At 47.7% G+C, this 276,068-nt stretch overlaps 4 protein-coding genes, 2 long non-coding RNA genes and 1 pseudogene across 22 annotated transcripts; 4 read left to right on the plus strand and 3 right to left on the minus strand.

The window, feature by feature from the left end:
* Positions 1-15,435: 15,435 nt before the first annotated feature.
* On the minus strand, positions 15,436-34,327 carry CLN6 (CLN6 transmembrane ER protein). 8 transcript variants are annotated; one of them, XM_082447933.1, is made up of 9 exons: positions 34,069-34,327; positions 30,944-31,003; positions 27,602-27,716; positions 24,295-24,393; positions 22,955-23,143; positions 22,596-22,651; positions 20,886-20,969; positions 20,327-20,419; positions 16,693-19,249 (listed from the first exon to the last, which is right to left on the minus strand). In XM_082447933.1, exons 1-9 carry the CDS (start codon positions 34,152-34,154, stop codon positions 18,985-18,987), a joined length of 1,047 nt encoding a protein of 348 aa, XP_082304059.1. In that variant the 5' UTR covers positions 34,155-34,327; the 3' UTR covers positions 16,693-18,984. The 8 variants fall into 8 exon arrangements, with proteins under 8 accessions (XP_082304065.1, XP_082304059.1, XP_082304058.1 ...); XM_082447932.1 differs by having other exon boundaries at positions 20,886-21,008; positions 34,069-34,325; XM_082447938.1 differs by lacking the exon at positions 20,327-20,419 and adding an exon at positions 20,545-20,663 and having other exon boundaries at positions 19,113-19,249; positions 20,886-21,008; positions 34,069-34,325.
* An 841-nt stretch (positions 34,328-35,168) lies between these two features.
* LOC309653912 (uncharacterized protein) lies at positions 35,169-67,975 on the minus strand (the record flags this gene model as incomplete). Of its 5 annotated transcripts, none has more annotated exons than XR_014259626.1 (4): positions 35,169-35,286; positions 35,400-35,794; positions 59,294-59,370; positions 67,815-67,950. XR_014259626.1 is itself a non-coding variant. In XM_082448217.1 (4 exons), 4 exons carry the CDS (start codon positions 67,973-67,975, stop codon positions 35,196-35,198), a joined length of 429 nt encoding a protein of 142 aa, XP_082304343.1. In that variant the 3' UTR covers positions 35,169-35,195. The 5 variants fall into 5 exon arrangements, 2 of the variants coding, with proteins under 2 accessions (XP_082304343.1, XP_082304344.1); XR_014259627.1 differs by having other exon boundaries at positions 55,589-59,370; XM_082448217.1 differs by lacking the exon at positions 35,400-35,794 and adding an exon at positions 46,153-46,252 and having other exon boundaries at positions 67,815-67,975.
* Positions 35,713-45,229, plus strand: LOC309654378. The gene is made up of 2 exons (XR_014260204.1): positions 35,713-35,798; positions 42,247-45,229. It is a non-coding gene; the product is annotated as an uncharacterized lncRNA (long non-coding RNA).
* A 90-nt stretch (positions 67,976-68,065) lies between the features above and the next one.
* FEM1B (fem-1 homolog B) lies at positions 68,066-84,166 on the plus strand. The gene is made up of 2 exons (XM_082446608.1): positions 68,066-68,962; positions 78,041-84,166. The coding sequence occupies exons 1-2, from the start codon at positions 68,715-68,717 to the stop codon at positions 79,674-79,676; spliced, it is 1,884 nt and encodes a 627-aa protein (XP_082302734.1). The 5' UTR covers positions 68,066-68,714; the 3' UTR covers positions 79,677-84,166.
* Positions 84,167-90,643: 6,477 nt separating this feature from the next.
* Positions 90,644-217,761, minus strand: ITGA11 (integrin subunit alpha 11). Of its 2 annotated transcripts, none has more exons than XM_082445119.1 (30): positions 217,414-217,761; positions 186,651-186,762; positions 154,068-154,168; positions 149,704-149,795; positions 147,104-147,218; positions 144,356-144,483; positions 143,073-143,221; positions 138,386-138,530; positions 137,845-138,010; positions 136,427-136,497; positions 126,949-127,093; positions 124,241-124,389; positions 120,927-121,067; positions 120,471-120,674; positions 119,464-119,594; positions 114,952-115,118; positions 113,426-113,568; positions 111,866-111,976; positions 108,324-108,409; positions 106,664-106,871; positions 104,205-104,303; positions 102,536-102,612; positions 100,707-100,796; positions 99,823-99,913; positions 98,421-98,534; positions 98,132-98,218; positions 96,345-96,455; positions 96,151-96,246; positions 92,736-92,849; positions 90,644-91,582 (listed from the first exon to the last, which is right to left on the minus strand). In XM_082445119.1, the coding sequence occupies exons 1-30, from the start codon at positions 217,463-217,465 to the stop codon at positions 91,559-91,561; spliced, it is 3,519 nt and encodes a 1,172-aa protein (XP_082301245.1). In that variant the 5' UTR covers positions 217,466-217,761; the 3' UTR covers positions 90,644-91,558. The 2 variants fall into 2 exon arrangements, with proteins under 2 accessions (XP_082301245.1, XP_082301246.1); XM_082445120.1 differs by having other exon boundaries at positions 90,644-92,047; positions 217,414-217,480.
* Positions 217,762-244,308: 26,547 nt separating this feature from the next.
* On the plus strand, positions 244,309-266,943 carry LOC309654147. Of its 4 annotated transcripts, none has more exons than XR_014259937.1 (4): positions 244,309-256,092; positions 258,745-258,825; positions 259,255-259,348; positions 261,475-266,943. It is a non-coding gene; the product is annotated as an uncharacterized lncRNA (long non-coding RNA). The 4 variants fall into 4 exon arrangements; XR_014259938.1 differs by having other exon boundaries at positions 262,651-266,943; XR_014259935.1 differs by having other exon boundaries at positions 258,745-261,620; positions 262,651-266,943.
* Positions 266,944-269,805: 2,862 nt separating this feature from the next.
* On the plus strand, positions 269,806-274,541 carry LOC309653808 (methionine-R-sulfoxide reductase B2, mitochondrial pseudogene; annotated as a pseudogene). The gene has a single exon. The product of its transcript is annotated as a methionine-R-sulfoxide reductase B2, mitochondrial pseudogene (transcript).
* The last annotated feature ends 1,527 nt before the right edge of the window (positions 274,542-276,068 follow it).

A 276,068-nucleotide genomic window follows, 5' to 3' on the forward strand; every position in this document is an offset into this window, starting at 1 on the left:
CCGGGGGTCATGTACGCAGAGGGCGCTGCAACCAAATACCACAAATGCAACAGAGGCAACAGCTGCTAAGGAGTATCCAGAGTCCAAGAGGTGGGCAGACTTTGGAGCCAGGCGCTTATTGGGCCAACTTTCCATGGAAGTCCAGAGGAGGATGACCACCGCATCTCGCTGTAGACCCAGCAGTCAGACTCACCCATGGCGAGGCCACCATTGTTGTCCAGTTCCCAGACAGATTCCCTCTGCTCAGGCTAGGGACGAAATAGAGAGACGTTTTACAGGCACAAGACGGGGGGAAGATCATGACCCTGAAGCCAAACACAAGCAGTAACAGCATTCTGAGATCACACCACCCCTACCTGTGGTCTGCGTCCCAGCCTGCAGTCCCACACCGTCTGTCCTCCCTCAGTCCCCACGGCCAGTGCCAAACACCGGAGAGGGCCTAAAACACACCATAGGGTTCATATAATGGTGCTTTCGCCAATAGGGGCCTGGATTAATTACCTTAGTGGTCTTAGGCAGGGCCAAGCGGAGGACAGGTGAAGCCTGTAAGTCCCTTTCTAATCCCATTCCCCACGAAGCCGCAAACCCAAACCGCCGGGGACCTACCTGCCAGTCCCAGGCCATTTTGTCCTGGCTTCCCCTAGGAACAGGTCTGGTGGCCAGGGTGAAAACAAGTTATTGTCCTGATCAGTACTGGTCCTTCGGTGGTCAACAGCTGAACTTGGATGGCGTTGACTCGTTGCTTCTGGGTTAACGTGCTGCAGGCACTGGGTCGACTGCTCCTGGTATGTTCAGTCGTAGCTCGGAGGGGCTGAGTTAGCGTCCTGGTGCACATGTCAAGAGAGCGGGTTTCCAGTCTCGCTGGTTAAGTGGTCCATTCATCCCTCTGCTTAGCCCGGCAGCAGGGGCATTGTAGCGCAGGGGGCAATGCCAGTGTCTGTCACTTTTATCGGCCCATGCCTCAATTTCGTGGCCCATAAAGTGGGTTCCTTGGTGGCTATCGGGGTCCTTTCCCCATAGGGTCGCCCCGCCCCCATCCACTCCTGGCCTATCCACTGTATCCATCCAGATGCTGTCCGTTGCAGGCCTGCTGGCCACTGCTGCCCACCTGCACTGATTACCCCAGGCCAACCCATCAGTGTACGAAACCTCCCAAGGGATGGAGCCTGGGCCTTCTTCCACTAAAGGTGCTATCTCAGGAGGACCAGCTGTCTCCGTCAGGCCAGTGGGGTCCTCCAATGGTGTAGGTCACCAGGCCTCAGATAGCGTGTAACTCTGCACTCAGTGGGCCAGTAGCTCAAGGGCTACGTTGACTTCAACAGACATGCCACTTAGTTATGGTTTGGACTTGTGCGTGCCCGGACTTGGGCTTCTGGAAGGTATCCTTTAGCCACTCGGCTATGGGATCTTGAGTACGTACAGTCACTGGGGTGCCTTCTGGGAGGTCTTTCACCTGTTGTGAAGCACTGTACATTGCACAGCGCTGTCGTTCCATCACACGGCACCGTTATTCCGCCCCCTTCCACGGGTGGGACCAGAAGCCCAAGGGCACTCTTGTGATTACGCTGTTACCACAGGCCCCAACCAAACCCTTGGGGCTAACTGGCCACGTCCAACTCACAAGCCTGTCCCTGAGTTCATATCCCTAAAGCCCTGGATCTGTTTAACAGCCACCTTGGCTTGGGTGAAGGCATCTTCCTCCCCCGGGTCCTCTTCCCACCGAGCTCCCTTCTTTACAGGCTTGAACAAGGGTCAAAACGTTTGGGCCAGATGCGGGGTGGAAGGCCTCCAATAGCCCAACAGCCTTAGCCAGGTCTCTCATTGTTTCGGGGTGATGGCTCACAGGTGTGCTTGCATTTTGCCAGTAACTGCTGAGGGTACCACTTTTGGCTTACCTGACCAGATAAGACCCAAGTAGTGGACAGGTCATCCAGGTCTTTGCCTTCTGTCTGCATTCTCCAGCCATCCGTCTGCTGTCAAATGAGCTCCAAGCGTGGGGGCTGCTACTGTGAAACGGGAAACAGACCCTGAGGTTAACAGAATATCACCATTATGATGGGAGAGAGAGGCATCCCTCCTGATGGTCAGCTGCCTCCGCTCTGGGGGAGAAAAGAGCTCTTCATCTGTGCCTGGGGGACAGGGAGCTCGATGACCTCGTCCCAATCTTCTTCCTCTTCAGCAGTGCTCTCTGTAGGGTCCCACGCCTTGGGGTTCCCATTTGGACGGGCCCCAACCATCTGGACTCCCTGTCGGGGAAGCTGCCTTCCCTTCAGCCACGCGGCGTGGCGGGTGAAGTGTCTGCTTCCCATCTTGTTCCCTCAATCTGGCCATTAACGTTCCAGCAGTTTTGGTTTGGGCCAGCCTGGCATCCCAGCTGTAGGCCCCGAGCCTGAGCCTCGGGCAGTTGCTCAGTGCCTGTGGCCTTTCTCAGCCTCCAAAGCAGCAGCCAGCCCACAGTCACGGCTACCCCCTCCACCGTCTAGCTTCTTTTTCCCCACAGTAACGGCAGCGACAGCTCTGCGACACCCTCGGGGTGCTCTATGGATTGGCCCGTCTCTTGGCGGCCCCCATTCATCAAGGACAGACGCCACAGGGCCCCGCACACGAGTGGATGGCCACCCCCGGATGCCTCACAGCTTTCCATTTCCCGTCCTTGTTCCCTGACATCTCGGTGCTCCCGGCAGTTTCCTTGGCTTCTCAGCTGGCTCGCCAATTGTTGGGCTGCACTCCCGCAGGCCTGCACGCCTTGTAGTGGCCCAGCCTTGAGACCAAAGGAACAGCCCAGAGACAGTGACAGAGACATCAGTGATTTGCTGGATAGGGGATCTTACACGTTCGAAGCAACATCCTGGAGCAACACCCCACCGTGGGCGGCAGACAGGCCTCGGCAGCCGCCTTTGCTGCTCCTGCGGGGGAAGGAGGCTACCAGTTATAGGGGGGATTGACTTCAGGTGGGCTCATCAGTTACTAGGGACTACTTAAGCCCTACAATTACGAGGATTGGATGGTCATGGGAGTGAAGCAGGGCCTGGTCGAGCTGGGGATGTACAGAGAGCAAGAGAACAGCCATCTTGAGCGGCCTGACCATACGCTCCACCCCACACACCCTATATGACCCTTACAATCTTGGTCCGACCCTCTTCCGCCATATCCCGGGGGTCATGTACGCAGAGGGCGCTGCAACCAAATACCACAAATGCAACAGAGGCAACAGCTGCTAAGGAGTATCCAGAGTCCAAGAGGTGGGCAGACTTTGGAGCCAGGCGCTTATTGGGCCAACTTTCCATGGAAGTCCAGAGGAGGATGACCACCGCATCTCGCTGTAGACCCAGCAGTCAGACTCACCCATGGCGAGGCCACCATTGTTGTCCAGTTCCCAGACAGATTCCCTCTGCTCAGGCTAGGGACGAAATAGAGAGACGTTTTACAGGCACAAGACGGGGGGAAGATCATGACCCTGAAGCCAAACACAAGCAGTAACAGCATTCTGAGATCACACCACCCCTACCTGTGGTCTGCGTCCCAGCCTGCAGTCCCACACCGTCTGTCCTCCCTCAGTCCCCACGGCCAGTGCCAAACACCGGAGAGGGCCTAAAACACACCATAGGGTTCATATAATGGTGCTTTCGCCAATAGGGGCCTGGATTAATTACCTTAGTGGTCTTAGGCAGGGCCAAGCGGAGGACAGGTGAAGCCTGTAAGTCCCTTTCTAATCCCATTCCCCACGAAGCCGCAAACCCAAACCGCCGGGGACCTACCTGCCAGTCCCAGGCCATTTTGTCCTGGCTTCCCCTAGGAACAGGTCTGGTGGCCAGGGTGAAAACAAGTTATTGTCCTGATCAGTACTGGTCCTTCGGTGGTCAACAGCTGAACTTGGATGGCGTTGACTCGTTGCTTCTGGGTTAACGTGCTGCAGGCACTGGGTCGACTGCTCCTGGTATGTTCAGTCGTAGCTCGGAGGGGCTGAGTTAGCGTCCTGGTGCACATGTCAAGAGAGCGGGTTTCCAGTCTCGCTGGTTAAGTGGTCCATTCATCCCTCTGCTTAGCCCGGCAGCAGGGGCATTGTAGCGCAGGGGGCAATGCCAGTGTCTGTCACTTTTATCGGCCCATGCCTCAATTTCGTGGCCCATAAAGTGGGTTCCTTGGTGGCTATCGGGGTCCTTTCCCCATAGGGTCGCCCCGCCCCCATCCACTCCTGGCCTATCCACTGTATCCATCCAGATGCTGTCCGTTGCAGGCCTGCTGGCCACTGCTGCCCACCTGCACTGATTACCCCAGGCCAACCCATCAGTGTACGAAACCTCCCAAGGGATGGAGCCTGGGCCTTCTTCCACTAAAGGTGCTATCTCAGGAGGACCAGCTGTCTCCGTCAGGCCAGTGGGGTCCTCCAATGGTGTAGGTCACCAGGCCTCAGATAGCGTGTAACTCTGCACTCAGTGGGCCAGTAGCTCAAGGGCTACGTTGACTTCAACAGACATGCCACTTAGTTATGGTTTGGACTTGTGCGTGCCCGGACTTGGGCTTCTGGAAGGTATCCTTTAGCCACTCGGCTATGGGATCTTGAGTACGTACAGTCACTGGGGTGCCTTCTGGGAGGTCTTTCACCTGTTGTGAAGCACTGTACATTGCACAGCGCTGTCGTTCCATCACACGGCACCGTTATTCCGCCCCCTTCCACGGGTGGGACCAGAAGCCCAAGGGCACTCTTGTGATTACGCTGTTACCACAGGCCCCAACCAAACCCTTGGGGCTAACTGGCCACGTCCAACTCACAAGCCTGTCCCTGAGTTCATATCCCTAAAGCCCTGGATCTGTTTAACAGCCACCTTGGCTTGGGTGAAGGCATCTTCCTCCCCCGGGTCCTCTTCCCACCGAGCTCCCTTCTTTACAGGCTTGAACAAGGGTCAAAACGTTTGGGCCAGATGCGGGGTGGAAGGCCTCCAATAGCCCAACAGCCTTAGCCAGGTCTCTCATTGTTTCGGGGTGATGGCTCACAGGTGTGCTTGCATTTTGCCAGTAACTGCTGAGGGTACCACTTTTGGCTTACCTGACCAGATAAGACCCAAGTAGTGGACAGGTCATCCAGGTCTTTGCCTTCTGTCTGCATTCTCCAGCCATCCGTCTGCTGTCAAATGAGCTCCAAGCGTGGGGGCTGCTACTGTGAAACGGGAAACAGACCCTGAGGTTAACAGAATATCACCATTATGATGGGAGAGAGAGGCATCCCTCCTGATGGTCAGCTGCCTCCGCTCTGGGGGAGAAAAGAGCTCTTCATCTGTGCCTGGGGGACAGGGAGCTCGATGACCTCGTCCCAATCTTCTTCCTCTTCAGCAGTGCTCTCTGTAGGGTCCCACGCCTTGGGGTTCCCATTTGGACGGGCCCCAACCATCTGGACTCCCTGTCGGGGAAGCTGCCTTCCCTTCAGCCACGCGGCGTGGCGGGTGAAGTGTCTGCTTCCCATCTTGTTCCCTCAATCTGGCCATTAACGTTCCAGCAGTTTTGGTTTGGGCCAGCCTGGCATCCCAGCTGTAGGCCCCGAGCCTGAGCCTCGGGCAGTTGCTCAGTGCCTGTGGCCTTTCTCAGCCTCCAAAGCAGCAGCCAGCCCACAGTCACGGCTACCCCCTCCACCGTCTAGCTTCTTTTTCCCCACAGTAACGGCAGCGACAGCTCTGCGACACCCTCGGGGTGCTCTATGGATTGGCCCGTCTCTTGGCGGCCCCCATTCATCAAGGACAGACGCCACAGGGCCCCGCACACGAGTGGATGGCCACCCCCGGATGCCTCACAGCTTTCCATTTCCCGTCCTTGTTCCCTGACATCTCGGTGCTCCCGGCAGTTTCCTTGGCTTCTCAGCTGGCTCGCCAATTGTTGGGCTGCACTCCCGCAGGCCTGCACGCCTTGTAGTGGCCCAGCCTTGAGACCAAAGGAACAGCCCAGAGACAGTGACAGAGACATCAGTGATTTGCTGGATAGGGGATCTTACACGTTCGAAGCAACATCCTGGAGCAACACCCCACCGTGGGCGGCAGACAGGCCTCGGCAGCCGCCTTTGCTGCTCCTGCGGGGGAAGGAGGCTACCAGTTATAGGGGGGATTGACTTCAGGTGGGCTCATCAGTTACTAGGGACTACTTAAGCCCTACAATTACGAGGATTGGATGGTCATGGGAGTGAAGCAGGGCCTGGTCGAGCTGGGGATGTACAGAGAGCAAGAGAACAGCCATCTTGAGCGGCCTGACCATACGCTCCACCCCACACACCCTATATGACCCTTACAATCTTGGTCCGACCCTCTTCCGCCATATCCCGGGGGTCATGTACGCAGAGGGCGCTGCAACCAAATACCACAAATGCAACAGAGGCAACAGCTGCTAAGGAGTATCCAGAGTCCAAGAGGTGGGCAGACTTTGGAGCCAGGCGCTTATTGGGCCAACTTTCCATGGAAGTCCAGAGGAGGATGACCACCGCATCTCGCTGTAGACCCAGCAGTCAGACTCACCCATGGCGAGGCCACCATTGTTGTCCAGTTCCCAGACAGATTCCCTCTGCTCAGGCTAGGGACGAAATAGAGAGACGTTTTACAGGCACAAGACGGGGGGAAGATCATGACCCTGAAGCCAAACACAAGCAGTAACAGCATTCTGAGATCACACCACCCCTACCTGTGGTCTGCGTCCCAGCCTGCAGTCCCACACCGTCTGTCCTCCCTCAGTCCCCACGGCCAGTGCCAAACACCGGAGAGGGCCTAAAACACACCATAGGGTTCATATAATGGTGCTTTCGCCAATAGGGGCCTGGATTAATTACCTTAGTGGTCTTAGGCAGGGCCAAGCGGAGGACAGGTGAAGCCTGTAAGTCCCTTTCTAATCCCATTCCCCACGAAGCCGCAAACCCAAACCGCCGGGGACCTACCTGCCAGTCCCAGGCCATTTTGTCCTGGCTTCCCCTAGGAACAGGTCTGGTGGCCAGGGTGAAAACAAGTTATTGTCCTGATCAGTACTGGTCCTTCGGTGGTCAACAGCTGAACTTGGATGGCGTTGACTCGTTGCTTCTGGGTTAACGTGCTGCAGGCACTGGGTCGACTGCTCCTGGTATGTTCAGTCGTAGCTCGGAGGGGCTGAGTTAGCGTCCTGGTGCACATGTCAAGAGAGCGGGTTTCCAGTCTCGCTGGTTAAGTGGTCCATTCATCCCTCTGCTTAGCCCGGCAGCAGGGGCATTGTAGCGCAGGGGGCAATGCCAGTGTCTGTCACTTTTATCGGCCCATGCCTCAATTTCGTGGCCCATAAAGTGGGTTCCTTGGTGGCTATCGGGGTCCTTTCCCCATAGGGTCGCCCCGCCCCCATCCACTCCTGGCCTATCCACTGTATCCATCCAGATGCTGTCCGTTGCAGGCCTGCTGGCCACTGCTGCCCACCTGCACTGATTACCCCAGGCCAACCCATCAGTGTACGAAACCTCCCCCAAGGGATGGAGCCTGGGCCTTCTTCCACTAAAGGTGCTATCTCAGGAGGACCAGCTGTCTCCGTCAGGCCAGTGGGGTCCTCCAATGGTGTAGGTCACCAGGCCTCAGATAGCGTGTAACTCTGCACTCAGTGGGCCAGTAGCTCAAGGGCTACGTTGACTTCAACAGACATGCCACTTAGTTATGGTTTGGACTTGTGCGTGCCCGGACTTGGGCTTCTGGAAGGTATCCTTTAGCCACTCGGCTATGGGATCTTGAGTACGTACAGTCACTGGGGTGCCTTCTGGGAGGTCTTTCACCTGTTGTGAAGCACTGTACATTGCACAGCGCTGTCGTTCCATCACACGGCACCGTTATTCCGCCCCCTTCCACGGGTGGGACCAGAAGCCCAAGGGCACTCTTGTGATTACGCTGTTACCACAGGCCCCAACCAAACCCTTGGGGCTAACTGGCCACGTCCAACTCACAAGCCTGTCCCTGAGTTCATATCCCTAAAGCCCTGGATCTGTTTAACAGCCACCTTGGCTTGGGTGAAGGCATCTTCCTCCCCCGGGTCCTCTTCCCACCGAGCTCCCTTCTTTACAGGCTTGAACAAGGGTCAAAACGTTTGGGCCAGATGCGGGGTGGAAGGCCTCCAATAGCCCAACAGCCTTAGCCAGGTCTCTCATTGTTTCGGGGTGATGGCTCACAGGTGTGCTTGCATTTTGCCAGTAACTGCTGAGGGTACCACTTTTGGCTTACCTGACCAGATAAGACCCAAGTAGTGGACAGGTCATCCAGGTCTTTGCCTTCTGTCTGCATTCTCCAGCCATCCGTCTGCTGTCAAATGAGCTCCAAGCGTGGGGGCTGCTACTGTGAAACGGGAAACAGACCCTGAGGTTAACAGAATATCACCATTATGATGGGAGAGAGAGGCATCCCTCCTGATGGTCAGCTGCCTCCGCTCTGGGGGAGAAAAGAGCTCTTCATCTGTGCCTGGGGGACAGGGAGCTCGATGACCTCGTCCCAATCTTCTTCCTCTTCAGCAGTGCTCTCTGTAGGGTCCCACGCCTTGGGGTTCCCATTTGGACGGGCCCCAACCATCTGGACTCCCTGTCGGGGAAGCTGCCTTCCCTTCAGCCACGCGGCGTGGCGGGTGAAGTGTCTGCTTCCCATCTTGTTCCCTCAATCTGGCCATTAACGTTCCAGCAGTTTTGGTTTGGGCCAGCCTGGCATCCCAGCTGTAGGCCCCGAGCCTGAGCCTCGGGCAGTTGCTCAGTGCCTGTGGCCTTTCTCAGCCTCCAAAGCAGCAGCCAGCCCACAGTCACGGCTACCCCCTCCACCGTCTAGCTTCTTTTTCCCCACAGTAACGGCAGCGACAGCTCTGCGACACCCTCGGGGTGCTCTATGGATTGGCCCGTCTCTTGGCGGCCCCCATTCATCAAGGACAGACGCCACAGGGCCCCGCACACGAGTGGATGGCCACCCCCGGATGCCTCACAGCTTTCCATTTCCCGTCCTTGTTCCCTGACATCTCGGTGCTCCCGGCAGTTTCCTTGGCTTCTCAGCTGGCTCGCCAATTGTTGGGCTGCACTCCCGCAGGCCTGCACGCCTTGTAGTGGCCCAGCCTTGAGACCAAAGGAACAGCCCAGAGACAGTGACAGAGACATCAGTGATTTGCTGGATAGGGGATCTTACACGTTCGAAGCAACATCCTGGAGCAACACCCCACCGTGGGCGGCAGACAGGCCTCGGCAGCCGCCTTTGCTGCTCCTGCGGGGGAAGGAGGCTACCAGTTATAGGGGGGATTGACTTCAGGTGGGCTCATCAGTTACTAGGGACTACTTAAGCCCTACAATTACGAGGATTGGATGGTCATGGGAGTGAAGCAGGGCCTGGTCGAGCTGGGGATGTACAGAGAGCAAGAGAACAGCCATCTTGAGCGGCCTGACCATACGCTCCACCCCACACACCCTATATGACCCTTACAATCTTGGTCCGACCCTCTTCCGCCATATCCCGGGGGTCATGTACGCAGAGGGCGCTGCAACCAAATACCACAAATGCAACAGAGGCAACAGCTGCTAAGGAGTATCCAGAGTCCAAGAGGTGGGCAGACTTTGGAGCCAGGCGCTTATTGGGCCAACTTTCCATGGAAGTCCAGAGGAGGATGACCACCGCATCTCGCTGTAGACCCAGCAGTCAGACTCACCCATGGCGAGGCCACCATTGTTGTCCAGTTCCCAGACAGATTCCCTCTGCTCAGGCTAGGGACGAAATAGAGAGACGTTTTACAGGCACAAGACGGGGGGAAGATCATGACCCTGAAGCCAAACACAAGCAGTAACAGCATTCTGAGATCACACCACCCCTACCTGTGGTCTGCGTCCCAGCCTGCAGTCCCACACCGTCTGTCCTCCCTCAGTCCCCACGGCCAGTGCCAAACACCGGAGAGGGCCTAAAACACACCATAGGGTTCATATAATGGTGCTTTCGCCAATAGGGGCCTGGATTAATTACCTTAGTGGTCTTAGGCAGGGCCAAGCGGAGGACAGGTGAAGCCTGTAAGTCCCTTTCTAATCCCATTCCCCACGAAGCCGCAAACCCAAACCGCCGGGGACCTACCTGCCAGTCCCAGGCCATTTTGTCCTGGCTTCCCCTAGGAACAGGTCTGGTGGCCAGGGTGAAAACAAGTTATTGTCCTGATCAGTACTGGTCCTTCGGTGGTCAACAGCTGAACTTGGATGGCGTTGACTCGTTGCTTCTGGGTTAACGTGCTGCAGGCACTGGGTCGACTGCTCCTGGTATGTTCAGTCGTAGCTCGGAGGGGCTGAGTTAGCGTCCTGGTGCACATGTCAAGAGAGCGGGTTTCCAGTCTCGCTGGTTAAGTGGTCCATTCATCCCTCTGCTTAGCCCGGCAGCAGGGGCATTGTAGCGCAGGGGGCAATGCCAGTGTCTGTCACTTTTATCGGCCCATGCCTCAATTTCGTGGCCCATAAAGTGGGTTCCTTGGTGGCTATCGGGGTCCTTTCCCCATAGGGTCGCCCCGCCCCCATCCACTCCTGGCCTATCCACTGTATCCATCCAGATGCTGTCCGTTGCAGGCCTGCTGGCCACTGCTGCCCACCTGCACTGATTACCCCAGGCCAACCCATCAGTGTACGAAACCTCCCCCAAGGGATGGAGCCTGGGCCTTCTTCCACTAAAGGTGCTATCTCAGGAGGACCAGCTGTCTCCGTCAGGCCAGTGGGGTCCTCCAATGGTGTAGGTCACCAGGCCTCAGATAGCGTGTAACTCTGCACTCAGTGGGCCAGTAGCTCAAGGGCTACGTTGACTTCAACAGACATGCCACTTAGTTATGGTTTGGACTTGTGCGTGCCCGGACTTGGGCTTCTGGAAGGTATCCTTTAGCCACTCGGCTATGGGATCTTGAGTACGTACAGTCACTGGGGTGCCTTCTGGGAGGTCTTTCACCTGTTGTGAAGCACTGTACATTGCACAGCGCTGTCGTTCCATCACACGGCACCGTTATTCCGCCCCCTTCCACGGGTGGGACCAGAAGCCCAAGGGCACTCTTGTGATTACGCTGTTACCACAGGCCCCAACCAAACCCTTGGGGCTAACTGGCCACGTCCAACTCACAAGCCTGTCCCTGAGTTCATATCCCTAAAGCCCTGGATCTGTTTAACAGCCACCTTGGCTTGGGTGAAGGCATCTTCCTCCCCCGGGTCCTCTTCCCACCGAGCTCCCTTCTTTACAGGCTTGAACAAGGGTCAAAACGTTTGGGCCAGATGCGGGGTGGAAGGCCTCCAATAGCCCAACAGCCTTAGCCAGGTGTCTCATTGTTTCGGGGTGATGGCTCACAGGTGTGCTTGCATTTTGCCAGTAACTGCTGAGGGTACCACTTTTGGCTTACCTGACCAGATAAGACCCAAGTAGTGGACAGGTCATCCAGGTCTTTGCCTTCTGTCTGCATTCTCCAGCCATCCGTCTGCTGTCAAATGAGCTCCAAGCGTGGGGGCTGCTACTGTGAAACGGGAAACAGACCCTGAGGTTAACAGAATATCACCATTATGATGGGAGAGAGAGGCATCCCTCCTGATGGTCAGCTGCCTCCGCTCTGGGGGAGAAAAGAGCTCTTCATCTGTGCCTGGGGGACAGGGAGCTCGATGACCTCGTCCCAATCTTCTTCCTCTTCAGCAGTGCTCTCTGTAGGGTCCCACGCCTTGGGGTTCCCATTTGGACGGGCCCCAACCATCTGGACTCCCTGTCGGGGAAGCTGCCTTCCCTTCAGCCACGCGGCGTGGCGGGTGAAGTGTCTGCTTCCCATCTTGTTCCCTCAATCTGGCCATTAACGTTCCAGCAGTTTTGGTTTGGGCCAGCCTGGCATCCCAGCTGTAGGCCCCGAGCCTGAGCCTCGGGCAGTTGCTCAGTGCCTGTGGCCTTTCTCAGCCTCCAAAGCAGCAGCCAGCCCACAGTCACGGCTACCCCCTCCACCGTCTAGCTTCTTTTTCCCCACAGTAACGGCAGCGACAGCTCTGCGACACCCTCGGGGTGCTCTATGGATTGGCCCGTCTCTTGGCGGCCCCCATTCATCAAGGACAGACGCCACAGGGCCCCGCACACGAGTGGATGGCCACCCCCGGATGCCTCACAGCTTTCCATTTCCCGTCCTTGTTCCCTGACATCTCGGTGCTCCCGGCAGTTTCCTTGGCTTCTCAGCTGGCTCGCCAATTGTTGGGCTGCACTCCCGCAGGCCTGCACGCCTTGTAGTGGCCCAGCCTTGAGACCAAAGGAACAGCCCAGAGACAGTGACAGAGACATCAGTGATTTGCTGGATAGGGGATCTTACACGTTCGAAGCAACATCCTGGAGCAACACCCCACCGTGGGCGGCAGACAGGCCTCGGCAGCCGCCTTTGCTGCTCCTGCGGGGGAAGGAGGCTACCAGTTATAGGGGGGATTGACTTCAGGTGGGCTCATCAGTTACTAGGGACTACTTAAGCCCTACAATTACGAGGATTGGATGGTCATGGGAGTGAAGCAGGGCCTGGTCGAGCTGGGGATGTACAGAGAGCAAGAGAACAGCCATCTTGAGCGGCCTGACCATACGCTCCACCCCACACACCCTATATGACCCTTACAATCTTGGTCCGACCCTCTTCCGCCATATCCCGGGGGTCATGTACGCAGAGGGCGCTGCAACCAAATACCACAAATGCAACAGAGGCAACAGCTGCTAAGGAGTATCCAGAGTCCAAGAGGTGGGCAGACTTTGGAGCCAGGCGCTTATTGGGCCAACTTTCCATGGAAGTCCAGAGGAGGATGACCACCGCATCTCGCTGTAGACCCAGCAGTCAGACTCACCCATGGCGAGGCCACCATTGTTGTCCAGTTCCCAGACAGATTCCCTCTGCTCAGGCTAGGGACGAAATAGAGAGACGTTTTACAGGCACAAGACGGGGGGAAGATCATGACCCTGAAGCCAAACACAAGCAGTAACAGCATTCTGAGATCACACCACCCCTACCTGTGGTCTGCGTCCCAGCCTGCAGTCCCACACCGTCTGTCCTCCCTCAGTCCCCACGGCCAGTGCCAAACACCGGAGAGGGCCTAAAACACACCATAGGGTTCATATGATGGTGCTTTCTCCAATAGGGGCCTGGATTAATTACCTTAGTGGTCTTAGGCAGGGCCAAGCGGAGGACAGGTGAAGCCTGTAAGTCCCTTTCTAATCCCATTCCCCACGAAGCCGCAAACCCAAACCGCCGGGGACCTACCTGCCAGTCCCAGGCCATTTTGTCCTGGCTTCCCCTAGGAACAGGTCTGGTGGCCAGGGTGAAAACAAGTTATTGTCCTGATCAGTACTGGTCCTTCGGTGGTCAACAGCTGAACTTGGATGGCGTTGACTCGTTGCTTCTGGGTTAACGTGCTGCAGGCACTGGGTCGACTGCTCCTGGTATGTTCAGTCGTAGCTCGGAGGGGCTGAGTTAGCGTCCTGGTGCACATGTCAAGAGAGCGGGTTTCCAGTCTCGCTGGTTAAGTGGTCCATTCATCCCTCTGCTTAGCCCGGCAGCAGGGGCATTGTAGCGCAGGGGGCAATGCCAGTGTCTGTCACTTTTATCGGCCCATGCCTCAATTTCGTGGCCCATAAAGTGGGTTCCTTGGTGGCTATCGGGGTCCTTTCCCCATAGGGTCGCCCCGCCCCCATCCACTCCTGGCCTATCCACTGTATCCATCCAGATGCTGTCCGTTGCAGGCCTGCTGGCCACTGCTGCCCACCTGCACTGATTACCCCAGGCCAACCCATCAGTGTACGAAACCTCCCCCAAGGGATGGAGCCTGGGCCTTCTTCCACTAAAGGTGCTATCTCAGGAGGACCAGCTGTCTCCGTCAGGCCAGTGGGGTCCTCCAATGGTGTAGGTCACCAGGCCTCAGATAGCGTGTAACTCTGCACTCAGTGGGCCAGTAGCTCAAGGGCTACGTTGACTTCAACAGACATGCCACTTAGTTATGGTTTGGACTTGTGCGTGCCCGGACTTGGGCTTCTGGAAGGTATCCTTTAGCCACTCGGCTATGGGATCTTGAGTACGTACAGTCACTGGGGTGCCTTCTGGGAGGTCTTTCACCTGTTGTGAAGCACTGTACATTGCACAGCGCTGTCGTTCCATCACACGGCACCGTTATTCCGCCCCCTTCCACGGGTGGGACCAGAAGCCCAAGGGCACTCTTGTGATTACGCTGTTACCACAGGCCCCAACCAAACCCTTGGGGCTAACTGGCCACGTCCAACTCACAAGCCTGTCCCTGAGTTCATATCCCTAAAGCCCTGGATCTGTTTAACAGCCACCTTGGCTTGGGTGAAGGCATCTTCCTCCCCCGGGTCCTCTTCCCACCGAGCTCCCTTCTTTACAGGCTTGAACAAGGGTCAAAACGTTTGGGCCAGATGCGGGGTGGAAGGCCTCCAATAGCCCAACAGCCTTAGCCAGGTCTCTCATTGTTTCGGGGTGATGGCTCACAGGTGTGCTTGCATTTTGCCAGTAACTGCTGAGGGTACCACTTTTGGCTTACCTGACCAGATAAGACCCAAGTAGTGGACAGGTCATCCAGGTCTTTGCCTTCTGTCTGCATTCTCCAGCCATCCGTCTGCTGTCAAATGAGCTCCAAGCGTGGGGGCTGCTACTGTGAAACGGGAAACAGACCCTGAGGTTAACAGAATATCACCATTATGATGGGAGAGAGAGGCATCCCTCCTGATGGTCAGCTGCCTCCGCTCTGGGGGAGAAAAGAGCTCTTCATCTGTGCCTGGGGGACAGGGAGCTCGATGACCTCGTCCCAATCTTCTTCCTCTTCAGCAGTGCTCTCTGTAGGGTCCCACGCCTTGGGGTTCCCATTTGGACGGGCCCCAACCATCTGGACTCCCTGTCGGGGAAGCTGCCTTCCCTTCAGCCACGCGGCGTGGCGGGTGAAGTGTCTGCTTCCCATCTTGTTGCCTCAATCTGGCCATTAACGTTCCAGCAGTTTTGGTTTGGGCCAGCCTGGCATCCCAGCTGTAGGCCCCGAGCCTGAGCCTCGGGCAGTTGCTCAGTGTCTGTGGCCTTTCGCAGCCTCCAAAGCAGCAGCCAGCCCACAGTCACGGCTACCCCCTCCACCGTCTAGCTTCTTTTTCCCCACAGTAACGGCAGCGACAGCTCTGCGACACCCTCGGGGTGCTCTATGGATTGGCCCGTCTCTTGGCGGCCCCCATTCATCAAGGACAGACGCCACAGGGCCCCGCACACGAGTGGATGGCCACCCCCGGATGCCTCACAGCTTTCCATTTCCCGTCCTTGTTCCCTGACATCTCGGTGCTCCCGGCAGTTTCCTTGGCTTCTCAGCTGGCTCGCCAATTGTTGGGCTGCACTCCCGCAGGCCTGCATGCCTTGCAGTGGCCCAGCCTTGAGACCAAAGGAACAGCCCAGAGACAGTGACAGAGACATCAGTGATTTGCTGGATAGGGGATCTTACACGTTCGAAGCAACATCCTGGAGCAACACCCCACCGTGGGCGGCAGACAGGCCTCGGCAGCCGCCTTTGCTGCTCCTGCGGGGGAAGGAGGCTACCAGTTATAGGGGGAATTGACTTTAGGTGGGCTCATCAGTTACTAGGGACTAGTTAAGCCCTAGAATTACGAGGATTGGATAGTCATGGTAGTGAAGTTGGGCCTGGTCGAGCTGGGGATGTACAGAGAGAAATAGAACAGCCACCTTGAATGATCTGACCATACACGTGACATTTCCTTGCGTTTAGGTCAGTGTGTGCTCGAGTTTCGGGCTGTGTGTTCCCCAAGGCACACCAACTGAGACACCCTGGGTAACTCCTTTTTTACGTGTTTTTAGGTGTCTCTACGGGGTGTTTGTAATGTTGAAAACACCTGCATAGGGTGGTGTTTACCTGAGGGTTCACTATACAAAAACTCTCAAGGTGTATGCTTTACCTTGTTGTGTGTAGGCTACACTTCAACTCAGGATGCAAAACAGAAACCCCCTCCAATGCCAGTTGGGGGCTGAGATTTTGTTCACCTGAAGGGCCCTATCAATAGAATTTCTGATATAGCAGGTTAAAGGGGGAAAGAATCTGCATTTTCTTCTGCCACCCAGATGCTGCCAGTTAGGGCCATACTTTGAAAACCATTGGCCTAGAGTTTTCTAGGTGGAGGGAAGCCAGGTTGCAATTAAGAAGTATTTCTAGGGCAATATTTTCAGTAAACTGCCCAAAGAGATCTTGGTCAAGAGGGACATGACTCTCCAAGGCTCCAATAACTTGCTGTGATTTCTTTTCCATTCTGAATACTCGTTTTCATACCGAATTTTTTACTTTTTTTTTTTTTTTTTTTTTACTGTTTTCTTATCAAGCACCCCCAAAATTGTATAAGCTTCAGACCCCACATAACCAGGCCTATGCCTGCTCAGAAGATATCCATTAAGTCCTTCTATGGAGAACAGGCTTGGAGCAGGCTTTGGAGTTAACAGTGGCCTTGAGGTAGGGAAGGATTCAAACAAGGTTGCTGGGCAGGTGGAGGCCCTAGTGTGCTGAAAGGCCGCAGCTGGCTTATGAATTAAGAATGTGCAGACTTGTGACCTGCTGAGTCAGGGGGCACAAGCCACCCACGCGGGGGCGGCAGGCATCTCCCTCAGCATCCAGCTCCCACTCTGGGGAAATGAAACCCACGGGGTCCTTTTGACTGAAGGCAGTTTCAATACATCCACACGAAGGAAGCAGAGCCACAAGATTTATTATTTCAGCTCCCAGAGGCCAGGGGGCGCAATGAGCCAGGGGAAGGACCATCCCCCGTCCCAGGTCCTGAGGGAGAAGAGAGCAGGGTACCAAGCACCTATATCATACAGTGGTAGGGGTCACCAGCTTTCTATGGGTTTAAACGCTGAGTGGTTATTTTAAAAGGTGCCTGGGAAAAGCAAAGTGGGAATCCTAAACTCCAGTCTTTATGTCCACACTCCGGGTGTGAGGAGGGTTACCATACTGTAACATGCCTCAGCAGCAAGCCTGAAAAACAAAGCTGCTTTCCTCAGAAGGTGTTTTTCTCATCACAACATGGCCTACAATGATGCGGCTCCTGTTCAGCGTGGCCCTCCCCTGTGTTTTCTAGTAACAGTAGCCCACAAAGCCCCTGGTGGCTGTGTGGTGAGGCTGAGACCCTCAAAGATCAAGAGCTGAGGACCCGGGGGATTAAACAGCTTGCCCAAGGCTACGTGCCAACCTCCCACAAACCAGGCTCGCCACCTTCCCCCACAGGGCAGCCTCTCTGCTTCAGCCTCTGGAACGGGCTGCAGCACAGCTGGGAGGCTCAGGGGGACATCTTTGAGGGGCAGGTCTGGAGATGCCCTATGCTGGTCCTCACACCTGTGACCCCGCCCCCCCCAGACTCCTCTGAAGCGAGCTGGGACCTAGAGGAGGCCCTTCTTGCTGGTGACCCCCAACCGCAGGATCCTACTAAGTGGCACGGAGGGCCAGGGGACAGTGGCAGCACCTGCTCTCAGCCACACGGGGCTGAGTGGGCCCTTGGGGTCAGCCCAGGGCTCCTGCCTGGGCCCCAGACCAGCCACTCCCTCCCGTGCTCCAGGGACCACCCTCCTCCTGCCTCCCAAATTCACTCCCCAAGTAGGAAGCAGCAGCCAGCCAGGCTGGGCTCCACACGGCCTCTAGTCACACCTCTCACCCCTGATGCTGCCAGCACACGGGGACTGACGGGGGCTGGGGGACCACTGCATCAAGGGTGAAAGGAGGCCCTGAGGCACAGGGCTCCCTGAGAGCACAGGAGAGGAGGCGGGGCCGGGGGAGGCGAGGCAGGCCCCCGAGACCCCTGCGCACACGCAGGCCGGCACTGATGGGAAATTAGGCCGTGGGCCTGCAGCCGTGGGAGGAGACCGGGCCCCAGTGCCTCGGGGGAGGCGGCGGGGGGGCGTCCCATGGGGAACGAGGGCCCCTTTCCTGGGAGCAGGCCTGCTGGCGGCAGGCAGAGACTGAGGCTGAGACAAGGCTGTCTGAAGAGCCTCACGACGTGCCCACCCCTAGTGAGCGGCTCAGGGAACAGTGCAAGTGCCTGAGAACTCTGCCTTCGGCGGCCACTCAGAAACCTGCAGTCAGCCTCACACGAAGTGGGGCCACGATCCTGGAGCGGGGAGGGAGAGAGAGCTTCTGGCAGAGGGAGATCAGAGACCACTGCCAGACCCTGAGATCAGGCCGGTGGGTGGCGGGGAGGGCTGGCCTCTGGCTCCCCACGGTCGGGTGGCTCAACACCCCGTGCAGCCTGAGGTCGGGTGAGGATCTGGGGTGCACGTACCCCTCCCGGGGTCAGAGAGGGCAGGGGCGGGGTAGAACCACTCACCCCTCCTAAGGGTGCCCCAAGAGGAGACTGCAACCCGCCCACCAACACGCTTTGGGACCGTGGGCCCAACTCTTGCAAATGAGGCCCAGGGAAGGGTTGTGCTTTGCTCATTAATGCACAGCGAGTTCATGTAACCCGTGTAATCTAGCCTCCAGGGTCTGGGCGGGCCTGAGGAGTGAACCAGGTAGTAGGTGAAAGACCAAATCCCCTCCCAACCTCTGCCCCACCCAGGCCTCTCTGGCAGCTACCAGAAGACAGCCCAGGAAGAAGAGATAGCCCTGAGCAGTGGAAGTGAGAGGGCCCGATTCCATCAGATGCACAGGAAGGCAGGCCCCAGCTCTTGGCCTGGACACACTGCCTCAAACTACATCCCATCCTGAAGAGGCAAACCGAATGGAAACTTGACCAAAACAATTCAGTCTCACAGTGATGCACTCTGCATGTGTGTGCATGTGCACACAAACATACACACACACAACTAACCACACGCACGATGCATACTCTCACCCATGCTCTTAAGCCATGGGTTGCACACACGTGGGTGGACACACACACACACACACACACACACACACACACACACACTCCCTATGCTCAGATGCCCTCAATGGCCCATCTCCCACTCGGCAGAGCACCAGTGGCCAGTGCCCCGGACTCAGTGTCAGCTGCTGACGTGGAGGGTGTAGAAGGCCCAGGGCTCGGGGACGTAGATGACGCCGGGGTACTTCTTCCTGAGTACAGGGTCATTCCATAGCCAGGCGACCCAGAGCGCCACGAGCAGGAGGGTGAGGGCAAAGGAGGAGAAGAGGAAGAGGCCGTTGCTGTCCAGGAAGAGGCGCTTGCGCTTCTGGTGCAGGACAAGGGCCAGCATGGCGAAGAAGGTGAAGATGAAGAGGATGAAGATCTGGCCCTCTGTGACCAGGTACCTAAGGAGGCCAGTGGGTGAGGGGAGGTGGGTGCCGTGACAGCCCATCCTGCCCGGCATCCCTCCCTCTACCCAAGTACCAGGCTGCCCACCCAGTCGGTCAGAATAGCGCATCAAATGAGGGGCTCAGGCAACCACTTCACTCTGAGCCATGGCCCATACGCAGCATATTGATTTGGCTTGTAGAGTTACTATTTTTTAAAATGTTGAGTTTGTTGCCAATATGTAAATAGCAGATTACCTGCCAATGTGGAGTTCTGGTTTCCCTGCTCACGTTAGGCTTGTATTCCCACATGACAATAACTGATGAGGAGAAAGCAGCTGCTGCCTTTAGAGAGAGCATTGTTCTGCAGCTTGCCACAGTCCCCACCACTCCCTACTGCCTCACTTGATGCCTGCTTCATGCATTTCTGTTACCAGCTTGGTTCCTAAAGGCGTCTGAGTTTGGGAATGCAGTTTCAGCTGATGGAAGTTGTCATTACTGTCTCCTTGAAGGCTGGGATAGTCTCATCTCCCAGGGTTCTCTCCAGCTCTTAAGGCAGTACCTAGCATGTGGCCAGGAACTCAGTAACACCGGCTAGAGGGCTTCTGAGAGGTTATCTCGTCCACTCCCCTGCCTATAGAGAGAACCGCAATGCTGACCCATCCCACTCAAGGAACTACATCGCTCTGCAACTTAGTGGCTGTGTCACCTTGGGGAATTTACATGACATCTTGGAGCCTCTGTTTTCTTGCTCATAAAGGGGGCATAAATGGCCCTATCTCTCAAGAACTACATACTTGGAAAAGCATATTGTTCAATAAACGGCCTCCTGTAGCTATCACTCTGGTAGTGCTATGGGTAAGAACGGGCCGAAGCTCCTTCCCACGTCTCACCTCTTTCCCTCCAGCTGTAGTTACCACCCATTCCTGTTAATCCTGCCCTCAGCGGGTATGCGGATTCGCTCTGGTGGACCCCCACAGCTGGCCAGGGGCAGCCCCTGGAGGTGGGCCGGAGCTGGCCCCAGGAGAGGAGGCCCTTTTCATTTGGCTGGAGGCTTCCCACCAGAGAAGGGCTAGTTGTTTCCAGGACACCCACAATCCCCAGGGGAGCCTTTCTCCAGAGCGGAAGTGACAGAGGAGGGGTAGGAGCCTGGCTGAGGCCTGGATCCTCTGGAACGGGAAGAGAGAGCTGGAGGGAAAAGGAAACCAGGCAGGGAGCCCCTGAGGCCATGGAATTCCCCACATATCTGTCCTTGTCATCTCCATGATGCTTCATAGTTTACAAAGCCCCCTTCTCTCCCCCTGGATTCTCACCATGTCCTAAGAGGGAGACAGGCGGGTATTATCCCCATTTCACAGAGGAGTAAATTGAGGTCGCAAGGCCTTTACAGGGCCTGGTGTCGGAGATGGATTCTATTGGCCCCGAGGTTGCACTGTGAATGTGAAGAGGTCACACTCAGGCCTGGCTTCCTGGTCACAGAGCGGCCACCATTAGGCAGTCACAGTCCCCACTGAAAGAGCAGGAAGCAGGGACCTCAACAGGGAGAGTCTCACCTGGGGTCACACAGCAGCCCTGCGGTCAAGAGCACATTTTCACTACCTGGCTCACTAAGGGCCCCCACCCTCCCCGCACCCCAGGTCCAGCGTCCACTCACCAGTAGTACAGGCCACTGGGCACCACCAGGAGCAGGGCTGCCCCTGGCATTGAGCTCTCAGCTTTGGTGGGAGTGAAGCAGCCGCTGAAGTACATGAAGAGGATGAGGAAGAAGGGGATGTACCTGCAGCAGGGAAGACAGTGCTGAGCCGCCCAGCTGCCCCGCCCAGCTGCCCCCACCCAGGGTCTCTTCCCCCGCCCGTCCTTGTACTGGTTCCCTGCACCATCCTATGCAGTCTCACTTCATGGCTTACAAAAATGCCTGGTTCGGGTGGCACTCTTCCCTGGCAGCCTTTCCCAAGCAGGGGGCCCAGGAGGGAAGCAGGAAGATGAGGTCTGCTCCCTGAGCACATGCCGATCACAGCCCCGCAGGCTGGGGGGTGAGGGGAGGGGCAGCTCTCTCCCACGCGGCGCTGGCCACCCCACTCACGTGTGTGTGTGTGTGTGTGTGTGTGTGTGTGTGTGTGTGTGTGTGTGTGTGTGTGTGTGTGTGTGTGTGTGTGTGTGTGTGTGTGTCTGCCTCGTGTACGCACCCAAATACCAGCAGTCCCAGCCCCTCACTGCCCTGGAAAGGGGTGTACCCAGCAGGGTCGAGGAGGGAGAGGCCCGAGGTCCCAGTTTAAAATAAGGTGGGGGGGACAGCACCTGCCAGGGGCCTCCAAAGAGCTCTGTGAAGCCCCTTCACCCACACTCAGCCCACAGCCTCACCCCCTTTCCACACACACACCATCTCACCCCAAAGGTACCGCCCTCTCTCCTCTCCACACACAGGCTGCTTTCCCCACGCAGCTGTGCCATCACACACACCCCCTTTCTCTTCCCACGCACCATCTTGTCTCCTTCCCCACCTTCCCCTCTTCCCCCCTCATGTGGCCCCCGCACCCTCCCAGTCCTCTCCTGCTCCTTCGTTTCTCCAAGCCTCTCTTCCTCTCTCCTCCTCCTGTCCCCAGCCTTCCATGGGAAGGGTCTTCTGGCACAAGCCAGGGAGAACTGGCAAGAGGCCTGCCTGTCCAGGAAGCCCCTGACCTTCCAGGCCCCCAAACAGAACCTAGAAACACAGCATAGGGCAAGTGCGACAAGAGTAAGCCCACCTCGCTCGGGAGTGGGGCCACCCAGGCCCAGGGCTGGCTCTGTCACTAGCTGTCAACCCATGGCCAAACCCCCTCCCATTGGCCCCAGCTTATCCTGTGTAAGGTGTGGGCCTGGAACAGATGACTGCCCCCAGCTGGGGCCCTGCATCTCCTGTGGCTGAGCCCGCATTCGTGAGGTTTCCTCCACTGTGGGTGAAGGGGTGGGAGGCGCCCCCCTGGGAGTTCGGAGGAGCGGGGGCACAGGCAGCACCCCTGCCCCCGCCCCACCCCCGACCTAGTCCAGCCGGACCTACTCATCTTCCTCTCCGCCTCCATGCCCAAGACCGCAGCCCAACACAGCGGGGTCCCCATCCCCAGGGTGGGGGAGATGTTTATCAGCACTGCAGCCTCGGCCCAGGGAGGACAGCCACTCGCTGCCCTCTAGTGGCCGCCGCGGGCACCGCGGGCTGGCGGGAGCGGAAGGCGGCGCGGCGGGAGCCAGAGCTGAGTGACAGCGCCCCCGCCGGGGAAGAGCACGCCGTTCCAGCCGCTGCGCTCGACACCTGGAGACCCCAGGCCCTTGTTCAGTGTCACCAAGGCCGGCGGCAGAGCTGGCTGAGGCCACGGGCCCCATTACTCACCACATGGAGTGGCCCAGGTACTCGTCGTAGTAGTAGAGCAGCTCAAAGGAGTCGATCTGGGGGTGGCAGAGGCGAGGCAGGGGCAGAGGGGGCAGGGCTTCGGGGAGGGGCTTCAGGGAGGGTGCGGGACCCACGCAACCCGGCGGACCCCTCCCCCCAATGCCGAGGCCTCCCCCAGCTGCCCTCAGTCCCTCCCTGCCCGGAGGAGGGGGCCCTGGTGGGAGCCTACGTGCCACTTCCTAGTAACACAGGAGCATCCTAGCTTGGCGGGGCGGCCTGCCCTCATCTAGGGCACCGTGATAGGTCGGGCAGCCTCTTTGGCCCCCTGGACAGACCGCAGGGCCGGGGTGGAGGCTCACCAGCGTCTCCGGCTTGAGATTCTTGATGATGGGGTTCTCACGGACTGACAGGTGGTTCTGGTAGCCGCTGAAGATCAGGCGGTGGTTTACAGAGTCACCCACCAGGTGGATGCTGGCGCCCATGATGAAGGTGATGATGCTGACATAGATCATGGAGCGCGGCAGAGTGCGTGGGGACCGCTCGATGAGCTGAGGTCAGAGGGAGGCCCGACAGCATGACCCCCGCCTCCACCATGATAGGAGACACCCTCTGCTCCCCTCCCTCACACCCAGAGTGGGAGGGATGCCACCAGCTGGAACGTCACTCTCAAACTGGTGGGTCCCTTTAGTGGGGCCAGTCCAGCCTCCAGAGTCCCACAAGATCCCTGTGAACCCAGCAGGGGCCAGGGATCAGCACCCTCTTGTGCTGGAGGGGAAACACACTCAGCAGGGCCAGCTCTGCCCAAGGACACACATACCCACGGGCTGTGCTGGAGGTGACACAGGCATCCAGGCTCCAGGCCCCGCCCTCCCACCACCCCCAGTACTGCTCCTGGGTCACTGGGCTGGCCTGTTGAGGAGACCCTCCCATTTCTGAGCAAATGAGCAATCCAAGCAAACAAAAATGAAAATGACAGGGATGCAGCAGGTGCTTCTGAAACTAAATTATTTTACTAAAGACCCTCTGAATTCTGAGATTACACCTTCCCTATTTTTTGGAGATCTGAAATGTCTCTCTAAAAACAAAATGATGGGGACAGTAAACAGCGATAGTTTTAAGAGCCCTTATGTGGCAAAATGCAAAGCCAGCATTGCCGAGAGCTACCTTGGAGATAGCCATCACCCAGATGTCTATCTCCTGCAGCTATCTAGGAGATAGCTCTGTGTTCCCAGTGGTATCTCAAAGTCAGGGATCTCCAGGCCAGAGGAGAGAGCTCACCCTCCTTTGCTGCCCTTCCTGCCACCTGGCCCCCACCTGCCTTCCCAACTGGTCCCTGACCTCACCCTGGGCGATCCAGCCACTCCTTCCACCTCAGCCTCCCCAGATGTATTATGGCTCCTCCAGCACGGCCTTGTCTTCAGGTGCTCCTGCCTGAAGGTCTCTCCCAGTTCATCCCCAAGCACACCAGGCGGAGGCCCAAATCAAACGCCCCTCCTTGGGGAGGCCTTCTCCATGCCTCCCAGCCAGAGGCAGTCTCGCCTCTCCTGGGGCTTGACATGTCCCTCTATCACAGCCTTTGTCCCCGAGTCAGGCAGGGGACAGCCTGATTCAGGGCACTCCCGGGGCTCGGCACCAGCTTCCTGCCAGGTGCAGGAAGAAATGAGGGTGGGAAGGGAGGGCAGGGAGCCTTGGACTGTACCTTGAGCAGGAGAAAGGGCGTGATGATGTTGTAGGCCATGTGGAAGTAGTCCCCCACGCTGGGCTTGTTGAGCGGAAACCACTCGAGAGGAAACACCAGCTGGGGAGCAAGGGGAGGAATGGTTTTTACTAGGCACAGCCCCATGAGGCCCTCAGAACCTCTTTTGCACACACTTCATTCTTTCTGTGATCTCTTGGGATCCTCTCAGCAGCACTGAAGTGAAGGTGTTTTCAGACAGACAAACTGAGTCCCAGAGAAGGTAAGCACACAGCAGACACAAATCCAGGGCCTGACCGTGTGTCCCTCTCCCTGTGGGTACTAAATAAAGGTCCCTGGGTACCGGCCTGAGAGTTGGAGGCTCCTTTGGGACTCAGTTGTGCACCAACTTTCTGGGTGACCCTGGGCAAGTTCTTCCCCTCTTCAGGCCTCAGTTCCCCCATCTGTAACATGAAATGTGGCCCAGGTGATCTACATGGACCCTTAAGGATCTGGCACTCCAGGTCCTAGGATGATGACAAGATCTCCTGGCCACCCAGGTATGGAAAAACACTCTGTCCACTGAGCAGATGGACCACTTCCGAATCAGGTCGAAACTACAGCTTATGAAACAAAGGAGAAAATAAGTGAGCTCTACAAAGTAGATTCAGTTCTTCCTTTTCTACCTTCCCTGAGAGAGGCAGGCAGGCCAGGGCCATTCCTCTGTCTAGAATGCCCTTGTTCCTCCTACTGCTCTACCCAGTGAGACCCAGCCTTGTCGGTGTCAGTGGGAAAACCCCTATTCGAGGTCCAAACACTTCACAACCTCCGCCCTGCCACACTGTACGCCCACTATCTGTTGATTGAGTACACGTGTAATGACCATAAATTTCGATCAAAAATTCACCCTGCAGAAATAAAACTCTCAGGATACAAGAATCTCAATCTCTTCCTCTTTCTTATTTGCTGTGTGCATGTATCTCTGTATCTTTATCTATAGCAAGATATATATGTTGGCTGAAACACTTTGTGATAGCAAACTACCAGAAATAGGCTGACTACTTGAATACACTACAGTACATCTTCTCTATAGAAGGTTAAGTAGCCATTAACAGAAATGACCCCTCATAGGTACTGACATGGAGAGATAGCCATGATATATTCTAAAGTAAAACAAGCAAGTTGTAAAATAAAGTATAAAGTAAAATCTCATTTTGGTTAGAGAAAAAAAAAAAAGGATGTATACATACGTTTGCATGAGTAGAGAAAGGAGTGGAAGGATGAGCCTCAAACTGTCAGGGGTGGAACTGGAAAGGGAGAGTCTCACACTTCTTTATACCCCTGGGTATGAAGTGACTTGTTATATCTATGACATATTACTTTTATAACTTGTAAAAGGTTTTATTTTGTACTTATTACAAATTTGAGACTATCATGGGTACATGTGAAAAGCTTCAGTGTATACACGAGTTTTTCAAATGTATACTCCTGGTGAGCCCACGTAGGGTTATAGTGGCCACAGCAACTCTGAGCAGGATGGGGGAAGTGATTTTCCCTGCAGGAGACCCCTATTAGACCTGATGAGGCTGAGTCCTGGTGAATGAGGAGAGCCATGAGCCTGCCCCTGGCCTCATCTCCCCTCTCCCTGTAACACCAGTCTGATGGGCAGCTCCTTTGTCCCCCAGTATGTGGAACCTTCATGCTGCACGGGGGCTCAGAGCACCTAGTCCGACCAGTCATCTTACAGATGACAGAACCAAAGCCCAGATGACACTGACTTGCCCAAAGTCACTTATAAACCTGACTGGGTGCCCTGACTCCTGGCTCAGTCCCTTTACTTTCACCTACATTTAAAAAACATGTAAACCTATGGCAAGCCTGCAGAAAGAAGAATCAGCAGCCACCATACCTCCTCCCCGACACCATTGCCAGGAAGCTTTTCTTCATCCCCTTCAAGTCTTTGATCCCATGTACACAAGACTGTTAGGGCCGTTACTAATTGGCAGGCAGTCAATATGCATGCCGCTTAGGCATGTTTTTTCTCCTTAAACATTCCAGGTTGCTCTAGAGTATTCATAATTCCTGTTTAATGCCCAGGTAGCATCCTCTAGACTGCATACAGCAAAGCTGATTTACCCAGTCCCTACTGCTGGACACTCAAGTCCCTTCCAAGTTTTGGCTATTATAAGCAACACTGCAATGAACACCTTTGGTACAGAGGCTGTCTTCTTGCTGATTACATCTTCAGGGCAGATTCTTGGGAGGGGTCGTACTGAGTCAGGAGGGATGAACGTATTAGGGTTCTGGATAAAATCATGATGGAAGGGGGTGGGCTCTGGGGCCAGAGTGCCTGGGGGCAGGTGCTGGCTCCTCCACTTGCTGGTTGGGTGATCTTGAGCCAGTTATTTACCCTCTCTATCCTCGAGTCTTCTCATCTATAAAATTGAGATTAATGATAGCATTGATGGGAGAACTAAATAAGTTTAAACACATAAAGAGCTTAGAACAGAGTAAGCGCTCAATGTATGTTAACCGCTATTTCTAGCTTACTGTTATTATTCATTCAGTACAAGTATACTGAGCACATATCTTGCTAGGCACTATTCTAGGTACTAGTTATCGCCTTGACAAACTGCTTTCCCAAAGGGCTTTGCTAATTTGCATTAGCACTAGCATGTATGAGGTGTCAGTTTCAGTGTTGGATATTGTTATTTTTACCACCCACATGCAAAAATTAACACCTTAGTTCTTGGTGGGAACTCACTCAATTTTTTTCACCTTCTGTTACCTGTCTATCTATCTATCTATCTATCTATCTATCTATCTTATTCGTGACAAGTGAGGGGATTTGGTGCTCTTCCAGTATTAATCTCCGTAGAGGCCACCACTGTACACTGATGCATGAAATCGCCTTGGAGGGAAGGGGACAGTTTCACCAGATGACACTAAAAATTACCCAAGGCTCAAGTCATACATGATATGCAAATTCAGCCTATACTCTTCACCTCCAGAAAAACAATACTATCCCAAGGCTGTGGGGAAAGCTGGTGGGATCCTTTCTCATACCCCACCGTCTGAATTGGTGCTTTGGTTAAACCTGGGTGTGAGATATGGGCGGGCGCAGTATGACTAGTCAGGCCCCTCCGGATCCCCCACTCGCTGGCAGCTGCCGCACTGGTCACAGTCGTAGAACTAAAGGACATGAAAGCCTCCAGACCTATTCTCACAGTGTACTGGTACAGGCAATGACTTGTCTGAGGTCACTCTGACAATTCAAGTCACCCTGTCTCCTCACTGCTGGTCAGGGCTCTGTCCACAGCTTCACACTCACCATGGCAATGGGGCGGCCAAAGTCTAGAACCCAGTTCTGCAGGGTGAAGTAGAACCAGAGATCAAGGTGGAAGGGAGCCGTGCTGGCAGCCTCATCAGCCTTGACGGAGCTGTGCCTGGGGAAGGGGCAGACAAAAGGGGTCAGCTCTTCTCTCCTCCCATGCGAAGCTTCCCCACGAGGATGAGCCACAGAGATTTGGGAGCAGGAGGAAGCACACATGATTAAGGTCTAGGAAAAGGTTTTGCTGGAAATACTGTGGTCCATGGGAAGGTATCCTGGGAGTGGACTCCATCTGCCCTGACCTTTGCTTCTCTATGATTCAGGCAGGAAAATGCCCAAAGGGTATAATAACTGTTGGGTTTTCTTACCTATTGGATGACGGGGAAATCAGATGGGGCAAAGGATGCAAATGTGGCTGAAAAGCATGAAACATGGTGATGGATGATGATAGCTAACCTTTGTTGAACACTTTCTATATTCCAGGCACTACTATAGCTGTTTGCATGTACCATCTCATTTAACTCTCTTAATTCTCACAGAAACCATCTGAGGTTAGAATATTACCCCCATTACACAAGTGAAAAAACTGAGGCCCAAGATGTTAAGCAACTTGCCCAAAGTTACATAGCTAAATATTTGAACCTAAATGATTAGGTTCCAGAGCTTATATTTTTAACTTCTAACCCATCATTGTATCCACAGTGATTGGTCCACGGGATGGGCATGTGACCTGAGCTGGATCAATTAGAGCCCTCTGGTGAGATGTGCCTTACAGACTATAGACTGGGATGAACAGGGGATCTCCCTTTCCCTTGGTTTCTGAACCATGAGGAGGTAGGAACAGGGCTGCAGGTGTCCTTCTTCTCACCAATCCACAGTGAAACCTAAGAAGGAAGGCAGCAGGGACAAGGTGATGTGAGAGACGTGGCAAGAAGAGGAGAACCATCTGACAACACACCTTTGGATGCCTGTCTCTCCTGCAAAGCAGTCAGCCATCTGCTCTTCACAAATGAGCTGAAGCTAAAGGGCCAGTGCATGTGCCACCTCCTCCAAGAAGGCTTCCCTGATGAAGCTTTCCCAAAGCCCACTACAGGGAGTGCATCATCCCTAACTCCCACTCAGGCCATGACATCACTGGGCTGGAGTTTTGCTCGTATCTAGACCCTCAAGAAGAAGGGTGATTTTAAGGTTCTCTCAACTCACCAACCTCCCCATCAGAGTACAAATCCTCTTTATAGTGTCCCTGCCACTACTTGCATACCTCCAGTGACAAGCAGCCCACTCCTCCTAAGATGACTGAGATGTAAGTTGTACTGCCCAACTAGTGCCATGACCAGGAGCTGTGTGATGTTGAGTCCATATTCTCCAGAGTTTTCAGCTCAGTACCTGAGTTATGCTCAGTGATTACTGGCTGATATAAAACAATCTCAGTTACCAGTTACTCATTTGTTTTAGTGGCAAACAATAGCTCTGTCAACACTGCTATTGCTTCCACAACTCTGGGATCATTTTTAGCCAATTCCAAGTATGGTCCACAATGGGCTCCTAGAGCAACCCAGACACAGAGAGGCAAGCTCTTGGGGGATCTCATCATCCTCTTGCGGCAAGCAAGGCGGGTGGAGTGGGCCTTTCCTAGGTCAACTAAGTCATCCTGTCCCCTCTACCCAGTGCCCACCACTTACTGAGTGCCGACTGTGTGCTGTGCTAGAAGCTTCACCAGCACCATCTCATCTAATCCCCACAGCCATACCAGGAGGCTGTTACCCTCCCATTTTACAGATAAGGATACTGAGGCTTAACCAAGGTTACCCCCACTAGTAAGAAGCTGCATCAACTATTCCTTTTGTCAGCCTTCCTACTCCCTCCTTCTTCTGGTGAGAGATGATGTATCCTGAGCCACAGGGAGGGCCAGTGACCCAGGCCGGCGCAGTGGGACTTTTCTAACTAGAGTTGAAAAGAGCATCTTCCTTTCGGGTGCTGGGACGCTAAAGATGAGAGCACGAGGCTGCCTGTGGCCAAGGTTCCAGCCTCAAGGGACAGCCAGGTGAGAATGAAGTAGCCCTGCAGAAAGGAGCAGGGAAAAAGAGGAGAAGAAGGCCTGAGAGGGTTCACATTCCCAGTTCCAGGCGTCCCCAAGGCAATGGTTTGGCCACAAGAGCCAATACATTCCCTTTTGCTAAGGGTGCTGTAGTTCACACTGGCTTTCTGACACTCGCAATCCAGGAGTCCTGAAAGGCAGAGAATTCAAACCTGGGTCTACATGGATTCAAGACCTGTGCTCTAAGTATCTTGCTATTTTGTTGGTGATTATTATAAGCTTTGTGGCATATCAGGAGATCAAGATAGAGAGGGATTGGTGTAGCCTGAAGCAGTATGCAAAACCTGCAGGAAGAAAGGGAGCCTGGAAGCATGGTTGGGTGGATTCAAGTAGGCAGAAAAGCAGCAGGAGAGTAGGATCAAAGGCCTGGAGGTGGAAGTGAGAAAGGTGCTGCAGGGAGCTCAGATGCCTGGCTTACTGGTGGAAGGAAGAGGAGGGGCTGCTGGGCCTTCGGACCGAGGCAGATATTCAGTCACTGTCTTAGGCAAGTGACTGGTATAGAGGGCCCACCATGCCCCTTCCCCTTTGTGACCATCAGGGCAAGGCCTCAAAAAGCAGATGGTGGCAACCTCCGGGCCTGAAGAACTTTGATGGGGAAGGAGAATAACAGTCCTCAGTGTTTTACTCTGGAAACCTTCAAACTGGGCAAAGAGCAGGATGTTTGGTACAGGAAATAAAGGCGTTTTGAAAGCCTGGGAAGCACTTAAGTGTGGGTCTCTGGAAGCTGTGGATACCAAGCACACACTAGGGGCTCAGTGACTATTTCCTCTTCCACCTCAGGAGGCACTCAGTCAATGTCCGGATCCCTGTCATGAGTCCAGCCTGGCTGAGCAGAGCAGGAAGAAGAAGGGCAGGTGCAGGGCAGACACCTAACTTGGGAATCAAGATTGGTGAGCATCTGACTGGTTTTCTCCTGCTGAGAACAACAGTGAAAGCACAATGGCAGGTAACCCAAGACAAGGATGGCCTTTAATCTCCTCCACAGCTTTACAAAGTCTACCATCTGGGAAAACTGATACCACGACAGTTGGGGAGCGCATACCATACAGCAGTGGTCCCCAACCTTTCTGGCACCAGGGACCAGTTTTGTGGAAGACAATTTTTCCATGGACGGAGTGCGGTGGGGGGGGGGGGGGCGGAGATGGGGGATGGCTCAGGCAGTAATGCGAGCAATGGGGGGGATGGTTCAGGTGGTGATGGGGAGTGACGGGGAGTGGCAGATGAAGGTTCGCTCACTTGCTCACCTCCTGCTGTGCAGCCCGGTTCCTAACAGGCCGTGGACTGGTACCGGGGATTGGGGACCCCTGCCATAAAGCACATAACATATAGATGAAATATTCAAAGCGGTCAGCAGTCTCAGCCATGGTGGAGTCAAGCAGGGACCTATGAATGGGGACTATAGAGGGACTGATTTTGGTTCTATATACACAATGGTGAAATACCTGACATGATGACAAGTTTGAACAAAAAATGAGAAAATGAAGGCAAAAAAATAAGAGAAAAAAAGGAAAGGCAATTAGAAACTCCAGGAAAAACAAAAGCAATATACGAAAGCAAATGTAACTGGTAAACTTACTGGACTCTGTAGGGAACAATATTTACATGGCTTAACTAATAAAAACATTGTATACTGATTTTCAAAGTTCAGAATCAATCCACAAACAAAACATGGAAGGCAATTATGGTTAAAAAACAGCAAGTAAAAACTACTGTTAACCTTGACAACTTGAAAGTAAAACTATAGATGACAGGAGTTGGGGAAAGGGTAAAGAATGCTAAAGATTAGGGTAGGAGACTAATATTCTTTTAAAAAGGAATCAAGAGATACTGCCCTTATTGTAAATCAACTATACTTCAATAAATAAATAAATAAGTAAACTTTGGGGAAAAAAAGATATTACTTTACAGTTGACCGAAAAAGAAATAATGGTATATACATATTCCTTAAGGCTACAAAGGTAACAAAGAGCAAAACTAAAAATGGTGATACAAAACCATCTTGTGAAGATAGGAGAGGCATAAGTGAACCAAATCATAACAGGAAATTAGTAGGTAAACATTAGCTTAGAGGCTAATAGCAACTGATAAACCAAGAAATAGCAGTGGAGCATAGCTTTTGAGTGTGGACTTTGGAGACTGCCTGGGTTCATATCCCAGCTCTGACTAACCAAATCTTGAGCAAGTTACCTCCTGGGCCTCAATGTTCTCATCTATAAAATGGGGGATAATAGTAGATCTTACGTCAAGAGTTGTGGCTGAATAAATTATGCAAAAACTTTTTTTTTTTTTAATGCAAAAACTTAAGAGCAGGGCTTGGCCCACAGAAAGTGGTATGTACGTAGTATTTGTTATTATTATTTAGAAATATGACTTTAATTCTGGTAGAAACAGTTAAAAGAAGCTAACATGGTTGTCTCTGGTACTAGGGAGAGGTGGAAAAAGGGCCACTGCTTTTTACTCTAAGCCTGTCTGTGCAATTTTATTTAATCATGGGCATGTATTACTTTGATTACAATACAAAAAACTGCCAACAGAGCAGGTGGAAGCTGGAATAGGGTACCCTGAAAGGTAGTGAGCACCTTGTCATTAGAGGTATGTAAGCAAAGCATGAATGTAGCAGAGGAAGTCCAAGCATCCTAGGAGTTAGACAGGATGATTCTGCCCACTGTCTTGTGCAGCAATGATATTGAGAACTGGCCTACAGGCATCCAATGAGGGGGGCAGAGACACCCTGGAAGAGAGCCAGCCTCTCATGCCATCCCCACGAGCAACCTGGATGGTGGGGAGCTCATGGAGGAGTAAAGAGGAATAGCCAGAGTGGAGTAGTAAGAACAGAAAACAGAAATCAGAAACCCTGGGTTTAGGCCCTGGTTCTTGCTGGCAAATGATGTAAACCTCCTTAGACCTCAGTTTCCACACACACAAAATACAAAAAGACTGAGTAAGATGCTGCATGTGGAAACCCCGCATGACCATATCTGCTACTCACACGCTGTTCTAATTGGACTACCACAGTTCAGGCAGTCAAAGACTCCCAACTTATAGGTGATCCAGAACAGACATGTCCTTTAGTAGCACGAAAAAGAGCTACTCTCACCCAAGTCTCTCAGACTTCTTCCCTCGTCCCAAATCATACCACAAACTTCCTAAAACTGAGCACACTAGTGCTCAAAAACCTTCCATGGCTCCCCTGTGCCCTACAGAACAAAAGCTGCATACTTAACCTGCCATTTAGGGCAGGAACTAGGGTGAGGCAAGTGAGGCACACAGGGCCCAACATTTAAGTAGGCATAGGGGAGCCATGGAAGGTTTTTGAACACTAGTGCCCCGAGAGCGTCTCCTTAATTTTTGCACTCAAGGCTCTCACTCTGGTCCCAGCTCTGCTGCCATTCAAGGCCCTTCACAATCAGTCTGCATCCTCCTGCCACCGTACACAAAGAAAGCTCCAGCACCACTCCTTGCCTTTCCCAAGCTTTCCCCTGGCTGGAACAGCTTTTCTTCCCCTGTCACCTACTGAGTTCTCTGAGATGCAGCTCAAGCTCCACTTCCTCCAGGCAGCCCTCCAAGACGACCTCTCAGCCCCTGGACTGTTCCTCCCAGGCCCGCCCTACCGGACTGTGGGACCCTCTCAGCTTCACCTTACCCACCACTTTAGTGCCTGGCACAGCCCTGGACACAACAGAGATGCTTAATGAATGCCTGCTCCATGCAATGAATGTCTATAATTTGTAAAATGGTATGAAAGTCGAGTGGAGGGTAAGATTAAAAGGTGGCTTCTGTACCTTTTCCTCTGTCCCAAGCACCTGGTCTCAGCTATATAAACCAATAACTTCCCCTTACTGAGAGAAGGGAACAGCAACCGTGTGGGAAAAGCCCTTCCTAATTCTTTCTCTGGAGGGGAGCTTCCACATTTCTCTGTCTCTTCCATTTACATTCCCACATTCTTTGGTTCCTCGGGGCAAGGAGTGAGCCTCCTGTTAACATCAGAACCCAAGTCAAGTTTAAAGGCACCCCCAGAACTCGGGTTGGCGCCCGGGGCTTGCAGGCGCGTTGGGGGCCCTAGTGAGCAGAAATGTCCTCTGGGCCCGCCGCCGCCGTCCCCACCCCGAGTTTCCTGGACCCCAGCTGAGCGACTGTCCTAGAGCCGGCCGGGCCGCTGGGCCGTTGAACCCCGCCGCTGAGCCTCCCTGGGCACGGGGCTCCTCCAGGAAGAGAAAGGAGCGCGGAGGCAGGGCTCAGGCGAGTGGGCGAGAAGCAGCAGCAGGGATAGCGCGGGGACAACCCACCCGAGCTCCGTGGCCCCGGTCCCCCGCCCTCCCCGTCACGTGGCGGGGCTGCGGTTCCGCTCCGCCCGCCGGCGCGCGCCCACCTGGCCTGCAGGAAGGAGGCGCCCGGCTGCGCGCCCGGGCCACCCGCCGCTCCCGGGTGTTGCCGCCTTCGCGCCGCCGCCTCCATGGCTGCCCCGCCGGCCGGGCCCTCTGCCCCGCTGCCCGGAGCTGGAGACGGGCTCGGCTGGCCTGACTGCCGCGAAAGCAAATACCCAAAGCGGGTGCAGACCGGCGGGAGAACGCTCGGCCCCAGAGGCGCGGGCCGGAGGAGGGGTCGGCGGGGGCGGGACAAGAGACGCGCCGCGGGAGCGCGGGAGCGCGGGAGGCGGGGCCGGCTCCGCGCGGGGAAGGAGGGGCCTGATGACTGTGGCGTCCCAGGCAGTGGGTGGGGACGGAGGCTGGAGGGCACAACGTGTAGCCTAATGGGGCTGGGATCTGCTGGGGTCCCCTGCGTGGCCGGGGACGGGAAGCTTTGCCTAGGCTGTCCGAGACCCGGATATTAGTCTAGGGTGGGCTAAGGACGTGGGGAAAGATTAATTCGACCCAAATGCTCCCCTGGGGAGGAGACGAGACTGGATTTCCCTTGTCCCTGGGGACGGGAAGGCTTGGGGGGACGGGTTCAATGTCCTTCCCCACTGTGCTATGCACTTTCCTTCCTCATGGAAGATAGCACTCCTTAAAATGTCCACTCTATGGCCCTTGACGCTGGGAATCAAAAATCGGTGGGATAGGAGGGTAGGACGCAAAGAAGAGCGAATTCTTCCCAAGTTGGGGAGGAGGGTGATGCAGATTCCAGTTCCGGCTTTGTCACTCTCTTGGACTCTGTGGCTTTGTAAAAGTTACTTCCCTTCTCTTCCATTCAAACATGTATTAACTCCTGAGCAGAGCCCCATCCCATACGAGAATGGATGAGCCCTACCCTAGTAGGCTTACACGGGGTGTTAGGGGTGCGGATTGTTAAGTGGTGTGCTGGGGAAAGTACTAAGTATTGTGAGGGTGGAGACTTGGAGGGGGTGGGGTCAGACAAGGCTTCTGGAGGAGGCCTTAGGGAACTGAACTCCGTTTGCAAATGTGGAGCAAAGCCAATTTACTGACAATGAGTTGTGGTTGTCGGCTGAAAAAAAAATGCACAACCTAAAAGTTGAGAATTATGTTTTATTCGGGGACATTACTGAGAACTGTAGGCCAGATAGCTCAGATAGCTCTGAGGAACTGTTCCAAAGAGGTAAGGGAGGAGCCAGGATACACAGGAGTTTTTGCTGAAAAAAAAATGTAGTCGAACATCAAAAGATTACCGCTAATCACAGAAAACAGACATCTCAAGTTAAAGATTTTAGTGTATGGGAAGATGCAAGAGTCTGGGCTTACTGACCTTTGATCTGCATCTTAACTATCTACGGCCAGAATCCTGTTTTTCTCCATCCTGAATTCCCCTCGGGGTGCGCCATGGGGGGCAGCTGCAGTGGCTGATGGCTTGATGGTGGACAACGTTATTTTTTTTTTGTCCACTTGGTAAAGGAAAGTACAGCGTTTATTGCAGGGTGCCAAGCAAGGGAGTGGGAGACAAACCTCAGATCCACTCCAACTTAGTCTTTGAGTTAGGGTTTTTTTTTTTAAGGGGAAGAACAAAGAGGCTGGGATTAATCATCGTCTTGTGATATTTGTTAATTGTTGTTTCAGGAGTCCGGATATCTCTGGTTATGATTCTCCAACCAGATGGTCCATGGCTGGGGGGTCTGTTAGCTCATCTTGCCCTGGAGAAACAACCTGGGTTTGTATGTTAATGATGATATCTATAGTAGCAATTTTAGTACATTAATGATGTTAACAACAACAGTTTTAGTCATCTGACTCTGGCTGATTAGTGTTCAGTTAGCACGGGATTGAGGTCAGAGGGGACGAGAAAGGGAATAAAGTTTTGGATAGAGAGATTAATCATGAACTCAGTTTAGGGGGACTTGGCTTCAGATGGACATCCTAGCTGTGACTTTGGACTTCTGAGCTGACAATGAAGTCTGAGCAGAAGTCCACCAAACACATGAGGAGTGGGGAAGAGTGTTCCAGTCAGAGGGGACAGCCAGCCAGGGGGCTTGGCATCCAGAGAGACCCTGATGTTTGGAGGAACAGAAAGAAGTTCAGTGAGAGCAGCAGAGGGCAGGGAGGAAGAGCAACAGGAGTTGACCTGGGGAAGGAACCAGCGCAAAGGAGGACAGCCTTTATCCAGAGAACAATGGGAAGCAGTTCAAGGCTGTAGGGCAGGGGAGTGGCACCAACGTATTTGCATTTTAGACCCTTCCCTCCACAGCATGGGGGGTCGGGGAGGTGGATGAGAGGAGGCAGGACTAGAGACTGGGGCCCAGTTCTTCTCGTGAGGGTCCTGGACTGGGTACAGTGACAGTGGAAAGGAGAGAATTGATGACATCAAAAGTTGTGTGGGAGGTACCAAGGCTGTGACTTGGATGTCAGGGGTGAGGAGAGAAGAGTTCAGGCAGTGGCCAGTTTCTGCAGCTGGGTGGATGGTGGAGGTACCCCTTGGGAAGTGGGTTGGAGCAGGTTTAGGCTAAATGAGAATTCATCCTTGGACACATTAAGCTTGAGGTGGGGTCAGGAAGGCTGATGGACCCATGGATCTGACACTTAGGCCAGACTTGGGAGTTGGGCAGACAGACTTGTGAGTCACAGGAATATAGATGACAATTCGAACCTTAGAGGCTACCTGGGGAGACAGCGTCCCTGTGAGAAAGGAGAACAATGGGCAAAGCCTGAGAACAAACAACACAGTCCTACTGTACAGCACAGGGAACTATATTAACCATAATGGAAAAGAATATAAAATATAAAAGAATAAGCATCCTATAATAAACCATAATGGAAAAGAATATATATATATATATATACCTATATATATATATCTGAATCACTTTGCTGTACACCAGAAACTAACACAACATTGTAAATCATCTATACTTCAATTAAAAAAAAAAAAAAAAGCCGGAGAACAATCTGCGAGGCAGACTGCCTGGATTTCAATCCTGATACCGTTGCTAACTAGCTGTGACACTTGGGTAAATTGCTCAACCCCTCTCAGCCTCAGTTTACTCATCTGTAACAAGGAGAAGCTTGTTGCATCTACTGCATTGGGATTGTGATGATTCAGTGAAATAATGCACGTGAAGTGCTTAGCACAGAGCCTGGCACTGGTGGGTTTGTTATTTACAACAGTCTGTCCTTGGACCTGAGGTTTCCCTCCATGATGTGAGGGGTTTGAGCTATGCCTACTTCCATTCTATTTTCTTTCCTGTCTTTTCTCTTGAGAGACTTTTATTGGGTTTATTCCTTCTCCTTTTGATCAGAGCCCGCATGTCCCATCTTGACTGTGGCTGGTGCCTGCATCAGGACCATTTTCCATCAGTCCCATCCTGGGCTCCAGCAGCCCACAGGTCACACCCCCAACGCCCACCCCAGCCCCACTAAAGGGCACGTATGCTTTATAGCTTGCTTTCTCTCATTTGTTCCTCACCATGTCATAAGCAAGCAGGGAATGTCCCTGTTTTGCATCAGGGAAAGCCAATGTCCTGAGCTGAAGTAGTGTACCCAAGGTCAGCCAAAGACAACGCTCAGACTGGATCCCAGATTTAATTTTGGTGAGTCTGATCTTCCATCTACAGATTGATCTATGCATACACCAGAGAAGAAGGATTGAGGCTTCCCACTCTGACCCTAATCTCTCATTCTCTGCTGGCTTTGCAAGCCTGCTGGGCTCCAAAGGTAGGGGTACGCAGTGCCCGTGATGTAATCATCGATTTAATAATACCAAGGAGTGAGCTTCCAGCCATTAGAGGATGAGGCTGTGCAGTGGGGGCCTCTCTGGCTCACTTAATCCTCCAATCCCTTAAATACCATCAAATCTGCCTCCTGTCTGGAGCCGACAGCTGCTCCTGAGTGCAGGGGAATCCAGGCTGGCAGGGAGGCTGGGACTTTCGGAATGAACAAGATGAAAACTCCCCCAGCCTGGTGGGATTATCAGCCCCCCGTCTTTCCTGTCCCATCAGGACTCTTTAAAAATACCATCTGTGTTAGCTCTCAAATTGCATGGAAATTGAGGGGAGCAGGGCCAGGGGTGGGGGATAGAGCAAAGTTGGCACCAACCCTTGGGCACTGAGGGATACACATTTCCAGGAATCTTGCTTCCAACTCTCTGGGGACATGGTTCCTGCCCACCAGAAAGGCAAATGGTCTCAGCTGCAATTTCAGTGAACAGCGTCAAGGAACTTTGCAGCTGGGAAGGTCCTTTGGGATTACACAGACCAGTGGTTTCAACTTTTATTTTAGCAGAAGTTCTCACTCTTTTCCAACTAGAGCTGTATGAGCTCCTTTTTAATGCCCGCCTAAGATCCTCTCAGCTACACCTGTCTTCCAGGTCTTCCACTTGTTTCACCAGCACAAACCAATGGCACCCCCCGATCCCCCAAATTTCTGGCCTGAGAGTGCAGGAGTGTCAGACACTCCATGGGGTGAACCTTTGACCAGTAAGAGACAGGGGTTGGCAGATAAATTCCTTTCTCTTCCTCTTTCTGGGTGGACTGTCCTAAGCTTTATACGGCCTCATTGAAGAAGGTCCCACAAGATTTAGCAACAGGGGAGGTGTATAGCAGCCAGCTCAGCAAAGTCCTCTGTGCCCTCTCCCTCCTTTTCTCTCCCTCACCCTGCTTTTTCCCACCTCAGCTGCCCCAGCATCGCACTCCATCATAAAGTGTTAGCACATACACTCCTGCCTCAAGATCTGCTTCTTCGGAAACCTGGGATAAGATAACATCTGAGAAGGAGGCTCAGTGTATAAAACAGATACAAGCGGGGCTACTCTGAGTGAAGAGAAACAGGGGCCCAGGTGCCATCTCTCTTTCCCTCCTACCGTTTCCAAGGCAATGACCAAGGCCTCCTTACAAGGCTCCCAAAAGCCTTTGATCTCATTCAATTCTGCCATTCTGCTGCTGAGAAAACTGAAGCCTGAAGTCACACAGTGAGTTAGAAGCAAAGCCAGGACTAGACTCCAGTCTCCTCACTCCTAATCTGGTGAGACGAATCCTTATCTTTCTATCAAGTTTACGTAAGAACTTTTGAAAACTTTTCTTTTCCCAAAACATCTTCCCATGCCGGTCTGCCCCGGGAAGGCTTTCCCCCACCCCCAGTTTTGTTGAGAAATAACTGACATACATCACTGCACAAGTTTAAGGCATACGGCATCATGGTTTGATTTACGTATATTATGAAATGATTACAATAGGTTCAGCTAATATCCATCATCTCTCTGGAAGGCTTTGAAGTCCCCTGTTAAGCTGTAGCCACCACCTGGGAGGCATGACACACAGCCCTCTGAACTCAGAAGCTGGGACTAAGGAGGGCAGACAAAGAAGAAATGGGACAGGGAAGGGGCAGTTATGCCGGGAGAAAGGCAGTCAGGAAAGGCCTGATTTAGGGACCTCTGCTTGTGAGAAACAGGGGTTACACATGGTCAGACCCCAGGGAAGAGAGGATAGGCCTGGGGGAAGAGAGAGGGACCATAGAAGGACATGGAGAATGGCTTCCCCTGTCAGCTGGTGTTGCCTGTAGGACACCCTCGTCCAGGCTGAGGTCATCCTTAAGGAAGCTGGGAGGGTAACCACACTGTGGGGGAAAGAGACAGAAGGAGGTGTTTGCCTCAAATTGCTTTCATTAAGAGTCTTGTGGGGGCTTCCCTGGTGGCGCAGTGGTTAAGAATCCACCTGCCAATGCAGGGGACACGGGTTCGAGCCCTGGCCCAGGAAGATCCCACATGCCGCGGAGCAACTAAGCCCATGCACCACAACTACTGAGCCTGCGCTCTAGAGCTCACGAGCCACAACTACTGAGCCCGTGCTCTAGACCCCATGCTCCACAACAAGAGAAGCCACCGCAATGAGAAGCGCGCACTGCAACGAAGAGTAGCCCCCGCTCACTGCAACTAGAGAAAGCCCACGCCCAGCAACGAAAATGCAACGCAGCCAAAAATAAATAAATAATTTTATTTAAAAAAAAAAAAAAAGAGTCTTGTGGTTGTGACTGCTAGAAACAGCTGGGGCCAGGTTAATGGCAAGAAGCGATTTTAAAGGAATCTAAGTACGAGAATGCAGCTGGGCCTTGGGGAACAGATGAGAACCAGGGCCTGGACTTAGAGAAACCCGAAAGCCACCTCGCTCCCACTCTGCTTCTGTTCCATCCTTCTCTCTCTCTGAAACTGGCTTGCCCTGTGTCCTAGGGAGCATTGGCAGCCAATGGCCTCAGCTGGCAGCTTCCAAGTTTACCTCGCTTTCATCCAGGAGTTAAGCAGAATGAGCCTGGACTCTTCTGGGCCCAATTCTAAGTTCTCGTGGGGGGATTATGATGGGCTCAGCTTGAGGCAGGTGCCCACCCTGGGCCAGTCAGTGAGGCCAGATGCTGTACAGTCACAGCTGCTCCCTCTCTGGCCAGATAGGCCAGGGAAGAAGGGGACGGTTCACTACCCTGGGCTTCAACAAAAGCCCTAAGATAGGAGATTCTGTGCTCTTTCCCCATGCCTTAATGGAAGAGATCACTCTTTTCTACATGTGTTATAAACCTTGTCTGGAAGTCTGCCTCCCGCATTGAATTGTTCTCAGCTAGCCCCCTCCCCTTCCCATCTGCTGCTAACAGGGTCCCAGGGCCTGCCGCTGCCCCGATGCCACATCCCTAGCTCTTATGTGAACATTAGTGAAGTTTACTTAAGTTTAATCTTAGACTCATTTTTTTAAGAAAGGTCAGTGGGCCTCAAAATTACTGCTTCAAATGAATTTCTAAGCACCTGCTCCTGAGCCTGTGGTGGAAAAGGCTGATGTGAGCTTCTAAAATCAGAACTTATGTGGTGTTTCCTGCTTTGGGAGTCCATGGGTTCAAAGCCCAGAAAGGAATTCAGGGTCCTTTTCTTTCACTTTTATTAAAAAATTAATTAATTTATTTGGCTGCATTGGGTCTTAGTTGCAGCATGCGGGCTCTCTAGTTGTGGCACACAGGCTCCAGAGTGTGTGGGTTCAGTAGTTGCGGCATGTGGGCTCTCTAGCTGTGGCACGTGGGCTCTAGAGCACACAGGCTCAGTAGTTGTGGCTCACGGGCTTAGTTGCCCCACGGCATGTGGCATCTTAGTTCCCCGACCAGGGATCGAACCTGCGTCCCCTGCATTGGAAGGTGGATTCTTAACCACTAGACCACCAGGGAAGTCCCCCCTTTTCTTTCACTCTTAACAGCTAACATTTATTGTACAATTGCTATGTGCTAGGCCCTGGTCTCAGTGCTTTATGTGTCTGCCCTCATTTAATTCTCACAATAGCCCTTAGGGGTGGGGATAAATTTTGCCTTGCTTACAGATGAGGAAACTCAGGCACAGAGAGGCTGAGTAACCTGCCCAAGATCCCACAGCCTGTTCTGTCAGTGGTGTGGCCGTCAATGAACTGGGCAGCCTGCCTCTGGGGCCTGTACTCTTCAGAAACCACCACACAAGCTGCTTGACCAGACAGGCCATGCAGACTTGAGGGAGGTTTCTCCATGGCCATGGCGAGCAAGGAGTAATAATCTGCTTTTAAAAACTATTTAAGAATTGTTAAGCCTGAACTCTGTGTGACTGGACTTTGAAATTAATCATCTATTCAAGAGACCCAGAGCTGTTAGTGTTAGAAAATCTAGGCTTTTCCCAGGGGCATCTTCATAGGCCTGATCTTTAAAAAGTAGAAAAGTCATTCATGTGAGTGGACAGCCATGCTGCAGAAAGTGAGGGCTTTAAAAAGATAAGGCTTAGATAGGATCTGGCCCCACTGAGGTTGACTCAGGGCTGTGTGCTCTGGGAAAAGCCACCCAAGCTCTCTGCTCTTGGTTTCTTTACCTGTAAAATGGGATTGAGGTAGGAGATAGATGGGCCCCAGGTTAGACATTTACAACTAGCCTCCTGTTTACACTTTGAAAATAAAGTTAATAACAGGAACATGATAAGCAACTGGACTTTGTCTCCTGTGGACACTTCAAGATAATGGGAATGACAAAAACAAATAGGGGCTAAGCCCTGCTTAGATAAAAGATAAGGAGATCACATATTTCTCATTCTTGAGGTCAAGGAGACCCCCTCAAGCTACACATGGACAGACAAGATCCTCAGGGGAGGGGGCACTAGAGTATAATATGTTCTGCTAACCTCCTAGAGACCCTCGTGCTGGAATCCACCTTGGGTAAAAGATGCCCTCGCACAGAGGGGAGGGCCCTGAGCCAGACCAAACATGGACTCAAAGACAGACAAAGCAAGAGGACTGGCCAGAGGAAACCTGGAAGAACTGCCCCCATATAAGTGGTTTAAACCACCCCAAAAGCGTGGTTCTCTCTCTCTATCTCAGCCCACCCATGCTTTCTCTGAACATATCTTCTCTCCTAATAAACACTTTACTTGCCTCGCTACTTTTCATCTCTTTGATGAATTCTTTCTTCAAAGCAGACAAGAGCCAGGGTCCTGCTCCTAGCCACTAACCCCTGGTGGTCTAATGGTTAGGATTCAGTGCTTTCACCGCTACGGCATGGGTTCAATCCCTGGCCAGGGAACTGAGGTCTCGCTTCAAGCTGCCACACACTGCAGCCACCACACGGCCACCCAAGATCAGGATGATCATAACAGCCCCCTTCCAAGGTTATTGGGAAGCTCTAAGAAGGTGGTAGAAGCCTGAAAACTCATGGTCATTGTCCTGGTGGCAAGAATGTGTTTTCCTGGGTAGGAAGCTCGGGAAAGGCAATGCTCAATCCAGAGGAAGCACCAGAAGTTCAGCACCAACGTGGGGGCCATCTGAAGGAGAACTTTCTGGATCCCCTTGAATCCCACCAGGTAGTCTGTATCCTGCTCCACATTGTAAGGGTGCCCCTGAATTCCTTTCTGGGCTTTGAACCAATGGGCTCCCAAAGCAGAAAACATCACGTAACTTCTGGCTTTAGAAGCCTGTATCAGCCTTTCCCACCACCAGCTCAGAAGTGAGTCCTGAGGAATTTTTCTGAGGCCCACTGACCTGCCTGGAAAATAAGTCTAAGGTCAAACTTAAGTAAACTTTGCTGGTTTCAGGTTTAATTGAGAGATAAACATGATAGCTTTACGTCACGGTTTAAAAAAAAATAGCTCTATCGCGGTATAACTTACACACAATAAAATTATTTAATTTTAAGTATAAGTCAATGAATCTTGACAAATGTATATTCTCATGTAACCACCACCACAGTCATGATACAGAATAATTCCATCACTTCCAAAAATTCCCTCATGTCCCTTTGCAGTCCCTCCCTTCTACCATCGCCAACCCTTGACAACCACTGATTTTCTTTATGTCATTATAGTTTTGTCTTTTCTTAAATTTCATATAAATGGAATCATCTAGCTTTTTCCATCTGGATTTTTCCACTTAGTATGATGCTTTTGAGATTCATTCGTATTTTTGTACATTTCAAGAGTTCAGTTCTTTTTATTACCGAGTAGAATTCTATTGTCTGGATGTACCACAGTTTGTTAATCCATTTGAAGGATATCTGAGTTGTTCCCAGTTTGATAAAGTTGCTAGGAACATTCATGTACAAGTCTTTGTGTGGACAGATGTCTTATTTCTCTTAGGTAAACACCTAGGAATGGGATTGCTGGCTTCTATGGTAACTATACATTTAACTTTATAAGAAACTGCAAACTATTTTCCAAAGTAGCAATACCATTTCAAGTGATCTTTAATCTTAAAAACTTCAGATGCTCTGCCTTGCAAAAAAGATTACCTTCTGGATGACAGCAGAGGTAACCATGGCAGTATCACCCTGATGACAAATCAAGTTGTACATTTCACTCCCATGGCTTGGAGATTCCTCACCCCTGCGACGTGAGAGGGGAGTTCTAAACTGGGTCATTCACCACCATCCTGTCTCATCCTCCCCTGCCTTTCCACGATCTTCCTGTGCGGGGCTCTGGCCTGAGTGCCAAGCGCAGAGGCAGGTATAGGCAGTCGATACATAATGTATGTATTATCTGGGAATTAAGTTTCCACCCAAAGCCAAAAGCCCTCATTGCCTGACTTTAACTATTCATTTGTTTGGCTACAGGATCCCCCATCGAACAACGGGCAAGTCATAACTCTGAATAGACCCAGCAGGCAAAGCGGGATCCCTTTTCCTAGTTGAACAACTAGCCAGAGCCAGTTCCCAGTTACCTCGTCAGTCAATAAGCATTTGTTGAGCTGCACCAGGATAGCACACATGGAACCAATATTTCTCGTAACCTTACTGTCCTTGCCCACCCACTCCGTGGTATTGTCATTGCTCCTTGACAGATGATTAAACAGAAACTTGGAGATGTGAGGCCAAGGTTACCCAGCAGAAGCCAGGATGGACTCCCAGGTCTTCCTGCTCTGCAGTCCCTTCCCTGGGGAAACATGTAAGGTAGCCGGGTTTGGGGTGGGGTGGAGGACAAGGCTAAAATACCCGAAACAAGACAATCTAGTTTTTTCCCCAGGGCATTCTTGAATTGACCATTGCATAAAACTGTGTTTTCCCCATAAGAACATTGTTTGAGTTGGGAGTTTGTTCCTGATTTGACATAAATTAAATGATGAAAATGTCTTACAAGTAAAGTTATTACAAACAAACCCTTATAATAACTTGTTAGTAAAGCCATGCTCAGTCCTTATGAAACAGGCATGGAGTCATTGTAGACATTAATTACACAAGGGGCCGCTTCCACTGCAAATTTTTTTATGAAACACGAAAAACTTTACTATGTCTTTAATATGATTTAAAACTAACATGCTAGAAACAGTAAACAGTGAACATTTAATTAGAAATGCTTTTATTAATGTTTAGAAAAGCATTGTGAGAAAAATACCAACTGCTTTGGGCTCTTTATAAAAGCTGGACTGACATTTTGTACGTGACCTGATTTCTCTTTTGTCAAGCTTTTACTTTCCGTGGACAGGGTCCACAGATGGGCGTCAGGGGACTTCGGACCACCTGGAATTGTATGCAACATGTTTTGAGGATATATGTATATCTTGCGGAACCTCTAGCTCTCATCAGATCCCCACAGGCCTCTGTGATACAGCCACAAATTTGAATCACTTATTTCTTATGTTTTTTTCCGTTGTGAGCAGTGGCATTAAAATTATTCCACTGACTTTAGAGCCTTGCTGAGTTGGAATCATTCTTTTAAAAAGTAGCCTGGATCTTCTGCACTTGGTGGTGTGATGGACTAGATTCCCAGAAGGGCTCCCTCCCTGTAAAACAACTGGGTCCTGGAAAAAAATAATTTTAATGCATTGCTGGGTATGCAGATAGTAGGGGAAATCACCAAGCTTCCTCACCGCTAAAATTAAACAAACAAACAAAAATCACGGACCTGAGACTGGATGAAGAAGCACTGACTGGAAAGCAAAGAAAAGGTTGGGCGGCCCTGAGGGCAAATGCCCATTTTAGGTACTCCTGGGAAGCCTGCCCTTGGGCCAGTGGCAACGTAGGGGATCTGCCTCAGGACTCCACCTTAGCTCAGGTCTCTAAAGGATTGTGTACTGTCACTGGCTCCCCTTCTGAGGTCTCCGCTCTATCGCTGAGGAGAAGCAGAAACTACATTTCCCAGAATCCTCTGCCCCATGGGGTTCCAGTAGAGGCTGCAAACGAGAGGCTGTTGGGAGAGATTCGGAAGGCGGGTGAAAGGGGTGAAAGGGAGAGGGCACGGTTCTCCAGAGGGGTTGCAGACTCACAAGGAGACAGGAGTTCACAGTAGCTTCTGGGTGTGCTTCTTGAGGATCACCTACAACGGGCTGCTGCCTGAGAGGGTGGGTGGGCGCTTCCCAGAGGCTCTTGAGATTAGAGTGGCCTCGGGGCAAACCTGAGAATCACCCACGTGGGTGCTACAGACTGAAGCTGCAGTTGAAGGTTCCCTTACCTTTGCTCCGCCAACACTTCCAAAGGTTGTATAGACCTCTATTTCCCTGGAGCCGAAACTGAGATGCTTGGCATGCCAACTATCAATTTATTGCCTCTTGTTCCAAATTCACTTTTCAATACCTGTTCTGTGATTATGGGCAAAATTCCTTTAAACATACCTTCTTACTATGAGCTTACTGATGCTAAGTTTTTTCGGTAGACGGCACTGGAAAGACACTGGGGGAGGAAGCGTTTCTCCTGCTGGTCCTGGCGCTGTACCTTTGGAGAGTGGTATGGGCAGGAGCAGTTCCGGTGGTGGTCTGTCCCAGCCACACACCCAGATCACACAGTCTCTCAGTGACCTCACAGCCCCTGCTTGGCCTGGTGATCACCTCCCATGGTGCTCAGAGACGGTGGATTCCAGGCCTCCCTCTTGCAGTGATGCCAGATTCCCTCTGTGCACCTGCACGCCTGACCACCTGCCCCCTGGGCACAGCTCACCTGTGCTCCAGTGGGTTGCTTCCTGTCTTTCCAGACACTGAGGACAGGCTCTGGCCCAGGCCACCTTGCGAACTTCTCTGCCATACAGTGGTCTGCAACCACATTTTCTCCAGTGAGGTGTGCACCCCACCTTTGGGGAGGGAGACCCCTCCCCTTCAAAGTTTGTCCTTCCTTGGGTACTTTCTCTCAGCACTATAGTTCTTTTTATATCTTATAGTTATTCTTTTATTATAGCTTAATAATTGTTTATGTTAAACATCCCCTGTTTAAATCACTGTGTGGTTTGTTTCCTGATTGGACACAGGTGGATACACTTGGAATACATAGAGTGTATGGCTTCTGTATTCCCCAAGGAGACTGTGACTGATAGAGGCTAAATAGCCACAGGTTTATAGGCATCTTGGCACTAAGCAGAAGCAAATGCACATCTTCTCTGGGGTTTCCTTTCCTGCTTAGGTCCTTAGGACTCATTTGTTCATTCAACAACAATTTGTTGAGCACCTGTTACATATCAGTCACTGTTCTAGATGATGGGGATATAGCAATGAGCACAAGAAAAACCCTACCTTATATTTTCACAGAAATATATCATCAAATACAGAAGGAAATGAGCTACCATGAAGAGAAGACAAAATATAACACATTTAGATCCCTATGGTTTCTAGTTATTGCAATTATCAGATAGAAGAAGATGTAAAATAACTAGATAGGAAATGTTTAAAGAAATAAAAGATGGGATCACAGGAATAAGCAAGGGATCAAAAAAGACAAACAATAACAAGTGTTGGGGAAGATGTGGAGAAATTGGAACCCTTATACATTGCTAGTGGGATTGTAAAATGGTGCATCCCCTTTGGAAAACCTTCTGCCAATTCCTCAAACTGTTAAATACTGAGTTATCACATAACCTAGATATACAGGTATATGACCAAGAGAAAAGAAAATATACATCCACACACAAAAAAGTACATGACTATTTACAGTAGCCAGGTCATGGAAGCAACCAAAGTATCCATCTACAGATGAATGGATAAAGAAGATGTGGCACATATATACAATGGAACATTACTCAGCCATAAAAAGGAACGAAATTGGGTCATTTGTAGAGACGTGGATGGACCTAGAGACTGTCATACAGAATGAAGTAAGTCAGAAAGAGAAAAACAAATATCATATATTAATGCATATATGTGGAATCTAGAAAAATGGTACACATGAACCGGTTTGCAAGGCAGAAATAGAGACACAGGTGTAGAGGACAAACATATGGACACCAAGGGGGGAAAGTGGCAGCGGGGTGGGGTGGTGGTGTGATGAATTGGGAGATTGGGATTGACATGTATACAGTAATATGTACAAAATAGATAACGAATAAGAAACTGCTGTATAAAAAATAAATTAATTAAATTAAATTAAAAAAAAAAAACAACTAGTACATGAATGTTCGTGGCAGCATTATTCATAATAGCCCCAAAGTAAGAACAACCCAAATGTCCATCAACTGGTAAATAAATAAATAAAATATGGTAGACCCATACAATGGAATTTTATTCAGCCATAAGAAGGAACAAAGTACTGATATTTCCTACAATATGGATGAATCTTGGAAATATTTTGCTAGATGAAAGAAGCCAGTTACAGAAGGCCATATATTGTATGACTCCATTCTTATGAATTGTCCAGAATAGGCAAATCCATAGAGACAGAAAATAGATTAGTGGTTTTTGGGAGACAGAGGTAGAAGGGAATTTGTAGTGACTGCTAACGAGTATAGAGTTTCTTTTGAGGGTGACAGAATTGTTCTAGAATTCATGATAATTGTTTCACAACTTCTGTGAATATGCTAAAAACCAATGAATTGTACACTTTCAAAGGGTGAATCTTATTATTTGCAAATTATATCTCAATAGAGCTGTTATTTTTAAAAAATAAGCAAGGTGGGCTTCCCTGGTGGCGCAGTGGTTGAGAATCTGCCTGCCAATGCAGGGGACATGGGTTTGAGCCCTGGTCTGGGAAGATCCCACGTGCCGCAGAGCAGCTAGGCCCGTGAGCCACAACTACTGAGCCTGCGTGTCTAGAGCCTGTGCCCCGCCACAAGAGAGGCCACGACAGTGAAAGGCCCGCGCACCGCGATGAAGAGTGGCCCCACTTGCCGCAACTAGAGAAAGCCCTCGCACAGAAACAAAGACCCAACACAGCCAAAAATAAATATAAATAAATAAATAAATTTATTAAAAAAAAAAATAAGCAAGGCAAAGAGACAACTGTAAATGACCAGACACATCTGAAAAGGAAGCAAATAGAACTTAACAATTTAACCCTTGAGATTAAAGACTCAATGGGGATGGGGACTTCCCTGGTGGTGCAATGGTTAAGAATCCGCCTGCCAATGCAGGGGACACGGGTTCGAGCCCTGGTCTGGGAAGATCCCACACGCTGCGGAGCAACTAAGCCCGTGCACCACAACTACTGAGCCTGCACTCTAGAGCCCGTGTGCCACAACTACTGAGCCCACATGCCACAACTACTGAAGCCTGCACACCTAGAGCCCATGCTCTGAAACAAAGAGAAGCCTCTGCAATGAGAAGCCCACGCACCACAATGAAGAGTAGCCCCCGTTTGCCACAACTAGAGAAAGGCCGCACGCAGCAATGAAGACTCAACACAGCCAAAAAAAAAAAAAAAAAAAAAAGAGTAGCCCCCACTTGCTTCAACTAGAGAAAGCCCGCGGGCAGCAATGAAGACCCAACACAGAAAAATAAATAAATAAAATAAATAAATTTATTAAAAAAAACTCAATGGACAGGCTAAACAACAGATTAAACACAACTGGATAGGGAATTAGTGAACAGGAGATAGATCTGAGAAAACTACCCAGAATGAGGCACAGGGAGTCAAGGAGATGAGAAATATGACTGAGAGGTTAAGAGAAGGGAAGATGGAATGAGGTCTAAAAAATATCCATTCAGACTCCCAGAAGCAGAGAATAGAGAGAATAAAGGAGAAGCAATATTTGAAAAGCTAACAGCTAAAAATTTCCAGATCTGATAAAAGACACCAACCCATGGATAGGAGAAACAGAACATGCATCAAACAGGTTAAAAAAGACATACACCTGGACATATTGTAGGGAAACCACAGAGCACTAAAGGCAAACATGTTAATAGCAGCTAGAGAGAAAAGAAAGATTGTCTACAGAGAAACAATTGGACAGTGACAGCAACAGTGAATCTATACATTCTTTTTTTATATATTTTTTCCATTATGGTTTATCACAGGATATTGAATATAGTCCCCACAACAGTGAATCTAAAAGATAGAAAAATATCTTCAAAGTACTAAGAGAAAATAACTGTTAACCCAGAATTGTGTACCCAGCAAAACTATCTTTCAAGAATAAGTGTAAGATAGAAACATGAAGGTGAAATAGGGACATTTTTAGAAAAAAAAAAACAGAGATTTTACCACTAACAGACCTTCACTAAAACAAATTCTAGAAGATGCACTTCAGGAAGAAGGAAAATGAGCCCAGAAGGAAGGTCTGGAATGCAAGAAGAAATGGTGAGCAAAGAAATCAGTAAATATGTAGATAATTCCAAACACAGTGTCTGCAAAAAACAACTAATGAAAGATGGTGATGGCATGTAATTTGTGGGGTTGAAAAACGACAGGCACAAATACTGGACAATAATAATTTATAGGTGGGGGAAGGAGAGTGAGGCTGGTGAGAGGAGGTAGAGTGCTCTGAGTTTTTCTTGAGAAGGTTCAAGTACTGTTGACTTTAGACTTTGTTAAATGTGCCTGGTAAAATTTCAAGGGTAATTACTAAAAACACAGAAAGTATAACTTCCACACCAGTAGAGCAGAAAATAGAGTAAGAAAACTAAAACAAAAAGTCAGTTTAGAAAAAAAAAAGTTGAAAGAAGTTTAGAAAAGAGAACAAATAGAAAATAAAAATTAAGACGTAGAAATATTATCAGTAATCACAGTAAGTATAAATGGGATAAACAAAAGACAGATTCTCAGACCTAGATTAAGAAAAACCCCTAAAAACTAGACAAACCTAAAATAAAAGGACACAGAAAAGATGAAAGTAAAATGATGAACAAAAGTAAAATGCTAATTAAAAGAAAGCTGGTGCAATATAGTGGTATTAGACAAAATAGACTATAAGGCAAAATGTATTATTAGGGCCTTTCATCATTTTCATGATAAAAGGTTTGATCCACCAGATATAATAGTACAAAAGTTGTGGGTACCTACTAAAATAGTATCCAAATACATAAAATGAAATGTGTAGAACTATGGATAGAAATTGACTAATCTGGGACTTCCCTGGTGGTCCAGTGGTTAAGAATCCGCCTTCCAATGCATGGGATGCAGGTTCGATCCCTGGTTGGGGAACTAAGATCCCACATGCCACGGGGTGACTAAGCCTGCGTGCTGCAACTACTGAGCCCACACACTCTGGAGCCTGTGCACCACAACTACTGACCCCACACGCCACAACTAGAGAGGCTGCATGCCACAACTACAGAGCCCACACACTCTGGAGCCCGCGCATCACAACTAAAGAGCCCACGTGTTCTGGAGCATGCGTGCCACAACTACTGAGCCCATGCGTCACAACTAGAGAGCCCACGCACCGCAACTACTGAGCCCACACGCCCTGGAGCCCGCGCCCACAACTAGAGAGAAGCCCACACACCTCAATGAAGAGCCCACGTGCTGCAATGAAAAGAAAAGATCCCGCGTGCTGCGACTAAGACCCAATGCAAGGACTCCCCTGGTGGTTCAGTGGTTAAGTGCGGTTAAGACTCCGCACTCCCAACGCAGGGGGCCCGGGTTTGATCCCTGCTCAGGGAACTAGATCCCACATGCATGCTGCAACTAAGAGTTTGCATGACACAGCTAAGGAGCCCACGTGCTGCAACTAAGGAGCCTGCCTCCCACAACTAAGGAGCCCACTGGCCACAACTAAGACCTGGTTCAACCAAAAAAAAAAAAAAAAAAAAAGACCCAATGCAGCCAAAACTAAATAAATAAATAAATATTAAAAAAAAAAGAAATTGATAACCCACTAACATAGTGGGAGATTTCAATACAATGATCTCAATTATTAATGGGTCAAAAAAGATTTGAATAACACAATTAACCAGCTTGATTTAGTGGATATTTATAAATCACTCTATATCCAACAATCAAGGAATAGACATTCTTTCCAAGTGCACATGGAACACTTCCAAAAATTGACCATATAAAAGGCCTTATAGCCAGTTTCAACAAATTCCAAAGAATCTGATTCACATAAATCACATTTTATGACCTACGATCATAGTTATAACTAATGCAATTAAATTAAGTCTTTAACAGAAAGATAAATGACATCCCCTCCTGAGTTTTGAAGATTAGAAAGTACATTTCTTTTTTAAAAATTAATTAATTAATTAATTAATTAATTTTTGGCTGCACTGGGTCTTCATTGCTACGCGCGGGCTTTCTCTAGTTGCGGCGAGCGGGAGCTACTCTTCATTGCGGCGTGCGGGCTTCTCATTGCAGTGGCTTCTCTTGTTGCGGAGCATGGGCTCTAGGTGTGCGGGCTTCAGTAGTTGTGGCACGCGGGCCCTAGAGCCCGCGGGCTTCAGGAGTTGTGGCACCCAGGCTTAGTTGCCCCGCAGCATGTGGGATCTTCCCGGACCAGGGATCGAACCCGGATGCCCTGCGTTGGCAGGCGGATTCTTAACCACTGCGCCACCAGGGAAGTCCCAGAAAGTACATTTCTATATAATTTAGGAGTCAAGTAAGATATCATAATAGAAATTGAAAGTTGTATAGAAACAACTATATGATATGTGATGAAAATTGTACATATCAAAACTGGTGGATGCAGCAAAAATGGTAATTACAGGGAAATTTATAGCTTTAGATGCTTACATTAAAAAAGAAAAAAGGCTGAAAATTAATGAGCTAGCTTTCGCTCTAAGAGGAAAAATAACCCCAGTAGAATAAACACAAGGAAAGTTTAAGAAAAGATATAAAGATAAGAGCAAAAAATTAATGAAATGAAACGAATATACAATAGAGATGATCAACAAGCCAAGGCCAGACAAAACAGACAAACTTTTGGTAAGATTCATTAAATAAGAGGGTAGTAGGTAGCATGCATAAACAAGCAATAATAGGAATGGAGAACAGAAGAAAGCTGAAAATACAGAAGAGATTAAAAAGATAAGATGAGCATGCCATAAAGAATATTACATCAATGAATTAAAAAACTTATTAGAAAGGGAAACATTTCTAGAAACATATAACTTATCAAAGCTGTAACAAGAAAGCTTGAGTTCCCAACAGTATTAAAGAAATTGAATCAGTGGCTTAAAAAAAAATCAAGCCTTGCGGGTTTTCAGGCAATTCCTAGCAGATTTTCATGGAACAAATGATTCTAATTTCACACAAACAAAGACTATCCAAAGAAGCAATGCTCCTCAACTCATATGAGGTTAGTATAACCTTGAAATAAAATCAGTCAAGTATGAGAAAGTATGAGAAAGAAAATAACAGACCAGAATCCCTCATGAACATATTAAATGGAAATACTATAAACAAAATACTAGCAAATCAAATCCAACAGCATATATTAAAGGCAATTCATCATGACTAAGCTGGATTTATCCCTAGAATATTTGGATCATTTAACATAAAAGCCCATGACTTTAATTCATCACATTAATGGGTTAAAGGAGAAGTTGTATGATTATCTAAATAGATCTAGTAAAGGCAGTCAGTAAAAGTCAACATTCATGCCTGGTAAAAACTCTTAGTAAAGCAGGAATAAAAAAAACTTCCTAACATTAAGAGGTAATCTTTTTTAAAAAGCCTACAGTAGTCATCATTCTTAATGATGAATCATTGAAAGCACTGTTTCTTTAAGAGCAGAACGAGGCAAAGGAGTCTGCCATCACCTCTTCTGCTCCACAAGGCAAGGATAAGAGATATAAGGAGAGAGAAGGAAACAATACTGTCATTATTTGTAGCTAATATAATTGTTTACATAGAAAACCCCAAAAGAATCTACAGACAAATTATTAGAATTAATGAGAGAGTTTACCAAGGTTGCTAAATACAAAACAATTCACCAAGGTTGCTAAATACAGAAACTGATATATATCTCCCTAGATTAAGATCTTAATCTTAAAATTACAAAGAGATAAACCAGTTAAAAATGGGCAAAAGACATAAATAGACACTTTACAAAAAAGGAAACAAATCTCCAATAAAAATTAAAATACGCTGGACCTCATTGATGGCCAGGGAAATATTATACAAGTCAATGCCACAATAAGATCCTGTTTTCCAACTCCATTGGCAACAACTAAGAAATTTAGTCACACCGAGTGCTGATGGAGATGAAGATCACTGGGACCTTTTATATACCACAAATGGAGTGTAAACTGGTACAACTTTGAAAGACACTTTGGCTATATGTATTTTGTAAAATTGAACTAGATATGTTATAAAGAGGTTCTTGCACATGTATAAGAATATTCATTGCCATACTGTTAAAAAATGGCAAAAAATTGGAGGCTACCAAATGTCCATTGACAGGAGAATGGATAAATAAATAGCTATCTATTCCCACAGGGAATCAACTCCAGCTACACACATAACATGGTCAAATATAATGTATGAAAAAGGCAAGTTGCAGAAAATGGCATAAAATCATGACAGCACTTTAATAAAGCTCAGATGAGTAAATTAAACAATATTTCATTTAGGGATGCATATACAAATGATAAAACAACCTATTTTTAAAAATCAAGAAAATGGTCAACATAAAATTCAAGCCAGTATTATCTCTAATGAGGAGGCAGGATAAGATAAGAAAAAGGCATACAGGTGGATGCATTAATAGGTAATGTCTAGTTCTTAAGATGGATGGTGCACTTCCAGGTGTTTATTTTATATTGCATTTATTATTTTGATGTTTCAAATACTATGCATAAAATGCTTAAAAAGTGGCCTGTAGTTTCCCATTTTCACCACTACATGGCAGGCTAGTCCGCCAGTAAAGTGACTCCTGAATGGGAAAGGCTAGTGAAAATGAAACTGTACCTAATGACAGTGTTCTAGTAAGCACTCAATTTCCCCTGTAGGAACACATGCAAAATGTAAAACAGGGCTTTTTGTTCTGAGTGTTTACATGCACAACCAGGGCAGCTCAGGTTCACATTACTCTGACCTGGATCTTCCAGCTCTGTTGTCAGGTTTTGTTTTTTCCTTTCTTTTTGCCTTATGTAACCATTTTTTGAAAACTTAAAAGTATCTGCTTAAATGTTGATTTTTATTTTTCAGAACTTTCCAGTATTTCCCAAGGTTTCATTTCTAAATTAACAACATGGAGCATAACATTGGTTACTTGGTTTCCCTCTTGGCAATTGACACATCTAACTTCCCCTTCTAATGTTTATTGATTAGGGGCGGTTTTGTAGCATTAGCATTAGAACCACTGCTTTAATGAATGTCTGGATGACACTGTTACATACAGGAATATTTAAAAATCAGTAACAGTGTTAAAATAGCAGCACAATATTCACAATAGTCATCAAAATTACTCATAGGAATTCTGGTGCCAAATTGCACCAGTCACAGGAAGTGACTGACAAACGTTGGTAGGTATTTCTGTTTTAGCAGCCAATATTATGCCACCAAGTGGCAACAGCACAAACGGTCCTCCAGCCACCCACTTCCTTTTTCATGCTCTACACCTGCCCTGTCCACTTGATCAGCCACTAGCCCCATGTGGCAATTGAGGTCTTGGAACGAGATGTGACCTAAGTGTAAAATACACACTGGATTTTGAGGACTTAGTATGTATGAAAAAAAAAAAAAAAAAGTAAAATGTCTCAGTAATTTTAATACTGATTACATGTTGAGATGATAATATTTTTGGATATGTTAGGGTAAATAAAATATATTAAAATTAATCTCACCTTTTTAATTAGACACTAGAACATTTAAAATTACATACGTGGCTCGCCTGTGGGGCTCACATTTTATTTCTATTGGACAGCACAGCTCTAGATGTTATCACCAAGACTTGCGATCCCTACCTACCAGGGCCGGCTGCATGGGTGTGTGGCCGGTGCAGTCGTACAGGGGGTCCCATGTTCTGAAGTGCTGTTACTGCCTCGAAATCCTGAACTGTATCTTTGAATTTGCGTTTCAGAAGGAAGTCTCCTAGAGCAATGGAGCATGCGCCAGGGGCTGGAAGCCTTGGTTCATGCGCCATCCCGCCTCCTTCCGCCTCCCGGTGTCCCTGGCCCTGCCCGGCGACTGCTGCTCCCTTCCGTCCCCGGCAGAGTTCTGGGCGCGGCCATGGGAAGGGTCAGGGGTGTGATGGTGCCCATCCCTTCCCCGGGCTGGCTGCGCAGGGTCTCTCGCCCACCTCAATCCAGGGGCGAGAGTTTCACCGGCGCCGAGGTCTCAGTACCGTTGGGAGTCGCCTGTCTGCCCCGGTTTGGGCAGGGGGCCCTGGGGCAGGAGAGACACCTGGCCTGACCTCTCCAGACTCCGCCAGGCTAGGGCGGTCATCTGCTGGCAGGAGCCGGACACAGCAGCACGCAGGCCTGCGCTCGCTGCAACCCTGCAGGAGGGATGCGCCCTGGGGGGACCGCTCTCGCTAGAGAGTGTCCGCGTGTTCCGGAAGCGCGCCCTACTCTGGCTCCGAGCTTGGGGGAGGATTGGGAGGGTTCTTTTCCTCCTAAAGACCTTCCTCCGTCTTTCTTGTGTTTGTCTGTTATGGACAGCTCAAGGCACCCCTGGGGACAAACCGTAAGTCACAAATTGTGTAATTTCTGTATTGTGTGATTCCGTGTGTGAGTGAAATACTATGATAGGTGCATTTAAAACTGGCATTGCACAATAGAAAGATGAATGGTAAAATTCATGTTAGTAATTACAGTTTTAATTTTAATTTACTTTATATATTTGAATTAAAAAAATTAATTGTGGCAAAATACACAACATAAAATTTACCATCTTAATTAATCATTTTAATTGTACAGCTCAGTACCATCAAGTATTTACATTGTTGTGCAACCAACACCTCCATGTTGCAGTACATGTCAGAATTTCTTTCCTTGTTAAGACTGAATAATATTCCATTGTATGTATATACCACATTTTATCCATTCATCCAGCCATGGGCATTTGGGTTGCTTCCACTTTTTGGCTATTGTGTATAATGCTGCTATAAACGTGTGTGTATAAATATCTCTTTCCATTTATTTTGCTAAAGTAAACAAGACTGCAGTTAATACCTTTGTACATACATCACTTTGCGTGCTTGTAAGTCCATTTCTAGGATAAATTCCTAAAAGTAAAATTGTTGGGTCAAAGGAAATGTGCATTTTATAATTTGTTAAATATTGCCAAATTGCTGTCCATAGATGTTGAACCATTTTACACAGCCACCCCATAGCTGTATGTTTTCAAACTTTTTGATCTTTGACAATATGCTAGATTAAAAATGGTATTTACGGGCTTCCCTGGTGGCGCAGTGGTTGCGAATCTGTCTGCCAATGCAAGGGACACGGGATCAAGCCCTGGTCTGGGAAGATCCCACGTGCCGCGGAGCAGCTGGGCCCGTGAGCCACAACTACTGAGCCTGCGCGTCTGGAGCATGTGCTCCGCAACAAGAGAGGCTGCGATAGTGAGAAGCCCGCGCACCGCGATGAAGAGTGGCCCCTGCTTGCCGCAACTAGAGAAAGCCCTCGCACGGAAACGAAGACCCAACACAGCCATAAATAAATAAATAAATAATTTTTTTAAAAAAATGGTATTTACGTCAATAAGAATGAACAGAAACATGTGAAATACGTTTAAGTCCATGAGTTTGTAGTAATACAGTAAAATTCCCCAGCAATCTGTAATGTTCATTTTTGGAGGATGTTAGGGAAACAATTCATTATTTTGAAACAAACAAACAAAAACAAAAGGAAAGAATCAAGTATGACCTGCCTTTTCTATGTAAACTGTATGTCAGCATAGCTAAATAGTTAACAAGAGGAAGTTTCTCTTTATAAAAGTATTCTCATTATTAAATAAAGAAGAAATAATGCAACCACTAAGGAAATGATGGATGTAGGCAATGATCATCAATGGTTGCAAAGAGAGACCAAGATAAAGCGAGAAAGAGATGAGTAGACATCCATCCTATGCTTCGTAATAGGAGACCACTGTGCTACCTCTCAACTATTCTTGCCTAAACATTCAAACTGAATCTGAGAGTCACCAGGTCTAACTGCCAACAAGTTACAGAAAATATAGGGATGAGAAGAACATGTTAAACAACAAATCAAGGGGATGCAATCAGCAAAATTCAGACCGTAGCAAACTCCACAGGACAAGTGACCTAGTTTCTTCAATAAATGAATTTAAAAAGAAGAAGAAAAAAAAGGGGGGGGGGAGGGATAGGGAATCTCTAAATAAATTTAAGGTACATAGCATCCAAATGCAATATATGGGTCTTATTTAGATCCTGATTCAAATGAAAAAACATGTGCTATCATTTATGAGACATTTAGGAATGTGAACCCTGATTGGATATTTAACGATATTAAGGAATTAATTGTTGATTTGAAGATATTATGGTATTATGCTATTTTATAATATTATATTTTAGATAATATGGTACTATTTTTCAGATTTATGATATTATGGTTAGGTTAAAAAATCTTATCTTTTAAAGATATATACTAAAATAATTATTGATGAAATGATAAAATGTCTGAGATTTGCTTCGAAATAATACAATGGGAATGTGTGCGGGATGGGGTATGGATGAACCATGACTGACTATGAGTTTATGATTATTGAATCCAGGTGATTCGTACTCTACAATTCTCTCTAGTTTTGTTTATGTTTGTAATTTTCCAAATAAAGAAGTTCATTTCAAAAAAAAAAAAAGACAATGAAAGGGTAATCAGAAACAATGAGTACAGATGGCTCTTTTTTGGAATTTTGATGCAAAAAGGAAAAAAAAAGCAACAGCTATCAGGGTCAACAGAAGGGTATTACAAAAAAAAACCACCTTAATTATTCAAGTATTACGTATGTATGGAAAAGTGTACTGCACAAGGAATCCTCACCAAATAAATACCCCCATATATTAAAAAAGGTATTTTACTGGGTCTTTTGGGTAAACATATATAGAAAACAAATGAACCCCACATCTAGGAGTATAACATTTAGCCCACACACACGGTGAACTCACAGTATGGAAAGGACAGAGCAAAAACAGGCAAAAATAGGCAGGCTTCCACTTTTGTGAGAAAGGGGATTTCAAGCTAAGAAGTTGGTCTTGTTAAATAAGAACTGAGACCACCCATGTCAACATGACACAACTGCTCTAGGAAATTCTAGTCCAGGAGGATAAATAGATTAATTGTTTGCTTCAAGAAATTAATTTATCTGGGCAAATAGTTTGCTCATCTAGGACAGGACAGATGACTCTCAGGACCACAGACTGCTCACATAGGCAAAGAGCTCACATATATGACCAAGTTTATTTAACGAGACTTGCTTCAAGACCCCTGCTTTTCTGTGTCTACGGATCTTAAACTGTCTTAAATGTCACAAACTGTGCCCACTCCCCATCAATTTCTTGCTTTGAAAAACCACCTTAAAGCACTGGAGCCCAGGCCTCCAAATCCTATAAACACCCTTTCTTGAAAGCTTCCTTCTTAGAAACTACACCAAGTCTCTTTCAAGGTGTTATTCTCCCTTTCTGCAGTAAATACTGAATTAACTTAGACTTACTTTGCGTGATCAACAGGTTTTTCTGGTCTTCTTTTGAGGAGTTGGCAGTAGCCAAGAGTTCTCCTAAAATCTGTGAACTTGAATGAGAAAAAACTGCCATTTATTTTCAGAAACCTTTAACTGAAAGTGAGCATTTCCTTCAACTATGAATGTGCACAACAAACCACAGTGACTTTTGCACAAGTAAAAATTACAGGTATTTTCAGTCTGCATTATAGCTGTTGCATACATCTCAAAATATCATTTACGCTTAACACTACTTTGAAATGAATGATAGGGTCAGAACTGTGAAGGCGCTGAGATTTTACCCTCCCTGCAAGCTAACAAGTCAGCTTGCCACAGTTTCCTGGATAAGGACAGAAGACACAAAACTCCTGGATCCCAAATGTAAGACTTTATTACTCACAGCAAAAGGGGTAGCTAGAGTGTCAGTGTATTTGCGCTGTTTCCCTGAGCTCTAATTCCCGCTGGGCAATGTGGAGGGCCAGGTGACTGGAGCACATGTAGTAGATTATGTTACATAAGAAGAATTTAGAGCCGAGGGCCCAGCACTTGTTTGAGTAAGCAGCAAATAAGCTAGTCTGTTGCCTAAGTGACTACCTACTGAAACCGCTCAATATCACAAGGGTAAACTCAGCAAGGATGTCCAGGACCCCTGGTGCACTGCCTCTCCTACATGTAGTACTAGATATTGTCATTAATGCATTTATAAAGGAGCAGATGTATTACTCTATCATCATTTTGTTTTTATATTTTAATATAATTCATTTCCTTTATAATCCTATGTATTTTATTGTATGCATACAAACACATTACTCTGAGATGGGGTTGATAAGCTTAACCAGGCTGCCAAAGGGGCCCATGGCACAAATAAGGTCAAGAAACTGAAGATTTTCAAAAATATTTTCACCAATAAGTGTGGATATAAAAGTAAAATTTTATACAACTCCATTACTCAGGGAAACCTTTGCAGAGCTCTTCTTGTCTAGAAGGCAGAGTGGGAAGGGCCCTGGCACCAAATCCAGGGCACTAGAGTTTGACTTTTAGTTGTATGAACCCCAATTTTCCTTATCTGTAACATGAGATGCTTGTTACCTAACTCACTGGCTCAAAACGTAGAGAGGTACATTGTCACACGTTGCTGGTGGGAGTGTAAATTGAATACCTTTTCTGGAGAGTAATTCGGCTATATGTACTCAGAAATATTCAAATCCTTCGAGCTAGTAGTTCCATTACTAGAAATTTACTATTAGGACATAATCAGATATATAGACAGAAATGTAAGTAAAAAGATGTTCACGGCAGTATTATTTATAGGTAAACACTTCTGTAAATATCTGGAATGTCCAACAATTAGGGCATGGCTACAGAAATTGTGGCACTTCTATACTGATAAATGCAGTCATTATGGATTTTTATAGCTGAATGTTTGGCACCATTAGAAAATGCCTATGATTTTATGTTAAATGGGAAAAAAAAATCTAAAACTCTTTATGTAGTATGCCTCCAATTTTGTTTAAGTGACCTATATATGTATATAGGCTCAGAAAAAAAGCCTAGTTAGAAATTTACTGAAAACGTTACTGCTAGTGGTATCATATATACATATTTGACATTTTAAAATTTACATTTAAAAACATTTCCCAGTATTCCTCAATAAGCATGTGATGCTTTGTAATAAGAGAAGCCAATTATTTTCAAAAGCAGCTCAAAATTGAGCTTATTTATGTGCAATGCTATGGAAATCATACTGTGCTACACAATTGTGAAATGTTATTAGTGTTTTTCTGGGGCTTTAGAAGCATGGTTGGATTCATGTTGAAATCAATAAATTTGACTGCAAGGAAGATACATTGGTCAGTGGGCGGCTCAGTTTTGTGCAGCTCCTCCAGCAGGCGGGCTCCCTCTGCTCGCTCCTGCCCCCTCCCCCTGCAGCCCAGCAGCTGAGAGACTTGCCCTGCTCTAACCTCTGTTTTTCTTCTCCCCCTCCATCCACCACCAAGCCCTCCTTCCTCAGGTACTAGTCTGTCTGGTCTTGTCTCCTGGGCTGAATCATGCCTCAGAAATGGAAAAAGCCTCAAGGCCAGGGCCTGTCTGTGTTAAACAGCTGGGGCCCAGCTTTGAGTGTGCCATTGATGTGCATAATGAGGGTTTTGCTGCAGATTCCAGGTTAGAGGCCTGTGTGGGTGGTGCCATGTTTCTGGGCTTCTGGGCCTGAGCCCTGATGGAACGCTAAAACCATATGGCCAGACAAAGGTGAGGAAAGAGCCACTTCTGTGGCATGATTTGAGGGCATCCTTGCCCCAGAGGTCTCTGGTGCCAACTCACTCTCCTCCACTCTTGAGATCTCCACCATAGGAGAAGGCTCCTGTTAAAGTATACATGGATCGCCTGGGGCAGCAACATATCCTAATACTAAGACAGGCGCTGGGGCTTCCCTGGTGGCGCAGTGGTTAAGAATCCGCCTGCCAATGCAGGGGACACAGGTTCAAGCCCTCGTCCGGGAAGATCCCACATGCCGTGGAGCAACTAAGCCCGTGCACCGCAACTACTGAGCCTGCACTGTAGAGCCCGTGAGCCACAACTACTGAGCCTGCGTGCCACAACTACTGAAGCCCGGTCGCCTAGAGCCCGTGCTCTGCAACAAGAGAAGCCACCGCAATGAGAAGCCCGTGCACCGCAATGAAGAGTAGCCCCTGCTCGCCGCAACTAGAGAAAGCCCGCATGCAGCAACAAAGACCCAACGCAGCCAAAACTAAATTAATTAATTAAAAAAAAAAGACTGAGGCTCTGGAATCAGAGAGACTCAGTTAGATTTGGATCCCAGCTCCACTACTGCTTGGGGATGTCACTTGATGTCTCTGAGCCTGGGTCTCCTCATTTGTAAACGATGACAAAAAGCACTTACATACACCAAGCATATGCCAAGCACAAATCTATGTGCCTTTCTTATATTAACTCATCTGATCTATGCAACAACCTTATTTAGGCACATGCTGTTATCATCGTGTTCATCTTACAGATGAGGAAACTGAGGCCCAGGTGGTTAATTAACTTACTCAAAGTCTCACAGGATCAGCACTAAGATGAACCCCGGCAGTATGGTTCTAGAGTCCATGTTTTTAAGGACCATGTTTGGGAGGCTCACTGTAAGATGGAACAATAGTAACTATGATTTATTAGGAGCTTACTTAGTACCAGGCAGTGTGCTAAAGGCTATATAGGAATTTCTCGTTAGTTCCTCCCACTGCCTGGATGAGGGAGGGACTATTGTTACATGCTAACCCTGACCTGGCAGGACAGTCTGCTATATACAAGGCCCTCTATTAAGGGCTGGGCCTTCAGGGGTTGCTACAGCATAGAAGAACTAAGATGTGTCCATAAATAACCGTGATTCATGGTAGAATCAGAGCCTGATAGAGCTGGCAGAGAGCTTAGAGATTATCTGGTTTAAACTTGTGTTTACTGATGACAAGAACTGACTTGCTTTGCTTTTTCCCACAGGGTTTGGGGATTCAATGATATAATGATAACAATAGCCAACACTTAATGAGTTGCTTGCTGTGTGTGTATGTGTGCTGTTGTGTGTGTGTGTTTGTGTGTCTCTGTGTGTGTTTATCTCATTTAGCCCTCACAATGACCAGATAGAAGCACTGTTATTATCCCATTTCATAGATAAGAAAACTGAGTGAAGAAGCTAAATAGGCAACTTGTCCAGTGTCACTCAGTTAGCAAATGGTGGAGCTGGGATGCTGGCAGAGTAGATTCCAGACCTTGGGTGCTGAACCACCATGTTCTCTGTCACCCCAGTTACAGAAGGTGGTTAAGAAGCCTAGGAGGCGGGGGCTGGATTGGGTGGATGGGAAAGTGTTGTAGACCATAAAGTGCTATACAGACATGAGTTATTATTAGAAAGAGGTAAGGGACTCCCCTGGTGGTCCAATGGCTAAGACTCTGCGCTCCCAATGCAGGGGGCCCAGGTTTGATCCCTGGTCAGGGAACTAGATCCCACATGCTACAACTAAGAGTTCGCATGCCGCAACTAAGGATCCAGCAGGCCGCAAAGAAGATTCCGCATACGGCAACAAAGATCCTGTGTGCTGTAACTAAGACCCAGCGCAGCCAAATAAATAAACAAATATTAAAAAAAAAAGAAAGAGGTAAGGGTTCCAAGAGAGGTATAAAGTGGTACAGAGCTCAGGGCAAAACAAGGAAGATCTCTAGGATGAGATAGCATTTGCTTTGGATTTGGACCTGTGTTCCTGGGTAGGAATGAGGAATGTCCAGGGTGTGTGTGGGATTGCCAGGTGGGGAAGAGTTTCCTCTAGCCCTCTCCCATTAACAAAGGATGGATGATCAGATTAGCTAACTAGCACCTAAGCCCAGGAGAAGTGATCAGGACCATAGAAAGCCTTGGGGACCTCCAGCCGAGATCCTAGCTGCAGAGAGCAGGCTGGGTGGGGGCCACTCAGAGGGGGATAAAGAGGGAACAGAAAGCTGGTAGCAGGGTCAGGGCATGGGGGTCACACAGCCAGCATCCAAATCCTGACATTCTAGCACACTCTAGTTATGAGGTCATGAGCAAGTTACACATTTCTTTCTTTTTTTTTTTTTTAAATCTTTCCCTGCTCTCCAGTGCATTTTCTTTTCTTTTTTTGTTTTTTTTGTATGTTCTTTGTGCTATTTTTCTTTCTTATTAGTCATCAATTTAATACACGTCAATGAATACATGTCAATTCCAATCTCCCAATTCATCACACCACCACCCCCACCCGCCGCCACTTTCCCCCCTTGGTGTCCATAAGTTTGTTCTCTACATCTGGTTACACAACATTTCTATCTCAGTTTCTTCATCTGAAGAATGGGAATGATAATAATGGCATGTCCCTCAGAGGCTTGCCCAAATTTAACGTGCTAATCTGTATACAGTGTTTACTATGATTCCTGGCACACGGTAAGCACTCAATATGAGCTCGCTATTGTTATTTCTGTTACTGTAATCCCAGGGTACCTGACTGGTACCATGATTCAGGGAGGAATGGGGTCAGAAGAAAGAAGGCACATGTCGACTTCAGTCTACTTTCCTTGTAAACCTAAACCTGGCAGGGGTGAACTGGCTTGGGAAATAACACAGACCAGCTGCCCCCTCTCCTCCACCTTAGGTTTTGTCTTTGACAATTATTACATCTGCTTTTCAGGGGAAGTCTAGGAGAGAGAGGAGGAGGAGACAAAGGCTAGTGGGCTGCCAATCCTCTGAAACTGGGCTAATAGAGACTGGTCATCAGTCTGATTTTTGACATCTTCCTTCGGAGGTTCTGTTGGAATTTCCCAGCTCTTGTCAATTAACCTCCCCAGCCCCTTGCATACTATGGATTTACTTTCCATATGTGTCCAGAGGCAGACACATCCTGCAGGGAAAATGCAGATGGGGTGGGAAGTCCTTTCTTGAACAGGTTAATGGCACAATAGAAGTATGACTGGGGTGGGAGCTAGGGAGAAGGAAAACTAATGTGTAGTGACAGGCACTCCTTCGCTGGATGAGGCTGGGTGAAGGAGCTTGCCTGTCACCATCACACCAGCCCTGCAAGGAAAGTATTTATTACCCCCATTGTACAGATGAAGAAACTTGCCCAAGGCCACAGCTAACCCGCAGAGAAGGGAGTCCAACCCAGATCTATTCAACACCGAAAGTCATCCTCTTCCATTAGTGTATGTGGGAGGCTTACAGGGCTAAAACAAGTATCTTTACTGGTGCTTGAAAAATGACATTTTGAATACATTTTATACAAAATCTGAGAAACTCCTTTGATTCAGAGCTGTAGGCTGGGCTGACCTGGCTTGGAAAAAGGAATATTCTATGGAAGGTACAGCTAATTCTGCTCATAGGTCACCTCCAATCCCCAGAAAACAAAGTGCTGGATGTTGGTCCTGTCTTTTGTCCAGGTAGAAGGTTGCAGTTTGCTGTCATCAGCAAATCAATCTCCATCTGGATACAACTATTTTCAGTTACATTTTACTACTGATCATTTGCTCAGTGGCTTTCTGTCAAAGGGGAAGGGAATAGGTCAGAAGCACAAGGAGCTATTTGTGGGCTCTGGCCTTTGGGAAAGCAGCCTTGTCCTGTTTATACATCCTCTCTCTAATTTGCCCAGCCTGACCACAGAAACATCATCCTCCAAGCCCAGGTAAATATAGGCTACCAAACACTCTCCAGTCAATGGCTATTGAGCAACACAAGGAGCCCAGAACCCTATACTAGGCAACTGTGATAAATAAAGAAGTTTCCTGACCTTGGGCTGCTGGAGCAGAAGTATATTCCCATCTGGGGGAGGAGTTCCCAAAGTGCAAGTTCCAAGACCCTCTCTGGCATGACTCTTGGTTTAGTCACCCTTTCTAGCACTCATCCAGTTACACAACCAAATTGAGGTGTCAGCACCAGGATGAACCCTAGTTCATCTCAAAAGGGCAAGAGGAGGAAGAAGAAAGTTTCTTTTTTTTGATGTGGACCGTTTTTAAAGTCTTTATTGAATTTATTATAATATTGCTTCTGTTTTATGTTTTGGTTTTTTGGCCCAGAGGCATGTGGGATCTAAGCTCCCCTACCAGGGACCAAACCTGCACCCTCTGCATTGGAAGGTGAAGTCTTAACCACTGGACCACCAGGAAAGTCCCAGAAGAAAGTTTCTTACTCAGCACTGAATAGCTGGATGAATCAGGTCTCTTTCAGAAAATGAAACCAAAGGGAAGAAGGGGCCTGTGTCTGGATCACCTTCCAAAGCTGGGTGTGAAAGGGGCCTGTGTCTGGATCACCTTCGAAAAGTTGGGTGTGAAAAGAATGATGCAGGGCAAAGGGCTGCAAGGAGAGGGAGGAAGGGAGGGAGAGGGAGAGAGAGAGGGAGAGAGGGGCAGAGAATAGGAGGAGCCTAGTTGCTCTATAGAGCCGAGGAATGAAATCAGTTGGAAGGGAGCCCCCAGGTCCCACATCCGAATGTGTCACTGCCAAGTGCCCAGAGGCCAAAAAGCCTGGCTCAGTCTGTCAAGAACTGGAATTTTTTCCAACCCTGAAGCCCCAGAATGAGAACAACCAGCTTCCCCTTCTTTTCCACCAGTTATTTCAGAGACTCTACTGGTAGAACCCCACCTTCAGCTCTGATTTCCAATGTTGTTTTTGTTTAACATGGGTGAAAAAGTGTAGAGATCTGGAAATAGGTAAAGTTGTACTGTAGAGTGGAAGAGAAAAATCTGAGAAGTGGCCCAAACCCTCACCAATAGCTCTGCAACTAAGACGAGGCCTTCACCAACTAGGATTGGAATGGTGGGGTTCAAATGAAATAATTTATGTGAACTCATTGAGCCCAGCCTGGTCCCTTGGGACCAAATAAATGTATTTGTTCTTTCTCTGTGGTAGATATTGTCCTTTGTGTGTGTATGGAGGGAGTGACCTCCATATTGAACTTATACTTTCTGTGACTGCCCCATGAGATTCATCACCTCCACTCCTACCATCCTAGTCCCAAAACTTTCCTCCTAAATGGCCTTCCTGCTTTGACTCCTGCCTACTACAGTTTATTCTTTACATAGTAGCTAGAGTGATCTTTTAAAAAATATAAATTGTATCTTGTCACTTTTCTGTTTAAAACTCTTCAAATGCGCCCACTACACTTGAGTAGAAATTAAACACTTTACCATGGGTAACTGGGCCCTAACATGACCTGCACCCTGCTGATTTCATCTCCTATCACTCTTCCTATGGCCCACTTTGCTGCAGCCACCCTGACCTTTGTTTCTGAACTCACCAAGACTGTTCCCTCCTCAGGGCTTTTGTACTAGCTATTCCCTCTGCCCAGAATACCACCTGTTCTCCTTACCTGTCATGGAGGTCTTGTCTGACCGCCCAAACTAAATTAGCTCCGCCTCCCACCCCCCATCACTCTATTTCATTTGCTTCATAGCAAATGGTAATGATACTAACTCAGCCAGTCTTGTCTATCATTTGTTTACTTGTTTATTGTCTGTTTTCCCTGCAACAACACAGTCCCTGAAGGGGCACTGTGTCTATCTGGCCTATCACTGAATCCCTAGGGCCAAGCAGAGCCTGGCACATAGTAGATCTCTAATATTCGTTGGATGAATGATCTTTTCAAATCCTAACAATCTGGTGAGGTCTGTGAGAAAACCGAAGGTCCCGTCAGATTCAGGATTAGAGTCCTGGTCTGTCCGAACACAGACTTCGTCTTCCTTCCCAGGGTACCTCGCCCCTTTCCACGGTTCCCCATCTCTCCCGACCTTTCTCACACACTTAATCCTCCTCTCCAGGGAGGGCAGGCCGGACTTCCAGTTCCTTCTCAGAGCCTCGTGCAGACCCTCAAAGTCCTCCCACATTTCGGGGGCTCAGAGACGCCGCCCTGTTCTCAAAACGGACCCCGCCGGGTGCGCGCACCCCCCTCCCCGGGCCCCCAAACAGGGGCTGAGAAGAGCCACGCAATGTCTACGGTAAAACGGGGCGGGCCCCAAAACCCACCGGCAGTGACGGTTCAGCGCCTTCACTCTGTCCCACTCCCTGGCTAGGGACCCCCAGGGCCTAGTGGGGGCGAGTTGGAAGCTCCAGGCATCAAGGGCAATGAGGACATCCCGAGCCGAATTGGGGATGGGCCGCCGTCGCGCAGCAGAACCTTTCTTCATCGGGCCTGGTTCGCCGGCCGGTCTGCTTTGGAAGAGACACCCCACTTAACCGTCCCCCGCTCGCACCCTCCCCGTCGCAGCCCTGTCTGCAGAGGCCCGCCTTCCTCCCCGTCCAGAGCCCAGGGGTTGCTGTGGCCGCAGCGTTCCGCCTCTCTCTGGGGGCCTCCCCAGGCGTGGACCCCTGAAGCTATCGACAGCGTCTGGCTCTTCTGAGCTCCAGTGGGCGAGGGCCTGCAGGTTTCCTCCAGCTGGGGAGGACGCAGAGCGGAGGCGGAGGCAGAAGCAGTTGCAGGCCCTAGGCCCGGCGGGCTGGGTTGGGTGAAGCGCGGCCATCATTCGCCATCCAGGGCGCGCGCGGCCCTCTTGGGACCTCGCCGGCGACCCGTAGCTCGGGCACGCGCCTGTCGCAGCCCGCAGGAAGGAGGGGTCCAGCCTGAGGCCAGGCCACCATGGAGATCCCCTCGGCCCAGGGCCGGCGTCTGGGGCCTTGGGGGCGGCCCTGACCGCCCTCCTCCCTGCCCGGCCTGGATCGCTGACCTGCCCCCCGCGGCATTCGGCCACCTCTGCGTCTCCGCCCTCCCCTGGCCGCGCTGCTGCCTGGGCGCGGCGGCGGCGGCGGCGGCGCCCTGGTGAATGGGCTGTGAGGGCCCAGGTTTGAAGCGCTGGCGAACGCGGCCTCCAGGGGCGCAAGGCAGCAGCAGCGGTGGCGACCAAACGGGTGTTGGAGTTGGCAGCGGCCATGGAGGGCCTGGCTGGCTATGTATACAAGGCGGCCAGCGAGGGCAAGGTGCTGACTCTGGCCGCCTTGCTTCTCAACCGGTCTGAAAGCGACATCCGCTATCTGCTTGGCTATGTCAGCCAGCAGGGAGGGCAGCGCTCCACACCCCTCATCATCGCAGCCCGCAATGGGCACGCCAAGGTGGTGCGCTTGCTGTTAGAACATTACCGGGTGCAGACTCAGCAGACTGGCACTGTCCGCTTCGACGGGTAGGTACATCCCAACTCCAGCCTCCTCTCTAACGCGCGCGGACCCACCACTTTATGGGTCTTCCCCTCCCTCTCTCTCGCTTCGTGGAGGTATCACTTCTCCCATTTTGTACCTCCTGACTTGCCTCATTAATGCCCACTTCATCTTCTGGGGCGAATATTCCATCCCATGTTTTGCTGCTCATCCTCATTGGCCCCTACCCCTTATTCCCTCTATAGGTAAATAGCCACATCCTCTGTCTTGATACCTAATAGGTATTCTGTATTCTTTACTAGATAGTTTGTGAAGAAGCAGTATGGAGGAGGTAGCCGCCTTTTCAGGCTTTCCCTTTATCAGTACTGGGGTTGTAACCGAGATCAGAAATTAACGAGGTTAGCAATTAACGTTGAAGACCTCTGTTGGTGAGTTATTTGGCCACCCATTTTTTACCCCTTCACGTGAGTGTCCGATAAAGCCCCTTAGTGGGTTGTGGGACCTTAATGTAAAAATAAGCCCCTAGAACCAGCAGCAGTTGCAGCCTCTTGAGGGGTTGTCAAGCAGCCAGGCTTCCCAAGACATGATTCTGACTCTTACACATTGCTGGGGGTAAATATGTTGGCTGCGAAGATGGCACCGGAGCTGGTGTAGGACGAGATGATGCCATTGTTAAATTACATGTTATTCTGTGATGTTGTGGGGAAGCTTGATGATATACTGTTATTCCAGGTGGGGAGTTCAAAAATTCATATTGTCAGAGTTAAAACTGGCCCTTTAGGTTTAATTGTACATATTTTTGGGTATGATAGAGTTGAATGCAGAATTGTCAGGTTTGACGTTATCTTTTCTGTGCTGGATGGTTATAACCTGTTTTACAGATTACAACTGCATGAAGATGCATTAATTGTTTTTGTTTTTGTTGACTTGTGCCAGTACATAAGCTATTCTAGCATTTTCTTCTTTTGAGATAGATGTGGTCCTAGCATAAAGATATGTATCTTTAGTTTTGGTGATTGAAAACTCCTTGGTTAAAACCTGATGGAAAAAACAATTCCTCTTGAAGATGACTAGGGCATTGTTGAGTTTTGGTTGATTCTTTTTGTAGGTTGAAATAATAAGAGCTTTTTCTTCTGTTTTAGATGAGAGGAAAATATTTCAGGGTATTACGTTTTACTGAAATGATAGCCCACGGGTGGTGGCTAACCTCTGGTACCACCTCTCTAGACGTTAAGGAGATGGTCTTTTTCATATTAACCAAATATGGCAACCTGGTTCTTGTTCGTTTTCTTTTACTAGTTTCTGTGTCCTTTCTGTAACTCCCTGCGTTCCCACAGCCTTTCCTATACGCAGAGGAGGAGTGAAGTAGGATGACCCCCGAACTTCCAGCACCATTCCAGTTGTATAGGCACAAGCATCCATTGAGATATGAATCTCTGCAGTAACAGCTACTGGTTACACTGCTGCTAAGGAGCTTGCTGAGGCCTGTTTTGATTAGGAGAGAATAGTGGTGAGAAAATCTAGTTTTCTAAAGCATTTGGAAAGGCTTTGCTTATCTTTCTTAACCATCAAAGAGAAAGGTGTTTTGAGGTGGCAATTAAGAGAACCTGAAATAGCTAGGAATGTAGCACATTGAGCCTGTGTAGTGGCTTACCTTGCCCAGTATTTTGCACTGGCCAGTGAAATTAAGGGGTTCAATAAGCAAACATATTTTGAACACCTACTGTGTGCCAGGCTCTGTAGTAGGGATTGGGTTCGCAGAGATGAATGACATACTGTTCCCACTGCAGAGGAAGACAGTCTGGTGCCCTGGGCGGGGGCTGGAGGTGGGGCGTGGTGTATGGCAGAGGTGAGAAATTGATGAAAATGAGTAATTGTCGATGCCATGCCATTTAGGGTTATAGAAATCTTTTGGACTACTGAGGGAACACAGGGAGAGGAAGGGCTCAGCTTTGCCTGGGAGAATCAGGGAAGACTTCACAGCCGAGGTGATACTTGAGCTCAGTCTTAAAGGATAGTAGAAAGTGAAGAAGAGGGATGGCAGCATGGTGCTCTTGCAATGACAAGTGTTTCAGTGCAGTTTCAGGAAGGGGTTCAAGCCTGGGAAATTAAGAAGGAGATTGTGGGAGACTAGAGTGAGGTGGAGGCCAGATTTTGATGATCCTTGTGTAAAATATCAAGAGTCAGACTGGTGAGACTGGAATTGCAAAGATTTCTGTCATTTGAGATTTTGTGAGCCTTCTTCAATCTTTTTTTTGTTTATGGATTATTACAGTTATGGATTTATTAGCTGCTCTGTCAAAGTAGTTTAGTTTAGTTTTTTAACTTATTAAATGCCTATGATGGGCCTAGCCCTGTGCCACACAGCTAATGTGGAAGATGTAGAAGAAAATGTAAAGTTTCTACTTTCGAGGAGCTTACAGATTAACAAAAGAGAAGAATTGAAATTCATGGCCACCTTTCTGCCCACTCACACCACTCTGTGAGATTATTTTGCAGTTTGTTCCAGTCATTTAGGCATTTCAGAAATAGATGAAGAGAGTGTTACTTGCAAATGTCATGATTTCACTTTACATTCATTCCAGACAGTGTGAAAATGTTCGTCTGAGTGAGGTGTTAATAATATGAAGCTCACTCACCCCTCAGGGACTGGCTTTTGAGAGGTACTTAGCCAACCCCCCTTCTTTAGATTCCATTGGTACTTAAGACCCATGGCCAGATAGGGACAAACAGGGTCTTTGTGGGCTGAAGTAGATCAGTGTTTCCTAATTTTCAGTAAGTTATGTACCATCTTCACAATTTTTTGCCAAATCGTTCACCACCTATCCTGTTATTTGCCTAATATTAAAAAAAAGTCTCACTTCTTAGCTTCATCCTAAGCAACAGTATCTGTGTAATTATGGGGTTTGATATGGTACTCTGCGCGTGCGTGTGTGTGTGTGAGAGAGAGAGAGAGAAAGAGAGGGATAGAGAGACACACACACACACACATAGACATTAAAATAACTTATTTTAAAAAGCCTATACTCTGCCTAAAAACATCTATAATACCTTAGAAAACTAAAGTAGATTCATAATAGAGCCTCAAAAGGGGGACGGTGCCACCCACCTAGATGAAGCCCGATGCTGATATTTGAGTCCTTGTACTTATTTTTAGGAGTAACATTTGAGATTATTTTATTTATGGCTTACTGTGTAACGACCAAAATTGACATAGATGAGTGGATAAGAAGAAAAATTGGGACTTCCCTGGTGGCGCAGTGGTTAAGAACCCGCCTGCCAATGCAGGGGACACAGGTTCAATCCCTGATCTGGGAAGATCCCACATGCCGCGCAGCAACTAAGACCGTGCGCCACAACTACTGAGCCTGCGCTCTAGAGCCCTCGAACCACAACTACTGAAGCCCGCGCACCTAAAGCCCGTGCTCCGCAACAAGAGAAGCCACCGCAATGAGAAGCCCACGCACCGCAACAAGAGTAGCCCCCGCTCACCACAACTAGAGAAAGCCTGCACGCAGCAGCGAAGACCCAACGCAGCCAAAAATAATAATAAATAAATAAATGTAAAAAAAAAAAATTACATGAATGGGAATGAAAGAAGAACCTTTAGTTGGAGTATGGGAAGCTGTTAAGAATGTTATAGAAATGGAACAGAACAAAGGGGAGGTGTCATGTGACCTTGGAGTACTGTGCTTGTTTGAGTTCTGAGGGCCTGACTGCTGTGTGCCAGAGTTTGTGGGGAACTCTTGTCCTAGAAGAAGTTTGCTGACATGGATGGGAAGGAGAACAGGACCTCTGGGAATTCTGAGGCTTTTTGTTGAGTGCTCTTTTAAAGTCAGTGCTAGTACTAATAGTTCTAATAAATGTCCAGGTAGAGGAAAGGCGTAAGGGGCACAGCGTCATTTGGCTTCATTTAGAAAGTCATTTCCACTGTATATTTCAAGGAACTACATATGATCTAATAAATGATTTTAAGGACTTTGGTTAAAATAAAGTGCTGATCATTTACATTTAATGAATTTTTATTTCTATTTCAAATGCTTGAACCAGACATTTTTATTTCAGATTGAACCAGGAAATACATGAGTTTAGTTTTGTGATCAGAAATGTTATCTTTTATTGTGAAATGTTTCCATCATCTGATGCATACATTTTGTTTAAAAGGTGAATATCAGATTAAAGTTTCTTGATTTTTTTTTTTTTTTGGCTGTGTTGAGTCTTTGTTGCTGCGTGCGGGCTTTCTCTAGTTGCAGTGAGCCTGGGCTACTCTTCGTTGTGGTGCGTGTGCTTCTCATTGCGGTGGCTTCTTGTTGCAGAGCATGAGCTCTAGGTGCGCAGGCTTCAGTAGTTGCAGCACATGGGCTCCGTAGTTGTGGCTTGCAGGCTCTAGAGTGCAGGCTCGGTAGTTGTGGCGCACGGGCTTAGTTGCTCTGCGGCATGTGGGATCTTCTCCGGACCAGGGATCGAACTGGTGCCCCCTGCGTTGGCGGGCGGATTCTTACCCACTGCGCTACCAGGGAAGTCCCAAGTTTCTTGATTTTTAATATGAAATACATAATAGATAGTTTGCATTGCAATTTTAGACTCAATCTAGAAAGATCATTGTTTTATAGTGCTTCTCCCATAGGCATTAAGTAAATATTGCATTAATTTGATTATATTTTTATTTATTTTCTGTTCATTTTGTTATAAATGTGTTTGGCATTTTGTTTTGAGGCAGTATATGGCTATAATTTTAGCTGTAATTTTATGGACAAAAAATGTCATAGATGTTAGGATTATAATTCCCTTTAATATGTTTAATGTTTTTATTTAGATGTAGAAATTTAAAAATCACTAAGGCTAATGTTTCTGAAGGATTAGTCATTCTGTAACACATTCTACAGTGAATATGTTTTGTCATAAACTATTTAAAAAATTTTAATTGTCTCAATAAAAATAGATAATTGAAACTTTTTTTAGGCTCCTGTCACATCACCATAGGGAAAATGGAAATTATTAGATTACACCAGGAAAAGTATTAAACGATTATAAAAACCAAGTGAAGTATATACTTGTAATTTAATTTTTACTCATGTCATTAGTTCTGGGAAATTTGAGGCCAGAAAAAAATTTTATTCACTTTTGTCTCTTTTTTTTCCATCTTTAAAATGGGGGTCCTATTTATCTTGTATGGTTATTGCAAGAGTTAAAGATAATGTATGTGAATGCCTATTTTAATGTAACATTTCGTGAGTTTTTACTTAGTTTATGTTCATGTTCCTGACATATAACAATTTAATATTTTTAAGGCATGCAAGGAAACTTTGTAACTATGTAAATATAACTATATGTTAACTATGTATTGATTTTTTGGATAGATTATATTAAGAAGTTTTAAAAAAAAAGCTTTTTAAATTGAAACATGTTTGAACAATGACATGTATTATGTTTCCTTACATTTGATGCATTATATAGTTTCCAAAGTACTTTTGTATTTTTAATCTCATGTAAGCCTTTTAGTTATATGTCTTTAAAATGGGCGTAATAATATTATCTACCTTATAGGATTATTGGGAGAAGGTTATTATGAGAATTAAATAAGATATACTGTATATTAAGCACTTAATACAGTACTTGGCACATGGAAATTATTTATTAGCTATTTGTGTTTAAACTTTTTCTTTAAATTGATTTAGAAGTTAAATTATAGTAGTAATGTAGTGCCTCTTTTTTGTTTTTGTTTTTTAATTATATCTATTTTTAGTTAAGATATAATAACATCAAGTAAGGTGCATAAATCTTAAGTGTACAATGTTATAAAATTTTAATTTTTTTACATCCATATAATCACCTTCTAGATCAATATGCAGAACATTGATGTCACTCTAAAAGTTTCCATTGTGCCCTTTCTCAGTCAATTCCCCTCCTTTCCCCTCCCAGAAGTTATGATTATTGTGACTTCTATCACCATAGATTAGTTCTGTCTATACTTGAACTTCCTATAAATGGAGTCATACAGTGTACTCTTTTCTGTCTGACTTCTTTTTGCTTAACACAATATCTGTGAGATTCATCCATGGAGTTGCATGTATCAGTAGTTTTTTTATTTTTTAAATGCTTTGTAGTATTCCATTATATGAATATATGGCAGTGTATCCTGTTGACGGATATTTTGGTTGTTTCTAGCGTTTGACTACTATGAATAAAGCCTCTATGAACATTTTTGTGTATGCCTTCTGGTGGACATTTGCATTCATTTCTCTTCAGTATACACCAAGGGGTGGAACTGCTGGGTCATAGGTTGGTGTATTTTAACTTTAATAGTTATTGTCAGCCAACCACCAAAGTGGTTGAACCAAATTATTGTACATTCCCATTAGCAATTTCCATCAGCAATGAGAGTTTGAGTTGTTTCACATCCTGGCAGATACTTAGTATTGTCATGTCAGTATTATTTATTTCGGCTATTTTGGTGAGTGTGTATTGGTAACTCCTGGTTTTAATTTGCATTTCCCTGGTGAGAGTAATTATCTTGAACATCTTTTCATATGTTTATTGGTTATCTGAATATATACTTTTGAAGTATACTTGTTCAATCTTTTCACCCATTTTTTAAATTGACTTGTTTGCCTTTTTAGTGATTTGTCATATAAATCGATTGCAAATGTCTTCCGCCAGTGAGTGGATTGCCTGTTCACTTTCTTCACAGTGTCTGTTGATGAAAAGAAGTTTTTAATTTTACTGAAGTCTAATCAATTTTTTTCTTTTATGGTTAGTGCTTTTTTTGAATTATGTTTAAGAAATCATCATCAACTCCAAGGTCATGAAGATAGTCTATTTTTTTTAGAAGCATTTGTTGTTTTGCTTTGCATATTATAGGTCTACACCACTTCTCAAATTTTTGTGCGTACAGTCAAGGTTAATTTTTTTCCAAACAGATATCTAGTAGCTGCTTCTTCACTATTTATTAAAAAGAACATACTTTCTACCTGAATTTCATTGGAGCTTTTGTCATTAATCTCTGATCCTGTGTGTGTGAATCTATTTCTGGAGGGTTTTTTTTTTTATTTTTCTTTTTGGGTTGTTGTTGTTTTCTATCGATATATTTATCTATCCTTGTGCCACTGACACACTATCCTAATTACTATATTTTGTCCTCCAACTTTATTTTTCTTTCAAGGTTATCTTGGTTGTTCTAGGTCCTTTGCATTTTTTTAAAAAATTAATTTATGTTTGGCTGTGTTGGGTCTTCGTTGCTGCGTGTGGGCTTTCTCTAGTTGCGGCGAGCAGGGGCTACTCTTGGTTGCGGCATGCGGGCTTCTTATTGCGGTGGCTTCTCTTGTTGCGGAGCACAGGCTCTAGGCACACAGGCTTCAGTTCAGTAGTTGTGGCGCGTAGGCTCAGCAGTTGTGGCTCGCAGGCTGTAGAGCGCAGGCTCAGTAGTTGTGGTGCACGGCCTTAGTTGCTCCGCGGCATGTGGGATCTTCCCGGACCAGGGCTCGAACCCGTGTCCCCTGCATTGGCGGGCGGATTCTTAACCACTGCGCCACCAAGGAAGCCCCCCTTTGCATTTCTATATACATTTTAGAATTGGCTTGTCAATATCTACACATACGTGGATGCATGCACACATTTGTGCATGTGCACACACACACATCCCTGCTGGGATTTTGATTTGGATTGCATTGAATCTGTAGATTATTTTGGGGGAGAACTGGCATCTTAACATTATTGAATCTCCTAAACAATAAACATGGAATATCTCTCCATTTCTTTAGGTCTTTATCTCAGGAATGTTTTGTAATTTTCAATGTAGAAGTCTTGTACATTTTTCATTAGATTTACTATCAGATATTGGTATTTTCTGATGCTGTTGTAAATTGTATTTTTTTGACAGTGAAAGAAAACTTTTTTTGAACTTTGTGTTTATAATCATGACAATAAAAATGTAATAAGTGAGTTTTAATTAAACTGAATTGTTTGCAAAAGGTACAGTTGGCAACCACTAAAACATTTCAACTGATGTAATGTCTTATTTTCCTGATTCATTCTTTAGTTTAAAAAATCAGTTAACAATTAAATGACATTAAAAAATGAAATTTTAAAAAGAAACTTCAGAAGTCTTCAAATTTATTTTGAGGTACGTCTTTCATACAGTAAAATGTACAAATCTGTCATGTACAGTTTGATGAGTTTTTTCCCCTAAATGTCCACCCATGTAGCTACTACCCATATCAAAATATAGGACATTTCTAGTAGCTTTAAGCCTCATCTGAGTCAATCCTACACCCTCCCCCATAGGTAACCCCATAGGTAGCTGTTACTGGGAATGCTTTTGCTTATAAACATTTTGCGTCATTATTTGAAACTGAAGAAGTAATTGCTTGCATGTTTATAAAGTGCGTCTTTTATTTTCAGAAGTGATAGATGGTGTTGATAATTGCGGTTAAACTATGATATTTATATTATACCAGGCGGATTTTACTCTTTTTCACTTCAAGGGAGATAGAATTTGACCTGTGTTACAAGGTTGTACCATTCATGTTGGGGCAGTAATTGTTTCTTTCTCATTGCTGTAGTAGAGTATAATACATATTAGCTTAGATAATCTTAGGGAAAAATTATCTGCTTAAATACTTTTCTTCCTAAAGCAGTTTCTAACACAATGTTAATGCAGAGATTGGGGTGGCTTTCTCACTGATGCACTGAATGAAACTGTGGTACCTACGGGGTGCTGGGAGGGAGGCACAGGCTGTGCTCCTGAGAGCCAGTGAATCAGCTCGGTGGTCAAGAAGTTACAAAACTCCATACATTTCCTCTTTGTTTTCTGAAATTTATTTACTTTTGCTAGTAGCAAGTCAGTGATTCATTTTTTTTTCCTTTTTTAGGTTTTTATACTTTGGTAATAACAACAGTCGCTAACATTTATTGAGCTCATACTAGGTACAAGTACTATGCAAAGTGCTTTACTTAAATTACCTGATTTTATTTTCAGCCAAACTAATGTTTTACTAACGCTCTGCAGATTGAGGTTTTGGGTCAGTGTAAATGAATACATCCTTTAAATTTACGTTAGGGCAGGTAACCTCCATTTTCTAACTGTTCGTTCTTTTCATGAATAGGTATGTCATTGATGGTGCCACCGCTCTTTGGTGTGCAGCAGGGGCAGGACATTTTGAAGTTGTTAAGCTTCTAGTCAGTCATGGAGCCAACGTGAACCATACCACAGTAACTAACTCAACCCCCCTACGGGCAGCATGCTTTGATGGCAGATTGGACATTGTGAAATACTTGGTTGAAAATAATGCCAACATCAGCATTGCCAACAAGTATGACAACACCTGCCTAATGATTGCAGCATATAAAGGACACACTGATGTGGTCAGATACCTTTTAGAACAACGTGCTGATCCAAATGCTAAAGCACATTGTGGAGCCACAGCATTGCACTTTGCAGCTGAGGCTGGGCACATAGATATTGTGAAGGAGCTGATAAAATGGCGTGCTGCTATAGTAGTGAACGGCCATGGGATGACGCCATTAAAAGTAGCTGCTGAAAGCTGTAAAGCTGATGTTGTCGAACTATTGCTCTCTCATGCTGATTGTGACCGAAGAAGTCGGATTGAAGCTTTGGAGCTCTTGGGTGCCTCCTTTGCAAATGACCGTGAGAACTATGACATCATGAAGACATACCACTATTTATATTTAGCTATGTTGGAGAGGTTTCAAGATGGCGATAACATTCTTGAGAAAGAGGTTCTCCCACCAATCCATGCCTATGGGAATAGAACTGAATGTAGAAATCCTCAGGAACTGGAATCCATTCGGCAAGACAGAGATGCTCTTCATATGGAAGGCCTTATAGTTCGGGAACGGATTTTAGGTGCCGACAACATTGATGTTTCCCATCCCATCATTTACAGGGGAGCTGTTTATGCAGATAACATGGAATTCGAACAGTGTATCAAGTTGTGGCTTCATGCCCTGCACCTCAGACAGAAAGGTAACAGGAATACCCATAAGGATCTTCTTCGATTTGCCCAAGTTTTTTCACAGATGATACATTTGAATGAAACTGTGAAGGCCCCAGACATAGAATGTGTTTTGAGATGCAGTGTTTTGGAAATAGAACAAAGTATGAACAGAGTAAAAAATATTCCAGATGCTGACGTCCACAGTGCTATGGACAATTATGAATGTAATCTCTATACTTTTCTGTATTTAGTGTGCATTTCCACCAAAACACAGTGCAGTGAAGAAGATCAGTGCAAAATTAACAAGCAGATCTACAACCTGATTCACCTTGATCCCAGAACTCGTGAAGGTTTCACCTTGCTGCATCTAGCTGTCAACTCAAATACCCCGGTTGATGATTTCCACACCAATGATGTCTGCAGCTTTCCAAACGCGCTTGTCACAAAGCTCCTGCTGGACTGTGGCGCCGAGGTGAATGCTGTGGACAATGAAGGGAACAGTGCCCTTCACATTATCGTTCAGTACAACAGGCCCATCAGTGATTTTTTGACCTTGCACTCTATCATCATTAGCCTAGTTGAAGCTGGCGCTCACACCGACATGACAAATAAACAGAATAAGACTCCACTAGACAAAAGTACAACTGGGGTATCAGAAATACTACTTAAAACTCAAATGAAGATGAGTCTCAAGTGCCTGGCCGCCCGGGCAGTTCGGGCTAATGACATTAACTACCAAGACCAGATCCCCAGAACTCTTGAAGAGTTTGTTGGATTTCATTAAGTGACTGGATATATGTAAAATCATTTAATGTGGTGCTAAAAAGTAAAGGACTTTAATCACAGACAATAGAATTATGTGTTCATAAAATCTGCTTTTCTTTTCACTACCCTTCCTCCCTACTCATCCTTCCTTAGTTTTGTATTTGGTCTTCTTGCCTCATATGGTTACTGATTTCAAATACACTTTAAACAAAACCACATTGTTTAGGTGTAACTGTAATCTAAGGTGTTTGGATATTGGTCACTTAACTATTTTTCTTTTTTTTAAGGAATGAATATAAAATATTTTGTTTATGTAACAAGGGCCCTTATGATTTGAAGTTGATAATGTTTAAAAAAAACTGCCTAGAAAAGTATTTCTGTTAAGCCTGTGTCAGCATGTTATTCTCTGCAGCAGTTCTGAGGATTTCATGAAGAAAAACAATGAAAAGGAACATTAAAAGTAATGGAATATCTAGATGTTCTGCACATGCCAAACTTCTATAGGTAGTTTTCACTCTTCCATTATTTATGTGAAGAGATCAACGCATTATAACATCAGGAGGATTTTTAAAAATATAACTGCAGATTAATCTGAAAAATGTGCTAACTTAATAATAGTTACAAATTTATGAAGTTAAATCCATTGAAATTGTTGAATTATGCTGGGTGGTACATACACAGTAGTAATCTTAAAGCAACTTTTCAGAGAATATTGATGGACTATTTGCCTTTGGGCTTGGATTCTAAAATGTGTGGAAGTCTCTGTTTTAATGTAATTAATCTAAATTGCAGCAGTCTGCATTTGACTCAGCTCACAGACATGTAAAAATTATGAATGCTGTGTCTCTCTTAGGAAACAAATTGTCACAATATAGTTATATGTTCTTCTTTTGTCCCCTTCTCCCTTTCCTCTTGTGCGGTATCTTTTAAAATTGGAAACTACTTTTCCAGAGGGCATTATTTGTGCCTCCCTAAGAAGGTTTTTATGACAGATGAAAAGGAACTGGGATATTTTTAATTTTTTCACTTTATTCAGTCTGTGACAAGTAGAAAAAACACTAGTGTGGTATAGGAAATTCAGTGTTTTTGATAATAAAAATAATTCTCAATGCCATTTGGAAAGATATTTCTGCCTGAGGGCAGCAAATTTTGGAACCACAAAATGTCGCTTATTCCGACAGGCTGTACAGAGGTCTTTATGGGTTTTGTTTGTTTGTTTTGTTTTAATGGCAACATTGTAAACTGTCAAATTAAAAGAATATTCTGTGATTATCTGTTAAGCATCACAGAAATTCAAGTAAAGGGTACACACCTATTTCTTTCAATGTTAAAAATGATAAAGAAAATAAAATTAGCTATATCTGTATTTTTCTCTCTAGTGCCAAATGAATGCCTTAGCTATCATAGTGCATGGTACTGTAAGTGAAGACCTGCAGCTTTTTTTCTTTAATGAAAAGCATTATAATGATGCAGCAACATCAGATATAAACTAAAAAAAACAACAAAAACCACTGGTAAGGTTTCAGTTAACATTTTATGTATGGATATTGCTTTGTGAAGTGTAAGAAAAAGGTTGCAGCTGGATCAGTATAAAACATAATGACTAAGCCAAAATCAGCACCTAGGGCCTTAAATAAAATAGATACCCCATGAAATGAAACACTCTGGAGGATAGGAGGGAATGGATGGGGGTACTTTAAAAACTTCTTCCCCCAAGAACGCAAGATAATTTTACTGTGCTGTAGTTATACCTCACATGTCTTCTTGCTTCAGTTAGGAATGTTTTGATGGTAAATTCTGTCATAGTAATATATTTCTGTTTTCCTAACCTGAGATTTTTACAAGGAAGGTTTTTTAGGATGGTCTAAAGGGAGGTATTTGAATGAGCCCTAATTTGAAAATTACTGGCCTTGATCTTCCTGGTGTGAATCAGGGAACTACTATACCTTGCTCTTGGCAGCTCTCATGGCCTGAAAGAGAAAATGCTCATCCTCCAGGTGAGTGAATCACGCCTTTTTCACAGCTCAGATCAGACCCTGTATTTTTCAGACTTCAAGGCCTGCTTATTTGACAGTCTGAGGAATAGCTATGATACTTGGTATTTACTTGGTTCCATTATTAATGCATATGATTTTTAAACATCAAAACTTAAAATATCAGATAATGTTGCATGTTTTAAAAACCATTTCATCCCTTTGGCTACCCAGGACGAGAACTATTTTAGCTATTACTTACTTATGAAACGGGGATAATGATTACCTGTACATATTCAGACATCAAAATTTAATGACACTCAGTGTTTTTGAGAAGGGAGGACTGAATGCTGGAGAGAGTAAAACTGCTGACTGAAATGCTGACAAGCTGGAGAAAGAATTTGAAGACAGAGGAACGGACTAAACTTTGCTAATGGTAACCGAGATTTTTTTTTTTAAACTATAGTATAGCGGTACATTGTGCACTGTATTGCTAAGGATCTAATTCTGTCTTGTAAAACGAATCCAAATACGTATTGTGAAACACCTGTATAAAACCATTCTTGAAACAAGGGATTACATGCCTGGTTTTTTTTTTTTTTTTTTTTTGGTAGAATTATTTTAAAATCTGTTTAGCCAAACCCTTTCCAAACTTAAGTTTCGTTCTGTTTTTTTAAGAAAATAAATAAGTAAGAAAGGTGATAGTTCTGTATCTCAGCTCTCTGAGAACTCTGGGCTGTTGCCATTTTTTAGCCACTTTTGTCATTTTGTGTTTATTATTGGTAGAATTATGCTTTAGATTGTACGTCTTCCTTGATAACATTACAAATTCAATCAAAACTTCTTGGTCTTGCTCAGTAATTGTCATATACATTTAGTTAACTAGAGGCCCAAGTGGATGAATGCCTGGGCAAACCATGTGAAACCTTGGGTGGGTTTTGCACTTAAGAGTTGGTAAAATTGAACTCTTGAGTTTAGGTAACTATTTAAGTCAAGGAATGGGCAGCAAATCCATCCTTCAACTGATCAGAAAGGAAATTTTTGACATAAGAACTCTGACACAACATTGTTTTCAGTCTACCCTGGATTGCTCTCTAGTAGGCCACAGTCCAGCTACCTTAAGGTTCTTTGCTGTGGGCACTTCAAACAAACAAACCAAAAAGCAAACTTTGGTCTTGCTTGTTTCTGGGAAGGGTTTTATTGCATTACGCTGATCACTGATTAATAACTGTAATCATGAGAAACTTAGGCATGATAGGACTGTTTGAAGTAAAATGTGATGTGGGGGCAGCAGCTCCGTGAGTGTCAGCTCTGCATTTGGCAAGTGGTTTTGAAAATCAGAATCCCAAGGGAACAGTACCCTGTCACTAGTCTCCATCTCAGTTGAGGCAGCTACTTGAGGAATAAGGCCACTTTAGATTATTCAAGCAGAAGCATTTCTTTCTGGGGGACTGGGGCAGGGTGAGGAATGAGTTGCTGGACCTTGGATTAGTTTGCTGGTTTTAGAAGCAGCCAGTGATGGAACTAGAGAGTAGATGGATAAAAGTATAAAGGACTTGCTTTTATGGTAGGTTTTCTGTAAAAACCTTAAATGTTCCTTTTCAGGCTAGCCAGATATATCAGTGTACAGATGACTATTCCATTCTCCTCACTGACTATACTATAACATTAAAATGGGTTAAAGAAAACAAACCTCTGCCTTTTGCTCTATGAAAAGTTATTAGTCCATAAGATTTTAAGCTGTGTGTTGACTCCGACTCTGAAAATGCACAGCCCTGCTCTGGATACCTTCTGTGGAAAGTAGAGAGCTCCTAATGTGCATGGCACATTGCCGAGCTTTCTCATACGTTCCTGGCAGACTTGCCCAAATCTTCAGATGGGCTGGGTTGTACAGTACCTTCTCCAAATATGGGATCTGAAATAAATACTACATGGATAGTGGTGATATATTAATTTTTAAAACTGTAAAGTAAATGTGGTCTCTAGTCCTAGGTTTGTGGTGTGTTTATTTGTGTTAATATATAGGAAAGGGACACTGACTTGATGGTTATGGGTTATCTTGATGCGTGTGCAGGGGTGAGAAGTGCTAAACTGTTAACAGCTTTTCATTTAGGGGCGAGTCATGTGGTGAGTGGCCTAATCAGAAAAATGAAGGAGCAAAGATGTAAGCTTCATCCAAGCAATGCACAAGGTTTTGTAACTTTTTTTATCAGGTGTTGTAAAATTTGTGCATGGCCTTTTTTTGTTGTTGTTGCTTAGTAATTGGTAGAGGAGAAAAGATGAGGGAAAAAAACCTCAGCTTTGCTAACCAATCAAGTCTATAGCTGGGGAGTAAACTCTGACTGGCTTAACGTGTTGAAAGATCCTATCCTTTATAATATTCACCCCATCCTGCAATCTTCCACGTAGAGGAATTACATTGTTGTATTCTAGTAATTCACTGTGATTTATAACAAACCAGTGATGTCATTCTATTGTGCACTTTTGTCAAACCATTTACATGACATTAATAAACATAGTGAACTTGCTGACTGCACCAGAGGCCTGTTAGTGATTTATATATTGCATGACATTTTCTATTTGAGTTTGACATGTAGAATCATTTTTAATTTCGTGGTAACTGACAGTCCTAATAGCCCAGCTAATTTGAAACTAACAATATTGCTGTGTAATAGGAAAAAATGGTGTTTGTGTTCAGTAAATGTTTGAAAAAAAAAAAACTGCCTTGAAGTGTGTGTCTTTATTGTTCAGTGTTGAGATGATCTTTTGTTGAATTCATTTTTAAAAAGTTGTGAAAGTTACATACATGTGCATGGGGAAAAAAATTCAGATAGTTATGAAAAATTCAAATAGTAAAAAAAAAACTTTACTTTTTCATCTCTCTCTGCCTGCCATTTGGACTCTTCAGAGGGTACTCACTAGTTTTTTGAGTAGCTTCCCAGAATTTTATGTGTATATATGTGTATTTTCTCCTTTTTTTTTTTCTTTGATGCAAATGGACTTTTAACTTTCCTTTGCTATTCTGCATCTTGTTTTCATTCAATATATCTTGGACATTTTTTCATTTTGGTATGTATAGATTTTTTAAAAAACAATTTTATAGCATTTAATCCTATGGATGGACTTAAAATTTATTTAACCAGGCCTTACTGTTGGATTTTTAGGTTTTCAGTTTATTGATATTCCAAATACTGCTTCAGTGAACATCCTTATATACTGTATTCATAGAACAAATTCATTTCTAGCTCTGGAACTTCTGGTTTAGTGACTGAGTGTTTAAAATCTTGACAGAGGTGATCCAGTTGCCTTCCATCTCCCTACATCCTTATTGACATCAAATATTATCTACTCATTTAGTTTTTGCCAAGATGATGGAAATGGAAAATATTATTTCATGGTTCTGATTTGTGTTCCTTTATTATGAATGAGGTTGACATATATTTACTGACCTTTTTTGTTTCTTTTGTTTGCTTTTGGGTTGTGGTCTTTTTCTTGCTACGTGTTAGAAATTCCTTGGAAATTTTCTGTCATGTGTCACAGTTTGTAGTTTGTTTTTTGACTTTTAGTAGTTTTTATATCTACTGAATTTTGTATCTTGCTTGTAAAGTTGTCTCCATTCCAAGTTCATACATCTTTTTTACCCATGTTCTCTTCTAGTGCTTTTATGGCTTTTCCCTCCCACTTCTCTCTCCCCATTCCCACCACCCCTCTCTTTTTTTTTCTCTTCCTTCTCCTCCACATCCTTTCCTTCTCGCCGTCTTTGGTTTAAATCTTTTATCTACCTGGAATTTATTTTGATTAAGGATCCAGCTAGCCAAGAACTCTCTTAATTATTTTCCACTGATATGAATCATAAACTAAATTCCCATAAAGTAATTGGATCTGTTTCTGGGTTCTCTCTTCTATTCTGTTGGCCTGGCAGTGTGGTGGAACCCTGAGGAATACTGTCTGGGTTCTTTCCATCACTTACTAGCTCTGTGACCTCGATCCAAGTCTCGGTTTCTGTACATTGGGACAATAATATTGTCTAAGTTGTGATGAGCAAGTGAGAGAATTAAAACACTTAATGTAGTGCTTAAAACAGTGAAGTGCCTGCTAAATGTTAAGTATTAATATAAGTGGGGCTGATGTTTCTTCATTTGTCTTTTTTCTCTAACCAGAAAGTTTATTTTTAATGAAGGTCTTGCAAATATCTTCCTTTTTTTAATCATTAGTTAGTTTGTTTATATTGTAGATAGCAGGCTTTCTTCCACTGTATATACTTCTAAATGTTAATGTTTTGATATAGGCATTTTAATGGATTTCCCTTTTTTTTTAAAAAATTTTTTTCAGTTGCTTCATTTGGATGTCCCAGATACACTAATCATCATTTACAGGTAATGATGATTTTGCCTTCTCATTTCCAGTATTCATACCTCATATTTCTTTCTTTTACCTAATTACAATAGTTAAGATTACCAGAAGGGTATTAAAGGGTGGTACTGGAGCACATCCTCCGCACATGTTTGCATTCAAATTTCGATTTAGGGAGTCCCTTTGTAGAGATCTGAAAAAATCATTTAGGGCAACTCTGTCACTTCACAGTTGAGCATACAGGCTCACAAAGAGGTGACTTGTCCATCTAAGGTCGCACAAGGACCAAGTGTCAGAGCCTGAGGTAGGCTCTGAGTTTACTGACCCGCTGAACAGTGCTCTTTCACTGTAAGACTCTCACACCAGTACCAGAGAAGCTCATCTTAGGATTTCTGCCAGATCTGTGCCTGGCAAAATATCTGACTGGACTACAGAAATCATCCAAATTCTAAATCATCTTTTTTTTTTTTTTCTTTTTCTGTATTTCAAGCAATGTCTGCTGTATTAAAGTAACAGATGTCCAGACAAAAGAAAATGCTGGCAGTAATATATTTCATCAGATACCTGATCTAGGAAATTTCAGTATGAGATGCAAATTTCAGGTAGCTCACAAAATCTTAGCTTTTTGGCAAGCTTAGACAAAATTATATATTCTAATTTGCCTGTGATTTGTAAATTTGGTTTGCTCAGTTTATCCGGAGAACAGAACTGGGGTTTGCTCTGGCCTCAACCAGTAGGAAGAAACAGTTGGAAATTCCTGTGTATCGAGCACCTACTGTGTGTCGGGCACCATATCAGGGATGTGAATACAAAAAATAAGAATCACGGTCCCTGTCCTTGATAAGCTTGTTGTCCAGCTAGATGTCTCTCTTTGAAATCTGATTTTCTATTTTTCCTCAAATTTTAATTCTGAAAGTTTAAGACGTTACTTTTGAACTCTGGCTTGGGCCATCTTATGAAAACGTTTCAGAAAACTTTACCATCATCATTTTTAATATAGTACCAGGGAGACAGGAACAAAGAACATGCACAACTGATTAGAAAGGATGAGTCCTTAAGGAATGGTGCCCCCATCTGCGTCAAAAAAATATTTTTCTGCTCATACCCTACTTTGAGCCTTGTGAGTTTGCTAGGTACATTTTAGCCTATATCTTATTGAAAAGTTTCCGAGGCCAGGTGCCAGGCTTGTAACCCTCCCTTCAAGCTACACCAGCAAAGCTCCTATGTTCCGGTTTCAGTTTTTGTTTGGAACATGCTGTCCTACTTTAGTGTGATGTCAAAGCTAATGGAATAGACAGTGACACAAAAGCACTCTGCAGATTTAATGTGGTCGATTAAGCTTGACTGTCCTTTGAGAGGGATCTAGTTGACATTAATAGTAATATAAGGATAATTTGGGGGGATTTTTTTTTTTTAAAGGTAAGAAGTAGTGCAGAATAAAGGGCAACGTGACATTAGCTAAAGGTAAAAACAAAGGCCAGTGTGGTGAAGACAGGACCATTCACTACTAATGGCTGTATTAAGTCAATCACCCAAGGCGTATCTGGTGGAGAAACCTGGCCACTTCATGTTTGGGGTGAGGTGTGGTTGCAGTGAGTTATATGCCAGAAAAGAAGCATGATTAAGCCAGCTGCTTCGATTAGAGGCTGCCTGGCATCTTGGGGCTTAAAGCCAAGAGTCTAGTGTCTTATTTTGGGAGAGTATGGATGCTAAAAGCTCTTGAATACTGATGGAGACAGCAACTTGTCTTTTATAGACCTCTAGGAAAGGTCTCAGAGAAGTTCTCCCACATTTCCTGGTAAAGAGTCATTCTCCTCCCTCTCTCTGTTGTGTTTGTATTAGCCCCCTTCACCTGATACCCATCTTGTTAAGAAGTACCACCTTTCTTAACAAAAGGAAGACCCAGAAACTCCACTGTTGGCACTGGAACCCCTTGGGGGTTTTTACCGATGACTGCTGCCACCAAGATAGGCTAAAGGGCAGCTGAGAAAGGCCATGCTGTAAGAAACTGACATTGAAGTCTAGAGAATAACAAAATCTTACGGCTCTAGATTTCTGGTCCTATCATTTTAATGTGCTTAAAATTACCTCACAGGAACTGGATCTGTGAGGTCTGGGGTAGAACGTCATCTGTGGTTCTGATTTAGCTGGCCCCAGGACCCCACTTTGAGAAGCTCAGCTCTGGATAGATACTCTGCTTTAAGAGGCACACCCTGCCCTCCGAGCTTACATGCCCACACCATCTGACACCAGAAAGAAGCCGCACTCTTACCTGAATTTCTCCTTTTCAACTCTTAGCTGGCCGGAACTGAGGGACAGCATAACTGATGTCCACTTCCCTGCAGAACACCGGATGATGGCACAAGGGCCTGAGGCCTCTCTCAAAGCTACCCAAGGTCTGCCCCTCAGCTCCTGTATCTTCTCTGAGGGCCGGCGCCCCTCCCACACGGGGTCTCACCATGTCAGAATCAACATAAGACCCCCCGGAACATCTTGCACATCTCAGTTCACAACTCCTTGTTGGAGGTCCTTTCCCTCTACTAGACAGTGAGACTAGAATTTAAAAAATCCTCACAATCCGCAGAGCAGATTCTAAAACCGCCTTCTGCTGGTAGTTTGGTTTGCAGTCAGGCCTCGCCCCAGGCATGTTTTCCTCCTGCGCGCTCACGTGCTGTGGAATTGCTTTAGTATCACGAGGCCATCTGGAAATCAGCGCAGCTGTTTTGAAGTAGTGTCTAGGATGGGCCGATAAGGCTTCTAAAAGACTAAACCGTTTTTAAGTTGGTTATGCTTCATGTTAACACTCCTTAGCTCCATCGTAAATAATTACACTTAACTACCAGATAGAGAGCATTGCTAAGAACTCCCATCTATGAACCATAATATGAATTTTCATGTTGATTTGCGGTTGCGTTTCGGACAGCTTGCCACCAAATGCTAAAAATGCTTCAGAGGCTGCTGTTCATCTCCCCCCCGGACATTAGCAAATGTGCCCCCAACTCAAGAACTAGGTGATCTCCTGTAGCAAATTCCACTCTGGAGACTTGCTGCAACGAGAAAGTCTTCTGAACTGCAGGCGGGAGCCAAGTAAACTTGAACAGCATTACGATGACAACACAGTTCCCATTACTCAGCATAGAAGGTCACTTGTGCGTGTAAACCCCTTTTTTGTTGTTCGCTTTCTAGCCTACATATTCACCTGCCTGTTGACCTCAACGCTCAGCACACTGGAGTCGCCAGGGGAACTCTGAAACACAAATGATGCCCTGGCCCCTCTCCCAACCAATTAAGTCTGACTCCCGGGGGTGGGCCCTTGTATAGGTAGCTTTTAAAGCTTCCAGGTGATTCTAATGTGCAGCCAGGCCTGAGAAATGCTGCTCTAGCATGAAGCTTTGCTCCATGTAAAATGTATCTTCTCTGCTTGCCCTAGCAGCACACTTAAGGCCAGTCATGGACATTTATACCTCAGAGCAAATAATTTCAGAAAGGGAGAACTGATAAGAGAGAGAGGAGAGCGACACAGTACAAGGGCTGAAGGCCTTGAAGATACAAACAAGCCTCCCATTTTTTCCACCTTTTGACCATTTAGTTGTTCTTGGTCTAGGGTAGGGGAGGACATGGAGGGACTATGACATCCTGGGGATAAAGGCTGCCTCTGAGTCCAGAGGTTGCAATTCGGTGACCCCTGGGCTGCATCTGACCTGCAGATGCATTTTGTTTGGCCTGCATTGTGGCTGCACATGGCAGATTTTAAAAACGTGAATGCCAATCTCTGAGAGTCTGGTTTCACATGAAAGCATTCTCAGAGTTGACGGTGTTTGACAGAAAGAAGACTTGGTGCCAGATCAAACAATGCACTTTTGGGTGCGGGGTCATGGATTCTCCTTTAGCCAGACTACTCCATTCATGAGGGTAATGACGCAAATGAAATACGATTTTAAAATGTTACCTTCTGATTTTGGTTTCACCATTTGAGAAAAAATATTCCCATAAAGAGTGACGAGTGACTTCATATCAATTCCTTCTAATCCTTCACGAAGCCCTTCTAAGGCTGGGCTAGAATGACAGTCTGGCTTGAGAGACAGCAGTCCTGGGATTAGTCTGGATTTTGCTGTGGAACCTGGGGCTCTCTCTTAACTTCTCTGGTTCTGAGCGTCCTCATCTATGGGGGAACAGGACCAAATAATTTCTAAGATTCTACTGGCTTCTTGGGATTCCAAAGGCATGAGAATAGAATGGAGACAACTAACTTTAAGAGCAGTCTGTGGGTAAAGGTGAAGAAACTAGAAGTCAGGGTTTGAAAGTCAGCACGGAGATGCCAGCCTAGAGAAATCTGGGAGGCCTGAGAGGAAAGAACAGGAACGAAGGGGTAGAAGCTACAGTGACATGTGGGTTTCAACTATCTAAACTGGCCAAAGATGGAACAGGTGGGCTTGGGAGGGAGGGAAAGAGGGAGGGAGTGCTCCATCACTGGAGATGTCCATCCCAGACCAGGCAGCCACTGGGAGGGGATGTTGCAGGGAGCAAAGGGTGGACAAGTCCTTTCCAAACATCTACAGACAATGGGAAAGAAGCAGGGAGCCCCTCATCCACCTCCTGTCCTCAAAGAGTGTGGCTCACTAGGACATGCTCTGCCCACAAAAGGGATGGCAGCCTCTCAGTTGTTTTTAAACACTGTATTTTTAAAAATTTCTTTAAAATATTTACGACGGTAAAGGTCGTACTATGTGACAGGGGACAGATGCCTTTGATGTATCCCCCCTTCATTCCTACCTCAAAACAAGGTTAAGGCATAAATTACTCGGCTGGGCACCAGGTGTGCCTCTTGTCCTTGGGGCGCTGTCATTGGTAGTACCACTTGCCCCATGGGCTGGCAGATCAGACATTTGCCACCAAGGTTGCACAGGCTCTGGGGGTTCCTGCACTGGCTTTATCCAGTGCATTCCAGGGAGGACCCCTCAGCACTGGTCCAGCCCTTCTCCCCCATGGGTGATGGGTGATGGTTGGTTGGAAGGGAGGGATGGGAGGCCGTGAGAGGCTGTGTGTGTGTGTGTGTGTGTGTGTGTGTGTGTGTGTGTAGGGAGGGGGTGATGCAGGGAGGGGAGGCCCCCCACCTCTACCCCTGCCCACGGCCTGCAGCCTTGCCATCGCATCGGGACAGGCTGCGGTGGAAGACGAAGTGGGAACGTGGAGCCTGGGGATTGCGTCATCCGCCAGGCTCCCAGGAACAAAAGCAGCAGGAGGGGTGGCAGCTGCAGGCCTGCAGCTGCTGAGAGCACGTTGGGAGGGGATGTGGGCGGTGGTCAGTGTGAACGCTCGGTGGGGATGCGGGAGAGCCCGCCCACCTCCGCATCTTGGTGGGTGCCCAGTCTCCTAGGTCCCAGCTGCCCGTCCATCACAGTCTCCGCGTCCCAGAGTCTGTCTTCATCCAGGCCAACAGCTGTCACCGCTGAGCCCCTCAGGCAGGGGGCGCTCCGGGGACCTATCTCCGGCCTGGGGAAGGGGTGAGGTGACTCGGGAGCCATGGACAGCGTTGGGGTGGGAGGACAGCGCAGAGTGCAGATCTGCTGTCCCATTAGGTCCCACTGGAACTAGAGGCCTGGAGAGGGCAGAGTGGGTTTGCATTTGTAGTCTTCCTCTCTGGGTTTCTTCTGAGCATGGGGTGATGACGAATTTCTAGCACCTTAGTGATGGGGGCAGCAAATGCCCCCATAGAGCCTGGGAGCGGCTTTGGGGTGTACCGTGGGGGGGGGTGGTGGTCCCTTTAAATCCCTAGGGATCTGTGTTGGAGGTGCCATGGCTCCCAGTAGGACAGTCCCTCTTAAAACTGATTTGAGTTCCTTTCAGAGGGAGCAGACTTGGTCTCTCAGGAGATGAGGTCAAGTGCAAAGCGAGCCGGCGTCCTCTCCACCCCAGCTCGGTGGGCCACGGGCCTGCACACTGCCTGGGCCCGCGTCCTGGCCCCCATCAACTCACAGCCTCCCCCGGAGCCTCACTCCAACACTTTGGGGGTGGGGTCCAGGCCGGGCTCCCTCCTGCGCTTGGCACTTTTAAAGAAGCCGAGCTGTGGGAAGGCAAAGGGAGAAATCTCAGGTATGGGCAGGGTGGACAAGGCCTGTCTCCCCTTTCTGCTCTCCCTTCACTCACTCTCTTAAGGCTTCTTTCCTCAGAAGCCTTCCCTGAATGCCCCAGCTCACGCTGCATATCTCCCCTACCACTGCCAGGCTGCACAACGGGCCACTTAACTGCTGACAGGGAGGCTGGAACCAAGTGGATGGAGCCTGTGTCAAGAGGCAAGCAGTCATGCTGTGTGACGCTGCCTTAGTCAACACCCCTCTCTGGGCCTCCTTCACCTCATCTATAATAGGAGGAGGTTGAGACCAGGGGTTCTTAGCCTGAGGCTCAGAGATAGAGAAGGGCTTTGGGGGGACTTCTTAACAGCCTGACATTGTTGGAGAAATTTTGTGGTTGCATGTGCTTGCTTTTTTTCTGATCAGAGGAAGCCTAGCTTTCATCAGGTTCTCAGAGGGACCCACAAAGGGGTTGGAACCGTAGGCTGAGTACCCTCTGGTGGCCCTAGCCCGTCTGCCTGCTGTGGTGAGGAGTCGGTAAGCTCTGGGGAAGAGGCTGGGTGGGCCCCAGCTCCCACGCGGAGGAGAACATGGGGACTGGCCACAGAGCTCAGAGGCGGAGGCCCCAGGCCCGGACAGCCGGGATGCTGCCCCCCACCCGCACCCTGCGGGGGCCCTCACCTTCCACAGTGCCAGGACCAGCAGCGCCAGCAGCAGGAGGCCCCCCAGGGAGCTGCCCACGATGATCCAGATGGGGATCTGTGAGTCCTCTTGCTTGGAGATCTCAAATGTGATCTGCAAGGTGAGGGGTGAGGCCAGGTCAACAGTGCTACTGTTCTGGGGCCCAGGTGGCAGCCTGGGGTGGTGCAGGAGGGTAGGAGACAGCTAGCACCTGGTGGGAGAGCTGCATCCCCTTCTTCAGGGAGATGCTGAAGGGATGGGTGGCACCAGCCTGCTGAGAGGCCTCAGAGCTCCCAGCCCTGGCGCAGCGGACACCTGACTTAAGTGACCAAGTGATCCCACGTCCTCTTTGAGACGCTTTCTGCCTTGGGCCTGGGGCCACTCCGCTCTCCCTGCTTTCTCCTTCTACCACATGGGCCACTCTTTCTTGCTCTCTTTGCTGATTCCTAAATGTTGGTGTGTCTCATGGCTCTGGTGAGCTCGAGGCTAACTTATGGAGTAGGCACCGTGGGCACGGCGCCCAGGGTCCATGGTGCTTTTAGGGGCCCACAGAAATGTTCTAATTTCTTTTAAAGTTAGAATCAAAAAATATAATCTTGTGTGGATTATATTTGTCTTTATACAGACCAAGTCAGAAAATAATACTTTTTTAAAAAAAATCTTGTTTATGGAGTAAGGCCCTGAAAGCAAAAGTGCCCAGGCCGTGAGAGCCCTAACGCAGCCCCCGGGAAGCTCACTCAGTCCTAGGGCCGTAACCATCTTTATGCCTGATGCTTTCACATTGCTACCTTCTACCCGGACTCTCCACTGCATTCCAGACTCATATCCAGCTGTCTCCTCGGCCTGCCTGGCATCTTTGACAGGTCCCCAGATAAACTTCTGATCTCACTCCTCACCCTCAAACCTGTTCCTTCAACATCCTTCCCCTCAAAGCAAATGGCAGCCTTGTCCTTCCTTGCTCTTGCTTCTTGTATTGGTCACTGACTCTCACTTTCACACCCACGTGGACTCCGGCAAAGTCTATCTGCTCTACCTTTGAAACACCCAGAATGTGGCCACTCCTGCCACCTCCAAGGCTACCTCTTTGGACTGAGCGCCCTCATCTTCCACCCGGAGACCGTAGCAGCCGCCTAGCTGCCCCTTCTGCTTGTGTCTCGCCCCCTACAGTCTGTTCTTGGAATAGTAGCCAGAGGCAGGGGATTTATTCTCTGCTCTGCTCCGTCCTCCAGGTTTTCCCATCTTGCCCAGAGTGAAAAACAGAGTCCCTGTACTGGCCTGCAAGGCCCTGCACCCTCCGGCCCTGCTTAACTCGCCGGCCTCATCTCCTGCTCTGCCCCTTGCTCTCTCTACTCCAGCCCTCAGCCACCCGGCTGCCAACGCGCCCAGCACACGCCTGCTGCTGGGGCTTTGCATCGCTGTTCCTTCTGCTGGTGGGGCTTCCCCAACCCCCTTCGCTGCATGACACCACTGTATTTCTTCTAGTCTCTGTCTGCTGTCCCCTTATAGGCTTTCCCCAGTCTCCCTGTATAAAATAGCACCCAATCGTCTCCACCCTTACACGCCTGCGTTTTTCTGGGCAGACCTTATCACCACTGACATCGTATGTGTTTATGTTCATTGACTCTTCCCCCCACCCCCGTCTAGAGTGTCAGCTCCAGGGAGAGCAGGGGCTTTTTCTATTTTGCTCACTGCTCTACCCTCAGTGCCTGGAACAGCGCCTGGGAAGGAGCGGGAGCTCAGTTAACGTGCTGAAAGCCTGAATGAACGCACCCCACGACAGCATGGCGGAGCCCAGCTTGGCCACTGACTCTCTATTCACCTTGAGGCAAGCCTGCTCCCCTTCCGCCTTACCTCACACAGCCTCCGTTTCCATATCTGAAAAATGGACGTGGGGATGCCCTTCACAGTGCTGTGAGGAGTAAGCCGGGTAACGTGGGAAGTGTCTGTTACGGTGCCTGTCACATAGGTAGGGCTCCACCAACAGCAGGTCCCTTCTATGCTCTTTCCATCCCTGAAGGCTGGGACCTGGCTCTGCCTTCCCACACCAGCACCTCGCACAGAGCCAAGGCAACAGGGGCTTAAATTCTGGGTTGCTGGCTTTTTAAGAGAAGTGAGGCATCCAGAGAGTATAAGAGGGGTTTTGGGGGGTGGGAAGTGGGAGTGGAAGGAGAAATCACTCAAACTAGTAAATGACAAATGGACTAGTGTGGAGAAAGGGGTGGTTTGTGTGTGTGCGCGGGGTGTCTGTACCATGCCTCTTCTCGCTTGATTGCCTGGAAAATTCCCACATGTCTCTCAAGATTCAGGTCAAGTGGACCGTCTCCTCCAGAAAGCCTTCCCTGGACATGGCTTGCTCTGACCAACCCCCATGCCAGCACCTGTGCTCTCCCCCAGACTGCACCCACACTTCGTTGTCCTCGCCCCCTTGTCTGCCTAATTCATCTGGGGGCTGAGCCTGAGTCACAGGATGAACACCCGACAAATGCTGCAGAACGAACAAATAACACAGCTCCTCGGGTGGACCTGCTGAATGCTGCTTCGGGCTTCTGTGCCGGCTCCCCCTCTGCCTGGCACACCCACACGCTGATTGGGATCGACGTTTGTGTTTTATGGAGGTCTGGCTTCCTGACCAGGCCCATTTTGCTCTCCAGCATCTCCTGGGGTAGGGCTGGTGGGTGACTGCGCATCTGGTACAGGACGCTCACCCGGAGCCCAGGCCAGGGTTGGGGATGTGGCCAGTGGAGGGCAGCAGCGTCCCACGCCCGAGACGCCCAGCTCCTTCCAGAGGAGCCGCCTTTTTTTTCAAGACCCAATTTCTCATTTTCCCAGAGAGCACCACATGGAGCCTTACCCCTTTCCTGGACCCTGATTCAAGCCAGTCTGATGTGCGACAGTCTAGTTTTACTCAATTCAAAAAGAGTTCCGATTCAGAGACAGCTCGAATCCCTCGGTCTTCACAATTTCAGTTCGCAGCAGACTTCATTCATTAGATTTGAGGCACGGATGGATGGGCAGGGGAGGGTTGGCTGGCCGTTCTAGGCTGCCAGCCTGCCAAGACCCAGCCTCGCCGCCCTGAGGCAGGTGGGCAGGCAGGCAGGCCTGGGCGGCACTTCAGCTTCCTCTAGTGTAAAACACGCAGGTGTCCCTCCTTCCTCGCCTCCGGGGGCTGTTGAGGTGCAGCGCTTGGTGCCCCCGAGGGACAGCGCCAATGCCTATTTCTGGCCCTGTGCTCCCCATTTTTGCCCCTAACAGCCTGTTTGTCTCGATTTTCCCTCGCCTCTGATGCTGCATTAACTGCTGGCAGGCCTGTCCATCTCTCTCCTGCAAGGGGAGTAGGAAAACTCTCGGGGAAGGGGCGACCCTTCCCCAAGCTGGCCTGGCCGGGGCCCGGGTCTGCAGGGTTCCCAGTGCTCACCTGGCGGCTGGGATCCTCCTCGCGGAAGATGAAAGGGCTGTGGAACTGCCTCTGCAAGGCTGCGTGGACCGTGATTCTCATCAACTTGTACTTGAGCTGTGTAATCAGAGGCCTTGTCAGGTTCTGGCCCCTCCCCCGGGGGAGGCACCCCAGCACCTGCCTCCTCCAGCCTGGCCCCCCGGGGCTCTACTTACTGCTTTTAGGGACCTCAACCACAGGTTCCCCAGCAGATGGAAACTGATTTCCTGGTTGGGGGCCAGCCTCACGTTGCAGTTGATGGAAACTACATCAGCGTTGCTGTGATTCTGAAAGAGAAGGTGGGTCTCAGGGTGAGCAGGGGCTTGGCCACCAGAGAGATGGCTCAGCTGCCCAGCTTGACCAAGTGGGGTTTTGTTCCTGAGGTAGGAGGGGCAGAGGACAAGGAAGAAGGAAGGGGATGGGGGTGGGGGGACACATGGGCTGGGGCTGCCAGGGGCTGGCTGGAGGACAAGGTAAGGACGGTATATCCGATGCTCCACTTGAAGTTGTGCATATCTGGGTGTATTTCAGGAACAGAACTTTGGGTCAACGTTAGGGCGCCTATAAATGTCATCACCATGCAAACGCATTAAAGGGAAAATGATAGTATTACTGCAACAGATGCAGAAAAAAGCCTTTTATGAAATCCAACTTCTGTTTATGATAAAAACTCCCAGGGAACGTCCTGAATCTGAATAAGGGTGCTTATTTTAAAAAACCTGTGGCTGGGGCTTCCCTGGTGGCACAGTGGTTGAGAATCTGCCTGCCAATGCAGGGGACACGGGTTCGAGCCCTGGTCTGGGAAGATCCCACATGCCACGGAGCAACTGGGCCCGTGAGCCACAACTACTGAGCCTGCGCGTCTGGAGCCTGTGCTCCGCAACAAGAGAGGCCGCGATAGTGAGAGGCCCGTGCACCGCAATGAAGAGTGGCCCCCACTCGCCGCAACTAGAGAAAGCCCTCGCACAGAAACGAAGGCCCAACACAGCCAAAAATAAATAAATAAATAAATAAATAAATAAATAAATAAATAAATATATACATTAAAAAAAAAAAGCCTGTGGCAAGTATCACATTTAATAATGAAAAATTAAAAATAATCCCTTTAAAAGCAGGATCAAGACAAGACAGTCATCATTTCTGCTTACCATTGCCTTTATAGCCAGAGCAATAAGACAAGAAAAACAATTTAAAAGGATTGAGTGGTAAAACTAAAACTATCATTACTTGCAGATGATACTGTCCTAATAGAAAACCCAAACAAATCATCAAATAATTAGGACTTATTAGGTTAAACTTATTTGTGTTGCTCCCTCACAGCCACCTCACCCCACCCAAGTTCAAGTCTTCAGTAAAGTGCACTACACTCCAGAGATGCTTTGTGTGAGGCACTTGAAAATGATCAAAATGAAAATAGCTAAGATTTTTATTTGGGTAAGGAATAGTGAAGGCATGCTCAGAAATTGGTATGTGGGGACAGAGGCAGCCCTGGGAACAGAAACCTGGACACTAGCAGGTGCCTTGGGGAGGGCCTCAGGAGTGGGAGCTGGGCTGCCTTCCATCTCTGGGGGCAGGGAGGCCGCAGCTGATGTGGTCAGTGTCTCTAGTACAAGCCCCGTGTGGTCTGGCTCCTTCCTCCTTCCTCTGCTTGTCCGTATCCTACCGGCACTTTTAGGCACAGGGGCAAGTCCACGACCCCTGCTTCTCTACTGGAGGTTGTCTGCTCCACTGCCCCATGTATCCCAGCCTCGCTACCTGGCTTCTTTACACTCAATCCCATGTCTCCTGTGAGATGGCGAGCTCACTAAGGGCAAGAAGTATCTTTTCTTTATTCTGTGTCCTTTCGGTTTGAGGTTGGGACATAGAGGTGCTCAACAAGCTCTTCTGGACAAACTACTGAACAAGGAGCTCAGGCAGCCCCCTCTCCTTGTCCCTTGGGGCTCCTGGCACGGGGGACACTCACCAGCTGTGGGGCACGACTCAAGTCCTCCTCCGTCGGGGCATGCCGGTACTCAGTGCTGTTCCCCCAGATGTTACAGGACGTGTTCGCCTGCACAAGGACACACGCAACCAGCCTCACCCCCAGCACTGGCAGACTCGGCGTCCCAGACACGGTCGTCTCTCCTCCTCTGCCCAGAGAAGGCCCAGCTGGCCCTGGGCTCGGGAGAAGGAGCTGAGGTCTGGGGACTTGGGGGCACACCTAGGGATATGTTTGTCCCCTTCCCTGTGCTGGCCCCCCAGGACATGGGTACCTGGTCAGCGAAGAAGCCCTTCAGCAGCAGCAGCCGGTTGCCGCCCCTGGTTGCGATGGGAACAGTGAACTTCATCATCACCCCGTGGATGGGGAACAAGCCCAAGTTTTGGATCTGTGGCCAGAGGGGGGGAGGTGTCAGTACACCCAGCAGCAGTTGGGGGGTGGAGGACGAGGCTCACGGGGGCGATCCCCCCAGCCAGGCCCCTTCAAGCCCCCTGGCTTTTTCACTGTAGATGCTCCAAAGCTCTTCCAGATCTTGGCAGGGGGCTACAAGATGAAACTGCATGAAAGCTGAAAGGGATGGGCTCCTGGAGGCTGAGGATGGGTCACTAGGGGGCCACGAGGCTGACAGCAAGGGTTACTTCCCTTTTCACCCTCTCTTGGCTGTGGTGCTGGTGGCCTCCCTGGACAGAGGTCGGGGTGGAGAGGGTGACAGCAATTCCTTTCTTGTGAGAAATAATCAGTAACTGATGCAGGATGTAAATAGTGAGTGTGTGCTGGTTCACATTCTAGCCGTGACACATTTGGTGTCAGAGCCACGGTGATCACAAATAGGGCTTTGGAATCAGAAAGCCTGAGCACATAACCTGGGGCTGCCGCCACAGATGAGCTGTGTGGCCTTGGGCAGGTTACTAAATCTCTCTTGGATGAGCCATTGAGGCATCTGCATGTTTCCAGCCATCTACCTGCTCCCAATTCTCACTCAGCAGTTCAGGGCTGGGGAGATCTTGGGGCACATCGTGGCAGAGACTCTAAACTGCTTCCTAATTCTCCTTCTCCCTCCTTCCTTAGTGACAGAAAGCAAGACAAAAAGGCATATTTCCTAGCCTCCCTTACAGCTGAATCACACCGTTTTGGACAATGAGAAGTAACTGGAAGTGCAAGGAACTGCCAAGGAGGTTTCTTAGTAGGCAGGGGTCTGGTCTGCTCTTCTCCCCTTCCTTCTTCCTGGAATGAGAACGTGATGGCTGGAGCTGCAGCCACCTTGGACTATGAGGTGAACTTGATAGGCTGATAATTGCATGTTGAGGATGATGGAACAGACACAAGGAGACCCAATCCCGGATAACTCTGTAAAGCTACCAACTCTGGACTTCTTTTATGGGAGAGAATAAACCCCAGGGTATTTAGACCACTGTTTTTTTTCATACTTTAAAAATTATAAGCAGCTACACCTAATCTTCACTGACACATCCTCCCAGTTCAGCCCCATAATTTTCCAGATGAGGACTGAGAGCCCCAGAGAAGGGAAGGGACTTGCCTAAAGTCACACAGTGAATGGGTGGCAGGGTTGAGGCTGAACCCCAGGCGCTAGCAATGATTCCAGATTCCTCCCCTCCCAGATGGGGGATCCTCAGCTCCTGTCTTTCGCTGTCTGCTTGACTCCCTTCCAGACTAACCTTGAAAACACAGTTGAAGGGAGGCCCAATGCCATGGTATCTCTCCAGCGAGCTGTTGGGCTTGACCTCGTAGTGGCTCAGGCTGCTGCTCCTGCAGGGACAGAGGACAGGGCCGCCATGAGCTCAGTCAGTGTGGGCTAGATGGATAAACGAACGAAAGAGGGTGTGGGCATGAGCCCGCCTCCCCCTAGACCACAGCGAATACGTTTCCTCTTGTGTCCATTGGGAGTGCTGTGTTGGGAAGGATTCTGAGGCTCAGCAGGAATAAACTCTGAGATCAATTAGCAATGTCTGCCTCGTGTGTGGCCATGAGCCAGAAGAGCAAGTTATTTGCCACCCCTGCCCTCGCCTCCTGCCCAGGGGCATGGCCTCTTTTGATCATGAACTTGCCCACTGTGCACCGTTCCAGCCTCTAGTGGTGGCCGTGGGAGGGCCTAAACTTTCTGTCTGTTGTTACCTTCTGACTTCTCCGCCCTCCTGGGAGCTCTCACGGGGCACACTGGGGACCACTGGCAGACTGAGGTGGGTGGGCGGTGGGAGCAGTCTGCCCTGCAGGAAGGAGCATTTTCTCACTGATGCTATTTAGAATTGCTAGTGCAAGGTGGTAATGAAATGCAGATGGACTTTTTAACAGGTTTTACTATTTTAAAATTCTCTGCAGACCATGCCTCCGCTTATAGCCTGCACCTGGGGTGGATACTGCCTGCTGCTCCAGCCCTCCCCCTCCCCCACTGCGGGGAGCTCCCTGGGGACCAGGTCTGTATCTCTTCCTCCCCCATGTTGACACCACCTCCCCTCCATGGACGAGGGCGGTGCACTCTCAGGGGCATACCCAACTGCATCCCATAGTCCCTCAGCATGAGGGCCCTGCGGCCGCGACCCACCTGGTGAAGAGCACGTCAGCCTCATACTTGAGGTGCAAGCGCAGGAGGGCCGTGTTGTCTTCCTTGGTGCTCTCTTCCTCGTCACTGTCACTGCAAGGAGAGGCGGCAGCGCCTGTGGTCAGGAAGGGGCAGCCCTCCCTCCACCCAGCTCAGGGCAGCAGGAGGGATCCAAGTCAGGCTGAGAAGGAGCATCCTGGGGCGTCTAGGTCTGCTGCACCAGAGCAGCCAGCCAGGGGGTCATCAGAGGTGTCTCCTGGGAGGGGAAGGGCCGGAGAGGCAGGGGACCTGGAGACCTCAGCTTTCCCTGCCCTCTTTCTGGGTGCAGCACATCTGGGCTGGAGGCTGGGAGGACGGCGCCAGCTTGGTCACAGCGGCCTGTGTGCCCTTCTCATCTGTCAGAGGGGCACATCCTGTGCTACCTACCCCCCGCCCCCCGCCCCGGGAGATGACGCCTCCAGGGCAAGGGTCTGCCCAAGAGAGGGGAAGAGCATGAGGAATTCACAGCAGAGCGTTTACTGACCCTTGAGCCGACCCCCCCAAGCTGACTAGGGGTGGGCCAGCTCCCATGGGGGCTATGCTGACTTGAAAAGGCCGGAGAGTGAAATTCAGAGGCATTAGAGGAAGTTTTGTTGAATATGCTTCCCTTCACTTCTGAGCACCGTGAACTACCGGAGCAGATCATTTAGACATAAAAAAGGTATGATTTCTGCTCATTACATACACTGTTTGATTTCCTTTGGAAACCTTACCCCAGATAGGTGCTTAGTTAGAAAAGGGAGACCAGACACACACAGATGCCCAGTGTCCCCTGCCTACATATGCCTAACTCACAAACACCCGCCAACACCCACACTGCCAAGGACACTGCAGGCAAGGGCGTTCATTGCCCTGTGAGAACAGACTGCTTTCTAAGAGGGAGGCCTTAAGATATCAACACATCTTACAAACTTCGCCTCATGTCAAGTGAGAATTCCACCAGAGTGCACAGTTTGGCTAACTATACCTGGATGCACGCACATGCTGCTGTGTTGATCCCCAGCACTCCCGTGACTGCTGACTGGTTTGCACATATGTGTGTGTGTTGGAATGTTGGTGCTCAGTTTGCCTGCAGTGTTTATTTCTCAGTGTGGAGAAGTTCTCAGGAGGGTTTATAAGGCTCCAGAGCAGCCAGAATTCCTCCTCGCCTCCGTGTGTTTATTACTGACATGGGCGATTCACGGTGTCAACCTACAGCAAGCTGCCTCAGGGAGGCCTGAGAGACAGACAGACAGACCCACATAGAGTAAGGAAAGGTCTTTTAAAATTGGAAGTTTCCAAGGGGAGAGAAGTGACCAGGACATAAAGAGCACTGGATAAGGAGTAGGAAAACTAGTTAGCTCCCAGCTGTACTATTTACATGCTGTGTGTTGTTGGGAAATTCACTCAACCTCTCTGAGCTTTCCTTTTCTTACTTGTAACTTGGGAGGTGGGGTGGAGTGGGGAATAAGCCCTGCTTTGCCTGTCTTAAGGGGCTGCTGTGAGGACTGACTGAGATATTACATGCATAGTACTTTATAACTGTAGGGCTTTTAAATAATTGCTATATAAAATGCTGTAGAAAGCTGAGGGTATTATTATTTATATCCAAGCTGCCCAAGAACGAAGAATGGCAGCAGCACAGCGGGCAGCAGGTTGGCCCGCACTTGGGGACTGACCCAGGGCCCACCCAGGCAGGGCAGCGACGGACAAGGCTTGGCGGGGGATTTGGTGTGGGGAGGGGCAGTTCCCAGCAGCAGAACAGGGCCCAGGAGTAGCGAGCAGGGAGGGAGACGGAGCGGGCAAGCCCTGACCTGCCCGCTGTGAGCTGGATCTCCATGTGGTGCAGGAAGACGGATTTGCTGAACTCGAAATCCAGACGGAAAGCCACCTACAAGGAAGAAGTCGCTGGAGCCAGGCTGGCTGGGAACTGCCTGTCTGAGCACTGCCCACACCAGCCCTGGCCCGCCCCTCCCAACCCCTGCCCTTTTGGTGGGCCCTGCTGTCAGGGAATGGGCTTGGGGAGGGAGGACCAGGTGCTGGAGTAATGTGAGCTGAGCTCAGGGGCCGTAGCGGGAACGCAGCCAAGGTCAACAGCTCCCCTTCTGGGGCTTCTTGGCTGTGAGGCCAGTCCTCTGCCCCCTCCCTTTTTGTTTTTAACTACAGGCAACCAGAAGGCAGCAAATCCAACTTCAGACTCTTTCTGCAGGAATTTCTGGGGGGCATTTGATGGTGGGAAGGGGAGATGGCCATCAACATGCATCACAGGAAGTGGGGGCCAGAATCTAGTGATAAGACCCCCTCATGCACCCCCCGTTCTTGTGTGTGAACAGGTGTGAGGCCTGGAGAAGGGTGAAGGCTGTCCCGGCTACCCAGAGGCTAGTCACACACACCTGTCTCCTTGTCCAGCGGCCCTCCCACCGCTCTGACGGCCCAGGTCCTGGTGCTTCCCTTGGCCTTCACCCAGGAGTAGGGCCTGGGTCCCCTGACTGTGCCCTTTGACATCTGACCCTCTTTGCTACCTTCTGCCCCACCTGGTGGCGCTCCTGGGGCTTTGCATAGACCTCTCGTGCTCTTCCCAGGTCTGACCCTCACAGGGTTTCCCAAGGAGACCTGGTGGCAGGGGTGGGGTGCGGTGGGTGGGGGATGGCTACTTCCTGAGCGGCCGCAGGGTCGGGTGGGGAAGCTTGGGCTGTGTGCTGCTCCCCCTGGGTCTTCACCCAAGAGCTCCTGGGTGGCCAGCGCCTCACCTCAAAACCCACAATCTTGACTTTTGTCGCACTGGGGAGGTTCTTTTGTCAGGAGCCCTAATCCCCCTCCCCCTCTCCTCCCCTTCCCCCAGCCTTGCAGACCTTGCTCCTGGGAACACACTGCTGCTCTCTAGGTGGCCCCTGCCTCAAGCGCCCCTCTGTCTGGTTCCCGCTCTACAAGCAGCTCGGCCTCAGTCAGGTCTCCTCTTGCTCTAGAACCTTCAGGGGCTGCCTACTGCCCGGGGGTGATGGGCAAACGTCCCCACAGTCTGGAGTCTACCTCTCCCATCCCTACACTCTTTTCACATGTACTTTTAAGCACATGGTAGGTGCTCAACAAACGTTCATTTTTCTTCCCATCTCTCCCCAGGCACAGCACCATGACAGAGGCTGGACATTTTAAAAACGGGTTAGGATAAAGGACAGTGGGGTAAATGGCCAAGAGGAGGTGGGAGAGCGGTGGGTGGGAGTGGTAGGATTCCCCCTGAGGTGAGGGTCCTGGTGCTCTCCTGGGGTGCGCTGTCAGCCCTGGGGATGGCTGGCTAATTAGGTCACTTGAAGGTCATTTCATGGGAGAAAAAACTAACCTGCTTAAAAGGCGCCCTCAGGCCTCTCCATCCCTCCTCAGTCCTCCGCTCTGTTCCCTTCCACTTCTCTTGCCTCCCCTGTGCCTCCCCGACCCACCCCGGTCCCTCCCCACGTGGGTCCCTCCCCACACCACCCCAGCCCCAACCTTGGCCTTGGCCCGGAAGAAGGGGTAGCTGACGTTGCAGACTTTCTTGTGGAGCCTCTTCTCCTCGTTCACACACTCGATGTTGCCGTCTGAGTCGTCCTGGGGCGATGGGGGCATCACGGGCACCAGTTAGGTGGGGCCCGAGACCCGGGTGTGGGGGCCACCCTTGCCCCCAGCCCCCCAACTGCCCAGGCTGAAGCTGCAGCACAGGCCGCAGATCCTGGGACCACAGGGGCCCTGGAGGCTCGGGTGTGGCTTGGTTCTGGGTGCGGAAAGCATGGTGGGGGCCCGGTGCAGGGGCGGGGGACTGGCTCAGTGGTGCCGGGTCGTGGAGCGAGTGGGCAGGCACTCACGGATATGCTTTGTCATCCTCTCTGGATCAATCCCAGAGGCGGGACTTATCATCCAGCTTACAGGTGGGGTCACTGAGCCCCAGAGACGGGAGGTGACTAGCGCAGACCACCAGCAAGTGGCTTCCTCCGCTAGAGGTCCCTTTGTTGGAGGGTAGGGGGCGGGGAGAGGAAGGAGGGTGTGCTGAGCTCCAGCTGTGAGCATCTCCTGGGCTGGGGATGGACGGCGGGCGGTGAAGGAGCCAGGCTGCAGGCTAGCCCTACACGTGTGTGTGCTCACGCGCCTGTGTGTGTGTACGGATACGGCCTTTCACAGAACACGTTTCCAAAGCCCTTCTGCGTCACAGAAACAAAATTCCATGATTCCTTCCCCCTAGGGTTATGAACAGGCACGAGATTGGTCTTGGAAAGTCAGGGCCAGGGAAGCAGGAAGAGATGGATGCAGGTTTGGGGCTCAGTTTCCCCTAAATACCCTAAAGCCAAACAGACACAAAACCTCTGGGAGGAGAGGCCTTTGAAAGACCATCAGGTGGGCTGCTCGTCTTCACTCTGGGCCGTGGAACAGGACCTGGGCCTGACAGAGGGACTGACTTTGCACTGACAGCCCCTCCTTCAGGTCCTCTGCACTGAACTTGAAGTCTGTTTGAGGACACTGGGGGCCCCCCGAGGGGGAAGGGAGGACACGGCAGGCAGCCCCCCTCTTTTCTCGGGGGCCTCACTCCACTCAGCTTCCCCTTCTGGCTATAGGAACAGCACGCGCGCGCGTGCGTGTGTGTGTGTGTGTGTGTGTGTGTGTCTGAGGAGGGGCCCATCCTGCCTCTCCCCAGTCCAGTGAGGAAGGGGTGGTGGAGGTGAGGACAGAAGGGCCCTGCTGGCTCTCCTATGCTGCCCCCCAGGCTCCAGGCGGACACGGAGATCTGTGAGGACAGAGATTGTGTTTGCGGGGACCTGGGACCCCCCGGTACACACACGACAACGACGTCCTAGGTTTATTCAACAGACATGTCTTGAGGGACTTCTCCGTGCCCAGCCCTGGGGACAGATGTGGCTGAGACAGGGCACTCGCCCTCTGGGAGTTCAGGGTTACAACGGGGCAGCGCTCGGACACTGATGATTTCCACAGAGCACGCATAGGGCTGTGCCAGGGAGCTGTGAGGGCCGGGGGGCCCTGTGTGGCCTTTTGGGGCTTCAGGAAGCCACCCCAGAGAGTGTGGCGTGGGGACCATGCTCTCTCGTGAAGCGTGGGCTCAGGAGCCAGCTGCTGGGTGGGAATCCCGCTCTGCCGCTCGCTGGTTGTGTGGTCCTGTTCAGGCCACTTAACCCCTCTCTGTGCCTCAGTTTCCTCCTCTGTAAAGGGGGATACAATGACCACCACCACCTCCTGGAGTTGTTGTGAGGGTGAAATGTAAGCAGGTGTTGTAAGGGGTTACCACGGGGAAGCAGGAGCTTCTCAGGAAATGAGGGAGGGGGTCTCAGGCAGGGGTCTGTGGTCGGTAGGGCCTTGGTGTGAAAGGCAGGTGCGCTGGGAAACAGCGGGGGCCAGTGGGACTACCGGTGTTGGGGTGCGGGCAGAAGTGGCAGGTGAGGCTGGGGAAGCAGGAAGGGCCTCGAGTGCAACCACAAGGAGTTCAGGATCTGTTGTGAAAGCAACTGGGAATGACGGGAGGTTTTAAAGTGGGGAGAAATTGGTTCTGATTCTTGTTAGAAGGACTGTTGTGAAAAAGCCTGGAGGATGAACTGTAGGCAGAGGGTGTGTACGCAATAGTGTGCACACGTGCGGGCGTGTGTATGTGTGTGCGCGCCCCTAACAAGGGCCAAGGGCGCAGGCTGAAGGATGTTCCTCTCCATGATCTGAAAGGCTCAGACCACCCTCTCCCCATGGTTCTCAGCCCAGGCTGCACACTGACATCACCTGGGCAGCTTTAGAAGTGGACTGACCCAGGCCCCACCCAGACCACGTCAATTAGAAAGTCCTGGAGAAGGCTGAACACAGGCACCTTTAAGCTCCCAGGTGATTCTAACGTGCAGCCGGGCCCCCTACCTGGACCCCTCCTTTCCTGCCTCAGCCCTTCCCCTCAGGCAGGCCAGGCAGGCCGCCCGAGGTCTTACCTTCTGGATCAAGCTGGCAAACTGCAGGTTTGCTGACTGTGAAATATTTAGGACTGTGCTGTAGGCGTTCTCGCCCTTGTTCTCCAGCAGGGCCTCCACCGCCACCCGCCGCCGTGTGCTCTCTATGATGAAAACCGTGGTGTCAAAGGACAGTGTGTACGCAGAGCAGTCCTGGGCAGGCTTCCTCAGCACCCTCTGGCAGTACTCCCTGCGGGAAAGAGACCAGCAGGAATCAGGCACATGGAATGGGGAATGAAGGGGTAGACCTCACTGTGCATGTATCACCTCTCCAGTCAGCATGTTTTCCTTCTGGCTTTGGCTGCCAGGAAGCTCAGAGCTCAATATGGAGACAAGCCTGATTATTAGCCTAGATGGTTAGAATCTTTGCTTCTTCATCCTTCTACAAGGTTTGGGTATACTATTTCTATTTTTTATTTATTTTTATTATTTATATTTTTATTGAAGTATAGTTGATTTACAATGTTGTGTTAGTTTCAGATGTACAGCAAAGTGATTCAGATATATATATATATATATGTATGTATATATAGATATATATATATATATATATATATATATGTATACACACACACACACATATATTCTCTCAGATTCTTTTCCCTTATAGGTTATTATAAGATATTGAATATAGTTCCCTGTGCTGTACAGTGGATCCTTGTTTTTTATCTATTTTTATATATAGTAGTGTTGTATTATTTCCATTTATTATATATGTATCTTCTATCTAATCATTTCATAGTTGAATAAAAGCTGAGCATAAATTATTATAAAATATATTACATAAATTGGAAATAGGATCAGTATTTTTCCTTGTCTGCCAGTTTATTTCTTTTTTTTTTTTATAAATTTATTTTATTTTAATTTATTTTTGGCCGCGTTGGGTCTTCGTTGCTGCACGCAGGCTTTCTCTAGTTGCAGCGCACAGGCTTCTCATTGCAGTGGCTTCTCTTATTGCGGAGCAGGGGCCCTAGGCGCGCGGGCTTCAGTAGTTGTGGCGCGCGGGCTTCAGTAGTTGTGGCACGTGGGCTCTAGAGCGCAGGCTCAGTAGTTGTGGTGCACGGGCTTAGTTGCTTCGCAGCATGTGGGACCTCCCCGGACCAGGGCTCGAACCCGTGTCCCCTGCGTTGGCAGGCGGATTCTTAACCACTGTGCCACCAGGGGAGCCCTGCCAGTTTATTTCTTCCAGGGGATTGTGAGCATCCTGCTCATCCTCTGCTAATCTCCTTAGTACTGAGCCCAAGTGGTCAGTCCATGGACCTTAGAAGTCATCTAGTCTGGGGGTTAGACGACGAACACCAAGAACTCTAGGTCCTCAAGTCTCCACCTTTTATCTGTTTTATAGTGCAGGCTCCAAAGAAAGGATTCCTTTTCTAAACAAAGTTTGAGGAGGTTGGATTAGACTAACAGTATTCATTTTACAGAGGAGGTCACTGAGGCCCAGAGAGGGCAAGGTATTTGCCTGAGGTCACACAGGAGTTAGAGGCAGAGCCTGAGCTAGAACCATGCTCCAAGTTCAGTGCTTGGTCCTCGCTGCCCAGGAGAAGCATGTGCAGGGTTGTCATCCAGGGCCCTGGGAGCCTAGATCCACCAGCGGGGAAGGGAAAGGAGTCAGTGTGGGGCTGGGCAGGAGCCTACTCACATGGCTGTGGGCAGGTCACTGCGGGCGTCCAGCAGGAGGTCAGGGACACAGTGCTCATCCTCATTGCAGCCATTCCAGAAGGGTACCTGGGCCAGGGAGAGGCAGGTATGGGTGGCTGGATAGGGCACCCAGAGCTTCCAGCCCCCATCTTTGCTGTGGGCCATCCCTTATCTCCACAGCACACCAGCTCCTCTTTCTGCGGCACTAGACACAAGCTTTGTTTTTTCTGCCTTTTTCACAGCACCATGCTGCTTTTTCTCATGCTTTGGCATAGACAGTCCCTTCTTTAGAACATGGCTCAAAACTCAACTCGTCCCAGGTCCCTTTCAGTCCCCAGCTGAGCTGCTAGCACAGAACACCCACTTACCCAGTGCCAGTCCACACTGATTGATCATTTACTGCGGGGAGCAAGCTCTCTGGTACTGCGTATATAGGATGAGGAAGACACAGCTTCTGCTCTCAGCTCATGGGGAAGATGAGGGTGTAAACAAATAATTATAGTGTGAAATGTGCAAAAAAAAAAATCTGTATGAGGAATAGAGGACGCAGAGAGGAGGAAACAGTTATTTTGGCCCATAGATGAGAAGGCTTCAGAGAAATGACAGTAGGTCAGAGTTCCAAAGGATGACTGAGTTAGCTGGATGGACCAGAGGGAGAGGGAAGTCTGGGAGGAAGGACGAGTCTGTGCAAAGGGCCTGAGGCATGAAGCAGCATGGTAAGCTTGGGGAATGACGGCTATTTAGTGTTGCTGTAGTAAGGGGTACAGGAGATGCAGAGATGGGCGGGGTCATGTCTTAACAGGGTCTTGGGGTCGTGTCCTCCCAGACCCACGTATCAAAGGCTCCCTCTGGCTGCTGTGGGTGGATGGACTGTTAGGGTCAAGAGTAGAGGCAGAGAGACCACTAAGGAGGCTGCTGCAATGTTCACGCAAGAGATGACGACGGTGTCGGTGTGGTAGTGGGGGTGTGTGTGTGGGGAACAGGTTAGGAACCCCAGAGGTGAGAGCAGCAGGACCTGGAGTTCATCAGGACTAAGGGAGAAAAGGGTCCTGGATGTCGGCCGAGTTTCCTTTCGAGTGTCTGGAAGGGTGGCCGCACCATTCATTTATAAATGGAGGGGTTAAGTGGAGGGGATCAGTTTGGGGCACACTGAGTTTGAAGTGCCTGTGGCCCATCCAGGGAGAAGGGCTCAGCAGGTAGGTAGGTGTTCAAGTCTGGAGCTGAGGAGTGAAACTGTCCCCACCAGGAGCACAGCCTGAACCAGGGGAGGGGAAACAGGTGTCACAGAGGCCAGGCATACCTTATGTTCACTAACTTCTCAGAGGGGAGCTCCCTGGCCCTCACTCAGACCCACGTGCTCTTATTTCAGACACGTTTCTATCAAGCCTGCCCCTTGGCTTCCCCATCACGTGGTGGATTTGCAGCTCGAAGCAGCCAGCAAGGAAGACAGCAGAGCCATATAAAGGAGGGCAAAGCGAGGCATTCAATGCCAGGACATAGCTCTAGACACTTTGGAAGCCCTTGGGGGCTTCACTGTATTCTAGCACCCGTGTTCATCTTGGCGATTTCACGTCTCTGATGAAATACGCCCCAGCCCGCCCAGCATACTGTTCAAGTGTGAAAACTATATAATAACCTTCAGAAAAATTTCTGTCCACTTGATTAAAAGGGATAATTTAACGTGATAAGCAACTGTTACACTCAACTGTATGGAATGGCTCATTTCCCCAAGAGGCAAGATTTTATGGTACTAGAACAGTGCTGGGCATTGAGGAGAAGCTAAATAAGAATTTGTAGCAGAGAGATGGGAAGAATGTTTCTAATTTGCTGGGGGCTAGAAATCTATTTTAACAAGATATTTAGACATTTAGCTGCTATCCAAAGCCCTTGGTAATATGCCCAGGCTGACTTTTTCAGCTCTATTTCTCATTTTTTCTTTACACTTCCCTTCACCCTGTTTGTTCCCACGTCCACACCTTGGCTATGCTGTCAGCTTTCCTGGAATAAGCCCATCGTCCCCATCTCACGTCTATTCTAAAGGTCCAGGGGAAAGCTACCTCCTCCAGAAAGTCCTCCCTGACCTATCATCTGACTGCTTGATGACACTTCCTCTGAGCTTACTCCCATCTTTGACTTGACCTATGACTTTGACTTGACCTATGACTTTGACTTGACCTATGACTCTTATCACCACCTTGCATCTGTATTATCAGCATCAGAGCAGGGAGTGCCCTGCACATTCATCTGCATCATGGGCTTCAACATGCTTTTAGAATGAGTGACATGTACTCATTCATTTGCTGTAGTGGCCTTGTGATGACTGTGATGGGAAAAATATTAAGATTCAGGGTACCCAGCTTTCCCCCTCTCCTGGCTCACTAACAAGGATTCCAGCTTTGCCAGGTCAGTATCTCCCCCTCTCCTGAACTGCATTTTCAGACAGCCTCTCTTACACATCTGTGATGCAGAATCAGGAGAAGAGGGAAGGTGTGAAGGTTGAGGGGTGGGTGGTAGGATGTGGGAGCTCTGGGAAGAGGGAGGAGCTGAGGGGGCTGATGGGGGAGAATGAGAGCAGAGAGGGGATTTTCAGAAGCCTTGCTGTTGACTACACAGTTCTTTTACGTAGGAGAAATACAGGCAAGCATGTGAGTAGTTCTGAAATTGTTGTTTGCTGGCTGGATTCTATATATTGGGTTGGCCAAACAGTTTGTTTGGTTTTAAGTAAAAATAAAAGACACATTTTTCACTTTCACGAAGAACTTTATTGAACAATGTATTCATTAACCGAATGAACTTTTTGGCCAATCCAATAATTCTCAGAGACACTGCTCAGAGGCTGGACCTCGTAGGTCATGGTCTTAAGAGCATTGTGGTATATTTGAAAGTTGTTCCTAAATCCCCGGGGTTTATTTTGCCTGCTCTCCTAGCACAGCTCAGGCAGAATGGATAACTGTCTGACGTTTTCTTTGTGTGGGATTTATATGGAGTTGCAGATGCAGGGAGCATCTGAATATTAGATACCAGAAAATTCTGATGCCCTTAGAGCCAGGGATTAGAAAAGGTGGGTTTGGGGGGTGCAGAGCAAATGATGAGGCTAAAACTACTTATTTTTGGAATACTTGGAGCGGGCTAGGAGGACTGTTTGTTAGTCGATCATTCAACCAGCGCAGACTAGGCTCTAGTGGTTGAATCACTCTCTCTGGCCTCCAGCGTCCTCGTCTGCCAATGAGGGAAGTGGGCGATTGAGAACTAAGGTCCCTTCAGGTCCTGTGAGTCTCAGGACCCACTCCGGGCTCACTCTCTGCTGGGGATACGGGAGCCTTGCACAGGAGAAGGCCGGGTCCTTACCTTCAAGAAATTGCTCAGCATGAGTCGCGAGGAAGGAGGGGAGGAGCCTGCTGGGAATTTGCAGGGCAGGAGGTGGGAAGGGGAGGCGGGGGAAGAACTCCTCTGTGCCTGTCGCAAAGCCTGGGCTTCTGGGAGGAGGCGAGGGGTGGCGGTGGGGTGTGTGCCAAAGCTGCTGCCCTGGAGGCCAGGACGTACCGAGACTCTGAGGGTCGTGGGCCAGCCGTCGTCCAGCATGGGGCCATAGTCGGGGTCCTCCAGGGAATACTCGACCGAGAAGGTCACTGGCTTCACGTAGTCAGCGGTGTCCTGTGTGGGAGGAGATGAGAACGGGGTGAGGGCAGAGGGAACATCCGTGTCATAGCCAGGACCACTGAGAGAACGTCTACCTCCCGAAGCTGGGAGGGTAGTGGCCTCGTCAGCCCTGAGCATGTGACCATGGAGCTTTAACATCCGTGAGTGCACGGAGGCTCCCAGATGGGGCCGCAGCTGGAGAGTGTTGCTCCTGGAAAGGGCCCTTGGCTCAGCATATGCCAACCCCTCTGCCTGCATGTTTCACCAACTCCTGCTCGTCCTTCAAGGCTGGGAACCTGTGTCCCCAACACCCCGGCCTCTAGGAAGCCAGGCAGCACCTCATCCCCACACTCCGTTCAGACCTGTTACTGACACACTTACGTGGCATCCAAACTATCTGATTGTGTGTCAATCCTCTTCTCTCCAAAGCCTCTTAGCACAGTCCTAGCACTGTGACAAGGCTTAATAAACCAATGAATGAACAAAGTTGAACAAAATAGGGGCAATTCAGGGGATGCTTAGAGCTGCCTAAAAAATCCCCCAATCCCCCCCGCCCCCCACCATGGAACCCAAATCTTGACACCAGTGGCTTCCTTGTGTTAAGGCAATGACTTTCAAACTTGAGCTTGCATCAGAATCCCACCCTGGGAGGGGGCGGGGGTTAAAGCACTGAGTCCCATCCCGAGATTTTCTGATTCACTAGGTCTGGAATGGAGCTTGAGAACGTGAAATTCTAAAAAGTTCCCGGGTAATGAAGATGCTGCTGGTCTGGGGACCACACTTTGAGAACCAGCCCATAAACACATCAGAGGGGCAACAATATTAACAGACACCAGGACTTCTTGTTTTTCTGACCTTTGCCCAGTGACTATTGGGGTCAGGTGGGCTCTGAGTGTCCCCTGCCTGTGTCTTCGAGGCTGGAGCTGTGGCTGGGTGTCTGGAGTTTCTGGGTGGATGCACCAGGCCCCCACTGGTTCTCCCTTTCTGCCAGTCTGGCATCTCTCTCTTCCTCCCCCCAAGCCTGTCCATGCCACTGGTCCACCTTATCTGGTCTTCATTATTAGCTGATGCCTGCTTATCCCTTCCTTCTGAGCCATGGCCCCGGCTGGCTGACCGCCGTCCTCTCTGCTAGACATCATTGAGCGCACCTCCCTCCTTGAATTTCACCCCCTGCTTAAGAAATGGTGGGCATCTGAGAGCTGGCAAAGAAGAGATTTCAGAGGAGGGTACAGTGAGGTGGGAAGTAGTGTGTCCCAGTGGTCTTTGCTCTGGGGCATGAGTATGGGATGGCCAAGGTCCAGGACACTGCCCCCTTCCTGGCCTCCTGAGGTCTGCTGGGGGCTCAGAACCAGCCTGGCACCAGCTGAGCTCTCTGCCTCTCCCACGGCAGCACCTCTTCCAGCTCCGTCCCCTTCCTGGAGAAGCTTGGGCTCTGTGGGTGGGGCTGCTGGGCATCTGGCTCACCAGGACATGGAAATTGATCCGGTCACAGTGTTCCTGGCTGGAGGAGAGCAGGGCAGCTCTGTTGGTGTACCGGTCCCCGCCCTCATCCAGGTGGGCCCGCGGCGTGTACCGCCTCTCATCCATGGTGGCGTTATACCTGATGCCTAGAGGAAGGAGAGGGCAAGCCATGGAGGTGGAGCCACATTTCTATCAAAGACTGTTTGCCTCTCTTTAAAAATAGCCTTTGGAAAGTCATCCTCCTCCAGAAGCCCTCCAGGCTGGCCAGGGGAAGTGCTGCTCCTCTCCCCTCGCAAGGTGCAGTGTAGGCAGGAAACTCCCACACAGAGAGCGAGCGATACAGTGAGAAAGGGTAAAGGAAGGAACTAAAGAGAAGAGGGAGGCAGAAGGAGGAGAAAAGAAGATGGAGGTGACAGTAAGGGATAAAGAAAGAGGAAGAGATGGAGGGGAGAGTGAACGCAGTGGAAGAGGAGAGGAGACAGGACAAGGGGTCAGTGTGATGCTTCCATTTGAGCCACTCCTGGAGTCAACACACCTCTCCACCTCTCCCATCACCTTCCCGGGCCTCGTCCTTGGCTCTGGGATCCCGTCAGGTCTGGGTCCGAGCCTCTGCAGGTGACAGTTCCCATCACACTAGGGAGGGCTGGCCAGGTCCTGCCCACCAGCTCCTCAAACCTAAGGCTGTTCTGGGGTTTAAGACCTGCAGCCTCCTCCCCTTCAACTAGGCTGATCTTTTGCTAAATGCTGGAAAGGCTCAGCCCCTTCTCCGGTACCCCAGCAGCACTGTGGGTGCACCAGGTTCTTGGCATCATTCTCCTATCATAGAAAGAAGTTAAAAGAAGGACACAGCCACCCAGGCCTGCCTTTGTTCTTATCTTCCTTCTGGGACACCCGTGTTTTAATCATCTGGTCGGTCCTGCTCCTTGGCTGAGAAGCTCTCTGTGGTCCCAATTTCCTGCACAGGTCTAACCTGGTCCTGGAACCTGTAGCTGCCACTTGCTGGGGCTGCCTGGGCCCAGGGCTGTCATGAGCAGGTGTCTGATCCCAGCCTTGGCTGGGAGTGATGGACCCTCAGAAGGAAACTGCCCCGCTGTGGACTCACGCCTACTCTGAGCAATGACCACTGCTACTCGGGTCTTCATCTGCCTGACCCCCTGGTTACTAGCTCCCCCTCCTGTGTCTGACTCTTTCTCTGAATCTGACTTCACAGCTTCCACACCCCAGACTGTTCCACTGCTTCCAGTCCCCTGTTCTGATCCAAACACTGTCTCTGACTATTTCCTTCTTCCCCAACCTCTCCCACGTTGGTCACCACTGCTCACTGCCATCCTCACCGTGGCATGAGATCCCCTCTCTGCCCCCTGGAATCAGAGCATTGAATGGGCATCTAGAAGTCATCAAATGTGGCTCTAGGTGTGACCTGGCACTTAAAACCCATTTCAGCAAAAGCCCAGGTTTAGAAACAGAGTGAATGCAAAGTCCATGGGGGAGAGATTGGAGCTGGGGAAGTGGGGAGGGGCTTGATTTACCAACTGTTGAAGTTTGGTAATGAGGTGCCAAGAAGACGGGTGAGAAGCAGAGGAAGGCGGCCAGGCAGGTGGCGTCTCTGCCGCTGCGTTTGCAATCCCTGTGAAAGATGTTGATCTTGGACGGCTCAAAGTGGAGGCTGGCATTGATCTGAACCACAGGGCGGGACCTGCAGGAGGAGGGAGAGTAGCAGGGGTTGGGCGGGGTACAAGGCTGCTCTGCTGGGACCCAGGGAAAGGTGGAGAGCCAGATGGAACGGGATCTGTAAAACCCCCACTGGGGGTGAGGCAGTGGTGGGGCATGCAGGGAGGGGGTCCAGGTGTCACAGGAGTGGGCCAAAAAAGTGTACAGGTGGATGAAGGGCAGGCTAAGCAACCTCACAGCCCCTTGAGGCAGCCCTTCATCATTTTCCTAGGGGCTGTGCTTGCTGCAGACCATACTGACATCCTTTTGCCTTCTCATCACTTCAACCCTGCATGTACATCAGAGTAATCTGGAGCGCTTTAAAAAATCCTGATGCCCGAACAAGAACAAAACATTTTAAAATTTGTATGGAAAAACAAAAGACCCCCAAAAGCCAAAGCAATCCTGAGAAAGAAAAACAGAGCTGGAGGAATCAGGCTCCCTCACTTCAGACTATACTACAAAGCTACAGTAATCAAAACAGTATGGGGCTGGCACAAAAACAGAAATATAGATCAATGGAACAGGATAGAAAGCCCAGAAATAAACTCACGCACCTATGGTCAATTAATCTATGACAAAGGAGGCAAGAATATACAATGGAGAAAAGACAGTCTCTTCAATAAGTGGTGCTGGGAAAACTGGACAGCTACATGCAAAAGAATGAAACCAGAACATTCTCTAACACCATACACAAAAATAAATTCGAAATGGATTAAAGACCTAAATGTAAGACCAGACACTATAAAACTCTTAGAGGAAAACATAGACAGAACACTCTTTGACATAAATCACAGCAATATCTTTCTGGATCCACCTCCTAGAGTAATGAAAATAAAAACAAAAATAAACAAGTGGGACCTAATTAAACTTAAAAGCTTTTGCACAGCAAAGGAAACCATAAACAAAACAAAAGACAACCCACAGAATGGGAGAAAATATTTGCAAAAGAAGCAACCGACAAGGGATTAATCTCTAAAATATACAAGCAGCTCATGCAGCTCAATATCAAAAAAACAAACAACCCAATCAATAAATGGGCAGAAGACCTAAATAGACATTTCTCCAAAGAAGACATATGGATGGCCAAAAAGATGTTCAACATTGCTAATTATTAGAGAAGTGCAAATCAAAACTACAATGAGGTATCACCTCACAACAGTCAGAATGACCATGATCAAAAAGTCTGCAAACAATAAATGCTGGAAAGGTTATGGAGAAAAGGGAACCCTCCTACACTACTGGTGGGAATGTAAATTGGTACAGTCACTATGGAGAACAGTATGGAGGTTCCTTAAAAAACTAAAAATAGAACTATCATATGATCCAGCAATCCCACTCCTGGGCATATATCCAGAGAAAACAATGATTTGAAAAGATACATGCACCCCAATATTCACTGCAGCACTATTTACAATAGCCAAGCTATGGAAGCAACCTAGATGTCCATTGACTGATGAATGGATAAAGAAGATGTGGCACATATATACAATGGAATATTACTCATCCATAAAAAAGAATGAAATAATGCCATTTGCAGCAACATGGATGGACCTGGAGATTATCATACTAAGTGAAGTCAGTCAGAGAAAGACAAATATCATGTGATATCACTTATATGTGGAATCTTAAAAAGTGATACGAAGGAATTTATTTACAAAACAGAAACAGACTCACAGACTTTGAAAACAAATTTATGGTTACCAAAGGCGAAAGGTGGGGGGGATAAATTAGAGGAGTTTGGGATTAACATATACACACTACTACATATAAAATAGATAATCAACAAGGACCTACTGTATAGCACAGGGAACTCTACTCAGTATTCCGTAATAACCTATATGGGAAAAGAATCTGAAAAAGAATAGATATATGTATATATATAATGGAATCACTTTGCTGTATACCTGTACAACATTGTAAATCAACGACACTCCAATATAAAATAAACATTAAATTAAAAACATCCTGATGCCCAAGTTGCTCTCCAGGTCAGATCAAACAAGAATAGGCATCACCATGTCTTAAAGCAGTGCTTCTCAGATTTTAATACATTTGCGCATTTCCTGGGGCTTTGGTTAAAATGCAGATCCAGCATTTCTAGCAAGCTCTCAGGTGATGCTAGTGCTGTTGGTCTCTGGACCACACTATGGAGAGCGTGGGTGTTAAAGCACCCCAGGTGATTCCAATGTGCAGCCAAAGTAGAGAACAACTCATTGTTCTAGAGACCTGCCCCCAGCCATCCATCCCAACACTGCCCCATCCAGGCAGCCAGGGAAATGCAAATTTACACTTCTATTGTCTAAGTCAATCAGAGTTAGGGAAGGGAAATATTGCCCCTCCAAACTATGCATTTATGTAAAAAGAAATAAGTGTAGTGTGTTTTAGATGCTTCAGACTTATAGCGTGAGTGTCTGTGCTAATACTCTGCTCTTCTTAGTGGAAGAGGGATGGCGCCTCCTCTGTGCTGTGGAGTGAGAAGGACGGGTTTGAGTCTTGGCTCCACTGGGCAGGTCACACGATCTCTCTGATGGGGAATTGTGAGAACCAAAGCAGGTAAGTGAGAACGCCTTCTGTTTGGAAACAAACACCTGAGAGTCTTTAAAAATTACTGCTGCCTGGGCCCCTGCCCTAGAAATTTGCTTTCAGTGGTCTGGGTAAAACCTGGGCAATGAGAGTTTTAAAAGCTCCCAGGTGATCCTAAGGGTAGTCATGTTTGAGATCCATGGAGTTTGACTATGAAGTCTTCCCAGAGGGCTTCAGCCCACAGTTTCAGCACAACTCAGGTAGCATTTAGGTTTGGACCTCACAAGCTAGGGCTTGATTGAGTCCTTTCTGTGAGACTGATTCTTTTGATGTGTGTGTGCATATACCTTGCTTCCTGTAAAGGACTTAGTTTATGTGTCGCCCTACAGACCCCAGAGGCCATGTCTACCCTCTACCCTGGGTCTTGTTCACCTGAATTGCAACGCAGTGAATACATTTAGCCCAAGCTGCTGTTGCTACCGAAGACCTAAGAGCCCCACCTGCAGAGCAGACCTTCAAGGAGAGGCCGTGGAGCCGGTGCTGGACCCGCAGAGACCCTGCTTGCCTAGAGGGCCAGGGGACACCACCTGGAGGCGTGGGGCAGCTGATGCTTTGGCCATGGCACAGGGGGACATGAGGAGCCCGCAGATACGCTGCTCCCCATTGCTCCCCTAAGGGACTGTTGCAGGAAGCAGAGGCTGTATTCCTTCCTCCTCTCTGGAGATGCTGGAGCAGGGAGCTGCCCCAGGCGTGAGGCTGCAGCTCCTTCAGTAACTAATGACCTCTCGTATCTCTCTCCTCCTTTCCTGTTTCAGTTTCCCTTGACCCTCACTTCGGCCCCTGGGGCTGAAGCCCCTTCCAGGGCACAGGCGCAGAAGCTTTAGCCTCAGGCTCTGTTTTCTTGGGAACTTGGATTAAGACATTTCCCGACTGGATCGTAATATTCTGAGGACCAAGAACATGAAGATTCTCCCTGTGAAGTCATAGGATATCTGTTTCATGTTTTTCTTAAGTTGCATGAAAAATGTGATTGCGTTTATATAAAATTATATGCAAGTGGAAATAGGCTGGTAGGGAAATATACCAAAATGTTAATAGTGGTAATGTTAAGGTGATGAAACTCTGAGTGATTTATTTTACAAATTTTCTTTAAGTTATTGTATTTATAATGAAAAGTATCAACATATAAAAAACTAGCTCAAATTAAAATTTTTTTTGGTTCAAAAAGTATCTGACACATCACATGGTAAAATATTTAGATGGACTTTTAGAAAGCGCCCCGCCCTCCTTTTTTTTAAAGCTGTAGACCATTGCTACGTAGAGACCCTAAGTGCAAATGTATGACAAATATCTGATGGAATGGTGCAGAAATGAGGCCCTGAAAAAGGAAACCAGGGGTCAGATGGGGTTTGGAGGAAAGAAATCCTCTCTCACACTGGGGTAGAAGGGAGATCCTCCCAGCTGATAAGAATATCCTCAGTCTGTCCTTTAAAGTAGCTTTAGAAGCTAAGTGGAAGAAATGACCAAGTAGCCAGAACTTATAAGAAAAATTCTAAGAGGGGCTTTTTGCCACTAAAGTGCTCTAAAATCTTAGCAGTCCGCTGAGAAGAGGGATTTGGACTTCAAAATAACTTACAGTGATTCCATAAAAAGGAAATTTGTAGTCACAATGGGATAAGAACAGGGTGAATTTGGCTCACAGTGATTAAAGACAAGAGACAAAGATCCTAAAGCATATCTTTTAAACCCTGTATCCATCATGACCCTCAGGAGAGCCCAAGAGTCAAGAAAAACGGGGAACCAACCACAAAATCACGGCGTTGCCAAGGGCGCCCACAGCCAGGTCCACAAGCCCATCCTCGTCGAGGTCCAATTGCCCATGGATGCTGCAGCCAAAATACTGGAGGCCTGGAGCCAGCTCTGAGGCAGCGATTCTCTGCAGGGAGTGGAAGGAAAGAGCTGGGCATGGGCACCCTAAGGGGTAGATACAGTTGGCAGCCCTGGAGACAGCCTGTTTGAAATCATCAGGAAGCTTCCCCGGCCCAAAGCTATCTCCTCTCCTGGTCCATTATGGCACCTGAAATTCCTGCCATTAAGTCATTCTTTTGGATTAAAATAGTGTGTCATAAAAGTGTTCCCCACTGAAGAGGGAAGGGGGAGGGGCAAGATAGGGGTAGGGGATAAAGAGGTACAAACTATTATGTATACAATAAATAAGCTATGAGGATATATTGTACAACACAGGGAATATAGCCAATATTTTATAATAACTATACATGGAGTATAACCTTTAAAAATTGTGAACCACTGTGTTGTAACTTATATTGTACATCAACTACACTTCAATTTAAGAAAAAAAGAATTCCCCACTGGGTGTAAATACACATTACCTGGCAGGTAACCCACCATTATCTCTAACTGTGGTATATCTTACTAATAAAATAGGTAGGCAAAAGTGATGACCTGAGGGGACTTGGGATGGGTCACTTTTAGGAAGAGCACTGTTTCCAGCCTGAGGCACTTCCAGAGAAGAGGGGCCCAAACAGGCGTTCTCCACGTGTAGTCAATTGCATGAATACATATGAGGGCCAGTGAGGTTTGGGTCCTTGGGATTTTGTTGCTGTTGCTGGGGGGATAAAGTTAAGCAGGGAGAGGGTATCCAAAGGGGTGATGGGAAGGGCTTGAAGACAAATGCACCCATTTCAAAATTTCGATTTGAGGCAAGTTCTCTTTTCCTGTGTGAGGACAGGGCATGAGCTACCAGGACTCCAAGTCCTAGCTCCATCCATCTACTGGGGCGGGGGGACGTTACCTGCTTCGGTGTCTTTAGGATGCTGCCCTGGAAGCCGTGGAAGATATAGATGACTCCTCTGTGGTTGTCCTCCAGAGGGGCTCCCACCACCACATCGTTGTAGGCATCTTGATTGAGGTCCTGAACCGAGGCGATGGAGGAGCCGAATCGGGCATTCTGGTAACTGTGGGAATCCTTCAGTGTTCCATCGTAAACAAACCGGTTCTGCGAAACCAATGGCAGGAAAAGGCTCAGGGGGACTTGGCAAGGGCTCTCTGGGTCGTGACCCCCTCTGGCCTGCAGCATCCCCTCTGCGTTTCCGCATTTCTCTCCTGCTATATAAGCCCAATGACAGAAGAGGTTCCCATCCTCCCCCGCTCCACAGGCAGGCGCCGGCCTCCCAGTTCCCGCGTGGACACCTGATCAAGGCAGGGATCAGGTGCCCCTGGAAAGCTGGCCAGCCTCCATGCTCCATACCTGTCTCAGGTTGTAGATGTACACCCTGCCCCGCTCTCCGCCCTCGCTGAAGTACATGGGTGCGCCCACCAGCAGGACGTCAGTCACACCGTCGCCATCGACGTCCACCGAGGTGATCTCGCTCCCGTAGTAAGAGCCTATCTGCGGCACAGGGATGGGGAGAGGGGCGTGGGGCTGGGCTACTGAGAGGCCTCTGCTCGCCAGTGGATGGAAACTGAGCACAGCCTTTGACTCAGAATTTTTGCTGCACAAATGAGAAGGTCCCTCCCTCTTTTCTCCTTCTGTTATCCATCCCGCCCCCACTTGGCTTTCCATTATTTAATTTTATTGATTGCCATTTATTCTGTAAGTGATACATTATAATGGCAAAAAGTGAGCAAAATAAAAGCCACATATGAAGAAGAAAATAAAAGTCACCCACGGTCCAAACAACCAACTATACCATGGATGTTTCAGTATATTTTTCCTCTGGACTGCTTTCTCTAGGGTGTGTGTGTGTGTGTGTGTGTGTGTGTGTATGGTTTTAGTTTTACAATCTGGGATCAGACTGGATGTATAGTTTATATATTCTGATTTTTAAACTAAAACAATGGATCATGAGTATTTTCTCCGACGTGTTATATTTTTTTCCTACAACATGATCATTGGTGATTCTATAATATTCCAAATTACACGTGTGCCAAATATATTTAATCAATCCTCTGTTGCTGGACATTTAGCTCATTTTCAATTTTTTATATTCCAAATAACTCTGGGTTTAGCACCTTGGGTGGTGACTTATGATTTCTTTTCAGTATTTGAGCACTTACTGTGTTCCTCTCCCACCATGGGTGCTGTGTTTCCCCCTTCAGTGAGGGCACCATCTGACCACTCTGTTAGAAACCTAAGGGTCCTCCCTGGCTCCACCCTCCACCTCTCCCACCTGCAGTCTCCCTGCAAGTCCACCTGGTGGATGCCAAATATGTCCCGAATCCATCTACTTCCCGCCTCCTCCAATGCTTCTCCCCCATGTGAGGTACCTTCCAAAGCCCCACCCCCTCCAGGATGGCCCCTCCAGCCCACCACTGCGGGGAGATGAGTGGCCTCCAGCAGCTGACCATGCCGCTTCCTTGCTTTGGGGGAAAATGTCCAAACTCTTCAGTGTGACCTTCCTAGACCAGCCTCTGTCCCCTATCCTCTGGCTCCCACATCCCCTTCTGACATACTAAGGGATTTCTCTTCTCCAGAAGCCCCCCGGCTCCAGCTGGGGTCCCAGCTGCCCCCTGCACATACTTTTCTCTGACCTGTACCCTCTCCCCTCCCCTCTCTCCCGGTAATGTCTATCGTCCTTCAGGTCACTGCCTGTTAGAAGCACCCCTGCCCTTCCCTACTCCACTCCCTGCAATGGTCCCTCCTCCATGCTCCCCCAGCCCCGTGCTCCTGCCCCCAGCCCCGGCTCCCTCCACCAGCGCCTCTGGACAGTGGGAGCTGTGCCTGTCTTGTTCCCTCCAGGCGTGGGTGCTGTGCCTGGCACGCAGGAGGTACTCAGTAAATGTTTATAGGAGCAAGGGGTTGCTCAGGAAAGAAGAGGAGCCCTTCCCAAGGACAGGCCCTGTGTGAGACGCTTTACAGCCTCAGGTTAGCTTTTGTGAGCCTCACGCTGTCTTGGGAGAGATTATTGTCCTTATTTTACAGGGAAGGAACTGAAGCTCAGACAGTTCAAGTCACTTGCCCAAGGTCAGAAGGCTGGTCACAGCCAAACTGGGTTGGAACTCTGATCCATCTGACACTCGAGCCAATGATTCTCCCTCCCTGGCTTAGGGTGTTTTCAGAAGAAATTTATCCTCAAGCATTAAAAGCATTTAACCGAGGAGAATGATAAAAATACAGAAGAGGGAAAAAGGAAATCATAAACACGGGGTGGGGGGGGAAGAGATGTGCCCACATGAAGTAATTAGGAGGCAGACAGAGAGCAAAGAGGGAGGCGGAGGGAGACCCTGTCTAAACATGTGGCCTCAGCTATGTGGGTCATGGTGATTTGGAATCCACTTAACTTAGCAGCCTTCAGCGCTGCGGTTTCTCATTCGGATGTTGGAGGTGGAACCAGGCAGTATAAATGTCATAAATTCATCAGCGAATTCCCTTCAGCCCTCAAGGTCTAGCCTAGGATTCCCAACAGAGCCAGCCCTGGGTACAGTGTGGGTGGGCAGGGTGGAAGCTGGGGCCAGAGCAGTGCCCGAGTCTGCCAGTGCCCTGGGATGGGAAGAGGAATGGTGGAAGGATGGCTCCCTGTAGCTAGAGGGATTTAGGTTTGACCCGGTGAAGAACATGTCCTCATGGTGACAGGCCAAGGGCAGTAGAAAACACAGGAGACAGGGCTGTTCCCAGGCTCTGGAGGGCCGGGGGTGAGCCAAGAATAACAGTAAGGGCCTGGACAGGGCTCAGCTCAGGCCCAGGGTACGATGGATGCTGGATGCTGCCAGGCAGGAGGGGCCATGGCCTGGTTTGGGGATTGTTGGGGGTCAGGAGGTAGCATAATGTAGAGAGCCCCACCAAGAGTCCTGGATTCTGAACTTGACCCAGCCATGAATCTACCCTATAACCTTGGAAAAGCTATGTTGCTTCTCAGGACCACAGTTTTCCTGGGCTATTGAAATGACTTGGATCAGAACCCTGTTTTCTGATCTTTTCACCATCATTGACTCTTATCATAGCTTTCCAGCTTGCATTCATGACCATCCAACACGAGACTCTCAGCAGCACAGCCCTGGTTGCCCACCACATCCGGGGCGGTGACATTGGCAGCCGTATAGTTCTGCATTGTGCCCAGTCCGGGAAAGGAAAGAAGTTGGCATCTTGGTGAACCCACGGGGCCGCGCTATGGGTGGAGGCATGACTCCTCTCACTTCTGGTCGTGCCAAGGTGGCTTGAGGAATACGAGTGCCCCTTCAGGATGCCTACGGGCCCTGGCAGCCCAAGCTGGGAAGCTATAGCCTGGATGCTGTCTCTGGCCCTGAACTCTAGACATGACCAGAAAGAGGCTGGTAGTTGGGAACAGAGGTCGGGGCCAAGGCACCAGAGACAAGGGCTCCATGAAGTGCGGGCAAGTGAATTCTCCTGGGTTCTCTTGCTGCAGCAGGGACCAGGCCTGGCTTCCTGGGGAAGGAGCATCAGCTCTAAGGCGGGTGTGAAGGAGGCGTATACCCCCAACCAGGAAGGACGTTCGTGGGTCTGGGGACAGTCCTGAGAGGGAAGAGCTGAGCTGCAGTCCCCTCCAGCCCCACCTTCCCCTCTGTCCCACCCGTCTGCCCTGCCCCCAGCCTCCCCTGCATTACCTGCTCGCCCTGCAGGGCCTGGTGGATGGTGAGACTCCGGTTGTTGTGCATAGTGAACAGGATGACTTTGCCTGTGTGGTTGAACCGGGGGGCTCCGGCCACGTACACCCGCCCCTGCCTGGAGGACACAACCGATGTGACTGTGTACCCTGCCACGGGAGAAAACAGGCTGGTCTCTGGCCCCGTGGCCTGGCAGACCTCACCAGGGCCCTGTGTGCAGCTCAGCTGTGCCGCCGAGGACTGGCCGCTGAACGGAGAGCGTTCAGACCAGGCCGAGCAGATGTGATACCACAGAGCGGTAGTTCCCATGCGCAGCTGAGGAGGCCTGGAAGAGGCAGGGCCGGTGAAGGGTGGGGAGAACTCACTGCGCCCACCCACTGCTTGAAGGCATCAAGGAAGCCAGGTGGGGCCACTAATAGGCATTGCTGACCTGGAACATGCACATCACATGCTTCACCTGCCTCACAGGTGAGTGCATGACGGAACAGGGAGGAAAGAGAAAGGCAAACCCTAGCCACATTTCTTTTTATATTGGGCAGGCTTTGTTTTTGATCCCCACCGATAGTCTCTCTGGGGATCAACCAGTGTCCTCTTCATTACCGGAACCCCCTGCTAAGTGGTCCACCGGAAACTGAAGAGTTGGCTGTGCAGAGGCGAGGAACTGCTCCGCTCGGGGCACTTAGGTGGAGTCTCAGGGATTCCTGCAGCCCCAAAGCTTTGCAAACTCAAGAGGGAGTGACTAGGCTTCTTTCAGTGCACTCAAAAGAGAAAGAGATGGAAACCCAGAGGCTCTTTGGGAAAGGCCACCAATCCGTGTTCTTGGGATCGGTGCCTGATCACTGTGAATTTCCAGTCGAGCGCCCAGTTCTGGGGGGTGACTGTGCAGCATCTTCAGGCAACTCTCCTGAAAGTGGGGCCCTGGAAGGTGTGCAAAGCCGAGAGTCCCACTTTCTGCCAGGCAACTGGATCATGGACCCCAGTTTTTAGATGGGTGTCAGGCCTTGTTGGCAGTTCCTGGGCGGTTTCTGGGGAATGCATGTCTCCTTCTGCCATGTGTGCATGCCTGCGTGTGTGTGTGTGCGTGCTCACGCCCATGCACGTGCATGCGCCTGTGTGTTTGTGGGTAACACTGTCTCTCCGGTCACCAGTTGCTTCCGGTCTGGCTGCGGGATGCACAGAGGAGCTGATGCAGTGGCTGGGAGGGTGGGTGCAGTAGGGTGGGTTACTCTGGTTCCAGACACACCGTGTTTGACTCTTGGAAATGTATTCTGGGAAGTGGAGCTTGAAAGGTAGGTGAGACCAAGATATCCCATGGCGGGTGGCTAATGTGGCCGTGTATTGAGGGTAGGGCGGGGTTAGGCTTGTGGTGTGGAACAAAGGTTTCTTCTGAGTTGAGCGCTCAGTGGCACTACTGAAAATGTTCTCAGTTGGCCCTGGGCATTTGGGCTTCCTCAGAAGGAGGGACAGTGGTGGTGGGAAGGTCTTGGGGGCTGAGTGTCCTGGGGGCAGGCGTGGGCTGACTCTCAAAGCTCCAAGCTGCGCTGAGAGAGAGCTTCCTGCTTCCCAGCCATCTGCTGGCAGTGGTTTCAGTTCCTATGTGGCTTCTGGACCAGCAGGCGGGGCCCCCCCGAAAGCTGAACAAGCCTCCCTGAAGGCCTGACAGGAGGATCCGTGGCCAGAAGTCCATAAGCTTCCCCAGTGTGGAGGCGGAGAGCCTGGCCGGCCTGTCTCCTTCCCCAAACTCCTCCTCTCCCCTGGGGCACATCGGGAGGAATCTTCCAGAGACCAGTCTTCCAGACTGCCCTCACTGCATGAACCCCCAGAGGGAGGAGGAGGAGCAAGAGAAAGGCACTCCCTCAGGACTCACACCCAAGGCGGTGACTATAGTTAAGGCGAGACCGTTGGGCCTCATGAAGGCCCATCATCCTGGCTCTGCGCCCCCAGGACCTTCTGGGAGGAGGAGTGACCTTCCCACCGCAGAGAGATCCACTGCCAACTCTGGATGGCCCACGTTCACGGAGAAGTGGAGTCCGAGGCTGCATCAGTGACGAGTAACTTCACAGCTGGTGGGCTCAGTTCAGAAACTCAGAAGGACTCACAGACAATGGGAGCCCTGGGCATTCGCCCCCTGCTCCCTTCGTTCTGGTTCAGCCCTTTCAGAAAGGCCATGGCAGAAGGGCCTCAGCATGGATGGCGGAGGCCCTGCTCCTGCAGAGCTAGAGGTGACTGGGATCTGTCAGGTTAAGGTCTCACAGCTGGGACCTATCACCATCAGGTCAAGGATTCATGCTTTTCTTTTTATGACCACTCTAAGGTACTTAATGGGAACTGACTTCTGACTTGATTGTAAACCTTAACCCATCCTCGACTTGCATTTTGCCTTGGGGAGCCAGGCTTCGTGCACTCAAACCTGAAAACACAACAACAGCTGCCCTAGAGTCTAGAAGCATCAACTGAAACAACGCATTTCAGGTTGGGGTGCGTTGCGTGTCATTTATTCTGCCTGCTTATCGAGAGCTTGTGACATGCCAGGCATGGTGCTGGATGTGGTGGATGCCAGGCTGGAGAGGCAATGGCCCCTGACTGTGCCTGAATCAGCACAGATATACTCAGACAGGCCCCTGGTCTCAGGTGTGGGCAGGTTCTGGATCCCTCAGGTCCCCTCCTCGCCCACTGCCCGCCAGCCACCCCTCAGCTCTGGCTCTTACCCAGGTACGCGCCGTGGTTCTTGAGCTCCTCGGGGAACTCCTTTAGGTAGGACTCTCGGAGAGGAATGACCTTCCCGCCGCTGGTTTCCTTTAGCACAGCTCCATTCCAGTCATAGGCACCAACGGCTCCCAGCAGAATCCCATCCTGACATTGGGAAGGGGATGCACATCAGCTCGTGTCCCCCAGGTGCCCCTCGCCAGGAAGCCGCACCACGTCCGCAACCATGAAGCATCCATCTGCCCGTCCCCTCTGGCACCTTCTCCTGGGTTTGTTATTTAATAGCCCAACTTCCAGCCAGGATTCTTGGCTTTTGAAGGAGCCAAGGAACTTTGAAGGAATGTTCTAGAAACAAACTCCAAATCCAGGACCAAAGCTCCATTCCATTTTGGGCTTCAGAACCCCTCTAGGAAATCTCTTGTTGCCATCCCTTCCTTCTGACACTCCTTTAAGTGGTGTCCCTATGCTTTTCCTCCTTCCCATTCCTTCGCAGGGTCTGAGTTGCTTTCCTGAGTGTGTAAATCCTACTTCTTCATTTCTTCAGTAAAAAGTCACTGCGTGTCTATCTTGTGTCAGACACTTGCTTGGTGCTGGGGATACTGTCCCTGCCCTCACAGAGCTCACAGATATAAATAAATATACAAATAAACATAATACTTGCAAACTGTGATAAATGCCACACAATGAGGGATATGATAAATGTCATGGTGAGGTTGAATTTAGAGTGAGGGGGGCTCAGGAAAAGCGTTTTGAGCAAGTGATGCTTACCCAGACACCCAGAGGGATGGGACTTTTTTTTTTTTTTTTTTTAGCGATATTTAAGTTAACTTTAATACAAACATCACATACTTCTACCTTCTCGGAAATGGTTGCTTCATCTTAACTAAGGAAATGGAAAACTATGATGACTTAAGTCTTCATTCTGTGATTTGTGTGTTTGGACAAGTTTAGGCAGACAGCAAAAGCTCCAGAGGTCCTGCCACCAAACCTACAGCATTGTGCAAATGCCCTGAGGCTGGAGAGAGTTCAGAGCCTTTGGCTTAAGGAACTGAAAGCTGTTTGATGGGGCTGGAGCCTTGAGTAAGAGGGCAAGGTGGCTCAATATGAGGCTAGACAGATAAGCCAGGGCCACATTTGTGACAGCCAGCACCCCAAGGACAGGAGCTTGTCTTTAGTTGCAGGGTAAGCGGATGCTGCGATGCCTGGGCAGGAAGATGGGGAGCTCTGGCTCCTTGAGGGGAAGCCTCCAGGGTCATTTCCGAGGACCGGGTCCACTCACTCCCTGGGTTGTCCCTGCACCCTATCCCCACCCCCCCCAAACCATCCACATAACTAGTGGGTATAGGAAGACAAACAGCAAGCACTCAGAAGAGGAAGAGAAGTGACTAGGGACAATGAGGGGCTGAGGAGGGGGCATGGAAGCAGGGAGGGGCTGCCTTCCTGGGTCACCTTGGTGATCATGTGCCAGGGGCATCCAGCTTTGCCTCCCAGCTTTGGGCTGTTAAAGCACAAGCTGGTGAAGTCACCTCTCTCCCACTGAGCCCTCCTTCAACCCAGCTGGTCGGTGGGATTTGCGGTTTCCCCACCACTTGTGGTCCAAGGCACTCAATTTCTCCCTGCTCCCAAAGCAATGGTGCCAATAGAAAAATGTGACTCTGGCCTTGGGACAATCAGAGCCGTAACTAAACACACAGGCGGAATCCCCAGGCACTAATTTCATTACTGGTGGTGGAGAGGGCAAGATTGTGAACCATAATAAGCTAAGCTTCCTTTTCTCATTTCCAAGGTGTCACTTTAAAGAGTACAGTTGATCATATATAAGGATTAAAAAGTCCTAATATTCTAGAGGTAGAACTGACTGTTCAGACAGGATGTTTTTACAGCTATAAATAAGCTGCTCTTGGGTGAGTCCGATGTGCTGGGTTGTGTTTAAAGTCTCACTTTCTCATTAGCTTTCTCCCTCCCACTCTGTGTGCCTCAGCCTGGGAGAGTCTGACAATCTGCTGGGTCCAGGATCCGGGCCAGGGCCTCAGGGACTTGTGCCAACATTCCTTGCACTTGGGATGTGCTCCATTCTTTGAGGGACCCTTTCTCACCCAGTCACTCATTTGTGAGAGACCAGAGGGACGGATATTTATTACCTGCACTAGACTAATGAGCACCCGAGGTTCAGAGAGGGAAAGGGAGTTGCCCGAGGTCACACAGCAAGTCAGAAGCAGGGCTGGGACGGGGTTGGTCAGAGGAGAAAATGACTATCTGCTTCACCAGAAGCCCCTAGATTCTGCTTCTGATACAACAGCAGACCAGTCTCTGCTTCACGGGGAGGCCTTTGAAGATGAATGTCTTGGCTTTGTAGATGACTGGAAGCCTTTGCAATGTACTGAGAAGGGCTGGCTCAACCTGGGTGCCTGGGGTTCAGCTGGGGAGACCTGATGCTGACTCACCACATGTGGGGCTGGGGAATTCCATCGGGATTTCTGCATTTGGCAGCACTGGGCAAGGGTGGAGGTCCCAGGCTCTCACCTGTGCCATTCTACCCGGCAGTGGCTCTAGGCTTGCTCTCTAGTGGGAGGCCATTTCCTGAGCAGGGTCTCCTGGGGGCCCTGCTGTGGAGAGGGCGCACTCTGAGGAGTGGGCGGGCCGAGAGGGCAAGCCAAGGCCACAAGGCAAACCTCAGGTTGTCACAATCTTTTCCCAGTTGGGGGAGCCCAGACATTTTGAGTTTGGAAAAAATCTGGAAGGGTGGGGCCGAAAAAAGGATGAAAGCTTTGACAGAAGAAGCCAGGCATGCAAGCCCAGCTGGAAAACAAACAGCAGGGCATTCTGGGGAAGAGCCGTGTCCCATGCCCCAGGCCTGGCACCGGCTCCCTGACATACGGCCTCCTTTCCTACGAGGCCTCTGGGGCCCCCACCACATATTACCAGTGTGTACCTGGATGGCCTTGCACAGATGAACCCTTGGCACCAGCTGACTTTCCTGGTGCTCTGTGAGGAAATGAGGACACAAGCTTGGTGGCCCTCAGGAGGTCTAAGGCCAAGTCTGTGCCCTCCCTGAGGACGACCTGTACCTGTACGTGCCTGAGCCTGGCACTCACCATCAGATCCCGCCAGCTCAGCCCTCAGCTGCCCTCTGACCAGCCCTGCAGCAGTATTACCTTCCCAGCTGAGCTCAGTGCTCCCTGGCGTGTGGCCACATCTCCCCAAACTCCATGTTCCAGGCAGTCCCTGCCCCCAGCCAGGGTCGGGTCGCATCCCCAGCACAGGAAGCAGCATATTCTAGAACAGTGCTTCCCAGCTGGGGGTGGTTTAGCCCCCCAGACAATATTTAGCGGTGCCTGAAAAACAGCTCTGGTTGTCCCAGCTGGGGGTGGTGTTGAGGTTACTATGGCCTCTGGTGGGTAGAGGCCAGGGATGCTGCTGGGCCCCTACGACACACAGGACAGCCCTGCAGCAAAGAAGTACCCAGCCCAGGGGGGCAAGAGGTTGAGAATCCCTGGCCTGGGGGTTAGAGCATGACCTCTGGTGTCAGACATTCCTGAGTTCCACTTCTAGCTCCAAAACTTCTAGCTGTGTGACCTTGGGAAAGTTCCTCACTCTCTCCTAGCCTAAGGGTCCTCAGCTGTAAATAGTTCTGTGGTGAGAACTAGCATTTTGAATCCTTGGCAGGGCACCTGGCAGCCAATAAGGACTGGGTACATAGTAGTTCTTCTCATTCATTAATTCACCCATAGAGCACTTCCAGGGAGGCAGGAGTCAAAGAATCAGATCTCACAGTCAGGTTGGACCTACAGATGAGTCAGTACTGCCGCCTGTGAGGAATGATCTGAAAGAGGCAAGGACAACTTATTTTGAGGACCCACTGGAGCAGGTGACCAGCCAAGGCGGGTGGGGGTGGGTGCATGGTGGAGTTAGGAAAGGATTTTAAGAAAACCTTACTTGACCTATTAGGAAGTCTCGAGATGCACACTTCCAATTCCAAGCCTCAAGATTCAATTCCACACATATTTTTCAGACATCTGCTCAAAGACTGAGGTTCACAGAGGTTAAATGATTTGTCTGAGGCCACACGGCCAGGCAGTGCTTTCCTCCGGCCTGGTAGTAATGGAATGAGAACACCAGATGCTAGTAGTTCTTGGCATTGGAGAGGCAGGACTGTGGAGGCAGGTGGAGGTGGCCCCTGGTGGTTCTGTTCACAGGGAGACCACCTAGAGGGCACCGAGGGCTGGCCTCCTCCCCCAGCCTCCCTAGCCTGCATGTCCATCACCAGAGTGGCCGTGGGGCGGGCAGGACTCTGTTCCCGAGAGCCCCTTCTAAGGCAAATGCATCATTAAGAGGGTGGATTATGCTTTAACTAGCTGCTCAGATTCTCTCAGTAGAAGATGTTTTCAACAAGCCTAAAGTGGAGCCTGAGAAAGGGATGAGTGCCCAGAGGTTTAGGTGGGGTTGGGCAGGAAAGACCCAGAAACAGGCCTGCAACATTTCTGTGGAGAGGGGTCCCGCACCATTCGTGGTGCTGGAAGACAGTGGTCAGGGCACGAGGAGGGGGCGTCGAGGAGCGGGTGTGGGGAGCAAAGGGCACGCTGTTACTTGACTACTCATTCCAGATCAGAGGGTGGGTTATTTCTACTCAGAGGTCCTGGAACAAGGCCCAGGAGTGAGGCGCTGGGCACCAGGGCACAGCCTGAGGACATGGGGCTGGGCTTCGGAGGACCTCAATGAACCAGAAATGATTCCTGCCACCAGGAGTCAACTTGTAAACAATCCAGAACAGCATGGTGGCAGACTTTGGCTACCATGTCCTGGCCTCGCATGGGGGCAGCCCTGACTGCCTGCCCCAGAGCTGGCAGGGGGAAGAGTCCACCATCTAGGGCTAAGAGGACTCAGAAGGGCTTTACAGCCTTTAGGTGTCAACCCCTCATTTCACCATTATGGATGAGTTTCTTTTATTTTTGATTGAATCAGATATGCAAAGCGAATTCAAATGCAAAACTCTTAGGAAAGATAACAACTTTAAGGCTTCAACAGCTGAGAACCTTACATAATAGCCAATAACCTTAGCTATCTCGTCCACAGCCCCAGGAGGGCTGCTGAAAAGGGCACAGGCTGAAGAGGCAGCGGGATGGCTGGGGCTGTTGGTCTGGGAATAAGACTCACTCCCAACCCATCCCCTTGGCTTGTTTCAAATGTAACTGAGGCTGGGCCTGCCGGACCATCAGTGTGTAGTTTAAAGGAAAAATGATCTGTTCCCATCTTGGGTGAGTGGTCAAGTCTTTTGTGTAGACAAGATCCACCCTAATAAAACTGCTTCCTTCTGTAAACTTTTGGTGTTGGGGAGATTTATGGAGTGCAGTGTAGGAGAGTCCATCACGGAAGGGGGCTCCCCTGCAGCTCCATCCATCACCACGGGCATCAATTATATATGGTCCTCTTCCTTCCTTCACACCTTGTGGCCCATGGGGATTACAGAGTTAGAGGTATGGATCCCTTCTGCAAGCTTTCTGGCAGATTCATGCAGCTTTTTCTTGGTTACCCAGCTTGACAGGGAGTTCATCACCTCAGCAAGCAGCCAGCACTAATAGAAGCCACTCCAGCTCTTAGCGGATTTTGCATTCATTTCCAAATGCTAAGGGAACCATTGGCTTACAAATCCATTCTGAAACGTGGCCAGGGATCCATAGCTAATTTTCCTGATGGTAATTTCTGGAATATTCTCTTTCCCCTTTTTGCTAATCAGGACTACAGTTTCCTGGGGCTCCAGGTCCCTGGGTTTTCCCAGCAGCTCTGAACTTTGGCCATCAGCCTGGAATGTAATGCCTGTGGCCTGGAGCTTTAGTGCATCCGGAGGCCAGGGAATGTCTTGGGGTCTCCTCTCCTAACCTGGGCTCTGGTCCTTCCTTCCTCTTGTTGCTTTCACCCTTCCTAACTTGAAGGCTGCTTTCATTGCTAGGTAAGATGGCAGCAGACCAGGTTATCAGACCCTGGGCCTTTCCTCTGCCATTTGTGAACATTCTACTGGGTCCTTCCCCTGGGACTAGGGATCTTTCCTTCTGACAGAGCTCAACAGGCCCAGGGCAGCTGAAGACTCTTTCAGCACATTTGCAGGAAACAGCTGCCTGAGGCTGTCTGTGGAGCATTTCCAGGGGAGATGGAGCCCAGGGGTTCAAACAGGAGATGGACTCGGGCTCAGGACCAGTTCTGGGTAAAGCTGAAAGGCCAGACCTTCCTGCCTCCAGTTCCCAGAGAGCTGCGGAGTTGGAATCTGAGGGACAGGACAGCTGTGGCCAATTATTTTATTTTTATAATTTATTTATGTATTTATTTATTTTTGGCTGCATTGGGTCTTCGTTGCTGCGCGTGGGCTTTCTCTAGTTGTGGCGAGCGGGGGCTACTTTTCGTTGCGGTGCACAGGCTTCTCATTGCTCCTGTTGCGGAACACGGGCTCTAGGCGCACGGGCTTCAGTAGTTGTGGCTCACGGGCTCTAGAGCGCAGGCTCAGTAGCTGTGGCACACGGGCTTAGTTGCTCCGCGGCATGTGGGATCTTCCCGGACCAGGGCTCGAACCCGTGTCTCCTGCATTGGCAGGCGGATTCTTAACGACTGCACCACCAGGGAAGCCCCTGTGGCCAATTATGATGGCATCAGCAGCCTGGAACTGAAAAACCTCTGTGCTCTAAAATAGCAACCCAATGGCCAGTCACAGTGCCAGACAGCCCACCATCATTGCACAATTCCTTTGGATTTGGAAGGATTTTATTTATTTAGAATTTTTTAAAAAAAAGTATAAAAGAGTCTCAGATTCAAATGTAATCACTGTCTCTTTCAAAGTCCTATCAGATAAAAACTTCCAGATGTCTGTCACTTGAAAACAAGACACGGGGTGATAGAAGAACTGGGGTCTGTATCTACAGGGTGGGGAGAGGCACCCTGGTTTCTCTGATTAGGAGAAGAGAACAAGAGTTGAGCATGTGGAAGAAGCTGCAAAGGGCAGCACATGACCTTGACCTCAATAACAAGCTGGGGCTCTGAGCTCCTGGTCTCTCCCCTGCAGCCAGGGAACTCATTGATCCTGCAAGGACTCATCTTGTTGACACACTCTGCTGCTTGGGCCACTGTCAGGGTTCAGGTGAACTCCCCCGAATCCCTGAAGCTTGTCTTAACCTCCCTTCTCTTTAGGTTCCCTGATTCGTGGGCGCACGCAGATCACAGTATTAGAAGCAGGAGACTGAACTTACCATTTAAGAGTCTTTCTCCCCAACTAGACTGCGAGCTGCTGTCAGCTGAAATGTTACCTTCGTCTCTCTGTATATTGGGTTGGCCAAAAAGTTTGTTCGGGTTTTCACTACGATGTTACGGAAAAACCCGAACGACATTTTTGGCCAACCCAATACATCCCCAGTGCCTCGCACAGAGCCGGGCACACGGGGAGATGCTCGAAAAATGACCTCGAAGTGGAAGATGGAGACATGGGACATTCACTCTCTCTTGCTGTCCCCAACATCAGGGCTGCTCCGAGACCCCCTCCCCAACCCCGTCTGTGCTCAGACTTCCCCCAGGCCTGTGCACACAACTTCCTCTCTTCTCCTGCTTGCTGCCACCCATGGCTGCTGAAATTCTTGTCCAAGTGCCTGCCTCCCCCGACCCTTCCCTGACACCCCCCTCCCCTAGCCTGGGCCTTTCCTTCTGTAAGATCCTGATCACATGTTGCCTTAATTAGTGTTAGATGAGTCCAGCTGGTTCCCCATTGAGCAGGGGGTCTCCACAGGGGCTCCATGGATAGGGGGCGGGGGGCTCCTGAAGTTGAATGCCTGTACCCAGGAGAAGTCTGTAGTTTCTGTTATCTTATTCTCCAAGCTCAGAACTGCTGTTCTGCATTGTTTGCAAACTGACTCCTGTTTGGCAAGAATAATTTCCACTCCCTTTTGATACCTTAGTTGCATTTGACAAATGCTTGTTGGATTTAATGAAATTGATTTTCCTTGCTGCATTTTCCAATCAGCCCTGACCCTGGAGTCAGGAGACCAGGGCTAGTCCAGCTGGAGCACAGGACTTGCCGCCTGACCTGTACGAATGGATGCCCTCGTCCCTCCTGGTACTCGGCCCCTTACCCTCAGACTGTGAGCTCCTTGAGGGCAGGGCTCTCACCTCTGAACCTCCTGGCATCCAGCACAGGGCCCAGCACAGAAAAGGCACTGAAAAGATTTGCTGATATAACAACCTAAAATGGGACAACTATTACCATCTGCCTACTTTGCAGGGCTGTTTCTGAGCATGAATGAGGCACAGAAATTTTCTGGAAATATTAAAGTGCTCGGCACATATTATGTGACTGTTATCAATATAGGGCAGTTATATTTATATTTTGCTGTATTCAAGCAGGCACGAGACAGTCCAGATGCAGCTAAGGAAATGCTGAGTGTGAGTCGCATTTCCATCCATCTGCCTGCTGTCTGCTGTGCATCTGTCCCCCTCCCTCCGATTTGGGATCTCTGACTGAGGCCCCCTTAGATTCCAAACGCTCTCACGGAGCAGCTGCTCGTTGTTGGGGAGAGAGCATGAGACTAATATTTCTCTCACTTCTGTCACTTCAGCAGGTCACTCAACCTTCCTGGGACTTGGCTTCTTTATCTGGAAACTGGGAACAAGGAATCCTGCCCTGTCCACCTCACAGAGGAGTTGGGAGAATTCGGTGGGTTACTGAAAGTGACATATAAGTGGGATGGACTGATAGGCCTTTTCTGGCAAATTAGGGGGCACAAGTCCACTCCCATGGGGGCCAGCCTGGGCAGAGCATATGCATGCAAACCCAGGACACCTGTCTGTCCAAAGCGTGCCACGGGGGCATGTGCTGATACTGACAACACAGGCTTTCCCTGCATGGTACTCCACGGCAGGGCTATACCCCAAACAGCTTATAAAGCATGCAGCTATGGACTCCTCTGCCCCTCTGGAAATCCTATGAGGTTTCAGCCTCATCTTGAGAATCAGAACCAGGTGAAGCACATGCCCCAGACAGAACATGACGCTTGTGACACCATATGTCTGCTTGGGACCTCTGCAACACGATGCCGAGTCCGCAAAGAGAGAAGCCCATGTGGGCTGCCTTCCAGAGCACACCTGGCACATCTGGACACCCTCCCAACATCGATGCAGGGCCGTGCCCCTGCACACACAGGCCACCAGGGGCATGCAGGGCACTATTACAGCCCAGGCAAGTGGTTTTGCCACGTTGCACGAAGCTCTATGGACTGAATGGGACCCTTGGTCCTGGGGGGACACATCCCCATGCACGGGGGGGCTTGAGACAGCTTATTATAAGTTGATGACCTTGACATCCCTCTTCCACCCACAGAAGACGAGAGGCAGAGAGACCCCAAGAAAGAGAGAAAGGGGGATGAGAGACAGCCCAAGAATGGCGAGACGATGACCCAGAGAGCTGGGAAGAGTGAGAGGGCAGGAGGGCAGCTCTAAACCCGTCCTTACCTCCACTATGTGAGAGGAAAAGCCCGTCTGTGACATCTCCAGCCCGAAGGAGGTTTCATTCTTGTTGGTGCCTGAAACAGAGGGACAGAAAGATGTTAGCTCCGCACCTAATTTCCTAGCACCAGACATGCCTGCAGCTCAGTCCCCAGCACCTGTGACCCGGAAGCACTTGCAGGGAGGTGAGAGGGGGCCCCGGGCCTGGACCAGCTCATCTGCCCCAGCAGCAGGCACCTTCCAGGTGGTCGTGTAGGTTTATTATTAGCAGCTCACTCCCTGCTGAAAAGGACTTGGAACGACTTATATTACAGGGCACGCATACTATAGGGATGTCAACGTAGGGGAAAGATCCAGAAAAGTGCACGGAAAGAAATAATCTGCATTGTTGGCAAGAAATGGAATTTCCCACTTTGTTCATTCCTACTGTTCACCAGATTTGGTTCCAGATGCTTCTGGATGGTTCCCAAATATCAAATTGACCCTTAGGAGGAAGACCTGTCACCACCACAGATTTGCACAGGAATCCCATGCGTGCTGAAAGCTCCTCCCTGCACAGGGCCTCCTGACGTGTCACTGGAGCCAATGTTCTCGTCACGCGAGGCGACCATTTCGAGAATAAACTCACTGATTTGGATGTTTAATTCTAAGGTGAGGGTCAAACAGGTTCATACTTTCTATTCCTTTATCATGGGTTATGAGGGCTTTTCTTCTCTTTCCCTGTGTCTGTAGCTCGCCATCTCCAATGCAGAGCAGACTGCCTGGGCTCTGGGATGCTGCCCTCTATCTCTTTTGACAATCCCCCCGTATGGTAGAGCCCAGTATGGCAAGGGCCCCTCTACAGCAATATATGGTGCCAACGAGACCCAAGCAAATCGAAACTGGAGTTTGAATTATTAAGGAGAGAGGCAATGTGAGGAAACCCCGCCAAAAGGTCGAGTGGGAGCAGTGGGACTTGGGGAGTGAGCGTTTCAGGCGGTGGAGTCTGGCTCAGCTGGGCTCAACTTGAGTTGCCAGATAAAATACGAGACGCTCAGTTAAATTCGAATTTCAGACAAACAACTAATGGTTTTTTAGTACAAGTCTGCCACAAATGTTGTATTTTGTATTTGCTAAGTCTGGCAATGCTCGTTCAAACCCCAATTCCTTCCTGAGCTGTCAGAGCTCTGGCAAGTCATTTGGCCCCTTCGAGCTGCAGTTTCCTCCACGGTAAGAGGAGGGAATTATCAGCAGAACCAGCCTCCGGGGCTGTTTGGAAAGTGCACAGCCTCGCATCCAGCACAGGAGCGCCCCAGTGTTGGCGGTCATCACAAAGGGAGGACTCCTGCTAAACCGTCCCACCCCGGGGGGGCTGGATTTCGCTCTGTGGGCTTCACCTGCTGTGAGCCCAGGAGCGTGGACCCCTGTCGAGAAGCAGCGCTCACCTTCCAAGCTGAAGATCCTGTCCCCCAGGGCGTCGACAATGTCCTTCAGGGCCGCCTCATCAGTGACGTTGAAGAAGTGCTTGTCATCGGGGTCACTGGCGATGTATTTGATTTCGTTTAGAAAAGCTTCTGGATTGATCCCCCTGCGGTTGTAGTAGCCCAGGACCTGCCAGGGAACAGGGGCAGGGGCGACAAACCGGGACATGGCACAGACCTCCCCACACACCCATGGCCCCAGACTCGGACCCTGTTCTAAGATAGGGTTCCAGGGCTTGGGAGTGTTTTCTAGTTTTCGGAGGTTTCAGAACCTCCCTGGCAATGGAGAAAAAAAACCCCACAGCTGTTGCGGATAAACCTGGGCGGGACAGAAAGGAGATTCTCAACTGCTCTTTAGGAGAAGATGTAACAAGGAGAGGCCAATTTGAGGGCCTGGATGGCTGGTTCACTGCCCAGAACTGCCCCCCACCCCAGAGTCCCCAAGGGGTTGATGGCGGAGCCTCTAGAGGGTGGGCAGGGGCAGGACAGGTAGGGCAGGACTCACGGCCACAGCGTATCTGGTCACGTTGTCCCTCTCGCTTTGCTGGATCACCTTCTCCAGGTCTGGGCTGTCGTGGGACTCCCCATCCGTGATGACGATCATCACCTTCTTGGCCCCTTTCCTTCCACCCTTCTGGAAAGCCTCTGAGCTGGAACCCAAGCACAGGGGGAGGGTCACAGAGGAAGCTGGGGATGGGGCAGCCCTGGCGCTCCTACCGCCACGAAGCCAGGGCTAAGCACCCGGGCAACCCTACAGGGTGTTGGTACCTTGAACCAAAGAAGAAGCTGGATTGAGATGCCCAGACTACTCGTGCACCAGCTGCTCAGATGCGTCTTAAATCTGCTTGTCTTTAAAGAGTGACTTTAAAAAGCCCCTCTCAAGTCCTGATCTTGGTGTTTTGGGGAAGCAGAGGGAAGGGGTGGGTCTGGGAGGGGAGTTCAGGGTCAGGTGGAGACCTTTAGAGGCCCTAATTTAACGGTTCAAAAGCCCAGCCACACATTAGAATCATCTGGGGAGTTAAAAAAAAAGTGATGCCTAGGCCCCACCTGGAATCATGAAATCAGAATTTCTGGAGTGTGGCCTGGGCACCAGCATTTTTCAAAAGTTCTAATGAACATCGGAGTTGAGAACCACTTCCCTCAGTTCTGAAAAGGTGACGTGCCAGAGCAATTCAACAGCCGAACAACGCTGGTCCATAAAATGTGTGTGATGAAGCCTGACAAAGTTCCGATTTTTCCCAGGAGAACTACTTTGATTCTATTTTGGGAACTATTAAATATCAAATTCTATGACAAATATTTCTCTTTCTTGCTTTTTATTTTGTTTTCAGTGGCCGGAGCAGGTGCTTGGCCTGCCTGCTGGGCAGTCCAACCAGGAGCGGGGGGGCTGGCACTCTATGGACTCTTGGAGCTGGTGACCCATCTACGAAGCAGGAAAAATTGGCTCCTGAACCATCACTGGCTCTTGGCGCCTGTGTGAGGCCAACTCTCCTTCAGACCATGAGGTTCTGAATTTTCCAATAAGGACCTAAAAATAAATGTTACCCTTAGACTCTGCAGTGAGTCCTCAAAGGTCTGACTCACAGGTTCAAGTACCATGATGTCAGGTTAAATCCCATCACCCTAAGGCTTTGGTTACCAGGGGTATCTTTTGTTACACAGCAAGCTGATGAGATGACGTGCGTGATTTAGATGTTAAGGAATTCACAAAACTTGGAATAAATTAGTTCAGAGCATCTTCAAGCTACCAGTTAAGAGAAACAGACCATCTGCCATTCTCTTAGCAATTCTATGATATTCTGGATATGCTGGATTTAAAAACTCCTCTAACTTTAGTATAAGGCGTGGACTGAAGGGGGGCAGAGGCACACTTGACATGACAAAATACACAGAATATTTTGGGCTTAAGCCCGACTCCGTGGAGGGAGAATGTTGCTAGTCCTTCAAAGGAGACTCGAGATGCTTTCATGACTTCATTGGAGGGCCAGGTCCAGGAACAAAACTCCAGGAGAAAAAATATAGCATGGGAAAAATAGGCTTTATTACATATGGAGCCAAGGAAGTTTCAGGATCATATTTCCATAGAGTGGAATGGTGTGAATATCTGTATGAATCTGTAATAGCATAAGTATTGGCATGAATCATCAGATTTAAAATTGTGAATTTGTATTGTGTAAAAGACTTGGATTTGTTGCTTTGTAAATCAGACTATAACTTCCTGGAGTGCAGTGAAAGCTTTATACTCACGACAGTTTCCATGAACCTGGAAGCCAATGTGACCCCTTGGAGAAAGGTCATATCACGTCTCCTTTCTGCTCAAAACCTGTCCTGGCTCCCATTTCTCCCAGGTCCTGATAATGGCCCGAGAAACCCTTGGTAATCCCTCTGAGCCCCTCCTCCTGCTGGAATCTTCACTGATCCTGGAACCACCAGGCACGCTCCTGTTTTAGGGCCTTTATCTGAGCTGCTCCCTTTTCTGGAACCTCCCCTGCCAGGCACCTGCTTGGCCAACTTCCTCACCTCCTTTAAGTCTCCACTCAAATGTCAGCTCTTGGTGAAGCCTTCCCTGACTACTTGGTTAATGCTGATTAAATACCTGCCCTCCCCAACCTGCCTGACTGCCTTTACCAGACTCTATTTTTTCCCCCATAGCTTGTATCTCCCTCTAGCATACTAGCTATTTATTTGTTTTTTGTTTTTTTGTTTTTTTGCTTATTGTCTGCCTCACCCTCTAGAATATCAGCTTCACAAGGGCAGGACATTTATCTGCTTTGTTCACTGATCTATCCCAAGTGTCTAAAACAGTGTGAGGCACATAGTAGATGCTCAATAAAAAGTGTTGAGTGAATGAAGGTGGCATTGCAGCGCTGTCCTGTCCCCTCCCCTCAAAGCCACACATGGCTGCCAGACTCACCTTCATGCGCACATTTGATGATGACATTCAAGAACCTTCAGTGGCCAATCACGCTTGTTTTAGCTACAACGTTATAACTCTCACAATCTGACTCCAAACCATCTTTGCAGCTGCAGGGCTTACTACTCCCCAACACGAACCTTGCTCAGAGCAAGGCTCTGAATGTAAACGTTCCTCAACTTTCCCTCTCCTCTGCCCTTATTGGGGCAGAATGTCTTCTGTGGAATGTCTTCTCTCCACCTCTCCCTGCTGGAATCCTGGGGTCTGTCAGATATCCCCCATCTTGGCAGTCCTCTCTGGTCCCTCCCTTGGAGCCCTCCTCTCTCATCCTCACTGAGTTAGGGTGGCGCTTACCAGAGCTCCCCTATTAAACCAGGGGTCACGGGTTACCCTCTTTATAACCCCTCAAGTCCATGGCCTGGATCTTTGTACTCTAGTAGGTACACAGAAAAAAATGCATTATGAATAGCTGAATGAGGAGAGAAAACCTTTTACCTTAAAAGGTACCAGCTGTAATTTGGGACCCAGACTTGGCTGGGAAGATCAGATTTCAAAGTTCACTTGAGGTGTAGATCGCACACCCCAGCAGTGCTCGTGAGTCACACACACTTGACCTGGCGGAGATGGGCTGCGAAATGAGATGGAAGCAGTGTGTTCCATCCTGGTGGGAGTCAGTTAGCTTCTCAGTGATAGCTCAGTGGGCGTGGGCTTCCTCCGTTCCCCTGGCCACTTCACAAGAGCCTGCTTGGGGTCTCAGGGACTCACCCCCATGAGGGCCCATTTCTCATGAGGCTGAGTAAGAGCCATCTTTACACAGAGGGATGCTCATTTAGCAAAAAAGCTTGAGCAAGTTTCATCAGTGAACAGAAATACACTGGTGGAGCAGTAACTTAATCATAAAGAGTAGTGAGGTTGGGTGACTTCCCTGGTGGTGCAGTGGTTAAGACTCTGCGCTTCCAATGCAGGGGACCCGGGTTCGACCCCTGGTCAGGAAACTAGATCCCACATGCGTGCTGCAACTAAGAGTTCTCATGTCGCAACTAAGAGTTCTCATGTCGCAACTAAGAAGCCCATGAGTCACAACTAAGGAGCCTGCCTGCCGCAACTAAGACCTGGTGCAACCAAATAAATAAATATTAAAAAAAAAAAGAGTTAATATTTTGACCACATGAAATCATGTTACTGCTAAATAGCTTCCACATTGTAGAATTCTGCTAAACACGTCGACTAACCCTATGTGAGGTGGGATTATAAGGTAATGGGATGGTGGTCTCAATGAACATAGCAGAGCTCATATTCGTAGGTGTAAAATTTATACATTTAAAATCTAAATGTTTTGGACATAGTTATCGTAGGAGTTTAGGCCACAGCTGGAAAGATCTGGGGGAACTGACTTTAAAAATCATTCACCGATTCCAGTGGGGGTGAGTACAGTGTGTTCTGAGCCATGGCAGAGTTACTGGAATAAGCACGTAGCTATCTGTCTGGATGACCAGAGATAGCATTCATTATTATTGTTGAGTTCTGGTGTGATGTTTAAGGAAACAGCCTCATTGCTCTACAGTCTCAGATGTTAGATTTAACTATGTTCTTCACATTCTACTGACGACGAACACCCCACAAGAAGATTCTGCCCTCATACAACCCACCTACTTTTCATAGGGTCTCTGTGGCAGAACATATTTCCTGAAGTTGACTGGAAATCCCAGCCCCAAAATGCTCTTCTGTAACGTGACCTTGCCATTCCTCCATCAAGAGGGGAAATTAAATTCTCTTCCCCTTGAACCTGGGCTGGCTTCAGTGACTTGCTCAATCAAAAGACTATAGCAGAAGTTATATTCTGGGACTCCTGCAACTAGGTCACAGGCAGTCTCAGAGTTCCTGTGTGGGTCTCCTGGAAAACTCACTCTGGGGATGCTTCCTCTCAAAGCCTGGCTGCCAAACGGTGAGAGAGCCAAGCCACATGACTACGTGTGGGTGCTCAGATCACCAGCCTCAGCTGAGCTCCCAGCCAACAGCCAACATCCACTGCCAGCCACATGGGTGTGCCATTCTGGATGTCTAGTCCAGTCGAAACTTCAGATGACAACAGCCCCAGCTGACACCAGCCTTCAACCACATGAGAGAACCCAAGGGAGAACTGATCAGTTGAGCCCAGCCAATGCCCAGAACTTTGAGGGATTAATTATTGTCTCTCCAGATACTAGATTTTGTGGGGCAGCAAAAGATAACTGTAACAGTATCTGAGATTTAGAAAATTAATTTTTTTTTTTTTTACCGAGCAAATTCAATGCCAAATGCCGTCCGGGTCTCTGTTCCTCCTCTCTGTTCAATGTGGCTGGCAGCTTCCACCACATCTTTTACAGACCTGTAGTCATTGAGGTGAAATTCATGTACCACGTCTTCTCCGTACTGAACGACTCCAACCTGCAAGTTAGAGGAGAGGGAAACAGGACATCTTGACCCCTGAAGGCTGGCCCTTTGGTGATGAGGTTTTCTGGAGTCATCTCTCTGGGACGGTTCAGGAGTGAGGAGGGCTGGGGACCTTCCCAAGGGAGAGGAACTAAGCAGAAGGGAAGCAGGTTCTGCACAGTTCCAGGAATGAATGGCTGGCTTGGTGAGGCAGGTGGGAGGTGCATATTGAGAGAGGAGACTGTGATTTAAAGAAAGGCCCAGCAGATTAAGTTTCTTACTTAAAAAGACAAAAGTTGAGCATAGAATTGAAGTCTAAAATCTTAGGAGCAGTGTGGGTGGAGGGCCATGGCATTGTTCACCAAACTCTGGAACTAAGGTTCTTTCAAATTTGGAAGAGAAGTTTGAAATATTAATAAGACTCAAATATTAATAGCCTCGAAATAAAAACCTTAAAGAATAAGCAGAAACCTACCTATAGTAGGACTAGAATGAAAAAATGTCACTGTTGGATGGGCCCACAGAGTTTATTTGGTACAAGTGCATTTCCAATACAGGACTTTCATCCACCGTACCTTAAAAGATGATCTCCCAGTGGTGGGGAACTCATTACTTCATGAGAAAGCCCACTCCCCTTTTAACAGCTCTAATTGTTACAAAATAATTTCTTAGATTGACCTGAAATCTGCCACCTTGTCCGTTCTATTCATTGGTCCTCATCTGGCCTGCCAAAACAATACGGAATAAATCTACCCCCTCCTTAGCCAGGCAGCATTTCAAATATGTGCTGGCAGCTATGACCTCTTCCCCCGTCTCTTCTCCAAGATCAAAGTGTCTAATTCTCCCCTGTGCCTCACCCAGCAGGGTGCTAGTGTCTTCTCACTCTCTGGCTGATCAAAGTTTTTGTTAATAGGTGGTGTCTATCCCAGAGGACAGTGTTTGACCCACTCAGTGGTGCCTCCCCTACACTGTCCCTTGATGTGCCCAGCAGAGATGGGTGTCCTGGGCTGCAGGGCCCTGCTGCTGGCCCTTTCACCTACACCTTTCTAGCGCATGCACAGATGCTCCCCCCCCCACTCCAAGGCAGCATCTGCCATGGGCTTTGGGGGGGCCCTATTTGGAGGAGGAAAGAGTCCCAACCACACTCACCTGGATCTGCCCAGGGCCGATGTAAAACTTCTTCAGGATGTTGATGAGGAAGTGCTGAACCTCCACCCAGGGGTAGATGCTGTTTGAACCATCCAGGACAATGATGATGTCCATGTAGGTCTGGCACCCTGGGAAGTGGGAACATGGTCACAGCTACCCAAGGAGCCAGTGTCTGCAAATCTCTGATTCCCTGGATGATTGTCCAGGGAAGCCTGGCCTGGGAGCTGTCCTCAGGCTGAACATTTATTTGGGCAATGTGATTGAGGAGCCCAGGAATTCCTGGCTCTGCTCCACCGCTCTGCACTGGCTGTCTGAACAAAGCATAAATTAAGCCCAACTGCCTCTGCTCCTCAACAGGGACTGACCACCGTTAGCTGGCCAATGTTTGGGAGGCAGCCAACAGTGCCCAAATCAGTACCTCGTTATTGTTTATTTCACTGTAATGGGAAGGCTGGCATTACCACTTGCAGCCCAAATGAATGGGTTTCACTTCTTAGGAGGGAGGCACGGTGTAATGGCTAGGAATGTGGAATCTGGCGTCAGACTGTTTGACCCCTGGCTTTGACCTTGGGCAAGTTACTTAACATCCTGGCATCGGTTTTCTCTTCTGTAAAAGAGGCATAATGATAGTAGAGGACCTGCCACGAGGAATTAACAAGGTGAGGAGTCTAGGGCTGAGCGCAAGTAAATGCTCAAGAATCTTAGCTTATCCTCTTGTTATTTTTTTTTTAACCAAACCACTTTGTTAATGTAACAATGACATTATCAGGTCAAGCTCTCGCTGCTTTGAGCCTGAAGGTTCCTCTATATTCTTGTAATATTAATACCAAATTAAAATGAATAATAGAAAGCAACAAAGAAAACATGACACATTGGTAACCTAACAAATTAAAAAACTTCTCTTTACATCTAAGTAATTTATTTCTGTTTGTGAAACAGCAGGACTTGTCTTGAAATAAGAGATGATACAATCTGATACGATATACACTATACTGTATCACATTGAAATATTGGGCATCTGCTTATTTTTACTGGAGAATTTCACACTGTCTTCAAATCTACTTTACAGCAATACAGCAGGGGCCTTTGTGAGTTAACCATTCCAGTAACTCCTGCATCGGGAAGGTGTAGTATGTTGATGTCAGAGCTCCCCAGGAGGGGAAGGTGGTGGCTTTGAGCCTAGGCGCCTGTCACAGGTTCTGTGTTTGGGAGAGCACTTCAGAAGCGTCTGGATGCTCAGAGTCAGCTCTGCTTTAGGAGCAGCTGTGTGTACACTCTGGTCTCGTCTGCACACGCCGCATACAGCATGTGATGGCCCTACACCTCCAGGCTAACGGTGCCTGATAGCTTTGTCCCTCTCCAGTGTGCTTTCGCCCCACACCTGTGGACCGAGCACCTGCCATGTGCTGGAGCGCCGTGTGGTGCCGGCAGCCACAAGGACACGAGACAGTAACTCCTTGATTAGGAGGGGTTTCTAATCTACTGGTAGGGGCCAGGTTTCTTTTATTTTAAAGCCGATTTTATTAGAACACATTTATTATTACTGATTTCTTTCTTACGATTTCAAATTTTTCATTTTAAGACACACTGGGAAGAACCTTGCTTTAGGTCTGTGGTTGCTAAACATGGCAGGACACGCCTTTGAAACACACGCACGTGCGCACGTACACACGCCCTGCGGCTGATCCTAGACCTGCTGAATTAGATCCTCCGTGGTGTTGGCAGGGGTGGCGGGGGATGCCCTGGGATCTGGATCTGCTGAGCTCCCAGGGCACCGCTGCTGGTCAGCGGGGTGAGGAGGTCTCCGCCACAGGAGATTCTGGGAGGCTGAGACGGTCACACCTTGGCCCAGAGGAAAGAGCCTCTCTAGGGGGTGACACACCTCACGTGACTGGCTGCGAGCCTCCTCCCAGCCCCGGCACTGCCTCTGCCTCTCCCGCTGACGTTTTGTAAGAATAGAATCGACTCCTCCTCATCGCTCCTAAGAGGACCATCTTCCAGCCCCTGCAGGACTGACCTTCCTCCTCCCTCCCCCCAGGCACCACCTTCCCATCTCCGACTGGGCCCTGGTGCTTGGAGGGAGGCTGCCTCTAGCCAGAAGTGCTAATCCCCTCACCCTCAATAAAACGGGCAGCAGCTGCTTGGGTGTTGGTGGTTAGCCCACAGGAAAGAGTGAGGCTCGGAGCCAAGCAGTCTGGGCTTGCAGGAAGCAAGGTCTGAGCGTTATTTCCCCAGACTTTCCTGGCAGGTGGGGAGAGAGTGGGAGGTTTTGTGTTCCACGAGGCTCTGGGAAAGCTGGGCAGCGCTTCCTCATGTCCAGGAACACTGATTAGATGGGACTATCACCAGGGGTAGTTCTGTCCTCCTTGGCCCTCCACCTACAGGGCAGCTGCATCCCATAACATCAGAGGGCACCATGCACACTGTAGTCTAAGTGAACAATGTCCCCAGCCTTCGGCAGTACGCAGCTTGCCTGCTGTACATGGTGGGCCGGCAATCTCTTCCTCGCTCAGGGTGGGTTTGCAGTGAGCCTTTCTGGCTGCCAGGATGGTCTTCATAACCTTAGCTCATTTGCCCCGGGAGGGTGGGCCAAGATTATGACCCCACAGGTTACCCAGAGAGCCGGAGCAGGGCGGGGCTAGAGTCCAAGTTCTGCTTTGTAGCCATGGGATAGTGGTGACCAGAGCTCGGAGCCTCCCATGGACTGTCGGTCGCTCAGCCCAAGTCTGCAGATTTGAAGCCACTTACTTTGGAGAGCTGGGGCCACGGTCTTGGAGAACCTGAAGTTGGAGTTGACTCGTGAACACATCCCTGTGGTGTAGTAGGAACTCCCACACTCATGAGACCAGAGGGGGCTGCAAGCCTGTGAAGCACAGCATGGACCCCCAATCAGCGGGGGGCCTCAGGGAGGGTCCAGGCCCAATAGCCTTCGGCCCAGTCCCAACCTCCAAGACCCAAGACAGAATCCTCCATCTGAGTGTTGTTATCTTTAGGATTTAGAGGGTCTTCTTTGAGTCTAACTGAAATCTCTCTTGCTGTAACATGTACTAGTTCCCGTGGTTTCAGGTGAAATGGAGAAAAACTAACCTTAGCGTCCTCCTTTGTTGTCTTTTCAAGGGTCCCATTCTCCACCCCATCATCAGGTTGTGACTCTCATTCCCCCTGCCCACCACACAGGATGCGGGAAAGCACTGTCATCCATGGGAGTGGACCCTTCAAGGGTCTTTCTGAAGAGGTCGCCTGAAGGTCATTTCTGGGCAGACTTCCAGGACAGGGTCCCCAAAACATGCCCATGGCTCTTACTAAGGAAAGGAAAAAGAATGTCTCTGCTCTTTCTCTGCAATTTGCTACCAAAAACATTGATGTCAGCCCCTCATTTAAAGACTGAGTGATGAGTCCCTCTCAGTGTCAGGGTCATTAAAAATGAAAGCCCAGCTTCTGCCTCCATTTTTGTCCTGCTGCTGGATAACTCAGGACTAAATTTTGTGCTCTAATTTCCCTTGGTTTGGAAGAATAATTATTCCACTTCCAATCCCTTTCTTTAATTAGCTTTCTTTTTTTAAACTCAGATTTTAAAGGTTTTGTATTATCTGTGTCCTTTGCTGAAGCTCTTGTAAATTATTTTTTGTAAGTGGGGGAGAATAAATAATGGGAGAGTAGGTAATAGATAACGGCCAGAGGGCTAGAAGGATGATGGATGGATGGATGGATGGATGTGGGAGAGGATGGATGCAAGGATGGATGATTAGATGGGGGGATGCGGGGTGGACTGACATGTAGACAGATGGGTGGATGAATGAATGGATGGATGGATAGATGAATAGAGGGAAGGATATTTGGTTGGAGGATGGGCTGATGAATGAATGGATGAATGGATGAGTGAATGAGTTAACAAAAGTTGCTATTTATGAACTAGGGTCTTAACCTACCCACAGAGGCCCCAGGGGTTGTATCACACCATCCCTCTTGGACCTTCATCCCACCTTATGAAGTAGGTGAAATCAAGTTAGTAGGCATATGACAAGGAGCCTCAGAGGGAGAAAAGGGTCGGACCAAAGCCCCTGATAAGTATGCGTGGGCAGGGCCAGGGGTCCTGTTGCCCTTGGTTGGGATGATGAGGGCTGTGGGCCAACCATACATCGAGGCGCCTCAGGACTTTCCCTGGCAGAGCCACTATGCTCGTGTCAAGTCTCTGAGCATCCCAGTCATCTCACTGCCCTGATGTCTGATGCTTCACACCCAAGGTGTCTCATGTGTCAACAGAAACGAACTGATGGGTGACAACAGAGAGTGACACAAGCCCTCCCATCTTAAAATGAGCGGTGCATTTTACTGGGCTTTCTGGGGTAATTTTTCTCGGAAATCTTCTTGCAGCTACTCTAGGAACCATCGGTCCCAGGCTCAGCCACATTCGTGGTGGTTCACCCGAACGTGATGGCAAGGGGCAGGCGGTGCCAATCCATCACGCCACCCGCCCTCTCCCACTGTGTGCAAAGCTTGCATATGCTCGCCTGGGCGGGGGGCAGAGATCTCCCAGCACAGCCCGCTGCTGCCTTTCTGTCCCAGCATCATGTTCACATTACTCATTTGCTTATCGTCTCTCTCCCAGCCAGAATGTAAGCTCCAGGAGGGCAGGAGCTCTGCTGACTGCTGAATCCCCAGTGCCTGGCGTCAGGCTCTGTTCATTGTAAGTGCTCAAAAAACAGTTTAAATGAATGAATGTCTCTACCACCTCAGCCCAAGTACCCCCTCCTCTTTCTTCCTTGCTGAGACTAGTCTCTTCTTTAAAAACAAAACAGAATCCTCCTCTGGGCAGCTTTCCCATCTGATCCTATGCAGTCCAGGTGGCCCATCCCTCTATATCCTTCCCTCCGTTGTAGTAAATCTGCGTTCACTCATTTACGGCTTCCCCTCAAAGTCTTCTCAGGGTGTGTGGTGTGTCCTGTTTCTTTCATCAGTTCTGGAGCAGAGACTCAGCCTCTGCCTTGGGCTCCCCAAAGGAAATTGGGCTCCCCAAAGGAAAGGATAGACGCCCCTACCACTGGACTGTTGAATATCTTTATTTATTCTTATTCCTTTGCAGGCTATCTGCTTTGCACTCCCCCCAGCCCCAAAGGGAAGGTACACAAAAGGGATCAATCCTTTTTCCTGCCTGAATTGTACCCCCCCGAAGCTTCGGGCGCAGCAGGCAGGAAGCCAGAGGAGGGGCTGCTCCCCGAGCGCACGCGGACAGGCAGCCCAGTGGGTGGGCACGCGCAGGCACCCCACGCCCCTCGCGGCCCCAAGCAGAGGGCCTGTGGGGCAGGAAGGGCTAGGGCTTGGAGAGAGGGTGGGTGGGTGGCTCTTACCAGGAAGCTGTTGTCCTTGGGGTTGGTGGCCAGGCTCAGGCCGAGACGCATGTTGTCTTTCCTCTCGGACACGTTGGATAGGGTGACCCTTCCTGGGGTGGGAGGGAGAAACTCAGCGTGCAGCCCCTTCTGCCTGTCCTCCGCCCGGACTCTGCTGCTGCTGCTGGCCACCAGAGGGGCCCGAGGTCCAGTCAGTACCAGGCAGCGTCCTCCCCCATTCTCCCTGCCCCTCTGGATGCCTCACCCGCCTGCAGGTCAGGGCAGCCTTTCACAGTTTACTAAGGCCTTGCCCAGATAATGGTCTAATTACTTCCTCTCAACTCTCTGTGAGATGAGGACTACGCGTCTCAGAGAGGTCACGCAGACTGCCCAAAGTCACACAGGAGGCAGGCGGCAGAGCCTTCCACCTCCTCGTGCAGAGCTTTCCCTCCCCCAGCCATCCCCCTGTGCCCCACCCCACACAAAGCAGGGCTCCCCCCGAGGCTGGTTCCTCTATGCAGTGCCTCCTCCGCGTTTTTCTTTAAGACAACCTGCCATCAAACGTAGCAGTCCCCTGCCCAACTCTCTCAGGGTCTGGTTCTCCACTCAGCTGATAAACTGACACACGATAGCTGATTCTTTCTCACAGGGAGCAAATTGCCAACTTAACAAGAGCCTTCTATAGAGGCACAAGGTCTTGCCCAAGAATGCCATTCTGTGGCTGGTCTCCAGAGGAGTATTCAGGGGCAGGATTATCAGCCAACTGGGTGGAGGGAGAGGGTTGTGGAGATTAAATTTACTAAGCAGATTATATTGGGGAAGGTTTTACTAGATCATTCTGTCAGGCCACTGAAAGGAAAGAAGTGAGCTTGAATTCTCCAGACCAGTGTGTGTGTGTGTGTGTGTGTGTGTGTGTGTGTGTGTGTGTGTGTGTGTGTGTGTGTGTGTGTGTGTGTGTGTGGTGTATGCGCGCGTACACGTGTGCAGACACTTGCCAGGGAGAGTTTAGAGGGAAGTGAGTGGGTATTTTGTTAAGCCGGAGCGAGCAGTCCTCATCTGCTGTGAGCGGGGTCTAGATGTGTTCTCTTCTTCAGGGGAGGGGAGTGATCTCTAAGAGCTCAGGAGCATTTAGCTCTGTTGGCGATTGGAAGTGTGAAGAGTTGGCCAACCCTCTGGGGCCCAGGCCAGCAAGACCTGGGGCCGGGCATGGGCAGAGGCCAGAAATTCAGACCCCCGACTGTATTGTGCGCTGGGGCGGGGTGGCTGTGTTTGTTGTTTGTTTGCCCTTGGTTTCCTTCAGTTTGTAGTAAGGTTCCTTTTGAAATCAAGCCCCTCTTGGCTGTTCTACGAGTGCCTGGGATTGTTTTCTGTTTTGTCCGTCCAAACCAACCGGAGAGAAAATAATAGTAATAACCCTGGTGCTTTTATGGTGCCTTATCATTTACAAAGTGCTGCGCCCACCTGCCCTCCCAGAACCCCCTCTTGGTCCTGGGACACCCAGGGGTCACCATTTTCATTTTACAGAGGAGAAAGTCAAGGCGCACAGAGGGTTAGTGACTTCTATAAGGTCCATCACTGATAAATGATAGCGTGGGGACTTGAACCCAGCAGAGCCAATGTTACATCCCGACTTTCTGCATCTGACAGCAGGGCTGTGGCTGCAGAGGGATGGGGTGAGAAGTCTGGAGAGGAAGCTCCAAGCCCCAGCTGGGCAAATTCCTCCCCTCAGCGGCTTGGAGAATTCTGCCCCCCATTTATTTAAAGGGTGCATCCCCCACCTCACCCCGCCCCCTCTCTTCCTCCCTTGTCTCAATGACTGAGGTCCTCAATGAAACTGTAGGCCAGGAAGCAGATGGCATGGTGGGGAAGACCCTTGCGTTGGAGTAAGAAAGATTCAGGTTCAAGTCTGGCTTCTGCTGCTCATGGATTTGGAGCAGTTACTAACCTCCCCTCTGTGACCAGGCCAGACTTACACATTTCTCAGTGGGTCTGTGTGAGGGCTGGGGCATAAGCCCCTCCTCACACAGGGCCTGCCTTCCAGAATCACATCCCCTCCCCCTGAGCCCCTGCCGCTCAGCGAAAACCCTGACTTCATCCAGGTGTTGGGAAAAAAAGCACCAGAGGTAGGTAGACCCTTCAGCACTGAGGTGTGAATAACTGACACCCACTTCCCTGGAGAGAAAGGAAAGAACATTCCTGGCTGAGTGGGGCTCAGAGCCTGGAGAGGCCATAGGAAAAACTAGGACTCAGGTTTCCCTGCCTTGCGTTTTCCACTGTGGGGATAAACTGACAGATGGTCCTCCTGCCTCCTCATTGGGAGGGAAGGAAACTCTCCTCAAATGAGGTGCTTCCTGACCAGTACTCTTCCTCGGCCTCCATGCACTTTGCTGCCCACCGCCTCCCGGCTTAAGCCCCAGTTTCAGAGTCTGATGGCATCATGTCTCCCATTGCCAGCAGGGGCTCCTCCTCCTTCGGATGGAAATTAGGTCCACATTGGAAACCAGAGCGATAGAGGAACCTAAATGATGGGTTCATGTGTCTTGGTCCCCACCTGGACCAGGGGCTTTTCTCAGTGGCCCAGGCCCCAAGCTCAGTGCGCACATCTACCACCACCCCCCTTGCTCCCTCTGCCCCAGCCTTCTTTCCGTCCTCCAACAGAGCAAGTTCATTCCTACCTCAGGACCTTTGCACTTGCTTCTCCTCTGCCTGGAATGCTGTGGTCCCACTTGATTCCATCTCACCATCAGACCTTTGCTCAAAAGTTACCTGCTCAGGGAAACCTTCCCTGATCACCTTGCTAAGATAGTACCCGCTCCCTACCTCTTCCCCACCCAGCCTCTCTTAGCATAACACCTGGTTTATCGCACAGCATCTCTCCCCACCTGAGATGATCCTGCTTTCTACTGTAGTTTGTCTCCTCGCTTACTGTGCCCTCCCAGCAGAGCCCTTGGCTCCTTGTTCCCTGCTGTATCCCCAATAACTAGCATCGTGCTTGGCACATACTAGGTGCTCATGAAAGGCTGGGGGACATATTAGACCTGGGATGGATCCTAGAGTCACACATAAGTGAACAGAGGCTCAGAGAGAGGATGCGAGCTCCCCCTGGACACACAGTGAGGAAACTGTACAGCTGGAAGGAGAATCCAGCTTGGCTTGTTTGGGAGCCTGTGCTCTCAGGGCGGTGACGACCGGGATCCATAAGCCGCCAGCCGGACTCCCGCCCGCCCTGGACCGTTTCCTCACTGAAGCCTGGGCCCCCGGCTGTGCTGGGGTTTGAACTTCCCATCCACGGCCCTGACACAGATGTGGCCAGCGGGAGCGTCCAGCACTATGTGCTGGGACAGCTGGCTGCCCTGGGGATCTGGTTTCACTTGCTTTCTCTTTGATGTGGCCTTTTCATCCATCTGCTTATCTCTTAAAGCTCTGCCATCTCCCCACCCCCCAACCCCACCCCAGGCCCTGCTTCCCCACAGCCTCCCCAGGGGACCCCACTCCATTGCTCTAGGATGGAGGCTCCCCTCCTGGAAGAGTGGGAGGCTGAGGGTCCTGCCCTGGGGAAGGCCAGTCCTGGAATCGCAGCTTCTCAGCCCAAATGGGACTTTTGCTCCCTTTTGAAAGCAAAGTGATGGCCTGGCCACTGTCTGACCTTTAGGACAAAGCAGAAGTGCTTTAGAGGAGCGGTGCGTGTGCCTTAGTGGACGCAGGCTGTGCGCACACACGCGCACGTGTACACGGAGATTTACAAGGACTTGGAAGGCCTTGAGGCTGCTCACAGCCACTCCCCTGTGCCCCGGAGCGCTTCAGCGAGGAACAGAGTCATCAGAAAGGCACTGCTGTGCAGTGGTTAGGGGGTGGCTGCAGACGGCCTGGGTTGGAATCCTGGCCTTGTTGCTTATTAGCTGGGTGACCCCGGGCAGGTCCCCTCACCTCCACAGGCTGTTGTTAATGATTAAATCTCATACGGTTGTTGTGGGGATTAAATGAGTCAAAAAATACCTAAAAGTGCTTAAACCAGTGCCTGGCATGTGGTGAACAGTATAGAAGACATACGAATGTTGGCTATTGTTATTATTTCCAAGTCAGAAAAAAAAGATAGGAAATGCTCCTGGCTCCCCTGTGCTGAGGGGCTGTGGATGAGGCAGAAATAACCATGGCCTGGGACACTGGAGACCTGGGTGTGAATCCTGGCCAGCCCCTGACAAGCTGTGTGACTGTGGGAAAGTCACTTCCTCTCTCTGGCCTCAGCTTCCTCATCTGTAAAATGGGGACAGCAACACCAGCTAGGTCACCTCACAGTGTGACTGTGGGCAGGGACGTGTTTCAGCACCTGACCCACCCTGGACAATGGCTGGCCTCCTTGTGGAGAGACCAGTGGCCCAAGTTACCCAGGTTGAGCTTGGTGCAGTTCCCTTGGGTCACTGGACACTTGTACACGTCTCCTGTCTTCTGGTGGCCGTTGGTTTCCAGTGGAGCGCCGATGACCAACCTGGGAAGGAAAAGAAGACAAGTGAAGATGCTGGGGGAGGTTCTCCTTCCTGGCAAAGGATGGAACCTGCGGGGCAGTGTTGAGGGGAGAGTCGGGTAGGGAGGGCGGGAGGGAATCCTGGAGGGGCAGCCCACGCATACCCTCACACTCAGACCTCCGTCTCCCTGGAAGAGGGATGCTGTGGCCTATCCAGGCCCTTGCCAGGATCTGGAGACACAGAGATGAAGACCGCATGGGTCTGGCAACAAATGGGATGGAGGCCATCCCTGTGAGAAGAGGGCAGGGCAGACATCATGGAGGAGGTGTTCTTGAGCTGGGTCTTAACAGATGAATATGAGTTTGCTAGATGGTGGGACTGTGGTAATAGGGGTCATTCAGGCAGAGGAAGGATGATTTTGGAGTCTTGGCCATCTGCCACTACCTGTGGGTGGCCTCATTCCTCACCTTACATGAGTCTTTCAGCTGGTGACCCCGGGGCTGGGGCATGTTGCACAGTGTTCATGGCTGTCCCCTGAGGCGCTAAGTCTTTGCTCAGGGTGGGCAAGGCAGCCAGCCGGGCTAAAGAATGGCAAGGGGCAACCACCCAGCTGGGCCTTCTGCCTTGAGCCTATGCCTTTGTGACCTTGTTTGGAAAAAGGGTTTTTGCAATTGTCGTTAAGGATCTCAAGATGAGGTCATCCTGGATTACCTAGGTGGGCCCTAAATTCAATGATGTGTCCTTAAGGAGACACACAAAGGAGAGACCCAGAGAGAAGAGGAAGCCATGTGAAGATGGAGGCAGAGCTAGGAGTGAAGCTGCCGCAAGCCAAAGAATGCCTGGGACCATTGGAAGCTAGAGGAAGCAAGGAAGATTTCTCCTAGATCCTTTAGAGGAACCACAGCCCTGCCGACGACCTGATTTTGGAAGTCTGGCCTCCAGACCTGTGAGAGAATAAACTTCTGTTTTGGGAAGCCATCTATCAATACTTTGTGCTAATTTGTTATGCACCCACTAGAAATTAACGCATGTTGCTTACATGCACACATATTTCTAGAGAAAGAGCGGACACTCCCTCCTGACCTGGCCAAGCCCCGGCAGTGCCACCTCCCTCGGGGCCAGGGAGAATCCCACCACAACCTGGACAGCCCCCAGGCCCTCTCCTTAGAGTGCCCCAAAGCCCCCTCTATGTCTTATCCCTGGCCCACCAGCGGGCAGCACCATCGGAGGTGATCCAGAGTGGCCTAGCCAGGCAGCTGGAATCCCAGTGCTGACGTGAAGCAAAATCCTGAAATTGGGCACTGTGTCCCTTCAGCACCACCTGCCTCTGGCATATCTGGACCCCTCTAGGCTTTGGGTGTCAGTTCTGCTCTCAGCCACCGTCCGCCTGCTTGGCTCAGGCCCTGGTGCTAACAGCAAGTCAGGAACCACTCTCCCAGGCACAGCTGCACTGTCATGGCAGGAGGTGCCACGGCTCACACAGCCCTGGAGGTCTCCCAGACCCCGAGGGGCACAGGGACATGTGACACATTGGGAGCGTGCAGACCTTTCTGTAGCCCTGCTCTCACGACAACTTGCCACCCCCTGGAAACATGACCCAAAGAAGAAGCAATTGCTCGTTTTCTGGCTTAAGATGGTTGAGAGGGACGGACCTGGAGGTTCAGGCAACACGGGACTTAAGTAGCTTCTTGTGGTCAAATATTTCCCTGCCCGGCTCCCACCCACCTCTCTGTGCCGTCAGGAAAGAACTAAGGTCCAGCGTGGGAGTTAACAGAGCTCTGTTTGAAATTAGAGTCTATGTAATAAGAGCTGAGGTTTCTCCCCTGGGGACCAGATAATGACAGATTCTAAATATATCCGCTTATTAAGCGTGCCTATTTTTGACTGGCAGGAATTAACTGGACTCATAAAATCTATTTGTCTAGACAATGTGATTTTTGGCTACTTAATTCTGCGAGTGATTGTGTGGTCAAGGCTGCTCCACTTTTTCCAGCCAAAAAAAAAAAAAAAAAAAAGAGAGAGAGAGAAGGAGATGGGAGAGAGGTCAGTAAGGAAAGTTTGGGCTCCAAGGTTGCTTTTCTGGCTGCTCCCATTTTCAAGGTCAACCTGGTGTGTGACCAAGTGTCCCAGAGCGATGTTCCTTCTAGGACACCACTGCCTGATGGTGAGTGCTTTCTGGGAAGCATGCCTTCGAGGAACACCTCGCAGGGTGCCTCTGGGACAATCAGGCACAGCAAGTTCTAGATTAGAAAAAACAAAACCTGGCCATCTTCTAGAAAAGCGATGCCCGTGTGTCGTCTAGAAAACACTCCCGCTGCCTGACAAGGCAGACTCCTCACAACTCTCCCCATTTTACAGAGTGGAACTCTTGAGGCCCCAAAGACAACTTGGTGGAGTCCCAATTACAGGGCAAGATCTTTGGGCTGAGATTCCAGGGCTGGGTGTTTCTTCATCCTGATTCTGTCACCCGCTTGCCGTGTGGCCTGGAGAAGTTCACTGACCTTGGTTTTCTTGGTCATGAAATAGGGTTAACAATTCCACTATTGCCTACTTCCTAGGGTCACCTAGGAGGTCACCTAGGGTCATCTGGGGAGCCACAGATGCCACAAGGCACTGACAAACAGAAAGGGGTATATCTAGGTAAGCTCCTAGATATAGGAGAGTCCACAAAAAGTCCACAAAGACTGGAGCCTTCCTAGAAGTCATCTGTCCTTGAAGTGGCCAACATATGACAATCTGGCAGTAAATACACCAAGTCGTCGTGACCCCAAATTTGCCTCAAGACCAGGCTGTGTCCTTTTCAAAGAACAAGGGCCACCCCCTATGTCCTATCCCCATTCTCCCAAACCTGATTCCTCTGGGGGTCCTTGGCACTTCATGAGGTAGCAGGACAGGGCTTACTGTTCCCATAGTACAGATGCGGAAACTGAGGCCTGGAGAGATGAGCTGACCCAGGCCCCACAGTTTGTGGCAGAGCTGGCACTAGTTCTCCTGGGGCAGCTTTCTCTGTGTTGTCCCAAATATTTTTTTGCCATGAAGGGAGGGCCTGGGTTAGCCCTCTTTGCTGTTCTTGATTCTTGGCATTACGTCTGCCCGTCGGGCTTGAGGTTTTGAGGATATGATTCAGTCTTGCTGTCGGGGGATAATGGCGAAGCACAGGGAAAATGTTTGTGTCACCACTGAGACCAGCCAAATTGCTCCTGGGGTCTGGCACCCCTGTCACTCCCGCGGCCTCAGCCTTATATAGCCATCTGCAGCCTCAGGGCCCGCTGTGCTTCTCAGGGGCTGGACACCCTATACCCTCTGGCATGGGCACCAGATGACAAACCCCAAAGGTCGTGGTGAGCATCGGGCCCTTTCCATGGGCTGTGTGCCGTGACTCACTGGCTGTGGGCTCCCGGCCTTCCTCCTACAGAGGCGGGGAGCAGGGCTGCTGCGGATGGGAGAATTGGTGGCAGGCTTCAGCCACAGCCCTGGAGGACCCTTCTCTAGTGGTTGCTTTCTAAGCAGGGCCTTGCCAAGGGAGGAGGCTCACTGTGGGGACGGCCACCTGAGGACGGCAGGATGTGGCCCCTCTGCATGCTAGGCTCCTGGGATCCCAGCATGATATAGCGTAGGAGAAGGGGCCCCTGCATCCCTACCTCACACCCTCTCCAACAAGGCCCAGTGGGGACCTTAGTCCTGGTTCCATCCTTCAAGGCAATTTAATCTCCAAACCTTTTAAACTGCACACTCCTATAAAGAAAAAAGGTAATGTGTACTCCCAAAATATGTAAATTTGTATGTAAGTTATACCAGTGTACAGCTGGCAATCTGTGTATTGAATATCAGTAATCCTATTTTTTTCAGATAAAAGATAAACCTAAATAGAACTTGAGTCGTTTTATATCTGGGCTCCAGTATACTGTCCTGTGCATCCGCTATGGTGTGCAGACCCCACCCTTTAAGACCCAGCACACAAAGTCCCACCTGCTCCAGGAAACCCTCACTGATTAGCCCAGGCTTTCCCACATAAACCAATATGTGATCCCTGCTGACTGCTGTGGCCAGTGCTTTAGCGTCATAATTCCTTGAGGGCCAAGATGCCCTCATCTGCCCTGCCGCACTAATGTAGGGTGGTCTTGAAGCCCAGGGTAAAAGGTCCCCAGGGACTGTTCTGACCGTCTGTCTGACAGTCTACAGCAGCAGCAGCTTCAAGAGCTTTTAGCTTTGCCTCAGGCCTAGGAGGAGCCTCCAGATTCAGTGCCTGGAAAAAAGGTTGCCGAGAAATTGAATAGTTTCTGTGCGCAGAGGTTCAGTGCAGTGACCCAGCTCCTGTTTAAAGTCACTGTTGCTTGATTTTCCATTTCCCTCTTCCCAACAGTCCTCATTTCTGTTTGGGGATCTAGGAAATCTGGCTTCATTCCCAGTTGTAGGGACTGAGCATATACTGCAGGCAAGGCCAGTGTTATCCTTGGACTGAAGGGACTGAGTAGGCCAATGATGTAAGTCACCCCAATCTCAGGACCTCCTCTTGGGCTTTAGGGACCAAAGTGGTCCCTTTTCTCTGGATGCCACAGGGTACAGATGTAGGGCGTGGAACTGCTAGCAGCCACCTTGTAATGATGAGGGGTATGAGAGAAGTATCAAGAGAAAAAGCTGAAGTCCCACTGATACTATGAACCCCTGGATCAAACTATACCTGAAGGGTGACTGCTGCTGGACTTTTCAGATATATAAGCAATAACTACTTTTTACTGTATAAGTCTGAGTTAAGTTTTCAGGTATTTATAACTGAAAACATCCTAACTAGAATGAGCAAGGCAAAAAAAAAAAAAAGAAGCACATAGTTAAAATTACCCCTAGAAATTCCATATATTACCATGCTATAAGAGGAACACAGTATCCAGGACCAATGAGAGAGGAGCAGATTCATAACCCCCTGCTCACGTTCCATCTGGGGTATATACTTACTGTGTGAGTGGTGGGCAGACTTGCCGACACCACGTATATTATTTCTCTCTGGTTGTTTAACTGAATGCATAAAACTGTCCCCTGGTCCAGCCTTGTGGGAACAGAAATCCTTTTGTTCTGTGTGCATCCCACTTAAAACAGCCCCTTGGACAGGGAGCCCTGCACTCCAGATGTTTCTAGTTACCTGGTAACTGGCCTTGCAGACCATCAGAGCTGGGAGGAAACGTGGAGGCTCCTCTCCCTAGGCTTGTCACATACCAACGAGGCACAGGAAGTATTGTGCATGAGGACTCAGAGGAGATGGTGGCAGAGCAGGACTGGTGCAGGGTGTCCTGACTCCCAGGGCGGTGCCCCCACCCAAGCCGTGGAGGCTGGAAAGCCTGGAGGCAGAGGCTGGCTCTGCTCCACCTTTTACTGGCTGTGTCTGGGAAGGCAGGTGTGAACAGTTTAGCTCCCCAGCAGAAGGGGCCGGCAGAAGCCATGGGAACAAAAAGGCCGTCAGCTGTTGGGGAAGGAAAGAGGATATTTGCAACTGATGGGCCTGCCCCCGGAGAAGGTCCTGAGCCCAGGGACCAGCACGGACTGCCTAGGAAAGGCAAGATGTGGGTTGCATCCCCACCCTGGTCAGCCTCTTTGCTCCTCTCCTCAAGACCTAGACCTTGCATCCCAGGAAATCCAATTATTACCAACAATTCTTTTCATTTTAGTGAATCCCTTTTGATGTGATTGACCTGCATTTGATTTTGATCACCAGGACAGCTTTGGAGCTGGAAGGGCAGATTGTATCTGAGGCTCAGAAGGTGGATGTAGCAAGCCTGTGGGGAGACACTGGTCAGTTTCGGAGCTGGGACTGCAAGTCCAGTGCTTCGTCCACCATTGTAAAGGACTGGGAAGCTCTGGGGGCTGGGCAGCACCCAGCATGGAGAGAGGGCCACCCTCCCCGGAGCCAGCCGGGCCTGCTCCCCGGGAGCCTCTTCCCTTTCTCACCTGTTCCCCTCTCCCAGCACCCCTCCTCCACTCAAACCCACTCCAGGCCCTTTGTTCCATTTCTCTCCTGGCTTCATTTCCTTCCCTGAAATCAGATCGGGGCATCAGGGAGGGGCTCCCACTTGAGGAGCAGAGAGCTCAAGGGAACAAAGAGAGACTTTTCCTCTAGCGAGGCTGTTTCTCTCCTCTCTCCATGGAAAATGTAACCTCTTTCAGCCAGCTGAGTATGGTGGCTAATGTGTTCAAGATGGGGCTGGAGAAGTGCTGAGTGCAGCAAACCCTGGTCCTGGCTGGGGGTGGGGTGCAGAGGGAGAGCCCCTGACCCGGGACCTGTCGAGGGGGGCTGGCACCTCCAGGTCTCCCTGGGCTGGCTGGAGGGGCTTGTGGTTCACTGTGGCTCAGATGCCTGGCAGGGCTGGACTCCTGAGGAGGAGGAGTCCAGGAAAGTGAGAACCCCTCTGTTTGCCAGCACATTCCTTACTCTCCCTGCCTCCATAAATCCCTCACCAGCGATGAGAATCCACTGGCTGTATTTAAACAACTATGTGTACTGTGATGGTTCATTGCATGTGTCAACCTGACTGGGCCAAGGGCTGCCCAGATATTTGGTCAAATACTAGGCTAGGTGTGTCTGTGAGGGTGCTTTTGGATGAGATTACCATTTAAATCTGTAGACTGAGTAAAGTAGATTGTCCTCCCCAATGAGGGTGAGCTTTGTCCAATCAGCTGAAGGCCCGAATAGGACAAAAATCCTGACCCTTCCCTGAATAAGAGAGAATCCTTTCTAACTGACTGCCTCCGAGCTGAGGCACTGGCTTTTTCTTACCTTGGCTCAAACTGAAGTGTCGGCTCTTCCTAGGTCTCTGGCCTGTTTGCTTTCAGACTGGAACTACACTATCAGCTCCCCTGGGTCTTCAATTTGCTGACTCAAACTGCAGATTTGGGGACTTGCCAGCCTCCATAATCCTATGAGCCAACTCCTTATAATCTCTCTCTTTCTTTTTCTATCTATCATCTATCTATCTATCTATCTATCTATCTATCATCTATCAGTTCTGTTTCTCTGAGGAACCCTGCCTAACACAGTTACATAGTGCTTGTATGTTCTAAGGCCTTTACAGATATTATTTCATGCTGCTGATGACCCCCACCCTCATTCATTCACTGCATCTTAAGCATCTACTGAGCTCCTACGAAGGCACCAAGCACAGGGGGCACAATGGTGACCATGATGTGGTCTCTGCCTTCAGGAGACCTCCAGCCTAATAGAGGAGACAGGCAGGTCAACAGGCCGTTACAACACAGCAGTGGTTCTCAGAGTGGTTCCCAGCCCAGCAGCGTCCACCTCCCCTGGGAGCTTGTCAGAAATGCAACGACTTCGGCCCTACCTGAGACCAACAAGGAAGGGAATCAGAAACTGGAGGTGGGGCCCAGCATCTGCGTGTTAACAAGCCCTCCAGGGGATGCAGATACTCACTCATGTTTGAGAAGCACCGTGTAGGGGAAGCAGAGGCATGGCGACCACAACCCTCGCTGGGCTCAAAGCCCCAAATCCATTCCAGTATAATCCATCCCCTTCATCATGTCTTCCGAGGCTCTATATTATCTCACTGCTGCTCACCTGTCTGTCCCCACTTTTACCAAGGCTGCTATGAATGCTGGGCACAGCCGGGTCATCATTTAGGGCTCAGCTCCAATGTCACCTCCCCAAAGAGGCCTTTCCGGACCACCTGTCACTCCCCACCTCCTCACCCTGCCTTATCTTCCTCATAGCACTTTGCATTCTCGGATGCTGCCTTCTTCATATGCCTTTTAATCATCCTTAGCTCTCAGAATTTGATATGCAAGGGAGCTAGGACCTTGTTGGTCAGGTTTGCAGCTCTAAATACCCAGAACAGTGCCTAGCACAGAGTAGGTCCTCCAAATATAGTTGTTGAACAAATTAGCTAATCACCTGGCATAGTGGGACCGCTGCAATCTGATAGCCTGCAAATTGGGACCGCTGACAGCAAGCCCCCTTTTGTCTTCCAGTACCTGTTAACTCAGCTGGGAGAGAAGAAGAACCAGCTCTAGCAGAAGAACTAACAGACTGCCCATCCTGCCTTGAGACAAGGCTGTTAACTGTCCTGGGCCTCAGTGTTCTCATCTACCAAATGGGACTGAACCGTTGCCTGGGCTACTTACCACCCAGGGTTTCGAGGGTCATCAGAATCACCTGGGGAGTTACAAATGCAGATTTCTGGGCACAACCTCCAGAAGATTCTAATTCAGCCAGTTGGGGGATGGGACCTGGAATCTATTTGTAGAAGCTCCCAGATGTGCAGACAGGATTGGGAGCCCTTGTATGAAAGATCTGCTGAAGAAGCAGATAGGACGCCCTTTGGACATGTGGAGAAACATGTGTGTCTAGGGAATTTTTACTACATCTGGGGGTCATGACCACAGCAACCTCCTTGACTGTCTAGGAATGATCCAGGATTGGATTTTCAAAAAATTTTGTTTTGTTTCTTTTGGTCACAAGAAAACACATAAGAAATACTTTAACTGGTACAAAAAAGTAGTAACATTTAAAAAGTATTATTTAAGAATTTTTTTAGATTATAAAAATAATACATGCTTGTATAATGTTCATAGCAAAGAACTGTGCAAAGTATAATGTGCAAGGCTTTTTTCACTTCCCTTCTTAACCCAGCCCTCTATAGATCACTACCATTAGCAGCAGGGATGCAGAAAAACTTCTAAGCGTTTATGTAGGAAATTTTAAAAAGTGAAATCATTCTACACACATGGTTCTGCAGTGTGCTTTTTTCACTTAATTATTTTATACTTTCCATGTCAGTATATTTCAATTCTACACTTAGACCTGGCCACTGGGGCCCCTGCCCTGGGTCCTGCACTGACCCTTCTCTGGCTGTTCCTCTTTCTATGGGGTGAGGAGTCCTAGGGGTCAAGGGGACAGGCACCTAGAGCCCACATCCCCCCACTCTGGGTCACTGGGATGCCAGAGTCTCCTGCTCCAACAGCTCAGGACAGGCTTCTTCCCTGGATCTGTCTTTTTGATGGTGAATCATACCACTGATGGGGCTAGCCAAGGAGCGGCTGCTTGCTGGGGGTGTGGACAGAGCTTGGATATATAGGGAGGGGTGGCCACACGTGTGAGGCCCCTTGATCACCAAGAGGGAACTATAGGTGGGAAGAAAAGACGGTGGGCTGTGGGCTGGAGCCCCCGTTTGTTTTCTTGACTCAGGCCCCTTGGATATGAGGGGCGGCCCTGGTATAGATGGATAGTATAGCTCTGCCTCATCCTTTATACCGTTTGCACAGTGTTTTTTTTTTTCTTTTTAATCATTCTCCTGTTGATGGATATTTAAATAGTTTCATCCCTTTTCCTACTGATAACTGTTTAGGTGCTTTAAAAATTTTTTTCCCATTGCACAAGGCCTTTATCAATACGAATGAATAAAAAACCCTGTGTGCACCAGTGGCGATGCATAGCAGTGCCAGGAGTGGGTACAAAGCATGTGCCTGTCACCGTGCAGGCTGGCCCCGGAGCCGCCCTGTCATCTTGGGCACAGAGCCCGCTGACAAGCATCATCACAGCTGTTGATTTCACAAGATTGGCTCTCTGCCTTGTTCCTGGAAACTTCTGGGTCTACCTCAGCTTACATCCAGACAGCATTTTCCCCCTGATGTGCAGAAGTACTTAGAACAGAAGAGCAAAGAGGGAGGGAAGGTGACTGCAAAGCACATTTTCAACCCATCTGAAGGGAAAATGAGATCCTGACCCACTGACCGTCAAAAAGAGAGTGGCCAGTTTGTGCCATCTAGCTCAATGCCCTCCCCTCCTCACAGCCTGATGCCAAGTCTCACAGGGCTGCTGTCCTTTTTTCACCACACCTGGCATTCTCATTCCTGCCTCTGTGCATGCGGTCCCCTCATCCCAAACCGCTGAACTGGCTCCATTCCAGTCCAGTTCCACTGAACTGGCTTCAGTGCCTCTTCCTCCAGGAAGCACCCCTTGATCTCTCAGCTGAAAGCTCTCCCTCAGTTCCCGTGATGCTTTGTACCTCTCTTGTCTGTTTTTTTCTCTCCTTTAGATAATCTGCCTCTAGATAGCAGAGAGAGACCGTGATCCATCTTTAAATTTCCCCCTCAGTGCTGGTCAAAGTACCTTGAACACAGTCAAGGCTCAATAACTGTTTGTTGAGTGAAAATGAGGAGGCTGCTCATTTTTCAAAGACAAGCTGAATCTTCACTCTGCTTGGGATGTAGCTGGGAGCAGAGCTGGGCTGGGCTCTTCTGGGTGCCATCTGCAGAGGGACCACCAACCTTGGGGTGCCCTTGGCCCAGCTCTCCCCAGGAAAGTGGCTGTGGTCTGATGTCCCTCCAGAGAGGCTGTGTCCACAGTGTAAAAATCCCTTCTCTTTTCAAAATGTCTGATAAACTCTTGCTTGTTTTTCCAAGTCATGCTGAGTCTCCCCTCCCCCCGTCGCCCCCAGTTTTATCACAACTCTTTCCTCTGGAAATGAAACGTAAACATAGCAATAGTGTGGGCAGATGTTTCTCAGTGGAATGTACAGTTTTAATTTCTTGGTATGTGCCTCTTCTGCATCCTGGGTGGGCCTGTTTCCTTTGGCTCATAATTAGGATGGTGATAGTTTGTATGTGACCAGTGTACACGCCGAACAGCTTGTTTCATCCTACCCACAGCCAGGGGAGGCAGCCAGACAAGGAGAGGTAGTCCCATCAGACTGCAGAAGAAAGCAAGGCCCAGAGAATGTCCAGATTCTCTGGGTAGAGGCTGAGGCACGACTGGGACACCCGGTATTCTGACTGTGTCCATGGTTCTTTCCACCAGCCATGTGGACTCAGATGAGGTCAAACAAGAGGAGAGGGCCTGGAGGCGAAAGGACAGATACTCTTTTTCCATCCTGGACCTGTTGACCTGTCTGTGGTGAGCTTTGATCTATTCCCGGATGGGCTAAGTGACCTGGGGTGATCCACCTGCCCTCTCTGGGCATCAGTTTCCTCATCTGTAAAAAGAGACGCTTGGATAATTTCAATCCAAAGGAATAGTTATTGAGCCCTTGCTGTGTGCCAGGCACTATGGACTGAAGGCGAATGAAGCATAGTTTACACCCTTAGTGGTGTGGTGGGGCTGAGAGTGTGGAGAACATTGTTGCGAGATGGGGCGGGGGCGGGGCACGGAGGAGGAGCCCTCGCTCAGACATCTGGGAAGGCTTCCTGGAGCAGGCAACTCCTGGATGGAGGCTCCCGGGTGGATAGATGTCATTCAAGTGAAGAAGGGGCTGAGTCCTGCAGGGAGGACTGACAGCTGGGTCCTGATGGTGCCAGCTCTTAGGTGCGCTATCTAACGTGTCTTCCGTGGTGAAGGCTGGGCCTGGGAGGGACAGACAAGTCCCCGTCTTCACAGAGCTTGTGGTGGAGTCATTCTCAACCCAGGCTCGCATCACTCATTCCTTGTCTTCCTCGCCACCCACACCTCCCTGACATTCCAAATCTGCTCCATTCTCCCCTCACTTGCCCAGAGAACTCTACATAAGTGGCCTGAAGTCTAGACAGATGGTTAGATGCCTACCTGGTTGAGAAGCATCACATTGTCCCCCCTCATCAGGTCATCCCTACCTGCTTTCTGGTCTCTATATTCCTGCCATTGGTCACTCCTTTGGATTCAGGCAGTGAGGGTCACTCTCCACATAAGCCTGGAAAGGAGCTAACCCCTGAATGCATGGGAACTCACAGACTCTTAAAAAAGGATTTAGTGGTTTCAGAACCTGGCTGGGCATTAGACTTGCCTGGGGATGTTTAAAAGTATAGATTCCTACCTTTAGAGAGTCTGATTTTGTTGTCTTGGATTGGGCTGAGGAATCTGTATTCTTTTTTTAACTTTCACAGGCAATTCTCTTCTGCCAGCTTCAGGAGTCCCTAGATTATATTATCAGGTGATCATCAGGCTTTGAAATAATGGAATTGGGGACAGGGTGCCCCAATAAGAAGAGTTGACAAAAGTGGGTCATGCGTTCATCTACTTTCAAAGCACTTTATATAAACAAGTAAATAAATGAAAGCATGCAAGCACGAATGTTTGGGGGGTGTGTTTAGTATGTGTCAGGGATCGTGCTAGGCGCTTCCCCTGACATTAACTTACTTAATCCTCGCAAGAGTCCTGTGAGAGAGAGACAGCAGTCTTGTGTTGAAGCTGAGGAAACTGTAGCCCAGAGAAGCTAGGTCACTCACCCAGGTCACACAGCTGGCTAAAGGGCAGCTCCTTGGCCTCTCTCTCCCTCCTGGTCCTCTCCTCATCTCTGGGGAGTGGATGGGGTGTAGGAGAGCAGAGTACACAGAAGCCAACCCTGTGTTCCATCAGGGAGCCCTGAGCTGCCTCGGGGAATCATTGACTCTGCCGAATCCTTCGAAGTACTTTCTTCAGTCGGGTTAAAGATTGCTTTCTCTCCTCCCCCTTCCGGACCGTGAGTAACAGCTACTCTGACAGCATTACTCTCATTTTGAGAAGCCATGAAGAAACAAAGGCTGAGGACTCACTTGAACCACTGGAGAGCGAAGCCTGTCATGACATTTTTGGAAACGTCCTCCTCCTTGGGTTACAAAATCCTTGGCTCACGTGTGGCTGACAGGGTCTTGGTGCTCTGGCCAGGTGTCAGGCCTGTGCTTCTGAGGTGGGAGAGCCGAGTTCAGGACATTGGTCCACCAGAGGCCTCCCGGCTCCACATAATATCAAACGGCAAAAGTTCTCCCAGAGATCTCCATCTCAATGCTAAGACCCAGCTCCACTCAACGACCAGCAAGCTACAGTGCTGGACACCCCATGCCAAACAATTAGCAAGACAGGAACACAACCCCACCCATTAGCAGAGAGGCTGCCTAAAATCATAATAAGGTCACAGACACCCCAAAATATACTACCAGACGCGGTCCAGCCCACCAGAAAGACAAGATCCAGCCTCATCCACCAGAACACAGGCACCAGTCCCCTCCACCAGGAAGCCTACAAAACCCACTAAATGAACCTTAGCCACTGGGGGCAGACACCAAAAACAACAGGAACTGCAAACCTGCAGCCTGTGAAAAGGAGACCCAAACACAGTAAGTTAAGCAAAATGAGAAGACAGAGAAACACACAGCAGATGAAGGAGCAAGGTAAAACCCATCAGACCAAACAAATGAAGAGGAAATAGGCAGTCTACCTGAAAAAGAATTCAGAGTAATGATAGTAAAGATGATCCAAAATCTTGGAAATAAAATGGAGAAAATACAAGAAACGTTTAACAAGAAGAACTAAAGAGCAAACAAACAATGATGAACAACACAATAAATGAAATTAAAAATTCTCTAGAAGGGATCAATAGCAGAATAACTGAGGCAGAAGAACAGATAAGTGACCTGGAAGATAAAATAGTGGAAATAACAACCTGAGAGCAGAATAAAGAAAAAAGAATGAAAAGAATTGAGGACACTCTCAGAGACCTCTGGGACAACACTAAACACACCAACATTAGAATTATAGGGGTCCCAGATGAAGAAGAGAAAAAGAAAGGGACTGAGAAAATATTTGAGGCGATTATAGTTGAAAACTTCCCTAATATGGGAAAGGAAATAGTCAATCAAGTCCAGGAAGCACAGAGAGTCCCATACAGAATAAATCCAAGGAGAAACATGCCAAGACACATATTAATCAAACTATCAAAAATTAAATACCAAGAAAAAATATTAAAAGCAGCAAGGGAAAAACAACAAATAACATACAAAGGAATTCCCATAAGGTTAACAGCTGATCTTTCAGCAGAAACTCTGCAAGCCAGAAGGGAGAGTTGAGGACATATATGGCAGGACATTTTTAAAGTGATGAAAGGGAAAAACCTATAACCGAGATTACTCTACCCAGCAAGCATCTCAAACAGATTTGCGGAGAAATTAAAACCTTTATAGACAAGGAAAAGCTAAGAGAATTCAGCACATCCAAACCAGCTTTACAACAAATGCTAAAGGAACTTCTCTAGGCAGGAAACACAAGAGAAGGAAAAGACCTACAATAACAAACCCAAAACGGTTAAGAAAATGGTAATAGGAACATACATATCGATAATTACCTTAAATGTAAATGGATTAAATGCTCCAACCAAAAGACATACACTGGCTGAATGGATACAAAAACAAGACCCATATATATGCTGTCTACAAGAGACCCACCTCAGACCTAAGGACACATACAGACGGAAAGTGAGGGGATGGAAAAAGATATTCCATGCAAATGGAAATCAAAAGAAAGCTGGAGTAGCAATTCTCTTATCAGACAAATTAGACTTTAAAATAAAGACTATTACAAGAGACAAAGAAGGACACTACATAATGATCAAGGGATCAATCCAAGAAGAGGATATAACAATTGTAAATATTTATGCACACAACATAGGAATGCCTCAATACATAAGGCAAATGCTAATAGCCATAAAAGGGGAAATCGATAGATTTCATAGAAGGGGCCTTTAACACCCCACTTTCACCAATGGACAGATCATCCAAAATGAAAATAAATAAGAAAACACAAGCTTTAAATGATACATTAAACAAGATGGACTTAATTGATATTTACAAGACATTCCATTCAAAAAACAACAGAATACACTTTCTTCTCAAGTGCTCATGGAACATTCTCCAGGATAGATCATATCTTGGGTCACAAATCAAGCCTTGGTAAATTTAAAAACATTGAAATCGTATCAAGTATCTTTTCCGACCACAACGCTATGAGACTAAATATCAATTACAGGAAAAAAAATCTGTAAAAAATACAAATACATGGAGGCTAAACAATACACTACTAAATAACCAAGAGATCACTGAAGAAATCAAAGAGGAAATCAAAAAATACCTAGAAACAAATGACAATGAAAACACGATGACCCAAAACCTATGGGATGCAGCAAAAGCAGTCCTAAGAGGGAAGTTTATAGCAATACAATCCTACCTCAAGAAACAAGAAACACCTCAAATAAACAACCTAACCTTATACCTAAAGCAATTAGAGAAAGAAGAACAAAAAACCCCCCCCAAAGTTAGCAGAAGGAAAGAAATCATAAAGATTAGATCAGAAATAAATGAAAAAGAAATGAAGGAAACAATAGCAAATTTCAATAAAACTAAAAGCTGGTTCTTTGAGAAGATAAACAAAATTGATAAACCATTAGCCAGACTCATCAAGAAGAAAAGGGAGAAGACTCAAATCAATAGAATTAGAAATGAAAAAGGAGAAGTAACAACTGATCCTGCAGAAATACAAAGGATCATGAGAGATTACTACAAGCAACTCTATGCCAATAAAATGGACAATGTGGAAGAAATGGACAAATTCTTAGAAAAGCATAACCTTCCGAGACTGAACCAGGAAGAAATAGAAAATATAAACAGACCAATCACAAGCACTGAAATTGAGACTGTGATTAAAAATCTTCCAACAAGCAAAAGCCCAGGACCAGATGGCTTCCCAGCGAATTCTATCAAACATTTACAGAAGAGCTAACACCTATCCTTCTCAAACTCTTCCAAAATATAGCAGAGGGAGGAACACTCCCAAACTCATTCTACGAGGCCACCATCACCCTGATACCAAAACCAGACAAAGATGTCACAAAGAAAGAAAACTACAGGCCAATATCACTGATGAACGTAGATGAAAAAATCCCCAACAAAATACTAGCAGACTCCAACAGCACATTAAAAGGATCATATACCATGATCAAGTGGGATTTAGCACACTAATTCAAGGATTCTTCAATATACGCAAATCAATGTGATAATCCATATTAACAAATTGAAGGAGAAAAACCATATGATCATCTCAATAGATGCAGAAAAAGCTTTTGACAAAATTCAACACCCATTTATGATAAAAACCCTCCAGAAAGTAGGCATAGAGGGAACTTACCTCAACATAATAAAGGCCATATATGACAAACCCACAGCCAACATCGTCCTCAATGGTGAAAAACTGAAACCATTTCCACTAAGATCAGGAACAAGACAAGGTTGTCCACTCTCACCACTAATATTCAACATAGTATTGGAAGTTTTAGCCACAGCAATCAGAGAAGAAAAAGAAATAAAAGGAATCCAAATTGGAAAAGAAGTAAAGCTGTCACTGTTTGCAGATGACATGATAGTATATAGAGAATCCTAAAGATGCTACCAGAAAACTATTAGAGCTAATCAATGAATTTGGTAAAGTAGCAGGATACAAAATTAATGCACAGAAATCTCTTGCATTCCTATACACTAATGATGAAAAATCTGAAAGAGAAATTAAGGAAACACTCCCATTTACCACTGCAACAAAAAGAATCAAATACCTAGGAATAAACCTACCTAAGGAGACAAAAGACCTGTATGCAGAAAACTATAAGACACTGATGAAAGAAATTAAAGATGATACAAACAGATGGAGAGATATACCATGTTCTTGGATTGGAAGACTCAACATTGTGAAAATGACTATACTACCCAAAGCAATCTACTGATTCAATGCAACCCCTATCAAACTACCAATGGCATTTTTCACAGAACTAAAACAAAACATTTCACAATTTGTATGGAAGCACAAAAGACCCCGAACAGCCAAAGCAATCTTGAGAAAGAAAAATGGAGCTGGAGGAATCAGGCTCCCGGGCTTCAGACTATACTACAAAGCTACAGTAATCAAGACACTATGGTACTGGCACAAAAACAGAAATATAGATCCATGGAACAGGATAGAAAGCCCAGAGATAAACCCACACCCTATGGTCACATTATTTTTGATAAAGGAGGCAAGAATATACAATGGAGAAAAGACAGCCTCTTAAATAATTGGTGCTGGGAAAACTGGACAGCTACATGTAAAAGAATGAAATTAGAACACTCCCTAACACCATACACAAAAATAAACTCAAAATGGATTAAAGACCTAAATATAAGGCCAGACACTATGAAACTCTTAGAGGAAAACGTAGGCAGAACACTCTATGACATAAATCACAGCAAGATCCTTTTTGACCCACCTCCTAGAGTAATGGAAATAAAAACAAAAATAAACAAATGGGACCTAATGAAACTTAAAAGCTTTTGCACAGCAAAGGAAAACATAAGCAAGACGAAAAGACAACCCTCAGAATGGGAGAAAATATTTGCAAATGAAACAACTGACAAAGGATTAATCTCCAAAATTTACAAGCAGCTCATGCAGCTCAATATCAAAAACCAAACAACCCAATCCAAAAATGGGCAGAAGACCTAAATAGACATTTCTCCAAAGAAGTTTACAGATTGCCAACACACACATGAAAGGATGCTCAACATCACTAATCATTAGAGAAATGCAAATCAAAACTACAATGAGGTATCACCTCACACCGGTCAGAATGGCCATCATCAAAAAATCTACAAACAATAAATGCTGGAGAGGGTGTGGAGAAAAGGGAACCCTCTTGCACTGTTGGTGGGAATGTAAATCGATACAGCCACTATGGAGAACAGTATGGAGGTTCCTTAAAAAACTAAAAATAGAACTACCATATGTCCCAGCAATCCCACTACTGGGCATATACCCTGAGAAAGCCATAATTCAGAAAGAGTCATGTACCACAATGTTCATTGCAGCTCTATTTACAATAGCCAGGACATGGAAGCAAACTAAGTGTCCATCGACAGATGAATGGATAAAGATGTGGCACATATATACAATGGAATATTACTCAGCCATAAAAAGAAATGAAATTGAGTTATTTGTAGTGAGGTGGATGGACCTAGAGACTGTCATACAGAGTGAAGTAAGTCAGAAAGAGAAAAACGAATACCGTATGCTAACACATATATATAGAATCTAAAAAAAAAAAAAGGTTCTGAAAAACCTAGGGGCAGGACAGGAATAAAGATGCTGACATAGAGAATGGACTTGAGGACATGGGGAGCAGGAAGGGTAAGTTGGGATGAAGTGAGAGAGTGGCATGGACATATATACACTACCAAATGTAAAATAGATAGCTAGTGGGAAGCAGCCGCATAGCACAGGGAGATCAGCTCGGTGATTTGTGACCACCTAGAGGGGTGGGATAGGGAGGGTGGGAGGCAGACCCAAGAGGGAGGAGATATGGGGATGTATGTATATGTATAGCTGATTCACTTTGTTATAAAGCAGAAACTAACACACCATTGTAGAGCAATTATACTGCAATAAAGATGTTAAAAAAAAAAACAAACCTTGGCTCAGAGGTTGGGGAGAGGCAGCGGGGAGAGCACAGAGGGGAGCTGCTGTCGCAGGTAGAGCCATCCCAGGTGGGCCAAGCCACTGTCCACTACCCTCCTGCCCTCTGCCTGACTTCATTTCAGCTGGGCCCTTCTAAGGTTTGCAGGGGAAAGAAAAAGACAGGAAATCTCCACCTCTCCCACGTGCGGCCACCATCCCCAGACTCTTTATAACAACAATGTCCAGCTTTCGGCTTCCCTGAGATTTAGAATGCAGACTCCTAGAACCATTCTCTCCTTCTCCTCCTGTGGGCCTGTACCTAGCACCAAAGATGCAGAGACGAGTAAAAGCAAGCCCTACCCATGGGGCTCACAGCCCCTTTTCTCTCCTTACTTTCTGAGCTCTTTAGTCCCCATCCCGTCTTCTCTGCTCTTCCCTCTTCCCCATTTCATTTTCCATTTCTCTTAACTGGCTTTTTCTACTACTCTCTCTCTCTCTGTCTCTCTGCATTATTGGCTCAGGGTGACTCATCACAGCTAAATCAGGAAGAAGTGATTCAAGAAAGAAAGTGGGGAGGATTTAGGAACTCAACAGAAAATGACAGAAACCTTGTCAAGATGGTCTCAAATCAATAAGAAGCCTTTGCCATTGGCTGTGTATCTGAGTCTTACTGCTGTGTGGAAGAGAAGTTGCTGAAAGAGAAGAAAATAACAGCTGCAAGAGTTTGAAATCCCGAGGGGCCCTTGATTCTTCACAAAATAGTCAGGGAAAGTTAGAAGAAGGTATTCTATCGAAGCCTGGAGAAAACAAGGGTTAGGTTAGTGATGGATCACAGTTAACATTAGTGAGGAAAAAGCACGTATAGCACGCTGATTTGATTTTCTAATCGTATGTAACTTTAAAACATGTTTATTCCTCTTTGTGGTTTTCAATAAGGAATTTAGTTTTTCACATTTTGTAGCCTAACCGAATGGAAGCAGGTGTGGTCCTTAGTGGCGTCCATGGGAAGCTTAGATGACTGGAGAGAAGAGCTGTTACCAGGCAGCCTTGCTCCCCCTAGTGTCAGCTATGATGACTGCAGATAAAGTGCCAAGGAGCGAATAAAAACTGAATACCAGTCGTAAAAATTCAAGCCTGTGAAATTATAAAGCCATTCTCAAGATGGAGTGAATTTCAGCATGAGTTTATTTTCCACCTCATGTGAGGAGCTCCCCTTCCCTCTCCTGTTCTGGTCTTAGGAAGGACATTGGGGTCACAGAAGGAACAGTGTTGGCGGCAGAGGAGGGAGGGGAGTGGAAGAGCCACAGGCTGCTGATGGGGGGGATGGCGGGCATGGCGGGTGGAGGAGATGCTGAGCTGGCAAATCCCTCTGGCGTCCCCGAACTGCCCAAATTAGATTTATTTTCTTTCTTAGAGGTTAGAAACCAGGAGACTTTCCTTTCAATGTTTCCACTACCGAGATTGTGCCTCTTACCCCCAAAGCACGTAGAAGTTGGCTTCCTGCCCCGCCTGGATCAGCACTATGGTCATTCTACGGCCCTGAGGACTGGCCTTGGCTCTGACTCTGGTTGACCAGGTCGCGAGTGTGTCAGAGGTTACCTGGGCCCTCGCTGACATACTCCTCAAGTCTAGGACTTTCCTGTGTTGGTTTGGTATTTAAAAAAAGAAAAAGAAAAAAGGAGAGAGCATGAGAGAGAGCTAGCAGAGAAGAGAAAACAAATCTCCTGGAGATGGGGGGTCATTTGCAGGCTGCATCTTAAATACTCACACTGCCCTGAGAATTCTGGCTCGCTCTGGGGCCAACAGGCTCTCCCTGGCTGCTCTCAATGCTGCTTTGTGTTTTTGAGGGCTTGAAGGAGCCCCCAGCTCCTGCCTGTGAGGGTGACTGACTGGATAACTGTCCAGCCCTCTGTGGCTCACTCTTTTCTTGTGCATGTGCTGCCTGCCTGCCAGGGTCTGCTGGGTGGCTTGGCCCCGGGCCCTGGGCCAACATTTCCCCAACGACTACAGTTTGTCTCTCTTTCTTCCTCTCTCTCGTGTGTGTTGGGTGGTTTCATCCTATCCTGGGCTTTGCTTCTGCAGTGATTTATCTGTTAACCAGCATGAGTCATGGTGCCGGATTTTATTTGTTCCAAGAGAAAATAGCAGAGGGCATTTATGCACTGTGGTGTTGGGAGCCCGCTCTGGGGGCCCAAGCCAGGAAAAGAGCTTAGGATGTTCCTTAGTGAGATTTCCACAGCAACAAAGTCTGAGGCTGCCCCAGCCCTGACAACTGTCACCGAGGAGGGGGGACGACTTGGATAAGATCTGTCATTCTGCCCAAAAAACTGGCCCCAGGGGTCCTTTTCCTGGAAACCTCTCCTGGACACCATATCCTTTCTTGAGGAACAGGCCCACAAAGGGAACTAACTTACCCAGCATCTGCCCATAGTAGACACTTCACACACCATCTCCTATTTCTTCCTCAAAGTACTCTTGGGGGTTTGCATCATTGTGCCCATTTTACAGATAAGGAAACTGTGGCCCAGTATGTGGATGTGATGTGCTCAAGTTCCCATGGCTTGGAAAGTGGCTGAGCCCAGGTTTGTGTGGTTCTGAAGCCTAGGCTTTCCCTGCAGTAAGGGCCACCCTAGTGTACCTTCACTTATCTGCTGAAGATCTGTGCCCATTTTGTGACATTGCTATAACCCTGCAGAAAAGGGCCACAGATGAGAGACTGGGAAACCTTGGGGTTGGTAAGGAGGAAATGACAGGGCCCAAGGGCATCACCACCTGGGCCTAGGCTTGCCAGCCAATTTTTGTGGATTTATTCCTCATGGATTTCCTTTCCAGTCAACCCTAAATTCCATCATCAGTGGGTTTTAGACATGAAAGATCCAGTGGAAATGCAAACTTGTTATCTGGGAAGGTCAGTAGATGAAGGTATGGTAGAAGAATTAATGCCTTACCCAAATTCTACTAGTATTTAGTTTAAGTAGATATCACCTAGTGATCTTGAGACAAGGGACCCAAGATGGTGGGTGGACTAACCCTTTGGCAGTTTTCGCACATGTAGCAGGTGGAAATACTACAGGAAGCAGAAGCAATGCTGGACTGGGTTTTGGGAGACCTGGGTTTCAAGGGTGACCTTGGTGTAGGCTCTTTCTAGCTCTGGGCCTCGCTTTCTTTGCTTGTAAAATAAGGAATTGGGGCTAAATAATGTCTAAGACCCCTCTCAGCAGGGGGAGCAGTCCTGAAGGCCAAGCCCACCCGTGTTCACTGTGTGTCCACCTGTACCTCGTGGGCCTGCTCCCAGCCACCCTGCCCCTTCTCAACCCATCTCTGCCTCTGAGAATCAGGGTCCCCTGAAGACCCCAGCAATGGTGACCCTGTTTTCAGGCTAAGGAGATAGCCCTGTGTGTGAAGATACCATGTCTTCAGCGAGGTCTCCGGGGACAGATGGGGTGTGAACCTGTGTCGGACAGGTGCATTCCAAGTTTATCCACCTTAGGGGCTGAGGGTGTCCATCCTGTGTGGCGCCAGGTCTCTGGGAGGAGGTAGGGGTGGAGGCGGAGGTGGTGCGGGGTGCTGGCAGGAGCTGCCCTGGGGGGACGGTTTGCTTCCGAGCCCGAGCCCGGCAGGTCTCTGGATCTCCCTCCCTACTGCCTCAAGGTCCGTCCGCAGGGCACCCAATCACACAGGCCCTTCAGCATCTGACCTCACAAACTCTGAGTTCAATTATTGCAGAAGAATCCAAAAGGATCCTTCAAAGCGGCAGGAGGCTGTCTAGGACCCCTCGTGACTTTGGATGAGCCAGGCCACCAAGTCTGTCCTTCCATTGCAGACGGAGATGACAGTTATGTTTAAGAGGCTCCCTTTTGCCCAAGAGAAGCCTCTGTTTCCCATCATGACACCCCAGAATCGGGGAGACCAAGGCTGTGGTGTCATTCCGCAAGAGCCAGTGCGTCTAACTTCCTTCTCAGTCTCCCCTCCACCAGATCGCCTTTCTCCATTTTCTCTTGGCTTCCAGGACCCACCCTCTCACTGCCCTGTCCCTCTCTGTGTGCAAACCCTCTCGGCCCCAGCCAGGGTTGCCGCCAGGTAGTGCCCTGCGGATGGTGCCTCAGGTCAGGTGGACAGGTGCCAGGAAGCCTGGGCTGGGCTCCTTCCCCTTCCCACAGTCAGGGGTGCAGTCAGGCCCATGAAACTGATAACATTGGTGGCTACGTGCAGAAGCAGGGTGGGCAGCGGGGTACAGGGACACGGTGGCCTCCCTTGGCTTTGGTCACCCTCTAAACCCCTATCTTGCCCATTTCCATCAGAGATTCTGGTGCAGGAGCCAAGAGGGGAGTGGAAGAAGTGAGGAGGGAAGAAGGGATGGGGAAGGGGAGGAAGCTGAAGGGGCAGAGGGGAAGAAAAGTTGAGGAAGTAAGGAGCGGTGAAGGAAATGCAGAAATCAGGAGAAGGGAATGGGCCAAGAGAAGAAAAAAGAAAATTGAGAAGTCGGAGAAAGCAGAGGAAGGGCTACGAGAGACGGAGCGGCTGCAGGTGAATGACGAGAATGAGGTGTGAGCAGCTCTTCTCAGAAACAGCCTCTTCTCTGTCCTCCCAACCCCACCTCCAGCCCATTCCCAGTTGTCTCTGGGTCACCAACTTAAGAAACCAGGCATAGAGATCTCTAGGGCTGTGGTTCTCAGAGTGTGGGCCCCAGCAGCACCAGGGCCACCTGGGAACTTGTTAGAAGCAAATTCGCAGGTCCCACCCTAGACCTATGGAATCAGAACTCTGGAGGCGGGGCCCAGTGATCGGATTTAACAAGCCCCCCAGGGGATTCTGATGCACACCGAGGCTTGAGGACCAGCGCTCTAGAATGGTACTGCAGGTGTCTCGCGTACATTGCAATGAGTCTCGGCAGGAACTCTAGACTTATTCTGTGCGCATGAGTGTACATCATGAGTCTTTCGTACATCTCAAGGGCTGGTCCTGTAAAGCATTTGCCCAGAGTTGCAAGCTCCCAAGCTAGGCCCCTTCGGCGGCTTCTGGGAGAGGCACACACAGATAAGCCCTCACAGCACTGCAGCCCAACCTCCCTGTCTGGGAACACGCAACCTGAAGGCCCCTGTCCCCTGCTGCCAGCTGTCCAGCTGCACTCTTTTGACCCTTGGATACTTCAAACCAACGGGACCAAAGATTAGCTCACCCGTTCCCCCAGAGTCTGTCTCCTGTTCCTGGATTTTGCTTTTTCACTATCTTCCCAGTCAGTGAAACAAGTCCTCAGTCATCCTTCATCCTGGTTCATCTCTGACCTCACCCCCCTCCATTCTTGCCCGGCTCACTCTGCTCCAGCCACACACACTGTTCCTGGAACATCCCAAGCATCTTCCCACCTCAGGACCTTTGCCCTTGCCATTCCCTCCGCCTGGAATACTCTTTTCTCAGATATCCATGATTGTCTCAGATTCTCCGTTTTCTTTAGGTCTCTGACTGCTGTCACCCTAGCGCTGAGGCCCTGCCTGATGGCCTGTATGAGGGAGCAGCCCTCCCTCCCACCCGCTGCTCCCAAGCCCCCTTATCCTGACTAACGCTTCTCCATTGCACACGTCACCATCTGACAGATGATGGGCAACTTCATAATGTGTCTTGCCCCACCAGAAGAAAAGTCCCATCAGGACAGGGACTTTGAAGTTTTGCTCACCGTTGAATTCCCAGGACCTAGCACAGGTTCTCAAGAATGAATGCATGAACTATTGACACTCATAAAGCAGGCCCCTTCCTCCAAGCCCCACCCCTTAGGTCCTCCACCCACCTAGACTTCTATAGCCTTCCCACCAGACTCCTCACCTCCAGGATCTCCTCCCATATGGTAGCGTAAGTGATCACCCTAAAAATTAGAACTCTAGTGAACCACCCTCCTGCTCTAAAACCTTCAATGGCTCCCCACTGCCTCCCAGATATAATCCCCGCACTCTGGTATTTAAGAAACTCTGTGGTGCTGCCCTCCCTCTCCCAGCCTCTGGTCTGGTCTACTGCTCTGCTTTCCATACCTTCTCTTCCAGACACATGGGACAGTGTCCTTTCTCTAAACGTGACCTCTTCTTTTCCAGCCCTGTACTCTTACCCATGCTGTTCCTTCCATCTGTTATACTCTTCTCATCCCTGTCTATTCTACACATAGAAATCCTACCCATGTGGAAGCCCCCTCCTCCACGACCCTCTCCCGATTCCCTCCCCCACCTAGTCCTGCTGAATTAGTAATTCCCTCCCTCACGTGAACTCCTGCGACCCTTCCTGTGTGTCCTCTCTTGGTATTTATCATCCGGGCTTGGGGTTCTGTGAATATACACCCTCTCTTTCTGAATGGACTCAGCATTTTTATGTGAATCTGCTAGTGCTGGGTCTTGGGACATCACAGCCTCGACTCTTATGGGGCCAGCAGTGTAGCTGGTCAGGAGGGGCACCACTGCGGTCTGACTGTAGCTTCCCAGTCAGTCTCTGGGCTGGGGCTGCTTCTGCCCTGTGCTGTCTTAGGCCTAACAAGACCTGGGTTCCAGACGTAGCTCAGACACTTATTATGTTATCTCTCTTGGAGTCTCAGTTGCCTCATCTGTAAAATGGGTACAAGCCTATTTCTCTTACAAGTTGCTCACATCCCCGAACCTGTGGCCCAGGGAATTCACATGCCCTATTGTTCTTAAAGCCCACTGAGTTCCAAAGGGTTCCCCTTGTGGAACCCACTGAGGCTACCAGGTTCCTGCTTCCCAGCACCCCTGAGGGTAGAGGGTGAAATGCGCCACTTCCCTGAGAGCTGAGGCTTCTTTCTCTGGGGTGAAAGCTTCAGTGACAAATTGGAAATTTGTGGGGCCTAGCTCTGTTTTTTCTCAGCACCAGGAGGCTTCCTGCTCCAGTGGACCAAAGCCTTGGTGAGGCCCTCTGCAAACCCTACACCAGAGTTTCTGGGACATCAAACGGTCTTGAAAACCAATTGACTTAATGATTTCAATGTACATACATTAGAGTCATGTGGATTAAATTTCTCTGAAAATACACAAGGGCTTAAAAAGCAGGGGCAGAGAATACTCATCCCAAGAAGAATTTGTCTTCTCTTTTCATTTTTTGTGTGTCTGTGAGTGTTGTTATTGTTGCTGAAACCAAGGCATGTGCAAAACCGTTCAAGATGTCTGAAGCACAGTCAGTTTTGCCAAGTTTGAGTTCTGAGTTGGGAATGTGGTGGGCAGGAGGTGAAGGGTTAAGAGAATAAAGTGGCAGCCCCACTAGGTCTGTCCCCTTGTCCTCCAACCCATTTACATCAGGGTCTGGTGCCCTTGATGTTCAAGGAGGCTCACAGCCTGATAAATGGGGGCCAGACCTCATTGGTGCCTGTGGTCGGAGACAACTGGTGGGTCCTTCTCTGCGGCAATATTGGGACCTGGATTTTTGGGCTGGGGGCCGGGGGGTGATGTTGTTTCCCACTGGCATCTCCCGATCCTCAGTGAAAATGGTGATCCTCAGGAGGCCCCAGTCTCCCTGCTAGAGTCCTGGGGAATTCTTTAAAACACAGATTCCCTGGCCCCACTGCACGCCCAGGAGATGCAGACCAAGATGTGCCAGCTCTACCTTAAGGGCTGGAAGCTGGGTCCACACCCAGGAGACAGAAGACCCTGGGTCAAAGTGAGCCTCTTGACCAAGTCACCAGGGGCCTGATTTCAGATTTGGCTGCTTGCTGGGTGCAAGCAACCCAATCTTCCATTTCCTGCTTTACTGATTATAACATTCAAATTTTAGGTATTTGTTGATCTTGCCTAGCACCCTGAGATAGGTAATTTCATATTCATTTTGTGCATGAGCAAATAGAGGTGTGGAGAGGATGAGAGAGCTTCTTCCAAGGTCTTCCTCCAAGTGGCAGTCTTTGGACTTCAAACCCTTGCTCTTGTCCTTCCTTTGAGGTGCCTCCTGGCATGGACTTCAAACAACATGTACCACTGGGGTCATCCCTGTGCATAACTGCCAGGTGGTGTCCCCCAAATGACATTGACATTGACCTGTCTTTTCCCCTGATCCACATCCATGGGGTCTTAGGTCTGGATAAAACTCTTGGAATGCTGCCTACGGGATGAGAAAAAATGGGGGCCTGGGGAGAAAGTGGAGATGGGAAGCAACCAAGTAGGGTATGCAGTGGGGTCCATGCAAGTGAGGACAGGGATTCCTGAAAGGTCCTGTGTGCTCCTGTCTATTCTGCAGGAGGTGCAGCTCCCTGGGTCTCCAAGGCCTCTCTGTTTCTCTCAGCCAGAAAACACGCTCTGGTCCAGCGGCTCCCATGATGCTTCCGGCTGCACTCAGATCAGCAAGAGTGACCACGAGTCAATTCTATTGTACCATTCCGCTCATCTAAGCCCAACCTCCAAGACCGCATTCAAATGCGCCTCTTCTGTGAAGCTCTCCCAGAGACCCCAGCCACAGAAATTTCTCCTTTCAAACTCTGGCTGAGTTTCTGCTGTGAGTGAGACAACTTGCTGGCTGCTCTCATGCACAGGGATATGAGGCTAGTGTCCGATAAGGGAGGTGAGCCATGGGCATAAGTGACTCCAACACAAGGTAGGAAATGATATGGGCCATCAGAGAAAGGACTTAGGAAGGGTAAGGCCATTTTAGGCTAGGAAAAGGATCCAGAAAGCCTTCATGGAGAAAGTGGTCTTACAAAGACGAACATAATTAACGCCAGGTTGTATTTTGTCTTGCATTATTTTTTAATTATTTCAAGGATATTAGTGTCGACTCCTCAACTGGTCTGTGAGTTATTTGAGTGTGAAATCATACCAAAATTTTGCAGAGTCTAGTAAAATTTATTAACAGAAGCTTAATAAACATTGGTCAAAACAAATTCAGTCTTGGAAAAGTCAGTTCCATTTAATCTTTGACCATTCATACCATGTATAGAATACGGATGTTGTGCATCTGATGTCTGGGCTGGTTGAGAGAGACTCAAACCATTAATTCAGTCTCTCAAAGTATGTTCTTTTGAGCATCTACTAATTTCCCGGGAGCATACCCCTGATTTCAGGAAGAAAGACAAGGAAATAGGCAATTACTATCCATTTTGATAAATGTTATGAAAAGGAACATCCAGAATTCTATGGGTACAACTAATCTAGTGATGGGAAGGGATGGTCAGAGAAGGTTTCTCAGAGGAAATGATATTTAAGTTGATTAAAGAACATGAAAGAGGACTTTGGGACTTCCCTGGTGGTCCAGTGGCTAACACTCTGTGCTCCCAATGCAGAGGGCCCAGGTTCAACCCCTAGTCAGGGACCTAGATCCCGCGTGCCACAACTGAAGATCCCACATGCCGTAATGAAGGTCCTGCGTGCCACAACTAAGACCCGGCGCAGCCAAATAAATAAACAAATAAATAAATAAAAATTTTTTTTTAAAAAAGAAAGGGCTTTTAATTCCAGCCATAAACAACTATGAAAGCTAGATAAAATACATGAAACAACTATTTTCAGGCATTAGACAGCACTAGACAGCTCAATACTTGAGCAAAGGTAAGTACAGGCACTAAACCCACATTTACCCAGCTTCCTCTCTGAGGGCACTTTCCTATTGCAGCACAGGGAAATAGAGTCCAGTCAGATAGCAGCAGTCTTGCTGGGTAGAGGAAACAGTGATTGGGGCTGAGGCTGCAAAAATAACTAGGATTTGGTGGAAGCAGGCAGAAAGGAGAGCACCACAGAGAAAGGACCCCCTAAACTCTGCTAACATTTCCCCTTAGGGTCTTGGCTGACCCCTAAGCTGTCCATGCGTAGTGTGAGATTCTGGAAAATCTATCAAAGAAGAGCCACGGGGAGCAGATATTTTAGAGGCTGCCCAGTGCTTAGGAGGTGTTGGGGTTCATGCCCAGTCAGAATAGAGACATTTTAATGACTGCTGTGGGCTTTCAGTTGAGACCTCAGGAAATCTACGCCCTAGGAGTAAAGGCTGCACCCTAGAAGTAAGGGCAAAACCAGATACCTGCCCTAATCAAGGCCCAAACCAAGCTGTGCTAAGTTCTAGGTGGTTTCACCAGTATTTTAATTGCCCATCAGAACAAAATGTACTTAAAGGAAGGTAACACAATCTATAGCCTCTACTGTGTACAATTCACAATGTTCAGCATAGAATAAAAATATATGTATTAAACAGGCAAAGAATCAGGAAAAAGTGACTGATAACCATAAGGTAAAATAGTCACTAGAAGCAGACTCAGAGATGATCCAGATATTGGAGTTAGCCAAGAAGGACTTCAAAATAACTGTGATTAATATGTTTTAAAACATAGAGTCAAAGATGGGCAAATGGGAGAAAGATAGATTACTTTAATAGAATTAGAGTCTATAAAAAGAATCAAGTGGAAATTCAGGAATTGCAAAACAAAATATTTGTAATTAAGAATACATTGGATGCATTTAGCTGCACAATATACCTCATGTACACAGAAATAAAGTTCCTGAGAATATATTAATAAATAGAATCAATTTATGTATATATACATATATATATATACACATATATACATGTGTATATATATATATATATATATATATATATATATATATATGAATATGTGGTGACCAAGTTTATCCCAGGAATACAAATTGGGCTTAATATTCAAAAAAATCAATGAATATAATTAATATTAACAGAATAAAGGAGAACCATATAATATCTCAATCTTTGCAGAAAAAGCATCTGATAAAATTCACCACCTATTACATACACACACACAGAGACAAACACAAACAAATAAACCTCAGAAAAGTAGGACTAGAAGAAAACTTTCTTAATATGAAGGTATCTACAACAAACAAATCAATAAACTACAGTTAACATCTTATTTAATTCTGAAATATTGAAAGTTTTCCCTCTAATAAGGGAAGTAAGAAAATCATGTTTGGGATCACAACTTCTATTCAATCTTGTACTGAAGGTCCTGGCTATTGCAATTAGGCAAGAGAAACAGAAATAAAAGCTATGAAGATTGGAAAAGAAGAAATAAAGTAATTACTTCAGATGATCTGCTTGTATACATAGAAAATTCAAAAGGATCTACAAGCAAACTATTAGAAATAATAAATGAATTTAGTAAAGTTGCTGGATAAAATGTAAATATACAAAAGTCCATTGTATTTTTCTATACTAGCAAAAGATTGGAAAATGAAATAAGAATATTCTATTTTAGGGACTTCCTTGGTGGTGCAGTGGTTAAGACTCCATGCTCCCAATGCAGGGGGCCCAGGTTCGATCCCTGGTCAGGGAACTAGATCCCACATGCATGCTGCAACCAAGAGTTTGCATGCCACAACTAAGGAGCCCACGTGCTGCAACTAAGGAGCCGGCAACCTGCAACTAAGGAGCCCCATGAGCCGCAACTAAGGAACCTGCCTGTTTCAACTAAGACCTGGCACAACCAAATAAATAAATAAAAAATAAAAAGAATATTCTATTTTTAATTAGCATAAAATATTGAATACCTAGGAATTAATATAATAAAAGGTACGCAAGAGTTTTACACTGAAAATTTCAAAGCATTATTGAGAGAAAATTTTTTAAAAACTAAATAAATGGAGGGATATACATGTTCATGGTTTGGAAGACTCAGTATTATCACGATTTCATTTCTCCCCAAGTTGATCTATAAATTTAATGCAATCCCAATCAAAATCTCAGCAAGTTTGATTAGGGGAAATTGACAAGCCTATTCTAAAATTCATAAGGAAATATAGAGGACCTAGTATAGCTAAAACAATCTTGTCAAAGAAGAACAAATATGGAGAACTCACACTAACTTCAAGACTTACTTTGAAGCTACAGTAACCAAGGCAGCTTTCTATTCTATGGAGTAGAATAGAGGCTAGAAATAGACCCATACATATAGGGTCACCTGATTTTCAACAAAGATGACACTACAATTTAGTGGGGAAATAGTCTTTCAACAAATGGTGCCAGATCAATTGGATATCCATATTAAAAAAAAATTTTAGATCTTTATCTCACATCTCATACAAAAATTAATTTGAGATGAATCACTGACTTAAATGAGAAAGCAAAATCATCAACTTCTGGAAGAAAACAGAGGAAAATATCTTCATGATCTTGGGAGAGGCAAAAATTTCTTAAATGGGACACACAAGAAACACTAACTATAAAAAAGACAGATAAATTAGACTTCACTAAAGCTAAGAACTAACTCTGTTCATAAAAAGATACCATTAAAAGAATGAAAAGGCAAGATAGAGACTGGGAGAAGTTCTTTGCAATGTTTTTCTCTGACAAAGGATTTGTGTATAGAATATATTTTTTAAAGTCCTATAAATCAATAAGAAAAAGACACACAACACAATTTAAAAAATGGGCAAAAGACTCAACTGGACACTTCACAAAATAGGACACCAAAATGGCCAATAAATTTACAAAAGTTTACTCAACATCATTAGTCATTAGAAAAATGCCAATTAAACCCACAATTAGATACCACTACACACCATCAGAATGGCTAAAATTAACGACTGATAATACCAAGTGTTAGTGAGGATGGGAAGCAACTAGAACTCTCATGTTACTAAAAGAGTTTAAATTGGTAAACCATTTGGGGAAAAAATGCTTGGCAGGTCCTACAAAAGCTAAACATATACCTTCCCTTTAACTCAGTGATTCTATTCCTGAGTATATACCGGATAAAAGTGAGTGCATATGTTCATCAGAAGACGTGTATAAGAATGTTAATAGTATCTCTACTTGAAATAGCCAAAAATGGAAACAATCCAAAGATCCATCGATAGTAGAATAAATAAATAAAACGTGGTGCATTGCTACTGTAGAATATTACACATCAGTGAAGAAACATCAAGTATGAAACATTCAACAGTATGTTAAACCTCAAAGACATAATGTTGAGTAAAACAGGTCAGGTACAAATGAGTACTTAATGTGTGATATCATCTATATGAAGTTCAAAAACAGGCAAAATCAATCTATGGTGATAGGAGTCAGAATAGTGGTTACCTGGAGAGGAACTGACTGGGTGGGAGGCACAGGGAGCTTTCCAGGGAGCAGGAAATCTTCTATATCATGTTCTGGGGGGTGATCACAATGGGCATATACATGTGTAAAAGTTCACTGGTTTGGACACTTAAGGTGTCTATGCTTTATTGTATCTAAGTTATACCTCAGTAGAAAGATAATAAGATACTCCTTCACAAAAAAATGTATGAGAGAATGTGTCAGATCTAAGTGGTAGGGTAGGGTGAGTGGGGAAGGAAGGTAGGAGAGGACATCACGGGAGGAGGGAACAGCATGTGCAAAGAAGCTCTGGAGAACTGGAAAAATGGAAATAATGCAATGTGGTAGAGTGTTGAGCGCAGGAAAGGAGGTGGGGGAAGCAAAAGGAGAAGAGGGTGGGAGGGTAGGCAGAGGCCAGATTGGGAAGAGGGCAGGTAGGACATTTATCGTCAGTGTTCACATGGTCCCTTGACTCGGCAAGGGCTTCTAAGAGGGCAAAGCAGAGGCCTAGTCCTTTCCATCTCAGGAAGGAAGGAAAGCCTTGCCTTCTGACAGCTGAAAACCAATCAGCAGGAGGAGAATGGCAATGAACAGTACACGTGCGTGAGGGATCTTATTGGGGCGATGAAAATGTTCTACAACTGATGAACTGCACAACTTGGTAAATTTACTTAAAAAAAAATCACCGAATCGACACTTGAAATGAGTAAATTATATAATATGTAAAATATAATCCAACAAAGTTATATTAAAAATCAGACGCAGACCCTTCCTGCCTCTTGATCGCCCCCATCCCGGAGGGGTCCTTGGGATCTCTCTGGCCCTCTCCCCGCCACTCAGCCTTGCTCTCACTTCCCTTTGCCCCACTGTTCCTGTATTTTAGCTTTGAGCACACTCACATCTATCCCCTCAGAGACATCCCGCTCCCCAACAGCTCTCCCAGCCGCCAGGACCAGAGGCACTGCCCCCACTGATGAGACCCTGAGGCCCTGAGAGGGGATGGGAGGGTAATTATTGGTTCTAGGTGCCTGCTACTTGTGCTGTCCCATAACCCGGAGAAGGAGGGGTGTTCATTCCCATTTCTCAGATGAGAAGATCAAGGCCTGTGACATGGGATGCTCATGATTTCATGGACAGGGGCAGATCCTAGGCAGCCCCTGACCTGCCACGACAAGAAGTCAAGTCCCCGGCAAGGGGGGCGTCTACACGTAAGGGCCAGTGCGGCCAGCCAGCCGATGCAGGGGCTGGGTGTGGGGCGGTGCAGGGCTACTGTGGAGGCGGCAGCTCTCACTCACCACTTCTTGCCGCTGATGTCATGCTGCTGCACCGTGTAGCCAAAGAAGGCGGCTCTGGAGCCGGGGATGACTCGGGGCTTCTTGATGTCCATGTTGAAGGTGTCCGTGAACCCTGGGTGGGGAGGAGAGGAGTCAGGCAGGTGGAGGTCCAGGGTCTTGGCTGTGGATGGAGTCTGTTCCCCTATCCCTGGGGAGCCCCAGTTCCTGTTTGGGGAGCCAACAGTCTGATGGCAAAGGCCCAGCCCCTGCCCTGGGGGAGCCAATCTGATAGGGGAGGCATAGGCATAAAACCTACTCTTAGAGAGACCAGGCGGGTCTGAAGGGGAAGACCCAGTCCCTTCCCGAGAGAATTCCTGGTCTCACAAGGAAGAGACAGTCCCCGTCCCCCTCCATCACTCCTTCCTCCAACCCTGCTCCTTCTAGCTTCTGCTGGTCTCCTCTTCCGTTTTTTTTTTTTCTCTTTTCCCTCCTCTCTCCTCCTTCGCTCCCCACTCCTCCCTCTCCTTCTGCCTTCTCTCACCTCTGCCTGTTAAAGAGTCACGGAGCTGATTTCCCACGTCTCTCGCCTCCCCCCACCGCCCCAGCAAGCCTGGGGTCCTAGTGGCCACGGCTCCAGCGCTGCTGGCTGACCATCTCCTTCTGAATCCATATGCAAAGTTCCGCCTGGCATACTGCTCGGCTGGAGCAGCTGAGGCAAAGCAGAAATTCCCTTAACCCTTTCACCTTGGCCCCTAATCGGTCAATTAACCGATTCCACCTAGTGGAGAGCCTTGGGGCAAAGCGCTTTACCCCTTTGGCATTCTTGTGCTGAATCACAAGAAATAGCAATTCACACTTGTATGCTGCTTAGGGTTCTGGGTCTCCTCACATTTGCCATCATTTACCCTCACAGGACTTTGGGGGAATGGGCAAGCAACATCCACATTTGGCAGAGGGGGGTTCAGACCCAGAGAGGTTGAGGCTGTCCAGGGGTACACAGTGGGTCAGCGGCAGCATCAGAGCCAGGACCTCAGGTACCTGCTCTGCGACCCCTTCCCTCCACGAGGCATTTTCAGGCATGTCTGGCCTCGTTACGTATCAGTACCTACAGGACCATCAAACTTGGGACCCATGGGATTTAAGGGGTGGGATCCTACCATGAGCCAAAAGTCTCAGATAAGTGAAAACCAATCAGCAGAACAAAACAGAGTCGACAGAATATCATTGTCGTTCCTTTCATGTGTAGGGCACTTTATAAATTTCACAGAACACTCACATACCTGCTATCATCTGATCTCCACGACAACCCTGTGATGTGGGCAGCAAAGGGAAAGCCGAGGGTCAGAGAGGTGAACTGACCTGCCCAAGGTCCCAAAGCCTGCTGGATAGGGACTCTCAATCTGAGGCTAGTACCCTTGAGCGTCCCTCTGTCCTTCCCTTGGCACGGACCCCCTGAGTCTGAGTGTTCAAGAGTGATGCCCTGGAGCATGTACTTGAATAAGGCCTACTGTACAGGACCAAGAGGTTTCTTCCACACTTTCTTTTCTGCTCAGCAAATGGATACAGTGGCCAAAAATTCCATCATTAGAGTCCCAGAATTAGAGTCCCCTTAGGTAACACTGGAACACCTTAGATTAGGGATGTTAGACATGTGTTCTCACTCATCCATGTCAACTGATTATTAGTGTTGCCTGGAGCACTGAGTTAAGAAGGATTCTGAGGTCAAGTCTGGGCTCAGTGGGCAAGACTAGTGTGATCAGTGAGCAGTACCTGCTGGGGATACAGGAGCAGACAGTGACAGCAAGTGGCTACGTAGCTGCCAACCCTGTCTTCATGATTGCTAATCTGCCACATGAACTTAGTGTCATAGCCCTAAGTGGGGGTGGGGGAAGAAGAGTATGCTATTTACATACTCTTATTTACAAAGCCCAGCCCACGAATGGACTTATCATCCTGGTTAGAAGCAGGCAGCCTTCGGGAAGAGGGGCCTGGTCGGGTGAGCACAGAGGGATGAAGGGGCACAGGTCCTTGGCCAATGAGGGCATGTCACAGAGCAGAGAGGGACACTAGTGTCACCTGTGCACAGCTGGGAGGTGGACAGAGAGAGGTCAAAGAAGAAGTGGAGTTGCAGATGAGGAACTCTCCAACTCTGTCCTAGGAATGGACACACACACATGCACACGCATGGATGTACACACAGAGAGGCACACATGTGCATGCACACATGCCCACACACAGACACACATCCATGCACACACATGCACAGGCCACGCACATTCCCTGACTGGGGGGGCCAACACTTTATCTGGCTCCCTGGTGCCCCCTGGAGATGTTCCCTGGTGGTCCTTGGTCCTCCCTTTCCTGCATCTGAGCCCAGCAAAGGGAGGTGACCTTGACAAGAGGAAAGCATGCTGGGCAGTCAAGAAATCCAGATCCACCCGCCACTCCCAGGCCGACAAGGGGGTGAGGGCCAGTGAAGCTAAGGCCATAAGTTGTGCCTTCAGGGCCTTCTCTACCATCAGTGCTTCTTGGGCAAACATAGCCAGAAGGATCCTTCCAAGACCTGTCAGATCCAATCATTCCTCAGCTCCATATGCTCCATCGTTTTCCCACCAACTCACAGTCAAAGCCAAAATCCTTACCTGCAAGGCCGTGCATGATCCCACTCGGTTCCCTCTGCCCCTCATTTCCTGTCCTCCCCCTCCATCCTTCTGCTGCAGCCACTCTGTCCCGCTTGCCGTTCTTAGAATGTGTCAGACCCGTCCCCACTTAGCATCTTTGCCCTGGCTGTGCCCTCTGCCTGGAAAGCTCCTCCCTGGGTTACCTGCAGGGCTCACTCCCTCAAGTCATTCAGGTCTCTGTTTCAATGCCATCTTGTCCCTTACCAGGACACCCTGTCACTCTTATCCCCCTTATTCTTCTTCATTTGTCCCCATAGCACTTATCACTAACATGTTACATATTTATCTGTTTATTGTCACGTGGCTGATATTCTATAATATTCTTATGTCTTCTAAGTGCCGAGAGACGCTGCTCACTGCTGTATCCTTAGTGCCTTGAATAAAGATCTAGCTCAGAGTCAGCAGTCAACAGATACTGCTTGATTGAATGGTTAGAGACCAGGACCCACATTTGGCTGGGACGCTCTCTCCCCTCAACGAGTAACAGGGGAAAAAATATTTACTGAGCACTGATATGTTCCAGGCACTATTCTAGGTATCTCACCAGTAATTTTATATTACTTAGTTAAATCTCACACCAACCCTGTGAAATAGATATTATCATACCTCTGGGAGGTTAAGTAATTTGCCCCAAATCACTCAGCTAGGAGGAAGTTAGAGCAAGCCCATGATCTGGTAGCTTAGGGCACTGGGGTGATGTGCTACCCCTGGGAGAGCAGTTTTTCAGAGAAGGACCCACTGGAGGCAGGGAAAATTCTTTTCAGAGAAACGGGTCTTCCCTCTTGCCCTCAGGTCCCACCTCCTCTGTCTTTGGGTTTGGCTGGGGGCAGCAGATGGGAGAGGAGGCTGGCAGCCCTGTGCTCCTTCCCTCCCCCCGGGGGCTTTGTCTAGGACTAGTCCTGTCTCCCCCAGTGTCCCCACCCCCCAACCCCCAGGACAGGATTAGTGAAATCTGGCCACAGGGAAGAGGACAAAAGCTCTCAGGGACGGGGCATTAAGTTACAAAGTGCTGGTTTCTTCCCTCGGTCGGCATTTGCTTCTGACCAAACCGAACCAACCAGAGAATGGATTTCCTAAAAGTGATGTCAAGTCTGACACCCTGACCTTGGCTCCTGGCCCGCTCCCCTGATGGCAGGTGGCTTTCATGCTTGGGGAATGTACTCTTCTCAGAGATTTATGAACCCCAAATACCAATAAAAGAAAACAAAGTTGTTTTTGATGGGAGTCAACAGGCCGATTGCAGAGACAGTGGGAGCCTGGTTGGGCAGCCTGCCACTTTACTGCCCTTGATATTGATGACAGAGGGGGAAAAAAACCACAATTCCTGGCCTGCTCTCCTGTGGACTATGGCCAAAGTTACATCAGCTGCTGCTCCCTTTCTCAGAATCTTATCTTTTAAAAAAGCACCAGCCAGTCCCAAGAAAGCACTGAAACCACAGCATGATGTTTGAGCATCGCTTGATCTCAAACCCACCACTCCAGGCTAAGGTGGAGGCTACTGTCCGATCACCAGGCAGGGTGGCCACAGTCCCAAATGCTGAGGCGCACTGGCCAACACGTGTCTGGAGCTCCTGTGGACTCACCAGCTCCACGGGGAGTGCTCACTAGAGCTTAAGGAGGCTCAGCTGAGCATCCATGATGGGCTGCCTCCACCCTCTACCAGTCACACCCCCCACTGCTGCCGCTAGCTTCCCAAGGGTCTTGGGAGAAAGTCCAAAGTCTCCATGGGGCCCCATGGCCCTCAGAGCATCCCTAGCCTGTCTCATCAAGTATTCCTCTGGCTCCCTGCTGTCCAGGCCCCAGGGCCGCCTTTCTGCTCCTTAGATGCACCTTGCTGCCTCCAATCTTGGGGCCTTTGCACGTGCTATTTCTTCTGCCTGAGCATCTCTGATGAACTTCTCATCACCTTCAGATCTCAGCACAAATGTCCCATTCTTGACCCCTCCCCAAGAAGCTTCCCTGACCGCCCCCCCCCAACCCCCGCCATTACATCAAATTTTGCCTAGTGATCTCAATGTGAGAAGCCTGGCCCCAGCATTCATTGACTAATGGGTGACCCTGGGTCAGGGACTTCTCTGGTCCTCAGTTTACTCTTCTATAAAATGGGAATAATAATACTAACCTCAAAGTGTGGTGGACAAAACTGAATGCAGTGACTAACCTGTGGCAGTGCCTGGTCCATGGAAAGCATGCAGTAGATCTTGGTCAATTGGAACTGAATCAAGATTCCCTGCTCTCTGAGCTGCCTCAGTGCCTTTGCCCATGCTGTTCACCCTGACTGAAGGCCTTTCTTCCCTTCTTCTCAGACATCAAGGCCCAGCTCTGATGACACCTCTGCTACAACGTGGTCCTTCCTCTGGGTTGCTCATAGCTTCTGTTGTTTTCTACCATGGATTACAGTAGTTTCCACATCTTCCCTGCTTTCTTATCCAGCTACACACTATTCAGGGCAACATTCAGGAGTAGCTTTGTATATTTTTATCTTTGCTCTGTGCCAGGAATATGCAGAGAGACTTGCCTGATGGATTTCTCACCCTCTGAGAAGCTGTTCCCAGAATCAGTACCTGTTGGCCTCTTCTTCCCTTAGTTTATTTCCCAGCTCTCTGATTGGTACGGACAGTCCCTTACCACTTAGATAACAGTAATAAAAATCATAGTGTACATGCACATAGAACTCACTAGGCACCAGGTACTGTTCTAAATGTATTTAATCCTCACAACAACCTCTTGAAGTAACTATATTATTATTCTCACTTTACAGATGAGGAAACTGAAGCACAAAGAAGGCAGGTAACTGGCCATGGTCACACAGCTAGGAAGTGGTAGGGTCGCACTCTGAGGCCTCATTGGTCCTGCCCTGGGCTGCCTGCCACCATCAAGCCTTCCTCCCCACTTCTGTCACTTGAGCTCCTCACTGCTGGGCTAGCCCTCCTCCCTCCCACCCTTTCTTAAAAACTCACCCATCCTGGGTCCCACGGCCTCAGATCCTGCTCGCTAGAGAACTGACAGGTGCATCCCTGATCACAACAGGCGGAATACAGGGGACCAGGTGTGCCAGAAGGACACAGCCAGAGTCCCAAGGACCTTGAAAATCTGGATGAAGTACCAGGTTTGACAGCAGGAGGAAGCTACTCTGGGGAACCTGAGAGTGACCATCTTTCAGCCGCCTTCCATCCGCCAGGCCTCTGCTCATTCTCTGGGTCCTGCTTTGGGTTGCGGACGTACATTGTGTAGGCAAGAGCTTTCATTTTCCTCGGATGGTGGGAGCTGGAATGGGGGCCAGGGAGGCTGAAACAGTATCAGAACTCTCTCGCGTTAGCTCCCTCTTCCCAGTTTTACTTGCCCCTCAAGAATCTTCATGTCTAAAAGCAAATCACAGATAGGGAGGGGCAGGGGACAGGAGAAAAGACCCTGACAAAAGAAAAGACCCTAAGCAAAAAGAAATGGTAATGTGGACCTCCTTCTGCTATGGAAAACAAAATCACACATTCCAACCTGAGATGGGGTGGCTGGTTTGCATCCTCTGCATTGCTGCCCCTTCTGCTGTGGCAAATAATGAAAGCTGGGTGGTTCTTGATCTGCCGCCAGCCCCAGCTGTCTTTCCCTTCTTACCCGAAGCTATTGTTTCAAAGACAGGCATCTAAGAAGGCAATGTCAGGTTTGGGGGCATTGCTGGTGAGGCCCGAGGACCCCTCACCCCCGTCTAGGCTCTAGTGAGGCGCTAGTGAGATATGAGAGAAGGGGTGGGGTGTGGGGAGAATGCGGTCCCCTCATCAGAGAAGCTTCTGCCAGTTGAGGGAGGAAGGCCTCCACTGGAGAGGAGGTGGCTCCACAGGGAGGCCTCCGACTCCAGGGATCCTGGCCTTGGGGGCCTGCAGCCCTCACAGGAGACCTAGTAACTATGCCCTCCCCCAGGAAGCCTCTGGAGGGTGGGGCTCTGGGCCCTGCCCTTGAGAGCTGCTGGGGAATCAGGGGAATCACACTGGATTGTGAGCTTCTTTCTGCCTATACCTCCACTCATGGAGGAATGAATACTTGTGAAGTTTAGTGAATACCTGTTAAGGGTTGGGGTTAAACCTCTACACTGAGCAGACTGAATTCCATACATCTTCTCCCCATCCCAAGACTCCAAGCAATGTGAGAGCAAGGACTGGGTTTCACTTATCTCTTCAGTCCCACTGCAGGGTTTGGGACACAGAGATGCTCAGTAAAATGTGTTGAACTAAAGTAGAAGATTCAGCTCTGACTAACAACAATAAACAACGCCTGTGAAGCATCCCCACTTAACGCTGGGCTGGGCCATATGAGGCAGAAATTAAAGTGTGTCAGTTTCCAGCCAAGGTCTTAGGATGCCTTGTCTGTTTCTGCTTGCCCACTTACACTTCGGCCATCAATATGAGAAGCATTTGCCCAGTCTGGCCCACTGATCCCAGGAAAAAGATGAGAGATATTTGGAGCTGAACTGCCCTAGCCAAGCCCGGCTGGGGTCAGCCATCCCCCACATACATAAGCAAGACCCATGAGGCCAGCAGGGCTCTCAGTTGAGCTTAGCTGAGGTCAGTTGACATCCAGCTGACCCAGCCACATGAACTAAATAATTATTGTCTGTCACTCAGAGTTGGGGGGATTATTTGTTACATGGCATTATTGTAGCAATTGGTAACTGACTCAGTCTGGCTCTTAAATCAGCGGTCCCCAACCTTTTTGGCACCAGGGACCGGTTTCATGGAAGACAATTTTTCCACGGACGGCAGGGAGGGGGCAGATGGCTCAGGTGGTAATGCAAGCGATGGGGAGCGGCTGACGAAGCTTTGCTCACTCGCCCGCCGCTCACCTCCTGCTGTGTGGTCTGCTTCCTAACAGGCTAAGGACCAGTACCGGTCCTCGGCCCGGGGGTTGGGGACCCCTGTCTTAAATGATGGACAATCAGGGAAGGGGAGGAATAATTACACAATGGGGACTCATGGCTTCTGGGGTGGTAACCCAGTCATTCCCTTCTCAAGAGCTCACGGGGAGGCCTGGACCTAGCCTGTCAGGGAGCAGAGCAGCCTACCAGGCAGGTCATGACCTCTGCTGCCTGAGCCATGCACCAAGAGCCTTAGAGCTGGGCTATCCTGCCTCATCGGGACATAGGAATGGCAGACACAGGAACAACAGACATACAGACAGACCCTTAGCATCAATGCTGGGCTCAAGGGCCCTCCCGTACCTCATTTTCTCTCTGCCCAATGGCCAGGGGACGTGAACCCTGGACAATTTAACACAGGGTCAAAAATGGTGTGCAGCAAATATGTTATCAGGGAAGGGTAACTTATTAGGATTTTATTTTCAAGAGCAAACAGGGATCTTATAGATCCAATAACCTAGTGGTCTCAAAACTTTGTTTTTCTGCAGTGAATCCCACCTTTTGGAAACAAAATCTATACAATGAAAAGCAGACACAGGAAGCTGAGGTTGGGGTTAAGGATGGGGGACAAGGAAACTCCCCACCTGCAGTGACAATCCTAAGACATTTCTTTGGAACCCTAGGGTGTCCTGGAACATAGTTTGAGAACCACTTGATTGGGTTTAAGACCTTGTTAGTGAGAGAACTCAGGCTGGGAGGGGGGTGGGGATTTGTCCAAGGTCACCATGCCCATCTTTATTTACCACCACTGCCTCTGTATACCCCTGCTCTACAGTCCTTCAATTCCACGAATGTCTATTTGGGGCTACGATGCTCCAGGTTCCATGCTGGGTAGTAGGGCCATGACTTGTGGTCTTCAGAGTCTGCAGCCACATGTGTGAGCCAACAGACATGTCTGCATGTCACCAGAGCCCAAAGTGAAGCCCAGAGAAGGCTGGACCAGGGCAGGGTGACCTGCGTTCTAATCTCAGCTTTGTCACTAAATTGGCCGAGTGTCCATGGAGAGTCGCTATGCCTTTCTGGGCCTCAGGGTCTCCATCTGTCAAATGAGAGGGTTGAGCTCTCTGCTACTAAGGCCCAGCCCTGGCACATGTCAGAGAGGTTCTCTAGAGCAAACACACAGCCAGCTTCCAGTTGTCGGCACGCGAGCATCTGTCTTGAGTCTCCACAAACAATTTAGAATTGAAAGCCAGGCGGTATGGAGGAATGCAAGCTCCTCTTAATGTCAGCTGAAGCCAAACACACTTAGGAAGGGGAATTCTCCAGGCACAAATGATCATATTTTGCATTCCCAAGCCAAAAGAGAGTTGAAGAAAACTGTCATCTAATGCTCTGTGTTATCCAGGCCCCAGCTCCCTCTCCCCTTGCCTGAACCGTGGAGACCTGGCCTCAGCGCCCTACTTCCCTGGCTGTGGCTTCTGGGCACACACAGATGTCAAAGGGATGAAGGCCTTGGTGGGGGTCCAGGCAATGTGATCACCTTTCCAAGAAAGCCCAGCCTCGTCCTGGAGCTGGACTGTGCTGCTAAAACCTCAGCGAGGAAATTTGGAGCAAGCAGGCAGGGGGCACCACAGTTCCCTTCCAGACTCGTCTTATTTCAAAAATTGAGGATGCCGGTGGTATGCACTGAATCCTTGAGTATATGGCTATATGGCCTTGGAGTGGCCAAAGCTTCTCTCTACCTGGGATCTTCTAGGCATGGAAGCCATGATCCCTTAGGAGGGAGACATGGCTGGAGGACCACTGCCAAGGTCAAAGGCCAGAGGATGGACTCCTGACTTTAGGACAGCTGATTCTAGGACTCAGAAAAGGGGACATGGGAATACAATGTCCACCTCCCGAGAGCTAGGGCTGTTGTGATGAGTAGAACTAGGTTGGGCACCAGGAGACCTGGGTCCTCCCCTGGGTTCTGTCACTGACTGGCTGAACCTTGAACAAGTTACTTCTCCCCAGGCCTTAGTCTCCAATATAGAAAATGAGGAAGCTAGACCAGGTGGTCTAAAAACCTTTACAGTCAGGATGTTCTGAGTCTGTGTGACCCTTCTCCTCTGGATTCATTTCCAAATTCATCTCCCTTTGGAGGGGAGGAGTAGGCAGATGAACACTGGGGCACCCCAAGGGGGCAAGCAGCCATTGCCCCTGCAGGTCTCTATCAGGTTGGCTGCCAGGACCGGGGCCATTCCCTCCCTCCTCTCTAGCACTTGGGTCCAACACAAGTGCCCCTCAGCTTCAAGCCACTTATGAAAGTGAGCTGTAACACCCTGCCGGCTGCCCCCCAGTGGCTTAGCCCTGAGCTGCCACTGCCCTGCTGCTGGAACTGGGGGCCATGATCAGGTGGGGGCTGGTCTGGTGATATCAAGCCAGTTCTTACCACCAGGCCCTGCTGCCCCCCTGGTGCTTTAGAGCAAACCTGCCCACACTTGGGTCTCCCCAGGAGAGAGACAAATGCGTCCTCCCTACTCTTGGCAAAGACCATCCTGTTTCCTAGCTTCTCTAATCAACTTAATCAGCATCTTTTTTACACAATGACTGCCTTCTGGATGTGGCTTCATGTCTCTCTGCTAACTGGTCATTATCACAGTGCCTTTTTCCTCAGAAGGAAACGCTATGGAGTCTACCCTGCTTCATACTCCTCCAACCACTAATATCACCAGCCAACCACCGTTCTTCCTTCTCCTTCCCTCTGTTGAAGAAGCAGGAGAGAGCCTTATCTCTGGATGGAGTCTCCTATCCTTGGCTCCCCTAGCTTCATGCAGGTCAGAGCACGGCTCACTGGGAGCAACTGGTGTGTGCGTGTGTGTGCTGTGTGTGCATGTGTGTGCACATGTGGCCAAGGGATTAGCCAGAGAGGACAGGGTGGGGAGGGGTAATGACAGGCGGCAATGATTTCTCCCCATTGGAGTCCAGAGAGAGGGGCGGGTTTAGGGGAGGGAGGTGCCTTCAGTCTGAAGGGCCAGCTCTATCCCTAGACTGGACAGAGAGGGAAGGCAGAGGGAATTGGAGAGTGACTTCCGTGGAAAGGCGTCGTTCCTCCCCACGAAATGAGCACAGCACTTGTTCCTTAGGGGAATCTCAGGGAAGTGATCTCATCTGGGAGCCAGAGCATCCCTGGTCCACACCCACTGCTGCTTCTGGCCACGAGCGGCTCTGAGCTTGCCAGCGGCTGTGCCGTGGGTGTCTGTGGCCACATGTCCACCTTCCAGGGAAGAACCCAAATCAATATGTACTTTGATGTCCCCTGAATGTTAAATGTGTGAAAAAGAACACGTAAGAATCAGAAAGCTTCCACGTGTGTGCGATGAGGGGGCGGGGGAACCACCGTGGCTGGAGAGTTCTGGGTTCCACTAGAGCTGAGTCTGGAGGAAGCCCTCACGCGTGCACAGAGATGTCAACTGGGAAAGAGCTCGCATATTCACCAGCTCATCAGGTCCCTGCAGGTGGCCTCTTAACGAGCAGTCTACACAGCAGGAGTGATGCCTGCCCCTCTCCCCTCCAAGGTTTTGCTCTCAGTTCCCTCCCCCCGAATGCCTCCTCATATTGTCAGCCCCATCCTGCACCTGCCTGTCAGGGGGCCCAGGGCGTGTCCCACTCACCCCTTCCATCTACCCACCCTGTGCCCTTCCCTGACTGTCCTGCCTCCTGAGCCAACCCTCCCCACCTGGGGCGGAGAGTCCAGGGGACGGAACCACGCCATGGACTGCACCTGCATCCCCTTGGGGCCTAGAGTTACAAACACTAGGGGAAGCAATGGACAAATATGAAGTCAACACACACAAAGAGTGGGCTTGGGGCCTCTTTCACCAATGGGAAACGGAGGCTAAGGAAGGTTACCTGCCGGGACCCAGTCCTCTAGCCGGTGGGGCACATGTAGAGTGGGGATCCAGCCCTCCCCAGTCCCTGGGCAGGGCGCTTGTTCCACTCCTTCCCCGAATCTCCCAGCGGGATTCAGCTGCCACTCTCAGGGCACCTACCAAGTGCCAGGACGGGCCAGGTGTCTTAGAGGAGTATTTCATTTAATTCTAACAAGTGATTTGGGATTTTTTTCCCCATTGAACAGGTGAGGAAACTAAAGGTCCAAGACTGACTTGCCTGGGGCCCAGGTGCTGGTGCCGAGGTCTCATCCTGCCTGCTTCCCAGGCTACACATCTTTTAGTGCTTTTGAGCACCTTCATCGAGGCTGGCTGTGTCTGTGAGAGGGCAGGCAGGGCAGCTGAGAGCTCTCCTTGGTGGGGTCGGATAAGACCCCCTACTCACACCTGAAAATGACACCCTTCCAGCTGGACCAGTGATAGCCCTCTCTGAGAAGCTTTCATTTGAGTTGAAGCATTGAAGACCCTATGCTAACCTTACCTTTGGTGCCAAAAGGGAGGCTACTTTAACCAAGCTGAGGGGGTTGTGTCCCTCCTCACCTCTGCTCCCTGCACAGTGTCTGGAATACAACAGGCTCTCAACAAAGTGGACAGAACAAACTCATGAATGAACAAGTGAATGAATGACCATGGACAAGCTTATCAAATTAACTCAGTGTTCATCTGAGTAGAACATGAGCAGATGGGACACAGGGCAGCCCTCCCTTTACCCTCGGCCCTCTGTCAATGCACCCTCTGCACTCCAGCCAGGCTCCACGGTGCCCTCATGATAATGCTGGGTGCTGACAGCCTCCAGGCCCCTCTTCCCTGGCCTGCCAACCTCTCTCCCCTACTTCAGTATCCTCGTCTCATCAAAAACCGGTTCTGGTGTCTTATTTTGTGCTAGATAAACACATGCTTGCTAACGTGCGACTTATCATGACATCCCTTCAACTCTCCAAAGCATGTGCAGCCCTACAGAAGGAAGAATTCTCTAAATCAGAAACAATCAGACACAGGCTGGGCAGCCTCCTGCAGTGGAGAGGGCCCCATCTCTAAGATCTGTGGTGGAGATCAAACGCTTGCAGGGGCAGGTGGATGTGGGCTGAAATACAGACACTGTAAGCATCCAGAGGGGGGAGATGGAAAGACAGAGCAAGTGCTGGTGAGAGCAAAAATCTGCCCTTTTTATTTTTTTTTAAAGAAGTCAGGAGTTTGCCAATGTGCTGGTTAAGCAGATGTCAGGCTCATGGAAAACAGGCCTAAAAATTGAAAACAGAAACACCAGGCTGAAATTTATTGTAATTAACATTATTTTCACTCCCAGCCTTGGACAGCCATCCCAGGCCTTCGGAGAACACGTGGATCACCTCCCTCATGAATAACACGTGGATCACCTCCGTCAGGAACAAGACGGATGTCTTGGTGATGAAAGCCAGTGTATTTTCTGCCTTACATCATTTTTCTTTCTCTCTAGGTAGAGACATCGATCAAAATGGAGCTCTTTCTTTAAGCTTTCAGGAGCTACCGTGACGGATTTTAACACACACAAACAGTGATATTATGAATCTGTGTTGTAAGTTCATTTAAAGTGCAATGAAGTCTTGTTTAACAAACACACACACACACACACTCACACACACACACACCCCAAGCTGCATGGAAAAACTGGAGTCAAGAGATGTGACCCCAAATATCCACTTTAGGATCTGGCTGAGTATTTGGGGCCTTGGGCTGCTGCCTTCCTCCACTCACCTCAAAGTGGCCCAAGCTCCCAAGAACCCCCAGTCATACCCCAGCCCAGTCCTGCCTTCTGAGTCCCACAATCAATGTCCAGCTGCCCATAGAACATTTTCACTTGGATGTCTTATAGCATCCATCACTTCACATGACCAAAGAGGTGCCCTAGATTTTCCCTTCCACACTGGTTTTTCCCCAAAGTCTCCCCATCGATGCACTTGGCAGTACCACCCTGATTGCTCAAGTCAGAAGCTTGGAGGTCCTTCCTCAGGATTTTCTGTCACTTCCCATCAGCAAACCGTGCAGGTTCTACCCTCTCCATCCCTCTCAAGTGCGTCCACTCTTCTCTCTTTCCTCTGACATCACCCAGCCCAAGTCATTCTCATCCTTTTCTGCCTGGACTTTGGCAAGAGGCTTCTAACTGGTCCCTCAATTCTAATTTTGCTCAGCTGCAAGCTATGCTCTTCACAGCAGCCATAGTGATCTTTTAAAAATGCCAATCAGATCCTGGAACTTTCCTGCTTCAAACCCTCCAGGTTCCTCGCATTGCATGTAGGGTAGATTCCAGACCCTTCCTCAGGGCCCACCAGGCCCTGCAGGATCAGTCCGCTCCTGTGCCGTGAACTTCACCACTTCCTGCTTCCAGCCACACTGCCTTCCTCTTTGCTCCTCAAACCAAGCTCTTTCCACCTCAAGGTCTTTGCCTTTGTGTGGAACAGTCTCCCCCAGATCTTTGCTCAGGCAGCTCCTTCTCAACCTCCAGTTTTAATGTCACAGCCTGGGAGAAATCTTCCCTGACCATGCTATGGAGAGTCCGTTCCTCTCCCTCAAAGCATCTTCTTTGTTTCTTTTACAGTTAAACATAATAACAGATGGCTACAAGAGCTATTTGCTTATTCTCCCACTAGAGTTTAAGTTCTGCAAGGGAAGGAACGAGTGGTGTGCTGGTCCCTGCTCACAAGAGACAATTGTGTGCAATCTTCCTGTTCAGTGATGCCTGTTGGTCACTTAAAGCTGACCATGGTGGGAGGATTTACACCACAGTAACTGGCAAATGGCTACAAAGAAGGACTCTCTTCACCCCATTCCAAGAGCCAGAATCGGTTGTTAAACATTTACCAGCACTCCACTGGAAGGGGCTGTATCTTTATCCTCAGGATCTAGAACAATGCCTAGCACACAAAAGAGGCTCAATATGCACCTACTGACATGTAAGACAATATGAGACCAAAAAGAGAGAGAAAGAATAGGAATATTCAGGCCTCCAAGAACCTCACTAACCTCACACACTAACCTGCTAACAAGGAGTAGACAGGGAATGTGATACTCAGAGCCTCAGGGAGGGAGGGAACTCAGAGCACTGAATTTGGCTTCAGAAGCCCTAGTTTTAATCCCAGCACAGCTTCTAACTTGTTTTAAGACTTTGGACCAATTTCTTCTTCTTTCTGGCCTTCAGTTTCTTTATCTGTAAAAAGCACACACTGGACTAGATGCTGTATCTCTAAGTCCCTGTGTTGGATTTAATGAAGCCCATTTATGTACTCGGTTACCAATTTCTGTACCCCCCACTCCCAGGTCACTGCACTTCACTACACAACTGCAGAGGGGGCTGTTTACATTGTAGTTGACTGAGTTATGCAGTGCGCAGCCTGCACAGCTGTACGTGGCGGCCCTGCCCACTCTGTTCCTGGCCATTGGCCATTTCTAGGGGAGACGAATTAGACAGTGAGTCCCTCCCTTTCCTGACATACTAACCAGCTCAAAGAGCTCAGACAGTTTGGTTTTGGTTTTCCAGCTCCTAAGATTGTCTCCTGCTTGTCATGAGTGTGTGGATTAAGAGCCCTGGGCATCTGGGGTTAGCCCCAGCCCAGGGGGTGTTTGGACAAAGTAAGAACAAGACAAAGCTCAGGATATGCAATTTGTGGCAAGGCTTTCCCTTGAAGGAGAGGAAGTAGGGCAGTGAGGACCGGGAGAACTGCTGGGCCTGTCTGTCCCTGGTCTTTGAATGCAAACTAAAAAAAGGAATTGTGAGGGCCCATCCCTTCCAAGCCTGCAGGGCCCGCCCTACAGTGGATACACCCTACCCATTTGAAAAGTTCTCCGTCTGCACAGAGCTCAACATAGATCCACCAGAACACAAGCTCAGCTGGATGCTATTGGCTAGGCTTGGTGGGGACGGAGGAGGCTGGGGAGTGGAAGTGCTTTGGTTTTCTGAGGGTTATGCAGAACCCTTTGGTTTTTGGTATATGTCAGTTACTCATGCTTTCAAAACTATCCCAAATGATCACTCCCACTTTTAGGTCCTTAGGAGAGTTACGGGCTCATGATTCCCTCTGCCTTTGCTAGAAAACAAAGGCCTGCCTTGTGAGGTGGTGAGCCACTTGTCACTGGAGGGATGCAAGCCAAGGAGAGCTACTTATCTGGGATGTTCAGGTTCCAAGTTCCCTCCCAGGCAGACACTTGATGCTGAGGCCTCTCAAGAGGCCTCTGAAGCCCAGGAATCCTCATGAACCTGTGGATGATGAAGTGCCAACCATGCACTGGGTCCACCCATGCTCTAGATGAAGTTGTTTTAAAATAGAATTCCTGTGTAAACTGGTGCAGTCACTATGGAAAACAGTGTGGAGGTTCCTCAAAAAACTAAAAATAGAGTTGCCATATGACCCAGCAATCCCATTCCTGGGCATATATCCAGACAAAACTATAATTCAAAAAGATACATGCACCCCTATGTTCACAGGAGCACTATTCACAATAACCAAGACATGGAAACAACCTAAATGTCCATCGACAGATGAATAGATAAAGAAGATGTGGTACATATATACAATGGAATACTGCTCAGCCATAAAAAGAATGAAATAATGCCGTTTGCAGCAACATGGATGGTCCTAGAGATGATCATGCTAAGTGAAATAAGTCAGAAAGAGAAAGACAAATATCTGATATCACTTATATATGGAATCTAAAATATGACACGAATGAACTTATCTATGAAACAGAAACAGACTCACAGACATAGAGAATAGACTTGTGGTTGTCAAGGGGGAGAGGGGGTTGGGGGAGTGATGGATTGGGAGTTTAGGATTAGCAGATGCAAACTATTATATATAGAATGGATAAACAACAAGGTCCTACTGTATAGCACAGAGAATTATATTCAATATCCTGTGACAAACCATAATAGAAAAGAATATGAAAAAGAACGTATACATATGTGTAACTGAATCACTTTGCTGTACCGCAGAAATTAACACAACATTGCAAATCAACTATACTTCAATAAAATAAATTTAAAATAAAATAAAATAGAATTCCTGTTGCCAACTTCTTTCTTGTGTTACACGTGGCTTTATACCCAGAGTCAAGGTTCTGGCTCAGGAAATGTTCACAGAAGCATGGAAGCACAGCCACTGAAGAGCTTTTAGAAACATGAAGGCCAAATGTTCATTTTAGAAGGGATTGAATGGACGTCTCAAGAGGGCACATGGCTCACTTAAGTCTAGAATTGGAGCCTGAACTTGACCCAGAGGTCCTCATCCACAGTCCAGGGTTTTTTATTACCCCAGGCTTGGAGGGTCCAGTTAGTGAGAGATGTAATCCAGTCCCAGGCTTTGGTTTCCACTTCTGCTACATTCAGGGTTGGCCCAGACTGGTCCATCTGGGCTAAGCCATGGCTGATTTCAAACAGCTTTTCCTATAAAATCAATAAGAGGCAGGGCAGGTCTAATATTCAGTTAGCCATGAACTCCTCTGTGTGAATTAGTCTGCAGCTGTTTTACTGCCCAGCAGGCTGAGCGGAGTCAAGGTTTAAAGAAGAGGGGCACGGGCTGGCGTGAACTGCCTGAGGCAGTGTCAAGACCCTAAGAGTTGGAGGTAGGGCAGGATGGTGGGATGCTATACAGGGGAGGAGAAGGTAAGAGGGAAGGTAGTGAACAGTGCCCACTGCCCAAGGGACAGGCAGCCTTGTGGAGAGTGAGGGTAGAGCTGATAAGATGATAGCTGATGAAGTGCAGCTGATGTGATAGAGAAGCTCACCGAAATATGATCATCACTTTGGCAGTGATCCAGGAGGGCTTCTTGGAAGAGGAGGCCTTTCTGGAGCTGCTAGGGCCCAGAGAAAGCAGCAACCTCCTTTCCACTTTAACCTAAATCCTCTAAGGACATTTGTTACTGAGAGGACTGGGGGTTTCCTCTTCTTTCATGGAGACAACAGACTTATTTGGACTGCCCTCCCCAGTGGTTCCTTGCTCTCCCCCTACCACACTCCTCCCTGCCCCCCTCCCAACTCCAGGCCAGCGCAATGCTCAGCAAAGCTTTGATCTGGGGCTTTTGGCCTCTGCTTCCACATAAAAGCTCCCTCTGCCCTCATGAGTGGGGCACCCTGGGCAGACCCCTCTTCCCTGGCCCGTCTCCATCAGCAGTGGGCACCAGTCCAGTGGGGCCACTGCCAAGCCAAACAGCACTGCAGAAACACTAAGGGACCTGGCTACCAGGTGGCGGGAAAGTGCCCTGCTGAGCCTCACCCTGGGGTGGGCTGAGCACGAGAGAAAATGGCCACACCTTCCAACTTCTCTGGACTCTTCCTGGTGTGTGCCAAGGGGATACTAGCCATGGAGGGGGCCTTGACTAAACTGCCAAGGAGACAGAGCCAGGGCAGCTGAGAAATCATGCCACAGATGAATGGAGTCTAGGTCTGTCTCGTCAAAACGTCCCCCAGTCAAACCTGAGCCCCGTCGCACTTCAGTTCTGGATGAGTAGGGACTAGGGGGCATCTGTCCTTGCTGAGGGCTGCACAGGGTGACCTAGTGTCTCCTAGGGCATAGTGGGTGAGAAGAGTTTACGTGGGACAAGGGTGAACATTAAAACTTGACAACTCATGTTTAATGGATATTAAAAAATTACAAGCAAATCAAAACTTAGGTTTCACAGCAATTATTGCTTACGATGAAGGTAAGTGAAAAGACTGAGTTGATTTAAAGTCAGTTGAATGAAAATTATTAAGTGAAAGTACTCTAGATGTTACACAGATATGGCCAGAGCCGTGTGAGCAGTACAGGAAAAGCAGGAAAGAAGGTGGGCTTTGGAGATGATCAAACCTGGATTTGGAGTCTGGATCTCATTTTTATCGGCAGCTGCAAGACCTCGGTCAAGTCACATGACCTCTGGGAATTGCAGTTTCTGGAGTCAGACCCCTTGGGTTCCCATCCTAGGCTGTGACTTGATGACCCTGGTGATCTTGGGTAAGTTACTTAACAACATGCATCAGTTTCCTCATCTCTAAAATGGGGGAGATAACAGCACCCCTCTTTCAGGATTATTGAGAAGACGAGTGCTCAGAACAAAGTCTCGGGCTTCCCTGGTGGTGCAGTGGTTAAGAATCCGCCTGCCAATGCAGGGGACACGGTTTCCAGCCCTGGTCCAGGAAGATCCCACACGCCGCAGAGCAACTAAGTCCGTGTGCCACAACTACTGCGCCTGTGCTCTAGAGCCCGTGAGCCACAATTACTGAGCCCACGTGCCACAACTACTGAAGCCCGCGCACCTAGAGCCTGTGCTCCGCAACAAAGAGAAGCCACTGCAATGAGAAGCCCACTCACTGCAACTAGAGAAAGCCCGCACACAGCAACAAAGACCCAACGCAGCCAAAAATAAATAAATAAATAAATATATTAAAAAAAAAAAAAAAGAATTCAGCCTGATTCATGGAAGCCCCCGATGACTGTTAGCAAGTAGTACACATTTATTGAGCACCTCATCCCTGCCAGACATGTTGTTTGGTAATCAGTATTATTTCTATTTATTCATACTAATCCTACAAGGTAGGCTTTATAATTTCCATTTTACATTCTAAAGAGAGGATGTGACCTGCCCAAGGTCACACACTTAATAAGTGCCAGGGCCGGTATTCAAACCCCAAGTCAGTGGTTACATGCCCCAAATATGAACCTCGCTGGGCTCAGACTCAGTCTCCCCACCTGTACAATGGGTTTATTGTCATCTCTCCAGACACCAGGGCAGAATCTGGTCTGGTGGTTCCCAGGGATTGGACCATAACCTGGTCCACTATTGGGGTCTACTGTTCAGGCCCTGCCATCTTCTCTGGGCACTCCCAGCTCCTTCTGGGGTACCGGAGGACACATCCACATTCTGCGGTCCATGGAGGATGTCTGAATCACTACCCTTCTGTGGGAAACGAGGCATTTTAAACTTCTGCTCCACCCCGCTGTTCCCTGGGAAGTCCATTACATACCTAGGTTTTCACTGTGTAAAAACAAGGACTGTCCCATGTCTCCTTGTGTCCTCTCTGAGTCACAGTAAATAACACTGAACAGCATGGGGCCAGCTGGGCCGGCCTGGGCTGCCTGCTCTGAACCCTTTGCCCCTTTCAAGGCCCTTCTCCCTTCAAGATCCCCTCCTCCGCCTCAGCAGCCCACCAGCAACTACCACCGCACTCTTCTTGTCTGGAAAGAAAGGCTTTACTAACCAATGGCCTGCGAAGTGTCAGGACTGAACGCCTAGGGGACTGGTGTGCTAAGAAAGATGACTGGGGAGAGGGTGATACTTATCTCAAAGGGGATTAACTAATGGGATTTCAGGCTGCTGCAGGCTGGGGGGAGGTTTTCATTGATTCATTCATTCATTCCACAACTACTTATTACTTGCCTCCTCTGGCTGGGCACTGCTCCGGACCCTGGGATATACACGTAAAACAACATATAGAAATTCTTGCTCTCATGATGACACTCCGTTGGAGGAGACAGACAATAAACAAGGTGAATAAATAAAATCGGTAATAATGCTCGCTAGTGAGAAATACCCCAGCGGGACTAAAGCAGGCACGGGGGTTTATATAAGGGAGTGCATGCAGGGGAGGCTGACATTTTAGTTAGGGGTGCAGGAAAGGCCTCCATGAGAGGCGGGTGTTGGAGTGAAGACCTGAAGGAAGCGAGAGAGGCTCTTTGGTGAAGAGCATCCCAGGCAGAAGGAATAGCAAGTGCGAAGCCCAAGGCGCCAGGTATGTTTGAAGAACATTCCGGAAACTGTGTGGGTGAAGCAGAAGCCGCAGGTGGGGGAGGAGTAGAGGATGAGGTCGAAAAGGCAGGGGAGTCAGATCACACAAGCCTCTCACCCAGAGAAGAAGGGGAGTCCCGGAGGGTTCGTGGCAGAGGGATAGGACATGATCCCATCCACATTCAAGCAGCATCCCACTGGCTACTGGGTGCAGGAGCTCAAGGGACAGGGCGGATGCAGGGAGACCAGTTGGTTGGCCGTTGCCACAAGCCACGGGAGCCTTTCTGGGCACCCCCAGAGCAGCCCCCAGACCCCTGCCTGTCTCCTGGTCCTAGTCCTCCGGGCTAAGCAGAGGTGGGAAGACGGATGGCAGACCAGAGCCTTCACACCAAGGATCATGGGGACCAGTGCAACTTACAGACCGGGGGTGGGGGGAAGGGCTAGTTTTAAGATGTGCTCAAATGCAGAGACACACACGGAAGAGAGAGGAGAGAGCAGGGACCATCTCGGTGACCATTTTGACATATTCCGGACAACCGGAGGGGCCTCTTGCCGAGCCTGCCAGCATGTCTGCCCCTGGCTGGCCTCACCGTCAGCAGCAAGCACATTCCACAGCTGATGTTTGGCTTGTGGTCTGGCCTGGCCTTCTCGTTGGCTTCTTCTGCTCTGAAAGGCTTTTAAAATCAGAATCTGGGATCTCTTTAAGTTTGGGGCATGAATCACTGCTTCTGGGCCTGGAAAGGGGATACAGGGACAGGAGGGCCCATGCCACGGGAGCTCCCTCTCTCTCAGGCCCGCCTGCCACTAAGCATGTATACGTGAGAGGCTCCCAGTCAAAACATTCCAAGTCAGACTCGCTTCCAAGCTCCCAGCCAACATTTCCACCTGCCCAAGAGCCCCACGAAGTCGATGTGTCCAGGATCCACTCAACTTCCTGGTCCTTAACCCCTCCCCCGCCCCCATATTCTCTCCTTTTCCTTCCCTGGTGACCAAGGATGTTCCATTCTGCCCGTCACAGGTTCCCTCTTCCTCTCTCCTCTCACCACCTTTACATCAGGCTCTGGCATCCTCCTGCCTGGGTTGCTGCAGTAACCATCTTAGCAATCCACTTGCTTCTAGCTGTTGTCCTGTCACATTCAACCTACACCCATATCCCCCCACCCCCCACAAGGAGCTTCTCAAAACATAGCTTAGAACATGCTCTACCCTCCCTCAAAAACCTTCAGTGGCTCCCATCTGCTATATCCAAATGCCTTAGTTGGCATTCGATCCTCTCTCGGTGGCCTCAGCCCATGTTCCATTCTTGCAGTTCTGCACATACTCCAGCATCCTGCCAACCAAACATCAGGCTGTTCCCCAGATATATTCTCTGCTCTTCTTGCAGTTACAAATCATCTCTTTTTCACCTCTCAAATTCCAGAGTCTTATCTGTAGCTCTCTTACAGCTTTTATTACTTCCTCCCTTGTATTAGTTATTTATCCAAAGATCTCTCTCCTATTAGACCATAAACTCTTTGAAGGACAGGACTTATCTCTTAACCTTTATCCCTCAGAGCGTCTAGCACAGCACCTAATACAGGCCACTGTGTTGGGACCTCTTGGGGGTGCATCTGCAAAGAAACATAAGACATCTATCTTGCCCTTAAATATCTTTCTGTTGACTTAGACAGTTCTTACATTCATTCAACACATATTATTTGAGCAGTAAGTACTATGTCTGGCACTGTGGGAGAGCTGGCAATACAGAGACTGACAGGAGATGTGGTCCCTGCTCCAGTCCAGTGGGCAAAGCTGTTCAGGCTAATATAATACTGTGTTGTGTACGGGGTATAACACTGTAGGAAGTATAGGCATCTTGAGATCACAAAAGTAACTGATCCAAGGTCTGACTGAGTCAGGTGAGGCTTTCAGGAGGAAGACCTGAAGAGTAAGTGGGAGACAGCCAGGAGAAAGGAGGGGGTCGAATGGGATATAGGGAACAATGTGAGTGAAGGACAGAGAGAGCTGGTGTGTTTGAGAAACTAAGAAGCTCAGTTTAGTGGAGCTGCCATAGGGGTGTAGACGTGCCCATGCACATGGTGCTGCTAGAGGGGAGTCCTGAGTGCAGGCTATTCAGGGTCTGGTGAGCTCTATTAAAGAGGCTGGACTCAACCTAAGGCAATAGGGAGCCACTGAGGGTTGTAAGCAGGGGAAGTGACTACACACTCAGTTTGTGTTTTAGCCTCACTTTGTCTGCTGTTGAGGAAGGTCTGGGTGGATGGGGGCAGGGGGGAGGAGGATGACTGAGTGTGGGCCTCAGGCTGGTCCCGGGGGGCTTCCTGCTCTGCCTCCCCCAGGCAAGCCTCTCCCCTTTTTCCTGATGGAGCATCCCTTCCCCACCCCACCTGGGCTGCTGTTTGACAGTCCCCATCCTGAGTCAGGTGCTTCCTTCACCTGAACACTCACAACAGCTTCAGTGGGGCCCAGAATCGCAGGGTTGGAATGACCCTAATGGGCTCTGTTTAACCCCTGCTGGACACCTCCTACCGTGCCAGTCCATCTGCCTGTGAGCAGTCTGACCAGGATCCTCAGGCAAATTGGTGTCCCCACAGCCCCTCTTTGGGTTTCCTCTGGCCCACTTGGGGCCACACAGGATCAATAGCTTATGGCCTTGTGGAGGACACAGACAGGGTCACTAAATGAATAACCCTCCAAATACCAACTCCCATCTCAAATTCCCCCTTGTGCCTCAGCCTCGCAAACTCTGATTCCACGCTGTGTCTCCAGCCCAGCCTGGCTATGAATCCTGTGAAACTGCAGGCTGGAGAGGTGGGCTGGAAAACTGGGAAGCAGGACAACTGGTTACATCTTGGTTTCACCACTGACTGTTTGTGACCCTGAGAAAGTCATTTCCCTTCCCTGGACAGTGTTTTCTCTTCTGCTTGATTGGGGATTGGGTTTAGATGACACCGGTGAGTCTCAGCCTTGGCTGCCCATTAGAATTACTGGGGAGCTTTAAAAAATGCCAATGCCAGGCTCCATCACGGAGAGTGATGGTGTGTTCTGGTGGGGTCGGTGAAAAGTTTTGTTTTACACCGTCATTCTCTTGTTCACCCATGAATGAGGACCACTGGACTTGCTGATCGTCTGCAGACCAAGAGGGGAGGCTGAAGTGGGCAGGTAAAAAACCCAAGAAGTGACCCCTTATTTAGAAGGATCAGCCCAGCAGGACCACAGCAGCACCAATACCCGTGGCTGTGGCAAGGCCAGCATTTCAAGCTTTGGCTTCTTGCTTTCGTCAAGAGGGCTAGTCCAGAGCTCAGCATCAAATGCTTGAAGGTCCCCCCCAAAGGCTCTCAAAGGGGTCTTGAGGCAGTAACTGGAGACAGAAGCATCTTCTGAATTCCATGGCTTAAAAGTCATTCCACAGCCCTGGCTGTGTGCCTTCAGAACTGCTCTATGGGCACCCCTGCATCTACGGACACCAGCACTTTGCACGGGCCCTGCAGCCTATGTGTGATCTGTGCCTTCCTGCCCTCACAGAGGCTGGGCCTTATCTGATATGGAATTTCCAGAACGTGGAGATGCCTGGGGTTTAGTGGGTGCTCAGTACATACTGGCCAAATGGACAAGCCACACAGTTTCTTCATGTGTCAAGAGGGATCCTGGTGCCTTCCTTGCCAAATCACAAGCCTGCAGGGAGAACTCTGTGAGCAGTTGCTCAGCCCCACACTCAGAAGGGCCCCCGCTTGGTTTAATGCTCTGCCGTGGCCACCTTGAAATTCTTAATAGTCTTTAAACAAGGAGCCCTGTATTTTCATTTCACACTGGGCCCCACAGGTTATGTAGCTGATCCTGCATATGTGGTAAGTGGTGGGAATAAACTCAGAGAAGAGCTCTGTCTACATACTATTTATGGGACTTTATGGTTGCCACCAGTCACCAAATATGAGAGGCTATGAGCTCCAGGAAAAGAGCAATTCCAGTATAAGGAGAGGAGACGGACATCGCTTTGTGGTCTTCTTCCTGGCAGTAGGAGAAAGCAGTAGTCTGAGGGCCTGGGGATGGGCGAGACAGAAAGGACAGATGGTGGAGACTGCAGACACCCCCAGTGGTCTACAGAGAATGATTTCAATGATCTTGTCCTACCTGCCTGCCACAGATGTAGAATATCTACCATTAGAACTTCATTCCTTTGGCCGAAGCCCTGCTTGCTCCTTAAGTTCCTCTGACGAATGTAGCAAACTAGGTCTCTAATCTCATCTTTGGCCAGAAGATCTGTCCCTGAATTCCTACGTGATCTTGGGGAAATCACAGGAAATCATTTAACTTTGAAAAGCCTCAGTTTCCCCCTCTATCTAATGGACACACTAGCCTCGACAGGACCTCTGACCTCACCTGGCCTATTCTGACTGACAGAACAAATACACGGGAGTGCTCTTTGCAGACTGTTGGGAGCTGCACCCACTTACTCGTTTCATGATTTTTCCATGGCCTTCTTGAGGCCCAGTCTGCAAAGAAGCAGGTCCTGGATATCTGCAGGGCCAGGATTCCTGTAGCCTGGCCCAGCTGGGTGATACTGCTGGGGGAAGAAAGCTGTCAGCCCCAGCTACGGAGGCAGGAGCGCCTTCTCTGTGTCATCCTGTTTGGAATCCTGGAGCACATTGCTATAGCAACTTGCCTAACTCACCCCACATGCCACGTGGAAAAACCTCTGCCCACTTTAGAGCAGCATCACCCAGGCCACAGACTGGCTTCTCCTATGTTACAGGATGAGGCCGCCCATCATCCACAAGGGCCCAGGTAGAACCCATCTGATCGGCGATGGAGTAGTGGGGTAAGGGGCTGGACCAGGCCAGGCAGGTCCCTTGCCTCAACTTTTTGGTCTCACCTATTTCAAGTTCTGGTACCTGAAATTCCATCATTAGCCCCTTGATCCTTTGGCTCAAGGCACAGCCCAGTTAAAATGCAAATCACTTTGAAGGACACATGAAGTTGTCATCACTCATTAGTGCCGTGCGGCATGAATTAACTCGTTAGGCCTGGAGCTCAGAGCAGGTTTTGATTAGGGGAAGCAGAGGCGGGGCAGGGAGGAGAGCAATGCCCAGCCTAGACCCTGAGGAGGGTTGGAGAGGCAGTCAGAATGGCCCAGAATATTGGGACTTGGGGGCAGATGGTAGAGTCCCACTCAGCCCTGAGCAGGGAGGCAAGCGAGGGAGAGAGGCTCCAGTATTAAAAGGCAGGGCGTGAGGACCACTTCTCACCAAGCCAGCATCTTGAGTGGGAAATCGCTGTCTAGCTGAGTCTGAAGGAGAGGGCTGCTTTTCCTGGATCAGTGCCCCTGTAAGGACGGCCATTTGCGTACAGATCTCATTTTCTCTGAAGACAGTATCTTCCAGCAAGGGCATCTTATTCATCTTTCTGTGCCCTCCTGAAGAGACATTATGCATGGATTAAGGGCAAACACCAAACATCGCCTGTTACTCAGTCAGCATGACCGTGGATGAACCATTTAACTTCTCACATGTAACCTGGTGATTGCTGTAGTGACTTCCACAGTGAGGCCTAGCTGAGATGTGAGAAAATGCTTGACGCAGTGCCTGGTATGAATCAAGTGAATGATGGGAAGGGTGATCAATGAACTGCTATTGTTTGCTGAGGGCTTACTGGGTGCCAGATGCTGTTCCAAACACTTGATATGAATGAACCACGTAGAGATCATCTAAAGCACACATCAGCCTGTGAAGTCGTTATTCTACCCATTTTACAGATGAGGAAATGAGGCCCAGAGGGACTTATCCAGGGTCACCCAAGCAGAAAGGATTTGAATCCAGTTGGGCTCCCAGACCACACACATAACGATCATTACTCCAGCTCAGTAAGCTCGAAGGTGGAAGAAGTTTAGGATAGAGGCGGTGGGGGTGGAGACGGGGGCATGTTTGACCACACTGACTTCTTCCTTCAGGAGGAATTTTATTCATCTCGTGAAGGTCATAAGTACAGAGTATGAAAACCCTTCATGGAATTTTTGGGGAGCTTATTTATTTTTGGCTTACGAGATGACCAACTCCAGTCTCCTCCCCTTCTCCCCTGGCTGGTAACCTTCTGGGCTTTCAACTAAGAATTGGTACACTCAAGATTTACATGTTGGGGGATGGGGACCCTCCTTCCTGGACCACAGCTCCCTAGAGCAAGCACTCCACACTGAGGGCATATGGGTGACTTTGGAGCTCATAATTGTTTTGGGAAAATAGTTTCAAATGGCTATGAATTCCTGAGGGTAGCCCATGGTTTGGTGGTGTTGGGATAGGGGCATTAAGCTATGAGGGCCAGCTGAGACACCGTTTTTGGAATGTGTCAGTGCATGTTTAAAGCTTGTTTTGTAGCTGACCCTCCCTGAGTCAGCCAGAGGCTGTCACTACCTGGGGAGAATTGTGATGGATCCTTTCTCTTTGCAACTGCAATAGAACAATGTAAGTAAGATCTGGAAGCCTATAGTGAGACAAGAATCTCCAAAGTCAGGCATTAAGGAGAGAAAAGAGGGCTCTTCAATTCTCCAAACTCCCTTCTATACAGCAAGAGCCAAGCTAGGCCAGCTAAGACCATAGTTCTGTCCTAAGCAATGAGGGGAGAGGATGGAAGGGAAGCCCTGCTGCTGGAGGAAGCTGCCACTGCAGGAGGGGAGACAAAGAGGTTCACAGAGGGCAAAATGAAGGTGAGCTGCTGTCTGAGTTTCTCAAGGACCCACGGCCCTGTGGGTGGGCTGGGAACAATGAGGATGGTGAGGAGATAGACATCCCATCTCTGGGGGATCCACTGCAGGGTAGAGATAGGGGCATGGTGAATAAGAAGAAAGAGGGTCATATTCTACTTTCATCTCGTTAGGGCCCCCAGGGTCTGCCTGCGGAAGGGTCCAGAAGCTCCTCGGCTGACGGTGGCTGAGAGGCTTGGCTGACAAGCAGGGTGGGCACTGGGGAGGCAAAGTGACAAACTTTATCTCCTTCCCTGCTCTTCCCAGGCTGGAGAGCAGGACTTGGATCTTTTTAGTCTTTGCACACCTGTGGTGCCCAGTACTGTGCCTTTTCCATACAAGGTTTTTCTGCTGAATAAGGCCCCCACCCACAAGGACACATAAGGGAGTGATATGGTTCTTCTCCTCTCCAATGACACAAAACACCCATGCCAGGATCATATTGACTTCAAGACAGCCTCAATGGCAAAAACAAAAACAAAAACAAAAACAAAAAACCCTGAGTTCCCATTATGACCAAGACTTTGGGCCAGGCCTTTGGGAAAAGGAATTAGGAAAGTTTAGGTTTACTTAGGACCCTGGCATGTATGTTTCCTCTGAGCCTCCAGTACCCCAGCACTTCCTCTAGACTTATCTTATGGATCTGAGTATGAAGGTTACATCTCTGCATCCTTAGATCCCTTACTCAATGGCCAGTAATGAGCAATGATGATGATGATGATGGAGAAGAAAGACAAACTCCTAAATGCTCAATATGTGTCTGCAACTTTCCAAGTACTTTATATACATCATAAATCTTTGGATACTCTTTAAGTTCTATTGTTATCATCCCCATTTTGCAGATGAGAAAACTGAGGCACAGAGCTGGTTAGTAACTTGCCAAGGAAACAGAGTCCCAATTAGCAGAGGCCAGACCCATCCCAGGCAGTGAAACCCCAGGGCCTTCACCCCCACACTCTGTCTGATCTCCCTATGTGTCTTTATGTCACCTGTCAGGTAACAAGTGCTCAGTAAAGACTGAGTTTTGTTTTGTTTTTTTTCTGCTTCCAAACTGGGAGGATTTCACTTTTATTTTATTTTATTTTTAAAAATTTTATTGAAGTATAGTTGATTTACAGTGTTGTGTTTAATTTCTGCTGTACAGCAAAGTGACTCAGTTATACATATATATATTCTTTTTCCTAATCGTCAGATGCATTACAATAGGCAAGTTCTGATCAATGGGTCTGTTCTCTCTGAACGTCAGCTATAAAAGTCTTTGGACCTATCTACTTTTTTTCTGGCTTTCTTGATAGTTTTGCCCATCTCATCACCCTTCCCAGCCTGCAGCAGAAGCTCTGGAAAGATCAAGGCTCTGAACTCATAATGGCCTTAATGAGGACTCCCCCGCCAACTTGGCCTGTTACAAGTCCCTGACCAGCCAAACTGTGCCATCAACAGTAGGCAAGCTTCCTGATAATCCTCACATTGAATCCATGTGATGCACAGATGAGAGATCAACATCAGTCCTGCTCTGGAGCTGGGGGAATGGACCCAATGACCTCTGTGACCCTTCTAATCTTCAGAGTCACTACTGACCAGAGTCATCTTTGTGGTTTTCAAATATTCATCTTTTTGTTCTTAAACTACTGTAGTTCCAGGAAATAACACTCTAATGTACAAACAGTCCCACTTTAAGGTCTATCCACACTCTACACACTCCTTTAAGGCCCAGTCCAAATGCTATCTCCTCCTGCAGGAAGCCTTATTCACGCAGAACTGAACTTCTGTTCGAACTGCAGCCCTTAGCTTCTCTGTGCCATTCACTCCCCAGTGCTTCTATTTAGCTTTCCCTGGTCTCACCTTATTCTCAGCTATAGGCAGGGCCCTGACTGCGTACATGCTTGGGCCCCAGCCCCAGTTCCTTGCAGGCAGATGCTGTTCCAACACTGATTGATATGTTTAATGAATCCCATATTTCAAGAACTCAGACTGACCAGACATAACTCAGGAGTGGTTTTCTCCATATGAAGGGAGTTCTGAGTCACAAATCCTGTCCCTGTCCTTCACCGCACTTCCTTACCCCCCTCCATCCCTGCTTTATCATTATCAACCACTGATTCAGCCCTACTGTGCACCAAGCCCTGTGTTAAGAACTTTTCTTACAGGGCCAGCCTGACTTAATCATGCCGACAACTTTATGGTCTCAGAATATCTATCTCCGTTCACAGAGGAGGATACCTGTTGGAGAAATTGCATAACACGCCTAAGGTGGTATGGCTAGTGGGCAGCAGAGCCAGAACGGGAAGTCAGGTTTGATTTCAAAGCTTTTGCCCCTAGCTTCCTGAGGTCTGGACTGTCTCTAGCCCCTAAAGCAGCCACTTCAACTCAAGTTCTGGTGGGGCCACATATCTGGGGTCACACAGGAGTGCATTCCCTTTTTCTATGGCTGGGTCTCCTAGTGATTTGAAGACAGTTCCTAGAGTTCCCTCTCTTACCTAAATGACCTAGAGAGGGCTTCACCACCTCCTCCGGCAGCCAGTTTCTAGGTATATGCAGGCCTGGTCGCAGCTCTTCCCCCGCTGTCCCCAACGCTCTCTCCTCCCCAACTTAAAGCATCAATGTTTGTTTTCAGTTGTGACTCTACAATCTGAACTGAACCCCATCAGCACAGCCCCCTTCAACTACAGGCCCTCCCAGAAGCTCCACTATAGACCGACGCTGGGTGCACTTGTTTCCCGTAGTACCCCGGGACTGGGTGAGCTTGCTTGGGCTGGGGGATCTCCACCTGTGCTCTTTGAGGGAGCCTCTCCCCCTGCCACCGCATCTGACTCCTACTACTGGCCCCAGCCCAGACCCGGAGCCCACGCAGAAGGGGAGGCTAGGCCCTTCGGCCAGTTTCCGAGGTGCTGGTCCCCGCCAGAGCACTCGGCCACGCCAAGGAGGGGTCCCGCAAGCTTTCCCGATACGTAGAACAGCGCCTCTGGCCGCCGCCACCAAGTGGCGGGTCGCGCCGGGACTCGGGGTGTGGGGACTCCCGGGCCGGGTGCCCCAGTGAGGATAACCCAGGGCTGGCCTCTCGCTCCGGGCCGCGCGCCCCGCCGGCCCGGGGTCCGCGCCGCGCCGCGCCGCGACACCTGGAGTGCATTAGGCGGCGGCGCACGTCTCGGCGATGGCGGAATCCCCCGCATTATTGAACGAGCGCACAATTCTGAGCGCAGGCTGTGGGGCGATGGCCCGTCCCTACCTCGAGGGTCAGGTAATGTTTTCGGGAGCCCTGGACTGCCGAGCTGCTCTCCGCAGCCTTCAGCTAGGCCCGCGACGGCTCGCCAGAGCCTGGGCGCCAACCGCCCCAAGGCTGCGCTCCGTTCCGGCCCGAGGGACCCTGGGCGGCTCTTGGCTCCCGGCTCTCCCCCAGCACCCGCCCCTCCCCGGGACCGCCGCAGCAGGCTCTCCACTCTTAGGGATGCTTTCTCCGCGCGCCCTGACCCCTTCCCTCGCCCAGGACGCGCGCCCTCGGCGCTCCCAGGACCGCGAGTGACCCCCGCGGCAGCGCGGGAAGCTCGGCGGGGCGCTTGGAGGTAAGCAGGGCGCCGGCGGGGCCACCAGCCCTCGGCGCTTTTCAACTCGAGCCTCTTCAACTCTTCCCAAAGACACCAAAGTCCCGGCCTCTGGCCGCCTCCGCGCGCCTCCCTCTAGCGCGGAACTTGGCGGAGTCGCTCGACTGCAGCCAGTTCCCGGGGGACCCACGTACCCTAGAGCCGCCGAGGTCGGACCCTGGGTGCGCACCGCGACCGGCTCCTGGCAGCTGTATCCCAGGCCTCGGCGGGTCAGGGAGGGGCTCCCAGAGGCGGGGGGTGGGGAGGGGGTATAAGGGGGCACGTACCTGGCCACAGGCTGAGGGCCCAGGCCACCAGGAGGCCCCTGGGCAGGTCCATGGTCCGCGGCGCGGCGGCGGGGCGCGGTGCGGAGCGGCGGCGGGGGGCGGCCAGCCAGAGCGACCGCTTCCTCTGCGCTGCGCCCCGAGCCTGCACTGCGCGCGGCGCCCGGCTCCCTGACAGCCGCGGCTGCTTCAGAGGAAGTGGGAGGGCTCGAGCGGCGGGGAGGGGCGCCCGGACACCGCTGGGCTCTGGCTGCGGGCCAGTCGCGGCCCCTCTGCCACCTGGGCAGGCGGCGGGCTGCGGCCTCGACGCCTCTCCGGATCTGTCCTTCTGCCTCCACCCCACCTCTGCCTTAGGAGAAAATTCCAGAGAACCGCTCCTGGGAACCACCTCACCAGTGCAGCGCCTCCCTCCACACCACCACCACCACCAAATTCAGAGTCTGTTCAGGAAGAGTGGCTTCTATTCTCATGTCCCAGAGGAAGGAGCTTCCGAGAGCTCAGAGGGCTACCTAAGGAGACTCAGGGACACGGGCCATGACTCGGGTCTCCCTTGGCCAAGAGGAGTGGATGTCTGTCCAGCTTCCATTCTGAGACAACCCCCTGCTCTCCTGCACCCTGGGGCTTGGAATGTAAAGGCCACAGTGCTTCTCCTGGCCCTGGAATAAATGTAGATCCCCCTTCCACCTCTACGCTCGCTGTCCACCCCACACCCCTGAGGCATTCCAAAGCATCCAGGAGGACCCTGTGCCCACTGTTACCATAACAGTGAAGCTCTTCTTTGGAACCTAGCCACCTTCCTTCCCAGCGCTTCTAACCACTGACAATTAAATTCAATGCACATTTGTTGCATAAGCTTTAAATCAGGCCCTGGACCACAACCCGTGGGTGTGGAGGCTGGCCTTCCTAGCAAGGGAGACCGCTGAGGCAGAGGGTAGGATGGCCAGTGTGGTGAAAACTAGAGCACAAGTCCCACATCACTTTCTCGGGAAAACCTTCCCTCAAGCCCCCCTCCCCAGCCCCGCATCCTCAGCAGGTCAGGTCCCCAGACACATGCTCATTCTCTCGCCCCCAACTCTCATTTTTTTCCTTGTACTTACCAGAGAAACTAGACATTAACTAGTGTAATAATCATTTGATTAACTTTTCTCTCCTTGCCCAGATTGAAAACACCACTGGGGTAGAAATCTCTGGTTCACAATGAGCACTTAGCCCCCAACACCCCAGGAACATAGTAAGTGGGTGGATGGATAGGTGGATGAGGGCAGGTGGTGTGTGGGTGCACAGAGTGGGGGAGGGATTGGAAGGCTTCCCAGAGGAGGGGCCTGGGTTTTGAGAAGGCCCAGGTTCACGCAGGAATAGTAGTGGGCGTTGTGCCTGGCTCCCCGACATCGCTGTCCTCTTGCTAGCTGCCCTGGTTTTTATTCTGGTATCTTCACCTCTCCCATTCAGCCACAGTCTTTGGAGGAAGCTGATTCTATCTCTGGGGTGTGTGTGTGTGTGTGTGTGTGTGTTTGCACGTGTGTTGGGGGAGGCATGTGGTTTAGGCTGAAATGAATCACTGTATTGCCATCCCCGGGCCATAGTTTAAGAAAGGGCAACATGACCAAGGAAGAAGTTTTTCTGGGAAATAAGCATTCTTCCTCTTCTAAAAGAGCCACTGGAATTAACTAACGAACTAAGTGTCTCCTCTCCTACCCCCACGTCCCTTCCCTGGCTGGGACAAAGAATCACGTATGTCTGGAAGTTGATAGGGGTCTGGGTGGGGAAGGGAGATCTGGCCTTGGGATGAGGCAGATGCTGGATGACAGAATGGAGAAACCAAGTCCAGGAGGGTCTTGTTGGTCCCCTGAATCAAGCCACCCCCTCAGTCCACTCCCCCAAGGACTTTCCAGTTATGTGACCAATGAGTCCCCTTTATTGGTTAAGCCAGTTTGAGTCAGGATGCTTTGAACTTAGAGCATCCTGATAACAGCTATCCAGCAGGCTGCAAACCTCTTCGCTGCCTCACACAAATTCACACTTCCCCTAGTGTTCTCAAATTCCAAGTGCACGGGAATTGCCTGGAACACTTGCGAAGAATTTTCTCCGAGATCAGGGAATCCTGATGGGCACTGTGGTCACTCTGCTGTGGAGGTGGGCTGAGGACCTCACTCTGAGACTGCTTGCTGCTTGCTGAAGGGGCTCTCTGCAGTGGGTGTGCTGCTGCTGGTCTTCAGGTAGCAATTCTGCCATTCATTAACTCACATTGTACTCATCAGGGGCATGGGGCTCCTCAGTACATGACGGGTGCCTTTGGATAATCCGGGAAGGTGGGGAGGGGGAGAAGTGTGCCCTCACTTATTCTTTCAACACAAACTTAAGTGCCTACCGTGCCCCTGTGCTCTGCAAGTCACACAAGAGAAGCTGAGAAGATAAGACAAAACCTCGTCCCAACAAGGACCTGCTGTATAGCACAGGAAACTCTGCTCAATATTTTGTAATAATCTAAATGGGGAAAGAGCTTGAAAAAGAATAGATACATGTATATGTATAACAATCACTTTGATGTACACCTGAAACTAACACAACATTGTTAATCAACTATACTTCAATATAAAATTTTTTAAAAAGAAATTAATTTTCTACAATAATGAATCAAAAAAGATATAACCTCATATTTATTGACATAATCATTGTTATTTAATCATTTAAATCATTTATTATTTAATGATTATTGAATATTATTTAAATAACACAAGGCAGCAGTGTGTGAGGAACAAATGCAAAATCCAGATTCAGTCTGGAGAAGTTCAAAGAATTGGACGAAGGGCTTTATGGAAGCTGGGATTTGAGTTGAATAATAATAATAAAAATCATCCTTTATATGTACATAGCCTATTTATTTATTTTTTGGTTGAGATGTAATTTACGTACCATAACTCACCATGCAATTCAGCATTTTTTAGGATATTCCCAAGGTTGTGCCACTATTACTACTAATTTCAGAACATTTTCATCACCCTAAAAAGAAACTAATCATTAGTAGCCACTCTCCATTCCTTCACTCAAGCCCCTGGCAACCACTAATCTACTTTCTGTCTGGATGGATTTGTCTATTCTGGACAGTTCATGTAAATGGAATCATACAATATGTGGCCTGTTGTGTCCGGCTTCTACCACTTAGCATAATGTTTCCAAGGTTCATCCATATTGTTGTATATCAGTATTTCATTCCTTTTTATTGCCAAATAACATTCCATTGTATGGCTCTATCACATTTTGTTTATCCACTCATCAGGTGATGGATATTTGGTTGTTTCCACTTTTTGGCTATTACGAATGATGCTGCTATGAACATTTGTGTATCACTTTTTGTGTGACATATGTTTTCTTTTTTTTTAAATTGAAGTATGGTTGGTTTACAATGTTGTGTTAGTTTCAGGTGTACAGCAAAGTGATTCAGCTAGATCTACATCTATGTAGATATAGACACAGATACAGATATAGATATATCTATTCTTTTTCAGATTATTTTCCCTTACAGATTATTACAAGATGTCAAGTATAGTTCCCTGTGATCATATGTTTTCAATTCTCTTGGGCATATACCTAGGAGTAGAATTTCTGGGTCATATGATAACTCTATGTTTAATCATTTGAGGAACTGCCAAACTATTTCCACAGTGGCTGCACCATTTTACATTCCCACCAGCAATGCATGAGGGCTGTATATGATATTTTATTAATTTTGAAATCTCTTTCACACCTGTGATCTCATTTAATAATAATAAAATAGTAACAACAATAATAATAATAAAGAGGGTCAGATGGGTCCTGCAAGGAATTATATTCATTTTTATAGATAAAGAGATTAATAATTGGTGAAGATTCTTTCAGTTGCAAGTAACAGAAACTCTACACAAACTGACTGAAGCAGAAAAGGGAATGTACAAGTTCATGTAAATAGGAAGTACAAAGGTGATTGCTGCAGGTATGGCTGGATCAAGAGTCCCAAATGAGACACTTGTCTTTTTCTCTCTGTCTTCTCTTAGTTTTGCTTCACTCTGCTCTCCTTTCCTGCAGCATACAGGATTTCTCTGTCTACTAGAAAGATGTAGCCAGCAGACCCAAACTTATACTTTGTAGATTCTAAAGGGAGAGAGACAGCCTTCCGCACTAGATCCAGCAGAAAAGTTCAGGGTTTTGGTTCATGCCCACTGCTCAACCAATCAGTGTCTAGAGACTATGGTATTATAATTGGCCCCATCTGGGGCACACGCCCAAGCATGAGAAGTTGGGAAGAGAAGGGCATTATGACTGACAGCCCCACCAAGACCACATATTATAGGAGAGGAGTTCCCTAAAGGAAAAAGAAAAAAGGGGATGACAAAGTATACTGGACAGACAAAATTCGTAGTTACTAAGCCCACTTTAGAAATCTAAGCTCAAAGCAGCAAGGGAGTCACCCAAGATCCCACAGCACACACATGACAGAACTGGGATTAGAATCCAGGTGTTCTGGTAGCATATTCAGAATTCATCATAGCATCACAGCTGGATGGGGGAAGCAGGTATTTCAGGCCAGGAGTGCACACGCAATGTTAGCCCAGGGAGTTCTGTGGGCAGGTCCTCTGACTCTCATGCTCTCAGTCTGAACACCCTCCTCTGGGGGTGTCCTGGCTTCTCTAGGAAGGAAAGGTAGGGGAGATGCCATTCCCTTCCAAGGAACCCAGCAGCTCCTGGGCACTGATGAGAGGCCTGGTTCAGCTCGGACTCACACACTCTTCTTCCAGGAAAGTACTTGGGGCAGCCCAATCTGCTTTCATTTTGGAGGGCACCACTCTCTTTTTGCCCATTCTCTGTGTTTTCACCTCTAGGGTAATCAACTGTCCTGGTTTGCCTGGGACTGAGGGGTTTCTGGGGTTGCTGGACTTTCAGAGTCAAAACTAGGGCAATCCCTGGCCACCTGGGATAGAATGGTCCCCCTATTTCTGTCTGTCTTGGACCTCTGCCTCATTTTCATCCATTTTTTTCTCCAACACTTCCCTTTCCACCCCCTCCCCCTTAGGTATCTGTCTCTCCCATTCTCTGGTTATTTCTTTCTACCTTCTCTGCTCCCAGGTGCCTCCAATGCAGCCACTATCCATGACAACATGTGTGGGGACCACCTTGAGGCACACCCTGGCTCCCCGGCTCCTCCCTGCTCCCGCAAACCTCCCACACAGAAATGGCCTCTTCTCTATGCCTTGTCTGTCGGTTTGTGCTTAGAAAATGCAAACTCTTTTTTTTTCTTTTTTTAAAGATAAACTTAAGTAAACTTAAAGTTACTGGGAAGGCACATCTTCTGCCAAAAAAATGACATAATAAATTCCAAAGCCAAAAAGAAAGGACAAAAAGATGTAGAAAAGAAAGCTACAGGATTGCTTTTGTTATCTGCTGTTTGAATGACACATGTCAATGTTCTGGGCCAATAACGTGGATGATGGGGAGGTGATTGCATTTGTCACGTACATAGAGGCTTACAGGGCGTCCCTTGGTTTCTGTTTGTCATGCCAGGGCTCATCTCTGCCAACAGAACGTTAGCTTTGAACAAATGTGTTTACACCAGTAGCTTACGTTTGCCTCAGGCACTTTCCACTTGAAGTAGAAAGTCCGATCCAAGACATTGGAGAGGGTGCATGCCGCCTCCTTCCAAACGCTGCGCCTGAGCCCCAATCTCAGTCCCGTTGAGAGAGTCAGTGACTGGGATTTCTACTAGATCAAGCCCTGTATCTGACCTATACCAAATCCAGGAAGTTATTTTCTGATCTCCATTTCTCAAGCCACAAGTATGTACAGCATCTGCAGTAAAGATATCAAAGGGAAGGAGTACGGCCACAGCACAAACAGACACGCAGAACGGATAAGGAAACATCCTTTTGAAGAAAAAGTATGTGAAAGTGTATGGGAGAATACAAATCTTCTTCAAAGTCTAGAGGTGGCAGACAATATGCTAGTTGAGAGGCCATTTCTGATGAAGCTAGATGAGCAAACCCTTGACATTGGACCAGACCGTAGAGCCACATCAGAAACAACCATCCCAGAAACAACCCTATGAAGGATAACTGCCTTCAACTGAGCACTTAATATGGGCTAAATGCCACTTCTCCATCATTGCCTTTAGTCATCAGCACGGTCCAGGTGGTTGTCCAGAACTTTCATCCTGGCCCTGGCTGGGCTGAGATGGAAGGGAGAAGCTATGAGAGTTAGGGGTCTGGACGGAATGCATAAGGGTTAAGATGGGCTTACAGAGGGGTCTTGGGAAGCAGAGTCATGACATTAAACCAAGACAGGCAGCAGAGAAAGGAATTCCCACAGCACATGGACCAGGGGCAAGAGATCAGACGCTGAGCCCTTGAAGAAGTATTTTACTGAGCACCACGCTGGGGATGGAATGACAAACCAGATGTGGTTCTTGCCTCTCCATGAAGCTCCTAATCTAGGAGCAGAGGCAAACATGTACAGTAATAATCAGTGACCACTTATTGCACTGGACACATCATTTCCTTTAATCTTCATGACAATCCTACGAAGTGGTATCATTACTATCTGCCTTTTACAGAGAAAGAACTTGAGGCTCAGAGAGGGGAAGTCCCAGAATTTGTAAAAGGCAGACCTAGGATCTGAACCTGGTCTTGACTGATCCCAGATTCTGAGCTCCTAATCCATTGGTTTCATTGGTTTTCGGCACTGGATGGTAGATGGCACTGTGATGAGTGTTATAATAGAAGTGTGACCAAATGCCAGAGGAGGGTCAGGGAAGGAGGTCATCTGAGCTGGCCTTGGAAGTAGGAGGTTTTCAGAAGGGAAGTGAGGAATGGCATTCTAAGTAGGGGAAGCAGGAAACATACCTGGTCTGTGCAAGACAGTGGGAATTCAAGCTGTGCCCAGGGACTGGTGAGCAGTTGAAAGTGTAAGGACAGAGGAAACCCCAGTTTTGAGTTTCTATCTCTTCAAGGGTCAGCTCCCTCTGGTGTATTTGGGGAGAGGGAGTTTGCCTCACGTCTGCTCCTGAGTTAGCCTGGGAAAGCCACTTCTTTGGTCTGAGTCTGGTTAACTTCAAATGTGTCCTCCAGCCGGGTCGGCAATGTGAAGATATGCACCCTCTCTGTGGGCTTCCAGTGGGTGTGACTGGGCCAAACACACATGCACGCAGACACCACACAGCTGTGTACATGCATGCACACCTACACCAACAATGAAGAACACTCTTCCCGTTATTTAGCACAATCCAAATGCACATTAAGGAAGAGAACCATCTCTCTCTAAGTAAATCTCAGATGTACAGATTACCCAGTGGATTCTGGAGATAACATTTTCCATTATTTCTCAGAGCAGTGTTGGTTCTTACGGTTCTTTCTCCCACTTTCAAATGAAGCTTAAGTGTTATAAGTCATTGCATCCATGTCTTAAACGCCAGGTACAGAGCGGCTGAAGGACACTCTTTGGTTAGAAAAAGACCCAGATAAAGCTTCTACATTTTCATCCTTTTCATCCTTTCTTTCCTTTGGTCAAATTCCAAGGGGTAAATCCTAGTTATTTTCGGGGGAAAGGGATAGTTAAGAGACAAGGGTGGAAAAATAATTTGGGGGCACATTGTGGGGGATTTTTAATTGGTCTTCATTTGATAGGTCATGAGAAGCCTTCAGAGGTTTTTGAGTGAGATGGGGGAGGGGAAGGGAGGTCTGTATCCAGACTAATCAGGAGGACAGACGCCTGTGGCCCTTTGACCAGTTCAGGAAGGTTCTGTGGAGGAGGTGCCACTGCCTCACAGATCATCTTTCAGACACCTCCTCACGGCCCCCCAAGATGTTATGTGCTTCTATGTGCATTCCTTGAGCTTCCATAAAGATGCTGTCTTTTTCCCACCTTGGCCTTGGCAGACCTTCTGCTCACCAAGGAGCCCCACACCTCCCTGGCCCTGTTGCCCACTGGGTCAAATCCATGCCCTGCCTGCCCTTCAAAGCCTTACTCCTGCTTTCCTTACTTTGTTTCCTACCTCTCTCCCAAACAAACCAGTTTCTCCCATCTGGTGGCTAGTACTCAGCATGCCCAGCACACGAATAACAGGACCAAAAGCCATCACTGGCCATCACTAACCATGGACTAGGCACTGTGCTGAGTGCTGACACGATCTTATCCAATCCCTCAGCATTCGTCTCTCTATTCCCACCGAATGGATGCTGTTACAGTCACTGTCAAGACGCTAATGTGTTGGCTTAGCACGTACCATTCCTGTGACTGCTTCCACCTGCAAGCCCAAAGGTGTCCTCTGGCCCCTGGAGCTCTTACAGCAGGCTGGGCGTGCTTCAGAATTAGTGGGAGCAGTCCTCAACCAATGACTGATAGGAGCTGGTGGATGAATACCAGAGCTCCCACACCCCTTGCTGTGGGCTGAAATTTGTGTCCCCCCCACCAAATTCATATGTTGAATCCTAACCCCCAAGCTGATAGTATTAGGAGATGGAGCCTTTTGGAAGTGATTAGGTCAAGAGGGCAGAGCCCTCATGAATGGGATTGGTGTCCTTATGGAAGTGAGCCCAGAGAGCTCCCTTACCTTTTCTCACCATGCAAGGTTACAGCTAGAAGCCGCCATCTATGGACCAGAAAGCAGGCCCTCACCAGACCCTGAATCTGCCAGCACCTTGTTCTTGGACTTCCCAGCCTCCAGAACTGTGAGAAATACATTTCTGTTGTTTAAAAGCCACCCATTCCAGGGAACTATATTCAATATCCTGTGATAAACCATGATGGAAAAGAATGTGTATATATGTATAACTGAATCACTTTGCTGTAGAGCGGAAATTAACACAACATTGTAGATCAACTATACTTCGATAAAATGAATTTTAAAATTTTTTGGAAAAAAAAAAAAGCCACCCAGTCTGTGGCATTTTTGTTAGAGCAACCCGAATGGACGAAGACATCCCTCTTGAGGGGCAACTCTGAGATGTTCTACAGCCTCCCAGGGGAGCCCAGTGGAATTGAGCCCCTGTCACCCACAGTAGCCACTTGCACACTACTGCACCCGGTATAGACATCCTTCCCATTCCTGTCTTACTTCCTCATTCCCTTGGCAGTGCTTCCTGAGATCACCTACCTTCTCCACCCCCCGAACATCTGCACTTAAATCCTTGCATCAGGGTCTACTTCCACAGATCCCAACCTAAAGCAGATGGTTTAGACAGGTGAAGCAACTTGCCCCAGGTTTCATAGCTAGAAAGTGGCAGCATTAGGATTTGAACCCGGGGACATGGGTGGAACACAGATAGTGCCTCCAAACCACTCTAATTATACTGCCTCCAGACTGTCTCACATCTGTCCAAGCATCTGGAATGCGTGGGAATGCCGAAAATGCTGCCATTTGAATTTCTGGCTCCAGGTATACTCATTGAAAAAGAAAATTCCCCTTGGGAAGTAAATAAACCTATTAGCTAATATCAGCCATTCACCCATAGTATGAACTTTCCATATCATTTTCTTCCCCAAGGTCGCTGAACAGGATAGGAGCTTCAGTAGGAAAGAGAAAGGAGTATGATTTTGCAGGGAATGTAGGTAAGGAGCACTAGCTTTCATACTGCTGGAGGGCCCAGGAGGAGAAGGCAGACCCTCAGAAAGGCAGCTGAGATAAAAATGAGTGCATCCTGTTTCCCCATTTAGTGGAGAGCCAGTTCTAGCCCTCTGGGCTGACGTCCTCAGCCTTGAACCTCACAAGTTGCATAACTGCTCTTGAAAGTTAAAGAGGAGAGACAGGGGAGCACAGCCCAAGACAAACCATAAAAAACATTCGTGACAACGTGACCACTGACAAAACCCACTATCTAATCTCTATCTCCAGCCAGTCTCACTCAACCCAGTGACTAGAATGTTAAAAGGATGCTACCACCCTCTCCCTCCTCTTCTGCCACAGGCTTGAGCAGTTGCCCTTGTCCCTATGATCCAATGCCACCCAGGCTGGGGCATCCACCAGTGGGTGCTTGCCTGGAGACTCTGCTTGTCTATGCTTATTTCTGCAAAGAGGACCGACCTCCCGCTTTGCCGGGGGAAGTTTTCCCCAGACTGTTCCAGCTGCTGCAGTCTGAGAGCAACAACTTCACAGAGTTGCCTGCTCATCCTCAGGCATGTACCAGAAATAAACATTTCCCAAGCAATCTGCAGCTACAGGCACAGGCCAAGTGGTGGTGTTTGGGGATGGGGAGATAGGTATGGCGAGTGTGGATGTTTTAGTTGATGTTTGGGTAACAAATGCTTCCGTAAGCATTTTTTTTTTCTCTGCTGAGCATTAGTGAGAAAAATATGGATGCAAGTGCTGGGCTTAAGGCCTCTTAAGAACTTCCCCCTCAGTGAAGGCCAAAGATTAAGCATTATGCAGAGGATTGTTGCAAGGAAAATGGAGATAGCAGCATCCTTGGTCTTTGCAGAGCTTCAAAACAGGCTCTGCAAATGGCTGGTGACCCCTGCAGTTGCTCATGGGACTGTGGGGGTAGGAAATATAGTGGTTAGACATGTGGGCTCTGGGCTCGGAGAAACCTGGGTTAGAATCCCAATCTGGCCCTTCATCAGCTGGGTTACTTGCTACTTACAACCATTTCACTGCCTATAAAATGCAAATGAAATGGATAAAGAAGATGTGGCACATATATACAATGGAATATTACTCAGCCATAAAAAGGAACAAAATTGAGTTATTTGTAGTGAGCTGGATGGACCTAGAGTCTGTCATACAGAGTGAAGTAAGTCAGAAAGAGAAAAACAAATACTGTATGCTAACACATATATATGGAATCTAAAAAAAAAAAAAAAAAGATGGTTCTGAAGAACCTAGGGGCAGGACAGGAATAAAGATGCAGACGTAGAGAATGGACTTGAGGACACAGGGAGGGGGAAGGGTAAGCTGGGACGAAGTGAGGGAGTGGCATGGACATATATACACTACCAAATGTAAAACAGATAACTAGTGGGAAGCAGCCGCATAGCACAGGGAGATCAGCTCAGTGCTTTGTGACCACCTAGAGGGGTGGGATAGGGAGGGTGGGAGGGAGACACAAGAGGGAAGAGATATGGGGATATATGTATATGTATCACTGATTCACTTTGTTATAAAGCAGAAACTAACACACCATTGTAAAGCAATTATACTCCAATAAAGATGTTTAAAAAATAAATTTAAAAAAATAAATTAATTTAAAAAAAATGCAGAGGTATTCCCTGGTGGCACAGTGGTTGAGAATCTGCCTGCCAATGCAGGGGACACGGGTTCGAGCCCTGATCTGGGAAGATTCCACATGCCACGGAGCAACTAGGCCCGTGAGCCACAACTACTGAGCCTGCGCGTCTGGAGCCTGTGCTCCGCAACAAGAGAGGCCGCGATAGTCAGAGGCCCGCGCACCGCGATGAAGAGTGGCCCCCGCTTGCCACAACTAGAGAAAGCCCTCGCTCAGAAACGAAGACCCAACACAGCCAAAAATAAATAAATGAAATAAAATTTATTTTTTAAAAAAATGCAAATGATAAAACAAGCTCCTGGAGACTACTTACCAAGTGCCAGACACACTTCTAAGCACTTGACATTTATTAACTCACTGAATCATCACGACAGCTCTATGAAGTTGTTGCTCTCATTATTCCTTATTTTACAGATGAGGAAACTGAGGCACAAAGGAGGGTCATAAACTTGCTAAAGGACACTCAGCTGATAAGTGGTGGAGCCTGGAGATGGCCTCAGGCAGTCTGGCTGCAGCGCCCTGCACCACCCTGCCTCTTGGGTTGCTGTGAGGAGTGGATGGAATGCAGCCTATAAACGGCTTGGCGCAGTGCCTGCCACATGGCAAGCTCTCAATAAATGTTAGCTTTTATTATTAACAACATATGAAATGGCATTAAAACAGACTAGTTGAGCTATCCGCACCATTTGAGATTCTTCACAATGCCTGACATTTGTTTAGTCCTGTGTATAATTCAAAGAGCTTTCCCAATTATGTCCCCTCTAACCCTTCCTGATGCCCTGTGAGGGCAGGGGGCCATTTAGAGTGGCATGATTATTGGATGAACGAGGACACGGAGGCCCAAAGGTCAGTGACTTGCATGAGGTCCCACACTAGCTCTCTTGTCATACCATCCTTCAGCAAGCCTGAAGTGATATAGCAGAGCCTGAATTACATATGTGCGGGCTGAAAAAAAAATGCCAAAACGGCCAAAGAACCATCAGCAAATGACCTTTTAGTAAGCTTAATTCAGATTCTATATAGTCAAACATTTTTATACCCAACTGTATAAACAGTGATACAACAATAATTTGTGTATACTCTCTTTTTATAATAGGGATCTGAAGAGATTACAATAAAAAGTAGATATGACAAACCCATAAAATTGCCAAAAAAAAAAGAGACATAGAAGACCAAGAGTCAAACAATAGAACTAATATTTGTACAGCGTTTTCCAGTTTATAAACATGTGCGATCTCATTTCAACCTCCCAACAAGCCACTACCAGATAGCACCAGCTTCGTAATTGTGCCATAAACCTTGGGCTGAGAAGAGCTACAGTAATGGAGAATCATGTGACTCTACTCAAATCTCCTACTCTTGTTGAGTTTTGCCTGCATGTTTTGTCAGTTACTGAAAGAGCAGTGTTAATGCCTCCTACTACGTTTCAGTAAGACTCCAGAGCTGGAATGGAATGCTTGGTTTCAAATCTCAGCCCTGACATTTAATAATTCAGTGACTTTGGGTGAGTTACTTAAGCTCTTGATGTTTCAGAATTCTCACCTACCTCGTGTAGCTACTGTGAGGATTAAATGAGCTAACACATGTAAAGTGTTTGGAAAAGTCCCTGGTATATAGTAAGTGCTATTTGCTTTTATAAAAATAAAAACAAAAATAATCTCCCACAATGATTGTACAATCAGGTATCCCTCCTTGTAATTGTCAGTTTTTGATTTATAGATTTTGAGGCTAAATCATCAGATACATACAAGTTTAGAACTGTCATATCTTCTTAATGACTTGAACTTTTCATGTGTCTTTATCTTTAGGAGTGCTTTTTGCCTTAATATCTACTTTGTCTGATATTAACATAGCTACACAGGTTTTCTTTTGGTTAATGTTTGCATGGAATATCATTTTCCATTCTTTTGTTTTCAACCTTTCTGTATCTTGATGTTTTAGACCTATCTCATGTCAGCAGCATTAAGTTGTTTTTAAGTTTAATCTGTTAAACTGTTTTTTAATTAGAGCACTTGGTCCATTTACATTTAATTGTCACTATACTTGAGTTTAAATCTGCTATCTTAGTATTTTCCTTCTATTTGTCCTGTCTGATTTATGTTCCTTTTTCTTTTTTATTTCTTGATTTCTTTTGGATAAGTTATTTGTAATTATTCTATTTCCCCCTCTGTTAGGTGGGAAGTAATAATGTCATTTGATATTTGTTAATAATTCCCTAGAGATTCCAGCATGCATCTTTGATTTATGAAAGTCTAACATTAAGAAGTGCTTTTATCCCCTCTCAGACAATGCAAGGGCCTCAGAACATTTGCACTGCAGCTGCTCTACTCCTGATTTATATACAGTTGATTTTATTTTAATTCTTTTTATATTTTAAACACCATGAGACTTTATTTTCTTACAGCCAGTCATTATTTAGATTTATCCACATATTTACCGTCTTTGTTGCTTTTCCTGCATCTTTGTCTTTCCATATGGAATCGTTTTCCTTCTGCCAGAAGAATACCATTTAGTATTTCCTTTAGGAGTGGATTTTCTGGTGTCAAATTCTGTCCGTTCTTGTTTGTATGAAAGTAACATTATTTCATTTTTATTCCTAAAGGATGTTTTCTCTGGGCATTATTTTTTTCTTCCATCACATTGAAATTATGATGCCATTGTCTTCTGATTCTTGCTGTTTCTGATGAGAAGTCAGTTTCAGTTTAATCATTTCTTCTTTGAAGGCTAAAATGTCTAATCTTCCTATAGCTGCCTTTAAGATGTTTCCTTTTCATTTTGGCTTTAAGAAGTTTTGCTATAGTGTAGATTTATTTTTATTGATCCTCCTGAGATTAATTTGGCTTCTTTTACCTATGAATGTAAGCCATTCATCAGTGTGAGGAAACATAAGCCATTACTTCTTCAAACATTGTGTCCATCCCATTTTATCTCTCCTTTACCACGGGGACTCCAATAAACATGTATTAGAATTTATCACTGTATCTCTTATAGACTGAATGTTGTGTCCTCTCAAAATTCGTTTGTTGAGATCCTAACCCCCAATGTGATGGTATTAGGAGGTGGAGCCTTTGGGAGGTGATTAGGTCCACTGTGGAGCCCTCATGAATGGGATTAGTGCCTTTATAAAAGAGACCTCAGAGAGTTCTCTTGCTCCTTCTGCCATGTGAGGACAGAGTAAGAAGGTACCATCTATGAAACAGGAAGCAGGTCCTCACCAGACACCAAATCTACTGGTGCCTTGATCTCAGACTTCCCAGCTTCCAGAACTGTGAGAAATAAATGTTTGTTGTTTAAGCTACTCGGTCGATGGTATTTTTGTTATAGCAGCCTGAGGGACTAAGACAGTTTTCTTCATATCTCTTATCCTCTCTTTGCATTTTTCAATTATTTTTTCTCCTTTTGGTTCATTCTGGATTTTTTTCTCCCTTATATTCCAGTTTATAAGTCTTTCCCTAGCTGACTCAAAACCTATCCTTTAAGTTCTTACTTTCAGTTATTTAAGAATTTCTATTTGGTTCTTTAGAGTTCTCTGTTAAAATTTTAAATCTTGTCTTTTATCTCCTCAAACACCAGAAGAATCATTATTTTAAAGTCTGGGTTTGCTCAACCAGAGTCATTATAGTCTGTTTCTACTGTGCATTGTTTCTCCTGATCCTCATATATAATGTCTTGTCTGCTCATGGGACTGGTTATCTTTGTAGATAGGTCATTGTACTTGAAAATTGTTTGTAAAAATAGATCGAGAACTTAAATTTTATTTTCCAAAAAGCATTATTTGCTTCTGCTAGGCTCCCAAGGCCATTCAGATCACCTGAACACTGTTAATACTGTAAGTAATGTTTTGGGATTGAGACTTTCTTGGGTACCCCGATGTCTAGGAGCTGGGTTGTAGTCTATGGGAAGGCTGGTTTACTGATAATTCCCCCTTACTCTTAGGGTACAGCCCTTTAGGGTTTAAACGTGTTAGAGGTTCACCATGATCCCCACTTCTGCAGACCCTGAACTACAACTTTTTCCCCCACCCACAAACATTGTCAAAAATGTTTCCCAGTTTCTCAGTTGCATCATTTGCAAATGCCCCAAATGCCAAGCTCTCCTTTCTGGAACTCCTTCCCCTTTCACACCTCAGTCTGGTCATTTTTTACTACTTTAATAGCTTTCCCATACTTCCAAGCTGATCTTTGGAAAATATTTTGTCCAGTTTTTTGAATTCTCCTCAGAGAGAAAATTTGTCTACATTACTCAACCTGCCAAAATTGGAAGCGTAATCCAAATATGACAATGTCATTTCCTGAAGATGACCTTTAATAACATCTCATAAAACTTAACAAGAATTTTCTGGTGAACCTCCTAGAATTTCCTATTCAAAAGCAAGTTCCCCTGGAATGGCGATTTTATCCAGTCTTATCTAATAACAACCAGAAGACTAAGAGATTAGTTTATTCATTTATTCAACAAATATCTATTGAGTGTTTGCTCTGTCTAGGACACTGATCTAGGCCCTGGAGATATATAATGGCAAGTAGAGCAGACACCTTCCCTTCTCTCCCAAAGTTTAAGGTCTAGAAAAAGAGAGTGGGAGAAAGAGAGAGAGAGAGAGAGGGGAGAGAGAAAAAGAGAAATTAAAAAATAGCTGCACTAAAAAGTGATGCAAGATTGAGAAGAAAATTGAGAACAATTGATTGAAATAGGAAGAGCAGGAGGGTGCCAAGTATAAGAAGAATTACATTAATGGTGACACTTCGTCTGCAAGCACCAGGAAACTGGACCCAAATGGACTTAAATAATGACTGAATGAACTATCCATCACAAAATACTAAGCCTAGAGGTGGAGGAACATCAGACAGAGGTCTTGATGACTCAGCTGCTCCCCTGCCTCTTCCCTCATTGTCCTCAGGTTGGTACAAGGTGGCAGCTGAAGCTCCACTTGTCTCATCCAGCCATGGAAACATCCAGAGTAAAAACAGGAAACCCCTGAGTACCTCTCCTCATTTTTCATTGGGCAGAACTGGGTCACATGCCCTCTCCTACACCAATCACTGGCAAAGGAAATAAAATTACCACAATGGACAATACTAGTCACAATCTGTTCCTGGCTGGGAATGGGGCCATCTTCCCTTGGGTCATGCAGGGGAGAGGTAAATTCCTCGACAAAAGTGGGGTTCTGTTAGGAAGGAAGAAAGAAAGAAGGAACAGAATGGATGCTGGACAGACGGCCAGCAGTGCTCACCATAGGGAGTTGGTAGTAGAGGGAGGAGGTCACCAAAGAGAAACCATCTATTCCACAGTTCCCCTGGAGTCTTTTCCATATGCATTCTAATCCATAAACCAACAGCAATGACTAATATTATCCAGTGTTCATATATGTGAATTCACTTCGACCTTATGAAAGCCCCACGAAGTAGATCCTATTTTATAATGGCAGAACTGAGTCACAGAGTGTTGAGGACCTTACCCAAGGTTATATGGTTGGTGGAACCTGGATTGAAACCCAGTACGTCTGGTTCCCAAACTAATGATTTTATTCTCTTTGATAAAAACTGTCTTTAGCAAGGTAAATGGAGACGATTATTCTGATTTTTCAGGTGAGGAAATGGAAGTTCAGAAATGTTAGGTTCGTTTATCCACCTACTTAAGAAAACTTGGGCTTCCCTGGTGGCGCAGTGGTTGAGAATCTATCTGCCTGCTAATTCAGGGAACACGGGTTCGAGCCCTGGTCTGGGAGGATCCCACATGCCGCGGAGCGGCTGGGCCCGTGAGCCACAATTACTGAGCCTGCACGTCTGGAGCCTGTGCTCCGCAACAAGAGAGGCCGCGATAGTGAGAGGCCCGCGCACAGCGATGAAGAGTGGCCCCCACTTGCCACAACTAGTGAAAGCCCTCGCACAGAAACGAAGACCCAACATAGCCATAAATTAAAAATAAATAAATAAATAAAAATTAAAAAAAAAAAAGTTTAAAAAAAAAAAAAACTTTATCGAGTCCCTTAATACTCCTGGCACTGTGCTACACTCTAAGGATGCTGTTCTGAACAAGATACTGCCCTTGACCCTATGATGCTTCCAGACTAGTGGGATCGTAATGATCGAATGCTCACGGTGAGCAGTTTGGCACAAAAGTAAAGGCTGTAGGCTCTGGCACCAGATGCTAGGGTTCAAGTCCCAGCATTGTGGCTCACTAGCTGTGTGACCATGGGCAAGTTTCCGTTTTAATCGCCTCCTCTTCACCCCATCGGTGAGGGAGAGATTACCATCCTAGGGTTATGGGGATAGCTGAACACATAATACCCAACACAAGGCAGATGAGATCAACAGTCATTTTCAAGTCACCTTTACTGACAGCCTGGGGAGGACATCCTACACCATCCGGGCCACACAGGGGTTCCACTCGGGAGCAGGGTGAACAACTGGGGGCTGGGGGAGGCAGGCTTTGCAGTGTCAGCAGGGTGTGGTTCTCCTGGTTCCTACGGGACAATGTGATTGGCTTGTGTGAATAATTCTGCGGGCTGGCAGGGAACTGGAACCTGCTATCTGGGGATAAGCCAGAATTGCACATCTGATAAGAAGAGTTGTTTGACTAGAGAACCTTATCCCCAAGAGCAGAGTGGAGAGGGAAGCTCGCTGTTTGGACACCTGGGGCCCTCTTAATTTCACCAGACACTGAGACAGTACATAACATTGAACCTTAATTTCAGGGAGTACGTCACTGTTTCTTAACCTTGTTGCACCTTTGTTTTTTTATCTGTAAAATAGGGACAATAGCGCTTAATTTATTAGTTATTTGTGAGTTTCGAATGAGGCAATGTGGGTGAGGCATTTAATAAAGGGATTGGCACATGGTGAGTGCAGCCATCGCCAAGTGCCAGGAGTGGGCTGAGAGACCTGCATAAGGTCCTATGGCTGGTAAGTAGTGAGCTCAGATTTAAGCATCCACCTTTTGTTTCCAGATGCTGGGAACTTTCTACAATTGACCTGAGATTTTGTTCATTGGGAAAGTACTGGTTTGCTTATCCATTCATCCATCTTAACACACACGCATCTATCCACTTATTTGTTCATTCATTCAACAAACATTTACTGAGTGTCACCACGTCGCATGGTGCCGGCACCATGAAGATGGCCTTTAGAAGCTCGCAGTCCGATGGGGGAGACAGACATGACAGGAGTGCAGTACAGTGTGATGGATGCTGTACCGCAAGAGGTCAGAGCCCAGGACAAACCAAGGGAAGAACCCCTAGAGGTGGGATGTGGGCCGTTAATACCCTGGGAATATGCCCAAATCAGCCCACTGAAATATCTCCAGTTCCCTGCCCGTCCACAGTTGGGGCCGATGACCCCTGCATTCACACTGGAGAGGAATTTCCCACTGGGGTTCCTGGCTGACAATTGTCACACTTTGAATAAACCAAAACTTTCCCTGAGCAGGAGGCTCTTTCTGGCTCCTACACTGTAGCTGCCACTCACTGGTGATGTGATCTCAGGCAGGTCCCTCTCCTCGCTGGTCTCTACAAGTTTCTTTACTCGTAGAATAAGGACACTGGGCTAGGTGGTCTGGGAGGGTCCCTCCAGCTCGCCCTGAAGCTATGTTTTTAAACACCGTGTCTCACGAGATCCCTCCTGTATGGAACCACTGCTGTCCCCTGAACTGGCCCCTATTTGCCCTCCCCCACCCCATATAAACACTACCCACATCCTTCTAGTCTATCCTACACACTCTTCTGGGCAGGGACCAACTTCTTCAAACAATTGTATCCAGGAGGAAAGTAATAATGAAACAACAGCAACACAACAAAACCCAGTAGAAAGGAAAGGCCGTTGCTTGCCCCTTTGTCTGTCTTTGGAGGTTGGCATGCTTCATTCATTTTGGACAGCTTGACTTTTCCCCAAATGGAGCTCTCATCTTTAAATTAGACTGTGCCATGGCCTGACAGCTCAGCTCTATTTTTTACTCCATGCTTGGTACTCCACAGGACTTCAGAAAGGAGAGCCAAATTTTGCAGTTTTCTCCAAATTCGCTTGTTGCCCAAAGATCTGGGAGGGGGCCTTCCAAGGCTGGACAGGAAGATGGAAATCCAGCAGCATCCGATACTCCCCAGGCTGGCCTGACCACAGCCCTGTGGGTAAGCGGCAGGCGGGCAGCTGGCGGAGGATCCAGAGAAGGAGGCAGGGAATTTGCTTCCTCTTCCCACTGGGTGTGTAGGAGGTGTGAAGGAGAGCGCCTGCTGCTGGGCTCTCCTGATGCCGTGTGTCTAGAATCTGGCTGGCGTCAGGGCTTCATAGGGGCCATGTTGTGGGACTCTCCCCCAGCCTGTGCTCTCTTCTCTCTGGAGGAGAAACAGGTTCTTTTCATCAATGAAAGCACTCAGGTTCCTAGAAGGGGGTTGGTTGAAAAAGATTTCAAACTGTCCAGACAAAAGAATGTGGTTCGTCAAGAGCCAGACCCTCGGAAGATACAGGGAGGGCTTCCACACCTGCCTATTGCTCCTGGGGCATCAAGGGGAAAATCATGCAAGCTTGGCACTGCCACCGATAAGCCGTGTGACCTTGGGCCAATTGCTTTACCTCTCTGAGTCTCAGTTTCCTTCTTTGCAAAAGGAGAGTATTAAATTAGATCATTCAAATGGTCACTTCAGGTTATAAAGTACTATAAGGGGGTTAGGATCATGGTCTCTAGAATCAGACGGATCCAGTCTGAATCCCAGCACCACTTACCAATAGAGGACCTTGGGTAAGTGAGTTAACCTCGCTTAACTCCAGAGTTGGCTTGAGAATTAGATGAATTACTGCATGTTAAGAGTGTGGCACAGGGCCTACTGTAAAGTAAGCATTCAGTAAATAAGTTATGAGCTCTCGAGACGAGGAAGGTAGTGAGTCTGAGTGCTCAGCTCAACTTCATCTATTGCTCTTCCTTGGGCAGAGACCTGAAAGCAAGTACAGTGAAGTGGTCAGGAGCCAAAGGTGGCTCTTCACTTCCCCAGGCTGGGATTTCCTCCCCAGGCACCCAGGCCAATATCAGGCTGGCCACCGGAGGGCCAGAGGCTAGACGTTAGGGGGCTGCTGCTAAGTGGGAGGCCAGGAACCAGGAGAGGCCAGCTGAAACTCAGCAAGTGCCGACGGATGCGAGGAGAAGGGACAAAGAGCATTTTCTGGAGTGGATCATAATTGTAAAGAAGCTCATGGTTCTGCCTCCAGTTAGACTGGCCTTGTCCTCCTGCTGTGTCCCAAGCCATCCTCTTGAGAACTGGAAAGTGATGGTATGCACAGTGGGACATAAGTTTGGTAGGGGAAGAGCAGACTTGGAAGGATAGAAGGGTGTTGGGGATACTTCACCCTCCTTGACCATAAATCAGAGACTTCTCCTGGCCACCCTGCCCACAGTGGCCATCGTAAACAACCTGCTGGGTGAGGCCTGGCCCTGGGGATCCTTCTATGAGCAGTGCTCTCGGTGGACTCATTTAACTGCTGTGACAGTGTCAGCATCTGTGTGCCTGGGAGCTGGCTTCTTCTCCCTCGTCCTTAGAATCCTCTTTTGAGAAGTGATAAGACTTCTTTTTCCTGCATGATGGCAGACAAGAGAACATGAATGACTCTACCAAGTGAAATAATGGACAATGCTGTATAAAGAAGAAAAAAATTTTTTTGAATTTTATTTATTTTTTTATACAGCAGGTTCTTATCAGTCATCCATTTTATACACATCAGTGTATACATGTCAATCCCAATCTCCCAATTCAACCCGCCACCACCCCCACCCCCCACCGCTTTCCCCCCTTGGTGTCCATATGTTTGTTCTCCACATCTGTGTCTCAATTTCTGCCCTGCAAACGGGTTCATCTGTACCATTTTTCTACTTCCATATATATGCGTTAATATATGATATCTGTTCTTCTCTTTCTGACTTACTTCACTCTGTATGACAGTCTCTAGATCCATCCACATCTCTACAAATGACTCAATTTCGTTCCTTTTTATGGCTGAGTAATATTCCATTGTATATATGTGCCACATCTTCCTTATCCATTCATCTGTTGATGGACACTTAGGTTGCTTCCATGTCCTGGCTATTGTAAACAGTGCTGCAATGAACATTGGGGCACATGTGTCTTTTTGAATTATGGTTTTCTCTGGGTATATGCCCAGTAGTGGGATTGCTGGGTCATATGGTAATTCTACTTTTAGTTTTTTAAGGAACCTCCATACTGTTCTCCATAGTGGCTGTATCAATTTACATTCCCACCAACAGTGCAAGAGGGTTCCCTTTCCTCCACACGCTTTCCAGCATTTGTTGTTTGTAGATTTTCTGATGATGCCCATTCTAACCTGGTGTGAAGTGACACCTCATTGTAGTTTTTATTTGCATTTCTCTAATAATTAGTGATGTTGAGCAGCTTATCATGTGCCTCTTGGGCATCTGTATGTCTTCTTTGGAGAAATGTCTACTTATGTCTTCTGCCCATTTTTGGATTGCATTGTTTGTTTCTTTAATATTGAGCTGCATGAGCTGTTTATATATTTTGGAGATTAATCCTTTGTCTGTTGATTCGTTTGCAAATATTTTCTCCCATTTTGAGGATTGTCTTTTCGTCTTGTTTATGGTTTCCTCTGCTGTGCAAAAGCTTTTAAGTTTCATTAGGTCCCATTTGTTTATTTTTGTTTTTATTTCCATTACTCTAGGAGGTGGATCAAAAAAGACCTTGCTGTGATTTATGTCAAAGAGTGTTCTTCCTATGTTTTCCTCTAAGAGTTTTATAATGTCCGGTCTTACATTTAGGTCTCTAATCCATTTTGACTTTATTTTTGTGTATGATGTTAGGGAGTGTTCTAATTTCAGTCTTTTACATGTAGCTGTCCAATTTTCCCAGCACCACTTATTGAAGAGACTGTCTTTTCTCCATTGTATATCCTTGCCCCCTTTGTCATAGATTAGTTGACCACAGGTGTGTGGGTTTATCTCTGGGCTTTCTATCTTGTTCCACTGATATATATTTCTGTTTTTGTGCCAGTACCATATTGTCTAGATTACTGTAGCTTTGTAGTATAGACTAAAGTCAGGGAGTCTGATTCCTCCAGCTCCGTTTTTTTTCCTCAAGACTGCTTTGGCTATTCGGGGTCTTTTGTGTCTCCATACAAACTTTAAGATTTTTTGTTCCAGTTCTGTAAAAAATGCCATTGGTAATTTGATAGGGATTGCAATGAATCTGTAGATTGCTTTGGGTAGTATAGTCATTTTCACAATATTGATTCTTCCAATCCAAGAACATGGTATATCTCTCCATCTGTTGGTATCATCTTTAATTTCTTCCATCAGTGTCTTATAGTTTTCCGCATACAGGTTTTTCATCTCCCTCAGTAGGTTTATTCCTAGGTATTTTATTCTTTTTGTTGTAATGGTAAATGGGAGTGTTTCCTTAATTTCTCTTTCAGATCTTTCATCATTAGTGTATAGGAATGCAAGAGATTTCTGTGCATTAATTTTGTACCCTGCAACTTTACCAAAATCATTGATTAGCTTGAGTAGTTTTCTGGTGGCATCTTTAGGATTCTCTATGTATAGTATCATGTCATCTGCAAACAGTGACAGCTTTACTTCTTCTTTTCCAATTTGTATTCCTTTTATTTCTTTTTCTTTTCTGATTGCCATGGCTAGGACTTCCAAAACTGTGTTAAATAATAGTGGTGAGAGTGGACGTCCTTGTCTTGTTTCTGATCTTAGAGGAAATGCTTTCAGTTTTTCACCATTGAGAATGACGTTTGCTGTGGGTTTGTCGTATATGGCCTTTATTATGTTGAGGTAGGTTCCCTCTATGCCCACTTTCTAGAGAGTTTTTGTCATAAATGGGTGTTGAATTTTGTCAAAAGCTTTTTCTGCATCTATTGAGATGATCATATGGTTTTTATTCTTCAATTTGTTAATATGGTGTATCACATTGATTGATTTGTGTATATTGAAGAATCCTTGCATCCCTGGGATAAATCCCACTTGATCATGGTGTATGATCCTTTTCATGTGTTGTTGGATTCTGTTTGCTAGTATTTTGTTGAGGATTTTTGCATCTATATTCATCAGTGATATTGGTCTGTAATTTTCTTTTTTTGTAGTATCTTTGTCTGGTTTTGGTATCAGGGTGATGGTGGCCTCACAGAATGAGTTTGGGAGTGTTCCTTCCTCTACAATTTTTGGAAGAGGCTGAGAAGGATAGGTGTTAGCTCTTCTCTAAATATTTCATAGAATTCGCCTGGGAAGCCATCTGGTCCTGGACTTTTGTTTGTTGGAAGATTTTTAATCACAGTTTCAATTTCATTACTTGTGATTGGTCTGTTCATATTTTCTGTTTCTTCCTGGTTCAGTCTTGGAAAGTTATACCTTTCTAAGAATTTGTCCATTTCTTCCAGGTTGTCCATTTTATTGGCATAGAGTTGCTTGTAGTAGTCTCTGAGGAAGCTTTGTATTTCTGCGGTGTCTGTTGTAACTTCTCCTTTTTCATTTCTAATTTTATTGATTTGAGTTCTCTCCCTCTTTTTCTTGATAAGTCTGGCTAATGGTTTATCAATTTTGTTTATCTTCTCAAAGAACCAGCTTTTAGTTTTATTGGTCCTTGCTATTGTTTTCTTTGTTTCTATTTCATTTATTTCTGCTCTGATCTTTATGATTTCTTCCCTTCTGCTAATTTTGGGTTTTGTTTGTTCTTCTTTCTCTAGTTCCTTTAGGTGTAAGGTTAGATTGTTTATTTGAGATTTTTCTTGTTTCTTGAGGTAGGCTTGTATAGCTATAAACTTTCCTCTTAGAACTGCTTTTGCCGCACCTCATAGGTTTTGGATCGTCGTGTTTTCATTGTCATTTGTCTCTAGGTATATTTTGATTTCCTCTTTGATTTCTTCAGTGATCTCTTGGTTATTTAGTAACGTATTGTTTAGTCTCCATGTGTTTGTGTTTTTTACATTTTTTCCCCCTGTAATTGATTTCTAATCTCATAGCGTTATGGTCAGAAAAGATGCTTGATATGATTTCAATTTTCTTAAATTTACTGAGGCTTGATATGTGACCCAAGATGTGATCTATCCTGGAGAATGTTCCGTGTGCACTTGAGAAGAAAGTGTAATCTGCTGTTTCTGGATGGAATGTCCTATAAATATCAATTAAATCTATCTGGTCTACTGTGTCATTTAAAGCTTGTGTTTCCTTATTAATTTTCTGTTTGGATGATCTGTCCATTGGTGTAAGTGAGGTGTTAAAGTCCCCCACTGGGCTTCCGTGGTGGCGCAGTGGCTGAGAATCTGCCTGCCAATGCAGGGGACACGGGTTCGAGCCCTGGTCTGGGAAGATCCCACATGCCATGGAGCAACTAGGCCCATGTGCCACAATTACTGAGCCTGCGCGTCTGGAGCCTGTGCTCCGCAACAAGAGAGGCCGCGATAGTGAGAGGCCCGCACATCGCGATGAAGAGTGGCCCCCGCTTGCCGCAACTAGAGAAAGCCCTCGCACAGAAATGAAGAACCAACACAGCCAAAAATAAATAATAAATAAATAATAAATAAATTTTAAAAAACCAAAAACAACAAAAAAAACCAACTAGGAAAAAAAAGAGTCCCCCACTATTATTGTGTTACTGTCGATTTCCTCTTTTAGAGCTGTTAGCAGTTGCCTTATGTATTGAGGTGTTCCTATGTTGGGTGCATATATATTTATAATTGTTATGTCTTCTTCTTGGATTGATCCCTTGACCATTATGTAGTGTCCTTCCTTGTCTCTTGTAACATTCTTTATTTTAAAGTCTATTTTATCTGATATGAGTATAGCTACTCAAGCTTTCTTTTGAGTTCCATTTGCATGGAATATCTTTTTCCATCCCCTCACTTTCAGTCTGTATGTGTCCATATGTCTGAAGTGGGTCTCTTGTAGACAGCATATAGATGGGTCTTGTTTTTGTATCCATTCAGCAAGCCTGTGTCTTTTGGTTGGAGCACTTAATCCATTCACGTTTAAGGTAATTATCGATATGTATGTTATGACCATTTTCTTAATTGTTTTTGGTTTGTTTTTGTGGGTCTTTTTCTTCTCTTGTGTTTCCCACTTAGAGAAGTTCCTTTAGCATTTGTTGTAGAGCTGGTTTGGTGGTGCTGAATTCTCTTAGCTTTTGCTTGCCTGTAAAGCTTTTGATTTCTCCATCGAATCTGAATGGGATCCTTGCCGGGTAGAGTAATCTTGGTTGTAGGTTCTTCCCTTTCATCACTTTAAATGCGTCATGCCACTCCCTTCTTCATAGAGTTTCTGCTGAGAAATCAGCTGTTAACCTTATGGGAGTTCCCTTGTATGTTATTTGTCGTTTTTCCCTTGCTGCTTTCAATAATTTTTCTTTGTCTTTAATTTTTGCCAATTTGGTTACTATGTATCTCGGCATGTTTCTTCTTGAGTTTATCCTGTATGGGACTCTCTGCACTTCCTGGACTTGGGTGGCTATTTCCTTTCCCATGTTAGGGAAGTTTTTGACTATAATCTCTTCAAATATTTTCTCGGGTCCTTTCTCTCTCTCTTCTCCTTCTGGGGCCCCTATAATGCGAATGTTGTTGTGTTTAATGTTTTCCCAGAGGTCTCTTAGGCTGTCTTCATTTCTTTTCATTCTTTTTTCTTTATTCTGTTCCGCAGCAGTAAATTCCACCATTCTGTCTTCCAGGTCACTTATCCGTTCTTCTGCCTCAGTTATTCTGCTATTGATTCCTTCTAGTGTATTTTTCATTTCAGTTCATTTCAGTTATTGTTCATCTCTGTATTGTTCATCTCTGTTTGTTTGTTCTTTAATTCTTCTAGATCTTTGTTAAACATTTCTTGCATCTTCTCGATCTTTGCCTCCATTCTTTTTCTGAGGTCCTGGATCATCTTCACTATCATTATTCTGAATTCTTTTTCTGGAAGATTGCCTATCTCCATTTCATTTAGTTGTTTTTCTGGGGTTTTATCTTGTTCCCTCATCTGGTACATAGCCCTCTTCCTTTTCATCTTGTCTATCTTTCTGTGAATGTGGTTTTTGTTCCACAGGCTGCAGGATTGTAGTTCTTCTTGCTTCTGCTGTCTGCCCTCTGGTCAGAAAAAATATTTTTAATTGCACCACTAAGCTGGCATAAAAGTAAGGAATCACAAATGAGATGAAACCAGAACTCGTTGGATGTAAATTAGTGCCAAAGCTCTCTTTTGAATTGTGGACTTCTGTCAAAATTTGGGGATCTTCAGCTTCTGTTTCATGGTTTTACAGAAGCAGGGAATAGAACAGAAAGCCTAGGGGTCACCCGATATAATGGGAGATCTCTTTGCATAAAGCTAGGACATCCCTAAAACTCTTTACCTTCAGTGTAAACGAATAAGAAGTGAACTCTGTAAAGAGGGTTGAGCATGGAAAGTAGCCTTTAAAAAAAAATCTTGATTGTGGATAAAGAGGAAAAAAACTCTAAAAATTCAAAATTATAAAGTGAACTTTAAGTGACTTTGCCACCCAAATTCATAATCAGCATGGTTCAAAAACCTCAAATGGAGAATTTAATTTTAAGTGGTCTTACATTGGAAGGAGCAAATATAAATACACTCTGGAGGAACTCTTTAAACTCAGCCCTCAATGAATTCCCACAAATAAACTTCCAAGGAAAATGAGCAACTCTCTTCCAAGGAAAATGAGCAACTTTTGCCTCAGTAAAGACAAAATAAAACAAAACACACAAGGAAATAAGGTACCAAAATGTAGGGTCAGCAGAAAAAACACACAGCAGGGACAGATCTATAAAGACTTCATACTCTGGAATTAGCAGACAGAAAAACTAGGTTTAATGCATTTGAAGAAATTTTAAAGTATTATAAATACAAGCCAGAAACAAACAGGTCTGAAACAGAATCAAGTAGATTGAGAACTGAAAAATGTAAAAACTGAAACTACAAACCCAAGTGAATTGGTTAATGAGCAGATTAGCCTCTGAAGAGAGAATTTGTAAATTGGAAAATAGTTTCAAAGAACAGCCAAGTGTAGTCTAGTAACACAAAGAGCTAAAAAACATGAAAGAGAGGGAGGTGTCAAGAGACATGGAAGACAGAGTGAGAAGTTTTTTTTTTAATTTTATTTTATTTTTATATAGCAGGTTCTTATTAGTTATCTGTTTTATACATATTAGTGTATATATGTCAATCCCATCTCCCAATTCATCACACCACCACTCCCCCCCGGCTTTCCCTCCTTGGTGTCCACACGTTTGTTCTCTGCATCTGTGTCTCCATTTCTGCCTTGCAAACCAGTTCGTCTGTACCATTTTTCTAGATTCCACATATATGTGTTAATATACGATATTTGTTTTTCTTTTTCTGACTTACTTCAGAGTGACACATTTTAATATATTTTGAATTTATTTATAGAAAGAGGTAATAGAGAAAATGGGGATGAGATAAAGTTTGAAGAGATAAATACTAATAATTTTACAGAATTGTTGAAATCTTCTATTGTTTATATCCAGAAAAACCTAATGAATTCCAAAAAGAATAAACACACACACACACACACGTGCACACCCCACCTAGACATACAGTAACTATTGCAAAAGCAGCCAGAGAGGAAAAGACAGTTTGGCAGCTGATGTTTTAACAGAAAAAAAAAAAGAAAGGTTGAGAGAAAATAACTACCAATGTAGAATTCTATACATAGTGAAACTATCGTTCAAGAATTAGGGTAAAGTTAGACATTTCTTTACAAACAAAAACTAAGTTTATTACCAAAAATCTTCACTAAAGGAAATTAAAAGGTATGTACTCCAGATGGAAAAAAATAGTTCTAGATGGAAGGTTTAAGATTCAAGAAGGAATGATGGGTAAAGATATTTGTAAATATGTAGGCAAATAGAAAATAACTGTCTGCTTAAAATATGAATAATGTGGACTGCATAAAATGTCAGTAATATGGAGAAGAAACAAGATAAAAATAGAATACTGAACAATAATAGCAAATGAATTGGAAAGAGGTAACTGGAGTTAAAGAATTCTAAGACATTTATATTATCTGGTAGGAAGGCAGAAAACATCTTTAGCAAGTGCTAAGTTCAATATGCATATACAGATAACTTCCACAATCACTCAACAAATAGACAAAGAACATACAGCTTCTAATAAAGTAAAGGGGAAAAGGAAAAAACTCTCAATGTGAAAGAAAGCAAGAAAGCAGTGGGGAAAAGAGACAAAAAAGCAGGAAAAAGAAATAGTACACAATAAGATATTAGGAGTAAATTTAAATATTTCAGTAAACACAATAAATGTAAATAGACACAACTCAAAAGAAAAAAACTGTCAGACTAGATTAAAAAGGAATATGGCAATCATATGCTGTTTACCACAGGTGTATTTATAACAAAGAATACAGAAAGATCAAAAGTCTCAGCATGGAAAAAGATACGCTAGACAAATACTAACAAACTAAACCTGAAATGTTTGTGTTAATAAAAGACAAAAAAGAACTTTAAGATCAAAAATAATCGTAGAGTTAAAGAGGTACAGTATATATAATGATAGAAAAAAACTACCAAGCAAATATGAAATTCTACATTTGTATGCATATAACATATCCTCAAAACATATAAAGCAGAAATTCATAGAGCTACAGTGAAAAATAGACAAATACACCCTGTAGTGAAAGATTTTAAAAACACTTCTAGTAAACACTTCCTCTAATAAAACTTTTTAAAAATCAGTAAGCACAGTATACAAATTTTGATCTAATGGGCATATATAGAACATTGTAACCAACGATTAAAGAATACAGAAACTTTCAAGCATATATGGGAAACATTTATGAAAACTGACCATATATCAGGTTACAAAACTCATCTCCAAAAGTTTCAAAGAACTGGTATCATACAGGTCATATTCTCTAAACACAATGCAATGGAGTTAGAAAAAAACCCAAAAGATTATTAGAAGAAAACCCATGTATTAAAAAAATTAAATATATCATGCTACTAAACAATTCATGGGTCAACAAAGAAATCACAATGGAAATAAAATACTTATAACTGAACAACAGTGAAACTATTATGTATAAAAACTTGTAGGGACTTTTTCCTACAAAGTTGATTTATAATTTCTAGCTCTAAATTAGTTCCTTAGAAAAGAGAAAAGACTAAAATTTAATATACTTTTCTAACACAATTATTAAAGAGCTCAGCAGAATAATGCCAAAGAGAGTAGATAGAAAGAATAAAGGTAAAGGCAGAAATTAATGTAATAGAAAATAAATTACAATGTGAAAAAAAACCTCAAAACTTGTTCTTTGAAAAGATTAGTAAACTGACAACTCCCTAGCAAGACTGATCAAGAAAAAAAGAGTGAAAACATAAATTCCAACATCAGAAATGAAAATCTAGACACCACTATAGATCTTAAAATATAAGAAGATATTATGGACAACTTTATTCAAATCAATTAGTAAGTTCAGAGGACAATTTGCAGCAACATGGATGGACCTAGAGATTATCATACTAAGCAAAGTAACTCAGAAAGAGAAAGACAAATACTATATGATATCACTTATATGTGGAACCTAAAATACGACACAAATGAACATAGCTATGAAAGAGAAACAGACTCACAGACATAGAGAAGAGACTTGTGGTTGCCAAGGGGGAGGGGAGTGGGGGAGGGAAGGATTGGGAGTTTGGGATTAGCAGATGTAATCAGCATATATAGGATGGATAAACAGCAAGGTCCTACTGTGTAGCACAGGGAACTATATTCAATATTCTGTGGTAAACCATAATGGAAAAGAATATATATATGTATAACTGAGTCACTTTGTTGTGCAGCAGAAATTAACACAACATTGTAAATTAACTACACTTCAATAAAATTTTAAAAAAAAGAAAAAAGGAAAATTTAGAGGACAAAGTTCTTTGAAAAATATAATTTATCAAAACTGATGTAAACAGAAAATTTGAATAGTCTGTTATCTATTAAAGAAATTTAATTGTTATTAAAAACTTCCCTAGAAAGAAAACTCTAGGAATAAATGGATTTACAGGTGAATTCTTCTGAACATTTAGGGAAGAAATAATACCAATCTTTCACAAATTTTCCAGAGAAAATCAGAATAAGGAACACTTCCTAACTCTTTTTATAAGGCCAGTATCACCTTGATATTACAACCTGAAAAGGATTGCAAGAAATGAAAGGTAAAAATCAACATCTCCCATGAACATAGTTGCAAAAATTATTATCAATAGATTTTATCAATTTTTTCAATAACATCTGGCAACATATAAAAAAGGACAATACATTATGATATTTGGGATTTATTCTAGGAATGCAAGTTTGGGTTAATGTTAGAAAATCAATTGATATAATTCACAATATTAACAAAAGAGGGAAAAATCATATGATCATCTTGATAGATTCAGAAAATGTGTTTGACAAAATTCAACATTCATTTATGATAAAAATCTCATATCAAACTATAAACAGAAGGGAACATAATTAAACTGTTAAGGAGTATCTACAAAAAAAACTCCAGCAAACATCATGCTTAAATGTTGCTATTATAGAATTGTTTAATAAGCTGTTATTACTGATATTATATTATCAATATAACATTTTGAAAACTTTCTGCCTGAGATTATGAACAAGACAAGGATGCCTGCTATCACATCTCTTCAACATTGTACTGGATGTTCTACCAAGTGCAATGAGGCAAGAAAAAGAAATGAAAGGCATAAGGATTGGAAAGGAAGAAATAAAACTTTCTTTATTCACAAATGACACGAATGTGTGCCTAGAAAATCCAAAATAACCTATAGACAACCTGCGAGAATTAATAAGTGAATTTAGCTATGTCATTGTATACAAAGTTAATAGTAAAAATCTATTTTATTTTTATGTACCAGAAAAAAGTAGGAAATGGAATTTTTTTTTTTTAGAAAATGGAATTTTAAAAGACAATTTACAATAGTAAACTGTAAGAAATATCAGTACCTAGGAATAAATCTCACAATATATGTGCAAGGTTTCTATGGTGAAAAGTATAAAATAATACTGAGAAAAATGTTAAAGTCCAAAAAAGAGGGAGGAATATACCATGTTCATGGATTGAAAGATTTAATATTACAAAAATGTCAATTTCCCCAAATTAATCTATAAATTCATCATAATGTGTCAAGGTCTGTATGCATGTATGTGCGTGTGCATTTGCGTATTTGGTGAACATAGACAAGTTGATTCTAAAATTCATACAGAAATGCAAAAAATCTAAAATATTTAAAATAATATCAAGAAAAACTAAGCTGGAAGACTTTCACTACCAGGTAACAAGACTAATCAAAAAGCCATAGTGGTTAAAACAGCATGGTAGATACACAAGCAGATTAATGGGACAGATTAGACAGTCTATTAACTGATCCACAAATATTCTGCACCTGATTTATGATAAAGGCAACACTATAACATAGTATAAGAACAGACCATTTTTTTCAATAAATGGTGTTAGGTTGATTGGTTATCCCCATGTAAAAAATTGTATTTGCTCCACTAGCTCACACACACAAATCAAATTCAGAAGGATTACAAATCAAAATGTGAAAAGCAAAAAAGTAAAGAAGAAGAAGAAGAAGAAAACATTAGAGAACACTTTCATGACCCTGGAGTAGGCAATGGTCTCTTAAATAGTACACAAACAGCACTAACTATAAAGGAAAAAATGATAAATCAAACCATGTTAACATTAGAACTTTTGTTCATCCAAAGGTACCATCAGGAGAGTGAAAATGAAATCCACAAAGTGAGTTAGCCCACAAAGTACTCATACCCATAATATAGACAAAACTCCTATAAATCATTAAGATAAAAACAAAAATCTCAATTAATAAATGGACAAAATACTTGGTGAACAGACACTTTAGAAAGAGGAATCCAAATCACCAATAAATACATGAAAAGCTGCTCAACTTCATTAGTCATCAGAGAAATGCAAATTAAAGCCATAATGAGAATAAATTTGGACCCCTACTTCACCCATACACAAAAATGAACTCAAAATAGATCACAGATCTAAGTGTAAGTTAAAACTATAAAACTCTTAGAAGAAAACATGGGCATAAATCTTCATGACCTGAGTCAAAAAATGATTTCTCAGAGGTGATAAAAGAGAAGACTAAATTGTGCTTTACCAAGATTAAAAACTTTGTGTTTCAAAGGACACCATCAAGAAGGTAAAAGATAATTCTCAGAATGGGAGTAAATTTTTGCAAATCATAAATCTAATAAAGGACTTGTATCCAGAATATGTAAAGAACTCACAACTCATTAATAATAATAAAAACAAATAGCCCAATTAAAAGTGAGCAAAGGATTTAAACAGATATTTCTCCAAAGAAGATATATAAATGGCCAATAAGCACAGGAAAAAATGTTCAACATCATTAGTCATTTGGGAAATGCAAATTGAAATCACAATGAGATACAACTTCACACACACTAGAATAATAATTTTTAAAATTAAAAAAATAAAAATAGACAATAAAAAGTACTGGGACTCTCCAACACTGCTGGTGGGAACGTAAAATGAAAATGAAACAGCACCCGTGCAAAAATGTCTGGCAGTTCCCAAGTAGTTACCATATGATTCAGCAATTTTACTCCTAGATATCTATCCAAGAGAAATGAAAACATATATCCACACAAAACTTGTACATGGATGTTCATAGCAGCATTATTTATAACAGCCAAAAAGTGGGGGAAAAATCCCACATGTTCATCAACTGATAAATGGGTAAAATTAAACTTAGTATATCTATACAATGGACTATTACTTGGCAACAAAAAGGAATAGAGTACTGACATATACTACAGCATGGATGAACACTGGAAACATTATGCTAAGTGAAAGAAGCTAGTCATAATTGACTACATATTTCCGGATTCCACTTATATGGAATGTCCAGAATAAGCAGATTTTTAGGGAAAAAAGTAGATTAGTACTGCCTAGGACTGAGGTGGGAGGGACAGGAAGTGGAGGGAGAATAGAGAGTAATTGGTAAAGGGCACAAAATTTCTTTTGGGGATGATGAAAATGTTCTGAAATTAGATTATGGTGATAGGTGCAAAACTCTAAAAAACAGACTAAAAACCATTGAATTGTACACTTGAAATAGATGACTTTATTTATTTTTTTTAAGTGAAAGCAAGTTTATTTAGAGAGACACACATTCCATAGGCAGAATGCAAAATGCCGTCTGTCTCAGAAGGCGAGAGCGGCCGCTAGATGAACTTTATTGTATGTAAATTATATCTCAAAAAAGTCATTCAAAACAAACATACAATGAGATACAACTTCACTCCTACCAGAATTTTAAAATGAGAAAAGACAAAATATCAATTAGTGGCAAGGGCGGGGACCACTCGGAACCCTCTTACATTGCTGGTGGGAATGTAGGTTGGTAAAATCACTTTGGAAAATTGTTAGGCAGAATCTCCTAAAGTTGAACATACAGCTACTCTATGATTTGGCAATTCCACTCCAGAATACATTTCCAAAAGACACGTATCAGAATGTTTTTAACCACACCATTCATAGTAGGCCCAAACTAGAAACTATGGGATGCTCATGAACAGGAGAATGGATAAATGAATTGTGGTATATTCACACAATGCTGCAATGAGAATGAGTGAGCTACAATTACACATAACAATGTGAATACATCTCATAAGTATAATGCTGAGTGAAGAAGCCAGACCTCAAAGAGTAAACCCTATATGATTTCATTTAAATGAATTTCAAAAACAGGTGACATAGACTGGTATCTAGATGGGTTAGAAAGAGTTGGGTCAGTGCTTATCCCTAGAGGGTAGTGACTGACAGGGGGCACAAGGGGATTTTGAGGTTGCTATTAACGTTCTACTTCTTGATCTTGATTACATGGGTGTGTTCAGTTTGTGACAATCCAGTGGATTATTAACTTAAGATATATGTACTTTTCTAATGTATATTATACAGCAATAAAAAAGTTATAAAAAATACCAAATATAAAAACAGCAAAAAATGTAAAGAATTTAGGAATAAATTTAACAGAGATGGGTTAGCCTTTTATGGATAGATCATAAAACTTAACTGAAAGACATTAACAAAGACCTAAACAAATGGAAAGATAGACCACGTTCTTGGATAGGAAGACCAATATCATCATGATGTCAGTTCTCCCAAAGTAGGTATGTAAATTCAATATAATTCCAATGAAAATCCCAACAGTATTTTTAAAAAGACTTTTTAAAAAAATTTTAACAGGCTGATTCTCAAATTTATATGAAAGAGCAAAAAAGTCAAGAATAGCTAAGACACTCTGATTTTAAAAACCTCAACAAACCAGATGGTGGACTCATCATGCCAGATATCAGGGTTTATCATAGCAATATGATAAACACAGTTTGATATTAGCATAGGGATGAAATAGAATAGAGAGCTCAGAAATCAAGTCTCACATATGTACATGCTTGATTTATGACAGACCAGATATTGCAGAGCTGCAGTACTAGGACAATTGGTTATCCATATGGAAAAAAATGAAATTAGTTTCCTACCTTACACAGTACAAAAAGAAATCAATTCCAGATGGAATAAAGGCTTAAATATAAAAGGAAAAACTATAAAAAGATTAGAAGATAATATAGGAGAATATCTTTATGACCTCAGAGTAGGGAAAGATTTCCTGAATAAGATAAAATAAGTGCAAACCAGAAAGGCAAAGAATGATAAATTTAACGGCATTAAAATTAAGAAGTTTTAGTTCCTTTGCCTATTTAAAATTAGGTTATTTGTTTTTTTATTATTGAATCGTGATAGTTCTTTATATATCCTAGATACAAGTTCTTTGTCAAACATATGATTTGTGCAAATTTTCTCCCACGTTCGCTTTCTTGATGGTGTTCTATGAAGCACAGAAAGTTTTAATTTTGATTATGTTCAGTTTATCTATTTTTTCTTTTGTCATCTGTACTTTTGGTGTCATATCTAAGAAATCATTTTTAATCCAAGGTTATGAAGATCTATACACATCCTCTGAGAGTTTTATAGTTTTAGCTCTTATGTTTAGGTCTTTGATCCATTTTGAGCTAATTTTTGCATATGGTGTGATGCAGGAGACAAACTTCATTCTTTTGCATGTGGAAATTTATTATTTAAAAATACATATTGCCCAATTTAAAGAATAAGCCCAGGATTTGAAAAGACATTTCTCCAAAGAAAATACACGAATGGCCAATAAGTACTTGAAAAGATGCTCAACATCATTAGTCATTAGGGAAATGCAAATCAAAACCACAGTGAGATACCACTTCACACCCACTAGGATGGCTATGATCAAAAACACAGACTATAACAAGTGGTAGAGAGGATGTAGAGAAATCAGAACATATATTGATACATTGTTGGTGGTAAAATGGTGCAGACACTTTGAAAAACAGTTTGGCAGTTCCTCAAATGAATAAACACAGAGTTACCCTATGACCCCCAAATTTCACTCCTAGGTACATACCCAACAGAATTGAAAATATGTTCACACAAAAAATTGCACATGATAAACTGTAAGGTGACGGATGGAAACTAAATTTTTGTGAGTATGCTGTAGTGTATGCAGAAGTAGAAATATAATTTTGACCACATGAAACTTATACAATGTTACAAACCAATGTTACCTCAAAAAAATAAATTACACAAATTTGGGGCTTCCCTGGTGGTGCAGTGGTTGAGAATCTGCCTGCCAATGCAGGGGACACGGGTTTGAGCCCTGGTCTGGGAAGCTCCCACATGCCGCGGAGCAACTAGGCCCGTGAGCCACAACTACTGAGCCTGCGCGTCTGGAGCCTGTGCTCCGCAACAAGAGAGGCCACGATAGTGAGAGGCCCGTGCACTGCGATGAAGAGTGGCCCCCGCTTGCCGCAACTAGAGAAAGCCCTTGCACAGAAACGAAGACCCAACACAGCCAAAAATAAAAATAAAATTAATTAATTTAAAAAAAATTTGTACATGAATGTTCATAGCAGCATTATTATAACAGCTATAGAGTGAAAACAACACAGATAGCTGTCACTTCCTGATGGACAGAAAAACAAAATGTCGTACATCTACACAATGGAATATTATTGGGCCTTGAAAAGGAATGAAGAACTGATACGTGCTACGACGTGGCTGAGCCTTGAACACATTATGCTTAGTGAAAGAAGCCAGTCACAAAATATTACATATTGTATGATACATTTATGTAAAATGTCCAGAAGAGGCAAATCTATAGAGATGGAAAGTAGATTAATGGTTCTAGGGATTATGGGGAGAGAAGAATGGGAGTGACTGCTAAGGGGTAAGGAATTTCTTTTGGAGGTGATAAAAATGTTCTTCAATTAGATTGTGGTTGCACAACAGTGTAAGTATACTAAAAACTACTGAGTTGTTAACTCTGAAAGGGCAAAATTTATGGTATGTGAATTATACCTCAATAATAATAATAAATATATATTAGGTGGGTAAACTGTTTTCAAAATTAAAGACTTATTAACCCCAAATCAAGACATGGTTACCTCTAGTGTGTGTATTAGGGGGAGGGGGTTATTACTACATGGAATGGGGGCGGGCAGTTCTAATGTACTGATAATGTTTCATTTCTTAATGTGGATGATGTGTACATGATGTTCCTTTTTATGATTCTACAAACTATACACACATCTCTTGTGCACTTCTGTATATGTGATATATGTTACAATAAATAAAAATAATAAAGTGAGGGAGTTGGATTAGATGATCTCTGAGGGTCCTCTTTGCCCAGATGGCCTCCAGCTCTGGGGAAGTGATAGAGGAGTAGAGGCAGTTCTTAAACATAGATGTGATAGCGCCCCAGAACAGGGGAGCGGTCATGAGCCTGTCCTGGTGTGGACACTTAAGTGGAGAGGAGGTTTCCCAGGGCTGACCCTGAGCGTGGTCTCTGGGGATCTCAGGTTAGTCATCTCCCAGAAGGCCTCAAGGGGACACTCATTACACTGACTCTCAGCCAGGAACACCAGACATCTGCAGCTGTCAGCCCCATCCTCCATCCAAGGGGGCAGGGGAAGGGCAGGTCCTCTTGAACAAAGCACATGAATCCCATGGATAAACCTAAATACTACATTGTTAATTTGCGAGTAGAACTCAGTACTCCTGTCAGTGTGCCCACATTTTCTTCCTGAAGGGGGGCTAAGTGGGGGCCCTCATCTCCAGCAGGAAGTGGCTCAGGGCACTCACAGTGAGGACAGGGGGACCATCCCTCTCACACCTGGATGGCCTTGCCAGTGAGGCTGGATCTTCACAGTCTATTGATATAATTTCCTGCATCTCTCATCTCAACAGGGGTGACCTGTCCTATACTCAGTCAATGAATATTCATCAAGTGCTACTCTGACCCAGATCCCATGGTAGGTACTGGGGATACAGCATTGAGCAGAAGAGAGCTTACAGCCTAACAAGGAGGCAGGACATATTTACTAATAACCACACAGCTAAAAATAAAATTACAAATTGAGATAAATGCAATGGAAACTCATCAGTTCTGCTCACCAGTGAATCCTAGACGCTAGAGGAGCATATGGCACAGGTGTGTTTGATGAATAAATGAATGGCTAGAGATTGAACGAAATGAATTTATGTAAATAAAAATGCTTCCAGTCCATGGCCCAGGGCTTCCTCTGCCTGTATTTCCAGGCACTACCCAGTGGTGGCCTGGGCACACCACCAGTCTCTCTCTTCTGTGATTGGCCAACCCCTCCCCATGTGACCTACACATTCTCTCTTTAGACCTTTCCATCAGGATGCAGCTCAGTCTTGCTGACATGGGACCAGTCTGTCTCTGAAGGTAACTTTGCTTACCACTGCCCTGATCTAAGTTATTGGCAAGCAGGTCCCTGAGGTTGCCAGCACTGACAGCACTTACGTGGCTATCACAGAGCAGCCAGGGGTCGTCATTAGAGTAGCATGAGGGTGAGATGCTGATTACCTCCCATCCGGGGGAAATGCTAAGGGAACTGGGAGATGCCACTTCCTCTACGTAGCAGGCATGAGCTTGTTCCCGGTGCTGTCCAGACTTGCCAGGCAGAGCAATGATTGGGGCCTTGGGGGCAGTGAGGAGCTGTCAGTCTACAGACAAGACAGACGGAGCAAGGTCCTTGGAAGTGCTCAGTGGTGATGAGAGAGTAGAAGGGCGCTGCTGAGAGTCAAGGAAGGAGGAGAAAAAAGGAGGGAATTCTACAGGCAGCTGACCCGAGAGATTTACAGCATGGAATGGGAGGAGACCACTTGCTCTGCTACTGCAAAAAGAGACCCTGGTCTTCTGAGAATGTGGAAACTGACTAGCGGATGGGCCAGGCTGACTTAAGTCTGCCTGTTTCCCAGAAGCAGAGTCCTTCTCCAGAAGGCAAGGTAAGGATGGTCTTTTTTTGAGAGCCAATTCTGCCTAATTCTCTAGGAACCAGGGAGACTGAAAAGAGCACATACTTGCCTATTCTTCCCTTGAGAGGTCACAGTCTAGACGGTCAGTCAGCGAAATGGACCCCAATGGGATAGGGTGTAAGAAGCTGCCAGGATGGGTGGTAGAGACTGAAGGAGCTGCAGGCCCCGTCCCCAGAGGCAGTGAAGCCAGATGGTTAGAGCAAAGCCCCTGACTCACACAGCCAGCCCTGGGCTTGCGTCCCAGCTCTGTCACTGACAAACTGTGTGACCTTGGGCAACTTACTTAAACTCTCCAGATCCCCTGTATCCTCCTCCCCTTCAAAATGGGGATAAAAATAGTACCCACTGGGGAGTGATAACGCACCTAGGATTTATGTGAGGTGATCTCTTAGCGTAGCACTTGGCATGTTCGAAACCTCAATAAGTGTTAGTTACTGTAATAATAATTATTATTATATATTATCATTATTATTGTTACTATAATAACAATAATTACCATTGTTATTACTATCCTGGTTCAGAGAAGAGAGAGAGGGCTAGAGAACCTGAGATAAGCTTCACAGAGCAGGCAGAACATCTCCCTTAAAGGAAGAGTAAAAATTGGATACATAGAAAGGATGGCATCAGTGGGGGAAACTGAGGCAGGGAATAGGGAGGAGTGGGTGGAGGTGGTAGCTGGTGGACAGGATAGAGCACAAAGATGGAGCTGGGGAGTCTTGAGGGTTGAAGAAAGATAGCTGATGGGACCTGGTGGGGCTAAGCATGGGCCTTGAACTTCCATCTACACAGCCCTCAGCACCTTCGCAGAGGCAAGGACCCCTGTGACCTGCTGAAGGACTCCTTGAAAGTGTCACCCCTCCCTTCCTGAGATCACCCAGTCACATGCGGTGAATTCGTGAGGCAGCTGCTATTTTGGAAAGATCATCACTGGAGAATAGGGAAGACTCCCAGCTCTGCCTCTAGCTGTCCAAGGATGACGCTGTGCTGGTCCTCCCTTCTCAGGACCTCAGTTTCCTTATGTATAAAATGGGGGTGGGGGAAATACCTGATCTCTAAAGTTCCTGCTACTTGCTGATCTCTATCTAAAAAAAAAAAATCCAACTCTAACCATGTTACTCTTGTTTCACAGATCTGGGGGGACAAACCTCCAGATATTTTATTTAGTTGGAGTTCATGGAGAGGTTGCTATGAGCTGACCCTAATAGTCTCGCTTACTTTTACGTCTGAAAATTAACACGGCAACTGCTGTCTCTGGTTCTGAATTTCAGGACTAATATTTGTTTTAAAACCTTTTTAAATGCAAATTGGCTCCAGACTAACCCACAGGCACCTGTGGGGGTGGGGGATGGAGGAAACCTTTGTCTTGGGGTCAGTGGACGTGGCTGGAACGCTGGCTCAGCCGCTCACCATCCACTTTATCTTAGTCAGATACTTAACCTCAACGAGTCTCTGCTTTCTCTAAAATAGGCTTAAGGGTCTTTTTCTCATGAGGTGAAGGGCAGTTGGGATGTCATCACGGTCATTATATTCTTATCTTGTTTTTCTTCCATGTGTTGAACTTTGGCCATCACAACAGTCTTGTGAACCAAAACAGATGCTATTGTCTCCGTTTTCTGGTTGGGAAACTGAGGCTCAGAAAGGGGGAGTGAATTTTCCAAAGCCACACAGCAAGGGCAGAGCTAGGATTAGAGAGCCACTTCCTATCTCCTTTGTACCATGATGGCACCTACACAGACCTGCATTTTTCATGACTACCGTGAAGGAGACTTAGAATTCACCACCCTTGTCTTGTGGACCCAGGTGAGGTCAGGATAATCTTGCAGTGGGTTGCAGATGCAGTGTTCTCTGACATCTGTGCTGCTGGGGCAACCCTGGCAGGGCCTTCATGGGAGCAGCTCTCCAGCCTGGGCCGGGAGTGAGACCCCCCTCCTCCAATCGATGACCATGGCCCAGTAAGGCGAGGCAGGGCCATGTGGCTATCAACCACAACTACCAGCAGGCCCCTGATTCCAGCAGCTGTCCCAGAAGCTGCAACCCAGGCCTGTAATTTCCAGACTGGGCCTGGACCAAGAGCAACCCCATTGCTGAATCAGGCACTCAATCAGTCCGATCCTATTATTTCTTGGCTCCCTGGCCAAGCAGCTTCGCCTCCAGGAAGTGGCACACAGGAGCCTGCCTTCCGCTTGGCATGCCTGGGGCACTGGCCAGCTTCATTCTGGCCTCCTCACTGTCTCTGCCCTGCTCCCCAGAGCTCTCTTGCCTGGAGGAACCCATGCCCCTCACTCCTTGCCCCTCACCCCCAGCATCCATCCAGCCTCCTCCATCAATTGCAAACCTTCCTGGCTCCATCTCACCGGCTGAATCATGCATTTCTTCTCCCCAGAGGGCCCCAGCTGGTGTTCCTGCCAGACAATCTGACAATCTGTGCAGATAACTGTAGGGCACTTTCCCACAAAAAAATGGGAAAATGGCCCAGAAATTAGAGAGCTTGCCTCCCTTCTTCACCCTCCACCACTCCCCTACCACTTAGCAAAATGCCTGAGCTCAGCCAAAGAGGAAATGGTTCTTAGGAGGACAAAGCAGGGACTTCTTGCTACCTCCAAGTGTCTATTTTGTTCTCAGGTGGGCCAAAAGGCTGAGCATCCCGTCCTGGACCCCAGTGCCCTGCAGAAGAGGCTGAGGACTTGGGCCAGTGAAGTCCTGGTATTTACTCCTTAAAGACCTTGGCATCTGTCACCTTCATCTCTGGTGGCGATGGCTCTGGACCGTACAGTCACCTCCCAGGAGGGTTAATTGCATGCCTGCTAGGTCTTCTCCATCTCTTTCCCACAAGGAAGCCAGGGCCTCTTTCTGAAATGTAAATATGTTACACTCCTCTGTGCCCCTTCTTTAAAGCCCATCAATGGCTCCTAACTGCTTTTAGGGAATTGTCACTGTCACATCTCCAAGGCCCTGCCTGGTCAGCCCTCTCTCAGGCCTCGTTCCACCTCCATCACTGCCCAGCTTACATCAGCCTGCCTGCAGTTCCCCAAGGCCACACTCCCTCTCGCCACAGGACCCTTGCACATGCTGTTCCTTCTGCCTAGAGTGCTCTTCTCTATCTGTTACCTGACAACACCTGTTTATCCTCAGACCTCAGTCCACGTGTCCTCAAGCCCAGCTCCTTCAGGGGACCCCCTCCATAGCACCATGGACCTCCCCATGACAGCGGAATCATGATGCAATTGTATGTTTGTCTTTGTGGTTATTTGGTTAATGTCTGTCTCTTCCACGAGAGCAGGGAGCTTATCTGCTTTTTTTCAGTCCTGTGTCCCCAGTGCCTAGTTACCCTGCTGGGCACAGGGGAAGTGTCCAGTCATTATTTGTAGAGTGGGGGAAGCAAATGTTGTATCTTCCTGGTGCCAAACTCTCATGGCCCAGGAGCTTCTGATGGAGGTCACACAGGGCTCAGAGAAAAAGACGTGGCAAAGTTGAGGGCTGTGGATGATTCAGTCCCTTTGTAAGCGTGGAAAGACACATATGTGCATCCTTAGAGTGTGTACGTGTGTGTGTTCACATCCAGTGTAGTTATGTGTAGGCATAATCTCATGGCCCAAACTCCTATTAGTGCAGAAGTCCCTCTACCACATACCTGACAGAGGGTCACCAGCCTCAGACTGAACATTCCAGTGACGGGGGGAGCAGTATTTAAAAATACAGACCTTCAGGTCAGACAGGCCTGGGTTGGAATCCCAGGTTCCATCACTGAATAAGCCATTTGACATTTTGGACCCTTGGTTTCCTTCCTTGAAAAACAGAGATGATAATTTCTACCTAATAGGATTATGGTGAAAATTTAATGTAATACTGCATTTGACGTAGTTAACACATGCTGGACACACAGGAGGAGCTTACACTAAAACCCATATTTGGCTCTTCTTCTCTGAGTAAACTTTGATTTTGTCCCAGGTCAGTCTTAATCAGGAACCAAGAGTTTATCATGTCCCTCAAAAGCAAATTCACTGCCCAAAGCATAAGTGAAAACCATGAAGCTCAGTGAAGATTTTGAGGAGGGCTCTATTATATGTTATACTCTACATCAGAACAATAAAAGCTTCCAGACATCCTTCTCATCAGATTTGCCCTCCACCCACCATGCTACAGTGTTATTTTTCCTCCACCCTTTCTCCATACAGCTCTTAATTACTCTGCCCAGCAGTTCAGCTCCAGCCCAAACTTGCATTCACCATGCAGGGAAGTAAAAGCTCACAGTTTCCCAGACCTGCATTCCCCAGCAGTGATTTAACACCAGTGATTACATTTAGTTATGGAGGTTGTCCCCTTGAGGTTTATCCAACTCTTAAGTCCAGCTGCTGGTCATTACTCCTCTTTCTAGCCTTATGGAATGCTTTCTCTAAGAGGAAATTGTGGTAAATAAAATATCTCTAATTTTTAAGCAAATCATGAAGCCCACTCCACTGCAGGGTGAGTCTGTGATAAAGTTCTTTCCTATGTTGAGCTGAAATCTGTCTCCTTGTTACTACTACCCACTGGAGCAGCTCCCCTGAAGTTCATACTCTCCTTCACAGGGCAAGTCTTCAAATACATCAATTTCCTTTAGGAAACATCCCTTAGTCTACTCTGGCCTTCAGCCTTGTCAAGAATTCCACATCATGCTTTTGCGTTTGTCCTTGGCTGTGTGTCTGTCTGTCCTTTCAGTTTTCATGTACTTTCTTTTCCAGTTGTGGTTCATAGAGTGTCTGATGCCACCATATTGGCATCAACTAGCTCCCCTTAACCTCCTCTGTGTCAGGTCACATCTGACAACACTGGCTGAATTTTCATAGCTCTAAGATACAGTCTCTCAACATGAGATGTGAGAGCCACTTGCCTCTAAGTTGTCTAGAGAGATTATTAAAAACACAGATTCTGGGCTTTATCCCAGACCTACTAAAACCAAGCCTCTGGGGATAGGGCCCAGGAATAGTGTTTTAAACAAATTCCCCAGGACTTACGATGCACAGTTAAAATAGCAAACCACAGTTCTAAGGCAACCAGAGATGCACCTAGTAAAACTGGGACCCCTTGCACATTCTGTTGTGCTTACTCCCCAAGTAGATTTGTCTAAAAAAGGATGGAATTCTTGATGGGGTTGGTGGTGGGGAGGAGAGAAGTGGTTTTTTTCTTTTCTTTTTTTTTCTTTTATGAGCAGAGGCTGTTTATCATGTAATAGAATGTTCCTTTCCTGGGGCTTTAGTAACATCATTTCTGGAGCTACTAGGGTTTCTAAAAATGCCCCAGAAGCTGACGAATTGAGCTAGTTCCAAACCCACTGGCCAGTTGCTCAACCATGCTATGCATTTTTGTGTTCAGTAATATTTATTGAGTGCCTTCCTTGTGCCTGGCACTGGGGATACTTTGGTGAACAAAGCAGACACATCCTGCCCTCATAGAGCTTAATTTCTAGTGGAAAATGAATAAGACCAAAGGACAAAGAAGAAAGGAGACAACAGTAGCAGGTAAATGATGTTAGCTTTCCTTTGGGGGTTGAAAATGCAATGGGAGGTGGGGTTGAGACATAATAGATAGAGGTGACCTATGAGGAGGTCATAAAGGAGATTTCCAAGGGTACAGGAGGGATGGCAGAAGTGGGGGAGTCTGAAGGTGATTAGGACTGTGCCAAGGAGAATCTGGGTCTTATGTCACACTACAGGGGTCCAAGACCTATGCAGTAGACTGGCAGCCTATAGACAGGTAGTAACTGTAGCTGGGGGGTATAGGAAGACAGAGAAAGAAGTGAATGTCAGGGTGAGGATGTGTAAGCATGATATTTAGGAACATGAGCTATAACTCTGGGCATACAGGAAGATGAGGTTTCAATGTGGGTCCAGGCTGGGGAACCTCCGAGCAGATAGTTTGTAGGTTTGGCTCATCCTTATGTGGTTTCATATCTATTGAACATGGTGCATTGGTCCCTCTCCTGACAAACGGCACATGACAGAGTGGAGGGCCGGGCTCCAGGGCTCACCAGAGGCACAAGTGAAACATGCATTCTGAACATGTGACGGGAAAAGAGACGTCACACACACGAGCACACACAGTCACCCTCCTTCCTTTGCTACACTGAGATTGTTAGGTATGGAGTAGGGATTAGGGCTACAGAGCTGCTGGTATGGAGGTTACAGGAGGAAAGAGTATTTGCTGCTTTATGACATCTGCACTGAAGATCTATAACAATCTCATTCTGGGCAGCTCTCTGCTTCTCCGAGTCTGCAATTGAACTTTTCACAGTGAGTTAGTAATAAAAGCATCAACAAAGGAGAGAGCTCTTCAAATAGCACCAAACTGGCATTCGTACTCCTGAAAAGTGGAAAACACATTTTTGAGGTCAGATTTTTTTATAGTTAGGAAGTCATTTTAACCAAAGCAACTAGCCTAGTGATGCGTTATTTTGACTATACAGTTTTACGTTCATTATATTCTGCAGTACTGTAATAACCTTTCCCTCCATCCTTTGATAAATATTTATCTTGCCCCATTATGTTCCAGGTACTGTCCTAGATGCCCAGTGGGGAGAAGGACTAGCCCCAACCTTTCTGGAGCTTTTGCTCTTGTGTAAGATCAGGCCTGTGGAGCAGAGAGGCTTGGTGGGGACCAGAGGGCTGGGAGTCCATACCAAGGCCATTGTGGCCTTTCTGGATGTGTAGCCTTCCCTCCACCCTCCCAGGAGACATGGCTGGGCCGGCACCCATTACTGTTCACAGAGAAGAAGGTCATAAGTGTGCAGGGTACAAGGAGGCCCTGGGGCTGCTGAGTAGTGAGGGGAGAAGCATCAGTCCAGTGCTATCTGCTCCCAAAGACCAGACGCCGCCGCTTCCTTCACCCCTCCCCCCTCCTCAGGAAAGTTCTGCTTCCCCGCTTTGATTCCCCATCATCCTGGGGATGGAGTGGAGTGGAATCTGCTTTGGTTGTGGCCAGGTACCTGTGGAGCATCAGAAGCCAAAGTCACACTGGTCTGGGAATGCGTCTAAGGTCAGTGCTAAAGCCCAGCTCTACTGCCTTCCCCTGGGGCTCCTTCAAAACACGGCCTCCAGGTCCACCTGCCCTGGGCTTTTCTGGCCGCCCCGTTCCATTCAACGTTGACTCCCGCTGCATGCTGAGCAAGTGTGCTGGGCACTGGGGACACAGAAACATGATCAACGTGCCCAGTGTGCCTGGGATGGACACTTGATGGTTTGACGGAGTAAGAGCGGGGGCCTGAGGAGGCCTAAGGTCAGGAACACTTAACTCTGAGAGGGAGATGTGCCCAGACTTAAACTGATGCTATTTTCTCTTTAAGGATGCTCCCGCAGGGCAGGTCCATTGTGGTACCCAGTGCCTAGCACAAGAGCCTGACACACAGCAGATGCTTGTTGTATCTTTGTTGAGTAAATGACTAAACACAGCCAGGCAGTAAATGTGGGTAAGCCATTGGGCTTGCAGCTCTCTCATGCCCTGGGTTGTGTGACCGAGATATTTTCCCCTCCAGAGGGAGTTCCAAAGAGGTACAGCAACCACCACTGGTTTGGCATGGAGGATCTCACTATTGGTGACCTCTGAGGAGTCTTGGTTCCAGATGTGATGGGCAGTAGAGCTAATGAAACTGAGGCTTCAGGACTCCTCTCTTGACCGGGCCCTTCCAAGGCTGGGCATTCTCTGCTGGGGGTGCAGGATGTCTGATCACCTGTGCCCTGGTGGTGTCAGCATGACCCCATGTATTGTACACAGAACTCCCCAACACCTACCCCTGGGGGACATCACCAAACATGTGAACCCTGATTTTAAAGCCCATGGAGAAGACTCTGAAGGAGACGCCACGAAGATCCAGCCTTTGCTGTCACCCTGCTCCTTGGGTACCTGTCTGGCAGGTGGGAGTGATGGTGATGACTGGACTGAGCTGGGCCAGATGCCCGGGGAACAACCTCTGGGCATAAAGCACCAGCTGAGCAGGAAACTTCACGGGAAGTTTTATGTGCGATATTACTAGTAACAAGCTGTGAAGCCAATTTTTTCAAATTACCAACAACACAAAACATATTTTGATAACACATGCCAGAGGGAAAATGGAATTATCTTTCCTCTCTTTAGAAAATCCATATGATATAAATAGATGGTCAAACAGGGTGCAGTCAGAAATGTTAAAATATAGGGGAAAGAAAGTATCAGTATCCTTGAGGTGTGTTAGAGTGCAATTATTATTAATGAAAATATTATAGTATTCTTTTGGATTTTGTGATGTTTGTGTTGTCACATTTTTAAAATTTACAATTTGTGATTTCTAGTTCTAAATACTTTTATACCTGATTTTATATTTTGTATATTTTTTTCTCGCACTGTCTCTCCTTCCCCAAATTAGATAAGCTTCAGGATCTGCACAACATGGATATGTCAGTATGGTTCATCACTGCTGTAGTCATTGCTTATTTTTTTATGTAGGTGTTTTAATAAACACCCTTGAACCTACCATGCAATACCAAGAAATGAAACACCGGTAACATATGTATTTCTCCCATCCCATCTTCCTGCCTCCCCCTCCCGAGTCAACCACTGTCCCGAATCTTGTATTCATCATTCCCTTACTTTAAAAATGTGTTCACCAGGGCTTCCCTGGTGGCGCAGTGGTTGAGAGTCTGCCTGCCAATGCAGGGGACACGGGTTCGAGCCCTGGTCTGGGAGGATCCCACATGCCGCGGAGCAACTGGGTCCGTGAGCCACAATTACTGAGCCTGCGCGTCTGGAGCCTGTGCTCCGCAACAAGAGAGGCCACGATAATGAGAGGCCCACGCACCGCGATGAAGAATGGCCCCCACTTGCCGCAACTAGAGAAAGCCCTCACACAGAAACGAAGACCCAACACAGCCATAAAAATAAATAAATAAATAAACCCAAAGTTTAAAAAAAAAATGTGTTCACCAAATACATGTGTTTAGTTTTAGTGTGTTATTGTTTTAAATCTTTATAAAAGTGGTATTGTGAGTCAGAATCACTAACTCAAATTGGATCTGAGAGAACATGTAGGCATCTTTTCCACTGTGTTTCTTCTGTGTTTACCTACTAAATCACATATCACATAGTACTGGACGTTTTAATTAACATGAGTGTCTTCTCTGTTTATCTTAGAAGCAGAGACTAGGTATACCCAATTCTAAATGCATGTGAAATATATGTAGACATATGTGCATTGCTGTTATTGTTGTTGAGTGAACACCTTATTACTTACTTGATCCATATGTGTTATAGCTGCTGAGATGCTAATAAAGAAAAATGGAAAGAGACCAAAAAAAAAGTGGTATTGTGCTGTTTGTGTATTTATGTTTGTGTTCGTGGACTGAAGACTCAAAATAGTAAAGATGTCCATACTCCCCAAATTAATATATAGGTTTAATGCAGTTTCTACAAGATACTGTGTCGATATAGATAAGCTTATTCTAAAATTTATATGGAAAGACAAAAGAACTAGAATAGCGAGAATAATTTCTAGAAAGAAAAATAAATTGGGAGAAATCAGTCTACTCAATTTCGAGACTTACTGAATAGCTATAGCAATCAAGATTGTGTGGTATTGGTGGCAGGACAGACACACAGATCAACAGAACAGAATAGAGAGCTCTGAAATCGACCCACACAAATATACCCAACTGATTTTTGACAAAGCTGCAAAAGCAATTCAACAGAGAAAGGACAGCCTTTTCCACAAATGGTGCTGGAGTGACTGAACATCCATAAGCAGAAAAATAAACCTTGATCCAAACCTCACACCTTGTACAAAAATTAACCCAAAATGAATTGCAGACTTTAATATAAAGCATAAAACTATAAAGCATTTGGGAAAAAAAACACAGGGGGAACATCTTTGTGATCTCGGGCTAAACAAAGAGTCCTTAGACTTGACACCGAAATCATGATCCATAAAAGGAAAAAATTATAAGTTGGACCTCATCAAAATTAAAACTTTTATTCTAAAAAATATTTTATTTCACCCTGTGGGTGAAAAACAAGCACAGGCTGAGGAAAAATATTTGCAAACCATGTAACTGACCAGAACTAGTATTTAGAATATCTAAAGCATTCTCAAAACTCAACAGTAAAAAACTCAAACAATCCAATTAGGAAAAGGGCAAAGATAGGCACAGACATTTCACCCGAGAGGATATTCAGATGGCAAATAAGCACAGAAAGAGATGTTCATCATCATTAGCCACTAAGGTCATGCAAATTAATACTACAGTGAGATAGCACTACTCTCAGGATGGCTAAAATCAAAATAGTGACAGTGCGGAGAGACTGGATCACTCACACATTGCTGGTGAGAATGTAAGATGGTACAGCTACTCTGGAAAACAATTTGGCAGTTTCTTAAAAAACTAAACATGTGACTACCATATGACCCAGCAATTGCACCCCTAGGCACTTATTCCAAAGAAACCAAGACTTGTGTTCACATAAAAACATGTACATGGGGCTTCCCTGGTGGCGGAGTGGTGAAGAATCCTCCTGCCAATGCAGGGGACACGGGTTCGATCTCTGGTCCGGGAAGATCCCACATGCCGCGGAGCAACGAAGCCCGTGTGCCACAACTACTGAGCCTGTGCTCTAGAGCCCACGAGCCACAATTACTGAAGCCCGCGTGCCTAGAGTCCGTGCTCCGCAACAAGAGAAGCTACGACAATAAGAGGCCCGCGCACCACAATGAAAAGTAGCCCCCGCTCGCTGGAACTAGAGAAAGCCCGCGCACAGCAACAAAGACCAAACACAGCCAAAAATTAAAATAAACCAAATAAATAAATTTATAAAAAAATATAAAATATTTTTTAAAAAACCAACAACATGTACATGAATGTTAATAACGGTTTTATTTGTAACAGTCCAAAACTGGAACCAACTCAGATGTCCCTTAACAGGTGAATGGTTAAACAAGCTGGTGGTATATCCACATCACAGAATGCTGTTCAGCAATAAAAAGGGATAAGCTATTGATATATGCAACAACTGTGCTGAATCTCCAGAAAATTATGCTGTGTGAAAAAAGCCAATCCCAAAAGGTTACACACTGTATAATTCCATTTACACAACATTCTTTAAATGACAAAATTATAGAAATAGAGAACATGTGGCTCTCCAGTGGTTGCCAGGGATTAAGGAGGAGATGGGGACAGGAAAGAAGTGTATGAGGCTATAAAAGGGCATCATGTGGGATCCTGTGGTTGGAAATGATCTGTGTCTTCTCAACTGGATCAGTGTCAACATCCTTACTGTGATACTGTGCTATAATTTCACCAGATGTTACCATGGGGGAAACTGGGTGAAAGATACATGGGTCTCTCTATATTGGTTCCCACAACTGCATGTGAATTTACAATTAATCTACATGTCTCAGTTTTCTGAGGATGAGGAAAAAGAGAGTGTTGGTCAAAGTAATTTGAAAAGTTAAAGGTGCCCTTTATGTTAAATTTAAAAACTTAACAGCTGCCATGGCTGCTAATGTTGACCGTGATGGTGCCTCTGGTACTGGCTAGGTACTGTGGATCACAGCTGTGGAATAAAGGAACCAACTCTCTACATCAAGACAAAAGACCTGGGTTCAAGTCTTAACCTTACCACTTACTAAGCCCTTGACCTTTGGCAAGTCATTTGTGGCTCAGTCCCTTGGTTTGCCCTGATTCTCCCATTCCCCTGTGATTCAGATGGTGCTGACCTATCCTTCCTGGCCAGGTATGGGCACAAGGCTGAGGTCTGGGCATTCAAGGACTCATCAACCTAGCCAAAATGATTTGTTCTGGTAACAGGCCATGATCAAGGTGGGGCCAATTAGAGTCTTCCTTAAGCCTTCTTTTTTTCCCTAAGAGCTATCAGAAAGGGCACTCTCTTTTCCTCTGGGACTGGGACTCTAAGAATGACATGGGAACTGCTTGGAATCTTCTTTCCCAGACACACGGAAGAAGCAATAACTTGATATTGTTAGAGTTCCTAGATCCAGCCAGGCCTGAAGCCAGCTACTGCAATAAATATTTTCTATTTATGCTAATTTGAGCGAGATTTCTGTCACTGGCCCTTAAAAAAGTACAACGATTATTATTCATTTAACTGCTCTGAGCCTGTTTTATTATATACTTATATATAAGTATATTTATCTATTATACAAATAGATGTAATAATAATAATAATCTCATTGGATTGCCATACTTAATAGATCATACACACACATCTTTGTTCCTTTCCTCCACTCCTAACCAGCTGATTAACTTGAATAGAGTCACAGAGAAATTTAAAACAGAATAGACTAAAAGGTCATAGTTGGAGGGGTCTTAAAGGTCATCTAGACCACCCATTCTACCCTTGAATCTTTTCTACCCCTCCCACATAATATTCTTGAGTCTTGCTTGTTCACAGTGAGGATAATAACCACTTTTTAAATTTTTTTACCACATGGTGTGGTTGGGAGGATCAAACGGCTTGATGCATATCAAAGCATTTTGCACAAAACATTAAGAAAATAGTTATCTTACAAGGAGTTTGTGGTCTCGCAAAAGAGATAAGGAATACTCCAAGAATCCTCTATACAGAGGTTCTTAAAATATAGTGTGCATAAGAATAACGTGAGGAACAGGGCAGGCTGATCAAAATGCAGATCTCCTCCTTCTTACAAACACCCAGGTCATCCTGGAGTCAAAGGAACACAGCACTTAAATGCTTGCTGCCAACAATCAGAGAAGAGTTCATTAGGAAGGTGCAGAAAAGGCAGCTGGTCTGGAGTCAGGATGGGCTCCCAGAGGAAGGCTTCATAAGTGGGGTTGTCCCTGAAGTGGACTCAGAGCCGAGGTGCCAGGAGCGAAGGAAGGACTGGTTAAACGTGTGCTCCCAGGGAAAACTGCTAAGGGAGGGGTGGAGCGGGTTGCGTCAGGGGAAGAAGCCAGGCAGGGTGGAGTTGCAGGTGAAGTTCCACCCTCAGCCCGATCCCAGGGGAGCTCTGAAGTGTGAATGACACCTCAGTACTCCCTCTCCGGTCAGTCATTGGCTATGGGGTGGATGGATAGGGATCAACTCCTACCACATGCAGCTTTCCCTGGACACTTGTGTTCCAGTGTCCAAGAGCAACGTGCCGAAGGTCACAGGTGCTAGCCATTAGCGGCAAAGCTCCAAGAAGCTAGAGGATGGGAGCTTTGAGAACCTGGGCAGGGCACTGACGGTGTCCATGACTGAGGCCTGGGGTAGCACCTGGAGGCTGGGGTGCATGAGCTAGGAAGGAGGAGGAGGAATCGGAATCCTGGACTGAAAGCACCATGGGATAGATTCCACGTGGCCAGAGCTGCCACTCTCCTGTTATTTCCTGTATTCCCAGCTGAGCGCAGATAAAAATCCAGAGCATTTGGCAATGTGACCCACCTTCCCACAGCCCCTCCTTCTCTGCCCCACACCACACACGAAAATGAAATATTTTTAGCCGTGCTCATTTGCTGTCTGTCTCTCCAGACAGGGTTGCATAAGAAGGGCTGTTTTCCTCCCTGCGGGACTGCAGAGGGATGGTTAAGCTGCACACGATGGTAAAGCCATTTACACACGGAGAAGCAGCCAGTGTGGCTCGGGGTGGGGGGGGTTGGCAGGTCCCAACACTCTCGGCACACAAAGGGAAAACCTGACAAACGCCGGGGAGGTGAAGTGACTTCATACAGGGGCTGATTTACCACAGAGAACAATACACAAGCCCTCCAACTGCCCCATCTTTTTGGATTTTTTTAAATCAGAAACTGTTACAGCTGTGAGAAGCACTTCTACAAGCAGATCACCTGGCCTGAACTGGCCATTTATAAGGATGAGAAAACTGAGACCTCAAACTGCGGAAGGGAAAGGGACCAATACTTGTGAAACGGCCACTACTGGTACCAGGAACTGTGGGGGACGCTTTTCCAGACTGTTTCATCTTAGCCCCACAATGGCACTGTGGGGAAGGGTTACAAGCACCACTTTTATAAATTAGGGTGCAAGCTCAGATACAAGCTCAGAGAGGTGAATAGCTTTCCCTAAGTCTCACAGCTAAGCAGGGAGCTGAAATTAAAACCCAGGTCCAGCCCTTCTTTGTTTTGCCCAATCTTCAGGGTAAGTGGGGGAATGAGTTTATAGCCAGCCATGCAAGAGTCTGTGCCTGCTGCTTTTCTCTCAAGTGTCAGTGCCATGAGGGAACACCATGAGGACACCATCTTTTTGTTTATTTCTGTATCCCAGAGCCTGGAACAGGGCCAGGAGGAGCTCAATAAGCAAGTCTTTATTTATTTTTTAAAGCTTTTTTTTTTTGGCTGTGTTGGGTCTTCATTGCTGCGTGCAGGCTTTCTCTAGCTGCAGCGAGAGGGGGATACTCTTCATTGTGGTGTGCGGACTTCTCATTGCGGTGGCTTCTCTTGTTGTGGAGCACGGACTCTAGGCTTGCGGGCTTCAGTATCTGTGGCACATGGGCTCAGTAGTTGTGGTTCACAGGCTCTAGAGTACAGGCTCAGTAGTTGTGGCGCACGGGCTTAGTTGCTCTGTGGCATGTGGGATCTTCCCAGACCAGGGCTCGAACCCATGTCCCCTGAATTGGCAGGCGGATTCTTAACCACTGCACCACGAGGGAAGTCCCAAGCAAGTCTTTATTGCACATCCCCTTTATGCAGCTACCTGTCCTACGAAAGATGAAATAGTGCTGTCCCTTGGGGTGCTCAAGCTAGAGTTAATAGGACAAGATGCACACATGGAAAATTCTGGAAAAGGGTTCTAGGTGACACAGATGCATGTATGAGCTGGTGTGGTCCAGATGGGTCTGGGTCCAGGGCAGCTTTGGGTGTGTGTGTATTTCACCAATGCTCTACCCACCTCCACACCACCATGCTCTAGCTGAAAGGAACTGTTCCTCATGCCTTTCCAACCAGAGCCTTGGCCCCAAATGGGCTCCTTCTGATTCCTCAGGTTCCACCAGCCTTCAATGATTAGCTTTAGTGTCATCTCCTACAGGGAGCCCTTCCTGAACCTTTCAGCTGGAGGAGATTTCTCCCACCTCTGAGTTCCCATAACACTTGACCAGTACCCATTCTGTGGCACGTGCCTTGTCTCCTTTACTGACCCCCAAGATTCAGGGGGGTGACAGGTATTTGGTTCACCACTGTAGCTCAAACACCTGACAAAGAACCTGCACGCTTTGGTGCTCCCCAAGCACGTGATGAGCGAGCCGACGGAGGAATGGATGGAGAGGTGGGTACCAGACAGACAGGGGCGCCTGGTGCTTTCTGGAGTATGTGGGTGTCTCCATGACATGGTTCGAGGAGCACAGGATCCACTCACCCTGAACTGAACAACCCACCCCAGCATGGTGCCGCCCCTCACATCTACTATTAGCCACTTACTGCTTTGAGTTAAGGTAGAGGTAGGAAACTCCCATCTCCCTGGCTAAAGGAAGCACTTGGCTTAATTTCAACTCATGTGGAGCAAGTAGCAACAAGTGATGTCCCTATTTGGCACTTATAGTTGCAAACAGGCAACATGGCTATAAACACCTTTGCTAGTGGGCCCCGCCAGGTCGTGTACAGCGTCATGGCGCGCTTCCTCTGCGCACTCAGCAGCCTTCCCTTCCGAGAAGTGCCCGGGTGGGCGGTGCGGGGCTGAGTGGACCGGGCGCGGCCTCGGCGTGAGTACTGGACCTGGGGACGCAGGGTCCCTTACAAAGCGGAAGCCGGTTCTCTCCAAGAGTGAGTGGCAGAAGAAGCTGACTCCAGAGCAGTTCCATGTCACAAGAGAAAAAGGGACGGAACCGCCTTTCAGTGGGATCTACCTGAATAACAAGGAACCAGGAATGTATCACTGTGTTTGCTGTGACAGCCTGCTCTTCAGCTCTGAGAAAAAGTACCGCTCGGGCACTGGATGGCCTTCGTTTTCTGAGGCCCACGGGACGTCTGGCTCTGATGAGAGTAACACAGGGATCCTGTGACATGTGGACACCTCGTTGGGACCAGCTCGCACAGAGGTCATCTGCAAGCAGTGCGAAGCTCACCTTGGCCATGTGTTTCCTGATGGACCTGGGCCTACTGGTCAGAGGTTTTGCATCAACAGTGTGGCACTCAAGTTCAAACCAAGCAAACACTGACTACCTCCAAGAGTCCCCTTCCCTCGCCACTCCCTCATTTCCAAACTCAATTTTCATAATTTACGTGAATGGCTAGTTTTATTACCTACTAAACCAGGCTAAGTTTGCTGCTATCACCAAGCAAGTCACACCTTCTCTAAGTTACTACCTGGAGTCAGATCAACCCTGGCTCTGGCTTTGATTGGAATTTCACAAAATGACAGAGGGGCAACCATTTCCATTAAATCAACTTCTGTGGGCTTTGCTTGGACCAGAGGGCATGACTCTTTGGGGACATTTGGAGGCTGATGGACAAACCAAAGAATTCCTACAAAACCACCCTGAACGTTCCATTGCAGTTAAGTTCTTCATGGACATATATAGGTGAGAGATCAAGTGAAAAGAGGAAAGAAAATATGGGGTTAGACTAATTCACAGTCCCAGTATGGAAAGAGGCAACAAGGAGGAGGGTTGTGGATGAGCCGTGTTTTGGGGGATCCACGGGATGCATGGTATTTTTTTCAAAACTTTAGACTGTCTTGAACATTCCAGTTCCAACTTCTCTACGGGCAACTTAAGTTTCAATGGGAGTTTGCTAGATTTCGGTGATAATGAATATAAGTGGCTACAAAGTTAAACTTTAATTTAGTTCAAATAAAATATTTACTAAAAACAAAAACAAAAAAAACACACCTTTGCTATAATATCTTGGAGAAGTGGTTTTCAAACTATGCTCTGAGCTACCCCCAGGGTTCTATAAACAACTTCCTTCTATTTCTCTTATTGATTTTATGTTTCTCCCATTCAATTTGTTTGAACAAATTTCAAATTAAGAAGTTTATGGATCCAGGACTTCCCTGGTGGCTCAGTGGTTAAGAATCCGCCTGCCAATGCAGGGGACACGGGTTTGAGCCCTGGTCCAGGAAGATCCCACATGCCACGGAGCAACTAAGCCCATGCACCACAACTACTGAGCCTGTGTGCCACAACTACTGAAGCCCGCATGCCTAGAGCCCATGCTCTGCAACAAGAGAAACCACTGCAATGAGAAGCCCGCGCACCACAACAAAGAGTAGTCCCCCCTTTGCCACAACTAGAGAAAGCTCCCACGCAGCAACGAAGACCCAACGCAGCCAAAAATAAATAAATAAATAAATTTATTTTTTAAAAAAAGTTTATGGATCCATAAGATGGAAACATCACACCCTGCATCCCACCTGCCTGTCTTTCTCTGTGTATCTGGGTCCCCCCACAGCCATCATGGGTGCCTGGATCCATGTTGAGTTCAGAAAGCTGCCTCGAAACCCAGTTTCCTTCTCACCAGATTGCAAGCCCTGGAGGACAGGAGCTATGCCTTGCTCACTGCGTGGTCCCCCAGCACCTAGCACATTGCCTTGCACTCAGTGGGTGTTGAGTGTTTCTTCTTTAGTTTCTTCACATAAGAAGGGGGAAAACAGAATAGATGGATTAGGTGGTTTGAGGGAATTGGAGTATTTGGTAAAATTCCTGATGAACATGTGACAGGTATTTTTGGAACACTAAGGGGAATAATGGGAATATAGAAAACCAAGGAAATGGAGGTGGGTGGGAGACAGGAAGAAAGCCATTACTAAGTCTAGTCCTGCCCCCTGGCTGAGGCTCTCCCCCACAGCCTGCCACACGTGGGGCCCTGTGCACGTGTGTGTGGACACGCAGCCTTCATATCTGCGTTCCATCCACACCCCACCAGAAAGCATCTGCCTCTTGGCCACCCCCAGGGCCGAGGGGTGTGCATGCACCCACCAGTGTGGACCCTTCTTGGGAGAGACGGTTCTGGAGAAGATTCCCTGGAAGTGGGCTTGGGGCCATTTGACTAGGTAATTTGGGGTCCCAGGAACCCAAAGCATGGTCTAGAGGGGAGGGGTGTGGGCCCCAGGAAGGGACATCCCTTTGGCCCTGTGAATGCCTCAGTCCTTCCACAGAGATGTAGCCAGAGGAGGGCCAGCATGGGGCCCAGGACAGGAACCCCAGAGGCCCAGGTCTGAGGGATGAACTCCCGGGGGAAACAGAGTTATAGGCCAAAGGCAGTAAACACTGTCACTACTTGACCCGTCATGAACAATTTCTACAAAGGTCTAATAATGGGAACACTGCTTACTACTTCCACTAGAATTTGTGCTTTTGAAAATATGGAGTAAAGCAAGTGAGAGAGTCATGGGTAAAAGTGTTAAATCCCAAACTACCATGACAGGAAGCCAAGAGATTTTGCTAAAAACAAACTATTCAAGAAATAGCGGTGTAAACACACACACACATACACAAACACACACACATACATATATTTCTTTTTAAAAATCTAAAGTCATAACCAGAGAAAGAGCTGAAAGAATTGAAAGCTGGTGCCGCTAGAGAGCGGGTAGGGGGCAGAGGACTACAGTTTTTCATTGATTTTTAGCACAATTTTTAAAAACGTGTATGCGGTACTTTGATTAAATAAAAATTAAAACATAAAAGATGACTCTGGTAGCTCTGTGGAGGATGGACACAGGTGGAAGATTGGAGGCAGGGAGGCTGGGGGAGGGTCACAGGACAGGGCCTGTGGAGGAAGCTTTTTGGGAAAGGCAAGGCCTGAGTGAGGAGCTGCAGGGCTGGGACCCTGGAAGACTCAAGTGTTGGGAACCGAGGGGTGAGCTGAGGGCAGGAATGCCATGGGGCAGGCAAGGCAAGCATCCTGGGCTGGCCTCAGAGTGAGGCTGGGGTGTGCGAGCTCAGTCCTGCCTTGGCTGCAGCTGCTGCGGTGGCCGTGAGCCCCTCCATCAGCTCCCTGACCGACACGCAGGCACCTTCATGACAGCTAGGGAGGGGGTCCAGGGTTCCCATGGCAATGAGACAAAGAATCCCAGGAAAGGAGAAAGAAAATGATGAAATTGAATCTGGCCCCGAAATAAAAATAGCCAATAGTTGAGATTGTTAAGAAAGAGGAAAAACAAAAACAGTATTTGGTACATGAGTCACACCAGTTTCTCCCAATTACCAGCTTTTAGGCTCCAAGGCAAGCATCTGCTGGAGGAGCCTTGGAATGTCATGGTGGTGAGGCTGCAGGGTTCTGACTCCTCCTGCCAACCTCACATTAGCCTCTGTCCAGTGGAAGTCGTCACCTGCCCAGAGCCAATGGCCCTGCTGGCAGCTGGGTGCCAGGGGAAGACCAGTGCACTGGGAGCCAGGAGAACTGCTGTATCATGTCCCTCTCTGGGTCTCAGTTTCTCCCTTCGCAAAGTGAGGAGCTGGACTGAAAGACTTCAAGGCCCCACTGGCTGGTTTCTACATGGTCTGTTGTGCTTTGGTGTGGAGGAGCAACAGAGGTGGCTATGGCCATGACCCTGGTGCTTAGATTATTTAGTTACGTTTCAGGGGTGTATTCCTCTGTCAACAGACTATAGAGAGAATGCTGAACCCCGGCAGTGGCTCCCATTCAGAAGACTGGGTGGAACTTCTGGCAAAAATCTATCCATCTATGAGTTTGGAGGAGGGAGAGAAGGCTGTCTATGGGCTTGGCTGGGCACACAAGGGAGGCTTCTTGAGGTGGTTTCAAGCTTGGAGAATCAGATGGATGCCCAGCTGCTCAGGCTGGTTCAGGAAAAGGTACCTAGATGCAGGGGGATGGGCGAGATGGGGATGGAGTTCTACAGAACCCCCTGACCTATCCATGACTTCAAGGCAAGCTTAGTAGTAACTTTCCCTCGCTTCTGGGTCTGCATCACCTTGCTACATCTGCACACTCCCTTTCTCCATAGAGCAAGGGCTTCCTAACTTCCAAGGATTAGAGTATGCATGCTTGGACGATTGGTGGTGGGAGAGAATT

The sequence above is a fragment of the Balaenoptera physalus genome (assembly GCF_965194825.1).
Source record: "Balaenoptera physalus genome assembly, chromosome: 2".
In the NCBI taxonomy this organism is placed as follows: domain Eukaryota; kingdom Metazoa; phylum Chordata; class Mammalia; order Artiodactyla; family Balaenopteridae; genus Balaenoptera; species Balaenoptera physalus.

What these genes read in the sequence shown, in the direction of transcription:
- FEM1B (XM_082446608.1), top strand. Translation starts at nt 68,715, where the DNA reads ATGGAGGGCCTGGCTGGCTATGTATACAAGGCGGCCAGCGAGGGCAAG. An exon ending in GGCACTGTCCGCTTCGACGG is followed by an intron (nt 68,963 to 78,040) that starts GTAGGTACATCC and finishes TTTCATGAATAG; the next exon opens with GTATGTCATTGATGGTGCCA.
- CLN6 (XM_082447932.1), bottom strand. Translation starts at nt 34,154, where the DNA reads ATGGAGGCGGCGGCGCGAAGGCGGCAACACCCGGGAGCGGCGGGTGGC. An exon ending in CGCCCTTTCTCCTGCTCAAG is followed by an intron (nt 23,144 to 24,294) that starts GTACAGTCCAAG and finishes CTCTGACCTCAG; the next exon opens with CTCATCGAGCGGTCCCCACG. An exon ending in GAAAGGCTCCCCTGGGGATT is followed by an intron (nt 19,250 to 20,326) that starts GTGGGTGTCCTG and finishes TGGCCTCCTTAG; the next exon opens with GTACCTGGTCACAGAGGGCC.
- ITGA11 (XM_082445120.1), bottom strand. Translation starts at nt 217,465, where the DNA reads ATGGACCTGCCCAGGGGCCTCCTGGTGGCCTGGGCCCTCAGCCTGTGG. An exon ending in CAGGATCTTCAGCTTGGAAG is followed by an intron (nt 136,498 to 137,844) that starts GTGAGCGCTGCT and finishes CCTCTGTTTCAG; the next exon opens with GCACCAACAAGAATGAAACC. An exon ending in GGATCAATTTCCATGTCCTG is followed by an intron (nt 111,977 to 113,425) that starts GTGAGCCAGATG and finishes CCTCCCACACAG; the next exon opens with GACACCGCTGACTACGTGAA.